General features: G+C 41.0%; 3 protein-coding genes across 5 annotated transcripts; 2 read left to right on the top strand and 1 right to left on the bottom strand.

The window, feature by feature from the left end:
* The first annotated feature begins 19,019 nt into the window (after positions 1–19,019).
* On the top strand, positions 19,020–25,617 carry LOC121363063 (ADP ribosylation factor like GTPase 14 effector protein). Of its 2 annotated transcripts, none has more exons than XM_041485133.1 (4): positions 19,020–19,149; positions 21,345–21,850; positions 22,994–23,121; positions 24,074–25,617. In XM_041485133.1, exons 2-4 carry the CDS (start codon positions 21,428–21,430, stop codon positions 24,300–24,302), a joined length of 780 nt encoding a protein of 259 aa, XP_041341067.1. In that variant the 5' UTR covers positions 19,020–19,149; positions 21,345–21,427; the 3' UTR covers positions 24,303–25,617. The 2 variants fall into 2 exon arrangements, with proteins under 2 accessions (XP_041341067.1, XP_041341058.1); XM_041485124.1 differs by lacking the exon at positions 19,020–19,149 and adding an exon at positions 19,171–19,535.
* A 34,724-nt stretch (positions 25,618–60,341) lies between these two features.
* Positions 60,342–172,043, bottom strand: MPPED2 (metallophosphoesterase domain containing 2). Of its 2 annotated transcripts, none has more exons than XM_041485169.1 (7): positions 172,009–172,043; positions 168,021–168,263; positions 133,183–133,364; positions 111,310–111,535; positions 67,148–67,263; positions 64,442–64,555; positions 60,342–61,771 (listed from the first exon to the last, which is right to left on the bottom strand). In XM_041485169.1, exons 2-7 carry the CDS (start codon positions 168,146–168,148, stop codon positions 61,653–61,655), a joined length of 885 nt encoding a protein of 294 aa, XP_041341103.1. In that variant the 5' UTR covers positions 168,149–168,263; positions 172,009–172,043; the 3' UTR covers positions 60,342–61,652. The 2 variants fall into 2 exon arrangements, with proteins under 2 accessions (XP_041341103.1, XP_041341095.1); XM_041485161.1 differs by lacking the exon at positions 172,009–172,043 and adding an exon at positions 168,459–168,557.
* On the top strand, positions 169,171–173,526 carry LOC121363103 (basic proline-rich protein-like). Its single transcript, XM_041485207.1, has 4 exons — positions 169,171–169,280; positions 171,351–171,545; positions 171,677–172,004; positions 172,348–173,526. Exons 1-4 carry the CDS (start codon positions 169,171–169,173, stop codon positions 173,524–173,526), a joined length of 1,812 nt encoding a protein of 603 aa, XP_041341141.1.
* The last annotated feature ends 114,832 nt before the right edge of the window (positions 173,527–288,358 follow it).

Raw genomic sequence — 288,358 nt, 5'->3', positions numbered from 1 at the left:
AATACATATATTTACACATGGAGATTATATATTAAATATTAATATTTACACATAAAATACCTATTATATATTATAAACTTTATATATATTGTATATAAAATGTTATGTTATTTACACATGTAGATTATATATTAAATATTAATATTTACACATAAAATACCTATTATATGTTATAAAATTTATATATATTGTATATGAAATGTTATGTATATTTAATCTATATTATCTACATTTTATATTTGTATTATATACATAATATAGTACATTATATTTTTTATATTTCTCTAATATATAGGATTATATATCTTATACATTATATAAAATGTTATATATGATGTATATATAGCATGTATAATATATATAATATACATATTAATTTCTATTACAGATATAAATACAGCCTATATAACTGGTCTGTATCTTTTTGCCTCTTTTTTTGCTTATTTTGTGGTTTTTGCTTATTTAATCAGACTGCATTTTTTTACCACAAGCAAGAAACGTAAGCATCCTCTCCCTGTATTAACCCAGCTGGTGAATAAGAACTCATCAGCCATTCACAAATCCTCAGGCAAATGCAGCCTGAAGCAGAGGTAATTACAAATGGTGGGAAACAGGAATGCTTTGGACCAGAAGGCTGGTCAAAAAAGAATGAGCAGCACTCCTGGCTTGCACAGGTCAGCTTGGGGCTGCACTTAACTGGGACTATTTCAGTGGCAAGGGGAAAGGCACCTCAGCCTGGTGTTCACATGCTGTGCTCCTCTTCCACCCTCCCAACTCAGCAAGGCCATTCTGTTTTGTCAGTGTGCACTATTTAGCCACATACTTTATTTTCATTTTAAAAATACAGCTGGAATCTTAGTTGAAGCCAGAAAAAAACCTGAAAAAAAACCAGCTGGACAGCTGATCTGAAAAATTCGTTTGCAGAGGGCAGCCTTGAGATGAGTGGCTCCCCTTCCACTCAGGCAATGGGATCTGTGAAATTTTTCTGGGTTTCTCGTGTTTCTCTTCAATTTGTGTTATTAACATGGGCTATCAGAGCCTTGGTCTGTCAGCATGACTTATGCTGACAGACACTACAGCAGCTCACAAGGCTACAGTCTGGGAAATAGAGCAGACGAGACTGCAGCAGGGCTAGAGAAAGGACACACTCTCAAAAAACCAAATGTCACTGCTGCATTCTGTGTGGGCAGGGAAGGCAAAGAATTAACCTCCTATGCTCCACAGCCATTAACCATCAGACCTCTAAATTCACTGAGGAAATAGGGCAGGCAGGTCAGATATACTTCTTGCACTGTGTTATTCTGTGTGAAAGTGACATTATACATAAATATTACACTGTGTGAAAAATTAAAGCTAATTATGGATCTAATAGGTTTGGATTGCATTCAGCTGCTCTTGCATTCGTTAAAGAATCCTATAGACAGATGTATTATTCAGTCCAAGCATTAAACTATTATTATTATAATAATTTTAAGAAGGATAATAGTTATATTATTAATAACTATTATGCATTCAGCTGCTCTTGCATTCGTTAAAGAATCCTATAGACAGATTTATTATTCAGTCCAAGCATTAAACTATGTCCTTCTTAAAATGACAATATTCAAGACATGTAAAATAATCTACTGTTAATTTACATTAATCCATTAATAAATAAAATCAATTAAATAAACCATTAGACATCTAAATTAATCTACCGTTCAATGGCTTTTAGACAAACCTTTGAAGAACTTAACCCATCCACTTTTCCTTCATGTGTTTATATTTAAACATTGATTCAAAAATTATCCTCTCTGTCAAGGTCTCCTTCTTTCATTACATAACACTGGCAAGACTTGATGCTTTTGTCAATGCCGTGGAAAACCCCAGTCAAAATAATAAGATGACAAAGAAAAGTCTTCAGGAGGTAGAAAGAAAATTTTTGGATCAGACACTGTCAAAATTTATGTCACAGTGAGGCAATGGGTTATGCCCCAAACAGGAATTTAGAGTCACCAAAAGCTAGGTAACAAATTGGGGTATGCACCTCATCCAGCTCAGTGATCTAGAAATAACACAGACAGCTTGAAATTAATTCTGCTCCCAGCCCCAAAAAGTACCCAAGACAGCTCTGGCCGAATAAATTAAATTTGAATAAATTAAATTACTTTCCTAAATGATTTCTCCTTTTGGAGAAATCCCTTGATCTTGATTAGAATTCTAAAGTGAGCTAATGCTTTAGATGGGCGACTGATTTGCACCGTGGGTGTGCACAGACACAAACGTCCCCTCCCTGGCTTTGATTACACAATCTAGCCTTAAGACAAGCAGATCCTGATCTACAAGTACCTAGATGTATCATATACTTGGATTATTATGTCTGGAACTCAAAGCCCCTTTACACTGTGATGCTTAGTTCAGGGACGATGTAAAAGCTTAACCAAATCACTGTCTGGTTAGTCACTATTTGTTATTCAGCAAGTACAACACATGGGCTGCCATTTTATTAAACATTTCTCTAAACAGAGCGTGGAAATCACCTTGCCAAATTCCAATATCCAGCTAATAAATTCATAGAGATAATGAAGCTGTGGTACCTGGACAAGGATTCAGTGCACCCCCACACAAGCCCCAGACACCACCCCCAAGAACAAGCACTGTAATTAATGGAAAGTGTGTTTCTCTGTACAGAGACTCGTAAGAACCACTCAAAGAATATTTGTTTTCATCTGTTTAACACAGTATTTATTTTAAGATTAGGATCACCATTTAATTTGGCTTGCACTGTGTAGACCAATGTTGCTTTAATAATAAAATAATTTTTTTAAAATACCACAAGAGGAATTCTGGAAATTAATATTATATCATAATTAGCAACCCCTAAATGAGAATTTCAGTGCTTCAGGGGCTAAATATTCAAGGGCTTGTGATGTCCTTAAATAATTCAGTCTACATCTTTCCAGTAGATATCTGATCCATTAAATATTCACAAACACTTTGAAGACTGGAATAGTGTCAGAGCTCAAATTAGAAATTTCCCTTTAATGTCACCCTCACCTTAATTTTGCCATCTTATTTCAGGTTATTTCCCACATCTCTAACTAGGTAATACTGATAGCACAAAAAAAAAGGATCTTCTCTTTAGAACTCAGTATGTCATGTGAAAGAAACAAGCAACTCTGCTTTTGACTTACAACCCATTGCCTTCCAAACAGGAAAAGTGACCTGCCCAAGCATATGGCATGGATAACAGATTTCAGGGCCTCCCAGCTTCTCACCTTAGCAAAACAGCATGAAAACACAATTGGAAATTGTTAATATTATTATACTACACCAGTCAGACAAATCTCACTGCCCTTTCACTCTCTTAACTCATGCTCAGGATTCCAGGCTGTGTAACTCTCTTTAAGACTTCTGACCAGCAACAACAACAAAAGAAACCCAAAAACCCAAACCACAACAAACAAAACAACCACCCAAACCAAAACATTTTACTGGGTATTTTAAATTTCTATGTATAAGTTTTAATAAACCATCTGGTTTCATTTTCCTTTTCCTTTCTTTATCACATTTTCTGGATAACTGACTAGCTCCTGCATAGAAGAGGCATATTCTTGCACTTTTTGCCCTTGGCATTGCTAGCAACTCCCATCTGCTTCACATGAAGTCTTCTGAAGAGCAATTCTGGTCAGTTTTGAATTCTGTTCTCATTCTTTTCACACTGCAAGCACCTAAATCATGCCTGCTTTTCCAAACTGCATGCATAGCATTTTTCAAGTCTGAAAATGAAATGTATCCATACACATATATCCAGTAGTTTTGCACTAATATTAATTGGACATATTCTCACTTTTGGGAGCTCATAACACCACGTATAAGCTGGAAATTCAAGTTTTCAGTAATTGATAAATGGCAGTGGCATTCAGTACCAGGAACCATCATCAGTCTTCTTCTGCTTAAGATGGTGAGTGGATGTGTTTGAAAATACCTTGGACCTAACTGCACAATAGCACATGTCCTTTTCAAAACCCTAAGCTGAAGGACATACACCAAAAGCTAGTTACTGCACCACATAATTATGAAATGCTCATATTCTGTGTAGTGAGGAAGATGGCAGAAATATCTTCTGAACAACCCACAACTCTGCTTCTCTTTGGAAAAATCTGTGTTACATAGGAGTAAGTCCCTCTCACTCAGAAAAAGGTCAAGTCTGTAAAATGCTGTCACTGGTATTTTTAGGTGTTGCTTTAGCTGAACACAAAAGTCAGTCTATTTTCCTAAAAAATGATCAAAAATCAAACTTAAAAATAGAATTAAATGGATATTGTGAACTCATAATAATTGAATGTGAGTAATGACACACACAAAGTTTGTTTTCAATACAGAACAAAAGACTATTTCCCCTTTCACCTGTTCAACTCAGTCAGCTTTAAGTGTTTATGGAACTCAATGTTTTGATTTCCAATAATATTTTTCTTTCCCTGAATGAGAATGTCCTCTATGTGGTACCTGCACTTAGGTAACATTCATTGGGAAACCAAGGCCAGACAGATTTTCCTGGTGAACACTTGCATTTCCAAAACAAATTACAAAACAATGTAATTCATTGTGAGCAATACTTTCAGGAACTCAGCTTTAGTTATCTAAATTAAAATCTCCACAGGTCAGGTTCCATAAATCTCATTTAGCCTTTAGTACATAAATGTGTCCCTGGTAGCAGAATAAACCAGAGTCCAAGTAAGAGTTGTCTGAATTCAGCTCTGAAATTCCATGTAACTTGTAAGACTCCCTGCATTTTAACAGTCCTTCCTAAATGCAAAATTCTTTTACAAAACCAACTCTAAATCCCAAACACGCTTCTCAGCATAAGAGCCCATTGTCACATGCCTACAGGGCATTAAGAGTGGCTAAGAATTAATGCAAACAAAGGGTTTATATTTAGGTTTGTGGTGGTGCATGCCCTCTCCTTCCCCTTTCTTCAGGCTGCTCAACACTCTCAGGAATCCTTGTCAGGCCTCAGCCTTGATTAATGATTTCTGGACAATTAATCTCCCTTGAGCTCATCAGTCTGTTCCCAGAAAGTTATATTGCCCAAGGAATGTCTGTTGTCTAACAGAACAAGGCCTTGAAACATTATTTGCCAGAATCACAGCCAGAGTGAATCAATATTAATGTAACAGGACTTCTGAGGAAAATCCCAGTAATTGCCAGTTCAGATCCTGGCCAGGACAGGGACAGGCAGGGGACTGAAGCCAAAGGACTGGCAAACCACGAGCAGCAGCCCTGTGACACCCTCTGAGCTTTCCCGGAGCCCTGTGGGCTCTGCTTTAGCTGAAGGAGAAGCTCCCAGAATCTGCCAGCCCTCAAATTTGGGATGCTCAAAGGACTGTCAACACAAGGTGACAACAGGGCTGACACCCACCTCTGATGCCTTGTGCAGGCTGCCTCAGAGCAGAGGCTGGGCAGAGCTACAGAATAAAGCAGGGATTCATTCCAAGGATCTCCTCCATGGATCCACCTTGGGCAGCACAAGAGCCCAGCCAGGGCTGCACCCAAGATGAACCCAAATGGTCCCAAAATGCACGAGCGCTCACGGGGTCTCTCCCTGGGATCAGCTCTGCTCCATGTGCACATTGCAGTTCAGTGTCCAATTCCAGCTCAGCCCCTGCACTCCCATCCTGCTTGTTTTTCTCTCTCCAGCCCACGGGGTTTGTGCTCTTGGGGCTGAGATTTGGATCATTTGTCCTTGGTGCCCAGCTGGAGCAGGAATTGTTTTGTCTCCCTGCTCTGTGCACAGAGCTTACCATCCCATAATATGAAGCTCAGAAGTGCACACTAAAGCATCACAGAATGTGAGAAATAGAAAAGCCAAAACCTGAGGCATCACCTCCTTGAGGCTGAACCCTTTGCCCAGTGAGGCAAAAGCAACCAACATATTTCACTGAACTCCAGGGGAACTGAACACCTTTGCATCTGTGTGCACACAACAAGTGTAGAGTTAATGTTGCCTTCTCAGCTCCACAGCTAAAGTTACTCTTGAGCTCACATAAATCCCAATGAATTGTTTTGCAAATATTAAATTAGTCAATGATTAAGTGCTGCTAAATCCTTCAGAAATAAATTACTCTAAACTGATTCCAAGCAGATTTCCCTTTGTGAGCCTCAGCTCTATTAAGTAATCGAGTGAGCCTTGCACTCAACTTTGTTAACAATGTTCCTTCTGCATGTTTAAATTCGATCTGGATTTCTTTGAGAGAGATTCCTTTAAGCAACCTACACCACTTATTTGCACCAGAGTTCAAAACTCACTTTTGGGTGGCTTCCCATCATCTTTTTAAGTATGTCTTCCACTCCAGTGTAATTTAAGAAGAACACATCTGGGCTATGTCCCTTCCAAGAATTTGACAAGAGATGAAGTGGAGCCAGCTACTCTAACTGGGGATGGCAAGAGCCTGTTTCATATGGCACAGAAGTCCTCTTTGACTGTAAAATGTACCCTGGCAGTAAGGAGTTCATTTCCTTTTATTTCTGTAGATAGGGATCTTACCTTAGCAATCTACCACTGATCTTTTTCATCCTGTCAAAGACGCAAAGACTGAAATTCCATGTAATTTTGGAGTGGAGGGATTTTTCCTTTTAATTCCTATAGACCGTATGTAGAAGCATTATTACTCTCTGGATCAATACTTACAGATACAGCATTCAGAAAATAATCTTAGAGTAGTGTTTGGAACAGCACAAAAAAAACTGGGATATTAATAAATTAAAATAACCTCTTTCTCAGCTCACAGAATTCTAGAAAGCAAGCAAAACTGATTCATCTGGTAATTTTATCCACAGATTAATTCAGAATATTTCGAAAGTGGTAAAAACTCAATATTTGAAATCCTATCAGTCTTAGCAGTTATGGTGAGTCACATAAACCAGGCAGCAGCATCCTTTTTCAGCTGAAGAATGTCAGCTCTTACAAATAATCCTTGGCATACCACCAAGCATGGGTACAGATGCAAAGTTTCCCAGCTATGATAATTCCCATACGTAAACCTGAAACTCGGTCTCCTTGAACAATTGGCAGTAATAACTCCTCAAAGGTTCTGTAAAAGATGCTAAAACCAGCAGAGCTTCGCTGAAGCACATGAAGCGTGGGGGGGGAAAAAAAATCAAACCAACAAAAAACCAGATCAAATATACACAGAGAAGTTGATTCTCCTCATTTGTAGCTGCAAAATGAAGAACATGCCATACCCCATGTGATGTTGTGCTCCAGTGACACGTTTGACAGAAGGAAAAAGAGAAGATAACATTTATTTGTCAGAGATTATGTTAACATCAAATAGTAAAAAAACATAGAAAAGTAAAAATATTTTGCACTTTTTATAGATGATAGGTTTAGAATGCTGCTGCACAAATCATCAGCCTTGCTTGCTAATCCAAATAGATCTTTGCAACCTTCTGCTGACCAGCCCTTCTCCATTGCACTAACCATAAGGTATTTGCCATCCCATTTCAAGCTCATTATGACTGATTCTTCCTAGCCATCACCTCTCATCAAGTATTCAGAGGCCTCCAATCAAGCTGTAGTGACAGCTCCCATCATCTTTGTGTTCATATTTTAGACAGGCACCTCTAAAACTTCTGTCAAGAGCTGACACATCCAGAAAAGCAATTTCTGGTTCTCTTTCATATCTTGCTTAAAATTCTCCTTTCCTATGATGTCAGTAAGAAGAACATTGTGCTGTATGAAAAGAGATAACATGTTGATCAAGAATATTAAATTGCCTCCCTCAACCTACCTGTAAGTACCTTTGTGTTATTTTGAAGTCAAGAATTATTTACTCTTCTTCATAAAGCTTTAGAGCTCTGTGGTTTATTAAAGATAAATAAGTGGTTTATTAAAGATAAATTCTGTTACATTCCCTCTGAGGTAACAGAAAAGCATTCACCAAACCCCCAGAATTTGTTACTCATTTTCCTCTGGGTGAATGTATTGGCTCCATGAGATGACATTACACATTATTCCCAGGTGAGGAATACAGGCACTGGCACATTCCCTGCTTTGGTCTGGGAGGATGCAACCCTCAGCAAACCCTCTGCAAACAGCACTCAGAAAACTTGACATCTTTATCCAGGAAACTGACATCCTTATCACTGTTCTTAGAACCACCAGGAGAAAACACATACAGGCAATAAAAATGCCTTAAAAACTACCATTTTTCCTTCTACAAAATACAGAGTACTCACTTCATAGGTGATATTTCACAGAGAAACAAACTTTATGTGAGAATGTATAGGATACTTCAAGCTCTAGGCTCACTGGCACTGCAGAATTAATTCAACTACATCCTGACCACTGCTGCTTATTCAATCCCTACCAAATACAGCTCTAGCTGAAGAAATGTTTTCCATACAAACTGACTGGCCCAAAAAGAGTATAATTTAAATACAGTGAAAAATAGCATAGGACCAAAAGGGAGACTCAGCCTCTCTGTGCAATTAAAAAACTTACCTGGTTAGCTATTTTTCCCATTTTGAGAAACAACTGTACCTAGACTGCCAGAAGGATCAAAGCCAGATTTCTCATATATTATAATTTTATCAAGTGGAATTAACTGGAGGGGGAAAAATTGCAGTATCTTCAGAGCTTTGGACTCCTCCATTACTTCCATTTATTTTGCTTCTTTTAATCTTTCTCCTTCAATCCTTTCTTTCCCAGTCCTTGGTTCTTGCTAACTTGCATTCCCAGTTCATCTCTAAGTTAGGTTCTCAGTCAGTCCTCAATGGCCCTTCATTTATTCTATTCCCAGTCCCCCAGTCTCTCATTTTGTTTTCTTCTGGTACCTTTTCCCCTTCTGTTCATCCTACTAAGTTCTGGCACAAATTCTTTCTCCACTAACATCTGCCTTGGCTTCTCAGAGCTAAACATTTTGCAAAGCTCGAGAACTTGTCCCACAGGGCTGCACTGTACAGGCATCAGCCTGCTTGTGCTACTGCTTGAAAAACGATAATTCAGCCATCACTTGGTGCTTGGGGAGACAAGAGTCTGAAAAGGGTTGGATGGTTGTACAGTTTTTCCATGCAAATGACTGTAACAGAGCACATTGCCTCTTTTCTGTTAGTCATGGTACTATCTGGAGAGTACAGACAAGTCAAAACAATTCATACCCATCCTGCTTGGTGCCATAAATAATCCATTCCCCAACACCAAATCTTTTTTCTGCTTTTTTATGTGTTGGCCATTATTTTCTGATGCTTTCCATCGTTACAAAGCAAGCAGACAAATAAAAAACTACCAGTGCACAACCCACGGAATCCAAGTGTGACCTAACTGCAGAGCACTCCCCCTGATCCAAGCACAGCACACAGGGACCATATTTCACTGCACAAAATGAGCTCTCCCTCCTTCAGCAGAAGAATGTTCCGCTGTGCGGAGCACAAGTTGCCTCATGGGAACAAACCCAGCACAAAGCAGATGCTTCTGAGCACTTCACTGTGTCTGTGCCACTCCAGAGAGTGAAAGAAAAAGCACTTACAAGCTGAGAAACCTGGTAAATACACAAAACAATAATTTATGAGAGCATTTCTCCCGAGACCGAAAGTTCTGACAAGTTCTCTAGTGTGTCCCTCACTTAAAAAGCCACTGACCTCGGGATGAGCCTGAACATCAGGATCTTTCAAGCGTCTCTGTGTTGTGAGAGGATCCAGGTAAAATTCCAGAATTAAAACATCTCTCCAGCCAGATCAATACATAACAAAACTCTAATGATTCCAGCTGAGAATTTCTAAGAGACTATGAAATATTAACAATATGAAGTAGTCCTTTGGGGGAGAAATTTTCTCAGCCTACATCCTCAATTTATTAGCTGAACCATTTTGTGGACAGGTTTCTTAATAGAAGAATCCAACAACAGAAGAATTCAATTCTTTGGTTTGCTATAATTTTTTTTTTATGCAACACTTGACAGATGCAATTTGCAGACCATAAATGTGGCTCCTGGCTGCCAAAACAGGACAATCAGACACTTATACAAAGTGAATGAATTTTTAGACACTAAGGACTTCCTAACATTCCAAAATCCATAGACAGTGAAAGAATGTTTATAATCAACAGTAAGAGTCATGGAGACTCTAAAATTTTACAACTCTTCCACTCACTACAGCATCATACTGCAAGGAGGCTGGATGAACATAATATGCATAGGCTTCAAAATAAAGGGAAAAAACCCAATAAAAACCATCAAACACCGAGATTACAGAAAAGTATTACACAAAAGGAAAACAACATTTTGGTCACAGTCTATTAAAGGGAATAATTAAGGAACTGTTCCAGTGATATGTTTACGTTTTTAAAATAACATGAATTCAATATAAAAAATGGCACAGATGTTTGTCTCCTACAGCTGGAGGGCAATAAAGCCATAAAACCAAAACAAAACATGTTCTGAAAGGATTATAGGAATTGCAAATATCTGAAAGATAAGTGTCGCTACACAATTATGAATATTCTAAAGCTAAAATTAAAATACTAAAATTGTCAGAGAAAAAGGCAGTTTCTCCTTTGAAAATAAAAACTGAAAAAGTACAAGGAAATGTGTTCAAAGCAATTAGTAATAGTCTTACAACTGGAAACCTGAAATCATGTCCACATGTCTAGACATCAGCTGGACAAGCAGATCGTGGTCATCCTTTTGTTCCTGCTAAGGAATGAGCATCTGGATAAAATGGTACCACCACCAATAACAGAACTGTTCTTTGCACTTCAGAACTGCTTGAAGAAAATTTCAGAACCAAAATTAACCCCACAACATGTTGAAACAGTGATTTCTTTGGGATTTCAGTCACCACTGAGCACATTTTTAATCAGCTGTGCACAAGTGTGTGATGCCTCCTAACATAAGCAGATTGGGAGGAGGCTGGATGGCTCAGCAGCTACAAAAACATCTCAATGAATTTTTATAAAGTCCCAACCACAAGAAAAAAAAAAAAGAGGTTAAACATCTTGCTAGTGATTACAAGACATAAAAGTATATTCTATTCTCAGTCACACAGCAACAGTGATTGTCCTGCTTAAACAGAAAATCAACACAGTGCCCTGACAATGAAAAATTGGTACTGACAAAGCAATTCAATTATCTGAGAACTTCACCGAGCCCATCCAAAGCAAGACATAGAAGCAAAAAGTCTCAACAGTTTGCTAACTATCAAGTTGAAGAAAACCATGGGCTTTCCGAACAAAAAAAAATTTTAAATTGTGAATAATTTATTTTTCCACTCTAAGAGTGGTTCTAGATCATAGCAAATTCACATTACTGACACAAGAAACAAAACCTTGGACATATCATACGACAAAGATTTCTCAGAAGACAAGGAATGCTTATATCAGAAATATTACTCAGGAAATGTGGAATTCTGTCAGAATCAAGCCAGCAGACTAACGTGCTGTGACTGCCTCAGACAGACAGGGGAAAACCATGACAGATAAAATGAGAGCACGCCATTATGGTGAAGCTCTACTCAACTTTATCCAGGGAAAAACTTAAAAGGAACATTTGAGGCTGGCTGGAAAGAGAAGAATGTTATGCCATGAATGAGTAAAGCCAGCTGATAGAATGAGCTGCCTCAAGAAGCTGTTTGAAGATATTCTAGAGGGTGTTCAGATATAGAATGAAAAGGACCCTGGGCTCTCAAAGCAGCTCCCTGCTGAGCCTGGAGCAGGCTCCAGCTGCTCCTGGGAGCCTGGGACTGGGCACACACATGGAGCCACCCCTCAGCACCTTGGGGACACAGAGGACACACAGGACATACCCCTTGCCCTCAGGCACCATGCTGGCACTTGAACAGCACTAAAACCCAGAGAAACAAGAAGTCTCAATGAAGTATACAATGTCACTGCCTCCACAAAGACATTTTAATTTCATGTTGTATGCTATCACCTTTCCTGTATATCTTAGCTTTCAATAAAGGCATAAGATGAAAATTCCTCATTTCAAAAACCAAAGCTTATAATTGCTGTCAAAACGAAAACTTTTTCTAGGTCGCCTTTAGGATTAGCTGCACTTTCTTTTGTCTGCACACCTGCTGGTATTAACTTACATTAATTTCCTCTGGAAGCTGAGGTGTCCTCTTATGTTGCTTGGATTCAATAAAATCTATAAAGAAAACTTGCTATAACCCCTAATATACTGTACAACACTAGATAAATTGTAGACTGACTCATACATTGCTTATCTCAAGCATAATAACCTTGGTTTGGCTTTGATAGCCAAAGTACACCCCCAAAGTGTGCTCAGGTTGAACAGGTTAAATGTGGTTTTATGGGGGGTGGGAAATACTTGATTTCCCTTCCATCATTTGTCAGAGTCTTTCCCTGTTTATCTTTTAAAACAACAACGACAGACAGAGGACAAGCATCCAAAATCTCACTGTTTGAACACTTTTTAAAAGCACAGCCTCATGCAATATGTAATGGGTTTAATTCATTTCTGCAAGTCAAAAACTGCTAGGATTAGACTGGGACTATTCCCAGTAGCTGTTAGTACCTGCTAATAGGCCTAACAATTGCAGACAAATGGATCCTTTTCTCTCCAAATACCTAATGAGGCATGAAATCGGGGGCAAACACTGTGGGTTTAGGTCAGTGATTTGTCAGAAAGCCATAAAACTGATGGACAGTGTAACTGTCTCCCGTGCCTTAAGAAAAAAAAAAAAAATCACTCTCAAATGTAAAAATAGAAAATATATAAATAAATCTGATTTTAGTAAAGGTTTCATGGGATAACTGAAAAAGGATTTTATTTCTAAAAGGATTTCAAGGAACCATGGTAATTCCCATAGCTACAGCTGACAAAATTTTGATGTACAGTGAGTCATGGAGCAGAGCACAGCAGAACTGAAGAACAGGCAATGAATTTCTTGCAGAAGCCAACCCTTGCAGTAGAAGAGGACTGAAAAAAAACCTAAGCTCACAGAAACATTTCTTGTTTCATTTGTGCATATACCCAGTTGCAGTGACCTTTTTAACATCTAGACAAGAATATGTGCAACTCACTTCATAGTCCCATGTCAGAGTCAGTTTCTGACATTCCCTGCCACAAACATTTCAGGACTAGCTGTTCTGTGAGTGGAACTGGGGAAGCGTGGTAGAACCCATGAGTTGGGAATAGAAAATTTAGCAAGCAAAGATCCTCTTGCAGTAAAACATTCCAAAACATGCGTCCCATGTGAATTACACCAGCACAATTGCAGCAACAAAACCTTGCACAGGAGACCTCAGTCCACACTGAGGCTTGTGAGGTGCTATTTTTACTTTGCTACTGGTCTGCTTCAGGATTTCAGCATTCAACTTCTCTAAGTAATATTGCTGAGGACCTTCTCAATGAAATAACCAACTGGTGATAGTTAAGATAGATGTTATTTGCCCTGGAAAATATCCTTTTCACATATACCCACAGTAGCAGTGCTATGCCAGTATAGCCATGTCAACGGAGTAAATGTTTGCCTTGAATAAAAATATCACAGGAAAATTTCTCCCTCTACAGACAATATCATACACAAGAATTTCCAGGAAAAGGCTAACAATCACTGCTAGCTATTTTGCTGGATGGGTTTCCCAAAATTTGGACTTAACTAGAGTGCTTTGCACTGGCTGCTGGCAGCTACAGAGCTGACAATTCTTCACCTAAGTGCTGATCTGATCCTGTCTTCTCCTCTGCTTTGGTGCTCCATGAAGGCAGCTTTAATTGAAGGCAAACAGCATAAAAGAAATGCTGAGTAACCATGAATCAAGCCCTACTATTTAGTAGGCAGAAAACGTGGAAGGCTTCCTGGGGGTGCTGTGTGATCCATAAACCCACACTCACACTGACAAAGCCCACTCACAGATCATTTATTCAGGACCTCTTTGCTTCCTGCCACATCAGGGTGCACTGGGGAGAAGTAACACCCAGACAAATGATTCAGCATGCACCAAGTCAAAAAAAAAAAGTACTTCTCCCTATTTGATTCTTCACCAGCTGTCAGATTAACAACCCTCATTTTCCATCAAGCCAAGCATGGAGAGGAGGTTTTTCTTAGGAAAGGACAAACCCTAAATTCCTCGAGCACCCTAACCTGTTACCAGTGAGTAAGCATTGACTGTCTTAGGTCTGTGCAAGCATTAGATGCTCTGGAAGTGACCAGAAGGAGGCTGAGTGAGATTGCTTTTAGTAATGTCCCTGCTTTTTGAATCAGAAATAAATTCAATACCTTTGGAGATGGGTAAAGGAAACACCCAAACACTGGGTTTGTGTCCCAAACAAGATCCAAACTGGCAGAGAGTGGCTGCACCAAATCCAAGTTTCTGAGCACATTCCCTTCAGCCCCAAAGCAGGGAACCCAGAATAGCACCAGGGTGATGCTGCATCGTCTGTGAAGCTGCTCAGACAACAGTAGCAGGCTGCAAGCTGCAGCCAAAATCCTCCTCAACACAACGATCTCACTGAGCAGAGGATGTTCCAGGCAATAAATTTATAAGGACTGTCACAAAATCAGCCTGGAAAGGGCAGAAGATTCCCAAAGAGGCATCCCAAGGTCAATGCCAGTAAAGCAGAGGATTCTCTTCGTGAGACAGCAACACCCAAAGTGCTGAGGGGGACTTAAATTTTTTTTCAGCCTGACAGAATTTCTATTATTTCTAAATACCTCAAAAACTCCCCATAACATGAATCCACATATTCAACAGTTGTGTGCCAAAACGTGAATGCCAATTTTTTTAATAACCAGAAGTCTTTATAACACTGCTAAATCAAAATTTAAAAAACCAGAACAACTAGGCCACAGAGCAATTTAAGCCACTACATACATGCTATTATCCATAACTAACAAAATAAAAGTTATTAGCATGCTACAAAATATGCCAAGGTAATTTTTAAGATTTTTTAAAATTAATTTTATGGTGTTACCCAGACTTTCCATGACTTAAAAGATTCGGTGTGAAATAAACAGCTCTGTTTGTGACATTAGTTGATAACTTTGAGATAAAATAGAGCACTTGGCACCACATTTTCTACAAGGAAAAGCTCATGTAGGCTACTTATTTTCCTTTTTCCATTTATGTCTAAATGCTCCCTACCAAAACTATCAGCTTTTTTTCTGCCTTTTTCCCTGCAACAATTGCTCTCTATATCTCTGACTTCATGCTTTTGAAAGAGTAGATGACAATATTTTTTAAGAAAATCATAGAGAAACGCAAAGCAGACAGCATCTATACCGACTCAGTGTTCCAGCATTTTGTAGGAGCTAGACAGAGATGTTTGCCTTGAAGAAAAGAAATAGGATCCCTGGTGGTAGCAAAAATATATGACCACATTCTGTTTTGTTGGGTTTTTTTTTTAATCAAATAAGCCAAATATAATAATAGGGACATTTTATTTCCATTTGACATTAAAGTTTAAAAAAAAAAAAACATTTCATGAGATAGTGCTTCTAGAATAGAAGAATAGTAGACTATTTTAGCCTGTTTCATTCTAATGAAAAAGCAATTTAACAGCATCCTCAATCTTGCTTAGACTGGGAAACAAATTAAATCTGACACTTTCCAATATTTTTCTGATTTCTAGACCAGACTAACTGGATATCACATAGGTGAACAGAATCTCTGGGAGGTTTTTTGGATAAGGTGTAAGATCTTAAAATAATGCTAAACAATGTTCAAATGACAGGCAAAGTTATGAACAATTTTTGCTTGTTTAACTTAGAAACGTGAGGTGAGCTACCTGGAGTTTATTGAATACAGTTACAAATACTTTTCTCCTCAGTCTATCACAAAGCTTTTTGCAGGTCAGCAACAAATCTGTCACTGTTTTAAGCTCTGGAAATCAGGACAATGGAAACCCAGCAACTTTTAAGCTATGATGAATGTCAACACTGCTTTTTTCAGTTTTTACGTGTGAGGGAACTGAGGGACACACAAATCACTGACTCTTAGTGAGCAGACACAAACTGGAGAGAGCAGGACTCCTGCTACTGCTCAACCAAAAATCCATTAAAAATAACCTCAACATACATATTTCTTTACAGCACGAGCGTTGACATTTTTCAGACACCCTCATGAATGAAAATGGCAAATGGAGCCAACCCACACTGACAGAGAAACACATTTAAACTCCCACCTCTCACAGCTGAGATGACCACGACCCACAGAGCATCACCAACCAACTGCAGAAGGCTTCAGCCCATGCACCACACCTCTCAGAAGGCTACAAGGAGCTGCCCTGGCTGTCCTTCAGCCTTTTATAGCCCTCCTGCAGTGCACCTGTGTGCCCTCTGCTCCCGGTGTGACTGGGCAGCACCCCTGGGCTGGCTCATTATCGTTAATTGTAATCACCTGTGCTGCACAGCTGGCGCCAATTAGGGATCAGGCTCAGCTGCAGCCCCTCTCCCAGTCACCACCAGCTGTGTGCCCACACCCACCCAGTACCACCAGAATACACCCGAATATTTCTACCACGTCCAGTCTAGCTCCTGTTCCCCTTCATCCTTATCTAGAATCCTTTTACTCTAAACCCCAAAGCACCTCATTAAATTCCTCATTAAAGCACCATTCCATTTACACAGAGGGCAGCTAATGTCATCAACCAAAACCAGTCTAAATCCATGGCAGATTTATTAATTCCCAAATAACCTGGAAGCAGCCTCATACCGTCAGCCTCGCATATTGACACTAACAGTGAAAAAGTGAACACACCTCACTGCTCTTCCCATATTTATGTAATACAAATTGATGTCACAACTTGTAGCTCAAATATCTCCTCTCATGAATTATTCCCCTTCATTAACTCCACATATTTCATCCTAAGCCACACAAGTCAGCAGAAGCAGCCTCACTGAGGGTTTCTTGAATGATAGCGCTTCACAGTCTCTCTGTCACTGCTGAGCCACTGCATGACTTAATACATGGAATTTAAAATGGTTTTCTTTAGTGGTCAGATGCAGAAGCAGCAAATGGCACAACCTACATGCTGTTAATCCCACATATTAAAGCTTTACATTCCTGTGCTTTAGAACCCTGGGTATCTCCTGAAGCAGGGATAAAATAATTTCTCCATGGGCTTTTCATTATTTTCTGACCACAATCCCACCAATTCTTCAACACTCTTCAAAAGGTTAGGTGAAAAGGTATCCTGATTTGTAGCCTTGAGTTCTAAAGGCAATGGCAGTGTCATATTTCTATATGAAAATACCCTCTCCCTAATATCTTTCCTGGTACTGACACGGGCTACTGTAAATAACAGACTTTTTAAAAAACCAAGCAAAAACCTCTTTGCTGCTTTGGGTCTTTTGTGATGTTTCTACTCCATGTGCCCAGTTGGCTTCAGCACTTCATTTTCTAATATATAAAAACATAGCAAAAATATACCAAAGTGATAAAAACCTACTGCTAGATCTCAAGAGAGCACCTAGCTCTATACCCAGATATTTATGGGTAAATAAAGCTGTGCTTTTATTACCCAAACTGCTGCCTCATGTCTGTCCCAAATGATTTGCTTAGAACTAGTGTCAGCACAGCTGCGAAACCCCATGGAATTCACTGTTCTGGTACTTACACCAGCTTCTACGGCTAAATTCTTTTTTTAGGTTCTGGCCATGCCTTTCTGTACGTGCCCTAAGAATCATCTTCCTTACTATTAACATCCACTGGAGATCTGTTGGAAAGCCAGATAACAATTATTTAGTTAACCCACAAAACCTTTGTATGGGCATTAACAGGTAATTTGAGGCTTTTTTTTTAGATATCACTAGCACCATCATAATTTGAAACAAAGAAATTATAAATTCAAGGTACAGGTGTTCTGTTTATTACTATCTTTGTTCTAAAAACTAAAAACTCCAAGAATAATTAGGGTGTGCTGTTACTATCTAGACATGGAACAAATTAAGGCAGGTCAAAATTTCGTATCTCCTCCCTGATAAATCCATTACTGTCCTGAAGACTGGAAAAGACCTTCAAGATCATCCCAGCACAACCCCCAAACCAGCACACCACCCAGGCACCTCTTGAACACACAGCAGAATTTATTTTAAAAAGCCAACCAACCAAAAAGAGTAACTTTTGAGAGACATTCTGGTGACCAAAAAAGAGTGACAGACTTTGGAGAGATGTTCTGGTGACCAAAAAAAATATGACAGACTTTTGAGGGACGTTCTGGTGACCCAAAGGTCGTCTTGGGTTTTTCCCCTAAATGAAGAGACAGATTTGAGGGGGTTTGGTTTTACTTATTTATTTAAAACAAAGAACAGTTTTGGTAATTTGGGGTTGGGGTGAGATGAGAAATAGAGTTTGAGGGAGCGGGGGGAAGCACAGGTGATTCCCGGGAGAAGACAGGTGACAACCAGGATTGCACAGGGCACTCCCGGGATAGCACAGGGCATTCCCGGGATAGGACAGGGCACTCCCGGGATAACTCAGGGCACTCCCGGGACAGCACAGGGCATTCCCGGGATAACTCAGGGCACTCCCGGGATAGCACAGGGCATTCCCGGGACAACACAGGGCATTCCCGGGATAGGACAGGGCATTCCCGGGACAGCACAGGGCACTCCCGGGATGGCACAGGGCATTCCCGGAGTAGCACAGGACATCCCTGCATAACACAGGGCACTCCCGGGATAGCACAGGGCATTCCCAGGACAGCACAGGGCACTCCCGGGATAGCACAGGGCATTCCCAGGACAACACAGGGCACTCCCGGGGTAGCACAGGACATCCCTGGATAACACAGGGCACTCCCGAGCTCCGGCGCGGCCCCAGCCCCGGTCAGTGCGGGCCTCCCTTCAGTCGCGCCGCCGCCGCCGCTCTGCAGCCCGCAGAGCCTGCAGCGGGCCGCGGCCCTCCGCTCACCGGCAGCGCCGGGGGCGTTCGCTCAGCACCGGCCCCGGGAAACACCGGAAAACACTGGGATTCACCGGGAAGCGCCGGGGAACACCGGGCCCCTCAGGCCGGGGCCGCCCCCTCCGCGCCGCCAGGTGTCGCTGTCGCCGCCGCCAGCCGGAAGCGCCGCTCCGGCCGCGCGCGGGCTCTGTGGTGAGGCGCCGTTGATGGCCGCGGCCCGCCGGGCCGCGCGGACGCACGGAACCCACGGCCGGGACCGGCACGGCGAGACACAGCCCGCACGGCGGGACACACACCGCGGGGAGGTACCGGCACGGCGGCACGCAGCCCGCGGGGAGGTGGCGGGGCGGCCCTGAGGGCGGGCGGCCGGCAGCGGAAGGACCGGGCCTTCCTTTCCCCGGGACATTGTTAGGCCGGCCTGGGGCAGGCTCCTCCTCGGCGGTGCTGCCCCTCAGAGAGCTCGGGCCGGGCGCTGAGCGCTGGGTAACGTGGGCCAGGTGCACACACAGACCTCGGGGATGGCGCTTCCGAGCGCTTTCCTCTTTCCGCCGGGGAGAGCCCGCAGCAAAAGCGGCCGCGTGCTCCTCCCACGGGGGGCAGAAACTGCAGAAGCTCCCACCAGGAATTGCTGCGGATTGATGGATGAGATCCCCAAGTTCCGTCAGCAGCCCTGTCATTTGAACCTACCGAGGTGACAGACGTGTTGTGCTTTTAATATAGGGAATGTCACATAGCATAGTCAGCGGGCAGAACAGATACCTGACTTTTTTTCCTTAGAAGACAAATTAGGTTTCTCAATAAGAACATTTTCCAAGAGTCCTGACTTACAGTCCACGTGCAAATGTTGAAAATTCAGACTATCACTTGTATATCGGCGTGTTGTGTTTCAGCCGCACACACGAGCCCCACCTTCCACAGCAGGAATCGGTCAAAAATGCACGTTAGCACTGGCAGCAGGCTGGGTGTAACAGACTTGAGTAAAGTCACTTGGTATTGCCTGAATTGCTGTTCAGATGTTAACTCGGCTGCAGTGAACTTTGGTCATTAACAGCTCCAGTTACCTTGGCTTGAAACACTGACTTTGTGCAGCTAATAAAAAGATATTGTCGTTAGATCTGGTTCAATGAGATGGTGAAGTTTGATAGGTGGTCTTTTAAAAAAGATTAAAAATCATTCACACACCAGCTACTGTGAGGAATTTTACTCTCTCCCAGACACAACCAGTACACTGCTTTTCCATTTTTCTGGGTTTTGCCTTTTCAGAACAGGATGTAGGTGAGCATAAACATTCCAATTAAGATACACTCATTGTAATTAACACTCTTGGAGGATTTAGAGCAAGTGATTCCTTTCTTTTGGTAGAGGTTTGTTTTTTAAGTTGTGGTGGAAAATAGTGCAAGGTGGGCTCGGGCTGTGGTGTGTTAGGGCCAGCACTGGGCTAGCAACAAACAGGGTGTGAGACCTAAATTATTTTTACTTTTAACCCAGTAACCAATTATCCGTGTCCTGCAATGGGGACTTTTTTATCTAATGACACAAAACCACCCAAAGCCATGGAGGAGAAGGTGAAGAAGGACCAGCCTCCACCCTAAAACCTCCATCTTGCTTTAGATATATTGCTGTATTCTAAAACCTTAAACTCCCAAGTCTTCCAGCCTGTGATATTACACACAAACTACACACCCATAATCCCAGGTCTATCATTCAATTCTGGAAGTCTTTCCTGCAGTCTTAGGTCAATGCAGTGTTCTCTTGGGGGTCAGTGCCTGGCAGCACAGAAAGGCTGAAATTCTCAGCAGCCAGGGTTCCAAATCAGTCTGTAGTGGCTCACTTGGCATTTGGTAATTTAATTTGGTATTAGTGTATAAGTGTGAAATAACTGCCCAACAGGGGGCTGCACACAAAGGCCACATGACCCCAAAAATGCACACATCTGGAAGTGCCAGTCTTCGTGCATAGCCCAGCCTGGCTCTTGGAAAGGCTCAGGTTGATCCAGGGTGTTGACCTGCACCTGATACAGCTGGGAAAAACGTACAGGAAAGTGCTGCTGGATGGGCACTGCTGACTGACACCAGCCAGCCTGTGCAGCCCACCTCCTGCAGCTTTCTTCCCCCTTAGAAACTCCTTAGGTGAATTGTGTAGCCAGCAGCAGTCCCTTTCTGTGGGCAGTCAGACTGGGGGTTGTCCCAAGAGAGGGGGTCCCCAGGAAAACCAATGACCAAATCTGTGTGAACAATTCATCCACCTTGCTCCCAGATTGCTTTTGAGACAGTCATGCTGCTAAACATTTTGAACAGATACTTACTTTAGCCAGAAAAAAAAAAAAGCCTCTGAAAGGAATAGGAAATGCATGGTTTAGTTCTAGAATAAATTTTAGTTTTATTTGGAGTAGAAGGCTATAATTTCTTTACATGTTTTTTAAATTAGTTAAATCTAGTCTGTCACGCTTATGGATTAAAGTTTGCACTGCAAATCTGATTGATTTTAATGTTTTCTCTAGGGAGATCTTCACAGAAACTCCTAAAGGCTTCAAAGATTTATTTTGGGCAAAATAAATGAGATAAGTTGTTTTGATAAAGTAAAATGGATCCTTGTTCAGTTGGAGTTCAGCTCCAGGCTACCAATGAATGCCACAAGATCTATTACACCCGTCACACGGGCTTCAAGACCAAACAAGATATCTCTTCCTCTGACCTCCTGCTGCTTCAGCTGAGGACTGGGATAACCCTGTCAGAGAACAACACAATCTGCCTCCACCATGCCAAAGTTTACATTGAGAGGTTTGAAGACTTACAAAAATCCTGTTGTGATCCCTTTAACATCCACAGAAAAGTGTCAAAGAAAAACTTGCGAGCAATTGACTTAGACGATGCGGCTTTTCTGAGTGCCAAGTTTGGGAGGCAGTTTGTTCCTGGTTGGAAGCTTTGTCCCAAATGCATGCAGATAATAAATGGAAATGTGGATGTGGAACCTGAGGAGCGACAAAGGAGAAGGCTGGATCCAGATGTATGTATATGGATCAATTTTTCCATCCCCTCTGAACTCTGCAAGCTATTACAGTTCATATAACTACTACACAAATTAAATTATTCTCTCATAGAAATAATAAAGGATGTAGTCTTTTAGATGTGCAGGAGTTTGCTGTATTTAAACCTTTGTTTGGAGAACCTTAATCTTCTCTAATTAAATAATATGGCCTCTAAGTTTTGAAAAATTGTGTCTACTTATAATTTCATGTAAATACCAGACTGCTAATGTTCTGGTATTTAGACTTAGACTTCGCTAAGACTCTTCCCTATGCTTTTCCCGTACTTGACACTTTTGTATTTGAATGCACCATGTTTCTTTAACCAAGAGACAGGTCACCCAAAGGTGGAATACAAATAGTGATGTAAAAAATCAAATTTGGTAAGCTGCAAATACATGTCACACTTACTGGAATGCACGTAACATCAAAATCTATAAATCAGCACTGTTCATAGTTGTTACATTTGTCCTTTACTCTTCCAGTCTATTCAGATAGTAAAAGGAATCAATATTTTAAGCTGTTACTCAAGCCATGCAAACAGCAAACTCCTGTGCTTGAAACTGCGTGCTGCAAAAGTTGCTTCTGAAGATGTTTCCAGTTAAAAAGGAAAAAAAGGCGTTTCTGTTGCAGTTCATTACGAAATGAGCCTGCATGGAGGTGCATTAAGTGTACTCCTGGTGCCTGGGCTCTGAAGGCCGTGGCATTTGGTCAGGGGCACTGATGAACAGGTGTGGGAGGACACTTCTCCAGGTGCTGAGCTTGGAATGTGGCTGGTGCCTAGCTGGGTGCAGTGTTCAGGCTCTGCACAGGGAATCTGCACCCTGAGCAAAGAGGAGTTGCATTGTAGGAGCTGTTCCCCTGCTTTGTTTTTCAGTTCTATGCCAGTGGGATTAGGAGGATGATTTGAAAGCATTGATTAAAACTGCTACTACAAAGCTTGTTTTACTGGGGTTGGAGACAGGTGTAGTTCACCAGCATAAAGATTTTAAGTTGTTTCTCCTGGGAAATCATAGATTCATAGGTAGAGAATTCATCCAGCTTATTACAATATCCTTGACTGGATGTTCTGTTAAGAATGAAGATTTGTATTTATAACTAAGTGACATTTTCTCTTCCTTCAGGGGCGTACAGCTAAGGCTTTAAAGTCTCTCCAGTTTGCTAACCCAGGACGACAGACTGAGTTCACTCCAGAGACCAGTAAAAGGGAAAAAAGAAGGCAAACAAAAATCTCAGTGTTTAATTCAGACAGGTAATTTGTTTGCTGTAGTTACATTAACTTTCATTTGAAAATAAAATAGCCTTGATGGTCAGCCTGTAACATTATCTATATGGACGTTTGTGTGTATGGTTCTTGGTTTTAGGGATGTTGAATATCCCTCTCATTCCTGAGATAAATAGAAGATAAAACTTAGCTTACAGTTCATATTTCAGGCAAACACAAAAAGGTGTTTGTGAGGCACAATACTACACAGACCATAGATGTAGCTATTAACACATGCATAAACTAAAATTCTGATAAGACAAATTTGAATACTGTAAGATCAAGTAGGCTGCACTTAAAATATTGGTCATCATCTTTCTGTAAACTCAGTAATTACACTTGGTAAACAAAAGTGTGCAAGTTAGGACCTTACCTTCCTTTTGAAAAACAAAAAGTTAATATCCAAACTGGATAATACTGGATAACAAGTTACAACCTTCTAATGTGACTGAAAAAAAAAGACATTTTCTATTTGTCAAAATATACAAGAAATAATCACATAAGTGCGTTGTATCACATGAAGTGTACCTGTACCAGACAGAAACAGACACTAAATGTGCTGCTCACCAACTAAACATCCTTCCCTCTGTTTCTCCTGCTTAGTTTGGGCACAGAGTGGAGATACAGTTAGGACTGAGAAACGTTAGCAAATACAGTAAGGTATCTTTGAAATTAACAGTGTTAAAGTGAACACCTGAAGAATGCAAACTTCCCTCCTGTCCTGGTTTTGCATGGGAGGCATTGACAGAAGTGATGCAAAGCTTTTAGCCACTAGAAGGCTGTACATGCCTCTGTAAAAAACACATGTTAAAGATAAAAGAAAACTTCCTTTCTGGGCACTTCCTTTTTTCCTTTCTGGACTAAAAAAATCAGCGATTTGGCATCAAAACAAAAAGGGGATTTTAACAGGGAAAATACCTGTTTGTTTTTCATTGTACAGGCAAGTTATCCCAGCCAAGAGTAAGGTGTATGACAGCCAGGGGCTGCTGCTGTACAGCGGGATGGACCTGTGTGACTGCCTGGACGAGGATTGCCTGGGCTGCTTCTACGCCTGCCCCAAGTGCGGCTCCAACAAGTGCGGCACCGAGTGCCGCTGCGACCGCAAGTGGCTCTACGAGCAGATCGAGATAGAGGGCGGGGAGATCATCAGGAACAAGCACATGGGCTAGGGCCATGGGCATGACTCCATCCTGAGCGGATGGGCCACGCTTCGGTTCAACACAGCACATGCAGTGTTTAGTTTAGTTTCATGGAAGCTCTTGGGACTTGTCAGGACCACGTGACGAATGTGCTCACTTCCACAGTAATTTTCAGCGTGGTTGTGGACATAACGGTTCTGCTGTCTTTTCACACTTGAGTTCTGCACTGTAACTGCTTCTTACTCATCCAGGTGGGATCTCACTGAGCAGCTGTAGTCAAGTACAAGGTGCTGAATTCTAATGCGATCTATCCTGAGCCACTCACTATTCTTTCATACATTGTTCTGTGGAAGGTACCATCTCTGTGTATCCCTCATTTCTCCTTCTCAAATTCAGGACCTCGCAGGTTTTAATCTGTTCTATGTCAAAGTTCTCAATGAGTTGACATGCAGTATTAATAGAGTTCTCTTTCTAGTATTAATAGTGAATACTGTCTCTTCCATAGAGTATTGAAGCTACATCTGATCAATCCAATCCTGTTCACTTAAAAAGGAGTCAGAAGCATTTAGGTGTTCAGGTCTCATCCCAATTAGTGGGATTTGAGGTCAAGTTATCCTTATTAATTCATAAGGATATGAATTCATACAAATTTATATTAAAATATTGAAATTAACCTGTCAAGGCATTGTGTTAAAGTAATAAGTAATACTCTTGGTTTCTGTAGAAAGTAAAATATAAGTAAAATTGTTGGTTTCTGTAGAACAAAATTAAAATAATTTTGCTCTGTTATCAGTCTGTAATTGGACTGAACCAGTACTTCAGCAGCCCTCTCCCAGTTTTTTTCTTTTTACTGATTTTAAAGGTTTAAATGCAGGTGAAATGAACTTGAGTGTCTGTTTCCAAACCAAGATTATCTAGACTGTTACCAAAAAACCCAGATGAATGGAAAGTATCTTCAGTTGATACATTCTCTGTCCTCATAATATTAAACTTTTACACTATAACGAGGCTTTTGGAAAAGCTTTATAAATTAAATTTTAGTAACATTTTCATTCTTTGTATTTTTGTTGTGTTTTGTATAAATTTCCTATCCTTTGATGACTTGGAAGATCTGCATGTTTGTTGGGTCACATTATTTCAATAATACTGTTAAGTTCATGCAGACTTACTTGGTAAAGTTGTATAACCTTGCAATGTGCTCAGCAGATCTTTCTCTGTTCTGGTGTCATGAATGTTGCCTTGCCAAAATCCAAAGTTGTGCTTTGACTTATGCTGACATCTGCTGGTCCTGCTGGAGTATAAGCACTGAGATGCTACAGTTTTATTAAATCTGTTCTAAAAATAATCAGACTCTTTTTTTTTTTTTTTTTTTTTTGGTCAGAGCATTGGCAGTTGTTGCAGTGGATATCTCTTCTGTTTCATTTTTTAAGCAATCTTTTGACTTAGGTGAAAATATAAACAGGTAACTTCCAGGAGAGTGAGAGGGGAGAAGCTGGTTGAGTCATGTCATTTAAGTGTGGTTTTTTTTAATTAGCCCAGAGTTGGCAGTACCCACTGTTAATAAACTTAACAGGCTTCCATGTGTGTGATGAGTGCAATCCCTTCAGGCCCACAGCCAGATTTTGGATTCACTAACTACCAGTAATTTAAGGTGCCTAGAGTACAGAGTATTAGAACTGTATTTCTCCACCTCCATGAAGTCTGTGCAGAGGTAGTACATTCAGCTCTCATTTTACAGCTGCACTAGCAGGTGATTACTTTCCCAAATAAAACACTTGTTTCCTAACAATGCAAACAGTGAGCACTGTCCCTAAGGTCACTTAGGGTTTAGGTTTTTTTCTGGTAAAAAAATGACATTTTGGTGTTGGCTGTTCACATGTTCTCCTAACATATTTAAGACATTTCCACTTAACTGCATTTCCTAACATGCCTAGCCTGTAGTGTGTCACTGAGTTCAGTAGCATATTTTTATACAGTTCCATGTGCCCCACAACCATTTTCCTCTTAAAAGACATTGTTACATGTCAAACTTTACCAACTTGCTAGATTTAACCAGCTTACAGCATGAATTTCTCTTTTTGCTGTTTTTTATAAGCACAACACAAACTATTTTGTCATCATCTAACGTGAGTATGTGTGACTCCCAGCAGCACACGTACCCTCTGCCAGAATTACTCACAATTAAGCCTGTTAAACAGGACAGTGTTTTAATAGAGCCAAAGGAAACAATTACTTTCCATAAAATCCAAAATCCATAACCACTTGAAGCTCTGCATGCAGTGAAGCTAACTGCAGGTGTACCTCAGTGGCTGTGTTAAAACTTCCCTTTTGGTATTAATTGCAAAAATTTACGTCTTGGCAAAGTTTACACGTTCAAGGGACAAAAAGCAATGACAATAAAAGACTGGTTTATGAAGAATGCATATCCTGTGAATCAGTTTGGGTTTATTGAGCAGAAACCCCAGAATTATGTAAGAAATCAAGCTAGTCCTTAACACTACTTTCTCACACAGAGCAAACTTCACTTCAAGGTTAGAAAATGGTCAAATTTAACATCTTCAAAAGCCAGTGAGGGTTCTTCTGTTGACCCTGTGAGAATTGCTGCACAAACCTGTGGTCAGACCAGAGACAGGATGTGCCCTTTTGTAAAGCTGAACATTTAAAACCAATTAACTATCCCTTGGGATAATTTGTGTTAAATACTCAAATAACAATATAGTGCGTCAGGTAATTAACTCCGAGAAGCTTTACACTAACTTTTTCAGAATTATGCTACAAAAAGACATTTTTCTTTGGGAGTATATTATAGCCTTATCCTTAGACACAGCATGAATCTGGGTTTTTTAATCAGTTAATTCATTACTTCAGTAACAAACGTAAGACAACTTCTAACTTTTGAATCTCTTACCATTCAATATATCAGAGCTGGAAGTAGACAGATCTATACAAAAATTGTAATTTTGTAAATCCAGAAGTCAGAATTAAAGCTTCTAAAGGGAAAGAATAAAGCAGTTAAGGTGACAAATTTGTACCTATTTTAGATCTATTTTAATGTTCCTTTTATCCTTTTCTCATAGGCATTACTCGTATTAGCCAGCATGGACAACTACAGAAACCCTCTCACTGAAATCCCATAGTGACAGAGCTCCAGAGGGGTTCAGTGGGTATCTGTCCCTTGGTGTGTGACAGAAAGAGCTACAGCAGCCAGCATCAAGGCCTGAGTTCTCAGTCTCATGGCAAAACACAAACACACCATTGCCAGCTGTCATTTGTTCTCCCCTAAAATTCACCCTTTTCTTTTGTCGTATTTTTGTCTCAAGAAATGCAGTTCCAGCATTTTTCAGCTGATCTCTCAGTGGAATATAGGGTGTGCTGACATATGGTAGTTTGTCCCTCGTGATCCAGGTCTTTTTTCCAATAACTCCTCAGCAAACATTCTGAAAGCTTTGTTCATTGTTATACTGGTTTCTGACCTATACCGCACTAATGCAGCTTTAAATAAAGGCTCCTTCAGACACTGCTCTCCAAATTATACATTCCTTTAAATCCAGCTGATGGCAGAGGAGCAGTCCATTGAAATTAATATATTCAAAGATCATTAATTACAAGTTGCATCTAATATTCACCAAGGTGGAAGCCATAACCAGAACTACTGTTACTAGGTTTCAAATCAAATAGAGAGCAGTTAGATTTCAAATCATCAGCTGTCCTCCAACATTTTTAAAAAATACTGCAGGGAGGTGTGAACCCTGGCCATTAAACTGCCCAGTTCACTGCTGGAAGGAGTTTTGTGCCATTATCCCTCTCTGAAATAGGGAATTTCCGTGTTTCAAGTCCCTCACACCCAGCAGAGGGCATCAGCTTACTGCAAACCGGTCCATGAGTTCCGTGGTGTGCCTCCAAGAGATGCGACCCCAGAGCTGGGGATTCCTCAGACAGGAATTCATGGAAGCTTTCAAAAATCGAGCACAGGACAAGAGAAGTGTCACCCACAGCCACGAGGCTGCAGTAGAGCTGACTAAGGCGCAAGATTTGCACTTAAGAGGAATTGATTTTCTTTTTGGGCTTGAAAGAGCTTCGCACCCAATCCCCACACACCTCGATGATTGCTAGTCCTTTCAGAGGAGAGCAGCACACTTTTAGAGATACATTTGAATTTTACTTTCCACTATAAAGCTTGGCTTAGATCTCCTGCCTGAATATAGCCTCAGAAATGCAGTATTGGGTAGCCAAGGTGGCACTCACAGCAGGACTCTGCTGTCATGGGCAGAGTGGAAAACTTTCCCAGACAAACAGGGAAAATTCCCCAGACAAACAGGGACAGCATTTTACCAGAGCAGCTACAACAGCAGCCAGAAGCAGCCGAGCCTGAGGCTGGGGTAGGGACAAGACAAGAGAGGGACTTCCCCTGGTTCTCCCACCATAACCAAGTGGTGAGAAAATTGCCCTAATTTTTCTCTTCTTCCCTTCAGTAGCCCTGTGCATTTACTCAGCAGCAGATTAAATCCGGATCACACACTAAGTGACTTGGCTTTCTAAGCTCTAGTTAGGACAGCATTAACAACTTGTGTCATAAGCTCAGGTCTCCATCTCACCCACAGATGTCAGCATTACCTACTGCAACCACTCCATGCAGAGCTCCAGCCGGCAGCCTCAAGTAAAAGCAATTCTCTTCTATCGTCTTTGAATTTCTCCTTGTTATTCTTCCCGTTTTTCTTGCTTTTTAACTGATAGGTCTACCTACTTTTGAATTGATTGTTTTAGCTGCTGAATTAGAACCATGAAGTAGACAACATCAACATTTTAAAAAGAATATATATATGTATGTATGTATACACCACCAAGCACCAGCAGTGCAACTTGGGTAAGCTGGTTACCAGCACCATCACAACTTAAATTCTCAAAGAGAAGTCACTGGGAATTCAAAGATCCTACTCAATTCACAGCTCTTAAGGCCTCACAAGTCATCTGAGAAATATTTTAGAATAACCACTTGGCTTAAAGGTAGAAAATAAGATTTTAGCAAATGTCAGTAACATAAGTTTTCATAATTCACCATTTCTTTTCCTAGTTAATCTTGCATTAGAGTACCTTTATAATCCAGGTGAAAATGAGTTTTCTTCTCACTTCATCCATTTTCTGTTGTAAGTTTGCAGCATGCGAAAAAACCACCCCCAAACCCCATAAACAACCCAAAACCCCACCCTCAAGGCTCCAAGCTGCTCCTCTCCTTCTGTTTTATAACATGGTAGTGCTCTCCCAGCTGACTTGCTTGTCAGTTTTCAATCAGATGGGCTGGATCTTGACAGCTGGCTTCAATGCTCCTGGAACTTCTCTCTTAACCATCTCTTTTTAGCAGTCATTATAATTAGAGTGATTATATTTTGGCTTAGTTTTCATTTGTTATCTTTGTGCTGCTTCCTGGGAGTTTCACTTCAGTCTCTAAAAAAGAGAAAAAATTAAGAGATAGTTCTCTGCTAAATACACCTGTGCAGGATGCCAAACCTCCAGCAGGCTCCTTAAATTGTCAGCCCTGAGGGAGCCCCAGACGTCAGCTGCACTGTTCCATGTCTCACCAGTGAGCTCCAAATAACAGTCCTGGGGATTTGGGTGGAATTTCTCAGAGCAGTGAAGGAAGCCAAGCAAAGAGGTGTGTTCTGCCCAGGTGAAGTGCATCAGGATGAAATGCTGAGACTGACAGACCTGTTTGGACAAAGTCACCACTCACCCTCACTGGTTATGTGTGGAACAGGAGGAGAGATTGTGCCCAAGATCTTGTGATCCTGAGGAGCCACCATGGAAAGCAGCTACAGAGTGTACACTTAAAATAAAATTGCCTTCTGTTGTGGGATTCCCAAAATAAAATGCTGGGTAACCTTTGCAGGATTGTTCCCTAAAGATCCAGAGAAGCCTGAAGTGCCAAATGCCTGGATCTGAACTTATGTTTCCCTCGGGATGAAGCTTGGAGATGGGGACAGGGCAGCCAGACAGGCACCAGCAGAACAGATGACTTTCCTTGTGCTTTCTGTTGGACGTGGTCAGTGTAAACAAACTGGGTAGAAAGCAGTAATTTATACTAGGAAAGTTGGTTATATCTCCAGACAAAACCAGAATTTTATTTTTCACAAGAGGTTTTCTTCCTATTGGGTTTGAGTGTTTGGTTTTGCTTTTATCAAAAACCCTAGAAAGGCCAAATTAACCTAGCGTAGCCTGTGCCAACCACCTCTGCTTTATGACTCCCCTGTGTTAATTTCTTGTCTGTGAGCTGCTGACTTCTTTAAGTACAGATTGGGCTGGCTGTGGTTTGGAGCAGACAAGGATGCAGGGCTGCTGTCAGAGGACATCTGTCACAGGAGCTGCTGCAGAAAATGTCTGCAATTCCTTCTGTGCTGGGAGGAGCTGCAGCACCCAGCTCTGTGTGCACACTCCAGGCACCTCTGACCCAAGCTGGGCTAGCATGGTTTTCCTTGTGCACCCTCTCAGCACACCCTGCCTCCTGGGCTCGAAGTTCTGTTTTTGCTGCAGAGTGGCAGAACCCACCTCACTAACACTGTACCTGTAACTTACTTAATTTCTGTCTGCACAGTGCTCCAAATGGTGCAGGGCTGAGTCAGATCTCAGTGATGTGTGCGTGTGTGTGTGTGCACACGTGTGCTTGCAGGACTGTAAAATGCAGCTGATCCAGCCAAACTGGGAGAATCTCCTCTCTCAGAAATACCAGGTACAAGTGGCATTGGTCGAAGTTGCCACTGATCTGGATTAGTTTGAATCTGCCCAAGAAGGAAGAAGTAAAACCACTTTTCTGCCTGAGTGTGTGTTCTGTCCCACAGGGCATGAGGAAAGGGGACCTGCACTCCATTGTATTGACCTTAATAATTATTCAGGAGTTAGCTGGAAGGCTGGAAACTCTGCTTCTGCCTCTTCTGTGCTTCAGTGTGATTTTAAAGGCCCATCCATCACTGAGGTTCAGTTCAGTATTTGGACACCACCATGTGGAACAGAGAGAGCTTCTGCAGGAGCAGAGCTGGAGCCCTTTCCCTTTCCACATCTCTTCTTTCCACTGACACCACTAATTACTATTATATTACCACAATGTTATTTTTCCCAGCCAGCACTGGTTGCTGATGCTTCTCGCATGTCCAAAATGGCTACAGACATTTCAATTTTGTTTCATTTTTCTCTTTTCTTTGATGGAATTGCAGACAACATTTCTATTTGAATAAAAAGCAAATAACGCATGTCAGAGTATGCATCAGGGAAGCTCAAATTGGTTTTTTCCAGCTACGAATCTATTTCAAATAGGGTAATGCAATTAAAGGATAATTACTAGAAGTGCAAAGCCAAGGTTATGATCAGAAATGGTTACCCTTTCACTTCAAAGGGCTGTCTGACTAAATAAAACATTCCTGTGGGGCAAGTTACCCTGCATTTCTGCAGGTATTCAGGCACTACAAGTAGAGTGGCTCTTCCAGTATAAACTACCACTTTGGGAAAGGGGACAAATATAAGTGGCTTTATCACTGATTGATATAAGTTCACTGCTTGGTATAAGTTGACTTCAAGGTAGGATATTAATTAATAATACGTTAGTTTTTAATAAGCAGTATCATAACAAACTTTTAAATAGTACTGATGGTAAACTAGTCATACTTCCTTAGCAGTGAGCTTAGTTTGAGCTGCCATTGCTTTGATAAACAATCAGCAGCAAGATAAAGAAGCAAAAAGGTAATTCCAGTGTTCCCCAGGCTTTGCTCACTGAGCAGCTCATCCCAGGGGCTCTGTTCCCCAGTGTGGGGATCAGGTGTGGTGCAGGAGCTGCAGAGCACAGCTCTGAGCCCACAGCAGCTGTGGTGACCTCCTGTTGCCACAGGCAGGTCCAGGGGCCCAAACAACCTGGCACTGGTGATGTGGCTCTGGCTTTTTCTGGCCCTTCAGCTGCCTGCAGGGACACATTCCCTGTCCTTTCTAACAGCAAAGGACCTCAGCCTGAAACACTGCCAGAGGGTCCTCCCACCTTCCTGTGTCCTCCTGTACCCAACTGATGCCTCAGGTTTGGCATTTCTATTTTTCACATTCTGTGCTGCTTTAGTGTGTGGGTCTGGGCTTCACATCAGGGCATGGTGAGCTCTGTGCACAGAGCAGGGAGACAAAACAATTCCTGCTCCAGCTGGGCACCAAGGACAAATGATCCCAATCTCAGCCCCAAGAGCACAAACAGCGTGGGCTGGAGAGAGAAAAACAAGCAGGATGGGAGTGCAGGGGCTGAGCTGGAATTGGACACTGAACTGCAATGTGCACATGGAGCAGAGCTGATCCCAGGGAGAGACCCCGTGAGCGCTCGTGCATTTTGGGACCATTTGGGTTCATCTTGGGTGCAGCCCTGGCTGGGCTCTTGTGCTGCCCAAGGGGGATCCATGGAGGAGATCCTTGGAATGAATCCCTGCTTTATTCTGTAGCTCAGCCCAGCCTCTGCTCTGGGGCAGCCTGCACAAGGCATCACAGCCATGGCAGCGATGGAGCCATGGGGACAGCCCAGGGGGGAACTGGGGGATCCCCTCTCCCCTGGAGGGGTTCTCCCTCTGGGGTTTGGCTGTCTCCTGATAGGAGTGTTGAGGTGAGCCAGAAGTTCTCCAAAGTGCAGGGTTCCTCTTCCAGAGCTGACATCACTCCTGGGGAGCAGCAGGGCCGTGCTGTGCCCTGGCTCATCTCAGGGCCATCCATTGGGAATCCAGCTGTGACAGAAGTCCAGTTGTGCCAGCTGTGTCACCCACACAGAACTAAAAATGACTTTCCTATGGCACGAGCGTATGTTACTGACTATCACAAAGTATTGTCAGCCCCTGTGTCACTGCCAGGGCCTTGGGCAATGGGGCTTTTTCCTTCCGCTGCCTCAGAGAAGGCTAAAGAGGATCTAAAATAGTTGATAACTATGGGAGGTATGGTTATAGATGTGAGGGTGCTTCAAACTTCACTCGGATGAAGTAATGGACTCGCACCCTTCAGAAGTCCAGACCTGCTGGAAATTCCTGCCTTTCTGCAGCAGCCTGTCTGCTGCTATAATGCTTCAGTGTCAGAAATGATTAGCAAGGTTTTGCCAATCTCTTTTATTTAAGTGCAGGAAATAAAGCAGCAATCCTTTATTATTAGCTGCTTTATTGGACTGGTAATAGCGCCTAAAAAGGGTTGGGACTCCAATTTGCTCCTCTTGGAACCACTGTTTGCTGTGAGAGCACGTGGCCTCATTTCCTGCAAGGGTTTCAGAGGGACAGGGACTGAGTCTTGATCCTGTTTCATTTGTCTTCATCTTTTTCCTGGAGGTGCCTGGCAGGCAATGCAAAGTACCTGTTAACTGCACCGTGGCAGCAAGCCTCATTTCAGTGAGTGTTCCAAACCACTTGGGTGAAAGGCACTGGGTTTGGCTGTGCCCACTGGCTTTCCCCTGCCAGGCCCCAGAAAAAGGGTTTCATGATGTCTTGGGAAGCAGCTGAGCCCCACAGAGCTACACACCCCACATAACACAGAAAGGTTCAGCCCCTGCTGCTGTTAATCCCCTTGTGCTCCTCTAATGAGAAGCCAGATGGTGAAACTAAACACACAGAGAATTTGTTTTAAACAAATATAATAATATTAATAACAATAGCGACACGAATAATAATAGTAATGATGATGATAATAATTATAGTAATGATAACATATTTCCATTAAGTGATAAATTTTCTTTCACATGTCATGTGTCCAAAACATTTACTTTGCCTGCATCCCACAGTACCTGAGGCAGACAAAATTGCTCCTCTGTTTACAAACTGGGTAAATGGGGCAGAACAGCAGACCAGGAAATACTGAGCCCTATGGAGCAAATAGGGAGTGGAAAAGCAGCTGAGGTAAAGCGTTTCCCTCATTCCCTGGAGGTATTTCCCTGTCTCAATAACTGGAGGAATAATAAGTGGATAAATACAATATCTTATTTAGCTGTGTTGTTGTTGGTTGGAGCCCTTTGTCTGCAGCATACTCAGGAAAAACTTTGGGATTGATCTGGAGTGCACAAGCCTATTTTCTATTAAAGTGTATTAATGCCAGGTTCTGTGCAATTAGTGAAAAGTCAATTCCCATTACTAGTTAACATTATTGAGCATCTGCTTTCTTTAATAAAAACCTATGTCCAGCATAAAGACAATAAATCGATAGGCAGCCACTTTCTAAATCTATTCTGTCTCCTCCAAAAATGCAGAGAGTGCTGCCATTTGGAGTCAGAATGGATTTACAAGAAGAGATCCCCTGCAACTCCTTTTTGTTTTTTTCTCCTTTGGAAAAGCTTTTCTTTTTCCTAAGAGCTGTACACGTGCAAACTGCTGTTAAATTTTACATTCATTCAGCAGCATCTCAGCCTGGCTTGGCAGAAATCATAGAAAATGAGAGAAATTTGAGAGTCTCACATGTTTGAATCAAATAGAACTGTTATGATTTCTTTTTCTGTGAGGCTGGTGAGGCCCTGGCACAGAGAGCTCGTGGCTGTCCCATCCCTGGAGGGGTCCAAGGCCGGGCTGGATGGGCTCAGAGCAGCCTGGTGTGGTGGGATGCTGCCTTTCCAGGGCTCATGGAAAGGAATTAATTGCATCCTACCACAACAGCAGAGACTTCTGAGTGAGTGCCAGGAGCTCACCTAAAAATCAGACCTGCAATAGGTCTGCTAGGTGCATTTTTAAGCTTCTCTGTGTGCAGGTTTCATGTCTGGTTAGCCCTGAAATAAATGAGCAATGTTACTTGAAATTAACAGAAAATAAAACAGGAGGAAAAAAACCTTGTTTTTCTCGGGTGAGAAAAATGAAAGCTAAAGGAGAATTGAGTGGAGGTGTGAAAGATTTATTGTTCTTCTGCTGATGTTTCTTTAGTTTACTCTTGGCTTTCACTTTCCCCATGGATCTGCAAAACCCCAAAGGCTGCTGCTCAAAAGTGAATAAAAGGCAGCTGAAAGGCAGCTGCTGTCAGTGGCCTTTTTTTTGTTGCTAATGTCACCTGCAGGACCAGGGGGAAAGCAGTGACTGGGTGGCAGAAGGAGCTAAAGATGCCTCAAGGAAAGCAAACGTATTTTCTTTCATTCTTTATGAGAAGCAAGCAAATAAAACTGCTCTGCTTCTTTTAATGATTATTTTCTAAACATCCAAGCAGCTGAGTTGTTAGTCAGAATGAATGTAGATGAAATTCAGACATAGACAAAGCTATTTGTAGGAATTTGGTTTTTATAGACACATTGGCAGTGCTTTTTCCCCAGAAGTATTACATTTTGATTTAGCTGAGGAACATGAATTGTATTTTGCGATTTAATTACACGATTGTGACTCACACTTGGTTACAATTACTGAGCAGTGAAAATGGAAGCAAAATGCAAGCTATCTGTTAGGTAAACATGTTCTTTTAAACTGTTGACTGAATTTGAATAATGAATAAATTGGAGGAAATGGCAATCTGCTTGTGGAGGTTTCAGGAAAATAAAGAAGGGCTAAGCTCAAAAGGTAAATTATTAATGTTGGCATATTCGCTTTGCTCCTGATATTTGTAACATAGGAAATGTGATTTGTGTGTAGGTGTCACTTTAATATTAACTCAGTTGCCAGCTCAGATCTGAACTAATGAGACAGATGCAAGTCTTTCATTTCCAGAGAAGCATTTTTAATGCAAATGAAATCAATATGGTCAAACATTCTGCCCAAAGAAGAGCTAAAGGCTGGGCTTTGGGAGGTTTTATACTCTTCATTTTCTCCACCTGTGCTGGGACAGACACATGCACACATGGAAGAGGATGGTGACATCAGCTTCTGCTCCTGGGAACTGGGATCAGCTTGATCAGGAGCAACTACAGCACTATAAAAAAAAAAAAAAAATTAAAAATCAGATACTTAGACACAGCTGCGTACAGCTGCAGGGGCGGAGAGCTGGGGAGTGAGAGCTGATGCTCTTGGGGAAGCCTGCCAGTGGTGTGGTGAGTCTGAAAGGCCACAGCACTGGGTGGTCCTCAGGTCCTCTCCCCCTGGAAATGGGTCAATGGGAATTACCATGGCATTTTTCTTGGACACCAAAGGGAAATGGGTCTCACCTGGCTCTGAAGCTGCTCAAAACAAGGAGGAAAACCCCCTGATTTTTGAAGGGAATCCCCTAGAAAGCTGGGGAGATCCCTCAAGAGAGCAGACCTGCTCTCAGGACCCTTGCAGGGCTGCAGCTCCTCTCCCTTCCCTGCCCGTCCTGCCCGCTGTGTTGTGCCAGGAAGGTGCACTGGTGAGCAGGAGGTGCCACCCAAGCCCTGTGGAGCATCCCTGGGACCAGGAGAGGCCATCCCCCTTCCAGCTGGGTGTGTTCAGCCCCACTGAGCTCCAGTTCACACCCCTGCAGCCTGGCCTGGCTGCAGGTGTCCAGGTGTCACACGCAGGGGAGGCACTGGCATGGACAGAAAAGCTGGGAGCTGTCCCCATCCACTGCAGCTCTGAGCCGGGATTTTGGCTTTCCAGGCAGGGGAAACGCTGAGCATTGAGTGGAACCATTCCCCTTGGCCTGGATGGCTGTTTTAGAGCAGAGCAGCCCTGTGGTGACAGGCAATGGCACGAGAATGAAATAACCCTCACCACCTTCAAGATCAGCTCTCTCAGCAACACACCCAGAAGAAATAATAACAGGAGCTGGCTTTTTGTTTTCAGCTTGGGCAAACCTTGTGCCAAGTTCAGTGGAAGTTCACACCTGCGAGCTCCAATGTGTGAAAATAATATTGGCAGGCAAAATTCAGCCCTTATTTCCATACCACAGGAGGACAGCAGCTCCGGTGCAGCTCCAGCTGCATAGAAATGCCTCTTTATTTAACTCAGAGCTGAAGACACTGTGGAGTTTGCTCAGGCACCTCTCTTCTTCTTTCATGTCTTCAGCCTGGGCTGGAGCCAGCTTTCACACCCCACCGAGGCTGTGAGCTGCCCTGCACAGGGGCCAGCAGAATGCTGCCTTCCTAAAGGCTCCGAAATTTCCTCTCTTCTTCTTCCCCATGCTGCTGGCTCCGTGTTCCCCAGAGGCTGCTTGCTAACGGCACACACCACGCCAAAAGTCAAAAACAACAAAAAAAGAGGGGTGGCGTGGGGTGGGGAGGAAGGATGAGGAAACAAGACAAACATGCTGTGCATTCCCTCTGTGTCCCACCAACAGTGTCATGCAGAAGGAAAATTGTTCCATCAGTGACTGTGTTAGATTCATGACCCCAGCACAACCTTGAATTGGCCTTTAGTTGTCGCTGATGGGAGCTGAAGAACAGCTCCTGTCGACATGATTGCTGCTCTCCAATGAATCAGAACACACAGGGCACAGAGCAGCACATTAAACTAGCAACAGAAATATATCACTGCACTTTTATATAGATGTATTGCTTTTGCCCAGGCACATAAATGATTGGGCTATCCACTTATTTTTTTTCCAAGGACTATAAATTAAAAATAAGCTAAGGGTTTGGAAATTATGTTCTCTCTCTTTCCCCCCTCCCTTTCTCTCTCCTTTTTACTTTTTTACTCTTTTTTTTTTTTTTTTAACAAAGCTGGGTAGCTATTTTAGGTCTGCAGTAAAACATTTTAAAGGTAATCTTACTGCCTATGCCTACTTGACCATCCTTCTTTTTTCTAAGAGAAATCTACCAGCGCAGTTCTTGCTTAGGTAATTTAACATTTCAGTTTGAGCACACTAACTGTAAGTATGGATCACTGTGCTACTTCTGCTGCTAATGAACACCTACAAGGCTGTATTTTTTCATTTGGCAAGACAAGTTTCTGAAATGGCAAAATCTATGTGTGCCATGTGCTGGTGGGGGGTTTTCCCCTAACCCATATTTTATAAAGTAAGATTATTTCAATATACTTTGACCAAAGGTCACTTTGACTTGAAAGTTAGTGTGATGCACTGCTGCATAATTCAAGGTAGTGCCTCAGAAATGGAAATGTTTCACCATTCAACTGCATTTAAATTTTGCAACTTTCTCTGCTTGCTGATTGAATCATCTGTTTAAAATATCCCTTTAAACTGGAGGTGATATCACCAGACACCTGCCAAACCTGGGGTACATTTTGTCCATTGCACATTTCCAGTTTTTTGCAGTTCAGCGCTTACCAGCTTTGCAGCCAGAGGTAGCAGCAATAGGAAAGCTGCTCTCCTTGCATCCTTCCTCCAGCTTAGGGAATTTTGTGTTGGATGAAAGGCAGAACAAGAGTCCAGAGATCCAATTTTTGTGGTTTCAGCCAGGGCAGGCACCAGGTGTTTTTTCCAGCCCTGGAAACCCTTGTTCAGGTGAGCAGCCCCAGGCTGTGAAAGTAGAACAGCTGACTGCCACAGGGCAAATTTTTCCTATAAGGATCTGTGAGACTGAGTTTGCCAGATTGTTTTCTGCTGGTTTTTTTTGTGTTGTCAAACCTTTTTAAGTTTACTTTTCTTGGAGTACCTGCTACAGGAGTTTGGTGGTAGCCATGTGTCCATGTACTGGATAAAATGGTTTTGCTGGCCACAAGCAAATGACCTGGTCAAAGAAAAGAAATGAGCTGGTCCCAGCTATTTCCCCTCATAAGCACCATAATTGTGTTTCCTCTGTGTCTTTTCAACAAGCCTTGGGTGATTGAATCTGTGCTGTGCACCCCTTCCCAGCAAAACCAGTACGGTACCAATGAAAACCTGGCTGCATCACTGTCTTTAAAAGACCAGTAATTTCCAGAAGTAATGCTAGCGTGGTCTCAAGGCCCACAGTTCACCCAGGGCTGATGGGTGAAGGGCAGCAGCTCCTCTTTGTTGTGTTTTCTCAGGGAATGGAGCCACAGCTGCAGGATAAAGGATTTATGGTGATCACCCACATGGAGAGCCACACTTTGCTTGCCCAGAGGAGCCAGATGTCAGGCTTGGACTCTGCTCTCATACAGCCACCATCTCCCTGTGGATCCAGTCCCTTCCAGAGCCCACCTGGTGGTCTGCCCATGTCCATTGTCCCTGTTGCCATTCTTAGGGTAATGGATGCTGATAGCCAGCCCTCCAGATTCAAAAAATAATGTCATTTTATTTAAAGGAAAAAGAGACTTGCTTTGTAGCTAAAGGGCTGCCCCAAAGCATATCTCTCCCCAGTTTACCTCGTGGTCTTGGGAAAGCCAAGTAGCTGGTACTTGTTTGCTGAGCTGGGGAATTAGGAAGTTTGGCACATCTTTCTTTTTTTCCTTTTACAGAATTCTTGTAAGTCTTTACTTTCTAACAGCATTAGCATGTCCTAATTGTTGACAAACTAATTTTAAGCCTGACTGGTGCTAAGTTCTAGACCTAATGGAGTTTTGTGTCCCAGAATTTGCTTCTGAGCACTTTAGGCTGTAAGGATGAGTTTATTTCCACTGCCCTCCTGTCAGGCTTCAGGGGATCTCCTGGCAAGGGCATTTCTCCCTCTGTGCCCAGCAGAGAGTGATGCCTTGGAGTGGCTGCCTAGAACAAAGGCTAAATGAGATTAAGAGAACAAAGTGGGTGTTTATTAAAGGCTTTCAAACAGGTACACCTTGGGCAGTCAGAAGCCTCTGAGGCTACACCCAAGAGGGATGATGGTCATGAGTTTCCAGACAGACACAAGTTTGGTCCAATAACATATCAGGGTTAATCCTCCAATTACACTTTCAGGTAATGAAGTCATATTTGCCCAGTTTCCCCTCCCCAATTCACTTTTGTTTATACTTTTCAGGGCCTGAGGCTCTAGGGTGTCCTTGGATCACAGGCTCAGAGGGATTGTTCTGTCTGACCACAACGTGAAGACAGTTAACTACACTGTGTATGCAGTTTGGAGTTGTGCACTAATGCAGTGCAGGGTTTGAAAACTACAGAAGCTAAAATCCTAAGGCATCAAGGGGAGCAGAGGGGGCAGAGGCACAGCTTGGCTTTTGCTCCTCAGGGAGAAAGGGATGATCTCTCACTAAGCTGGGGACTGGCTCAGGTATTTCCCTCACCAAAGCAGCACAGAATGTGAGAAACAGAAAAGCTGAACCCTGAGGCATCACTAGAGGAAGGAAATTATAGGACTGTAAGGCCAGTGAACCTCTGCCAGCTCTGGGCAGGAGCATGCCTGCATGTTGTTTTCTTTGAAATACCACATCACTTTCTAATATGGTCTTGAAAGGCCAGAAAACTCTTGAGAGCAGCCACAGAAAATGAAGAACGAGGCTCTAGGAACGGTCTCAAAATGGGATAGTGGTGGCCAGTGAGCAGCACAGGCTCCCAGCACAGTGTTCCATGCCCAGCACCATTTACATCCAACTGTAACTCAAACCTGCTCCTGGTCCTAAGAGAGGTGAAGTTTAAGTGATCGACACTTTTAGACCAGTCCCCAAACTCAGACAAACCTGAAATATCCCCCCAGTAAGTACCACTGGCACTTGAAGGACACATGGAAAGTCACTGCTGAGAGGTGCTAACTTTTCTGATGATAATGAATTCGTTTTCTGACTCCTGGATGCTTTGTCAGCCCAGTCAGGAGATGGTTTATAGCACAGCTCTGCCATTGCTGCTTGCTTATTGATGTCATGAAGTCCATAATTTTACTTAGGGTTTAGGTTATCACCAGATGTTGAGGTTGCATTGGGGTGGAGGGGTGGGGAAATCTTGCAATGTCCTCACCTGATCTATTCAACTGTGCCTGCAGCAGCTGATGTGAAGGGAAGCTGACAAATTCCTGATATCAAGCCCAGCTGTCAGCACAACACGGGGTAATAGCTGTCCTTGTCAAACGTGCCAATGAATCCAGCAGCGTGGCAGGGCAGGGCTAATGGATAGACTCCCCATTCCGGCTGAGAAATGGAAGCCTAAAGCCTTGCTGAGTCCATTCCACCTCCTGAGAGATCCTGCAATCTCACCTGAGCTGTCTGTGCTGTGGCGAGGGGCACAAAAAACCCAACACACAGAAGAACAGCTCGCTGCAAGAGCAGGTAGAGGTTTCATGTGCATCTTCATTTTAAAGGTGGAAAAGTACGTGAAAAGAAAGGCTGTGGAACAGTGCCATAATATTTTGGAGTGACAGTTTTGTTCAAATACTGCTTGAAGCCAAATAGAAAATACAATTAGAGGAATTATTTCTCTGTGAGAACCAGAATGTGTTCTGGAGCCTTCCTGCTAATGAGAGAGTTGCTTTTAGAAGAAAATGTGGCCATTGTCTTAAAAAGTTGTGGAAAGGCAGTGTCAGCTCAGCAGGCTCATTAGCATAATCCTTTGTCTGGCTTAGAAATATTTGTTAAGAACTTCTAAAACAACAACAAGAAATTGCTGTTGGAGTTCCCTGACTACTGTGTTGACTCATCTACTTGCAATGGAGATTTTGGTTAATAAATGGCTTGAGGTCTTCTGGCTTTAGAGGGCAGGTTTTATATTAGGCACTCATTTTACCCAAAAAAAACCCCAACCCAAAACAAAACAACTTTCTTCTTTATCACCACAGCACAGGATAAGGTTGATAAGGATAAGCTTCTCTGGGCTAGCACAAATCATGAGCATGAGCCCCAGGGAGGGAACAAAGCTACCTGGGATTTTAATGGATGCTCTGAGAGTCTGAAATTTAAAAAAAAACCCCTGGATCTTCTAGGATAATTTAGGAGAGTTTTTTATGGGAAGGGACTGTGGGTTCTTTATGCAGTTCAGGAGGTGATTGAGGGACATTACAAGCACGGGCAATGATGAGAAAAGCAGATGAAAAAGGAGCAGCAATGCTGGTAGCTCTGCTTTCCTGCTTCCTAGGATTTATGTACTCAGGGATGAATTTAATACTTGGTGATCAAAAGAGTTCAAATAGTGGTTGTGTTAATGATTTCAGCATAACCTCTAAATCCCAGGGTGGCAGTAGGAATCTTCAGCTTGGTCTTAATCTCCTGACATTTTTTATTAAGAGCAAAATTAAGTGCTGTTGCCTGATGATAAAGCCTCTTATAGAAGTGTGAACTGTGGCACTGCCACCACACTGTGCCCTGGTCTCAAGCCCTGGGCACACCAGCCAGTCCTTTCCAAAAAAATTAATTACTAGAGGATAATGCCCTCTTGGGGTTTTTGTTTGTTTGGTTTTTTTGTTGGTTTGTTGTTGTTGCTTTGGCTTTTTTTCTGTTGGGATTTTTTGGGGGGGTTTTGGTGGTTGGGGTTTTTTTGGGTTTTTTTTTGTTTGTTTGTTTTTGTTTTTTGGTTTTTTTGGGTTTTTTTGCTGCTATTAGGTTAATTCTTACCTGGTCTTTACAGTGTCTGGCTCTGACTGTGCAAAGTGATGCACATTATTGCCTACATTTGTCACAGTGAATTGCTGTCTTATATACCAAGCCCCTGCCAACTGCTTTGGTCCTCAATTACCACGCTTTCTTCCTCTTTCCTCACTAAATGTTTGGTACCCATGAAAGACACCTGCAGGGCTCCTGGCTCACACAAGAGTTGTGCATCTTGCAGCAAAACCCACCCTGTCTTGGAGTTCAGCTCACCTGTGCTCTGTGGCCAGAGAAATATTAATGTGCCTCCGAGCAACACGGGAATCATCTCCCCATCACTCTTCTCCCCTTCCTCCCACACATTCCCTGAAGGATATTGATCTTTGATGGGCTGGCTTTCTTGAGCCAATTTGAAGACAAACTGGGATGGAAATAAGTGATATTTGAAGCTGCTCTCAAACCTCAGGACAGTTTATTCTGGCTTTGCTATGTGAGTCACAAAGACTCCTCAGGTTCTCAGTGTTATCTGCTAACTGAAGGTAATGACACCCCCAAAGATGAAAACTGCCAGCTCTAGTCTTGATTTTGAAGCTATAAAATGTGGCAAGGTCTGATCCCAAGAGCCCTGAATGCAGGGCAAGGATTTTGGGGTTGACATGCTATTATTGTACTGCCCCCACTGCAGGGGGGACACTCCTGTAGCAGAATTGGATGGTGAAAATAAAATAAAATAAAATAAAATAAAATAAAATAAAATAAAATAAAATAAAATAAAATAAATAAAATAAAATAAAATAACAAATAAAATAAAATAAAATCTGCAGTTTCTTTTCCTTCCTTACACGCTGAGCACAGGGGTCTGATAAGCTCCCCTGGGAGCTGTGCTCACTCCAGGACAGTCCCTCCACAGTGCAGGACTTGTGTTTGTCCTGGCTGAATTTTGGCCTGTTCCTCCAGTGTGCTCCCATCCCTTAAAACACTCCAAGATCATTAGATCAAAAATGAAATACTTATTTTCATGTTATTTTAATAACCTATTAATTATTATTATTATTTAATTATAACTAACTCATATATAATCAATTATGACATTATTAATGTTATTTTAATGTTCCCACATAGGATGTGAGGAAGGCAAGATGTTATACTGACAGCTCCTACTTATTAAAATGCATCTAGGATACATCCAGAGAAATAAAAATGGGAGGAGGACACAATGGCAGCTTTTCCATGCTCCCCCACTCCCTGACCTCAGGTTACTTGAGTCCCTGTTTGTGTAAGATAGGTGGCAATAATATCTGCATGCTGTGGCCTTCAGTGAATGCAAGGTTTAAGATGTGAGGGGGAGGCATCCATAAATTCTCTGTGATGAATGGTTGGCAGTTTCATTTGAGGGCTTCCTGCTACAGATATTTAACATTTTTTCTAAGGTGTCAAGGTTTAGCCCCAGCTAAGCCCCACGCAGCCACTCACTTATTCCCCCCTGGAGGGATGGGGGACAGAATGGCAAGGGTGGAAGTGAGAAAAACCCTGGAAAAGGATTTTCCAGGTACAGACAGAGGTAAAGACAGTTTAATGGAGAAAGCAAAAGCCACAAAGCAAAGCAAAGCAAAGCATGGAATTCCCTCCTCAGCCATCCCCAGGGTCCAGCTCCCATCATGGCAACTTGGGGAGACAAATGCTGTCACTGAGCCTGCCCTCTGCTCCTTCTTCCCCAGCTTCACCTGCTGAGCATGAGCCCATAGGGGCTGGGATGTCCCCGGGCTGAGCTGGGGTCAGCTCTCCTGGCTCTGTCCCCTCCCAGGGTCAGCTCTCCTGGCTGTGTCCCCTCCCAGGGTCAGCTCTCCGGCTCTGTCCCCTCCCAGCCTCTTGTGCCCCCGAGCCCCTCCTGGGTGGGCTGAGAGGAGAAAATGCTTTGGTTCCGTGTAAGCCCAGCTCAGGAGGAGCTAAACTTTTCTGTATTATTAGTTAAGCTTTTCTAAACTATTTTTTAAGCTTTTCTGTATTATTGACACCACTTCCTAAGCAGCCCATAGGAGGGAGGAGGGAGAGTTAACCCCAGCCCAAACCAGCACACAGGGCCAGTGCCAGACACCAGGAGCAGGAGGAGGTTTCAGCGGCACACTTGCACCCCACGGGCACGAACACCACGGCCAGCAAAGCCAGAGGGTGGCAAAGCTCAATCCAAGGCAGCACGAGGGGACTGGGGACACAGCTGGGCTCTGGACACGGCAGGATCCTGGCGCTTGCTGGGCAAGGTGGAGGGTGCAGCTCCCAGCTGGCAATTCCCTGCTCCCAGCTGGAGCCTGGGCCAGTTGTCACTCCCAGCTGGTGGCCAGGGCCTGCCTGGGTGCCTTCCCAGTGGCTCCTGTGGGTCCCCACACCATGGGAAGGGCTGGGCACGGCGCATGAAGGAGCTGCTGTGCTGGGAGAGCAGCACAAACATGCAGGATCCCCTCATCTCAAAGGTTATTGCCCTGGATTGTGGTTGTGTTTGAGGGTCTCAGGACAAGGAAGAGATGAGAATCTTGACTCTATGTTTTAGAAGGTTGATTTATTATTTTATGATATTATATAATATTAAAATGCTATACTAAAACTATACTAAAAAGAATAAAGAGAAAGAATTCATCAGAAAGCTGGAAAGGAATGAAATCATGGTAAAATCTTGTGACTCTCAGAGTCTGACACAGCTGCATCTTTGATTGGTCATTGAGTAGAAACAACTCACATGGACCAATCCAAGATGCACCTGTTGGTGAACAACATCCAGACCACATTCCACAGCCATCAGATAGTTAATCGTTTACATTTCTTTTCTGAGGCTTCTCAGCTCCTCAGAAGAAAATCCTAGCAAAAGGAATTTCATAAAATTACAATAACACTGGACAAGAAGCTTTGGGAGTGCCAACAATCAGGAGGCATGCAGAACTGTCTGGGCTCCTGCAGCACCAGTCAGTCACAGGCAGCACAGAAAGGTGGGAGCAGCAAGCTGGAAGCTGTGCTGCTGTGTTTTGAAAAGGCCAGGGAAAGCTGGGCATGCTCTCCCTGCAGGTTTAAGGCTGCACTCTGAACCTGCTGGGGAGAAAGATCCTGTTAGTCTTTCTTTTCTCCAAGGGCTGGAGCAAGGCTTCTTTGTGCCCTGAATTCCACTTGAAAGAGGAGGGCATGTTATTCCTGCTCTGAATCAGGTCGAGTTTCTCAATATTCAACAAGCAATCAGAAAGGGAAAAGCCACAAAATCTGTTTGTAAAGCCTTTGTCTGTGTCCTCTGCAACATTTCTGACATAAAACACGTTCTGAGGCACAACTTGGAAGCAGCTTCTCATATTCTCCTTTTGGTGAAACAATTGGATCCACAAAGCTCAGTGCAAGGCTCACACTTGTAAATGGGGAGGAACAGAGAGCTTCCAAATGAAAAGGCATTTTACTTTGTAGATGGCCTTGTCCTTATGTATTTTTCAGGGTGCTTTTCAAGTGAAGTCTTTTCCCATGGTTCTGTGATCAAAATATGAGGGGAAAAAAATAATCTGCTTGCCACGAAGTTGTTTTTTTTTTTTTCCATTTAGAAATATTTCAATGTGAGCACATTGATTAATAGAATAACTGCAAAGTGACAGGGTGTTTTTTAAAATCATGAGACATGAAAGCAGTTCTTACAAAAATCTGTGCCAATTGTTTCAGCTTTGCTGGGCTCTCTTTTGCTACAAGAAGTGGAACAGAATCTCAGGGTAAAAGGGGCTGATTTAGGGATGGGGTGGATTTTGGGACAGAGTTAATTTCCTCCACGGCAGCTGGTACGGAGCCATGTTTTGGAAACAAAGTTGGTCATACAGGGATGTTTTCCTTCCTGCTGAGCAGCACTTAAGAGTGTCAAGGCCCTTTTTGGGGTGCACAAGGGGTTGGGAGAGGACACAGCCAGGACAGCTGACCCCAGGGATGTTCCAGACCATCATACTGCCATGGATATATGATGGGGGAAGAAAAAGGGAAGGGGGTGCTGGTGTTTGTCTTCCCAGGTGACCCTGCATGTGATGGAGCCCTGCTCTCCCGGGGATGCTGAGCACCTGCCTGCCCTGGGAGGGGGGAATGAGCCCCTTGGTTTGCTTTGCTTGCACAAATGGCTTTTGCTTTCCCTGTTAAACTGTCTTTACCTCAGTCCAGGATTTTCCCACCTCCAGCCTTCTCATTCTCTCCCCCATTCCCACGTGGAGAGAGGGAGTGTGCGTGTCCTGGTTTAGGGCAAATTTGGGAGAAAACCTCTAAAGGGGTTTAGAATTTGCTCTAGAAGGCAAATATTTCCTTGGAGAAAAGGGGGAAAAACCTGTTTATTTAACAGGCAAAGCATTCACCAGCATAAAAACGTGAGCAATATTAAACAGCACTAAAAAGTCAGCCCAGGACACAGTGGCTGCTGGGCTCAGCTGCTGGCTGCGGCTAAAGCATGACAGAACAGGTCCAGGCAGGACAGTGACCCAAGCCTGAATGTTATGAATATCAAAGATCAATCTAGAGGGTTAGATTTCTCTTCTTACCTCTGCACACAAATCCAGGATCTTTCCCCTTTAATGCCCAGCATTTCATTCTCTCCTCTGAAGAAGATGTGAATGGAGACATAAAAACCAGCAAATTGAAACCAGGCGTGTTTGGACTGGAACAGCTACAAACAGAGAGGGAACAGAAGGTGCTCTGAAGGCTGGATCACCCTCTGGGTGTCTCTGAGGGCAGAGGAAGGCAGAGCTCAGGCAGCAGCCCTGGGTGAGTGCTGGACCAGCATCCTCATGGCACAGCAGCTGCCACCCTCAGCCTGCCTGGGGAACAGTGAAACCCAAGGGAGGAGCTGAACAGCAGCTCTAGCAAAAAGAGTTTTCAGCCTGGTTTCTCCCAGCCTAGATGTCTTTGGAGCTCCTTGTCTGCTCCAAGCCATTCCAGGGCTCCCAGGCATTTCTGTCCCAGCAGGGTGACACAACCTCCCTCCTTAGGTGGCTCCACTCCCTCTGGCAGACACCACAAGACATCCTGGCTCCCTCAGCCATGCCCTATTGATTTCTGCAGCCTCTCCTTCCCTCAGGAATTGATCAAATGAAGAACAATCTGAGCATTTAATGGGGCTCCTTCAATACGATGAAGTTTGATTGGTTGAAGTTCATGATAATTATTTATGCTGACAGCACCCTCACAGACAATAAAGCCTGGCCCTTTCCTGAAGGCTTCTCTTCATCAGGGAATTATTTTAATCCTGCTGTGCTTGCCTGATACACTTCTCATTATTAAATATACTTTCATTTATATATTACTATATATATTATATAGTGTATTACTATATACTACTTATATATATTACTAAATATACTTATATGTATTATTAAATATACTTCTCATTATTAAATATATTTATATATTACTATACAGTATATTACTATATACTACTTATATATATATTACTAAATATGCTTACTTATATTTATTATTAAGTATACTTACTTCTCACTATTAAATATGAGAATAACGATCAGAGAACAAAATGTATTCTATTTCCACCAAAAGTGGTATCAAAACTCTTATTTTGGTTCTGTTCTCACTTACCAAATAAAACCCAGCACCAGCAGCTCACCTAAAGTTTGGAGGTTAACAGCAGAACTTTTGGCTCTCCTGGGTGGAGGATCAGGGCTCTCCCTGCTCATTTGCAGTTGCACATGACTTATAAAATCTATTGGTGATGAAAAGTGCAGCATTTTTGTAAAGTCTAAGAGGTCTGTCTTGAGGATTGCCTATAAACACCACTCAGAGTTAATAAACAGATTTATCTGTAAGTATTTTCATGAGTGGCGGAGAGGCTGAAAATAAATCTCTTGCAACTTCTTGAGTAATGTTATTAAAAACCCTCGTGGTTGGGTACAATGAAACCAGTCCTCAAAGTGTGTGTGTGTGTCTGTGGGTATCCCACAGACCCAGTTGTCCTAACCCCTGAGGATGTTTGTCCATGCACAAAACACCAGCAGGTTTTCATTTGTGCTGTGTGTACACACATGCAAAGTGGACACAAGATTTGGTGCATTTATACACACTGATAGAAATTCAAAGGTGTAAAGGAGCCCTCCCCTTGCAGCTGCTATAAATGAAGCAGTGTAACTCCTCAGCCCCCCAAAAATTGAAAAGGCAAAAAAAGAGAAGGCAATTTTCTGATAAATATTTTTTTTTTTAAAACTTTCTTCCCCCCCTCACACAACAGCTACATCCATCCTACTTTTCTCTGCAACACAGCTGTTAAAATAGAACCCATTCTGGGACAGCCCCACACCAGTGGGGCTGGGAGAAAAGCAATGACTGTGGCTTTCCCAGCAGGAATGTAGCACTTACCTGGGCTGGGCAGTCCTCCTGTGGCAGACAGGGCTCTGACACAGACTCCTGGAATGGTCCTTGAGGCTGCTCTGAGCAGCCAGCCCAGCATCCCTGCTGTGTCCAGTGCAGCTTTCCCTCTGCAGAAATCTCTTGCTTTCACATGCAGGAACAGCTGCCTTGCATTACACTGTGATTCTACAGCCAAGGGACTGAGCAGAAAAATCAGCCTCCTAAGCCATCTAAATGTAAAAGCTGTGTTCCTGGAGGAAAGTTGGCAAACATGAATGTTGAGTTTGCAGGGGTCCCCAGGACGAGATGAGAGATGAGTGAATCTGACTCTGTGTTCTCAGAAGGCTGATTTGTTATATTAAGATGTGATATTGTATTAAAGAAATGCTATACTAAACTATACTAAAGAGAAAGGATACAGACAGGAGGTTTAACAAGAATGATAATGAAAGCTCGTGACTCTTCAGAGCCACAGCTGGACCGTGATTGGTCATTAAGTAAAAACAATTCACATGAAACCAGTGAAACAATCACCTACCACATTTCAAAGCAGCAAAACAGGAGAAGCAAATCACATAATTATTGTTTTCATTCCTCTCTGAGGGCTCTTAGTTTCCCAGGAGAAGAATCCTGGGCAAAGAGGATTTTTCAGAAAATATCACAGCAACACATGAAAAGGGAACTGAAGCTGCACAGAGGCAGCAGAGTTCCCTCTCCTGCAGCAGTGACACACAGCCCATTCCCTGCAGCTGGACAGGGAAGGAGCAGCTGATCCAGAGCGGGGAAAACACATTGGAGGAGTTCCCTTGGATGGATGGCCATGTTTATTCCCTGCTTTGGCTCTCATTTGCTCTTTGTCACATCTCAGCCCATCCCTTTTGGACCGGGTGTCAAAGCACATCTCGTCTGGCTGGATTGCTCTGACACCCAGTGGTGCCTTGGCTCTTCCATCCCCCCGAGGGGCCAGGCAGGAGGAGGCTGGAGCTGCCCCCAGCACATGCCAGGGTTTACATTTTGGGGGCCAGTTGGCTGCTTGGAGCAGGGGTGGGTTTTTTTGGCAGCACCACTTGATGCCATGAAAGGGCTTAAACCTTTGAAAAAATAATAAAGCAGGGAGGCAGAGAGGGAGCTGCTCTGCTTCTTTAAGGGACAGAGTTTGTGTCAGCCCCTCTGCTGAGCAGCTCATGCCATTCTCTGCCCTGCTCCAAGTTTCTCAGTGACACTGAACTCCAGGTGACCCTCGCAGACAGTAATTGCTTTAGCATGGGCTTGACAACAACAGCAAGAACTGCTCTAAAAATAATCAAAGCTTAAAATAAATTCCAGCTCTGGAGACTTGCTTATGTGAGGAATCCAGTACCTCAACTGCATTTTCCTTGAAGAGCACCACAGTTCTTGGCAGCTGGGAAAAATGAGAGTTTTCAAGGGATTTCCAGTGTCCAACCTGGCAGGGAGTCAGCCAGGAAGGACAGCAGGTGGCCTTGAAGGGAACCTCATGGGACAGCTCCAGGCCAGCATCCCTGCTCACTTACCCCAACAGCTACCTCACTGAAAGGTGGGATTTAGAGAAAACCAAATTTAATTGCAGTGCCTGGGATAAATGCCTTTCCTCGCTTTGTAGCTGTAACAAAATGAATTTAAAATGGGTTCATCATACCTGGCAATAAATACTACCTAAAAAAATCATCAAAATTCAGTCAAAAGTGCATTTAGTCACCCTTGCATTGGGAGAATGAAAAAATTCTCTGTCCCTCAGCAGGAAAAGGGTGAATTGCAGCTGCCAGTGCTGCAGGAATTGTGTGCTCTGGAAGAGGTGCCCCCAGGACATACACAGAGCAGAGGCAGCTCTGCAGTGACAGAGACTTCTGGAGCATTTCCTGTTATAACAAACCACCTGCAAAATAATCATCAGGGCAAAGCAGCCCTGATCCTGCAGAAGTTTAAAGAGGTGCATGCACCTTGCTGCTGCACTGAATCTGGGGTGCAAATTTTCAGTAAATTCAATAGAAAGGAACCCTTCCTTTTTCAAGAAGAAAGTGTTTGACTTGAAGAGAATGCAGTTGCCTTTTTCCAACCCACACAGCGGTGGCACACACAGGATGGATTTCGATTTGATGAGTAATGAAGAAGAGGAGGAAATTGTTTTTTCCCCTGGCTCTTTTTTTAAAGACATTTTTCTGTTTCCCAGGCTGACTTTCTGCAGGCAGCTGTCTCACAATATGAACTACTGAAAGTTAGAATGTGGCACAGCCTCCCCTTGTTCGTGTCTTAGAGGATGGTGCATTAGGAAAAGGCTGTCAGGACATTGGAGAAGAACCCCAAAGATGGAATTGTACACAGCAGTCAGTGAGTAATTGTGGGACATGAATTAGTAGAAAATTCTTAAAGCTTAATCTGGCAAATATTCCAGGCTCCTGTGTTTTACCCTCTTAGGAAGACTTCAAGTATTTCAAGAAAACAATTCACATCAAGTTTCAATCCCCTATAGCAAACATGTAGAAAATAAGTGTTCCAGACTTTAAATACCAGTGGGTTCCAGGATGTGTTGTGTGAGGCAAGAGGAGACAATTTCCTGCATACAGCTGTCTGGAAACTGGCTTCTTTTTCTTTTCCCTCCCCCTCACCAATAAAAGCCAGAGTCAGATCCCAAATGTAAACTGAAATACTCACCTGACAGCAAATATTCAGATATTCCAGGCAATTTTAAAGCAGCATTTTCTCCTGTGACAAATGAAAGATCTGAATTCTGAAAACATATATATATAGTCTACATCCTTTGCTTGGTTTCTGATTAAATACAATCTGCTTTATCATCACTGCTGAGGTCAGTTTGGTCCAGCAATTTTTGATGAGACACTGCAGTGGACTTGCTGTTGGCTTTTTATTAAATGCCTACATTTTAGAAAAAAATTGTCTGTATCAGCTTGCTAAACAACAAAACTCGTGAAATTGCTTATTTTAGTCATCATTTGGATTTGTAGTAATTAGGCCTGTAATAGTAAAATGAGATTTTAATGCTGATTAATGAAACTGCTAAATTGTCAAGACTGCTAGCCACAGTTATCAGTCTCTGGAGGCTGTGCCCTAAACCAGTTGTCATCATATGTGTAACATGGCTCCTTTTGTAGGGCCAGATGTGAAGCATATGGTGACCTATTACAGCAGGGATGAGCTGTAAGCCCACCAGGGCTGAGCTGTGTTGGGCAAGCTATGAAAAAATAACATCCACTGATCACTGCAGGGTCACAGCAACTTTCCAGAGGGTGAGGGGTGATGAAGGACTTGGGAAACTGCCTAGCTCAGGTGAACATTCCTGTAATTCTGATTTTCTTCCACGTTTGCTTGTATCCTGGAGGAAAGCTGTGCATGCAAACACACTGTAGAACATATTGCTGCTGTTTGTGCTCTTTATTTCCATACTGTTCTCCTTCCTGCCTGTGTCAGGGAGGGAAATCCTGCGGGGTGCTGGCTGCTGCCAGGAGGAACCTGTGCAGTTCCCCAGAGGAGGAAATGTGCTGGGTGGTAGGAAGGATGCTGGGCTAGCCAGAGCACCAAGCAGTAGGCAGGAAAATGAAAACTAATGTAATGAAACTCACTGCCCTCGTGTGCAGAGACAGTTCTGGTGTGTTGGGCACATCTCACCTCCTTTTGGCCATTGTCACTGGGGCAGGGTCCCTGCAGGAAAGCAGTGAGTGGCTGCACTGAGCTCAGGAGGGCCATCCTGAGAGCACTTGTGCCCCTGGGAGGAAAGAAGAGAGCAAACTTCTCTGAACAACTATTGTATTTGCAGGGATCCCTGTGGCAGGGAGGAATGCTGAATCTGACTCCATGTTCTCAGAAGGCTAATTTATTATTTTATTATACTATATGATATTAAAGAATACTAAACTATACTATACTAAAGAATGCAGAAAGGATACTTACAGAAGGCTAAAAAGATAATAATGAAACTCGTGACTCTCTCCAGAGTCTGACACAGCTTGGCACTGATTGGCCAATGAGTCAAAATAATTCACAGCAGAATCCAGTGAAACAATCACCTGTGGGTAAACAATCTCCAAACACATTCCAAAGGAGCAAAACACAGGAGAAGCACATGAGATAATTATTGTTTTCCTTTTCTTTGAGGCTTCTCAGCTTCCCAGGAGAAAAATCCTGGGCGAAGGGATTTTTCAGAGAATGTGAATGTGACAAACAACCATATTTCCCCTAGCCCATTAACTTTATTGTAATCTATTGTGTTTAGTCTTCAGTACACTGGCAGGTACAGCCCAGAGCAAAATACAATGGGCTGCTTTTCGGTTTTGCTGCTGCCACTTTGTGTTACTCCTGAAATAATTCTATTATTTCATGAACAGTTTAACCTATTTACTCATGTGCAAATGGACAGGGGCTGAAGATCAGAGGGGCTTCATTTGCCATGGGGTAGCTTCTGCCTTTTCTCAGAGGGAACAGCAGCAGCTGACCGGGATGGCAGGTCAGGCACTCTGTCCTGCAGGTGTGTATCAAATGACCAGCACCCTGTCAGCCCAGCGTGGAGTGGCAAACACCCAGAGCACAGACACAGACTGGTTTTCAGAGGCCAGGGAAGTGCACGCAGCTATTTCAGTGATAAACACACGAGTCAGCGTGCAGGATGATTCAGATGATTCATCGGCACGTGCACGGTGCTTCACAGTCATTGCTAAAATCAGTGCTGTAATTGCTGAGGGTCACACTCACCTCAGGCAAGATGCTCTTCTTTGAATGTATGCTTGGAGGAGGGAGAGCAAACTTTGTGGAAACCACTTGAAATCTGTCATTTTTTCCAGCTGCCAAAAAATCTACTACAACACACTTCCAGGATTTCTTGCATTGCCCTATTCTTGGGCCTTAGGATTTTTCTGTCCCATAGAAGTGCTCTTCTGTCAGGTCTCACTGCTTTGTATGCGGGGTCACAGCAGCCAGCCCTGCACCTCTGACACACATGAGCAGCATCACCAATTTCACGAAACCAGATCCCCAAAAATGCTGAAACTCCACCCTACAATTCTGGAACTATGCAAGGACTATTAATATTAATATCAATATCAATACGATTAATTATAATATGAATAATAATATTATCATATCAGATAATATAATGTGCATATAATAATATATAGTTTTAATATATAATTATAATATATAATTGTAATAATAATTGTAATATTTCATTATAATACATAATTATAATATATACTATATTATTATATACTATATTATTATATAGTATATTATATATAATAATATATATTATATCAGATAATCAGTATCTGATTTACTGCAGCAGAAGCTCTCTTCAAATTGTCTGCCAACAGAGACAGGTACTTTTATTACATGGCCAAGCTTTCTGTGACAAGTAGTGCTACCACAGCTTAATTGGCATTTCTACAAATATTCAGGTCTGTAAATGATACTGGTGGAGGCCAGAGCTACAGCTGGGGCTGTCTGCATATGGCTCCTCTGCACTGGGGATGGATAATTTGTTCCTTGGAAAAGTCTGTTTTCACAGTAACATGCTCACAAAGCAGCCTCTCAAGTGCCACAGTGTGGGGAAAGCACATCACAGGCAGAAGGTAATGACTGCTGACACCAGACCAGCTTTCCTCTTGTTCCAAATAAAAGCCAGCAAACTCGAAATCATCAGTACCTGCCCCCATTGTTCAGGCTTGGCTCTAAGCTGGGAACAAAATCTGTCAAAATGCCGTTTCAGGGGGGAAAAAAAAATGCACTGTGTGACACGTACAAGTCCAGCTGGCTGGTCTGAACAACAGTAAACTGGGATTAAGATTTCAACAAAGAGCACCTCCTACTAAGGAACAGGGCCTTGGGAACTACTCCACACACACACACAATCCCCCTCCAGATCCCCACCTCCCCTCTCCAAACACAAGAAAAATCTGGGGTGGGATGGTCTTGGAATTGTTCCTACTCTGCAATTTTGGCACACACACCCCCTTAAGAAGGAAGATTCCAGTAAACAAGTTATAAACTACTGTTTGTCTAACATTTGCCAAAACTATAACCTGTGTATTCTAGCCTGGAAGTCCAGTTTGTCTCTCAAATGCCCTTTCTGTTGTCTATTGCTTACCTTTGGCTCCAATGATAGTTTTAATGTGAAATCTTTTGATTTCTTTGAATTAGGATAAGAAAGCTGGTTCATTCTCATTGTATGATCTCTCTAAATAAGTTGTGAGGAGTGGAACAGCAGCAAAAATCACAAAATGAGGATTCCATCCTTAGTTTGGCTACAGGCCACTGGTGTAACTGTGGCTGATCAGCTTGATTTTCCTCCCACAGCTGCTCTAACAGTAAAAATAGCAGAGTTATTGGCTTTTTGCTTTCTCTGATTCTTGTTTGACTCAGGCTCCACAGTGAAGGGACCCTCTGACCATGTTTGACAAGGAACACCAAGTCAGGGAAGTCTTTGTGCTCCTGGAGTGCAGCTGAGAGCTTCAGCTTTTATTCACATAGCTGACAGTTTGCTGCAGGGCATTATGGTAAGAAAAGTAAATTTTGTATCTGACTATCCACTATGCTAAAGTCTGACTGGTACCTACAGCAGCTCCAGAAAAATCTTAGAACAACAGCTAAGAATTTTTTAATAAGACATGCCAGAAAGCCAGAATTTTTTAAACCTACTTCCAGACACAAGTGATGGGGTGTTCAAGAGTAACATGTCACTGGCAAACAAAACATATCTGAAAATCTGGCCTCAATTTGGTACCAGAAACACAAATCTCTAATAAAAATGAACCACCTGAATTTCATTTTAAACTGATACAGCTCTTGGGTTTCAAAGTTTTGTATTGAATGTAATTGATTATGAATAAGTCTATGCATTTTGCAGTTTCAAGTCTGCAGAAAATTCAATAGCACTTTGTGCAAGAAGTTGTTCTGTTGATTAGGAGAACTTAATCAATACAATTCAGCTCCTCTTAGGAACTGCCCCTCTCCCAGCCAGAGCTGGGCTTGAGCCTTGTAGTGTCAATATGATGCTCAAACAGAGCCTTCAAAACTCTCCAGATAGCTCCTAACATAAATGCAGTAACAACAGTTTGTACCTCACAATAATGCAGATTCTGTACCTGCTTCAGACTGCTTACAGAATCTATGATAGTGCTATAAAAAAGTTTACATTCTTCCTGCAATTGCAGTAAGTCACCAGAAAAGAAAATATTTTGCTGTGGTGCTGGCACAAGAGTGAATGTTGAAAACGCTTGAGCGCAGCAGGCAAAACCCCTCATGTTTGTGGTGCTGTTCCTTTAGTAACTGAGGGCCCAACAGACTGACACTTCTGAGCCACTTCAACAGTAATGGCAATAAAAAAATACATCTTAATGCAATTCCTTTTATTTTATAAGTCTATGCTTTCTAGCCCAGTTTTTGGAATATGTTGCCATTTATCTGAACTCCTTGGACTTTGTGCAGTCCCGACACCTCAGTCCATAAATCTGACAAGCCCCATTGTGCCACTGACACCTACCTAAAGAAGTGGTACCCACTGTTTGGGGAAGGGATGATGGTGGGCTGTTCACTCAGTTACCCTAAACTCAGGTTTTTGTCACACCCGCTTTGGTGAACAAACCTTCACAAAATAAGTGACTGAGGTAAGAATTACGGAGAAATGCTGCCCAGAGGAAATGAAGGGCTCCTCTGATTCTACTCTATAATCAAGAGAAAGCAAATTGAGCCTGAGGAAAACAAGAGGGAAACAAAATGAGCTGTATGCACATAGCCACATCCTAATGGAATCACTGCAGGCTCCTGCAGAGGGGGAGGCAGGAAAGGGACAGCTGGATGGGGAAGAAACAAATCAATATGGATCACTGGAAACTGATTTAGAGCACTGGGCTCACTCAGACTTCTCTTGCATTTTCCCTTGATTAGGCTGGCAGGAAGTGAAGGTGGAAATGTTCAAACCTGACTTTAGCCTTCCATGCTGCACTGAGGCTGCACTCCTGTGTTAGACTCCCTTTCCTTGCACTTGTGCAGGTCAGGCAGAGCTCTGGCAGCTGGAACCTGCCCACAGGGGTGCAGAGGGTGTCCTCTGGCAGCTGACATCCCTGGGCAAGCCTGACCACAACACAATTTCATTTGAGTAAATTAGCTGGTGATAGTGCTCAACAGCCTGGTTACAGCAAATGAGGAATCGTCAAGGAAGTAGGATTAGTATCAAGGAAAGGAAATATACTTGCTTTTACAATGCATTTCTCCTTCCATTAAGAAGCTGTGATGTTAGCAGAGAAAAATCAGAATGCCTGCCTGCCTGTAAGTGCTAGAGAATATACATTGAAAAAAAGACTGGGGGATAAGGGAGAGAAAGGGTGAAAAGAAAATTCCAGAAACATAATTCAAACACCTGTAGTCAAAAAGCAAGGTCTCAAGAAAGGCCCTGGGGTCAATATAACACAGAATGGAAGGACTACAGAGTTTGGAACTCTCCCTGTGACTTAAATTACAGATAGTTTCCAAGAGTTTCCTTAATGAAATTTGTCTAAGGAGAAAATATTGATGTCAGTGAGGGGAAAAACCCTGATTCACAGAAAATGGAAAAGAGAAAGGCAGCCTCAACCAGGAGGCAGTCATCAATCTATTGCTGAGACAGAGTCTTGGCAAAACCCATCCTCCTGGTAGAACTTGCCTGGAGTAGAGCAGATTGATTTGACAGTCTCTTAGCCTAATAAATGCTTGACCCCAAGGTCTGCTGAATGCACTAAATCCACTATGCAGAGAGAATTGGGAACCAATCACCTCTGGGGAACATCCTGCTCCTCAGCCCTCCCCTGCTGAAGGCCTTGACTGCTCTCAGCCTCGTGGAGATGAGGAGATGGAAGCTGCTCTCTCAGGAAGAAAGGTTAATCGACTGCACTGCTGCTCATCAATCACCTGGGAGCATGCAGCACTTACAATAGGTAGGTCTCTCTTCCCACCAACAGGATCTTGCATCTTAACCAAGCACCATCTCCTCCAGCTGGAAGGATGAGTAATAGGCAGGAGCAGAGTCCAGAGAGATGGCAGGTGTCTGATCCAGAGCCAGCTGAAGTCAATAGAAAGACTCCTGGTGAGTTCACTGGGCTTGGACCAGACCCCAAAGAAAGACTTATTACCCAGGGTTTGTTCTGCATACATGCATCAAGCTACTTTCAGCAGTGAAAGATCCTTGAAAAGAAGCAGATTCATCACACACTTGTGCCTCCCTGTGAAACCAAACTTCTACAAACCATACTGTGTCCCAGTCACCCTGACTGTCAGATATGGCTGACATCCAGCAAAGGAAAATTACCCACCTGTGACAGCACGCACAGACACCTAGACATTTCAAAATCTCCAAGGAGCACAACAAGAAAAAAAGCCAAAGTGCTAATATTTTCCTGGCCTTTTTTGTAATTGCTGCTAGCCAAAATGAGAGCTTCCTCAGAAGAGGAAAACTAGAACAATTCCTGAAAGGACAAAAGAGAACTGAGGGAGTAAAATTTAAAATACCCTGGCATGGAAGAGAACGAGCTCAGTGCTGAACCACCAGCAAGGTGAAGCTGACAGAGCCTGAGAGAAAAAATACCAGGAGAAAACCCAGAGTTAGAGAGCAGCCCTGAAGACCTACCTCTGTAAATCACCAACTGCATTTAGCACCAGCACCAACTGATGACACAGCAGTCATCATGCATCCTGTCCTTGATGGGTCCAAATGGCAGGAGGAAGCCTTAGCCTGCTGTGACAAATCCAGGCCCCTGTATCCCAGTGCAGAACCACTTAGAAACACACCTCCTGCACCACACAGCCAAAAACCACGTGGCAAAGAGCTGAAACCAAGACTCACACCTTTGGGGCATCCCTGGCTACAGGTACCAGCTCAGAGGTTATCCCAGAGGATGCAGAAGATTTGCTCCTTCAGAGAATCTTTACTAGTCTTACCCAAAGCAGAGTCCTGGATGAACTTCCACTGCCATCCACTCCTTTTGCTGCCAGAAGTCTGCTCAAATCCTGGAAACAAAGCTGTTGGCTTGGGATTTCTGCTTTTGCAATAACCCAGTTTCTATTAAGAGGCAGAGACATGACAGCCTGGTGCCATGCACCTCCTGCTGCAGCTAATGAAGAGGTGCCAGGCTCTCCAGATGGCTGGAGAACAACCCAGATACAGTGGCTGTTCTCTGCTCACCTGAAAATTCATGGCACTACAGAGCATCTGAGGCTGTGGGATTTCCTCCTTATGCAGGGACAACAAGCAAGACATCAGTGAAACACAATAATCCAAGGTGTGCTACACACACGATTTCTGTGTGCTCCAAGAATTGCTTTTCTTCCAAGGACAGCCATCTCTAAAGCTCTTTGCCAGCAGACAGCTGTGGTTGTCAAAACCAATTTCCTTGTGTTCTCACTGCTAGCTGAAAAAAACCCCACAAGACAGACCCTGCATCTACATCCAGAAGTAAGGACTAATATTTGGTGACCTTTCTTCCTCTGGCTCAGTTGATAAAGTAAGCAGCACTGCAAGCACAGTGAGGCAGATATCATTAAGGAGTGAAGGTACCTGTCTATTTCATAAGGAAACCTGACAAGGAATTCCACATACAGAACAAGAACTATATTTAGGAGATACAGCAGCTTCTTCCCCAGAAAAGACTTTACTATAGAACCCTTATAAATGTGAAGATTTTGGCCAAGATCTGTGTCATGCATGTTACATCAAAATGCAGACAGTGCTCTGCTGTAAGAGCCTTGGATTTGTTCATCTATTTTGTTTGTCTATCAATTTTTTCTAACCTTTGTATCAAAATAATGTCAAAAGTTACCAACCTGTTAAGATAAATGGGGATGCTCTGACCCTCTCCAGGTGTTGTAACTGAGGATGCAGATTCATGCAAAGTGTGCCTTATTTTCTCATGTCTGAAGGCAGATTTTGCAGCCATAGCTGCTGGTTTGGAAGAAGACTCTGTTATTATCTCTATAACTGCATGCAGCACCACCAGCAGGTGCTGCAGTGTTTGTCATCCCACTGGCATGCACTGAACCCCCTGCCCTGCCAGTGCTGGATCCTGCTGCAGCCACAAAACTGACAGGAGATCCACATGAAAACTGATCTATTCCACCTACTGACTGTTCATGTTTTAACCTACTGACTGTTCATTTTTTAACCCGGAGTGGGTGAGCACGAGACACCTGCAGCTCGGTGCTAATGACCAAGTGAGGCAGCAAAAAGGCTCCTGCCTGGTCAATTCTTCCTTGTGTCATTTGGAAGAGGATCCCACAAGGCTTAAATTTGGTCACAGTGACCTACAACACCTAAAGAGAAAATCCCTTCTGCCTGAAAGGAGTGAGAGATGGATGGCACAGAAACAGAAGGGAACTCTCAGTGCTCCACTGACCCAGCTGACATCTGATGAATGGGCTGCAATATGCATGTATTGAGAAAGAGAAAACTTCTCACTTACCTTAATCATCACTCCCCAAGTTGTTCATGCCACCAAAAAACCACAGCATTCCCTTGAACCACGTATTTAAAAATCTTGCAATTTTATTTGCATATAAAGGCCGCTAGATATAATATCACAATAAATTTAAAGAAACAACTGCTTTTCTAAATTCCATTAACAAGGTAACATAAAACAGAACGAAGCTCAATAGCATTTACAGTGGTGGAACAGAAATAACTATCTGCAACAATATTTTGTGCTAGTGAGATTGCATTTACACACAGTGCAAAATAAGAAAAAGGAAATAAAAAAGACAAGAAGAATATTTAAATATAAAGGACAACTAAGCCTTATTTTATTTAGGCTTGATTGTATCCATTTGACTCTATACATGCCTGAACTACAACAAAGATTTAACTCGGGCTCTTGAAGGCCTTGAGCACTTGGAAAAACGTGTCACATCCTTCATAATTTAGATGTGCTGTACAGCATAATTTTGCAGATGCTATACTCGCAATATTAAATCCTAGCTTAGTTATAATGCACAAAAAATACATATATATATAAATTCATATTTAAAAGGAGTCCGCATTTACAATTTTTCTTTTTTTTTTTTTTTACTGCATGAAATACCTGCTCTTTGCAGCTTTCACCCCCAGTCTTTTAAAGCTAAAATAATTTAAAAAAAGAAACAACAGAAGGTAGATATCACACACAGGCTGTGGCTATCAAGATCAGTCTTTATAAAGCAGGTAGAGACAAACAACTGAGAAACCTATTCTCCCCTTGCCGCATTCTACCATGAATAGAAACAAGTTAAAGTACATGCACGCATGTCAAGAGGTAAATGGACCCCAAAACATTGTTTGTGCTACTAAAAAAATTGATATAAATTGAGATAAAAAGCTAACATTTAAACCTAGGGAAAAAGAAGACACTTAAAAAAACCCCGACAATAACAAAAGTTGTGCAAATTTGGGTGTATTTAAATGCTGCCTATTTTTTAGCTTATAATATAATATTAAAATAAGGTCTCTCACTTATTAAAAGAAAGCTTGGCTGTCCTTTTGAGAACACTATAACAATTTACAATGGCAAATTTATTGGAAAACAAAATTCATTTTACAAATTCACAATGCTTTATCAATTTAAAATGAATGCTGCATTTCCAAAAAGCACAACCTCTAACTTCTCTTCTTGTTTCTTTTGCACCAGCAATTTACAAATTAAAAAAAAAAAAAAAACCAACAAAAAACCCCAAACCCCATCCCAAAACAAAAACCCCCCACGGTTCCCCCAAAATCCCCCCTAGCCCCTATTTTGAAATAAACATGAAGGTAAGTTTTTAATTAGAAAATGGCAGTTTATAGACCTTCCCCAGTAGTGCTTCAGGATCCTTGAGGGGTGGGAAGGTCGAAGATGATGGGAGGGTTGGTGGGCTGGAAGCTGACTGTGCACGTGGAGGCGTTGATGTAGGTGGTGTAGCCATCTGTCATGATCCCATAACCTGTGGGGACAAGGGGGCACGCTCACTTGCTTTATTCTGTAGCTCTGTCCAGCCTCTGCTCTGGGGCAGCCCTCACCAGGCATGATTGCCAGGGACACACGGAGCACCCCAGCACTGCTGGGCCATCCCTGCTGTGCAATAAAACCCAACTGACCTCTTCAAAATGACACCAGCTGGTGCCTCTGACACAAAGGCTCGACTGAAAAAAACCCAGTGTGTTTGAGATAAGAAGGGGCACTTTTGGTTTATGTACAAACTTTTTGTCACCCCTGGAAAATCCTCGGTTGTGACTGGGCATGGCAGAAACACAAACCACACATGTTCTTTGCCTAATTACTAAATTAGTGAGTTATAGCTTGCATGCCTGCCAGAAGAAAAAGACCATTCAGAAGAAAAGATTTTGAAGTGACTTTGGTTTAGCCTCAGTACCTCCTCTCCAACAAACAACCTGAACTCTGTCAGCTGCCCTGTGCTGGCCCTTATCACCCAGCTCCTCATCCCAGCACTGCCCAGCTGCTGCTCACACTGTGAAGCCCAGACCCACACACTAAAGCAGCACAGAATGTGAGAAATAGAAAAGCCAAACCTGAGGCATCAGCTTCTGAGACCTCAGGAACTCGTCAGCAGGTTAAAAACACACAAATCCACATGCTCAGACTGCCCAGGGAAGCTGTGTCTGCCCCATCCCCAAAGTGCTCAAAGCCAGGCTGGACAGGGCTCAGAGTAAGCTGGGATAGTGGAAAGCATCCCTGCCCATGGCAGAGGGCTTGGAATGAGATATCCTTAAACTCCCTTCCAATCCAAACCATTCTTTGACTCCATTATTTAATTTATATATCTATTTTAAAAGAATTTTATAAAAGCTTGAGTGTTTTCAGCTGACATCCACAAAAAGCTAACAAAGAGGCTTGAAAACATCCAGGAAGTATTTGGTCCAAATGTACTTAAAAAAAAAATCATTGAAAAAAAATCCCCAGAGTTTCATGGAGGAAGAAAGCTTCCCATTGAAAACCCACAGAGGAAAAAGGTTTTTTCTTTTAAACCATTATGATACAGTCCAGATCAGTGCTGTCTGAAAGCTAAGATAAATACAGCTACCCACAGTGCCTATCAGAAAGAATCATCACTTCAGAATTGCTGCACTGTCCACCTGTCTCCCTTTATTTATTTAGACTGGCAATTCTGATTTAGATCTTCTCATGGTGGGAAAAACCTTGTTTGTGGTTGTTTTGCTTATGGGGAAAAACCTGCATCACCAAAATGTGTGTATGGCCTCTCCTGGTTCAAGGGAAGGTGGTGCATGTTCATCTCAGCTGCGGTTGGATACAAATTAATTGCACCCTGAGATAATGCTCTTAACACTTTGCTACTTCTTCCTGTACTGAAACAAGCCATTCTTGTGTCTTCTGTGTAAGTACTAGAAATTATTTTAAATTTTTGCTGGTATTTGTACAAGAATTTATTTGAATGCTCACTTGTAATATGTCCTGCCGCCTTTCCCAGGAGATTTAAATGTGGTGCTTTCTCATAGTGATGGTCCTGTACATTCAGACACCCTCCTCTCCCACCCTTAGCACTGTTACAACCACAAGTTTCACCACCCAAATTTACAATTTACACATTTCAGCTCGGAATCTTGCCATATTCATTCATTTTTAATATGTGAGGACTAATATTTGTACAAAATACCCAATCTTTTTAATGGGTGCATTAAAGGACTGTTATTTATGCCTCTATGCAGAGGGTCATGTCAGTATTCCCAGTATGAACTCTGTATTTACAGATGCCAGGCATGGAAATCATTGTATGAAGTCACAAGGGCTTCAGAAAAACCAACACCACTGGCAAAGAGAGCTGTCCTCTTTTTATTTTGCTTTTATGAAGTCCTGGAAATCTTTAGGCCTACGGAGAACCTAGTTAGAGACAATGGAGAAATCTCCAGGGGGAGAACATAAAACATTTCATGTGTAATTTTGAGTTCTGGGGTCACGAAGTGTTGCACTGTCTCTCAGGCAGAACTCCTAGTGTTGGTCTCTCAGCCACACGAGAGCCACAGAATTGTATTAAATATTTAAGCATCTCCAGAATGTATTTAATCTCCCAGTCTCTTCCACTGCCACAAACTGAGCTGGTTGTTTCTGGAGCTGACACAGGGCTCACACTGCCTGTGCTGGCAAGCACAGAGGGGGAATATCTCCTCTGAAACATGACACTGATGCCTGCCTCGAGATGCCCTCCTTTCTGCTTCCCCTTATACCCTGAGGGAGGTGAGCAGAGGCAGCAGGCTGTCTCCACATTTCCTTTTTCTCCTCTAGCATCTTTCTTAGCTCCTGTGCTGGGAGTAATGGGGATAATTTTCATTTTGGCTCGCAAGTGTGGGGAATCTCATCTGTTTCTCTAACCGAGTTTGTCAAAACTTGAATTGCTTTCAAATAACCTGTATGGAACAACCTTTGCAGCACAGTGAAAGATGTAGGTGGCTAAATGTAGCACACATTCCTGAAACAGTCTGCTTTAATTCTGGAATAAATTTACAAAGTGCCACGCAGGCAATCACTTCCCTGAACTCCCTCCCTGCTTTAATCCAATCTGCCATTATCCACTGCAATACTGCAAAAAAATGTGCCTCTGGAAATCTGAGGTGAAGCAGGGAACAGCTCTGCTCCTTACCTTCATGAATCCCACCAAAGACATGCAGTTTGGGCCTTACTCTCCTCTGCACTGTGTTCAGCAGCTCCACACAGCCCACTCTCTGCAGCTCCTTGGGAACCCAGTCTCGAAAACCTGAAGGCAAAAAAAAGCAATCAGCGCTGTTAATTTCCCCTATTCAGGTGAGGTTTCACCTAGTCTTTCAGGAAGTCATAATTCACACAGGGTTTATTCCATTATCTCCAGTCATAACCACTCCATTAAAGCACACAATGGCTTTTAAGGAATGTTTCACTTTGTCTTCCTTAAGATTTCCTCCCTCCATCTGCATTAATATTTTTCCTGGATGTCATTTGGTTTTTTTTGAACTATAGGTTTCTTCCACCTTGAAACCCCAGGGACTGGGCACTGCTGCAGATGTTTTCCTGGCACTGCTGCAGATTTTTCTTCCCTTTCCCCTGGCTCTTACAGCAGTCAGCTCTGTGGTTACTCCAGAAATGAAACAGCTCAGGAAGATGAGCTGAGCCACCCCTCAATCCCAAAGATTTAAAATACAGACTCCCACAGCTTCTGGGGGACCTGGTCTGCAGGCATCAGGTCACTTGTGAGCCCTCATCACCATGCAAAAATTGCAAAACAGCTCCCAACAAGGCAAGTGACCACACTGCCACTTGGTCTTCTGGACAACACAGAAAAATGTATGAAAAATCAATCCCTGCAGGAGCCTGCTGCCTGGACTGGCATGGGAAGCATCAGCAGGGCAAGGGAACGAGGAGGAGTAAAGGGAAATGAGGAGCCACGTCCAGCTGTAGCACCATTCTACTGACTTTAGCAAAAACATGCTGGGACATGAACTTGCCTCAATTTTAGAGTGACCAGAGAGTCCAGTTACAGCTCTACCTCCCTTAATATTCACTTAATATTAATAAGTAAACACTTAATTAAAAAGCAGTGCTTTATCAATGTTATCATGCAGGCTGAGACCTAGAGCCCCTCATTTTAGGGACAGTACTGACACCTAATCTGTGTCTGTCGTTGAGACACAGTGCCAACCTTTTGAAACTGAACTTCATTATCTCCTTCAAACACAGAATTTAAGCAGTCTTATTCAATGACAGCACTCTTTATTGTCTGCAGCATCACAGTATTTCTGCATGAGCCCAGCTCAGAGCAGATGGATGAGCAACCCATTTGAAACAGCACCCATGAAACATTATAAACACACTTGGGGTTTGGGTTTTTTTTTTTGCTTCTTTGGGAAAATGAAGTGATTAAGAGAGTGCTGTTCAAGGCCCTGGGTTGCACCATGCTGGCAGCTCCAGCAAGGTTAAAGGGAATTTGCTGCTCTTCTTACAACATCCCCTAAGTAGCATTAAAAAACTAACCAGAATATAAAAGGAGCAGTAAGTACACTGGTCAAAAACTTTCCGGACTTTTTTTTCTCCCCTTAGCTTGGATTGCTGACTCTTAACTTAATTGTGGTAAAAAACATAAGCATGCATTAATTCCTGACTCCACAGTCACCAAGAAGCTCTAAAAGAACACTGAGCCAGCCTGGAAGCACTTTAAATGCTGGTTTGTTTTATTAAAATGCCCCATGCAATTCTGAGAAGATTTTACATATTCACTACCACAAATGTACTGAGTGACTGTGATTTGGCCACTTCCTGTGATTGTATGACCCCTTGGGTTGCAAGAACTTCCTAAAACCCTGACAAAAGTCCTAAAACCATGACAAAAATCACTCTTCTCACAGTAAGGGCCATGAAGACACTGCCCCACTTCCTCATGCTGACAAGTGACATTTGTAAGAGCTCAGCTGCTGTAAACCCAGCTGAGAGAGTTAAACCACAGTCCCAGGCTGCCTGCCACGTGTGTCTGGAGGAAAGGCAACAAAAAATTCATTATTCTGGGTAGGGTGGAGACAGGATAGTGGCACTTGCCAAATGGGTTCAGAGAGGGCTTCAAGGACTTCAGATATGCCAAAACTGAGCACCCCTGCCTCTGCTGGATGAGTGTCCTGGGGTCCTTCTGGGACTAGCAGAGCTCAGTTTAAATCTTAAAACTGAGATCAGCGAATGACTGACACTGACAAGACAAGCAAAACTCAACTAAATGAGAAACTTTAGCTACCTAATGAAGAAACAAATTATGCATTCATAGGCTGGTGCTTTCCTGTCATTAGATCAAGTTAGGAACAATTATCTAAGAACATAATCTTATTCCTTCACAGATTTTTTTTATAAGCCAATTAATACCTTTAAAACTATTCTTACATATTCTAAGTTTACAAGGACATTACCAAGGAGAATATGTGACTACATAGTTCCAAACTCTTGACTGCTACTCTCAAACCTTAAAATGACACGACACTGTAGTGAGAAAAGGTTTCAAAAGTTTTAGTCAATCTCTAAAAAGTCATATGGGATTGAAAACGGGTTGTCAGATGAATACTGTTCTTAAATAAAATGTCAAACTATAATGGTTATGGTGTCAGATATTTGATCTTCCCTAGCTTGAATTTAATTTAAAAAATCAAGTTTTTTATGGAAACTCAACGGATCAGCTAAGCCTAATCATCATTTTCCACTTCTTTCAGAAAGTTTTTCAATCCACAGTTTTTACTCTGGGTGCAATTACAGGATATCTTACAGCATTATCAACTTTGCTCACTTTGAAAGTAAAATTCTCATGCAAAGAATCACACAGAACTTTTGTTTCACTTACCAAGGGGAGGTCCATGTGTCATTAGTATATCAATTCCCTCAGGAATAAGGTTCCACTTGTCTAGCAAAGACTGACCTCTGGGTAGATTAAAGCCCCATCCATTAAACCATGGTGTCCTTTGGGGGAAGTAAGACAAAATGCGTCAGTGTAAAATAAAAAAATCTCTTCCTTTCTCCAAATTTTCTGAATGAAAACAGTTTCTGTTCTTCGGGATGCCTCTAACACACACTGATTTAAATACATACATATGTTAAAATATACATTTGAATTTAGATTAATGTCTGATGCTGTTTTTGTACTTTGAGTGCGTTCAGCCCTGGGGGCATTTACTCACTAGAGAGAAAGGGAAAAACACTAAAATAACAAAGTCTGAATCTCGAGGTTTTTGTCACAGTTTGGGAATGTTCAAACTCCTTCCCTATGCTAACTACCAAAACAAAACAAAGTTTTTTGTTTTTTTGAGGCAAAAATCAATTTCTTCCAGCACAGGGCAGCAGTACCAGTTCAACAAGAGGCTCGATGGGGCAGCACCATCTGTGCCACTGTGACATCTCACTAAACTCAACCTTGCTCCTTTCAGCACTTTTATTACCAGAACACTGTCACAAAACTGGGGTTTGAACCCCTGAGCCTCCTACAGATACAGGGAAAACATAACAAAAACAATGAAAGAAAACATAATAAAAAATAATAAAAGAAATAAACATTCACAATGTTTAGCCTTACAGTGACTTTTTAAAAGAATCTTATCATTTAAAATTCATTTAGTATTTCTCAAGGAAAACTGACTCCCTCAGTGCTCTCCAGCAGAGCACAGAGTTGTTCAGACACTGGTTTATCCACCAACCCAAGCATGTAGCAATGAAAAGCACATTTTCCAGTACTTTTTTAACATATAACTTTTTCAACGCAAAATTTTGATATAGCTATATCATAATGACGCCTTTCCCTATCAAACAAGTACATAAAACAATTGCTCTGATGAAATACAGGACTATTTAGGTTTGTTACCAATAACCTTTCATACAGCTCTTAGTATTGTACTAATTTTAAGAATTTGCATGTGTGTGTGTGCTTCCTAGAGCTCAGGCAACAGTTTTAGACTTTGTTTTCAAGGTAGGATTCTCCTGTCCTAGCCCAAATTTCTGAAAGTTCTAGGCAGGATTCTCCTGTCCTAGCCCAAATTTCTGAAAGTGCTAGGCAGGATTCTCCTGTCCTAGCCCCAAATTTCTGAAAATTCAGGCTACTCCTGGAATCTTCTGTGTGCTGCAGTTCTGAAAACAGAAAACAAAAACAACAAACCAACCTTGAAAAAACCTGTACCTGTTAAACCAGAGATGTGTAATTTCATTATGTAATCTGCCTCCTCTATCCATTGATTATTCATTTTTCCAGCCTCAAACATGCATTTGAGTGGGAATGCCCTGCTGAGACGACGTCTCTAATTTTTATTTTTTATATAATGAAACATTTTGTTTTGCTGAGACAACAATTTGGCCAGTGAGGACTGCACCCAGCTCGATGGATGATCTGCATTCCTGACAACTGGCAGTATGGAAAACCAGCAGGCACTGCTAATATAGGGGCAGGAAGGTCACTGGTGCCTTTGTGACAAATAATAGACATATCCCATGTAGTCCTGCTGGATAATGCTCACACTACACACACACACAGGAACTCATTCAAGCTAGCAGGCTTCCTGAATGAACACTGACAAAAGATAGGAAAAAAATTAGATGTTAGTCCAACACTTCATGTGAGCTGTGGGCTCCTGTGTGCTCAGCCACGAGGCTTCACCTCTCACAGCTGCCTTGCTCTGCACCCACCAAAACACCTGAAAACCCTCCTGTGTTTAGAGCAAGGTCTGTGCACCCTGCAGGAGGTGTGTGTGCAGCTGGATTAAAACTGAAGGCTGTGTCTTGGCTTCAGCTACACCACAAGAATTTCTGCTTTCCTAGGACTGGCTTTCCTGAAACACCTATCTAAGCTCCCCTTCCTCTAACACTCCTGGGGTTTAACCTATGGAGATTATTGTAACCTTCAGGGCTGCAGGCAAAAGTTAAAATATCGTTTGGCTAAACATTCAGCTGCTTAAAACAAACAAACACACAGAGCTGGGGTCAAACTTTTCACTGTCAATTAATGATTCTTTCCCCACTTGCATTTCTCCTGCAGATAAGGCTGTAGTTATTACAACATAGTTAAAGCTGAAATGTGAAACCACATCTGTAATTTCTCTGGAGCTCTTCGGAGACCACAACCACAGAAAAAACCTGGATTTGTCTGCAGGATTTTTATTTTATTTCTTCTGAAGCACTGTGGAAAGAGGAGGAGGGGAACCTGAGCTCAGATATAGTCCTCATTCACCAACCTCTGTAATTAGCTGTGACTAACAGGCACCACATGGGAAGAAAACTTTTGAGAAACCTCCCTCATTATGGACAAAAAAAAAGATGGTCAAGTACTTATTTAATATACTAAAGATTTTTATACAAAAGGGGTAAATCAAAGAGAAGAGCAGGCACGAGTGAAGAACACCTGGGTTACAGATTTAGGCTTCAGGCATTTAAAACATGAAACAGTGCAAAATTCCTGACAGCCCTGCATGCTGGCCAGGCAAACTGAAGGTCCCTATTTTGGAGAGGGTCCAGGCCTTGCCAGGAAGCCAAGCATGTGCTCAGAACACCACTAAGAAGCCAAAGAGCTGCGTGGGTTTGGGTGGGATCACAGGGGAGGTGAGCTGATGTTTGCTGTGCTGCAGTGAGGATGGGATGGGGTGGGTGTGCTGTGAGCCCAGTGAGTGGCTGGGTACCCCAGCAAACTCCAAATACCTGCAGCAAACACAAAGCCTGCTCTGTGTATCACAGAGGGATATTTTACTCCTGCTGGTGCCTTTTTTTGCACACACAAGAGTCAAACAGAGTCACTCTCAACGCCTAAATAACTTAGAAGAAAAGAGCTGAGCACGGAGTCAGGTGCCTTCTGCAATGTATTTTCAGCCTGATTACTCACTGTGAGAAACCACTTCCCGTCTAGGAAGAAATGTAGGTGATGAACTCTGGCTGCACTGCCATGGTTTAACCCCAGCTGGCAACCAAGCCCCACACAGCCCTTTTCCTTACCCCCCACGGGGTGGGAGACAGAATCAGAGGGGTAAAAGCACACGTACCCACTCGTGGCAAACTACAATCAAGCACAAGTAATTAATAAAGGCTACTTAGTCATTAGCAGCAATATTTCAGACCTGACCTAGTTCTTTTTCCTATGGATCTCGGAGTTAAATATTTCAGCCAATTCCTAAAACTTCATTTTTAAGTATAGCTGGCAACAGCAGGAAGTTATTGGCTGCTGAGTAATGCCACAAGGGAGGTGTGGATGGAAAGCCCAGAGGGACTGGTAATGAGAGATTACAAATGATTTTGTCATTTTAGGTTTGATGGAGCAGAACACGTCCTCACAGCCTGTGTGCAGAGGAACCTAATTGAGGCTGTGCTGCTCAGAACCATACCTCACAGCATTCCCCACGAGCCATCAAGCCCCACAGGAATTCCAAATCCACAGGAATTCCTGCTCCCAGCCCTCCCTGACCACAGAGCTTCCTCATCATCTGGGGAGGGCAGCTGTGCTAGCACCAGATGTGGCACAGGGAATATCCTCATGGAAGGCAGACACCTGGCCCATTGCTCATTCCTGCACAGGAATCCCCACAGATCCCCCTCCACCTGGCCTTTTGGAAGCTAGGTTTTCTGCAATTAAAAGGAGGAGGCTGCAAATTATCTTCACACCTCGTGCTGCAAGAGATGCAGACACAGACATCATGCCAGGAGGGAGGGAATGCTAAGCTTGCCAGCAAGACTCATCCTCCTTTTCCAGGTGCACTGGGAGAACCCCTGGACAGGACACACAAATCCATCTGCTTTCAGCAGCAGAGAGCTGCAGCTTCAGCAGGTGATCACATCTCCCTTCTCCCAAGTAAACACTGGACAGCTTTATTATTTTACTGATACATTAAAAAATACCCAAAACAAACCCAAACCAACCTGCTACAGAAGCACAGCCATGGAGCATCATTCCATGACACAAAAAATCACACGGAGCATCACTTCGTGACACAAAAAAAATCACATGGAGCATCATTTAATGACATAAAAAAATCACATGGAGCATCATTTCATGACACAGAAAATCACAACTGCTCCTCGGTGCATTCACCTCAGAAGCAACACTACCACATGAGGAAAGGGGACACAAAGCCACGGCCAAGTTCACCCAGGTAGCACAGAACTGTCAGCTCCTTCTGCACCTTTAACGCTTTTGAAGGGTGGTAACTCCTACAACCTACTTTCATCTCTTCTCTGATTCATGAATTTAATTACCTGATCCTCAGAGTCCAACAGCTCAAAAGGTAAATGTACAGTGAGACCTTCTAGATTCACATTTACTCCACCAGTAAATCCATTTATTTCAATAGTTACTTCTAAACAGGATTAGAAAAATGAATTATCTCATAGGTCGTTAATCCCACATATTCATTCATTTTTAAGGCTACCCAGTCTTTTAGGAAAGCTTCAATTTTATCTTTAATCCAATGAGTAAAGTGCACAGGAGGCACAAATCTCAGCCAGCCTCCTTCCACAGGATAACAGCCAAGGGAGCATCTAAAAGGCATCCCAGTGGGAGGCACTTCCACACCACCAATAACAATAACAAAATGCTCGCTATTTTTACCAGCATTCAAAGGGAGCACACAGCCCTGGCTCACGAGGGGGGAGGCAGCTCCAGCAGCAGAACAGAACTGGTGGGACAGGCCATGGATGTGCAGCCCTGGACTCGATTCCATGTGGGACCACCCTACAGAAGGATCCCCAAAGCTCCCACTCCATTCCTGGGCCAATGGAGGAGGAGGAGGAGGAGGAGGAGGAGAAGCTTTCAGTGCCCCCATGGCCCGAGGGCACACACACAGGGTTTGCCAGGGCCAGCAGCACACACTGCCCAATGGGAATGCACACACAGGGACAGGGACAAGGGCAGGAGGGGAGAGCCTGGGGCATCATCCAGACAAAACACTGAGCAGGGCAAGTGCACAATGCCTTGGAACTGTAGCTGTGTCCAGCCTCTGCTCTGGGGCAGCCTGCACAAGGCATCACACTGAGGAAGCACATTTTAAAGCCACTGAAACTTGCCTTCAGTGCCACAAAAGTACTTTTTTGGGCAAAGCTTCCTTTTAAAGTGAAGATTCCAATGCTTTTTCGTAATGTAACAACCATCAGGAAATGGTAAAGGCTAAACAGTTTCCTAAATGTGCTCATTATGTGCAGTGCTGTGACATGGGTGAGAGGCACAGCCTGGGGGCTCCAGCTGAATGCCATTGCCAAGCAGCACTCACCTGCTGTGCCTCAGTGTCCCCTTTAGAAAGTGACAATAATAACACAGAACAGAAAGGAGCACTGCTTCCTTGGGGTTTTGCTTACCCTGCATCTTTAAACAGCTGAAGCACTCACAGAAGTGAATTATCAGTGCTGCAATTATGTTAGCCATGTACCTCCCTATTACCAGCCTGCACTGCACTCAGGAAGTCTCTAAAACATAGTTCAGCTATTTTCACAAGGTCAGAAAAACCTGAAACCTCAACAACCTGCTGGTTGTTTTGATTGGTTTTATTCTGCAGGTTTTTATCTCTCTCTTTTGATTTACAGTCTCTAACCTCTGAGTGCTGGTTACCTAAATGACAAAGCATTTGAGAAGCAGGACCCCCCATCCTGCACTGAGTTTGGAGGGAAGGGGCCCTGCAGTGCCTTTTCCCTGGGGAGCAGTCCTTCACAATGAGAAGCTGCAGGATCCCCCCAGCAGCCAGCATGACCTGGCATACTCCTTGCACCAAGCCATTCTCAATTTCTGACTGTACGAACTGGCCAGTGCAGGTTTTAAACTCCTGTCAGATACAGATTCAGGCCTGGATCTGTGAGAGCTGTGAAAAATCCAGGACCTTTTCTGCTGCCATACACCTTGTTCCATGGATGTGCTGATCTGGACCAGATTACCACATGAAACAGGAAGAGGACAGCAGCAAGTGCAGCTTTAGCCATCCATACAGCTGCAAAAGGGTACAGGGAAAGAACCCTCTCCTGCACCTTCCCTCTCTCAGTGCCTGCACATCTCTGCCTCCAGGCTGCTCCAGCTGTTATTGACAGGTGACTGAGCTCTGGTCCCCAAATCTACAGCCAAATCTACTACCTCTGTGGATACCTTTCACTTATTTCTCCTCTCTGATGGTCCAGACCAGCCACTGACATCTCCTGCCCCATGTCTGCAGTGGCTGGTGATCCTTTTTGCCAAGGACTGTCCATTCAGTTCACATGCTTTGTGTTAACACTACCAGAACACCACAGACAGTTTTTATGAAAACTCGTCTGTGGGGAAGATGCGTTTTAGTAAACAGAACAAAAAAAATTTAAGAAACAAATGAAAATACACCAGGGTTTAAGAGACTTGAGAGCAAAGGAGCAGGCAGGCAGGAGGCTGGAGCCCCAGTAATGTCAGAGACACTGAGGACAGCAGGACACAGAGCACAGCAGTAAAGAACACAACGAAGCAGAGCAGTGGACACCACCAGGAAGCCAGTGGATACTGGAAAGGAGAGGAAGGGAGTAGGTGAATTTCTCAAGTTTATGATCCAGGCAACCTTTGTCTAAGTATCCAAATTGCTCATCAAAGAGGAAATTTCCTCCAAACCTTCTGGGCCTTCCCAATCCCTAACTGTATTGCAATTATTTTATTTAGGGCTTTACTTAATGAGATCTGGGAGATATTTTAATATTCCAAAAAATTGAAAATCATTCAAACCTGACTCAAGGGCTAATTTCATTCTACTTTTAAAAGGCACAGAATTACAAAGGCCTATGAATAGAAGTGAGTATCAGACCTTACATATTGTGTGAACAGTTGGGGCTGGCTGGAAGGATAGACCTGGTTTAAGCTAGGACCAGGCTCAAATGGATCCAGATATTAAGCACATTGTGTTTCCCCACACAGCAGTGGTGTTGCACTGTGGCAGCAGCTCAGACCTACAGATCACATCCTGCACTGACTTTTAGAACTGCTTCTCATTCTGGAGGTGTTGCACTGTGGCAGCAGCTCAGACCTACAGATCACATCCTGCACTGCTTCTCATTCTGGACTGGGCCCTTTTACTCCTTCAATCCCACACTGCATCCCAGTGCAGGGCACATGCACCCCTGAAGCATCAAAGGATGCTGCAGCACTGAAAAGAACTTAAATGACTCAAGTTCTTACGGCAAGATTTTGTGGTCTGTGTAAAAACACAGAGAACCTTAAAATATCTGTCTGAAGGAAGGAGCTCTCTGGTCCTGAAGCTCACCACAACATAAATGAAATGTCTGTTCCCAGGGACATGCCAGGGGAAAGAGGAAAAAAAAGGAAAAAAAAGGAAAAAAACCAACAGCTGTCTAAAATTTTGATTCAATTTTGCTCAACAACTGTGCATGTTTAGGAATGATGCTTGGATGCTTGATTTCTCAGAGCAAGCGTGATCATAACATGCTATTGTACTACATCTTCAATTAATTTCCTACATTCCTCTTATTATCTGTGCAGGAAATGTAAATTGACAGAGCTTCCACCCCAGGTCAGTCTGGGAGAGGCTTTTACTAGCAATCCTGCTTCTGTGATGACAACACACATTAAAGTAGAGCAAGAAAAGAAAAAAAAAAAAGTAAAGAGCTCTCCCCCAGCACACACTTAATAGTGCATGTCTTCAACCCATTGGGGCAGTCTGTGTGCTTGACATGTAAAACAGCAAAATCTGAACATGTTTAATTACAGCCAGTAGTTGAATATTTTATGTATTTGTCAAAGCAGCATTTGGAAAATATTAACAGAATGTTGGCCTTTAAAACAAATAAGCTACATTTCGGTGAATTATGAAAGAAATGTTGCCAGATGTAAAGTTAGTGTAACAAATAAAACACTCCAAAGTAGCTGTGTCAACCTGCCCTATTAGTGAAATTGGTTCTTGCTCCTAAGAAACAGCCTCTAGATATTTAATTATTTGGAATGCTCCTTAAAACGGAATTCTTTAGCATTGATAAAGTCTCTGTAGTTCCTCCAAAAGGCTCTGAGGGTCAGCAGATGTGACAGCTTGTTCATTAATTAATGCCACAGACCAGACAAACTCCAGACACACATTTTCATGTAGTGTTTCAGCACTTTTTTATATGTTTATATCTGCAGCCTGTGCTGCTCCTAATGTACACAACATTAATGACACCTGCAGGAAAGGTGTGTGTTTGTTAGACTGAGGAGCTCTACCACACAACATCACAAAGAAAAAGGTTTGGGTCTGCATGTCTTAGCTGCCCGTGCTTTTCCCATTCTGATTCCCAGAGTCATCAAACCAGTTTGGTATTTCTGAAAAATACATCAACCAAAACCAACCCAAAGGAACACCATAAGCACAAACCTACATCACAATCACAGGAACCTGAAGGCTTTCAAAAACTCTTTCAGGTGCTTTAGAAGCACTAAATAATTCAGGCTCAGAACAGTCTAGACACAGCACTGTTCACAGAGGTGCAGAACAAGGCTGGCTAACCCAAGCATAAATCTGCCAGAATATATAACTTGCATAAGTCAATCAGACAGCAGACACAGAATTCTGCCCTCCATGGTTTTCACCATTAGTCTTTACCAATAACTCAATTATTCTTAGCTACACTGATGACTTAAAATAAGACACTGAGATTGCTTATTGCCAGATGGTACTGTTTATCTATAAATACTACCACTATTTTTATTTATGTTTTGCTCTAAATGCTGGCCAGCATTCCTCAATAAGAAACTGAAACTTTCCAGAATGCCTGCTAAGAAAACCAAACAAGGCTCACATGCATTAAGTCCTCCACGCACGCACAGCCCACAATATTTAATTGTAGGAACTTGTAACGTAATCTTCTAAATATTTACAGAAAAGAATGGAAACAGTTAGTTATAATTAGGTCACAGGATACTCCCAGCATTTCTTGTTTGTCTGAGGTCTGTGCTACCTTCCGTTCCAGCTTATTCTTGATGCAAAGTCTCTTATCCTCACTGACCAGACGAAAACTGAGTTCCCAGGGTCACAATACATGCTTAGTTGGCACTTAGGTACAGTATAAAATACCATGCCTTGGTCTTAAGCCATCATTTACTGGTTTACTGTTCAGTTATAAGTTTTAGGAAGTGTCATTTATGTGAAAGCTATGCAGATTTGGTTCATTTTCTTCATTTATTACAGACCTTGCTTCATGCAGAAATTTAACATCTGGCACACTCGAAATTCAACCTTTGCTGAAAAAAGTGATCCAGCCTTGGAATCTGCAGGAAGGGAAAGTTAAAGCTCTTGTCCAGTCTTCATCAAAAACCACTGCTACCTTATCTGCCAAGTTCTGTCTACCAACAAACTTCCTCTGTAAAAACAACAAAACTTCCTTTTCAAACAAACAAACAAACAAACTTCCTTTCCCATCTGGGGAAAGGGATGATCATGGATCTCAAAACACACATCACACCTCCTTCTCAGCCCAGGAAGCCTCAGGAGAGGCTGCAAACAAAGTCCACACAAACAGAAAATCCCACTCCTGATCTGTACCTGATGCACTTGTGCGCGCATATATTTATATCCATGTATAATATAAATAAATATTCATTCCCTGCTGCTCTGCCCCTATCAGGGAAACTGAAAAGCAGCTTGCAGAAATGGCTCAGTGCACTCCCAAACCAATGAGAGCTCCAAGTGCTGCAGCACTCAAGCATGGCCACAGGAATGTGAGCAAACATTTTCAGGTTATTACCTGGAGGAGCTGTCTTATGCATGAGCCAATTCAGCAAATCAATTAAAGTAATGCAGTTACTTGATCAACAGATGAACACAAAGGGGAAGATATGACAGGGGAGACTGAGGGAAAAACATAAGGGTCATAAAGGAAAAGCAGCTGAAAAGACTGGAGAGAGCATCCAGCATCCCAGAGGCAAACAGAGCATTATTTTAATTGAAAAGGATCTGTTTAAGCAGTGGGTCACTCCTGTTTGTTGCCTTCAAGATTAAACAAGGAACTCTGGTGACAACTGGGTCATTTACATTTACAGCATTTCATCTTAAGGTTCTCCACCTTGGTGTTGTCCTTCTGACACCTTGTGCTGGCTGCCCTAGAGCAGAGGCTGGACAGAGGTAAAGAATAAAGCAGGGATTCATTCAAAGGATCTCCTCCATGGATGGAGGGATGCTGAATGTTCTCTCCAGTCTTTTCAACTTTATGACCTTTATGGGCAGGGACACCTTCCACAGCACCAGGTTGCTCAGAACCCCATCCAACCTGGCCAGGAATACTTCCAGGGATGGGGCAGCCACAGCTGCTCTGGACAGTCTGTGCTAGAGCCTCAACATCCCCACAGTAAAGAATTTCTTCCCATTATTTAACCCTTCCTTGTGTGGTTTGAAGCCACTCCCCTTGTCCTGCCACTCCTTGCCCTTGTCCAAGTCCCTCTCCAGCTCTCCTGTAACCCCTTTAGGCACTGGAAAGCTGGAAGGTCACCCTGGAGCCTTCTCTTCTCCAGGCTGAACAAGCCCAACTCTCTCCGCCTGTCTCTGCAGGAGAGGTGCTCCAGCCATGCTGTAGTGCCACAATTATATATTCACCACTTGGGATATTACATACTCATAATTTTTTTAAAAAGATGCATTCAAAGAAAAGTTGTGAGCTCATATTACCAGTTCCCAGCTGAAGTAAATTTTTTACTGATGAGTTACCAGCCTATGAACTGGTGGTTTATAACAGAAAGGCAGACTGACATTTAAATAGAGTGGCACTAGAATAATGGCTTTACATTAGTATTTTATGGGAGGCTGAATAACCACAGAGTTAACATACTGTATTTTCTGGCAATAAAAAACCCTTTGAAAACAAAAGGTCATTTTATTTGATAATGTAAATGAATTAGATCTGTATTGTACGGCCAGAAGAGTAAAGGAAAGATTAATTCTTAGAGAAGAAGTCAATATATCAGGATGGCTGGGATTGGTTTGGTTTTAATTCCTTAAGCATGCTGTAAAGCCTGCAGTTCATAACCCACAGCCATATATTGCTGTACACTGGGGGTTTTAGCACAGGCCCAGGACTTGAGGCTGATCTGATAAAAATCTGAAACTTGCAGCGGGCCATTATGTGGGCAAACTGTTCATTTTATATTCACCTCCTTGTCGTGTCAGTGCAGAGGTCATCTAAAGAGGGGGCCTAATTAATCAAACTGTCAGAGCCCATGAGGAGGAGCATGTTAATGGGACTTTTATTTCACCCAGGAAAGCAGGGCTCTGACAGGAACCAGAAAATATGGCCTTGATGTTGCTGTTTATTAGCAATGCTGAGATCAGCCCTAATAGGTGCCAAGCAGCCTGTGTTTGATAAAGCACTGGGTGTCAGAGCCTGCACAGGCAGACAAGGGGCATGGGGGGGACAGGACACCTGCTTGTGCCTTCAAAAGTAAATTAAAAACAAACAACAAACAAAAACCAACAAGAAAAACAAACAAATCAGCAAAAACAAAACCCCAAAAATCAACCAACCAACCAAAAAAGGAGAAAAACCCAACCAACAAATGAACAAAAAAGGAAAAAAAATAAAAAAATCAAACAAACCAAACAAAAAACCCTAACAAAAACACAGAAAAAAACCAAAAAACACATAAAAACCCAACAAAACCCAAACCAACAAACAAAAAACAATGAAAAAGGAGAAGAACCCAACCAACAAAGAAAGAAAAAAGGGAAAAAAAACTAAACAAAAAACCAAACCAACCAAACAAAAAAACCCAACAAAAACACAGAAAAAACCAAAAAACACACAAAAACCCAACAAAACCCAAACCAACAAACAAAAACCAGCGAAAAAACATAAAAACCCAACAAAACCCAAACCAACAAACAAAAAACAATGAAAAAGGAGAAGAACCCAACCAACAAAGAAAGAAAAAAGGGAAAAAAAACTAAACAAAAAACCAAACCAACCAAACAAAAAAACCCAACAAAACCCAAACCAACAAACAAAAAACAATGAAAAAGGAGAAGAACCCAACCAACAAACAAAGAAAAAAGGGAAAAAAAAAAAACTAAACAAAAAACCAAACCAACCAAACAAAAAAACCCAACAAAACCCAAACCAACAAACAAAAAAAGGGGGGGAAAAAAGGAGCAAAAAACCAAAGGAAACCAACAAAAAACAAATGAACAAGAACCTAACAAAAACAATACCCAAAAAAAAATCAAACCAGCAAACAAAAAACAACAAAAAGAGAAAAACCCAACCAACAAACAAGAAAGAGGGGAAAAAAAAGGAACAAAAAACCAAAGGAAACCAACAAAAAACAAACAAACAAAAACCTAACAAAAACAAAACCCAAAAAAAAATCAAACCAGCAAACAAAAAACAGCAAAAAAATAGAAAACCCCAACCAACAAGGGAAAAAAAAACAAACAAAAAACCAAACCAACCAAACAAAAAACCCCAACAAAAACACAGAAAAAAACCAACCAAAAACCCAACAAAAACAAAACCCCAAAAACCAAACCAGCAAACAAAAAACAACAAAAAGAGAAAAACCCAACCAACAAACAAGAAAGAGGGGAAAAAAAAGGAACAAAAAACCAAAGGAAACCAACAAAAAACAAACAAACAAAAACCTAACAAAAACAAAACCCAAAAAAAAATCAAACCAGCAAACAAAAAACAACAAAAAAATAGAAATCCCCAACCAACAAGGGAAAAAAAAACAAACAAAAAACCAAACCAACCAAACAAAAAACCCCAACAAAAACACAGAAAAAAACCAACCAAAAACCCAACAAAAACAAAACCCCAAAAACCAACCAACCAACCAAAAAAACAACAACAACAAAAAAAAAAAGATAGATAGAAAAAGCCCAACCAACAGACAAACAAGGAAAAAACAACACAAGGGGCAGCAGACACACAGAGTATGGGGTGACAGCCACCAAGCACAGGTGGGGCTGGGCTGTGAGCACAGAACCTGAGCCTGCCTGGGACACACGCTCTTTCTTCAAAAGTAAATTAAAAACAAACAAATTAATTAAAAACAAAAAAAAAAAAACAAAAAAAAAGGAAAAAAAAAAGGGAAAAAACAAAACCAAAAAGAAACCCAACAAAAAAAAAAAAACAAAAAAAAAGGAAAAAAAAAGAGAAAAAACAAAACCACACAGAAACCCAACAAAAACATAAAAACAAACAAAATAAGAAAAAAGGAGAAAGAACCAATATCAACCAAAAAAAAAAACCCACAAAAAACAAAACAAAAAAACAAATAAACAAAAAAACAAAAAATCCAAAACAAACAAACAAACACCCAAAAAATCCGCAAACAAAAACCCCAAACCAACCAAACAAAAAACAGAAAGAAGCAAAAAAGCCACCCCTCACCCTTAAAACACCAAAACCCACCAGCTCTATTCCTGCCCTTAGAAGTCAGCCTTTGCAATATTTTATGCCTGCCTGGCTTGCCTGCTAGACAAAACCCTAAATTTGGTGCAAGAGTGCTGAACTTAAAGGATTGCCTTGATGGGAGGCCAGCACAGCCCTGATGCCCTCTGAGGGCTGGGAAATGCTCCAGGGGCAGCACAAGAGCTGGGCTTACCTGAGCCAGGGTGCAGCAGGTGAGGCAGGCACGGCTCCGGCAGCACTCAGGTCTGTGCCAGAGCAGGCACCCCAAAGTTCAGCCCTGGCCCCACAGAACACAGCGCTAAAATAATGCTAAAATAAAATTGCATTTCTTGCCCAAAGCCTTTCTCCAAAACTGATGTTCTTAACACAAAATGCGTGCCCAGGGTGAAGAAGAAAACCAGGATATCTAGAAGGGAGTGAGTGGGAGACACAAGAGGCGCTCAGTTTTTGAAGGGCACCGGACTCATCTCAGCAGCAGCCAAGGCATTTGCTGTGTGGGTGATATATGTAAAATTGTAAATTAATTATTTTAGTAATGCTCCCCTACATGATTTCTCAGACTGCAATGTATTTTATACTTCAGGCCATGGTAGGCTTTATAATTAACTACTTTCTGAAGCCATTTTAATTATTCCCCCCCCAACACCATTATTTCCAAATGAATAGAGAGCTAACATTAAATAGCCTTCTAAATAGAGAGCTGCAGGAATCTGCTCTTGCAGGATGAAGCACTTGGAATCATTACCCTAGCAAAGCCACCAAGAAGGTTTAAGCAGCTGAAAGGAAATGTGTTCCCAAAGGGAAACCTCGGGCATCAAGAGGCCATGCAAGTTGCCAGCTGAGACAAAGTCTTTCTTGGTGGAAAAGGAGAGCTACTGTGGTTTTGGCTGCTCAAAATATCCTCATCCTGAATTATCTTTTTCTTTCCTGCATTGTCTGGGTCTTCCTCTTGAAGCCAGCAGTACTAGAACTGGAACGAGGTGATTGAGAACCAAGTTGTGTCTGACTGGGGTGACTCAGGAGCCGGGGCTGGCCCTGCCTTCCCTCTGGGAACAGCTGCCCCTGCAGGAAATGGAAAGACAGAACCTAAATGAATAGAGAGCTAACATTAAATAGCCTTCTAAATAGAGAGCTGCAGGAATCTGCTCTTGCAGGATGAAGCACTTGGAATCATTACCCTAGCAAAGCCACCAAGAAGGTTTAAGCAGCTGAAAGGAAATGTGTTCCCAAAGGGAAACCTCGGGCATCAAGAGGCCATGCAAGTTGCCAGCTGAGACAAAGTCTTTCTTGGTGGAAAAGGAGAGCTACTGTGGTTTTGGCTGCTCAAAATATCCTCATCCTGAATTATCTTTTTCTTTCCTGCATTGTCTGGGTCTTCCTCTTGAAGCTGGCAGTGCTAGAATTGGAACGAGGTGATTGAGAACCAAGTTGTGTCTGACTGGGGTGACTCAGGAGCCGGGGCTGGCCCTGCCTTCCCTCTGGGAACAGCTGCCCCTGCAGGAAATGGAAAGACAGAACCTCCCACAGACACTGGAGGGTTTGATTTGCACCCTTGGGTTGATGTAAAAATAAAAGTGCACAGGCATTAAGGAGAAAAATGATAAATGTATGTTTCTATAGTTGTAAGAATATGCCTTAAGTAATGAGAAACTGTATTGGTAAGATGGTGAAGGGTTTATAGTGTAGTAATGTAATAATATGGAGTAAGATAAAAGTGTAGATGTTATAATAAAGCATGTGTGTGTACATTTAATAGCAGCCCATTGGATAAAAGTATCCATGGTACAGAAGAATTAAGCAAAGGTGACAGGTTAGGAAAACAAACCAAACTTTGTGGCAACTTTCCATTGGATTAGAAAGTTCTATATGAAAAATGTAATGAAAAAACTTGTGACTGCTCTGAGCTGTGGCCGAGTTCTTGCTCCTCTAAAATCTCACAACCTCTGAGGCAGATGTTTATCTGAGCAATAAATCATTTTTAGCCCAAAAGTGGTCCCTTCCCTTCATTAAGGTATCAAAAACAGCCCCCTGCAAGTGGACAGGCACAGTTCCACCCACAGAGGCTGCAGAAAGGTGTTTTTCTCTGTTAGCAAAGCATCCAGCTCCTCTCCTGAGCCTCCCCCTGCCACAGGCACCGCTCTCTTTTCCTGCCAAGCCTGAGGTGAGGCCCCTGACAGCGCCCTTGTGACAAAAATGGGAAGATCTTTTTTTTGGTTGTTTGGTTTTACGGGGCTCAAAACTTCAAGCAGCCCAAATGTGGGATTGGAGCATGACAGCACTGGGCTCAGGAGTGGCTGATCAGGGCAGGAGCTGCTTCCCTGACAGCAAAACTCACAGCTTTACCACCACACTACACCTTTAAGGAGAGCAATGCACTGCTGCTGTAAAAGAAAAAGATGAAGAACAATAAAGACACTCTTCCTGTCCTAATGATCTGCTGTTGGCAATGCCCTTTTGAATGGTAAAAATGATGTTTTCCCTTACACTGTCATACTTTTTAATTTAAACATAATGCACGGCCCCGATACTGCACAGAAAATACATTAGATTGAAAACAAATGCAGAAAAATAAAACGCAGTTAAAATTACTACCTTTGAAAGCTTTAGATGACTGATTCCACAGCTACCAGGAAAATAAATGTTGATGCGTAAAATCTTAATGGTTAGGAGCTGCTTTTTTATATTTCTTGGCAACAGTGGTGTTAAAAACATTAAAGTGAGTTCACTGTTAGCAAATGGAACAGTGCAGAAATTTGGGACTATGCTGAGTATCTTTTTAAAAAGTACTGAAGAGGGTTTTCTGTCATGGGCAGTGCATTAATTAGCCATCACCACGGTATTCTGTTAGTGTTAGGGTTTTATTACCTATATTGCACTATTAGCTTCTAGGAGGGGAGGTCTGAATTTTTTGTAGTGTCACAACTTCATCTAGAAACTTTGTGTAGTATGACCACAAACCTCCTGCTCCAAAGGTTTTGCAAGAGTGTATTCCTAAAATGCCTGCCTAACCTCATGGAGATATTGCTCTTATTTTGAAACCAAAGAAAAACCTGCACGTTAATCCCAATGACATTGCTACAGGAACCTTATTTACAGTATGATTAAAAAATGGTCCTTTCTTACAGCCTCATTAAATCTAAGCCTCATTTAACTACTAGGACACTTTTACAATGGGTTTACTGACGTACCATGATAAATGTCTGTATAACATCCTCCAACAATAGCCCTGACTACAGCCATAACCACAAAGTGTATAAACACTGCATCAGCTCTAACAATGTGCTGTCCTCAATAGTAGGAAGTGAAGTCCCACTAAAGACATTTTTACTAAGCCCCACGTCTCCAAACCTGTGTTTTGCTTTAGGTTTGTTCATTGGCTTCTCTTTTGTTTTGGGGGGGGCTTCTTTGTTTTGCCTTCTCAGTGGGAAAAGAAATTAAAATGAGGAGAATTAAGATGTTAACCTTTGAAAATATTACAGGCCCCTTTGAAATTGTGACCTAGGCAGAAAGGCTTCCTGAAATTTGACTCTTTGGAGATAAAAGGGCTGGCAGCTGGATGAAAGCAGCCCTACCCTTTTTTCCATGTCAGAGAAATGAATGGCAGAGTTTATGAATACGTGTAAGCCACCCATTCAGGAGCCACGCTGGTGCCTGCTTGTCCTGAAATATCAGTGTCAGGTTACTGTGCAAAGCAAAGTCACTGTGAGCCAGCACTGACTCCATCCAGGGCAACAATGAGGGCCACAAAAAAGCCCTTTGGAGATTTAACAAACTCTTCAAACTTCCAGGTGAGGAATTAAAAGACATTTCTGTGGGAGTGTTGTTTTCAAAACTCCTCTGTAAATGGTTATGCACTGTAACTTACCCCTGCAGGGCACAGCCATCAGGAGCACCAGAATGTTCAACAAACCAAAAGGGAACAGGCTCAAATGCTTTCCTGTTCCTGGCTGGCCTCTGATTTAATTTCACATCAAATGATATCTCAAAGCTGGACATGGTAAACCTACAGGACTTTTGCTGGAGACTAGGGTCTGACATTCTGTCTAAATGAAATTTCCCAGTTGTCCCAAACACTTTTTATCTTATTTCCATGCTAGCAGTTTGAAATGTCACTATGCATTGCCACAATGACAGATGAGCAAAGACACAAGAAAACAACAGAGCTGCTTTCTCCAGTGAACCATGCCTGGCAAATGTGAAAATTCACTTTTGCCCCTGGCTCCTGGCCCACTCCCAGGTATTGATGGTAACAGACAGAAACTCAGTAATGTGACTTCACACAGGTTGAAATATTGAGCAGGAGCTAAGGAAACTTTGTATGTATGTATGTAAATACGCACATTATTTAAAACCACCACTAAGGGTCAAATCTTGCTAGTATTTTTTTTGCTTTCTTACCACAGGTTATCAGATCCTGACAGCAACAAACACCCTGGGATACAGGAGATTAAGTGACATGGCCATAATACATATTTCATGCAGATTAATAGACTGAGACCTAGATGGTAGTGGTAAAAAAACTAAACATCCTTCAGAAAACATTTCTGTAGGAGATGATCCCTCCTGCTCACTGGGATTTCAGAACCTACAGACATCCCCTCCAGGTAGTGGTAAAAAAACTAAACATCCTTCAGAAAACATTTCTGTAGGAGATGATGCCTCCTGCTCACAGATTTCAGAACCTACAGACATCCCCTCTGTGGCAGCAGGGAGACCACAGGAACATTTCTCACAGCCCTAACTCACAAATTCCTATCAACTACAGCGACAACTTCAAGACCAAACTGTAAACTAGGGTTTCTCTTTGCTAAACCCTGCCGTAGTGAAATAATAATCTTCTTCATCTAAAAGGCAGCTCCTCTATATAGGCTTGCTCATGCCACAGAGCTGACAGCCGGTGGGAGATGGGGTCTCATTAGCAATTCACACCTGGATAGTGCCTCCTCTGTCCCATTTGAGGCAGTGCTCACTCTGCCCCTGCAGTTCCCCTGCCCTGAGCAGACAGGCAGAGCTGCCACTCCCTGCGTGACTCCTCCTGCCGAAAGGAGCAGGGAGCACTGCCATGCAGCAGCCTCCGCCAGTGTGTGAAACGCTGCTCCCACCCAAGCCAGGGCTGGAAATTTCGCCCATGATTTATTTTTCAGTAAGTCGTCTCTTGCTGTCCTGCTCTTTGATACTGCTTTGCTTCTGAGAGCGCAGAAGACATGAAAAGGTGCATTTCTATTAGCAGCATCCACTTCAAAACTTTGCATGCTACCCTCTTTATAAGGCCCTGCTGCCTTCCATTCCCCAACACAAGCTGTTACTCAGCCTTCCCCTGCCTTTGTCGTCAGAAGAAATCATTTTGACTAGCACAATAAAGCCCAGAGGTCACCGTGATGTCTTTTATAAGCATTAGGAAACTAACTTTTTAGTGGAAGGCGGGGTAAAAATCAAGTCCTGCACCATATTTTGGCTACATTCCCCTGAAGAAGTTCATCTGCACAACTCTTTTCTTTAAAAGAACAAAACTGAGGCCCCAGATGGCCAGAATTTTCCATGGCTGAGATGACACAAATGAGGCACACCATATTTTGGGGGTATATTTTCAGAGCACAGTGAGATCCACCTGAAACTCTCCTCTTCCAGGGATGCAGGAGATCACACCTGGAGACCCACAGCCAGAGCCATTTCCTTAGCTTACAGTAATGGAAGCGTGGCTTTCTCCTTAGCTTGGCTTCCCTTGCTACACCTGAGAGAAAAAAGGGGAAAGGGAAGACTGCTGGGATGGTGAATTCAGTTTATACAATACTCCAGTAATATTTTAACTTGTATATTTAACTTCTATGTAAGATTTTACTCCAACTTGTATTTTGACCAATATGAGTCATTAAAAAAAAAAAAAAAACTTCCTCAGAAAGCTCTATTCAGGAGGTATGAACAAAATACTCTTTAAAAACCAAACAGAAAACTAGAGGAATAGCCTCAACTTCTCCTACAAACATTCCTGCAGAAACACAGCGCATCTATTATACTTCTGTGCAATATTACTGTACTTCTATGCAACACTATTATATGCAGCACAGTCCATCTATTTTGTCATATCTCCCTACACCCAGAAATAGGCAAGAGGCTGCATTATATGCTGGGCAACTGCAATCAAGCAATGGAATCAGCACGAGGATTTGGCATGTTGAAGGAGTTTGACACACTTTGCATAGCAAAACCTACGAGCCCTATCGAACTTTGTTCGCCAAATCGTTAGAGCAGCTCAGTTAACTTCTGCAAATTTATAACATTTATAGAATTTATAAAGGGGAGAGCAATATTCACTGTCGTGCCTCTGCCTAGCTGCTTCATTGCAAGGTGTATTTGGCCAGATGAATTGGCCAAGTGTTTAAGACACAAGCAATGGCTGTCAGTCATTTTCCCACTGCATTTAACATTTTGCAGTGCTTCAGTCACTTTCATGACACCCTTACAGAGGTAACTTTATTTCTTACAGTGCATCAGGACCAAACATGACCTGTTTTCATTAGCTACCGTGCATGCAAGTCTATTAATACTAATAAGACTATTAATACTGCAGCTAGATTCAGCTGTTCAGAAGTCAAATATTTGGTGCAAGGCAGCTTCCTTGGCTCCCTTATGGGCAACAGAGAGAGGGAAAAGCCCTTTTTGTAAAGGGTACAATGTGTAAAGCAGCTGAGATGGATTGCAAGTGCTGCTTTCAGTCTCCTTTCATGAAAACAGGGAGCTGAGGAACTCTTGCTTAATTTCACACTGCAACTTTAAAAAACAAAACAAAACCAAAAAAAACCACAAACCAATACCAAGGCTCCAACCCCAAACTGACTGTACCTTAAGGGACAGGATACATTATATAAAATAAAGCTTCTGCAGAAATGTGGTGAGATAGGTGTTTGTTCACACGAGCATGCACGTATATATACAGCACATAAAATCTGACACCTAAAAAAATATATCTATCAACTTCTGGCAATATTGAAAACCCCTCAACATGCTTCTTGTGTGCAATGCTTCTAAGAAGGCAACTGTGATACTGCTTTTAAGCTATTTTAGTAAGGGCCCTTGACAAGCTTCACATAAAATATTCAGCATTGATGCTTTCAAGTCCACACAATTTAGCTTAAAAATCTCTCTTCTTCAACCCACATTACAAATAGGTTTATTCTAAAGGTGGTGTGTGAATTAGATGTTTCCCTTACCCTCCCAAAGCATGGCTGCACTGGGCTGCAGCACAAGCAGAAACTGAAAAACAATTTCTTTTTGAATTAAAATTATTTCTTGAATGTTTTGATAGTTTTTAAGGATTTCAGAGGCATTTCACATATTGTTTCAAATAGTTGTGTTTACATCTCCAACAAGTAACTGTCAGGCTGAAAAGCAGTCAGAATTAGAAGGCTACTCTATTAATTTTAGTCCTCCAGTAAGAAACTTTATTGCCCATGCCTTTCTCTTCCAAATTAACTTTTGAAATTACATCCTTTCTTTACAGAACTGAGGGGCAAACGCTACTGATTTCAAAGAGAGCTAACTTTCATCCTTAATCTTTTCTTTTTCATCTGCATAATGAACTGATAACCTGCTCAATGTAAGGAAGCGCTTTAAATAATGCACTGAAATACTGAACAAACACAGGAAAATACAGCATTAACATGACTTTTCAAACCATAGCTGCAATGAAGGCATAAAGAAAAAGCCTTTTTCAAATTCTCACAGGCCTGGAGACTCCAATATCTCTTTCTGAGCTATTTAGATGCCCAAGCTGGCATCAAGATGCAGACATGGCTGAGCCTGCATGCTGTATTTCACAGGGTAAATCTGCAGTCCTGACTCAGGCAGAATTCCAAGTACAGTATTTTAGATTTTTTTCTCATCTCCAGGATCAAACATATGATTTAAAGCCTACTGAGATCAGTGGGAAAATCCTATTGGCTTCAAGGAGCTTTGGATGAGACTCAGAGGACCAGACTCAGAAAGTTTTCCAGGGCTGAAAAATGCATCTAGTGAGTTCTAGGCCAATTTTGTAGCTCAGCACCAAAAATTCTGGTCATCTTAGTTTTTTATCTCAACTTTTCAATCCCAAACTTTACTGATCAGGCATTTTCTTTATTCAGAAATCTAATATTCAATAATCAATAATCAAATGCCTCTTTTCTGCTCTCCTCCTCTCCATTTGGTACATTTGGGAATTTTGTCACTGGCAATAGAACTCATGATAAAATAGAGACCAATAACACTTTTAACTTCTTCCAGTGTTACACAAAGATATTTTAACTGCTGTTGAACTCAAGCTATAGGAAATGGTGATTTCAAAGTGAACTTGGTACAGTCATTGAAATATTTCCTATAAATATTTTAGATGGTAATTCTATTCTTCCCAAAGAGAAAATGACTTAATTATCAGGGGCTTCTGCTCACAGTATTCATGGGAGCAGATATACTTTTTAGCATATTTAAAGAAACTAAATTATGAAAAGCAGTTCACACAGGGTAATTACTTGATAGTTCATTATGATGAACAGTACATTTATTTATAATAAGTGCCATGTTTTATAGCATGATACCAAAATCAGATACTGCTTCCTAGCTGTTAGAACTCTGGTTATTGAGAATTTTAGACTTTTTGTGCTGATAGGCACTGACTCCTAAGACAATATTACATTTGACTTGAGGCTGTAGAAAAGGTTTCTAAAATTGAATGATAAAATTTGGATTATGGGTGTGCAGTTGAAATAAAAGTGTGTAATATCACATAGTAAAATACTTAAGAGTTTAAGGTTTTAGAATACAGTAATATATATAAAGTAAGATAGAGGTTTTAGGGTAGAGGCTGGCTCTTCTTCACTTTCTGCTTCATGGGTTTGGGTGGTATTGTGTAATTAGATAAAAAATTCCACACTGCGGGCCACAAGTGGTTAATTATCAAGTTAAAAGTAAAAATAATTTAGGTGTCATTTCTTAATTAAACAATTTATCCTTAAAAAAACTTTGCCATTCCCCGTGTTTCATAATCTCCCATTTAACCTCTGAGCACGTGCTCACCAAAACCTCTACAGGCACAATGGCTTTCTTTAGCTGCAGAGCACCAGGCACACAAGGCGAGGTTTGTGCAAGGCTTTAACTTCTGCTTGACTGCAAGACATATCCAAATATTCTCCCTGTTTGTCTTGGGAGGGGGGGAACAATGTTCCTCTGTCTCCTCATCCCAGCTCTGATGGCCACAGACACTGAGACCTCATCTCCTCTGAAATGAGGAGAGCTCTGGATTCAAAGTGGAAAAATATTTAATTGAGGCAGGTATTGGCATGACATTTGCTGCAGAGTTATTGCAAAACACACTTCATTAATGACAATGATACTAAAGCATTGGAAATCCATAAAGGTGGAATCAGAAAGACAAAATGCTCATGGAAGTCAATGGAAATAAGCTCAGGAGCCCACTTTGCTTACAAAGCCACACTCTCTTTAGAGTTAGTAAAATTTTGCACAAAGGATTAGTGGCACGTTACCTTTTATTTACATAAAATCCCCACTAAAAAGGTAAGAGAGGAGATATGAATAGTGAAAACACAGCAAGGGAGTGGAAGGAGTCCATGTTTCCACAAACACACCATTACTGACACTCATCCAGAGGAGCTGCTTTAACAAGTGACATTTTTCACACCACAATTTGCAGGACGGACTCGTGCCCCTGCTTTCAGCCCTTATTTGAGAAATCAAGCACAGAGACCACGGAGTGCAGACTTCACCTGGAGTTTACCACCAGCCTTTCCTGCCTGCACAGCTCCCCAGGCTCAGCAGCACAACAGGACCCTGTGCCTTGAAGGCAGCTGCCTGGAGGAATCACCACCCTAATGAAAAAAAAAACAATCCAGCTGCTGGGACAGAATATCAAAATGAGCAGCTCCTGCTCCCTCGCAAAGTTTGCCCTTTCTTGTCAGCTTCTGCTGAAGTAAAAACGACTTCACCTGAAATATAACCGCCAGAGTGAGGTGAGAAGAAAGTGCAATATTATTAGGAGCAAAGTGAGAGCTGCGATGTGAAAGTCACAACCCCCTCCACCCCCACTATTTATTCCAGCTAGAATAACAGCTTTGCTCACGCCGATATTCACCTTCTTGTCACTTGAAGGGAAAGAGAAGACAGACCAACTTTTAAATTATCTTACATACCACACCTCCAGAAGTGATTAATTCTTCTTGAAAGGAGAGTTAAGAACAGCAACGAAAGAAAAACCTAGATTACTGTACATGGGCACAACTTCTTCTTGACCTAACCTCAGACAGAAAGATTTAATTGACCATGTTGTAAGGTCAGCTGCCACAAAATTCTGATTATCTAAGGTTTTCAGTGCACAATTCAGCATGATGCTTCTGTGACAGAATCACAGAATTAACTAGATTGGAAAGGATCTTTGAGTTCCTTGAGTCCAAGCCATGACCTAACACCACCTTGTCACCCGGACCACGGCACTGAGTGCCACATCCAGGCTTTTCTCCAGGGATGGTGACTCCCTGGGCAGCCCACTCCAGTGCCCAATCTCCCTTTCTGTCAAGACATTCTCCCTAATTTCCAGCCTAAGCATCCCCTGGCACTTTTCAGCCTACCTTAAGCTTATTTAATCAATTATTTTTTATCCAACTTTATTATTTCATTTATTTGATTTATTTTTTCATTATTTATTATTTAATGTAACTTAATTTTAACTATTTATTTCATTTATTCAATTGATTATTATTTATTTGATTTATTATTTAATTCACTTTCTAATGGCATTTTATTAATTATTTAATTCATTATTTAATTTATTATTTAATCTTACTTATTTTTAACTATTTCTTTAATACATTCAATTGATTATTTATTTAATTTATTATTTTATTATTTAATTTTACTTTTTATTCATTAATTTAATTACTTTATTATTTAATTTATTAAATAATAATAATTAACCTTACTTAATTTTAATTATTTATTTTAAGCAATCGATTAGTCTTTATTTAATTTATTTTTTTTTAATTTTTATTTTTATTAATGGATTTATTTAATTTATTATTTAATTTTATACAATCTTACTTAATTTCAATTAATGATTTCATTTATTGGATTTAACCCTTAAATATACTCAAAATAGGCTGAAAACCACAGGGACCTTCCATTACAGAAACAAAAGAGGCAAACGAGGAAAACCTGTGGGAATCCCTGTGGAAGGAAGGCTGAGCTGCAGAGCCCATGGCCAGAACCCCTCAGCCCCAGCAGCACTGGAGCTCTCCAAAGCTGCCCCTGGTGTCAACCTCTGCTGCCATCAGCCACCACAGAGCTCCCCAAGCAGAGCACTGCTGAATTTCAGCTTGCTGTGTTTGTGTGTGCAGGCTCTGCTGGCAGTCAGGGGGCTTTTATTATTTCATTATTTATTATTTGTTGCTGCTTTTCGCTGCTCGTGGTGGAAGAAGGCTGACGCCTCTCTTCTCCCTTGCAAAAGGTCTCCAGAAATATTTCAGGCTCTGCTGATTGGTTGCCTTCTTGCACAAATTGTTTTAAAGAAGTCTCCATGGAAAAGGGTATTTTGGAATGCACAATTGGAATGATTAACAGCTAAAATTAAAAAAATAAGGTGGGGCCCTTTGGTGCACGTTGTTGGTGCAACCTTCTCACATTGTGTAGCCGAGCACAAACCCAAGTGTCACCAGCAGCTGCCACCCCTAGAACAAAAGGGGGACAAAAGACCCCACAGGAAGGAGAAGAGTAGCCTGACATGTGGCTTCTCCTGCAGCAGAAATTAAGGTTCAAAAAACAAGTGGTGGTAGCAAGACAAACTTACATTTCTGATTTAATTCACGTGGATTTTTGAGTTTTTACACAGCAAATTCTGGTTTGAATAAAGTACATTTTTACTGTGTTGGACAGCTAAATGTTTTTAACATTTACCCTAAATTACCCACATGAAGTCTACAATGAGAATAATATGATAAAATCATTAATATCCCAAAAACTAAGCAATATTTACTTGTTCCTAAAGTTAAAAGTCAAGCCATTTAATTAAAAGAAGTCTCTGAATAAACTCTTAGAATTACAGTTTGCTGGGAAAATTGTTACAGGATTCATTTCTGCTTTTCTAGGAAACAATACATTTTTTGTTTCAGTTTGTATAAGTAGTACATACTAATGCTTTATTAAAAGGAAAAGAAATATCCCCAAAAACCTGGGAATCAAACCAGGAAAAGTGCCACCCACAATTTATGAATAAAAACTAAGTATAAAACACTATGTCCTTTATCTCTGAAATCTTGAAAGACTGGCTTGACCAGGAACAATGGATTAGTTGAAAAAGCTGACACAAAGGTAATATTTTGCCTTATAAAATAAAATTTGCTGTAATGAGCTTTTTCCTTATGCATTCACAGTCCTGAGCTAGTTTCACTCTGGTAAGAGAATGCGTTTTAAAACATTCTGTGTTAATTTACAAATTATTTATAATAATTTGCATCAAAAGACAGCTGGAATTCATGGAAAAAAAGAGATTAAAAAGCATAATTCATCTCTTTATAATAAGGAAATATTTAAGTATATATACAAAAAGAGCAAAACTATTCATTTATTTTTATGCTGCTACTTAAATAAGAGTCAGCAGCATAGTGTCCCAAGTTTTAAAAAATGACACGCTGCCAATTATTGACACTCACTTTTCTTCACATAAATAATCGCTTGCAGATTTTTAAGAAATAAAATAGTAAGAAGGGGGGGGAAATTACAAAAAATAAAAAAATTACAATAAAAAAGTTACAAAATAAATTAAATAGATAAATTGAAATAAAAAGAAATAAATAAAATACTAACTAAATAATAATAGATTGAATAAATAAATTAAATAATTGAATTAAGTAAGATTAAATAAATAAAATCATGCATAAAATAATTAAATAAAAATTAAACAATTAATTAAATATAACATAATCTGTGGAATAAATAAAATAATTCAAAGTAAGATTAAATACATTAAGTAATAAGTAAAATAAAAATTGATAAGTTAAAATAAATAAATACATCATAATCTATTAAAGAAATTAAGTCTATAATAAGAGATTAAATAAATTAAATAAATACATAAATTATTCGATATTGAATAATAAATTAAATAATGAATAAATAAATGCAAATTTTGAAAATACAATAAATTCCAAAATAAAGAAATAAAATAAAATAATTAATTATAACAAATTGCCAAAATCACTTGACCCAGCCCGCCCTGCCCAAAGGAAAGAGCCCTTCCCCAAGCAGCAGCACTTTTCCATCTGCTCCCGAGGTTTTTCTCTAAGCAGCGCTGCCTGCTCTTTGTGCAGCCCCATCCCAGCTGCATTCCCCCTTCCCTCGCCCTGCACCTCAGCCCTGTTTATCCCCCTTATCAGCTCAGGAAGAAATTTGGGCAAAACTCTTCCTCTGGTCACTGATATCTCTGGGAACCGAAGCCATTAAGATGTTTGTGCCCCCTACTCGTGCTGTTTCAACTCTGTTGTACAGGAAGGAACTGATAAAAATAGGATTACAATGCCCTTACAGATGAAGCAGCAGGAGGCTTGATTGTGATTGATGCCTGAATAAATATACAATAACAGGCCCTGCATTTCAACAGGCCTTTTGATGGAAGGTAAGGACCAGTGTCAGTTTTCACTGCCTGGACTGCAGGACTCTGCTCAAATACCTGATAAGTGCCTTTCCTTGGAGATTGAATCATCTACCCTTTAAATAAAGAGCAGGAGGTGGTTATTAGGAGGCAGGCATGAATATTTGTATTATTTTGTGAGGCACAAAGGTGCATTTCTTCCCACAGGTGCTCACGTGTGGCCCACCCTAAATTCCCTTGAAGTCTCAGTATCTTCCCCACGGACAATCAGTGCCAAGGTGGGCGTATTTTAAAAATACACAGCATCAAAACAGCAGCGTGGGGCAAAAAATGGGCTGGAATTGGGGTTTGGGAAGGCTGGGATTGTCCACGCCTTTGTCAACTCATCTGTGCCTTGGGAGGAGAAGATTTCAGCAGTCAGCCAGGCACAGGCTTGGCCCAGGAACAGTTTCTGCAGGAGCCCAGCTTTGCTGGGCTGGACAGCACAGGAGAGCACAGATTTCTGTGCCAGATGGCTCTCCCTGACTCCATCCACTCTGCAGCCTCTCTACATTCTTCCAGTCTTTCTTAATAAACTAATTCTTAATGAGTGTTTGCCACCCAAACCAGAAATATCAGGAAGTAACCTCAGAGCACAGTGTTTTATTAACCTTCCTCTTTTGGAGAAGAGGGCTTGAAGTGTCCTGAAATCACACGTTATCAGCTCCCACTTCAAGCAGCACAGCTATCTATTCCACTTCAACAGTATCTCAAGAACGCCCCTTCTCATCCTGCAAAAAACAGACACCTACTCAGCTCTGCAGCGCAGTGATCCAGCCAAGTGCCCCTGCAAGTACACAGACTTCCAGGGGCAAAAAAACTCCCTCTGCCTCCTCTGAAAACCATTCAAGGAGGAAAGGCTTGAATTTGCTCAGGACCTTGCTGGATCAACAGGCTAAAAATAAGTTAACAACAATACTTGGCACTTTCCCAGTGTTTTCATGTGCTGAAACTCCTGCCTGAATGGCAATCATATAACTGTTACTTTTTTTGTAGATGGAGAAATTAAACAAAGAATTTATTTCCTGCACCCTGTACAGTGAGGCAGTGCTGGAGCTGGGACTCCCCTGCTCCCTCATCCACATTCTCCACCCTTCTGGCACCCACTGAAGGCACACTGACAGCAAGCACAGCAGTCTGCAAACAAATTTAAAAATTCAGTTCCACCCCTCACTACAGTCTGCACCAATTAATGTACATCACACACTAAAGTTAGTCCAACCCCCCTGTCACGAGCAGGGACACCTTCCACAGGTTGCTCAGGGCCCCATTCAAGCTGGCTGTGAGTATTTCCAGAGTTGGGGCATCTGCCACATCTCTGGGCAGCCTGTACCAATGTTTCACTACACTCCAAGGGCCATCACTCGCTATTGATTTCATCATTTGCTGCCAGCTGTTGCCCCTGGGTCTTTTCTTTTAGCTTAACAGGTTTGGGTTTCTTCCTCTCACTGATTCTTTGTGGCTTTCAATTCTCTTCAGATGTATTAGCCTGCATTTTTTTCAGAAGGAATCCCCTTTTCTTACTTATCTCAGTGTTTCTAACCTCCTTTGCCATAATTTTTTCCCCCACTGTCATGTTTACAACACTTCTCGCTGTATCGAAATCCAACCCCCCTGTCACGAGCAGGGACACCTTCCACAGGTTGCTCAGGGCCCCATTCAAGCTGGCTGTGAGTATTTCCAGAGTTGGGGCATCTGCCACATCTCTGGGCAGCCTGTACCAATGTTTCACTACACTCCAAGGGCCATCACTCGCTATTGATTTCATCATTTGCTGCCAGCTGTTGCCCCTGGGTCTTTTCTTTTAGCTTAACAGGTTTGGGTTTCTTCCTCTCACTGATTCTTTGTGGCTTTCAATTCTCTTCAGATGTATTAGCCTGCATTTTTTCAGAAGGAATCCCCTTTTCTTACTTATTTCAGTGTTTCTAACCTCCTTTGCCATAATTTTTTCCCCCACTGTCATGTTTACAACACTTCTCGCTGTATCGAAATTTGTGAATTTAATTAATGCACTGTTTACCCCTTCTTCCAGATCATTAATAAAGATGTTAAATAAAACTGATCCTAATATCAATCCCTGCTAATGCAGGTCTTACTGAAGTACTAATTCTGTTCTGAAGCCACCATCCAACAAGACAGTAAATCCTATTTTAGTGTACCCGGTACCAGAACTCCATCGAGCCCCTGAACCCCAAACCAAGGCACTGCAGCCAAGTATTGACCTGGCCAGTCCAAAATCTGGAGCACACACTTCCTCTGGAGAAGAAGACAGAGACCCAGCTGACTTGGAGGAAGGGTTAATATGGCAGAGCTCAGACTAAGACTATGGAACTGAGATTAAGCCCTGTTCCTACCTACCTTCCTCTCTCCAGTTCCAGAGGTGTTTAACGCTTCCAGGGTGACACCAAAATCACTGAATGCAGCATCTCAGCATCCACCTAACACTAGAACTCTGTCAAACCCCTGAGCCCCAATCCAAGGCACTGCAGCAAAGTATTGACCCAGTATAAACCTGGCCAGTCCAAAATTTGGAGCTCACACTTCCTAACTGTACTCTGGAGAAGAAAACAGAGACCCAGCTGACTCGGAGGAAGCTGTTCAGGGTTCATATGGCAGGGCTCACACTAAGACTCTGGAACCGAGATTAAGCCTTGTTCCAACCTACCTTCTTCTCCCTGTTCTAGAGGTGTTTAATGCTTGCAGGGTGACACCAGACTCACTGAATGCAGCATCTCAGTGCTGGGGAAAGGGAGAAATCCTGGCTCCAAGTGCTCCGTGGTGTCTGAGCACAGCGCCGCTGGGGCTTGGCCCAGGCTGCAGAGCAGGGACAACGCTCTGGTTTTGTGCTACTCTAGAGCTCTGAATTAGCACAGACCTAAATCAGCCCTGGCAGCCAGATTTTAACACCCTTTCCTACCCCAAATATGGTGATTCAGTGGTGGTTTGCAGGACGTGCCATACCAACCAAGGTGGGATAAACAAGTTTTCCACGCTACAATTTATAGAGTAAAAATGGGGGTTTTGCACAGAGCTTGTAAAATCAAGGCAAACACAGAGAAAGTGAAATCTCACTAGATTGGTTTCATTCAATTGCTGCATGGCACAACTCGTTATTCAAGTTTGTGCTGATGCACACAATGAAGTTGTGAAGCACAAAATTCTTCCTATTCCAGTTTAAATACCTTTGAATTTATAGTGGGCAAATACTTTACAAAATACAAATTCAGTGTGCTGTTGAACAAATGATACAGACCCCCAAGCTGCACAGCAAGAAAGCACTCAACCCACGTTTGAACTTAAGCAAACAGATAAATCTGAAAAATTTCACAAGGATGGAAGTGTGCACTTAAAATTAAGACAAGAGTTTACTATTGCTTTTGCAAACATATGAAAATAAAATTTCAAATAGACATGTGTATACTTATATAGAATTATATTTAATGAATTATATTTTTTTATATATATAATCTTGAACTTATCTATTATGTATATTTTTATATGTATATAAAACCCACAAAATAACAAAATGACGACTGCAGTCAAAAAAGCAGTAGACAATTCAAATTATCAATAGACAATTGAAATACTAACAGAACCATTCCATCCATGGTAGTTTTGTATTTAAAATCCAGCCCTAGAGAAGCAGTGAGGAGCATGGCACTGCTCAGCACACTCTGAATTACGGAGCAATGCTGAAAATCCTCTCCTAGTAAATCTAAATTCAGCCCAGAATAAAATGATGGTGTAACTGGGGTGGGGGGTGGCTGGGGGTGGAGGAGGTGTAATTGCTCTAAGAAAGGAGAATTATAGCTACTCAGCTGCCAAGATCTGCAAACACTCCAAAACCACAGCTCTATTTCATCCCATTTAATTTTTGTACAGATATTAAATTCAGCCAAGTCAGTAGATTAAAATAATACAGTAGATTGTATCAACACAGACTTGGGCAAAAATGTGACACAATCCCTTTTCGAAAACCCTAAAATTGGCTTGCTTGTGAGGACTATCACATGGCTGAATAGTGGCTAAAGGGCTATAAATAAATAGATTGCAGCAGCACAAGGGAGGTGCTAGCAGATTGCCACAGGGATTGGTATTAGGATCAGTTTTATTTAACATCTTTATTAATGATCTGGAAGAAGGGGTAAACAGTGCATTAATTAAATTCACAGATTTCAATAAAGTGAGAAGTGTTGTAAACATGACTGGGGGAAAAAATTATGGCAAAGGAGGTTAGAAACACTGAGATAAGTAAGAAAAGGGGATTCCTTCTGAAAAAAATGCAGGCTAATACATCTGAAGAGAATTGAAAGCCACAAAGAATCAGTGAGAGGAAGAAACCCAAACCTGTTAAGCTAAAAGAAAAGACCCAGGGGCAGCAGCTGACAGCAAATTATGCATGGGCTTGCAACATGAATGGTGAAAAGAATAAAATTATCTGGGCTACACCCGTGGCTGTACCACAACATCAGAGCCTGATGCAAGCCTGGACCTCCTGCAGAAGCAGTGGAAAAACACAGTCACCATCCTTCACCAGGGTTCCAAGCAGCCAAGGATCCCTTCATCATACAGCAAAGACAGAATTCTGCAGTCTAGTGCTAAGCCTTGTGAAAATTTGGGGGGGGCAGGAACCACCAAAACCAGCCCAGGCAATCAACCAACCAAATATCCCAGAATATCAGACACCTCACCAGAAATAACAAAGGGGAAAAGAGAAAAATCTGAAAGGATTACGAAGGCTGAGGGTATAAAATAAATGACACAAGGCTAGAAAAGTAACATCATGTAGGTTACAAGAAATCTTCAGGCTCATCTCATCAAACATGGCACAGTTTGGAGTTTTGTTTTAAATAAAATAAACCTAGGAAACATATAAGCAGAATATTAGATCCCATTAGTAACATCTTCACTTCACTGAGGTACAACCTCAAAAAGAATTAACTGAAACTCCTTTTCTTCATTCATTAAAACTGGGCATAATATTCAAAAATATAGTGTAGGAGACAATCCTGCAGAAGCAGGATGATTTAATAGGTCTTTTCCATCTCTAACTTCCATGATTCCTTGAGAGACAAAAAGCAGAGAGACAACTCTCTGCAAAATTAAATCACTGGGATTCAACTGGAGAATGAAAATTAAATCACAGCAAAGTATTTTCTTCTCTGTGAGCATTAGCATTAATCACATGCAAAAGTAAAATATTAGTTAATTTGATTCCCTGTGCCTTCCAGACTCTGGTCAAAATGAATCAATGCAGGGAGACTGATTTCTCTGATAATTGGGGAAATGGTAAGGAGGGAGGGAAAAAGAAGTTAGGAGGGAAAAAAAAAAGAAAAAAAAAAAAAGGTAGATATAGCTGGTGGAAATGAAATTACCAAAAGGAATTTGACTATAGAAAACCATGTTAGAGCACCTATTTCTTCTCTATTCCTAATAAGAGCACTATATGTAAAATTTCACAGTGGTGGCTTTGAAAAAGTCCTATTTAACTATGGCTAGAACTGGGAGGAGTCACCTTGGACAGTGCAAACTCTCCAATTTACTGCTTTAGGTGACGAAAACCTCTGAGAAATGGCTTTGCTCTCTGTCCCCTTTGGGAGGTCAGCCCTCTGCAGCACCTGGGGTTTGCCACAGGGAGAAGGGGGTGCCAAAATGCCAGCTGCACCCCCACAGCAAAGACGGGGCAGCTCACAAGGCACAGCTGATTTGGGAACCCCTTCTCCTGCTCTGCTGTGGAAAATCTGCTTTGGGAACTCTTTTCCTGCCCTGCTGTGGAAAAATTCCTTTGGGAATCCCTTTCCCTTTGGGAATTTTATTGAGCTGGCTAAGGGGTACATCATCACCATCACAAAAACTTAAAAAATAAATTAATAAATAAATAAATAAAGCCAAAGGAACAGTATAGAAAAAAATAACTAGCGATCTGGTTTGTTTCTTTTGGTACATTTTAAAATATGTGCTTTCCTCCTAAAGGCAAAACATACTGCATTTAATTAGAAGAATAAATCATTACATTTTTATAGTTAGCAGTTTCTTCTACAATGAAACTAGATTAGTTTCTCACTACACATGCTGTTTATTGTTCAAGTTTTATGGTAAGTTCTAATAATTCAAGTGTTACAGTTCAGTTTGGGGTTGTTTTTTGGTTCTTTTGCTATTAAATCAGCTCAAAAATTTTCTTTTGCTACACACACATATATATATACATATAAAAACTCATTATATATATAATATATAACACATATAATATGTATTATATATTAAAATATATTTAAAATATATTCTATATTATATAATATATTATGTATTTTTATAAAATATAATATATTTTTATATAAATTACATATTTGATTCTATATTTTTCACTAAAAATCTCTCTGGCTTTCTACCTATTGCAGACAAATACACATTCTCTTATATGACCCACTGAATGTTATGGGGACAGACTTATCCCTCAAATTCTACCAAGAGTTTAAAACTTACTCCCACCTGTGAGCAAAGTTTGAATTTTAATCCTCATGTTTATAACTGGGCAGGTTCTTCCCATCCAAAGCACAGAGGCTCTGCTGTGACAGGACCTGTCCTGCTACACGCAGCCACAAATCTCACTTATTCCCGCCATTTTCTGTAGGACTGCAATTATTTGCCTCTATTTTCCCCTCTCCTGCAGCAACGCAATCAAGATGTAAACACAAAGGAAGTGCAGCAGACACCTCCCTGATTTCAGTGCCATTTGAGACAAGCCCAGCAGCTCTGAGCTCTGGGCTGATGAGGAAAGCACAATAAGCAGTGCAGCAGAACATCCAAGCAGACCTGTTTTGCAGCCTGATTAATAGAAACAACCTCTGAGGACTAATCACAAGTCAAGCCCTGTTTTGTAGATTAATAGGACAAAAGCACAAGAGAATAGGGAAGGTTACAGGACTGGAATATAAATAAGAAAAGGTGTACATTCCAGGCAGATTGACTGCTGGTAATTATCAGCTAAAGGCACATCCTTGCAGCGAGCTCTTGCTGCTGTGTGCTAGAACAGCTCGTTTCCAGATGAACCATCAGCCTGTGTACCTCTGAATATTCTGTCCCCCAAACCCACAAAACAATGACAAAATTTGCTTTGTTTGTTTCTCTGAAGCAAGTCACACCTTCCTCTCAATCTTTCGGGTCACTTGGATTTCCAGGCTGATATTAGGTGATTAAAGCTGCTAGCAGCTACACTTTTCAGCTGTGCATATGTGGGTCAGAAATACAATACTGGGACGTGAGGAACTTACACAAGCCCTGCAAGAAGGGACCAGATGCTGCAGCCCAGCAGAGATGCCCCATACCCCATCTGGCCCTGCAAGGAGCTGTGCACAGTGATCCCTACTTGGTTCATTCTGTCATTTTCCAAGCTTTCCCAAACGTTCCACCTCTACACATGCAGCAATGTAAGCTCTTGAACTCTATAAATCAAGGAGTTTATAAAAAAAAATCTGCAGGTTAGGCAGTGGAAGACAATATTCCTTGAAATGGCACTTTGCAGGTTTCTCAAGAAACATGAAACTTATGTTCTATTCACAAAGAGAAGAAGGAGCCAAGCTTGCTAAAACTGAAAAACTAAATTCAGGGAGCCGTAACTCGAGATTACAGTGTTTTAGGGCATCCCATATTAAAAATGGGAACACTAAGAGCTTTCAGACTAGCAACTCAGGTTGCCTTTCTCCTTTTTCTTGCAGTGCAGGCCATGGAAGTGTCCCAAGCAGCCCAGATGGAGCACCAAGGGAAGTGTTAAAGAGAACACCTTTCTTGAAATTTATTACATTCCAAGTTTTGAAAACAAGATGCATTAAAATCTGTGCCAGGAAAAGGAGACTGAAAGACAGCCTTCCCTCTTACATAAAGCTCACTTTATATATTACTTATATAAAATTGGAGGTGATACACAATTATAAATAACAATAAAGCCAACTCAAAAGATTAATACAGTTAGCAGCTGCAAATATCACCTTTTGTCAGTGAGACACACTGATTCACATATGTACTGGCTTCCTGAAGGACCAGACCCCACAACCTTCCTGCCAGCTCTACCCATGCTACAAATGCTGCTGAAGGAGCAAACCTGGAGGTGAGAGTTCTCCAGAAGCAGAGGACAGCCAGGCTGGCAGATCTGCAGGTACAAAACTCATTTACTCACATTACCTGCAAAATAAATACGATGGCAGAGGTGTCAGATGGTTTCAAATCATCACGAGATCACCTCCTGGGAAGCATTATTCCCTTTGTCAAAGTGGCTGTGTTAGAAATGTCAGCAATCCTCACATTTCACACGTACACAAACCACAATACAGACCAGCACCTAAACCTTTTAGGGGTGGTTATAAATACCCACAGGTCTCATTGATTTTCAGCTGAATCCATGAGTGCTGACCACTTCTGAAATGAGGTGCCAGCTCTATTCTACTGAACAGATTCTCATGAAAATCTGATGAATGCAGTTGTCACTCTTGACCTTTATGTCTATGCTCAGATTCACAATCAGTGGTCTCTTATTTAAAGTGCATGTGCAATTTCTGCTTTATTTCATAGCTTCTGTGAATTACTTTAAGCATTTTATACACATGTCAGGGTAAAGTTAGCATTGTGATCAATAACTATTAGATAAATATGACCCAAATCATCTGAAAGACAGTCATGAGAAATCTTACCCTTCACTGGGAGCTAACAAAATCTAGTCACTTATTTTTGGATTTAGAAAAAAACAAAAATCAAACAAACAAACAAACAAAAACCACAACACTTCTCCATTTCTATTGCATTTTATCCCCATCACATCATGAGCTTTACTGTCAACTCTACCTGCAATGTAAATTCTTCCACATTTCTTCCTGTTTGTCCTGAATAGATGAACTGTGAAACAAACCACTTGTAGATCGCATCTGTTTCCCATACCCAACCACCTTCCTCCCTGTCACCTCCTCCATCCTAATTTCATTCATTTCACCCCCCAGGAAGCCAGGCTTCATCACACGGAGTGCTTGCTCCAGAAGGCAGACACTGCAAATATCAAACGTCACCCCCGACTTTCCTTAGCTTTTATATCTGAGCTGACATCACATGCTATGGAATATTCCTGTGGTCAGTGTCCCAGCTCTGTCCCCTTCCAAAATCTTGCCCAGCCTACTGATGTAAGGAAGGGATGTTGGAGAAAGCAGTGCTGATGCTCTAGCCAGACCCAGGTGTGTTATGAACGCCCTTGCAGCCTCCAAGGCAGAGCACAGCACGGGGATGGTGCTGTGAGGAGCAAGCTGCAGCTCAGCCAGACCCAGCACATCCTCCAACAGGCTGCTCTGCCTGTCACTCAGAGCATCCACCTGCTCCCTAATTCTTCTTGCTCAGGGCACAGGGGAAATGAAGCAATGAAAGTAATGAGGCTTGAAGAGCACCACGCAACGCAAAATCCATCCTGGTGTCAGCTTGTCAGGGCTGGAGCCCCTCTCTTACTTCTCCACTCTCCTGCCGTGAAGGTGGCTGTCCTAGAGAGAGGGAATTTTCCAGTTAACGTGAACAGCATGGTGTTCTCAGCTCTGTCTGTCTTCCTTCTGTACCAGACCACCACAAAGAGCTCTGGTGCACGTGCAAGTGAAAGGAAATGGAAAAGCAGGAGTCCTGCAGTGCAGGAGCTGCAAAGAAGAATTTATTCAAGCAAGCATCAGCACACTGCAAGGAGTCCTGCCCTGAACAGAACAGCCTATCTCCAGATTTGGCTTAACTCTTGCCTTAACTCCTCTTTCCCAGCTCCCATTCTTTAAGGAGATGCAAAGCCCTCCCAAGACAAAGTCTGATAAGTTAAAAATGCCAGGAGTTTTGCAGTATTCTGTTTCCTTCTCTTGGTAACTCCTCAATGAGTGCGAATGCTTTCAGCCTGCTCCTCAGGCACGGGTGCCACAGTGACCACTGTGTTATTCCAGTGCTCAGCTAAAGGAAAGCCAACTGCTTGTTCCTGGCAAGTAAAAGAACACCAACCAAAGCAAAGCTACAAGTATAAGCACGACTTGTCTGTCAAAATGTCCTTCTCGTTGAGCAAACCATACTTCAAGCTACAAATGAGGAGGGCACCATGAATAATGAGCACCCCAACAGCCCAGCTCATTCTGGCTCCTTCTGCCTCTCTGCTTTTCTCCTGAACTCCAGGAAAATGGAGCAAGAATTAGAGACTCAGAGCAGATTTCCGCAATCATTTGTCTGTACTGCTGCGGAAGAATTCAAATCCCTGTTTCCACAGCGGGAAAGATTTAGGAGAGCTACCATTTTATATCTCATTTAACTGGCTAGAATTCTGCTCACAAATAGGCACAGTTTATTTATTAACACTAGTAATGAATACTCTAAAGTTCTTATTCCTGCTGAAGTCAAGCCTGAAGAAAACAACAAGACTTCATGATCTGCCTCAGTGCCAGGATGCAGAGCTGTCCCAAGAATTAAAGAGAGCAGGTTTGTACCACAGTATTAAAAATTATTTATGATCAAGTGTATTTAAAATTACAAATATCCCACTCTTTATTAAAAGAAAAAAAAAAAAAGAAAAAGAAAAATAGGAAGGAAAAAAAGGAAGAAAGCTTTTAAAAGTAAACAGGACAATTTTTTACTTCGAAGTGAATCTGATATCAAGGAGACCAAAGAAAAATCAGCTACATTCCCAACGAGGCAAAAAATGTAAACAAAGCTCTGCAATTCTAGACCAGGAGGGAATTCATTCTTCCATTCTAAACTGAGAGACCTGGAGGACAAATGCCAAGAAAAACGAAACAGAAGCCTGCACCTTTAAACACAGCCACGCTGCAGTGGTGGTGTGTTTGTTTAACACACAGACAGGAGACTTCAGTCTTTGCCAATAATTCTCTCAGTTGCTGACTTCTACTGCATAAACACCAGAATTCCTGAAAAACTGGTGCAACACACACAGCCTTGTCCAGTCTCCCCTGGTTTCCTCACCACTGAACAGCAAAGAAGAACTTTATTGCTGAATAGTCCAATTTCTATCCCTCCTTTTTTCAGACACGAGCTAATTGCCAGCTAAGACCATGAAAATAAAAGAAATGAGATCCATTCCAACCCATCAGTGTATCTGAATCCCATCATGTGAGTTGCCAATTGGTTTTCCAGTCCTCACGCTCAATATCTGCTGTTAATTTGCTTGCTATTTCAAGAACTTGAAGACTGTCAGCAAAACCCATGATGCATTACAAAACTTATAATTGGAAAGGAAAAAAAAACCCTCTGACACCTCTCTGACAGGATAAACAGAGAGTCTGAAAACACTGATCAGAACAAGGCAGAAGTACTAACTTAGAGCTGCTTGTACTAAAATATCATTGCAACTGAAGCAGAGAAAGAAACCGAGTCAGAGAAATCATTCCAAACTGATGTAAAATCATTTGATGAAACCCCAGATTTTACACTGGGCTAAAAAGAAAAGATTGCACAAAACATTATTTTTAAAGGAGATGGCTGAACCTGCCTCTGCTTTCTTAAGGTTGCATTATCTATGCCAATTAAAACTTTGCTTCTGAAAAAAGAGTTAAGGCACTTCCTCTGGAGTTACTAAAAAAAGCAAATGAAAGCCTTGGCTGCGCAGCCCTGAGTGATAGTGAGCCGTTTGTTCTTGACCTCTGGATCACCCTCCAGATCCAATCCCTGGACACAGGAAAAGCCCACTAGTATTCATTAAAAGCAACTGGGAGGCCAGGCCAGCTTTGTGCTGCTCTTGAGACCTGAGCCAGCTACAGCTCGAGAGACGTGCGGGACACTGCTGAACAATGCTGCTGCTCCTGCCCTCCTTCAGGGCAATTCCTGCCCATCACAATGATGCAAACCACAGATTCCAGGCATTATTTCAATAATTGATTGCCATCTCTTATGTCTGTGGTGCTTTTCAGTTATACACATAAAGCTGATTCTGTTGAGCATTGGCATATATTGGTTTATACTGAATTGGCTTTTGCACTGCACGTTTCTTCCTTCATCTATCAAATATATAGGCTGAAAGTCTATTTATTATATATATAAATATATATATAAATATTATATATAAATATTATATATAAATATTATATATAAATATAAATCTATATTTATATATAATATTGTAGGTATTTACATATATATTTATATATATTTACACTGCACATTTCTTCCTTCAAAAAGATACATCTATCACCAGTTATCCAAACAAATATATAGGCTGAAAGTATATATATTTACTATTTTTATATATTTTACATATTTGTGTATATAGTATTATATACATTTATATGTTATATTATAGATATTAATATATATATTTATATATTTACACTACATTTCCTCCTTCAAAAATATACCTCTCTCCAGTTATCTAAACAAATATATAGGCTGAAAGTCTATCTATTTATTATATATATATAATCTATATTTATATATTATATTGTAGATATTTATTTATATATTTACATCTCTTTATATATTTACACTGTATATTTCTTCCTTCAGAAAGATACATCTATCTCTAGTTATCTAAACATATATAGGCTGAAAGTCTATTCATTATTTTATATATTTTATATATTATTATCTATATTTATATATTATATTGTAGATATTTTTATATATTTATATATTCATATACATATATTACACTACACAAAGATACATCTATCTCCAGTTATCTAAACAAATATATAGGCTGAGAGTACATATATTTATTTATATATATTATCTATTATTATCCATATTTATATATTATATTGTAGGTATTTATTTATATATAAATATGTATATATACATACGCACTGCACATTTCTTCCTTCGAAAAGATACTTCTATCTCCAGTTATCCAAACAAATATGTAGGCTGAAAGTCCCAGACCTCCAGCTTTACTTCTCATTCTGTGAGTGGAATTTGCTCACATACTTTCACAGCTAAAAGTGATGTAAAGGATTGCTTGGTTAGATTATTTTTCACTTACAGCTTTTGACGTTTTCTGTGAAATTCTTATGCAGAACAGAATTTAAAATCCATAAGTAAGCCTACTGCCTCCTTCTTCATAAAAGTAAGAATCACAAATTTTGACGCACTCAAAGTAAAGTACTTTTAGAATACTAAATACTTTTAGAATAGTAAGAATACTTTTTAGTACTTTTAGAATACTAAGAATAGTTTTAGAATACTAGGAATACTTTCTTTTCAACTACTTTTCTCTTTCAAACAGGCAAAAAACCACAGAAGTTACCTATGGAGCTGATCAACAGAACAAAATAGAACAGCGAAAAATATTCTCCCTGAACAATTGTTTCTGTCAAAATGTGGTTTAAACAAATTCTGGCTCCAGTTAACTGCAGTTCTCTGGTGGTTTGAGCTCTTTTAAAGCTTCATTAGAAAACACACACTGTGAGAGTATTTGTATCCAAATGTCTGCAGCACACTATGGTAAATTCAGCCCTCAGCACGGATGAACAATTTCAAATATAATTTTAAAAATACATTTGAATGTAAGTAAAACTTACACTAATTCACTTATGCATATTCAGCACCCAAAGCTGCAGTAAAAACAGACTGTCTCCCCTCACCCTTTCACAGAGACATCAGCATGAGTTATGCCTATGTTTACTTCACAGAGGGAGTCTGAAGATTTAAAAATTCATAAATCCATCACTGGTTTTATTTTCCATCCTGTTTAATAGGAAACCTCAATCTCGAATTTCCCAAGGAGGAAACGTTCTCCCTGGAATCTTACAGAATTTTTTACTGCATAAACTATCAATTATTTTCCCAGCAAACAAGCCAGGTTCATAGGGCAGAGTCAGAAGGAAGAGAAAGGAGGGGAATGTTTTTGTGGATTGTTATCTACAGACCAAATGGAAGATCTTCAGCCATTTTGCTCCTTCAAGGTACATCAAAGAATCTCCTATTTAAGGTGTGAAAATGTCAGTTACGTTCTTCACCTCAGAAAATGAGCAGAGCTCTGAATGTGATTTATGTCCCACCCTTGCACTTTTCTCTTTTAGGAGCTGAGACTCTTCTTTTCAACTTCCCTCCAGCTAATGCCATTTAATGCTCTCAGAACTATCAGGCTAAATTCAAATTTTCTGCTCCTCAGAGGCTGTTGTTATGCACCACAGCACATTCCAATTGCAAACACACACCAATGCTCCCATGTATATTCCAAGTCGTTTTTTTACTCACAAATCCTGCTAAATTGTAAGTTAGGAGGCACTACTTGAATTCTCTTAGGTCTTTAGAAAGCTTTTAGATGTACCATGAGTAATAACATGTAATGAATATGAACAGATATTTCGTCTCTGTATTTACACTGAGTTGGCAATTTACATTTTCTAGATAGATGAATTATAGCCAGCCTTCCCAGTACTCTGGCAATTACTTCTTACAAACCCCTGACAGGCTCAAACCTCCAGAATCACATCTGTTATTCTTGGTTTGATCCCTCTTTTTTAAATTAAAACCAGTAGCTTTATCAGCAAACGAGAAAATGCTTTTCCCCCCGCTCTGGAAATACTGACAAAACTGCACATAAATTGAACATGCCAACTTATTTCTTGTTAGGGGTTGGCACATCTTCTGGGTTAATGACCAGTGCTCCATTTCTGTGACACAACTAATTGGGGTAAGGAGGCTGTAAATACACACAAAATCCCACAAATTCTCCTCCTTTGGGGTAGTCTGAAGATTTATAGGAATAGAGCAAGATGTGATTGGAGGAGAGAGAGAATAAAAATTTAAGGAGGGGTAAAATTCTTGTCTCATCACTCTGTCTCAGCTCCCAGGCACAGAACAAATTTAGAGCAGATTTTACTAATATTTCAGAGGAAGGACTTTTCCTTCCTCTGAACGACTGGCTAAAATAGAAAAAAATCACATTTTCTACAATCTGTCATTATTAAAAAAATAAAGAGGGAAAATGCATGGACACCACCACATTTCTGCTCTCAACACAGACTGGCTGACCGATCTAAAAAGCTGTATTGAAAATACAGCTCAACTCCACACCAAGAGTTGCTCAAGACATGATTTGACAACAATTTTTGGCAGCTAAACACAAATGAAGATCAAGAGAGAGGGGTCCTCACTTGGTTCGAGCTCAGTGTCAATTTCTAACAATCTAGCTTCATTTATCATGCATCACTAATGGGAAAAAATCCAGCTAGCAATGGATTATAGGAAAGATTAATTCAGGTTTGTCTTCCATGACTAGGTCAGGAGACACATGCCATTCACTTTTTACAGCTCAGACAACTCAGGGTCTTGGTGTGATGGCCCTTAATATTCCAGAGCAAACATTCCAAATCCATGTGCACACCTACAAACTGAAAGAACTCCAAATGCAGCTGGAGACAAACGGATTACAGGTTTCCACTACAGATTTGGGAAGGAGAAGAGAAGAAATAGGAACATGATCTATTGCCAGTATGTATAAATGTAAAGGTGCATCACACGGTTCTCTCCTGTGCTCTCCAGGTCTCTCCTGAGGGCTGTAGGAAGCTGAGTTCATTAAATCTGATCCAAATAAATTTGGAAATATGCCTGCCCTCCCTAATCACTGCAGAGGCCCTCCAAGTGTGATGCACACACACAAAAGCAGCTGAACACAATCCCAACCTCAGCAGCAAGCCTTCCTCAGCTCCTCAGCCTGCAGCAAGCCTCACACCCACCTCACTACCCAAGGCCTTCTGTGCTGCTGTTACAAAAAAATTACTTTGAAATGTCTCAAGGAGATGATTCCTAACCTGAATTAAGATCATCTTTCCCAATTTGCTGATATTGCAAGGATTTAGGGCATTACCTTTTTTTTTTAGCTAAGCAATGTCAGGCTGATTTAAACTAGTAGCTAAAGGCTATGACTTAAATTAAAAGATTAGCAGCTCAAGTCAAGAATGTGAGATACAGAGCTAGATCACAGCTTTCCAGCCAGCACTGATGCATACAATGTGACCAGGAGAAAGCATTGTCAGAGGCATCAACATGTGTGGTGTCACCAACCACCAAGGTCTGCAGACCAAGGCAACAAAGATGAGCCGAAGGGGAAAATTCCTAATGCATGCATAGGTTTGTCCCATTTCCTGGTTCAACCCCTCTCCTGCTTTCACCTTTAAAGCAAGCCTGACATCAAAAATAAGTTATAAGCTCATAATAAGCCCTTCTTAGAGGTGTGCATAAATTAGCATCTCGGTGCCGCTGCTGACAATTGAGAATTCCAAGCAACAGAGTGATTATCACCATCACTCAAGTTCAGGTCTCTGGTAAAGCCTGAGAGGACTGTGGCTGCTCTCAGCATGAGAATTTAGAACAAGTGCTACCCAAGGCTCCAGAGAAAGATGTCAGGCATCACAATTAAATGACATGTAGAAAAAAACAAGGCAGGATCTCCTTAGCACAAAACTGGGCAGCAATCTTTCCTGCATGACACGCTTGACACATGGGTGGAATGAGACCAAAAGTGGTTTGAAATTCTGTTATCACAGCTTCACAAGCAAAAGAAAACAATGCCCAGAACTGCTCAAAAAATAAGGTTTAAGCACCTGCTGCCTTGTGCCCTTGTGCTGTGTGGGTGTTAAATGCCACCACACCAATCTATTAGCACAGCAGATATAAATAGCTCAGCAGTATAGGATGTAATGGAGTTCCCTTAATATGTCCCAAAATGCCACCACAGTTCATCCACAAGCACAGAGTCAGTATTGACTCCACAGTTCAGGGGCATTCAGCAGGCAGAACAGAAATAGTTACAGTTCCTTTTGTCTTATTTCACACACATGGCTAAACAGAGATTATCTATCCAAAAAAGAAAAGGAAAAAAAATTTTAAAAAAAAGAAAAGCAACGGTGTCAGAATGGTTACAGCTAAGTCTGATTCTGTTCTGCAGGGCAATGCAACAAAGCAGCTTCATGCAGGTTCAACAGGAATGATTCCTGCTGGGGTTCAAGCAATAAACAGCAAAGAAAGTTGAAATTGAGACTTACCACGGGGCACCATATATTCGGAATCCTTTAACTGTTACCTCTGAATCTTGTAAGTAAATACTATTTGTCAGGAGTGACTGAACATTGTCAAAGTCCTCTGGTTTCAATTTGGACACAGAGGGAAAGCGGTAGTAATCTTGTTTAACAAGGTCTGCCATGAATTCCTTATCAAATGTCAGTTCATGATTCCCAGCAATCACTATTTTATATTCATATGGTAGGTTTCCTGAAATAACAAAAAAGAGGACTTCATTAGCACATTTCCACCCACAACAAGCAGCCAGCCAGCAGTGACAGAGTGGGACACCCGAGGCCTGGGAGCATCTCCACGCTGGGCACAGGACACGGACGCTGCTCCTCCTGCACTCAGTGAACAGGCCCAAAATGCACAGGGATGGCACACAAAAAAATGCATGTATAGCCACGGCACGGCACAGAGCCCGTGCTGCAGGGCCCAGCAACACCAGCTGCTGGGAGTCAAACCAGCTCCAGAGGGGGCATGGAACACCACTGCTGGGTTATTCCCCTGAACAGGACCAGCAGGCTTCAATCCAGGTCAGCCCCCAGAGTGACCTGCAGGGAGCAGAGACTGCAGCATGCCTGCCAGCCACGTCCTGAGAGCACCAGAGCACACTGCTGGGGCTGGTGGTTTTAAAATTATGGCTTCATTTGGATTCATCTGTATTCCAGTGGCGTTTATTGGTTGGAACCCTGGGTGCTGAGAATTTCAGACTTTCTGTGCTGACAGGCACTGACCCACAAGGGAACACTGCATTGACCTGAGGCTGTGGAGAAGGCTTCCAAAATGGAATGACAGAACTGGGATTGTGGGTGTGGAGTTTGAATAGAAGTGTGTGATATCACAGGGTGGAAAACTCAGAGTTTAAGGTTTTAAAATATGGTAATATATATAAAGCAAGATGGAGGTTTTAGGGTGGAGGCTGATCCTTCTTCACCTCCTTCTTCATAGATAGTATTGTGTAACTGGATTAAAAAGTGCACCTTGCAGGCACGAATGGTTGGTTATTGGGTTAAAAGCAAAAATAATTTACATATCATTTCTTAATTTGACAGTTTATCCTTAAAAGGCCTTGTAGAGAAAGAGATGGGGCTCCATTTTTAGTTTGTTGAAGTGAAGTGCTGCAGAACTCAGGGTTTGTGAGACTAGAACAGAGATAAGAACCAATAAACATCTGAGTCTGAATAAAAAAATACCATCTTACACATTTAATCCTGACCTTGGCAAAAAAGAAGCAAAGAATCCACATTTATTTGAGACCTAGTCTATTCCCCAAAGCTTCAATTCATTTGCAACGTACTTTTATATTAATATTAATATTATTTTTGTTAGGTTTATGGCAGTATCTCAGTTCTTGTAAAAAGCACACAAGTAGAAACAACCACAAAACTCAGCCACATAAGACAAACCAGGAAAAAGGAAAATCTGATTAATCCATTCACCATCAGAGTCAGAAATAAAGAATCACACGTTTGCTCCCCTCAATTCAGGGGAACTAATACCGTTGTTTGGAAGGAGGCATGGATCATGCTCACGGAGCCAGATTTTTGGAGCTCAGAACAGATTTTCAAGCACTTGGTACCAGCAATCAGTGCCAGATCTTCCAAATAAACATACTGGGTGCTGAGCTCCCATAAAAATGCAGTCCCATACTGTGGTGTCTTCACAGAAGTTAGGCTCTCTTACAAAATCTGTCCCACTGAGACTTGCCAAAAATCAACACGTAGGATTGCATCAAAGCTAACTGCTCCTGCCTTCAGCACAAGCCTGATTTCTTAGCCTCATACCTTGTCCTTCATTATGGTCTTTATTACTCAGAATCATTTAGAAATGGTTGGGTTTGTTATGGGGATTTCTGTGCAGTTTGTCTTTGGGGTTTTTTTGTTGTGTTTTTGTTTGATTTTTTTTTTTTTTTCCCTCATAAAGGCAGCGAAATGAAATGGAAATCTGTGGGTTTGTCTTCCAGGTCTGGAACTCAATACATCTGTCCCAGGGAAGACAGAATCAGATGCTACACATTTCTTGTGAGTACAGTTCTCCTAAACAGAAGTGGCTTTGCTAGTTTAAACTTGCCTTTCTACTTTTGAAACTATTTGGGTTTGGGTTCTTTTTAAAAGTGAGCTTCAGAGTAAAGCTGTAAGTATATACAAGAAGATTAACTTTTCCCCTAAACAGGACTTACAGGGGAACCAGTCAAACCCCTCTGCTTTTTCAGCATTTACAGCACAGAAACAGGAATTACATGAGGCACGCATGCAAACATCATCTTTGCAAAAATTAGTGAATTCTGGATGGAAAACCAAAAAGCTACAAATCCCTTGAAAAAACCAAGCAGACTATGTTTTTCATAGACACCTCGGGTCTGAACAAAATACATATGCATAACTCTCTGTGGTGCTGCATTAGAATAAAAGCTGGGGAGATACAATAAATGCTCCTCTACAGTTTTTGACTCCTTTTTTTCCCACTTTCCTCCCCTTCCCCATCTCTTCTACGTGCTGCTCTGCAATGCATTTTTATTTAAAAACTCTGCATGGCATGTACCTACAATTCCCGCTCTCTGTGACTCCTGGGTTTATTTAAAAACTCTGCATGGCATGTACCTACAATTCCTGCTCACAAGATAAAACTGCTATTTTCTCTTCTCCCAGGAAACATAAAAGATACCACCAGCATGAAATTGATACACTTGTCATAACCATCAATCCCCCAAAACAAGCTAGGTGTGATAATATTCTCAGAGAAGTGGGATGGAGGAGTTAAATTCAGGTTTCTGCTAAGTTATCAACATTTGCCTGCTTTAACACAGAAAACTCTTCATCTTACTTGATACACGTCCAAGCTTTACACTTTCATTTATTTTGATAGACTTGAAAACCAGCACGTTTTGCTGATATTATGCCCAATTAAGCCTGCAGCATTTTTGCCCAGTACCTTTTTTATCTTGACGTTTTAAAAATAAGAGCTTACTTTGAAGGCACACAGGACATGCAAAGGCAAACCAGGGGTGACATCAGTAATTATTAAAACACATAAATGGAGCTTGTAACATGTATACATGTTATATAAGCACCTGAAATCTGTAGGGGAAACCCAGAGAGTATTTCTTGCAATTGGTGTGAAGACAGCTGTTGGTATTTTCAGGACTAAGATACATCAAAAGCCAGGGCAGCAGCAAGAGAAAGTCTCATTCAATTCTTCTATCTTCCTTGAGGAAAAGGACTATATAGCACTAATCACAGTAATAAATTACCTGCAATCAGGTCAGCTATTTATTCATCACATTCTGGTTTTTCCTTCTTGAGAGGCCCCGTGGCATTGCACAACATCCACTCTCTCTGATATAATTTCTGAAATACTTTGTTTTCTTTTGGCAGACCTGCCCTTTGTCTACAATCTGTTGACCTTGTGTTTAATATGGAAACATAAACAGTCATCTTCAAAAATCTCGTACTCCATGGTAATTTAGTTTTATCTTGACCAGATTAATCTCTCTGTATCTGCATCAGTGCTGCCTGTACAGCACAACACACAGGTTGGAAGGCTTTTCCTCATTTTCCTTCACTAAATCTTTGTTAGTCACATTTGGTCTTTATTAGTCTGATTTCCTAACTATCAAATCTTCCATTATGCATCAGCATCATCATTCATTCTAAATTTATACTGTGACTCTGGAAAACAATTAGAAGAATCCTTTTCCAAACTAGAAAAAGTGGGATCTGTTTGCTGGGCCAAGCACTTCAAAAACCCCAATTATTAACTCCCAGCATAATCACTGAGTTTATTTAAAATACTTAAATGTTTAACAGGTGAGATCAAAAGGCTAAAATTACAGCTACCAAAAACAACCAGGGCACTAAGTCTGTGAAGCAGAGTCACTTATACTGGAGTATTTGAAACCCATATTTATGTGTATGTACACACACACACAGGGTGTGCACATATGTATCTTCAAAATATATCTATTATTTTGGTTCACATGTTTTTCAACAACTCTCAACAGAACAAACAAGGGCACAGTATAATCATTGATCAAGAAAATACTGCGATTAAACAAGTTGTTCTCTTCTGGAAGCCAAAAGGTCAATACTGCTCTTCTCAAACAAAGACAACAATGGTTATCTCTGAATGCCTTGTAAAAATTGAATTGTTTACAGTATATGCATTAATCTGGGAGTCTCAGAAAACTCCTGTGACTTCTGGTCTAACAAGCCAACCTTCAAGCTCCAGTCCCAGGTACCTTTGTCCCCCAGAGGTTCATCTTTACTCCTGTGCCATGACACCTTCCTGCCAGCACAAGGATTCGGTGGGCACAGAGCAGAGTGGATCAGATGAAAATGGAAAATGACGAAAAGATGAAAAAGGATGCGTCAAAACAGGAGTGGGGGTCTGTGAATGCTGCTCAGGCAGAACTTCTATTGCTGGCTGCAGCCACTTACACCACTCCAAGTGTCAGCTGCACAACAGACTGACTTAAAATATGTCTATTACATGGGACAAGGGGGCAAGCTTGGGGGCCAGGGGGCTGTGGGGTTTTTTTAACCTACCTAAGGAGTTGTTTCAGTGGGTTTCTTTAAATTCACCTTAAGCACTTGGAGCCTAGGAAGCCTTAATCTGTTGAACAGCCATTCCCATTTTAATAGCATGCTTCATATGAGTACAGTTTAGTCACACAACCCAAGTTCTGTAGAGCTGCCAGACATGAAAAGGAGTGTGCCTGGCAGTGAACATTAACTGCTGAGCCCCTATAAAAATAGAAAATCACATTATTTTTCTACTACTGCTACCTGCAAACCACACAGGGAATAAGTAGGGGAATAAGAAATAATGTGATACTAGCTGTCTGTATAGTGGTAGAAACCTGTATTTACACACAAATGATATGCAAGGGGTTTTGATGCAAAGCTCTGAATATGCATACGCATGCATTAACTATTCAAACCACACACCACTCAAATGAAACATGGAGCTTTTTTCATGCCTGTTTCATAGCCTCATAAACCCTTTGGCCATATGCTGAGAAACAGCCTGAGAAGCCTTGAAGTATAAATTTTAAAAAGAGGGAAAACTGCACAAGAGAGAGATGTGCGTGCAAGTGAATCATCTTAAATGTATGGTATTTTGTGCACGCCCCGAAAGTGCAAAACTGGCCATGGAGCATTTCCCCATAACCAGCCCCACACATACACAGGGGTAAACAGAGAAGGAACAGATTTTGTGTTGCTCCTGCAGACTCCAGTCCCCACGGCTGCAGCTGCTGAGGGCAACCAGCAGAGCCCAGCTGTGGTCAGCACCTCTGCAACTCTTCCCAAGAGGTTCTCACGGAAAGCCCTTGGCATCACAGGGCCGTGGTCACTCTCTCTTCCCAGCATTTACAGCACAGTCCCAACACACAGAGGCTCCTTTCAGCTTTTTAAAATAAGGACAGAATATCACAAAGGCTGCTATTTCTCCTTCAGCAGCAGTGAGTTAGACTGCACAAGTACAGTTATACAGACTCGAGCTTCCACAGGATAAGCTGGACATATCCCACCAACAACCCGCATCAGGTACCAAGATCCAAAACTGGGCAAGAAAAACATCTTGTCTAAGATGAGACTGACCAACTGACTATGAATATATTTTGGCTGTTTAAATCAAGTCAGCTTTCCCAAAAAGTCCTCAACAGAACGGCTCAAACTGGTATCAACCAACACTGGCTGAAAACATAGCCCATGAATTTCTATGCAGCTTAGCTCCCTGTGTCTGTAGAAACCTACACAATGAAACAATTAAAAACAAAACCAAAAAAAAAAAAAAAAAAAAAGAGCAGCAAATAAGAAACAGAACATGCAGAAAGCCAGAGCATGCTTCTAAAACAGTACAAAGAACTGAAGCACAAGATCTCTCAAAGTCTTCCCAGTGAAAAGTATTCCACCATCAGTTCTGATACCTCTTTTTTTTTTTTTTTCCCCCTCCAGTTTTGGAGAAGAAAAAATAAAGGCAAAACACACATGGGCAACACAGCAAGAAGAGAGAGAGGATGAATGAACATGTAGCTACATGTTTTGCCTTTATGCAAAGAAAACATCACACGGCAGCACAGGGAGAAGCAAAGGCTGAGACCCTCGAATTCCTGCGATAAATCCAACGCTTGTACATTAAAGCTCCCCTTTGTTGAGAACACTGTTAGACACAACAAAACAGAAATGTTAGGTGAGTGCAAGCTCTGCCTGTGACCTTTCCCTCTGTAGCCGTCAGGCTTCATTAATTTCCACAGGGCCTGACAGCTCCAGCGTTAATACTCACGCTTGCGGATCGAGCCACACAGCAGGTTCAGAGTCTGCTGCCTTCTCCTCTCAAACTCATGCATTAGGATTTCCTCCATGCTGGCAATGGAAAACCAAGTCTAAGGAACATTAAACACAAAAAACTACGTTACAATAATGCCGGGGTTGAGCCATAAACCCATGAAAGCAAGGAAGCACTGGGTGGGTCTGGATCTCGGCTGAGCGGTGCCGAGGGATGCAGGGAGCACGGGTGCTGCTCCACCAATGCAGGCCCTGCACACAACTCTGCTGTGCACCATCACCGGTGCCCAACACCAAGCTTCCACTCATTCTCTCTCTTCCACAAGAAAACCTAGTGAATTTTGCACAACACTGGGCCAAAACATCCCCACGTGCGCTGCAGAACCTGCTCGGCCACAGGTCTGATCTAACCACGCTCGGGCACTTATTCACCATTCCTTGCTTTGATGTTTTTATGTCTCAACCATAACATTATTCTAATGTAACTGTTTGTGATTAATATCTCCCTCCTGTCTGCTGAAATGGAAAATGCAGCGCTACGTAAGCGACAAGCTTTTGTTTCCCTTCAGCGTTCCACGGCTTCCTTTGCATTATTCTGACAAAACCTGTCCTGTTTTTTGATCTCCAGCTTGTTTTGAACTCCACTGGGCTGCTGTTGTTGAAACATGGAAATCTTCAGTAAAGTTTCAACAATTAATATGTGACGTTTCTTTGTTTTGAAACAGAATCTGAAGTTTTTGTTCAGCCTAACCTCAAAAGGAAAAAAAAAAAAAAAAAGCCTCCAGATTTCACAGCTCACAGCACTGCCAACTTTAGGTGTAAAAAGTCCCCCCAAATTGACTTTAAAATTATGAAATCTGAAACGCAAGCAGCACAGATTGCTTGCTAGTCCCTGGAAAGGATCTCTTTTCAGGCTTTTAATTATGCAACCTAAAAGCTAGAGCTCTCAAGGGGGGGGGAATCACGTAACTTAAAATCAAAGGAGCTGGCAGCTATGAAATTTCTCTTTAAATTTAGCAAATTCTGAGACACCACCCTACCAGGAAATCCTACAATAGCCTTGTCCCTGTTCATTTTCACGAGTGCTTCTTGCGTTAATGGGAGTTCCTGCTCCTCTCCTGTTTGCCACAGCAGATTGATTCCTGAAGGACTCCCAGGTCTGTGCTGGTGCTGTGTGTCCTTTCCAAGGGATCCTTTAAGGGAAATGCTGCTCACTTTGAAAATCATCCGAGATTTTCCATGAGAACACCTTTTGTGTGGCAGAGCTGAAGGGTGCTTCCCTGAACAGAATTACCCTGTGTTTACAGCGACAGAGACACCTGCACTGCAGTTCAGGGGCTGTGTGTGTACTCTACATACAGAGAAATAAATTCCCTTTGGTCCAACAGAACTTCAGATTTTTCTCCTGCAATCCAGACCTTAATGTAGCAGGGCTGACCAATTTTAGACCAGTTTCAGCACCTCGTGTGGTTTCAAATGGCTGTGACCTTGAACTCCAAATACTAAGGCTGGAACTTAAGCCCTGCCTTCACAGTGCCAGTAGAGCTAAGTAGAAATGTCCTTCTTGGACTTAATTTAGACTTAATTGAAAAGAAACATTTTTGGTTACTATTGCATTAGGCTAAAACATAAAAATGAACCCTAATACTATCTAAACCTAATAAGAGAAAGGCATCTCTCTTTCAAAACTTTCCAAGCATTCTCTATAAATGCATCACGGATCAATTTACATGGCACTTTTGCCAATAAGCAAAACAAAATCCCAGGTTCCAATTGGCTTAACTCATATTGGAAAGCGCGAAAGCAAATGCCAGAAAATGCAATTACTGCAAACAAACTCCATCTTCTCCACTCAGGAGGGAATTCCAGAGAACATTTTATTGTCCTCAAATAGTATTTCTAAAGGCATCAATACACAATTCTATTTTCTTTTCAGAGCCCACCACACTATATAACCTAATCCTCCATGAAGAAATTCACCAGATTTTGAAATAATATATTGGTTGTTGATATTACCTTGTGCACACACATACTGTATCAATTTAGATTATTTTTCTCCAAGAATCTCAAGAATATAAAAACCATCTTCCACTGCCTGACACAAACAGATCTGGACCTATTTCCCAGAACATACCCTTTATCTCTGTCATCTACAATTCCAATTAAGTCTTTCCCCCCCACCTAAAATAAATGAATAAAGCCACCAAAAAGGAGGTCATCTTGAGAAATAATTATACAGAAAGTAATTAAGCTAATCATAATTATCACTGACAATGTCTTGGTATTTTAATGTACATGGATTTTCACTGCACAAGGCCAGGGAAAGCTAAAGGACAAGATTTTCCAGAAAAAAAGTGAAATCTTTATTTAAAAGAGAAACATGGTTTGATATCATTTCTTCACTACTTAGTGAAGGAAATGAGAATTACAAGTGCAGGACCCAGATCTAGATTGTGCCCCAAATTCTTCTATCTTACTGACAGAGACCTTTAAACAAGCAGCAGAGCTTCCCTTGGTACCCACAGGACTGACCAACACACACCCCCCTGTCAGGATCCTCCCAGTACCTGCCCTCCTATCTAAATATGAACAAATAAATGCACCAGCCAGGGAAACAAATGATCTCCAAAACATCTTCCTGTTTCCCAAGTCTTTGAGCTAGTTCCCATTATTTGTTTTCTCATTTTTAGAAGAAAGTCTCTGAGACTTACAAATGCACAAAGCAGTAGGAAATCACCTTCCTCTATCTTCTGGCCTGACAGAGCCCAGTCAGTATTTCTGGAAAAAAATCCCTTCAAATATCTCCTTTTTCCTGTATCCCAGGAAGGCATTCAGAGCATTTCTTACAAAGAGAAAAAGCTCAAAATACACAAACAAGAAGCTCCTAAAAAACTATTTTCTTTATACGATACATTATATCCTAGATAACTTCTCGATTTTATACCTGGAACTGAAATCCTTCCTTTAAAATTATTATTTTTGAGCATATTGTTGGGAAACTACAAAACATGGTGGGGGTCATAATTAACCAACTATCAGCATCAGTGTTATGTGAATAAATATCCATAATGAGAAGAGGAAAGATAAAAGCGGGGATAGCGAGAATAATCACAAAGAAAATAAAGATAAGAAATAAAGATATGAAATAAGATAAAATGTTTTTTTTAAATATCCCAGAGGCTTTAAAAGCATGAACTACTGCCTAAAAACAGGAGGACAGCTTTTTAATAACTCTGAGAATGTAACATCCTCCAGTGTGCTAAAGCAATTAGCTGCTCCTGAGATTTTACCCTGTGATCAAGGCTTGTGCTTTTATTTGTAAGCACTGAAGTATAAGAAGCAAGTTTGATATTCCAAGGTAGTTTTAAACATATTATCACGTGGCAATGCTGATGTTTGTTGGGAACTGCTCCTTCCTTTTCTAACTTGGAAGGGCAGGAATCAAAAGCTTGAGACTCAACTCTGGTTCTAGAGTGCGATATCCAGCAGGGATATGTGTGCTCCAGAAGCGCCTCCAGGGGCCTTTCTGAGCTGTTTGTGGAGGACAGAACACAGAGAGAAAGTGCACAGAGAATGCAAACAGAAAGTACAGTCAGCTCAGACATTCAGGCAGGTCTTTAGGAACCTCCAGCGCTATCTTCTGAACCCCGTGCTTAAATCTATTATTCCAAATAAAGCTAAACATTCCATTACAGTCTTCCAAGATGAACTTGGACACCAGGAATCTCCTGAGCCCCCTAAGGAAATTCCTTTTGAGGAATCCAGCTCACAGAGAGGTTTCTTAGCTGCTGAGAGAGGCAACCAAATCGCTCCAGCTGTAACATGTTATTGCAAGGAGCTGAATTCCTCTTGTGCAGGTTCTCTTCCTGGCCATCCAGAATTCCTGAGCAGGAGGAGGGCACAGATCCCTTGCCTGTGAGTTTAAGCACAAACACTAAACACTAAAAAGAGACTGAGAAGGAAGCTTGAAGCCTGGCAAAGGTTTGGAGTGGTAACTATGGACATTGGCACCAGTGATTTCTCAGTTCTCTGGCTCACCCCTGCTACTGTTTCTTGCCACCTCCTCTTTTCTCCTGGCTTTGCAGAATTTCAATTTCCAGTTTATGGGCTGTAATTTGTGCTGCAGCATCCCAGGAACTCACAGCAGACCGGCCAAATTCACACTGAATTTTTTTTTAAGAATCCAAATCTTTGAATTTCATTGCAGAAAACTGAAATGCTTCCTAATAGTCCTTCCAAAGGCAGGACAGAAAAAATTAAAAACAGTTGTATGCAATGTAAACCCTGTTCTGCAACAGACAGTTTGCTTGCTTTTATTTGTGACAGAATTCAGGTGAAACTCTTGATCTTTCCTGCCCCTGTTACAAGGAGTCAGGCCCTCTGCTACTGTCACCTCTGCTCCTCAATAAGGATAATTGTAAGCCACTAATCCAGGAGTGAAATGCTTTTAAAATGCAGCATCTGTACCTTAGTGCAGAGAAAGACACTGAGAGTTCTGGTCCACCAATAAACATTTCTCTGTAATTAAATGCTATGGTTAATTGTTGGAGCATGCAATTTTTCACCTAGTGTGCTTCCTGCAAAGTAGGGTCTCTCTTGACTTACCCATTTTAGCCACCTTTTCTAGCCTTTAAAACAAAAAATGGGATGAGAAACCTGCTGTAAAAAGCCATGATGTGCAGGCAAAGTTCTGCTGAATAACACAACGACTACAGTTACTCAGAGCAGGTCATTAGCACAAAGCATTCAGAGAGCAGCTATTTCAGTCACTTAAGGCAAAGGTAACAATTTATCCCTTATTTATTCTCCTTTCTGCCCAGAAACACTATCACCTCGCAGGCAAGCAGCATTGTTTTCACAGCTGGTCTCAGGGAAGCAGTAGTTTATGAATAGCTGTATTGCTTCCCCTCTAGCTGGAGACACTCTGGTACCTGACTGCAGTGCCAGACTCCTAACACCACCAGAGCAGAGGTGCCTGCTGCCTCCCCCTCCTTCCCCTGTCCCTGCGCAGCCTGGGTGCCCACCACAGCAGGGCATCCCCTCCTGCCCTTCCCACTCCAGCTAATGGCACAGGATTGTCATTTACAGCAAATGGGGAGTGGCTTTCTGCACAGACAGAATTCACAGAACCTCTGGGTTGGAAGAGACCTTTAAGATCACTGAGTCCAACCCAGCCCCAACAGCTTACCCGAACCCTGACACCCAGTGCCACATCCAGGCTTTGTTAAACACACCCAGGGAAGGTGACTGCACCCCCTCCCCGGGCAGCCATTCCAGAACTTCATCACCCTTCCTGTAAAAAACTTCTTCCTAATATCCAACCTAAATTTCCCTTGGTGGAGCTGGAAACTGTGTCCTCTGGCTCTGTCAGTTCCTGGAGAAAGAGCCCAGCCCTGCCTGAGCACAGCCACCTTTCAGGGAGTTGTAGAGTGATGAGGTCACCCCTGAGTCTCTTTTTCTCCAGGCTGAGCACCCCCAGTTCACTCACAGGGCTTGTGCTCCAAGCCTCCCACCTGACAGAATTCACAGAATCACTGGGTTGGAAGAGACCTTTAAGATCACTGAGTCCAACCCAGCCCCAACAGCTCACCTGAACCCTGGCACCCAGTGCCACATCCAGGCTTTGTTAAACACACCCAGGGAAGGTGACTGCACCACCTCCCCGGGCAGCCATTCCAGAACTTCATCACCCTTCCTGTAAAAAACTTCTTCCTAATATCCAACCTAAATTTCCCTTGGTGGAGCTGGAAACTGTGTCCTCTGGCTCTGTCAGTTCCTGGAGAAAGAGCCCAGCCCTGCCTGAGCACAGCCACCTTTCAGGGAGTTGTAGAGTGATGAGGTCACCCCTGAGTCTCTTTTTCTCCAGGCTGAGCACCCCCAGTTCACTCACAGGGCTTGTGCTCCAAGCCTCCCACCTGCCTTGTTGCCCTCATGGGGTTTTAGAGGGGGACAGCAGTCCAGGACCTTCACTCTCAGCACCACAAGTCTGGCTACAGCTGTGTCATTTTATTCCCAGTGACCACTGAAACTTGGGTCAGAGGAGAGGAGAAGGAGCAAATTCCCTCCCTGCCATGCTCAGGAGACATGTCCTGCACAAAGCTGCAGCAAATTCCTGCCTGCCTTGCAGCTTCTCTGCTCATCTCTCAGTAGTGAAGGCAAATGCCAAGTGCTGCTGAGGGAGCAGGGAGCCTTCAGAGTAACATATGGGGGAGAGCAGCTCAGGGAAAAGTAAGGACATGTGGGTAATTTTTTATCATTTGCAGCTCTGTTTTAAAATTAGAACCCTTTGTGTCGGATAGTTATGCAAAAAAAAATTTAATGGCAACATTCAAGAGAGAAAGAGCTACTGTACTCTGGTACCCAGCCTGCCCTGTAACGTGAAAGCTTCTGGTTCATCAGAAAAGATGCACATAATTCTGAGGTCTTTATGGTTCACTTACCAAAAATTACAGGAAATTCAAAGTACAGAGTGTTCCTGAGCTCTCATTTCCTAATTTTATTAACTCCAGAAGAGATGAAGCTCTGGAAAAAGCAAGTGAAAAAGAGCAGGTCCAGTACTTTATGTCCCTGTGCTCTCATTTGTCTCCCTCTTCTTTGTAGTCTCCACCCCACCCCCAGTTTGATGTTATTTTGTTCTCCTCTGTGTTGGCTTTCCATGGCCTCTCTCCTTACACCGCTGTCCCCTGGTGTGCTGCTCTGTTCCTCCTGCACCAAAGTCCTGAGAAACATCCCAAACACTCCCAAAGCTGTGTCAGGACCACCACAACGCAGCCCTCCTGTGAGCCCAGCACTGAGCCCAGCCTGGTGTCACAGCTGAGGAGCACAGAGGGTCCCTCCTGATGCTTCAGGTTTGGCTTTTGTATTTCTCACGTTCTGTGCTGCTTTAGTGTGTGGGGGGTTCTCCTCTTCTTTTTCTCCTTACCAGTGGCTGGTGCCCACAAACATGACACCCAGCCTCCAAAAGCAATCTACTCCCTAAATAAAGGCAAGTAAGGTTTGAGGGGAGATGTGGAGTCGCACAGGACTTTCTTTCACAGCCCCTGTGTGCCAGGACACATCCTTCCCATGCAGGAATTGCCCAAGCTCAAACACCCAACCCTGCAACAAGAGGGTTAATGAACAAGCTATGCAGGCTGGTTATAGCCAGCAATAAGCAGCTTGCTGTTTTTCTTCAAGAAAAAAAAAAAAGTCAGTAATTCTTGGAACATTTATTAACCCCCTAGTATAGGCAATTACTGTAAGATAAAGGTCTGCCAGTCTTGCATTACCATAAATTGCTGCATGTTGCTTTTCTACAGCACAGTAATGTCCACAACCAGTGTGAATAAATGCTAACATTTGAGTTTTAAGCTCAATTCAATCCTCTCGATTGAACATTTTTAACAGGTCTTCACTTTCAGTGGCTGTTGGGCCACAAAAGAAAAAAATATTTTATACAAGCCAAAAAAATCCAGGATAGCATTTCACTGATAGACTGTTTTGTAGCTCAGTTTAAGATAATCTCACATCTTTCCTAACATGCAGAATGGAAAAGAGGAAGGCAGGTGGGAAGTATAAAACCCCTAAGATCGGCCCTGCTGTCTATGACGTTTTGTAGTCACATACAACATAAAAAAATAGTGGCAATAAAAAAAAAATAAAAAGAAAAAGGCTTTGTAGTAGACAGAAAACCACCAACCAGCTTTAAATTGAATTACACAGCCTGCTAATCTTTATGATGAAATAAAATTTCTTTGAACACTTCACATTATACTAAAATCCTCAGTGCTTTCTCCCCAGCCCCAACCCCTCTCTGCTCAAAGCAACTCCTCCACCCCTAAACCATTGTTCTTCCCAGCCTGCAACGTGATGCTCTGCTAACAGGAGGACTCATTTTAATTAGCTATTGTTAATATGGCGCGCACGGTGTGAAAACGTAGGGGAGAAGTACTTTTGCACTTTGTATTTTCGATGCAACATTAAATTTGCAAGTGAAGGAATTAACTGGTGGTGCACAAAGAATCCAGCCCTCGACTGCTCTCCACTGAAATCATTCTCGTTACAATATGAGGCTGTGGCAGCAGCACTGGAGGAAGAATCTGATGAAAATGTCTGTAAAAGTTTCTATTTGAGGGGCATTAGTTGCCCCATGCCTGCTCAATACAACAACCATAAATCTCTTTTCTGTTTCAAAGCGGATTTGCAGGAAAGGGGGACTTGAAAGGAAGAATTATTTGGGGTTTTTTATACATTTGGTTTGGTTGTAGCTTGTTATAAGAAACCTGATCATCCCCTCCCCCTTCTAAGACAACATTAGCAGCCCAGGGAAGCAGATCCAAGAAATGACCAAGCAATTATTGTGATTGAAAATCCATTCAAGAATTGTGCAGTACCTTGCAGTGCTCACTGGCTCCTTCCTTTCATTGAAAATTACCAAATGAATATATTAGTTTAAACTTATAAAGAGCCACTCACTGCAGAACATTATTCTCTTTGAAAGCACATTTCACCTGAGCCAAGATTTCTAATGGCTGTCAAATAACACCTTTATATTTGCTTTGACTGACCGTGGCAATTCGTAGAAAGAATTTTACACTTTAGCAGAAAACACAGCTTTAAAACTCACATTTCTCTATAGACCATTAGGAGATAGCAAAAATGGATTTTTGTGAAATCTCTTTATGAAGAATTGCCAGGAATAACAAGAACAGAACAAGAAAGAACTGATCAGATATGAATGATCTTACACCGCTCCTCCGGCATAAATTCCATTTCAGTCAGTGGAAATTTTACTACCTCAACATTCATTTTATCCAATGGCTTCTATTTTACCTTCCAAGTTACACTTCTGGGGTTCTGCTTCCCACAAAGCATCTCATATCTGACCCAGAGCAGAGGATAAATATGAAGAAGCAGCCATAACCCTGGCACAAAAGGAGAATTTTGTACTTTCTCCTACTTTTGTTTTCACACTGCACTACAGCTTGTTACATCAAGAAAAATTATTCAGCCTCTTACCAAAAATCAATATGGTTGTGTTTTCCCACTACTTAATATAATAAAATGAAACATTCACACTACTTTTGTATTATTTTGAGAAGAAAAAACAAAGATAAAAATTAGCAATAATAGATTATAAAAAGGTATATGCTAATAAAAGCTGAGCAGAGATTATTAATTCAGGCAAGCCATATGGGAATTGAAAACTAAGTACAAATGGGAATTTAAGCATGACATTAAACACAGTTTGAGCTAGAACAAAAGTAAAGGAAACATTCTTAAGTAGTAATATGGCAATAAACCCTAAATAAACTAGGAAGAAGTTTTTTAAAAGTTTATGGTAAAGACAGAGTGAGATCCGTAACCCAGAGAACAACTAAATCACTAAAAAATCCCCCAAGGCCTCAGCACCAGCTCAAGCTGTAAATAAAATATCTCCATCCCACCCCAGTGTCTGAAGCTTTTCACCAGGGCCATCACAGAAGACAGAGTTGTTTCCAAAATTGGATTAATAGATTTTCCAGGGAGCTGCTTCCCTCTCTCCCAGAACAGCTGTGCCAAACTCACACATACTTACAGGATTAAAGCCACCTCAGCATTTTCTTTCACTTGCAATGAATGCAATTTTTTTTTCAAGTGCTCAGAGTTTTGTTCATCAAAATGGTATTTTATGTTTAGTCAATTATTCATTCTAGCTGTAACAAGCAGAGCAATATAGAGTTCAAAATATGCTCCAGATGGTAAAAAACACAAATCAGAAATAAATCAATTTATAAAAAAAGGAAGAGATTTGTTTTTATTGCCATAATTTAACTTTAAAATATTCACAGGCTTCCTTCTGGTTCTAAATTACCCCAGAATACTTTGAGCTAATACCCCTCTGAATCCAGAGAAATTTAGAACTCACTGGTTCTGGTTTTTTTAATATAAAATAGTGTGATGTCGGATGCCAAAATAATCAGAAATAATACAGAAAAACACTTGACCACACTGGAACTGTCCTCAGTGTACATTAGTAAAAGGAACACACTGGCTCTAAAGCCTGAATGAGCCATGCCTGGAGAGGAGATGAAGCCAGATAACTAAACCAGACCAGAGAGATTGAGAAAGGATAGAAGTGGAATGTGACCCTGCATTTTTAAACAGTGATAAGAAAAGAGCTTGATCTTACTATTATACTATTCTGGTACAGTTCATTTTTTAAATTTTTTTTTAATTGAATTATGCTATCTTCAATATCAAACACATTCTGGCAGGTGTCTGGCTTAACAGTTTTGAATGTAATTTCAAATTTCCACAGCACTAATGCATAAATTTAACTGTAGACTGGAACCAAGTGTCTGTCCACAGTTCTGAGAGCAACACCACATTTACATTTTGTCATCTATTCCACGTAACAACCAATTCCAAGGTGATAGTGCTATTTTCAATTACTAATAGTCACACAAAAATGAACTTTAAAAATAATTGACAACACTTTGCTGAGGACCACATCGGCATCCACAGAGGTAACAAGAAAACCTCTGCATTAAAATTATAAAATCATTCTTTTCTTCTCACTTCAAGTAACATGACCAAGCAACTACAGCCAGAAAAATAAAGTTGGGGTTTTTTTTAGCTCTAGCAACAATGTTTACACTAGAGGCAAGCACATATTACAGGTGAAGAAATATTTGCTCCAGAACAAACCCACATATATTTGGCCACTAAACCATTCACTAAGTGTTTACAGTCATTATCCCAAAGAAATTAAAAGAAATAAGCATTCAGAACAAAGGCAAGACTCAAAAAACATGGAAGAGTCAAGTTGCTAAATCCTAGAACAACTCGGGAAAAACCTAGCTAAATTCAGCTTTCAGCCCCACATACAATGACCAGGAGTAAGATCACCTACTGAATTTATCCAAGATTTTGCCAAGCTCGTGCAGTAATATACTTTATAACCTTGCATGGGGGGAAAAACAAACAAACCAGAACGAAAAAAATGAACACAGTGTGACATAAACACTAAACAAAAAAGTACAAAATGGGCTATTTGAGAAAAAAATCTGATCTGAATTCAAATTATTCACATAAGCCAAGATATGCACAATCAGGCCCACAGTAACTGAGCAAAATAAACATATCAACTCATTAAAGATCTATCTGCCTGAATGTATCTTTGCTTTCTCTTCAGTTCTTATGGGCTATTCAATCACTTCCCATCACCCAGAAAAGGAAATATTGCACTATGAAGACAGAGCTATAATTAGATATTCTTCTATTTCATTTCACATATATGACTGAATGAGAACGGATGGGGAAAATATGAACAGAGATAATAACAGCAAGTTGAAACATTCAGTAAAAAATACATTTGGCACAGAATAACATCTCACGTCTTCCTCAGCACGTAATGCTGTGTTTACTGCAAAATTAGTTAAGTTAGTATAAGAGATTTTTAATGAAAACAATTATAAATTTAAAATAACTGTGTTTAAAGCATTTAAGAGTCCCTAAGGTCAAGTGATTACAGCAGTTACAAGACCCGAGGGACATGTTCACACCAAAACAAAGTGAATAAATTACCTCAGCCAGTGTATGCAATCACTAAGTGACCACAGAGGTTATTCAATGTATAAGCCCAGCTGACTTCCACGCAAAACCAATAATGAGAATGTAACAGCCAAAGGGAAAAAGCATTTAACTAGCAGAAGCTGCTGGAAGGGCTGAGAACTTGGCAGAATGGGAAAGGGAGTGTGGAAGGCAAGCTCCATGGCTTGGCTGTGGAGGCAAGGGAGGAGGATGAGTGTTGGGGAAATGGACAGGCAAAATGCTGAACGTTTTTCCCAGGTGAAAGACCCAAACTGTGGCAAAGGGATGCAAGACTCTAAAAATGTAAACCAGCAGGGTTTAAGCAGAGCTCTCAGCCCTGTAAAACTGGGATATGTAACGCCCAGTGAAGGACAAGCAAGGCAGGAGCTCAGAATAATCATCTCTCAGCCTTCCCCTTGGCTTCACTGCCAGGAAAAACGATGGACAGTTACGTGTTTTAGTTATTCCAATGGAGGCAAGACCTGGTTTTTACCACAGAGTGGGTAAGATAGGCTGCAGAACAAAAACTAGCTTTGTTCTGGCTTCTCTCCCTCATGACATAAATGATCAGATGCCTTGTCTTCACTGCAGCTTCACAACACAACTGCCAGTGGAGAAAATCAGAGCCAGGAAAGACAGCAAAACATTTTTCTGTAGGGACCACCTTGTATTTGATTCGCAGTGTGCAGCTCTGGATCAAGGTTCCTACCAACTATGGTGGAAAAAGATGGTACTGAGGAAGCACAAGGAATCCTGCTTGCCCCTGGTATGTATATTTTTTAACCACAGCACATCACCACCTCACATCCTTGAAGGCATTGAATCTTCACAACACACAGAGTAAATAATAACATAATAAATGGTAAAGCACAATTAACACATTTTGGAGACAGGAGTCTGAAAAGAGAGGCAAAAGGACATGCCTGACCTTGGTGTTTTGATTCCTGAAGCAAATATTCACCAATATTCCTGCAGGTGAAGCAACTTGCTGGCTTGCCCTGTGCCAGGAACCTAATAGCTGGTATTGTCATTCATATACATACATACATATATACACACACACACACACACACATATATATATGTATATGTATATTTATATGTATATATACATATATACACATATATGTGTATATATGTGTGTATATATACATATATATACACACACACACATATATATATGTATATGTATATTTATATGTATATATACATATATACACATATATGTGTATATATATGTGTGTATATATACATATATATGTATATACACAAATATATGTATATATACAAATATATGTGTGTGTATATATATACACACATTTTTTATGTGTATGTATATATATGTGTCTGTATATATATATGAGAAAATGCAAGTGGACTCTCAGTATGTAATTACAGATTTTCTTTGTATCTGAACTATAAAAACCTGAGGCCAAAGCCAGCAGACCCTCACACAGTCAGATCTTCCAGTTTCAGTGAAACTGCCTGCAAAATGTGCTTTTTTTAGATAAACACTACACTGTCTTCTACATGAACTATGCTTATATGCTAAGAAAGCCCCCTGGTAAATTACTGAGGCTGGAATACACCTATCCAAAGGGTTATAATTCTGTGGGGAACGTTAAGCCAAGGACCTATGTGCTAAAATAACATCATCATGACCCCCCTGTTAGATGCAAGGAATGCCAAGTGGCTGCCAGCCCTGCAGGATTCCCCTGGGAGGGTGAAAGCACCCTGGCAGATTATTTGGGCTGGCTTTCTGCAGCCCTGAGTGTTTTCAAATGCCAAGCACTGGCCACAGGCTCTGGCTGCACCTAAACAGCATTTGTGAAATTTGTGAAATCCACAAATTCTGGGGCCAAAGAGGAGCTCAGGTGGCCGGAGACTGCTCTCAGCAATGCACTCAGGGAGATCTGTGCTCTCCAAGAGGCAATTCCTCCTCTGGAGCTGCAATTACACACAGAAAAAGGATAGTTTTGAGCCTATCAAATCTAGTACCACTTTCTAAAAATAAGAACAATACAGCTAAGTTGCAGTGGTATGGTTAGAATATGTGCACAGCAATAAAAAAAAAAGAAGGAAAAACGTGCACTGCCATAAAAAAAAGAAGGGAAAACACCCATTCAAATAGGGTTCAGGAAATCAGAGGAGGTCAGGTAAAAAGAAGAGTATGAGGAAAACACAAAGAAGGACAGACAATGTAGAAGTTCTTGTATTTAAAAACCTCCTTTTGTAAAACCAAATGTCCCTTACATATCTCTTGAAGGGTCAGCCAAGGAACTCCAATGCAATAAAATTATGTAGAGGTGCTGCACATGATTAAATAGGTAAGATACACACAGGATAAAATATGTAGAGATGCTGCCATCACACAGCAGGCAAGAGAGACTGCAGCAAAACCTGACAGAGCTATGCTTCGAAATACTTTTTACATAAAGCTATAAATCCATTCTGATGCTTTTTAGAAGATCAGCTGCTCAAGTCACCTTCAGCTCTGGGTATTTCTAGAGCAAGAGGTGAGCTGGCAGTGCACAACCAGCCTGCCAGTGGTATTTACAGCAACAGTTCCCCTCCTTCCTTTTGGTTCTCTGCTTTTGCTATTTAATTTAATCAATTTAATTTAATCAATTCCAGCAACAGGCTGTCAGGGCACTGCTGTCAAATACAGCAGGATATGGAAGGTATTTGTAGTGGGTTTGGTTTGTTAATTTGGGATGTTTTTTGGTTAATGTACTAATGAGTGTGGTGGGTTTAGTGCTGGCTCACCAGTGCATCCTCTGGGATGTACTCTCTTATTTCTTGTTCTGAGGTAGGACTAGGGGAAAGGTAAAGCAGGCTTAGAACTTCAAAAGGGCCTAAAGAGAAATTTATTAATAGTAACAAAATGAAAAAGTAATAAAAATTACAACAAAACTTTTAGGACACTTCTCATCTTTCTATAGTCTTTTCTTTTTTACTGATAATACAAAGAAACAAAACCTAAAATTTTAGTTAGTTTACTACTTTTAGAATAATCTTTCTTAGTTTAGTTAGGGAGACAAGTCTTTTTTTGTTAATGTTAAGGAGACTTCTCTATAAGAAAATAGTGTTTATTTTCATGAATAGTAGCTACTTGGGGAAATTTGTAATTGTGACATTTCTTAAGCTTTTTTTACAGTTGTATTTATGGGCTATGTTAACTTATGGGGTACTGTTTTAAAGATGAGTGGTTTAAAGGTAAAAGTTTTCATTATCTATCTTTAAAATGATCTTTATCTCTGGAAATAGAGGTAGAAATCTAAAAACAGAAATAGAAAAATCTTTTTTTTCTCTCCCTAGAGACAGTATTCTACCAAAGAGATGGTGACTGCCCGTGCTCAAAGATAAAATGCCAGTACTCCAAATCCAAGGGGCAAGCATGTGAATATCACCCCCCAAAAAATTCTCAAAATATAATATATATATTATATTTATATATATATGTAAATATGTTTTATGTATATAAATATATTAAATATATGTTTACAGATATATGTTATTATATTATTATATTACTATAATAATTCTCTTCCAAACAGCATTATTGATCAAAAGAAGGACTTTGATCATTTCCAATACACTGTAACTTCCAGCTCTGCTGTAAGCCACAGCAAACCCAAAGCACAGTGAGCAGCAGTTTCTGGAGTGCACACAAATCCCCCCAGCACCAGCTAAGGGAACACTGCATCCTTTGCAAGAGGTGCCAGCACCTCCTCAGCACCCCCGGGCAGCTGCACAGCTCTTGTTGTGCAATGAATCTTTTCCCCAGGGTAATGCAGAAATGCAGCCAAGTCTCTGAATTTGTCTTAATTAACAGAATTATTATTATTATTACTATTATTGTTATTAACAAGTGAGGCTAGAAGCAGCACATGACACGAGGACACGCGGACGGGGGGGAGATTCTCCAGCGCCCTAATTCAATTAGCAGGCAGTGAGTGACACCGGGACAGGAGAGGTTAATTGGGGTCACCAAAAGGCAGTAATTCCTTACCTAACCAGTCATTAAACTTCTTAACCTCGGAGGGCAGTCCCAGCTCGGTGAAGTCGCCCGTGTGGAGCAGGATGTCCCCGTAGGGCATCTGGATGCCATCTGTTCTGGAGTGCGTGTCTGAGACGCAGACGAAGCGCGTGTGGCCCGCTGGCTTCGGAGTGTCATATGGGATGGGGTCCACCCTGGAGCAGACACAAAGATCCCGTCACCGTCACGAGGTTCAAACCCTCAGTCCATTACTGCAGATATCAGCTGCAGTGTCACAGTGTGAGCACACATCTCCCTCCCTCCAGGAAAGCAGCCACGCATCCACGGACACACGCCACGCTCTGCCAAAAACCCAGGAGGGACCACAGCGCTGCTAAAAACTTACCTGGTGAGGACAGGAAGATTAAATACACGCAAGATACGGCCACTCTGTGGTACTAAAGTGTGGTTAGACACGGGGGAAAATGGATTTAGGAGGCTTTGAATTCAAGTGTTTTGTGTGCTGTGTCTTATACGGGGACAGGCACAGGGCCATGGGATAACAGGGCTCACAGGTGGGCCAGGAACGGGCTCTCACCTGAGCTCAGCAGCTGATTTTGTTCAAGGGCACAGGTTCTCAGCATACAGCATTTGTTTACACACAATAAGGTGCATTCAGGAGTGCTTTGGTGGAGGCTGGGAACTGCAGAACATAGTGACAGCTTCCTAAACTCATACAAAATCCTGAGCTCATCATCCCAGAATCTGTAAAGTCAGCAACTGATGTGCTATCACATTAAGCAATCGTGTATAAAACTTTTTTTTTCCTATAGACAACAATGCTAAAAATTTAGTTCAATTGATTATTTGCAAGCTGTATTTGGTAATTTGATCTTATCAACTACATGTGACCCATCAAGGAAGTCTGGTCATTTGGTTTTTGGTGACTTTTTTTTTAAGCACAAAAGAGGAAAAAGAATAGGTAATCGAAATGCTTTATGCATTAGTGATTAGAGGCTCTAATTTGTAACAGAATAACTTAAATACAAGAGGCAACCCATTGCCTACTTTGGAATTGCAATTATTTCTCTGCAGAGTTACCATAATTTGATTTGCTCAACAATTGAATAGCACAGCATCTGGATTAGTGCCACAGAAAATCCCATCCCAATTCCACAAAACTTCAGCTCATTCCATTGATGTGCCACTTTGATCATGGTTAGAGCTTAGCTTCAGCTGGAAATGTTGAGGTATTTAGGAGTTATGTCAGAATAACAGTCCACTTACATCTCAAATTATCAGGATAGTGAAACCAAGCTCCAGCTACTTTAAAGCATCCAAACACCAGCAGACATCACTGTGAATTTGTTTGTCCTAAATCCCCACAGCTATGATGAGATGTACGGTCAGTAACAGAAAATAAAGCACAAACCTTAAGAAAATCCTGACTTTTGAAGTATTGCTTTTGTTTACTGAACTGTAAGCTAAATTAGCATTTCGTTTTTACTGTACACTGAACTGTGTGAAAACCTCTGCCAGTGCCTTGAACTTCAGCTCCCTGCACAGGTGAGAAGGACCAGAAGCAGCCTGCAAGGTGCAAATCAGCTCCCTGCCCTGGGGAGTTTTATTAAAAGAGTGGCTCCAGAAATCAGACTCCATATGGATATGTCCTGGTCTCCAGTGGAAAACTGCCCCTGTGAATGCACTTACTAACAAGATCTTACTGAGTTAGAATTTAATTTTGTTAGAATTTTAAATTATATTATATTATTATATTTGTTAGCTATTATATATATTACATTGATATATACAATATATATATAATACATACTATACATATAATATATTATTTATTCTATTTCTTAGACTATTCACAGCTAAAATATTAGTGGGGGAAGCAGAAGGGGTGAGATATTTGTTAGACTTTCCCTAGGTACCGTAATTAGGTCTTTCCAATCAAGCTGTATTTACCATCAAAGCACCATACCTCATTGACATGGGCCACTGAATTAATTTGCAAAAGTCAGGCTCTCCAAGATGATGCTTACTTTAAAAACAGATTCTACTGCCAGCTGGTCTGGAGAGCAGAGAATTTAGTGGATGACTCTTCCTTGGGGTTGGTACTGTAGCTCCTGTTCCACCCAAAGCACCAGGTACAATTACCTGAGCCATGAAACTGGTTACCACTGCAGAAACCCAGGAGAAAAATCCAACAATCAATGGATTTTTATTTTTTTTCTCAGCAAGGGTCTGAAATCAACAAGGTTATTACTCCAGAGAAAAATTAATTTACCCATTGAAATTGTACTGGCTAGCTGGGCAGAACTGCAACCATAGTGCTTTCCTACATGGTCCCTTCCTTCCAAAATATGTGGGTCCCCAAATCAACATTTCCCTACTTCCCAGCCTGTTTACTCCAGACAGCACAAGAAATGAACACCAGCTTTCAGCATCAGCACAGAACTTGCTCAGAACATCTCTGCTTGAGCCAAACCAGCACTGCCTGCCCTGGGGAGCCCAATTTTGTTTGTACACAGCAGCCAGGCTTTGCTCTGCTCTGCAGCTTCCAAACAAACCCTGTCCTGCATTAGAGTATGACACTGAAACCTGGTTTAGGATTTTTCCATTCATGCCATGACTTACAGAAAATTCTATAATCAAAATTCATTAAATCCCTGACCCTTCTTTCTCTTCTTTACAAACACCATGATGTTGCCAAGTAACCTTTTATCTGCGTCTCAGCTTCCTTCTCTCCTTCAGTAGAGCTTTCCTACTAAGTATTTCCAAGTGAGATACTGCAGGTGATTGTGTTCAGTCCATCCATTTATCATACTCAGAACAGTCCTTCAATAAAACTCAATAAAAGTGGTGTTATTGCCAGTCCTAAAGGTTCACGTTTTCCTTCCACCCACAGCTGCAGCATGGCAATCAGCAATATGAGAGCCTCCTTTCCCACTGCATCCCGAGAGGACTGGGCTCTGAAGGCCCTCTCACAGCTCTGGTGACACCCTGGGCTGCGAGCATCACCCTTCCTCCTGATCTGCTTTCTTCCTTTTCTACTTTCACCCTTCTTGCTCATCTACTCACAAACCAGCAGCTGGGGGCTGCACACTGGCATTGCTAAAACCTCTGTGGCAGTTCTGCATCTGACCCTTCCTGCACTTCAAGCAGATAAAATAATAAATAATAAAATAATTATTTCAGCCCTAATAACTACAATTAGTCATAACAATAATTATAATTAATCAGAATTATTTATGTCCACCACCATTCTGCTGAATCAGAGCACATACCTAAGAAATTCAACTTGTTCTTTACCTTTGCTGCAAACACAGTGCATCCCACTAACTCTGACACTCTCCATCACCACCAACACTTTGGTTTTTTTTCAGTTTTCTTGACATGGCAGACTGAAACACTTCACTGATTATTTGATTACTGCATTTGGAACAGCATGCTCACAGAAAGATGCAGTAAGAGATATTTCAGAATAATTTAAATGTTTCTATATTAGGATTAATACAGTAATCAGGACATAGAAAACAACTAAGATATGTTGCACCTTAGAAAATCAGGCACGTGGCTGGATTTTATAAAGCTTCTGTAAGACCCAGAATGAAATCCCATAAGGCAGTTGAGCAATGACTGCTTTGTGAGATCACGACACTAATGTAAGATCTGTCACATTTAATGCATTTATGACATGGGTCCAGGAATCAGAAGGGACAATGTAACCTTCATACACTTCTACAAGAACCTTGTTTATCAGATAAATACTTTACTAAACTGCCCTTACCACCAGTGGTTCTCATTTAAAGAGTCCCCCAGGTACAAACCTCAGATTTACAAAATATGGGGGCTCCTGCAAGAGATGCATTTCCTCCCACACTGCCTGAAAGGACAGCATTATCCAAGCTCTGATTTGGCTCAGGTGGCATTCAGAGTCCCTTCCCCAACGCACAGCTCCTCCAAAGGTGGATGAGTGCAGGTCAGGGGGTGAGTGCTGCCCCTCGCCCTGCGCACACAGCAGCCCAGGCACTGCTCCATCCTGGGGCTCACAGCAAACCCCACCCTGGCTTTCAAAGTCAGAGATGAAATAAGCACGAATGAGCAACACACACCATGCCAGGGGGTTTGACCAGCGAGGGAGTGGGGGCTGAATTCAGGAACTCACACAAGAGCAGATCCTTGGGCCCCTCACACGTGCAGGGGTGTGGATGCTGACAGTCTGGCCAGAGAGAAAGCCAGATCAACTTCCCCAGGCATTCTTCTGGGGAGTTTTGAGAAAGCTCAGAGAAAGAATTAAAATAACCCTTAATCTTTGCAGCTGGTGTTTTAAACTCGTAGTTTACTTGTAAGATGTGCACAAAAAGAGTGTTGTTCCTAATTAGCCCCTGTAAGTACACTGCATGTGTACAGTATATGTGCACAAGAAGAGTGTTGTTCCTACCAGCCTGTACTGCACTGGGTGCATCTGTGACTCAGTTTCTGGGTTTGTTTTTTATGACAGCTGAATAAGTATGCATTATGCACCCATTTAAGCACAGGCTTCAAGTCAACACACATCAAACCCATGTGTGTTGTTGCCCTTACTTGTGTACTTGTGAGATGTGTCCAAGAAGAGTGTCGCTCCTAATCAGCCAATAATGTGAGGAGTGTTAATTGAGGACCAATCAGAGCTGTCTATAAAAAGAATGTGATGTATAATAAACTTCACATTTACCTTCTAACAACACAAAAATCTGCTTCACTTGATCCAACCATCCCTAACGCAACAACACCGCAGGGGCAAAGGACTTGATTTAGGATGTCTTGCCACAGAAGAGACATGTTAACTGTGCATTTCAGCCCAAGCCTACACCAGTTACTCATGAGGATGTCTTATAAATCAGCAGGGCTGGAAAGCTCTGGGACAGGCAGGGCAGTGCAGCCCTCCTACAGACACAGCTGCAGCCACGCTGGGACCCTGCTGCAAAAAAACCTCAGAAAACACACAAGCACCACCTTCCTGAAAGGAGTCACTTTTGGTTATAAAGGGTAATTCTGCATGGGTGAGCTCAAATGCTGAAAATAAGGGTCTTGGGGTGTGTGGGGAATGAATTTCTAGAGAATTTTTGAAGTTTAATAGAAAATTTAGATAGTATGCATTTGTATACAAACTTTGAGGGGAGAAATGTTGATTTAGAAATACTATGGAATAAGATAGATATTGTTGAGAGAGAAATACAGCTAGAAATAAGTTTTAAAGGGTGGTTTTGTAAATGAGACTAGATATTTTAGAGAAACAGAACTATCGAAGATGTACTGTAGTAAAACTTATGAGGGGTCATTTTAAACGATTAGTTTTAAAACATTTATAGTATAGTGTGATTAAAATCAGTAAGTTAAGAAACACTTATAATGTATTGTAATTAAGAAACAGTTTTTGATTAATAGTAATAGTATACTATTTGATTAATAGCAATAATGTAAATTATAACATTTGTAATTTTTTACATGAGATTGAAAATAGAATAAAAGTTTTTAAAATGTTTTCTGCTATTTTATTTCTGAGTTACAATAAAACTTAATCTAACAGGGGTGGGTTAGCCTGGGAATGCCTGTGGCAGGAAAGCCCAACCCCACAGACTGTTCACTGCCCTGCTCTCTCAGGCTTTGAGATATTCAGACTCCAAATCCCCTCTCAGAGAGGGATTCCCAAGAAACCAATTTATTAAGCCAGGAAAGTTTCCAGTTCCTACCATGGAGTAAATCACTCAGATGAACACAGCACCCACAATGGACAAAACATGAACAGATGCTGAAAACTCCTCCTCACAGCCCGAATCAGCATTATTCCTGCTTACAGCCCACCACTCTGCAAGCTGCCTCTGCCAGAGGTGAGCAGAAAAGCAGGTAATTTTCCTGTCCCCAGGCTCTCCAGATGCATGAACAGTCCCATGACACTCGGGCCCACGTCCTTCCCAGCCTGTGTCACATCAGACGCTGGCTTTTCATCTCAGTAATTACTCCACTGGGTATATGTGTGACTGAATTTGTGGGTTTATTCTTTATGACATCTAAATAAGTATTCATTATGCATCCATTTAAGCACAGGCTTCAAGTCTGTGTGCCACATCAAGTCCTTGAGTGTTGTTGCACTTAATCTGTTTTGGGAGTCACTTGCAGACATCCTCTCTAGTAACTAGATAGTTAAAACAGAGCTACATAACTAGCTTTTAAAAAGCATCCTACTCATACCTCCTGTGAATAGTCATCACTTTATTTATTTACAGTTTAGCTTCCTCTCATATCATTTCATACTTTTCTTGCTACTCCTATTTTCAAAGTTTGCAAACAAAATACTTCTTCAAAGAGCCAATTAGCTTGGTGTGTTTATTTTTTGATTAAAATACAAATATTTTCTGAAAAAAGAAAAATACCACTTTTAAAAGCTTGTTTCTTAGTGCTGTCAGTTCCCCCTCCTCAGCTAAGGCAATGGAAAACAATTTTTTTGAAATGGGAAAACAAAAGCAATATATTTTCTATATCTTCAGGTTTTTGTTTCTTTGAATTCATACCTGTGTCTCTACACATGCTCCCTCTGGCATGGAAAATTCAGGAGAAAAGAATGGGTTTCTCTGTGAAAACTGCTGTGTAAATGTATTTGTTTCTGTATCCAAACCTCACAGCTTTGTTATGTCGTGATATTTGTTATTGCTCTTAGAGCCAGTCCCAAGTCCTGGAATAGGGCAATCACATGAAACTTGTTAATTAATTTCTGTTAAAATTTATCACTAAGTCTCTCAGCTGAAGGAAAATAGCATGGAATGCACCTGCATGCCCAGCAGCATCCAAGAAATGGAATGAAAGTAACAGATGTGTGATTGTTCTTATTTAAAACAAACAAACAAACCAAAACTCAACGCTATTACGCCAACTTCACAACTCTCAACTGAGTTTTTAAGGCCACAGACTAGGAGGACTATATCAAACTGTAAATGTGTCTACATTTTGAAACAAAAATTTAATATCCTAATTTCCAAACCCTCAAAACGCGAACACAAACGTCATTTAAGTTCCCCTGTCAGAAAAACATTTACATGCCCGCAGCTGCTTGTGATACAACACATGCTGAAGACACAAAGCCAAACACTAATTTCCTCTCAATACACAAAATTAATGCCCAAATATAGCATTGCTTTAGTTGGCCACTGTCAGCCATTAATTGTTTAAATCATACATATTAATGCTTTTGTTAACTTGACTCTGTCTTGCAGCGTGCTCAAACACCAAGCCAACATCTGGTTTCTCGTCTGACTGAAAACAAAGGGATGCAAATACCTTTCCACACTCTCCCTGGTAGATTTGATTTGTGCAAGCACACATATCCAAGAACAGACTCCCCCAGACCTGGTGGAAAGCCCCACCTCTTCTGGAAACCTCCACGTACATGTGTCACCCACCAAAGCCTCAGAGGCTTCTGGAGAGCTGTAAAACCGAGCTCTGATATTTATTACAGAAATGGCATTAATTGTGTCTTGGTGCAATGTGGGGGAAAAAAATAAATTACATTTCCAAAGCCACAGGAGGGTTCAATGCAGTGCTCAGCAGCTTACTGCTAACGCTTCCAACAATTATAGCTGCAGGGAAATGATGGATCTTTTTATTACAGGTTCTGGAGCTGTTTTACTTCCAGTGAGATTTATGAGATTAAACAGAAAAGACCTATATTACCCACTGTCATCATCTGGGCAAATTTAAGAAAACTCTCCTTTACAAGGAATTTATAATCATATATCTTCTCAGCCCGACTTAAACCTTAACTAATTAAAGACTCCAAACTCTGTTCAACCCAGATTCTGGTCAGTAATAAGAGCAGAAAGAGCTAAAATCCAGATTTGCCATGGTGTTCTTTGAGGGGCAAATAGTCATCTGGCCTTTTCTGAAGTACCTGACCTCTGCCTTTGATACTAATGGAAATTCAGAAACAGAATTGCATGAGCATTTTTGAAAATCCTACTAATCATCCCTTTGCAGAAAAAAAAATTTTTTAAGTCAAAAAAATACCTTCTAAAATTTAGGTGTCAGTGGCTTCCCAAAGGTTAGAGAAGTAAAACAGAATTGAAAAAAAAGAAGTTTCAATACCAGTATCAGCATCACTCTAAGGCCCAGACAGAAGTTTCCTTTAAATAAAATAGTTAACCATTCTTATGCTGGTATGGTTTCAATTAAAATTCATTAAGAAGCACTTTTCCCCTATTTTTTTACTGCTGTTTTTGGGGGACTGCCATAAATAATGTCTTTTTCCCACCCTGACAGAACTTATTTGCAGGCAAAACTGCACCTACTAGGAGGATAAGTCAATAAGCTCTCAACACTGCAAGATTTTTATTTCCCTACTATAACCTATCCAAACATCCATTCATGAAATACACCCAGAAAGTACAACCTGGCACCCCAAGTTTAGATCCAATTTTAATTTAAGGACAATGAGGCTGGAAAAAGGCACATTTTGATACATTTAGCGAGGCTAAATTAATGTGTGGTATCCCTCCAATCATTTCATTTCAACTGCAGGCATCATAAAATGTGCTGGATTTACTTCTAGGATGGAAACCACAGAGAAGGCTTTAGCTCTTGTTTCAACAGTAAAACAGTTTTTCCAAAATGCAGTGGAAAAAAATTCACCCCAAAAAACAAGCAGAAGAAGATCTCCAGGACAGATTACATTGTTCTAACTTGACATGCCATCCTCCTCAGAAATTAGGGCAATTCTGATCAGAGAGACCAAAGTCACAAAGTTCTGCCAAAACAGAACTGTGTAGGCATGTACTGCAGCATGCATTCCATTGCTGATGCCCATTTATATTAAGAATTATATCTGGAATGTCATCAAATGTACAGAACTCATCTGCATAATTCATTATATTTCCTTGGAGATGATAAATTCTCCAGAGAGACAATAACTCTTACGGAATAGGGGAACTGGGCAAGTGGACCTGAAGGTGCATAAGACCTTGAGAACTCATTCTCTTTGGAATTTGCTGTTCAATCTAAAACCTTTCCTCATGTTTCAGAAACAAATACTCAGTGTTTAGATACCCACAGGATTAAGCCCAGAGTGTTTGCAAAGAACCACTTGAGGCTGGTTCTGATTCTTTTCCCCCCAGCACATATTTGGTCTAAGGCACAGTGGCTACTTGAAATTGCAGCTCCAGAAACACAAGTGTTCTTCTTCAAGCCCCAAGTTAAGGACACAGTGCAAGCCAGAGCCTCTGCCCTCAGCCTGCTCAGTCATTTTCTTCCTGACCTGCAGGTAACACCCTCTCCAAGGGATGGGATGCAATTCCATCCTCTCCTGAACACACTGCTAATGACAGGCCTCTGCTGCTCTCCCTCCTGGCTTGGCTTCCACAGGGGTGATGGGACTGTGGCACTGACAGGCCTCTGCTGCTCTCCCTCCTGGCTTGGGGTGATGGGACTGAGGCATGAAAGCCCTGCTCAAAGGAGAGGCAGCTCGTGCTGGGCAAACACCACTTGTGAGTTACCAAAGGCACAGGATGCACAGAATGACACCAAACAGCACTTCTGAGTTACTGAAGGCACATAGTGACACCAAACACCAATTCTGAGTTACCAAAGGCTCAGGATGCACATAGTGCCACCAAACACCAATTCTGAGTTACTAAAGGCACATAGTGACACCAAACACCAATTCTGAGTTACCCAAGGCTCAGGATGCACATAGTGCCACCAAACAGCCCTTCTGAGTTACTGAAGGCACATAGGGACACCAAACACCAATTCTGAGTTACCAAAGGCACAGGATGCACATAGACACCAATTCTGAGTTACTAAAGCTCAAAAAATTTTCTTTTTTGAAGAGGAGGAAAAAAAAAAAAAAAAAAACCCACCAAAACAATGAAACAAAACAAAAACAGAAAAAAACCCACCTAACTGCCAAAAAAAAAAAACCAAACAATTTCTGCTCTTAAGATATGCCTCAACCTTTCACAGAAACTTTGCTGGAGACACAGAAAGGTAAGAGGCAACTTTGGGCTTAAAATTCTGCTGGAGAGAATTGAGCACTTGAATCTTTCTATCCTTTATCTTTGCAGTGCAATTGTCTTCATTGCAGCTAGCAGCATCTCCTGACACACATCAAACATGAAATGCAGTTCCAGGCAGAACTGGATTCAACCAACAAAACTGCAATTCCTTGGTGGGGGGATTGGAGGGGGCTGCAGTGGGCTGGACCACAGGCAGTTTTTATTTGTAAAACACTGAGCAAATACATCCCCAGCTAAAAAGATTCCACGAGCAAGCTCTCCCCACCTTTTCTCTCTCTCTCTAGTATTAAATAACTTATGACAAGGAAACCTCAGGTCAAACAGTACACATTCCACAATATTTCAAGATACAAACATTAGCTCAAGTGAGAAAAAGCTTGGTGAATAAAGCTACGGGACAGAAAAAAAAAATCTCATGTCTTCACCTAGCAGAAAGCTGCAGGAAGGTAACTCCAGCTGGAGATACTCCTTGGAAATGCACAATTCATTCTGATTTGCTTTCTCCCCCTTTTTAATTTTTGTTTTCAAATCTCTCTCATTATTTGGTGTTCTCATTCGTTTTCCATGAGTATTTATATATGACAGAGGCTGCTGAAATCAGGACCACCATCTTCTCATAGAAAATACAACATATCTCATGGATAAAAACCAGCAATGACTGCTTCAGTTGTGCCATCACTTTAACCTGACTGTGGCATTTATTTGACACACATCACGTTTATAGAATATTATGAGAAGCAGTGCTGCATATAGGATCAGGAGGTTTTATCAATAATGTAGTTAATAGGCAGAGTGTTTGTGGGCAACCACAGTGCTACAGGTTATCTCAGAACATTTGTGTTTTGCTTATACTTCTATAATAAAAATTAATGACTTCAAAGTCCTCAGTGGGAGTATCTAGGACAGTCATATTTATCAGAACTGTTACTGGCTTCTGCAGTAAGCAATTATTCTTATTGCATTAAACCGTTCATTTCCAAAGATGTATCCCCAAAAATCAAATAAATCCAAGAATGAATTATAGTCAAGATAGAAATTTACCTCAGGGATACTTTTAGAAAACTCAATTTAAAAACGCATTTACTTTTGCCTCTGTGTCAGCAACAAAGGCAGGAGAAGAGGGGGAAGAACAACAGAATCGTTGTGATTTCAGTGTTTCCTACAAGAAAATTCCAAAGCCAAACAAGCTGCAACCTCTCAACACCCAGCTTCCATCTGTGAAGGGTAGGAAGGCATTGCCACCAATGACTCAGAGGTTGCTGCTAATTGCACAGACCAAATGAATAATGCTGAATATGCAACAGAATATTGCTTTCAGGGTTGGCCTTGAAAGCTTTGAAAACTCTGCTGCTTCCCAACCCTTGTGCTGAGCACTACCAGGATTTTAGCTGCCATGACAAATGCAGGAGCACACTGCAGAAAGTAATTTCTGTGTCAAGTACAAAAGGCAAATAGTTGCAGTTTGAGATTTAGAGAAAGAACGTGACAAGGAGAAGCCCCGGGAAGGAGGAAAACAAGCTGCACTTTTCTTTTGTCCAGAGAGAGAAAAAAAAAAAAAAAAAAAAAAAAAAAACCCCACCAAAACAATGAAACAAAACAAAAACAGAAAAAAAACCACCTAACTGCCAAAAAAAAAAAAACCAAACAATTTCTGCTCTTAAGATATGCCTCAACCTTTCACAGAAACTTTGCTGGAGACACAGAAAGGTAAGAGGCAACTTTGGGCTTAAAATTCTGCTGGAGAGAATTGAGCACTTGAATATTTCTATCCTTTATCTTTGCAGTGCAATTGTCTTCATTGCAGCTAGCAGCATCTCCTGACACACATCAAACATGAAATGCAGTTCCAGGCAGAACTGGATTCAACCAACAAAACTGCAATTCCTTGGTGGGGGGATTGGAGGGGGCTGCAGTGGGCTGGACCACAGGCAGTTTTTATTTGTAAAACACTGAGCAAATACATCCCCAGCTAAAAAGATTCCACGAGACAGCTCTCCCCACCTTTTCTCTCTCTCTCCAGTATTAAATAACTTATGACAAGGAAACCTCAGGTCAAACAGTACACATTCCACAATATTTCAAGATACAAACATTAGCTCAAGTGAGAAAAAGCTTGGTGAATAAAGCTGTGGGACAGAAAAAAAATCTCATGTCTTCACCTAGCAGAAAGCTGCAGGAAGGTAACTCCAGCTGGAGATACTCCTTGGAAATGCACAATTCATTCTGATTTGCTTTCTCCCCCTTTTTAATTTTTGTTTTCAAATCTCTCTTATTATTTGGTGTTCTCATTCGTTTTCCATGAGTATTTATATATGACAGAGGCTGCTGAAATCAGGACCACCATCTTCTCATAGAAAATACAACATATCTCATGGATAAAAACCAGCAATGACTGCTTCAGTTGTGCCATCACTTTAACCTGACTGTGGCATTTATTTGACACACATCACGTTTATAGAATATTATGAGAAGCAGTGCTGCATATAGGATCAGGAGGTTTTATCAATAATGTAGTTAATAGGCAGAGTGTTTGTGGGCAACCACAGTGCTACAGGTTATCTCAGAACATTTGTGTTTTGCTTATACTTCTATAATAAAAATTAATGACTTCAAAGTCCTCAGTGGGAGTATCTAGGACATTCATATTTATCAGAACTGTTACTGGCTTCTGCAGTAAGCAATTATTCTTATTGCATTAAACCGTTCATTTCCAAAGATGTATCCCCAAAAATCAAATAAATCCAAGAATGAATTATAGTCAAGATAGAAATTTACCTCAGGGATACTTTTAGAAAACTCAATTTAAAAACGCATTTACTTTTGCCTCTGTGTCAGCAACAAAGGCAGGAGAAGAGGGGGAAGAACAACAGAATCGTTGTGATTTCAGTGTTTCCTACAAGAAAATTCCAAAGCCAAACAAGCTGCAACCTCTCAACACCCAGCTTCCATCTGTGAAGGGTAGGAAGGCATTGCCACCAATGACTCAGAGGTTGCTGCTAATTGCACAGACCAAATGAATAATGCTGAATATGCAACAGAATATTGCTTTCAGGGTTGGCCTTGAAAGCTTTGAAAACTCTGCTGCTTCCCAACCCTTGTGCTGAGCACTACCAGGATTTTAGCTGCCATGACAAATGCAGGAGCACACTGCAGAAAGTAATTTCTGTGTCAAGTACAAAAGGCAAATAGTTGCAGTTTGAGATTTAGAGAAAGAACGTGACAAGGAGAAGCCCCGGGAAGGAGGAAAACAAGCTGCACCACATAACATTTTACGATACAAAATGAGATGTGGGCAAGGCAATTTCACTTACGTGATTCATTTTATAAGCAATGCAAATGCAATCTTGCTGATTATGCTCCAAAACAAAAGAGGGAATTTCATTACTTCAGCCAGTGCAATTAGACATGCAGAAATCACAAAACATCCTATCTGCAGCAGAACAAATGGAAACCATCATTTCCCATTTAGATGGGAATAACCAAGGTGGGTGAAATGCATTCTGTGATGGTGGGTGCTGGGGAGGCATAAACTGAATTGTGCAGCCTTGAAGCTCAGTCTGTGCTACATACAGACACTCACAGAGATTAATTCCACCACATTTGTCATAAATGAGCTAAAGATACTTCAGAACCCACATGACATGAGGCAAAAAAACCCCAAACATCAACAAAACTAACAAAAAACCCCCAAACCAGTATCTTCCCCAACAAAACAAAACACCACTTAAAAAAACCACCCCAAAACTACACACCTATTTTTTATACAAGAGTCTTTTCCAGTTTTTATTTATCTTCTGGTTTCTCAAAGCTTGAAAACAGGCAGTTACTCTGAAGTCAGGCAGGCTGTGTGAATTAAGAGTGCCATTGCTTTCCCTATATGGCTCCCTGGGGAATCCATTTATTAGGCACAGGCCTGTTTTCTGATTTAGCTGAAGCACTTTTCCTAGAGAATATCAGTGTCCACACCAAGAGGAATTTTCGAGTAACAGCTGCAGAACAGCCTTTTTCTGTAGGAACTGTCTTGAATCAGTTCCCCTATATGGATACACAGCGCTGATTTCCAGCCTCATACTCCTCTTAGTACTTAAAAGGAGAAGAAAATTACATGTTTTTAATAGGTAGTCTAATAATAGAAACCTCAGAAAAGCTTCAGCTTCTTGAAAATTAGCAGTAAAACTGAAAGTGACAAAAGCAAAATACACAAATAGATGGAATAGTAGGGCACTCAGCTATACTTATTTGGGTGTGTTGCTTTCAGTTTAACAATCAAAACCACTTTTGCTTTGACTAAGAATACGTGTAAAATTGCACCCACCTACCCATCCAGAGTCATATTTCTCAGCATGTAAATGAAATCCTAATTCTTTTGATTTTATCCATTAAGGAGCAGGAAAAGGTACCTTCCAGGGACAGACTACAACAGAATTCCACAGCTCTGCAAGGCTACAGGGAAGTGCAAAGGAAAAAAGGAAAAGGATGTTTCTATGAGCTTGCAGCAAAAAAATCATTACTGAACATTCTGTAAAAGATACAACTATTAGGGTAGTTTTTAAGGAAACAGGCTAATTCACTAAGTTGCTTAAGGAGACAAAAAGAGGGGGAAAAATCACTTGAAAAAACGCGGAACTTAAAGCCTGGAAAGAGCTGTCTTAACCATTTCTTTCTTTACATCTGGATCCACTGGGCTGTTATTTTTCTTTGCATTTCTGCATTGTGGCAGTGCCAGTGAAATTCCCAGTTGCACAGCACTGTGCTGGTGCTCGCTGCAGTCGATAAAGTCAAAGTTCACAGTGACCATAATAGGACAGGAATGTGAGCTGGGTGAAACCACTCTGTTCACATCAATACTGTTACAGTCACCTACATTAGACAAAATTAGCAGTTGAGAGTCTCAGTTCTTTGACTGAAATTACTAATTTCCTGCAACCTTTCTCCTCCTTCCTCCCTCATAACGTTTTGGCAATCAAGAACAGGCTTAGGGACTGTTTCATAATGAATGCAGCCCTTAAGGGTAAAACTGGCAAGATACTCCAGTCTGTTCCAGAAATCCCTTCTGCAAATCATTATTCCATCTAGTTCTACTCTGCTGGTTTACTCCAGCCTATAACATCCTGAGCTCCTTCATCTTCTGCAGATTGTGAAGACTTGAGACAAGCTGTACTCCTAAAGCTAACACCTTGTCTTTCTAGAACTAAAATGCTCTGGTCTATCTACCTCCTGGAACATCAGCTGCTCTAAATCTTTCCTCAAAAAGGGCTCTGCCTGCATGTTGCTGTAGAAAATGAAAGGTGACATGCTCAGAGGCTTTCCACTAGTGACTCCTTTTGCCTCAGAGCCCATCTCCTGCACTTGCTTTTCCCCATTGTTGTTACCTACAGTAACAAGAGCCACATCTATTCCTCTCCTTGTCAAATAACATGACAGATTTTTTAAATAACATCACCTTCGAGTGATGAAGAGAATCCCATGCAGCTCCAAAGAGCTGTGCTCATCTCACCCACACAAATGACATTTTCTTGTGTGAAACATTACCATCTCCCCAAAGACCCTTTCTCACCAAAGCAATACTTTGCTGTTTCTGTGGCTGATAGCTGCATACCCTTTACAGTGTCACCCAGAGAGCACCAAACACAACTCAGTTTAACAAGCACAGGTGCATATTCTCTGCAAAACACCAAAATCACTTCACTCACATCACTGTGTCACCATACCTGTCCTTATAAGCCACGCTTGGCACTCCCCCCAGCAAACACGATCCAGTCAATTGCCCTGCCCTTGACCTGTGCTAAGTGAGAAGGCCCAGAGAAAACCCTGAATTACAGACTTGCCTTTGAACTACACCTCAGCTGCAGGCAACCTGCCAGGTGTGTGCACCAAGCCGTCAGTGAGCAGGGGCTTGCCTTGCTCTGCTCAGCTCAGGCAGCTCTCTGGAGGGAATCTTAACCTCACAGCAATTTAACAAGGTCTCTGGCTCGTGGCACGTGCCACTCGCTTTTTCAGTTCCCAGCCTGATGGCAAAAATGGAATTCCAGTCCAAGCCTGAAGGGAACGTGGGGAGGGAGTGTGGGACAAAGGGAATTCAGCCCTGGGACTTTACTGGTGGCCTGCCACCAGTGTAAGAGATGTCAGAGCTGCACTCTGAGGCTGAGACAATGTACAGCCACTTTAACAGCTAGGAGCAAGTATGGCAAGTGCTGCTGAACTCACAAAGCATGCTGTCATTTTTCACACTGCTAAGCAAAACAGACCAAAGTGTTAACCACGAGGACCTGTTGTCCTGCCCTGGATTTTCCCTGATCATCCTCAGTGTGTGATTCTCTCTTTTATGAGTGTCTGAGCAAGCTCTGGCTCAGGGGACATGATACATTACGAAGCCTGTCAAGGGGGATGCCTTTAACACCTATTCCATTCACAGGTCTGGGAAGGGCCACTATTCCTTCTTCCTCTCCCACTAAGCCAGAACCTACACCTGGAGCTCACATCCTCCCAACAGCAGGCATGTGCTCAGGCAAACCTCCTCCCAGCCCCACTCACTGACAGCCAGGACTTGCACATCACAGCCCAGAGAGGAGGATTCCCACAACAGCCAGGCTGACCGAGATCCCTGCTCTCTGTGTGCCACCTGCCCCTTCCCGTGGAGTGGCTGCTGACTTGGACTAGTCCTGGAAGCTGCCTGGCCCCTCCAGGACTGGATTCAGCTCAGCAGAATCAGCTGGGCCTGAGCACAAATGAAGCAAAGGAGCAGCAGGGCACAGCCGCCTCCCTTCTGCCGCGCGCTGCACCAACACAGCCTTTCTCCCACGTGGTAAGTGGGGTGGTGTTTTTTCCTCTTCAGGCAAAAACGGGGAGCTCCTTGGTCTAATGAGAGTTTTCTCTATCTGCAGACACGGTTTGATCTTGCTCTGCACGTTCAACTTGCAGATGACTCCTTCTGTTAGAGATGGTGTTAGGCTTGGGTGGGAAACAGCCTCCTGAGCAGGAAAATTAAAGGCAAACAAAACAAATGAAGGAAGAAAAAAGCTAAAGCAAATATCTTTAATATATTGAGATAATAAGAGGCCTGGCAGCAGTTTTCTAATTGTTCTAAGGGGCTGTATTTCACAACCTTCTTCACACCTGCCAGTCACAGCATCTCAGTCCTGACCATCCAGGCTTCTCTGTCACTTCATTCTTCTGTATCTTCCTTGGCCAAAACTGTATTCTCACATGGTCTCTTATAGTTCCCTAAGCAGTAAAAGCACCCAGTGACCACGCTATACACAAAAAAACCAAATGATGCTCTGCCCAATTTCACAGACTCTGCTTTTTCCTTGTTTTCCTCTAACCACCTCATTTTTCCTGAGGGACACAGCGACAGGAATGCCACATTAACTGCCAGCCCCATGAGAAGACATCTCAATCACCCATTATAAGCAAGGATCAGACCTCTCAAGTCCCCTGGCCAGGCTGTTTCTGCCCTTGCAGTAACCCTGCAGCATGGCTATCACTGCCACTTCTTATCTTATCTGCTCAAACATTGTCTGCCAGGGGCAGACGGGGAGCCAGACCTAAACAATGATGTGAAATGAAGGCTTCCTCCCAACACAGTCTTGAACTTCTGATCAAACTGATCACTCCTCAGCAACATAACAAGCCCTGTTGGGGGTTTAAGGGCTTTAAAATCCAGCTCAAGGGAATGCAAAGAGGAAGCAGGCTTCCAAAAAAACAGCAAAGCTCTCGGTGCATGCAAACATTCTCTCTGGGTACCAGCCATGTGTACATGTACATACACAGACACGTGTAGAAACAAATAACAAATATACACCACGGGGATGTTTGGATTCCTCAGTGAAATTCTTTTCTGTTAAAAATAAATAAATAAAGGAGGGGGTTTAGCTCCATAGAGCTTAAAACACAGCTGAAGCAGCAGCAACTTTTCCAAAGCAAAGGAGCTGGTATTTTTTAACTGCATTAAAATTCAGACGACTCTGCACTAGAATTTGATGCTTGTTAGAGAAAATAAGTTTTTCTATGCTTCAGTAAGAGTAAAAAAAATCCAATAAAAATGAAACAAAACAAAAAAAACTAAACCCAGGAAGTAGCAAGACTTTTGCCTCCATCAGGCCACTTCCTACCAAGACTATAAGCTTTAATCTGTGCCATTCTTGGGCAGACCTGTTGACATGATTAACATCAGAAGTACACCAGCTGCACTGAAGTGCACGTCTGGCCTCTGCTCAGATTAACTGCCCTTTCTTCCAGGGAGCCTCAGGTAGAAGTTCTAAAGGGAGATTTAGGGTTTCCAAGGGTGGAAGACATCCCAGCCTGCCCAAGGCCCCATTCATTCCACCCGCAGTGGGACCATGTGAGGAGAGGAGACAAAGGACTCTGCAGATTCAATGTGAGTCAAGCAAAAGCTGTTTACTGGGCTTGTAAACGTTGTTTATATTTACTTCTTGTCTTGTCACACATTGTTTGATTGGTAGCTCTGCTTTGTCCACGAGGCAAGCAGGCATCTTTTTCTTAATCTAACTGGTCGATGCTGTAAGTGACATTTTACTTGGGTTGACACCCCTTTTCTGCTTCTTTCTTCTCACAACATCAGCTTTTTTATCCCCAAAGATGACCTTGTTCTTTAGTTCCAGAGGGTCAGGCTGGTTCATTCAGTACACGTCCATTTTCCTGTAAATATGATCCTACAACCATGCCCACAGCTCCACCAAGGCCTCAGCACAGGCTAGCTCCAGAGCCTCTGTGGGGCTTTGTCAGGGACTATCTTCTTATAGAAGAAGATATTCTAGAAGATATTCTAGATTTATTTGGATTATAGATTTCTGCAGATTTTTTTTCTGCAAGTTACTTATCACACACAGTCTGTCCTTCCAGACCTTTCTGGAAACAGCTGCAGGACTTTGGGGCTGTCTGGTGGTCCTGTTCCCCCCCTAGAGCCCGTGCCCATTCTGAATCTCATTTGTGCATTTGTGTTGTGCTTATCTCCAGGCACTAACACGAGGGTATTTGTCCCAGAAAATGCTGCCTCCCTCCACATGGCCCCTGTCTCCAGCCACATCCTCTTCCTTCTCACAATATGTCATTTCCAACAACCCTGGGCTGTCATTTCCAACAACCCTGGGCTGGCTCCACAGCCCCCTGACAATGGGTGTTTGAGACAAACACAGAGCCCTTCTGGGCTCTGCAGACGCTGTCCCACAGTGCAAAAAGGGCTGGCACTTGTGCGTTCCTGCACCAACCCCTGCATCATCACCGCTGCGGCAACACCTGGCAGCTCAGCACCCTGCATGCCCCAAAAGCACTGCAGAAACTCAGGTTCTCACTGATCCCCCCACAGGTGCACTCAGGCCCTTCAGGATGTAGCAATTATCTCCTATTATTCTTGTAACCTTGAACAACTTTGGGAAATCCTTCATGTCCTGCTGGGAAATCTCGTGTGGGTTCATTCCACCCTTGCACTTCACCCACGCAGTGAACTCTGAACCAGCTGACACCACAGGACAGCACAACCCAGCCACTTCTTAGCTTGCAAACTCTCAGGCACACATTGAACACAGAGGAATTACAAATCTGTGCAGGGATACCGATCAATAACCTCACCCTTCAGCAGCACTGCCAACCCCTGCAGCTCCCAGCCCCTCTTGCCATGCCCAGCTCCTGCTCCCAGGTGCTGTGCCAGTACAGGGACATAAGTGACCAGGGCTGGAGAGCTGAACTGGGCACCAAACTCCAGGGATTTCTCTGAATTCCCAACTGTCCTGTACAATACAGCCAGCAGCAGCACCACCCCAAACAAGCAGGGCAAAAGAGATCTCATAAAACCTCTCTTCACACACCTCCTGGCATTGTGAGGGCAACAACAGTGGCTTGAACCCCTCAAGCCATGCTGGATGTTACAAAAGAACTTAGTTAGAGGAGCCTAAAGCAGCCCCAAGGTGCAGGTCTTGGTGAAATCACTGTGCACATCAGATTGCTGGCCCAGAGCTCAACATCACACCCAAAGGCAGTGGCAAGCCTTGACTAGGTGTGCGAGTGAATGCTTCCTTTCATCAGTGATTAAGCCACACAAAAAAGGCAAAAGTACCACAGGAAAAGAAAAATATAAAAATATATATTTCCTTTTTTAGCAATACAGTTCAGGACAATATTCCAGGCATCTTACTGTTTCTGCAAGGACAGTGAACAATCTCAAAAATCTTGATCCCATAGGAAATTGTCACAAAACTTCCAGGCACAGGGGCTGCATTTCACCACTTCAAAACATTCCCCCAGCAACAATTACCAGCTGGCCTTTCAGCTGTGTATGATGGGGCAGTGAAAGCACACTGCATTGAAGTTCTCCCCTCTTCACCATTTCCATAAACATTTAGGTCAGGTGCTGCAGAGCAGCATCACTGCAAGCTCCTTCAAGTTTCATTCCAAGAGGGTCAGGATCAGCCACCCTCTCTCTCACTGAGTGCAGGAAGCAGAAGAATGAGAAAGCAAGTGAAGCTGTCAATACAGGGAATTGTCTGTATGCCATTCCTCTGTGAAAACACAGGCACTGTGGAACCCTAAAGGACCTTTTCAGGCACCATGTCACAGCTAACAGCTAATACAGCAGGAAACGTTAAGTCAAATACTGTATTAGCCAAAACTACAACAAATAAACAGCAAAGCAGCCATGCCTTGCATAAAAATGAAACCCTAATGAAGAAACCCAGTACAGTTTGTTGATACCATGTGCAGTCTAGGCTACATGCATAATGTAACAGTGCAACTGCTAACAGCAGGCTCACAGAAGATAATTTACACTTGTTTTTATGGACATGAGGAACTGATCTTTGAAGTTGTCCCTAATGAGATGCTGCTTGGCCCTAACAGCATCCTGAGAGAACATGCTGGGGTTTGGTTTTTTTTTCCCCCCCTCCCCTGCATCCGGTGCATATTTATGATGCAGAATCCAGAGCTATTTAAATGGCACACGTGCACTGGTGTCCCCTCCCTGTGCCATCACCACTCTCACAGTGGGGGAAATACCTCCTAAAATGTGTCCATGCAGCTCCAAGCCTTTGCTGTAATTACCCGGCCCACCTTTGCTAAGCACCAGAAGATGCACAGGGGTTAATGAAGATGGTTCCTTCTCCCCTGAGCTGCTGACCTCAGGAGTTGATCGGAGCTGCCAGGTCAATTGGCAGCTGGATCACACATGGCAGAGGGCACGATCCAACCACAGGCACAGGATCCCCAGGGAACACAAGTGCAGCTCCTCTGCAGCACTTTGCAAAAACACAGGCAGCAGCTCGTGGTGAAAAACTTCACAACAACAAATTTCCCTGAGCAGCACATGGTGAAAAACTTCACAACAACAAATTTCCCTGAACGGCTACTGTTTTCATAAAAGAACCAGAAAAAAAACCCTATTTTTTGCTGTTTTTGTAAAAGAACCACAAAAAACCTAATTTTTACTGTTTTTGTAAAAGAATGACAAAAAACCTATTTTTTTCATCTTGTAGAGAAATCTCCAAAATGTTAACAAGAGCGACTTCTCTCCCTAAGTAAACTCCAAAAAGACTATTTCAAAAGTAGTAAACTAACTATAAATTTGAGGTTTTGTTTCTTTACATTACCAGTAAAAAAAAAATTGTAAAGAGAAGAAAAGTATTCTAAAAATCTGTTTTAATTCTTACAACTTTTTTTCTTTAGTTACTACTAATAAAATTTTCTTTATCCCCTTTTAAAATTTTAAACCTCCTTGACCTTTCTCCTAATCCTGTCCTCCCACCTCACAACAAAAAATAAGTACATAAGTAATTAACCAACACTAAAACCCACCACATTCATCAACACATTAGTTTAAAAAAATCTCAAAATTAAAGAAACCTTAAACTAACAGACAAAAAAACACTACAGGAAAAGGTTTTTGCTGTACCCTAAGGCTACACCCACCTGTGACAGCCTAAATTTTACTCCCTCTTCCACAGTTCTCCCAGGCAGAGCCATCCATAGACCTTGCTTCTTGATTATCCCTGCTTCAGGTCCAAATATTCAAGTAAACTAAGTGCAAATTAAGGCAGTTCAAGAAAATTTTTTATGCTCCATTCAAATGTTTCTTCTGCAGCTTTTGGGAGGGGTGCTAAAATCAGAATAGTATAATAAATAAATAAATTTATATTTTTAGTCTATATGATACAATATAAACATGCTATCATATAATATTGTTATATTATATTATGTTATGTTATATTATGTTATATTAAGTTATATATTACTTCAGTTATACCATCAGAGAATCAGCATTTAAACTCTTAAATTTCTGTCTTTTTTCTGTTTGGAAAATAGAGAGGAGGGAAAAAAGATCCCTAAATTCTTGGAGCATTCCTGTCAGCACTGTCTGTGCTGTATGAATGCAGAGCGTGCTGTTTAGGATTAGGTGACTCAGAGGACAGTTTGCAGGATGCTTGATTTTTTCATTTAGAGCTCATTATCTAATAACACACTAAACAAACAGAAATGCAACCCCACTGACAGGCATTTGGTACCTTCAAAAAAAAAAAATACCAAGCAAAAACCCACAAAAACCAACAAAACACAAAAAAATATTCTTCTTTAATTCCTATAAACACCCTCTTGGTCAGCATGACCGTGCTTCCATGCAAGCAACTACAAGGCATAAGTCTGGAAGTTCAAAATCTAAAAACCCTTTTTGTTAGGAAAATAATGAAACACATACAAAGACACAAAAGACAGGTTCCAACTCAGCAATATATATCATATATATATAAAAATCACACTGCTGCACTTCCTGCTAGGGCATGAAAGTCTTTAAACACATATGCAGGCAGTAAAATTTTGATAAATAAATATGGCTATATGTGCAAGGCGTGCTAAGAGCTTCACCTCAGGCCAGCATCTTATCTCAGGTTATTTCTGGGTATTTGAGATCATTTATACACTTCTCTACTTCCATTTATTGGTCATCTCCAGTACATTCCTTCTATATGTTATTATGTAAGTGTCTGGACCCAGAGAAATGGCACTGTCTCTTTATAGACAGATATACAGAAAATTGCCATGTCTTAGTCCAAATCTTCTACAGGAACCCATTTAATTTGAACTAATTAATAAGAACTAATAATTTAATTTGAACTAATTAACATGAAAAAACCTCTACCAACTTCCTGGCTAGAGGAGTTTCAGTTCATCCCTTTTAACTCTCTGCTGAGTGAGATGATTCACAAGAGGTGAATGATATACATTTGTGTGTATATCTATATTTATATATAGATATATATATATAGATATACATTTCTCATGCTGTAGAATGACATCTGTAAAAGCTGCTGAGGAACACTCACTGAAAGTAGTGACAGTATGAAATGATGGTGTGAACACACTCAAGGAAACCAGGTGATCCAAAATTCATTTTCAACCTCAATTAATATTCCACTTGACAATCTAGACCGGATGCAAGGATTCTTTTCAGGAAAATACGCTCTGTAATAATGATACCTAAAATTAATGAGACAGAAGACAAAACAAAATCCCCCCAAATTCAGACCACTGTAATGCCCTGAGACCAGGGATTTCCCTTCTGTCCTCACTCAAAGACAATGAAGCCTTCATGCTACATACACACATTTTTAAAGCAACCTGTGTCCTCCAAGGCACAGAGTGGTGGTGACAGATAACCAACAAGAAATGAAAAGTCCATGCACTAAAGTCTGTGCTTTGTGCCAGTGACGTGCCAGGCTCTGAGAGGAGCAGCGTGTGTGATCCTGCCATGAAGGCAGCAGCCAGGCAGAGCAGCTGAGCAGAACATCAACAAAGGTCACACTGGAGATAAAAAAAAAGGGGGGAAAAAAAATCATATACCACCCTTAGCATTACCACCAGCATTTTAATTCTCTGAGGGTGTCTGAAATTCCTGCTACAGCATTTGATCTTCTCAGTCTCATTATGCATTTGTAGAAGAACTGTCCTCAGAACTTGATACCAACAATTAAAATCACCTCCAAAACATCTAAAAGTCACAATATGAATCATAACTGTCTCTCAAAAACCCGAAGAGGGTACATAGATGGAAACTTTCAAGGTACAGAATAGTATCGAGAGCAGAACAAAATTAATTCTTCTTGCTAACAGCCCTTGTTTAAAAACAAGGTGATAAAAAAATCAAACTAATATCAAGAGAGATATAATCAAAATGAAACAATTATATATAAAAACTTTCAAGTAATTAAAATATTACATTATATATAAAATATATACTATATATAATTATATCTAATAGTATATAATGCATATTTATATTTTATATATAAATATGTTTGTATTTTATATTTCTCTATACATTTTTTCATATATGATTGTGTATTTTAGTTTTAATTTATTCACTGCTTTGCACCAAAAGTGAATGCCTGGATGACTTTAAATTTACAAAATAAACACTCCACAAAGGCAAAATTTCCCTCTTCCTTAATATCTGTCAATTACCATAATCTTATATGCACACTGCTAACAACCAGAGAAAAGAAGTCCTTGAAAGAATCATTGCTTAAAATTGAGGGAGCCGCTTAATCTGGCATTTTGAAGTAGCAGGTCCTGTCCCACTGGAGGCAATAATGATGTCACTAATCACTGCAATTCACAAGTACAGGACAAGGCTCTATTTATTAAATATGCTGGCTGACGTGAAATTTCAATTCTGAACATTATTTTCCCCAAAACTACTGCTTCACCATTCACAGGAGAGCAAATAACCCATTGTTAATGCTCACTGCTGGCCAGAAGTGGCTATAAGAAAGGAGTAATTAAAAAGTAATGACTTTTTTTCCTTTGTGCTGCCTGTATGAGAGGAGCAGGAGGGAAGACAGACTGGCCTGGCACCTTTTCCTTCCCATCGACTGATGCAGTATCCAAACACTCAGGAGTGATGTGCTCACGGCCACTCCACTCCATCCCTCATCCCAGGGACATGGTCAAGGTGTAAACAGCGAGTTTGCTGCTCACAGCTCCGTCAGAGCCAGCCCCTCCATCTCACACTCCTTCCTCCTGCCCTCCCCCAGCCTCCCTCCATCTGCTGCCCTCCTGGGAAGGCACAGCTCCCCTTAATGGCTCTGTGCTTTTAAGTCTAATGTGCTGGATATAAGTTAATGCCCACTACACTAAGTGGAGGCTCTGCTGCAGGGAAGCCTCTGGTGCTGGTTTTTTTTCCCTGTCAACAGCCAGCAGAATCTCTGTAGCCCTGATGTCAGCCAGGCTGCAAGGAAGAGAGGGTTTGGGAATGTGAAATTCACGACCTGCAACAAAAACGAACCTTGAAAGACACTACACTGAACAGTAGTTTAAATAATCCTTCAGTAAAAACAGGAGATGGTTGGGATTTTATTTGTCACTCCCCTCAAATGATTTAAATTTAGAAAATATGCCCACTATAAAATAGGGCATATAAAAATAAGGGCAAGCATTTCTCTGTCAGTGGAGAACAGAGGTGAACTTGGCTAGCAGCAGAAATTCATGTCCTGAAGACAACTGTATTTGGGGATTATGAATTCTGGATTATGTCCTGAGCCATCCTCTGCCCTCTCTGAAAGCTCCAGCACTGCTCATGGCCCAGCCCTCTGTGCCAGCAGCAGATCCTGCAGGATACACAGAGCCCCAGAGCTGGGAGCAACCTCCAGCTTTATCGAGGTCATGACCAGGCTGTAACTCTTCAGGAGAGAAATAAAATGACTGCAATGCCAGGTACCTAAACTTTATTGTTTGGAACCCAAACTTGCTGCTTTCTGCTCCAACCACTTGGTACTGCTCCAGGAACGTTGCTGGGTGCAAGATTATCCTACCCTAACTTTTTGTCGGAAAAAGGCAGCAAAATAAAACCCATTAAATGGAGTCTAGTCTCATTTACCACAGGACAGAATTGGTTTGGCTTCAGTGTTTTAAATGCACACATGTTCGCTGGTTTATGTCCTCTTAACTTGCTGGATTTTTTTTTTTTTTAATATCTTTAGCAGTTAACATATTGGTTTATATTGTGGTGGACCTGGCAGTGCTAGATTAATGGCTGGAGCTGATAATCTAGCCTCAACAAATCCATAATTCAGTCACAGCTTCCTCCTCATTAAAAACAAGCACACAGTAACACAAAACTTCAGCTACAGTACACCACCTAAAAAACTGCAACCTCAATGCAAAAACTCGCATCAGAACTGAAGGGAAATGGGTGAGACCCGAATTTCCAAATCCCAGCAAACAAGCTGTATCTTCTGAGGTGGCTGCCATGAAGTATGTCATGAAGAGGCACACGGGCATGCAGCCTCTTCTGCACTGCTCTGATGCTCATTCCCTTCACAGAGAAGAGCTGAGAGCCACTCTCAGGCCCTCTGCACGCAGGAACAACCTCCTCGAGTCCATAAAACTGCAGCTGCACATGCCAAGTATGATTCAAACCACTGGAAACAAGAAGTCATTGCTCCAAGGACCAAAACTCACAGGCCTGCTGGAAAATCCACTCCTAGGCACTCGGAAAAACCTGGAATTATGCAGGGAATGATTTCCCCATGCAGCGTGGGGGGACTTCCTACCAGCAGGTAATGCCAACACCAGGCTGGGCTCTGCCTTCCCAGCAGCAGCTTCACAAGCTCAGTGCTCAGAGATGCTCTGAAGACATCCAGAGATGTCTTAAAGGCATGTCCCTGCCTCACTGTACTTCTGCTGTGCCCAAAAGCATTTATTTTCTCAAGTTACACTGTGGCATGTTACAGAATTCAAAAGCAAGCTGTTTAAGTGTTTCTTTGGCAGGGAGACACACTAGCCCTCCGTTTCTGAATTTTTCTGTGATGTTAGGCAACTGACTCCAAAATTAAGCCACCTCTGGGAGCTCACTATCAGAAATGTAAACTCAAAAAATTACCACGCCAACATTGAGTACAAAAAATCAATATCCACAACCAACAATTGATCACTTCTGAAATAAACTTCTTGCACTATTAAACCTCTTGCATCAAACATAAGCAAGCTGCATATAATAATATAACATAGAACACAGACATCTAAACTCACATTGTTTACAAGGTTTTCCTTTTGCTTATTTGTCCAACAAGAAAAAAAAAATCTAGCAGGGGGTTGCAAAAGAGAGAGTCAGATGTGTGATAGGTAGCTGCAGCACTTTGTTTGGAATAGCCATGTGTCACAGCAAAGGGAACAGGCTGCCTCATCCTGCCACTGGGAGAAAACCATGAGCCAAAAATTCTCCAGTGGGATCTGCAGTGTGGGGCCTGCAAACTTAGCTTTTAACTCTCTGTTTGCAAATCTATGCTCTAGAAGTTGTTTCACAGGACAGATTGTATCTCACCCTTCAAGCACTAAAAAAAAGCAAGAATCTGCTCCAATTCTGCAAGAATTCTGCAAGAATTCCACAACAATATCCCTACTGCCCTGGTATTTAAAACAAAAAAAAATTCACAAGTTTCCAGTGACAGCACAACATCCTGATTGCAACATAGATCCATCTCTTTTGTCAAACTATTTCACAGCAAAGAGTTTCCTGGGTGAGTACTGTGGCAGGAGCCACTGCCGCACAAAGCACTCCTGGTCAGATCCCATCATACATCTCCCAAAATGTTTCTGGGAGACACACACACACATTTGTGTGCTGTACATCAACTTGGAAGTACAACTCAGCTGTGTCTCAGTGTGACTGACCACTAAATGAACCCTACAGTCAACACTATAGTCAGATCATGTAATGAAATTTTCCTTTTTTCAATGCTCAGCTGCTGAGTGGGGCCTTAGAGATAAACGGTTTGTGACCTGAAGGCTTCTCTGCAGGATCCATACAGCACAAAAGAACACCAACACACATGAGCCAGACTGACTCCACAAGGTGTTTTTACAGCACACTTTCCATGAAAATCTTCCTCAGTCTCATTTCTGCACCAGAGGTGAACAAACACCCACTGGTGGATCCATAAGCACAGAGTTCATGGCTGGTATTTCAGCAGATACAAACAGCTTCCTTGCTGGGGTTTGGAAATTCAGGTCTTCCCCACTTACCTTCAGTTCTGATGTGGGCCATGAAGGTTGCAGTTTTTGGGTGGTGTGTTGTAGCTGAAGTTTTGTGTGGTCGTTTTTAATTAGGAGGAAGCTGTGACTGAATTATGGATTTGTTGAAGCTGGATTATCAACTCCAACAATTAATCTAGCACTGCCAGGTCCACCACAATATAAACCAGTAGGTTAATTGCTAAAGATATTTAAAAATTTTAAAAAATAAAATATTCCAGCAAGTTAAGATCACACTAAGCCAGCTCCCTGTGCTGGCTGCCCCTGTAACCCTCTGCTGGTGAGGCTACACCAAGAGAGAGATCACTGGAAGTAGCTCACGTGAAAAACAAAACAAAACAAAACAAAACAAAAACAAAAACAAAGCAAAAATGTGGATTGGAAAATTTTTGGAAAACCAAAACCCCCCCCCCCACCACAAGGACATTTGTACCCTGGACTGTCTCAGTGTCCATCCAGCAGCCCCCAGAAGGCTGTGCCAGCTCTCCAGGGGCAGGCAGGAGCAGCAGGTCCAGCTCTGAAGCCTTTCCCTGTAGCAGGGATCTCCCCCCTGCAGCCCTGAGTAACTCCAGGGACTGATGGATTGATTTTGAGAGGCACAAACTGCTCTGGCAGCCTGGGCCCACCAGCACAAGAGGGGTTTGTCACCAACTGAAACCAGACCTGGCTTCTCTCTTCGGGCAGGGTGATGTGGAAAGACAGTATTAACAGGGCAATGGTGAGAAAAAAACAAATACTTTAAAGCTACAGTATAAAAATTATTTTAAACCTATTTTTATAATAATAAGAATTTATTTATAATGATAATAATAATATTGGCACTTTTACAGCATTAGCCTTCTAGGGATGTCAGGCCATTTTTTTAAAGGTAAGTTGGTATTACTGCTTTTTACAATGACAAAAAGAAAGGTCAGAAATTTAATCAATTTTTCAGGAGTGCTTAGCATACGATGACTGCACTGTATAAATGCAATACAAAGGACCCAAATTTAAATTTGAATTACAAAACTGAGCCTTACATCACCTCTGTTAGGAACACTTTCAGTATGCTCCACCCCTCCAGCATACCAAATAAGTGTAGCTTCTTTAAAAAGCTATTTTCATTTTACACCTAAAATTAAAGTTTAGAACTTAGGTGCTGCTTAGGTTTTTGCACAAGTAACTTTGAATAGTGTAAAAATCAGTGAGATGGCAGAGATCTTCACTCACACAAACACGCACAGGCAGCAGGAACAGTTTTCCCAATGACAGGGGAGCAGCCAGGGAAGGGAGACTAAACCTGCACCAAGGTGAGCTCAGCATGAGCCAGGACCCCAGGAAAAAACCCTGGTTTAAGTGCACTCATTCAAAGTACTCCTGTTTCCACAACCAGAGCTTAAATGTCACTTGACTGTTTCAGAGAGTATTTATTATATATTTATAATAAAGAATTTTAAATACTACATTTTAGAATCAATACTTTTATCATAAATGTATTTATTATAAAGTAGTATTTATATAATTATTTATGTAATAATAAATAAATATGTATTTATTTGGAAAAATAAGTAGTGAAAAGAAATCTGAATGGTTATAAGCTGTGTATGCTTTTGTAAAAAAAAAATTTTTTAATATATATTTTTATATATTTTTAATATAATATATATAAAATATAAGAATAAATATATTTTTATTTATATATATAGTGTTATTAATGGCCATTTTATAAATAAATATATTTAATATATTATATATATATATATACTTATTTATAGATAGATAGATAGTGTTATTAATTGCCAGAACAACAATTTCCAGCAAAACTACACCAACTCTGTCACATCAGCAGCAGCTGAACCCGCCTGCCCAGGTACAGCTGACTGCTCTAAGACTGAATCTCTTTTTTTCTCAACCAACAACATTACATGTACCAGCTCCACTTTTCTGTAAATGTCAAATGAGTTCATATTTTGCTAACGCCAAATATCACAGGCCTTACATGAAACTGAAATCCAGGCTGCTGCAAATCAAGTCCATGATTTCCTACTAACCTCAGGGGGAGTTTATAAAGCCCATTAAATGCAGGATGTTTTCCCCAAGAAAACAAAAAAAAACCAACAAACCAAGATCCTCTCTGTCGAGGTTAGCAGTCTAATAAGACTCTAACAATGTAAGGTTTCAGCACAGCTGAAAGTTTTTCCTTCTATGACCAAATAGCTGTGGTTTTATTTTTTATTATTACATTCTGATTTTAAACCAGGATTTTTAACCACAGCTCTGATTTTAAGGAAGTTGCAGTATTTAAGTTTAAAATTATTTAAAATTCTGTCACTGTACCCTACTTTGAAGTTTCAGTTTTCTGTATTATAAATATAAATACATATATATGTATAGATATAGATATTAATATATACATATTTGCAAACAGACATTTACGTACTTTATTCAACCAGACACATATTTCTAGCAACATAAAACTCTGCTTATACTCTTTAAAATAAGAATATTCACAGGGGAGATTGCTCTAGTACAGAAAAGGCAGTAAAATTATATAGTTACAGATGGAAAAATGTATCTCCAGGTATGAATGAACTTATTTAGAGGACTTTTGCTCTGGCACAGAAACCCCTACCTTTCTCACTCCCCTACTATTGAATTCAAACCAGAACAAAGTGTTAACATTCAAACTACCCTAAAAAAGCCACCACTCTTCTAAAAGGCTCAGCCAGCAGGGGCTATAGCTATTTTATTATTTTATCTTCACAGAACTCCCCCATCCTCATCAGACAAAGGGGCATTTTCCATAATAGATACACCAGGTTTATTTCACTCTTCTCTTTTTTTTTTTTTTTTTCCTCCCTACAAGTAAATTGGGCGTTGCACCTAAACAGGAAGATTTTTCTGTCTGGTTAAAACCTAAGGAAGGAGTTTTTCATTTGAATTTGTCCCCAGGCTTTATCCCACTGCTGCTCACTGCAAGCAACCTCACACAGAATATTTCAAAAGTCTCAACAGGCTGAAAAGCTGGTTTGGTTTAAAAAATAAACAAACAAACACCCGAAAAACCCCTCAAACATACTCTTATACATCTAAGGAGCAAGAAGCACTTCCCTCTTTAAGTCACCATTCTTGCCAAAAAATTTGAAAGTATGAAAACTTTCAAAAGAATAATAATCAACATGAAGCCCAGAGAAGCATATTATAGTTGTTATAATATTAATAATATAATATTACAGTTATTTATTATTTTGCAGCTGCCCTTGAAAGCAGGGAGCTAAGATGATGCTGTTAATTAAAACTAAACACTAACTGGACAAAGCATTCAAATACAAGCACTTTGTAACAGTCAGAAAGCAACTGAGACCTGTGGGTGGGAGCATCGCTTCAAGATGACAAAATAATATTTAATATTACATCCCTTTATGCAAAACAATTGTGCAGCAAAAATTGCCTTTAGAATACCTGTTCAAACATAAATTAGTAAAGAAATAAAATTAAATAAAATTAAATGGTTGGACAAACTGATACAAAAACTACACAGACAAAACTGCTGTTGCTGCCAGCCCAAGCAAAGGGAGCTGTAATAAATATTCTGTTGTTAACTGACACTATGCTTAAACAAATTGACTAAGGAGTATAAAAAATACGTATAAAGATAAGAGAACTCTATCCCAGCTGATTGAGCTACATGAAAGGCACAAAATAAAGGTGAGAGAAGAAGCCCAGGGCACGTGAAGTGGCAAAGCAGTGCCAGTAGTGCCTTACTCACCAGATTTATGCTGGTGATGCTCCCTGGACTCTTCTGCTCTCTGTAAAATCAGAGTTAGGCCCAAAGGATACAGGACCTTTTGTAAGTGGCTCAGTGTAGGCCAAGAAACCAGTTCTCACCTTTGCACAGCATATCCATAAAGAAATTACTCCTAAAACAAATATTTCCTTTAGCAAAGAACACTGTCCTTAAGCTGCACCCAGCTCCTGATTTATGTCCTGCAGCAATAGATTGCCCTGCTGTTCACATACATGGCACAAAACTCAGCCCCCATGTTGTTCCACTCATTTCTCTTCATCCCATGATTTTTAAAATAAATTTTTCACTAGAGAATAAAGCCTCTTCAAACTCCCTCTTAGGGAAAAAAAAGAAAAGAAACCAACAAGCCACACACATACATTACTCTAAAAGACAGCAACAAAGAAAAGCAGACTGTAAAACCAAATCAAATCAATCCTGGCAGCTGCAGCAATGTAGCACTAACAGAGCCAGAACAGGGTAAAAAGATCATGGTTTCTTTGTTAATACTGCTTTTACCAATTTTCTCTTAAGACTTCTCACTTGATGACAACCTCTTTCAGATGAACACACGAAACTTCCATTACAATACATTAAAAGTCAAATAAAGACTCCATCTGAAGCTACCACAAAATCCAGTCTCCCCTCCCCAGCAACAATTCTGCTGTTCTCACATCACACAAACCCTCAGCACACTCAGATCTTCACCTCCTTGCTGTCCTCCACCTGGTAGGATCCCCTCTTTTGTTTCTCAACAAGTTTTGTAAAACCTGTCATTTGCTATCCAGCCCTGTACCTGAACTCAGCCCCTGCACTGGAACACATCTGTCTGCTTCCACTGTGAATCTGAGACTAATTCATTGCCAGTTTTTCAAAATTTTCATCTCCCTTTCATGTGCCACACCGTGCGCTGAACCCAAATTTCTGATTTTAAGGAAGCTGCAGTATTTAAAGTTAAAAATTATTTAAAATTTTCTCTCTGTACCATACTTTGAAGTTTCAGTGTTTATTTCAACTGCAGAGTTTTTCCAAACAAGTATCTTTCACGACATCCATCAAGTTAGTATCATTTTACACTATCACTTAGGAGTGCCTGTATGTTTGTGAGGTTTTTAAACAAAGCATGAGCAATTTTTACAGTGCTGAACACCACACTTAGTCCTAAATTCAGCTCCCACTCAAGTCAATCTCAACAGGAAGGGGTTCTTTAAAACTGCTTTCTGATTTTCTTTTGTTTGCTTTGAATTCGTTCTCTAAATAAGATTTGTACTTAATGTCAGTCAGAAGCACAGCCTGGAGTGCAAAACACGCAACAGAAATTTGCTGGCCAAAGGTCTGAAAAGTGAACTGAGACGAGGAAATGTTTCTAAAAATCAAAGTTAATGGGAAGTTTTCCACCTTGAAAAGAGAATGCACGACAGGCACTCGTCAGCATCCTTCCTGAAGTTGCCTTTAGGAACATTGTAACCACATGAAATCCTATTAGAAGGTGCTGAACTCCTACATTGTGACTCTTCCGGCAGGCTTCTACATAACAAAAATGCAATGAAGTACCATACAACTTTCCCCCCTTATTATGCAAAATCCTTATCAAATTCAATAGTGCGACATGGTTCAAAATCCTGCCTAACAATGGCTCGCAGGATGTCCAGGGATGTCGGCTTTGTTTTAGTTTCACGTGCTTTTCAGTCTATTAATGCTAAGAGAAAAAGAACCTTCACTAAATAACCGATAAAGATCAAACCCCACTAAACAATGGGAAAGAAATTCAGGAGTTGGAACTGGCGCTTTGCTGAGCAAGCAACCCTTTGTGCCTAGGTGCCAACCCTGGGTGCCACAACAGCCAGGAACAACGAGGTGAGGGAAGGAGGAACCTCCACTCCAGCTCCCCACTTGCCGTGCTGCTCCCTTGGATGGGGCCAGGGCTGGAGTTTGCAGGGAGGTGTCTGGAGGGTTTGCAGGGATGTGTTTGGAGGGTTTGCAGGGAGGTGTTTGGGGGTTTGCAGGGATGTTTGGAGGGTTTGCAGCTCGGGCCAGGGCTGGAGCTTGCAGGGAGGTGTCTGGAGGGTTTGCAGCTCTCCGGAGGAGCCGCGGGGCAGCCCCGGCTCCTTTGTGCGGCAGGTTGCGGGTGGAATGTGGAATGCGGCACACGTTCCGCTCGCAACCGGGAGGACAAAGGATTCGCTGATCGGGGGGGACAATTAGTCCCAATTAGGCCTATTTCGCAGCTGAGTGTAAGCTGCTGGGGGAAGGGAGCTTAAATCTTACAGCAATGGGTCCCTCAGGCGAGTGAAAGCAAGATCAGTGAAGTGACAAGCTTGAGAGCACGGGAGTGCCACCGAGGTGGTGGCACCTCTCATCCAGGAGAGGATGGAGCCCGCTCCTCAGCCCTCGCACACACCGGCTCCAAACCCCGCTGTTAAAAACAGCTCAGAAACTATTGTAAAATAGTTGATAATTGTTAAGCATGAACTGTTAGTTTAGTTGTTATATTGTAAAAGGGGTTAAAAGGGCAATTGTAAGAAATGCGGTACTCAGCGTGCCGTATTACACACAAGGAAAGGGCAGCACCCCCCAAGCGAAACGAGCCGGCCTGGACAGAACTGTAACGGGCCCATCAAGCGCCTTAAACCTTCCTGCAAATGAAGGAATCAGAAAGAAACCAATCCAAAGGGACAAAAAACAGGATTAAAAGGGGCATCTGAGCCAGGGAAGCTGTGCCGCTCCACCTGGGACATCGCTGCTGACGAAGATCCAGTGCCAACACCGCAGCATCCTCGATGGGAATGCTCCTGCTCGGCCCGCGGGCCCCCTTGCTTTAGGCCTTTCTTTTTTTTTTATTACAAAAAATGCTGAAATCACTTTAGTACCAGGAGTCTGGATCCATTTGTAACACTAACCATTCTGCCTCTCAGCTCCCGTGGCTAACTAAGGCAATTTCCCAGTTTTTCCGGCTGTCCTGGAGCAGCAGTCCCGGTGTCAGGCACACAGCAGGCACGCAGGCAGGGAATACTCACATGTGCACGTGGGGAGGCTGGAAGCGGCTCTGGTTGATGTTGTAGTGCGTGAACGCCTGCGTCGGGTTGGAGCTGTACTCATCCACCGTTATGGTAACTTTGCCTTGTGAAGGAATTCCATGAGCCATCCTTCCTCCTTATGGACATGAGCAGCTCACAGCTTCCCAAGGCCAGGGGCAGGGCAGGGCATCGTGCTCCGGGCGGATCCGGACTCCCAGCAGCTCCGCATCAACGCCGTGACCTCTGCCAGGAGAGACAGACAGCACACGCTGCTGTAAGCCACGAGATGTAAACACACACCGACCTACTGCTCCATGCTCTCCTGACTTCTGTTCAGATCGGAGACCTGTTCAGATCTGAGATCTTTTTCTATATTCCTGATGTACCCATCACCCCTCTCCACGCATTACTATTCACTTTGGGTTTTTTTTTAATTACCTCATCATCCAACTCCATCATCATTAGACACATCCAAAGAAGGAATGCTTCAAGTAAGGCTTTATCTTCAGGGGGTGGGGGAATAAAATATCTGTGTTGAAAGCTCCAGTTAAATACTCCCCATTTCGTATCCTTGATTTTAAATAACATCTCGTGTTCATTGCAACCATGAAAACTCACAAGTGGACCCACTTCCCGAAGGACAAAAGACTTTCCACAAATACGCACACTTATTTTCAAGCCGCTGCTGTGGCTTTAGAACACTAACAACTGAGAAACTTACAAGAAACTGATGTAAAGAACATGTTACAACAAAAGGCACACCCAAACACCTTTGAATGGAGGTGTTTATGTGCCCAGAGTATCGAGGCAATGTTAACAAAATATCCATATTATAGCTCACTAGCATTGAAAGTGGTTTGGATTCACATTTATCTGACTTAAGCGTGATTTTATGCAAAAATATTTCTGCATAAAAATGAAAGAAATAGGCTCTTCCCTCTCTCTGCATCCCTGCCTTTGGCTTCTCCAGAGTGCTCTTACACACACTTTGAGTCAGGCCTGGATGTGTACTGTGATATCAGCACAGCCCAACAGCCAGAACCTCCCGAACAAGCTCCGCTGAGCTTCCTGGGCAAAATCCAGCTTGGATTTCTCCGGTCAATAACCTGAGGATATCTCAGTGCCTTCCTTTCAGAGGGGCTCTGTGGAAATGGATCAGCCCATGGTCGAAGGATACTTTCAAGATGAGCAGCTCCGTAAAGGCCCCGTTTATGGGGCAGGTCCTCAGCTGGGACACGCTGTGCTAGCTGCCTGGACTCGGTGAAATCAGCACTCTCAGAACCCACTGAAATTCTGCCCTCCAGCTGCCTAGAGTGGACTTTCCCTACCTGCAGTGCATTTCACAAAAGTAAATCCTTGCTTCCTGGGAAGACAAAGAGATGGGAAAGAGAAGAGAATGACTTGAGCCCCGAGCATCAAACCAAGCAATATTTTTCCAGTGCAATTTCCCTGGACTTCTCTAGCTCCCAGATAGAAATGTGCTTGCCATGTGTAACGCTGAGCATTTGAAATCTTTGATTTGTATTCAAAATATATTTTTAATACAAAGACTAATTTCCAGTTTGGCATGAGGCACGATGAAAACGCTCTGCAAATGGCAGATGGCCTGCTATAGGCCATTTATTTTACTATTTACCACCTCAGGCCTATGTAGGCTTCCATATGTTGGTTGGGTTGAGACATTCTGCAACCTTCGTCCTGGTAGCTGGATTCTATCCTTCATCTTCTTTAGCGTTGGAAGGGAAAAAAGCAAAAGGAAAAAAATAAAAGGGGAAAAAAATTAAATGAAAAGGAAAAGCAGCAGCTTAAAAACTGTCACTAGAGATGGCAGAGCACTGTAACTGTGGTTACAGCCTGGTCCTCCCCTGTGAGACCTAGAGGACCTGTCTCATGAGAACAAGGTTTCAGCAGCAGAAATCAGCAAGGGCGAGCTTTGCTGGAACACATCTTTGCTGTGCTAGATGCCATGGAAGATGCTGCAAGAGCTGCTCACACAACATAGTGGTTACCACGCCAAGTTTGCAGATGTTTCCTGAATTTCCTTCACAATTGTATTTCAGCGTTATTTTGCATAACAGTAAAACACAACACCTGCTTCAAACTGCAGTCCTGCTCCAAGCGCTGCAGTTCTTTTGAGATAGAAACTATGAAGAGTGCACAACAGCAGAGCAGCATAATTGCCCTGTACTGAGAAGTAAATACAAATGAAAACATCTTCCTGCCAGAGAAATGACTGTCATTAACACGACAGGCCATCAGAGCTCCCAGAAAAAAAAAAAAAAATTAAAATAAAGAGTTTTTCTTTTACACTGCAAGAACTTGGGAGCCTTCATATATTAAGAAGTACTGTGAAAACTACATGTGTAATGTTATTTTTTTCCCACAATTAAAAGCAACAATATAAAACAATGCATTAAACCAACAACAAAAATATGCTTGGGCTTTCAAAAAAGCTAAATGACACTGTTTTCAGCAACCCAACATAAGAAAGGTCAGAACATTAAATTTCATATTGTAGTTCACTCATGGAAGAAAAATCTAATTTGTTCATGAGAATGAATTATACATAAAGATAATAGGCATTTTTTACAATGTTTGTAACAGTCCACGTTACAGAAAGAAATTGCAACTAACTGGCGTAAAACAAATGACAAAAGGACACTTAAAAAGCTGTATTAAATACTTTTAAGTTGACTCTCAGTCAGATTATAAGTGTATAAGCTGCAATTGCTTCCCACTGTTCTAATCTTTAATCTTTAAAATAAATCTGTACTTAAATTGAGACAAAGCTGAACAAAGCATCCTTTTCAAATTAAATTCAACAACAAATGCCAGACTGGAGGTAAAAAAAAAAGGTATAGTTTGAAGCTGGCTTCTGTGTCAATTCTCTTAATTTCCATTTAATACTCTATAGAGTACTACAGCTCAACTATCAGAAGTATCTAATTATTACCTTCTTTACTCTGAACGTCTCTGAAGAAAATAGAAGAAAGAAGCTGAACACTTCAAAACTTTAAAACAAACGGACTGGAGGTCCAAAATTTTAAAAAAAGAAAAGAAAAAAAAAAAGAAAAAAAAAAAAAAGAAAGAAATTAAAAGAGACTTCTTCCAATCGCTACCATTCTTCTTCCTCCAACTATGAGCACTACTTGAAGGTTACACACGGGAGATGAGTACAAAAAAAAAAAAAAAAAAAAAAGTTGGATTATCTTCCCATGTATCAAGTAAAACAACGCGTAGTATCTTCCACGCCTTTCGAGGCAGTTTTGAGTAAGAATGCCTGTATTAAAAACCCAAATGATGCTTTTCCAGCATGTTGCCTTTTCCCAGATCCAGGCTGTTACCCTTTCGCAGCGTCTATCTGTACCGGCAGCAAGACAGGAGATGTGCCATTGTACACCCTGCCCAGCGTTACAGGTATAAACCGGCGCTTTTTCGGAACAGGGCTGGCCCAAACGCGGGTGCAGCTAATTGTGAACCTGTACACTGCCGGCCTGTCAAAAAACTGCCACGAAATCTGCACAGGTAAGTCAGTTTCAGTGTAGCGTTACATCGCACAGTGACACAGAGAGCTCTGCCTATGCACGCGAAAAACCCATTTCCCCAAATAAAATATTTACGCCTTCCTCATCTGAATTTCAAAAATTCGCCTCTAGCTGGGCTCGGGCTCTAGCAGAGAACGCTGAAAGGCAGGAGCCGGGAAGGGTTAACCCCGTGTCAACACCTTCTGGTGATCCATACGCTATCCCGGCGCTGTTCCGCCGACACGGCAGCTGCACCCGCCCGCCCGGGGCCGCGCCTGGCCCCCGGAGCCCCCGGCACCCACGGTGCGCTCCCGGCCCCGGGGGAGCCGCCAGCGCTCCCCGAGATGCTGCGCTGCAGTTTGCCGACAACTCCGCGCTCCACTACCCACCGAGTCCGGCCGAGGCACCGGGGGCCGGACCCCGACTCTCGCCCGCCCCGTTCCCCCGCCGCCGACCCCCGGTACCTGGGCTGCCGGCCGCTCCCCACCTCCGCCCGCCGCCGGCTGCCGGGCCGCCCCGGCCGCGGCCCCGCGGGGCGCCGGGCTCGCCCCCCGGTGATTGATGGCTCCGGGTGGCCAATGGCTCCGGCGCGGCCCCGTCCCGGCGTGTGCCGCAGCCCCCGCCCCGCGCCCCCTGCCCCGCGCTGCCCCCGCCCCGCGGCACCGGGGGCATCTCTGCCCCGTCTGCGCCGTACGTGCCGCGCCGCACAAAGTTCACATGGCCCCCGTGCCACGGACCGAAGGGGCTGCCTGCGGGGGGAGGATGCTCGGCTCGGGGGAGGGATGCGATGAACTCCTCAGCAGCCGCGGGCGAGCGCGGCGGGGCCGGGCAGGGGTGGTGGGGGGCGATGCCCGCCGCTTTTTATTGCGGCGGTGCCGACCCCGCACCGCGCCCCCAACCCCTGCAAAGCCTCCAAGTGTCTGAGGCCTCCGGGATCAGGGTTTCAGAGCGGCTTCTCTGCCGGCGAAAGGGCGAGGGGCAACTCCGCCGGGGAACGCCGAGCCAACCCGCCTTTCCCTCCTTACTTTTGCGGCGTGCCCCCCCCCCTCGCCCCCATCCCCGGCTCCCTCATCCCCGCGCCCGCCGGGCTGCTCGGCGCTGCGCCCGCCGGCTGCCGCCCGCCCGCTGGCCCCAGCCAGCACAAAGCTCCCCGGCCTACCCTCCCGGCCCCGCCGCCGCCACCCCCGGCCCCGGGCCGCCGGCGCCCCGCCGCCCCCGCGCCCGGCCGGACAGCGGCGGAGGGCAGCGGGGGCACGGCCTGGGCAGCGGAGCAGGGCAGGGCAGCCTCGCTCAGCGCCGCCGACATCGCCGCCTGGGCTGCGGGGAAGCGCCGCTGCCGCCGCACCGACCCGACCCGACCCGACCCGGCGGGCTCGGGCGGTCACGGCGGGGGCGCGGGGGCCGCGTTCATCCTCAGCATTGTTTGCGGGAGGCTGGACCGGCGCCGCCGCCGGAGCTCCCCCCCCCCCCCCCCCCCCCCCCGCCCCCGCCACGCCCCCCCTCACCCCCCGCGGCCGGGGCAGAGCCTGCGCCCGACCCCGCGGCGGCGCCCGGCGGCGGCCCTGGCTCCGGCTCCGGGTCCGGCCGCGCTCCGGCTGCGGGAGCGGCAGCGGGGCGGCGGCGAGGGCGGGCGCGGTGCAGTGATCGGGGCTGCCACTGGGGTCAGGGAGCAGGCACCAGGAAACACGGCGGCCACGGCGCTGCTCGCACACACACGCACACACACAGAGACACGCACGGCTCCTCCCGCTGCCTCGCACTTCACCCCCCCGGGCAGGGAGGGAGGGAGCGAGCGAGCGCTGCTGCATTTCCCCAGTGCCGCACAGGCTCCCCACGCTGGAGCACGGCTCTCGCTGCCGGGGTCACAGAGCCGGAGCCCCCCGGGACCCCCTCCCCGCCAAGGGGCAGCGCCCCGCTCGCTCGCCCACAGACACGGCCGGCCCCGCATCGCCGAGCGGCTCGTCCGCTGCCCACCGAGATGACAAAATAAATAAGTAATAACCGCAACAATTAAAAACCCCCAAATCCTCGGAACAGGTTTTCGCATCTTCCGCCGCACCTTTCGTCGCCGGCTGTTGATGCGGTGCCCTGCTCCTTTGTAGGTAGGCTCACCTCAGCCACCAGAAACACCAGGGTTCGCCTTTGAGGCCGAGCATTGTCTCAGGGCAACTGGGGCTTTCCTATGGAAAAATAAAATCAGGGATGTGGCTGTTGTATTTTTTTTTCCCCCTTTTTTCTTCCCCTTTCCACCCCCGCCAAAATCACAGCAATTGTATCAACAGCCACAACAGTAACAAAGTAAAGATTTGACGGGTTTGTTCTTTTACTTTCAAGACAGAAGATGGAAAGGGCAGACTTCCAAAAATATATTACAACGAGGAGAAAGAACGACAGAAAGAGAGACAGAGACAGAAAGAGAGCAAGCCCAAATATTTTGGAATAGTTGAGCATAGATATTATTGATAGAAAATAAATAGCAGGCCTCTAATAGGGAGTAAGTGACCTATATATTTTAAATAAGTAATTTTGACTCTAGCCAACCTTCAGATGTGCATGGCAAGCAGGCAGGTTTTTCTTTGTTGCTGAAAGCCATGAGAAGGGTCTTCTGTATTGCCAGGCAGAAATCCACTGGGATGCATTGTCCTGTTTAGAAACAAGGCAAACTAAGAAAAATCAACCTGAAAAAGACTAAATGGCATAAGACTTTTTCCCCAAATTTACCCTTTCACTCTGTTATTTTTTTACAGTTGTCATTATAACTTTTGAAAGAAGTGAGCACCGTGAACCACCACGGTTTCAGACAAACCGGCCCACAGATGAGTTGTCCTGACCAAATCAAAGCAACACTTCAGGGAAACTTTTCCTGGAACAGAGTCTGAGGCCGTAGCTGCACACGTATTTTTAGCTGACTTACTGCGACCCAGCTGTAAAGCCAGCAATCCAGCATCCCACCTGTGTCCCTGTTCTCTGGTGAGCAGGGAAACTGATGCACTCAGCATGATGCACTCAGCACCAGGGAAAACCTTCTGCCCTGCTGTGGGTCAGCCTCCTCGCCCAGTCCACTCACAAATCCTCCTGCTGGGACCAGACAGGGAGAGAGGTGAGCAGCTGAGGGCAGAAAGAGAACAGGAGAGCTTTCCTGGTCCCAGGAACACAGAGGGAGAGGTGACAGGGGCAGGTTTGACCCTGAGCCTCCTGTATCCCTTCTCCACGCTCACAGCAGAAGGACTTCTCCTGTTTTGTCTGTACACATCTGGAGCCCCTTGCACTACAAAAAGGAGCTCCTAGCACACAGAAACAGGACAGAAGCCTGGGTAAGGGATTGGGAAGCTCACAGACCTTCTCTCTGGTAGCTGGTGGGAGATCAGACATGTCCCTGGCACTGAGGTGAGCATTTACCTGCCTCACTAGTCCTTACACATAGCAAGCCCTGTGGCCCCCAAGTTCCTGGTATTTGGGTTTTGCTTGTATGAATCCAGAGTGGGACCTGCTTCTAAGGTCACACCTTTTTCACAATAATGCTGCTCAGCAACAACAGCAAGCTGTAACACAGTCATCAGGAGCACTGTTGTTCATACATGACTTGACAAACTCTGAAACATTTTCTGCTAAGGGCACACAACAGAACTTCTCCCTTTTACAAACTGCCTGTTTTCAGTATGCTTTCCAAAGAGGTACTCACCTTAGAAACATGCTGGCCCCAGAGCTGCTAAAAGAAGGAAAAAATATTTTACTTAAACTGATTGAAGGGTTTTCTGAGGGAAGGAGTTGGATCCTGCTGCCTTTCTTCACTAATTCACAAGAGCAGCATCGAAATATAAAAATAAAAATATCTATATTACGGCTGGAACATGTATTTGTTAACACACACTTGACAGGAGGATTTCAGAGATAAATTCAGAAACCTAAATAGTAAATGAGATGTCTGTTTTGAGTGTCACAGGAGTGATTTTTCTAGCTGGGTGAAATTCAAAACAGTGAAGAAACAGCTTTTCTTTACCTTAATACCTCCTATTAGTGATAGTGAAACAACAAGTTTCTGTTGTACATGAAACTTTAGTCATGTTCAGAGCTGGCACTAGACTTTGTTTTTTCACGTGTACAAATCCAAAGTGATTACCATCAAATGCACAGGTTCAGGAGATGCATGTTAAAAATTACAAAACGCTATAGTATCCAGAAATGCACACCCATTCTTCACCATCTATTATGTCAGCTTTAATACACTTCATAGGTATCACTGCCTCCAGTTTCTGCCAAGCACAGGACAGAGCTAACAGCTTATGAGACACACACAGCGTGGTTCAGACACCCTGAACTAGACACCTACCTAATTTTGCTCTTTACTTCAGGAAAAAAATTTTCCTAAGTATCTGTAAAGCACTACAAGAAAGTATAATTTCAAGCCCACCTCTGAGCACTCATTCCTTAAATAATCAGATTTTTCGAGAGATCTTTTACACAGAAAGGAATTCAAACCAAACCAAACCACCCTTTCAAACACACACAAACCACACGTGAAGAACAAATTCAGTTTTTAAAAAGGCTCCTTCCACAAGGGCAGAAGGGCTTTTGAGGCAGACCCACAGCAGTGACATGAATGTTTGTGCTGGCACAAAGAAGTGCAGGAGCAAGGCTGGCACAGCATGTGCTGCACCTCCTGAAAGAGCCAGGCCAGTGTTTCACACTATTTTTCCTTTGGACACAGTACCAGAGGGGTTTGGGTTGTTTGTTTACATTTCCTGGAGATTTTTTTTAGCCATTTTAAGACCAGAGCACCGAGGATTCTCATTTGCACTGCAGACAATTCAGTTTTGGCCTTCAGAGACTGGGACATGCTGGTACTGTACTAGACAATGCATATTTTAACTTCCTAACATATTTTAATTTTCCTGACATTTTAAGAAAGTAGAGTTTGGTCCAGTGGATGGCCACTGGTAGCAATCTTCACCAAAAGTCACTGGGTTCACCACAGGTCAGCACAGACCAGCGCAGTTCTGCCAAAAACTGCATCTTAACAGGTTCGTTCCCCCCATTAAAGCAGAAATTCTTCCCTGACTGTGGAACAGAAGACAACAGAAGAAAACTGCATTAGTTTGGGCTTCATGCCCCACTGAGCCCCACAACGTTCCAAATTTGCTGAATGTGTTTGGATAGATTTAAAGTTCTCTCTTGCTCTGTTCTTTCACCTGCAGGCCATAAGTCACAGAGCATTTGGTGTGCATGCTGGCCGGTGACATGAAACCAACAGAAAAACAGAGTATTTCTTGCAAACAACAAACAAACAGGAAAAAAAATCCAAAACAACAGGATTCCAATTTTTCAAGTTGGGTTTTTTAGCTCTTAGGGCTTCTTAACAGAATTGTAAGCTGGAACTAGCAGCTAATTGAATCCTAAAAGCTGAAAAACCCCCCAGACCTCATGGCTTTGGATTTTCATAATCTGTCCCTTCATGAATTTTTATCTGTCTTTTTCCCCTCACAAACAGGCCTATAAACTGTTCAACAGTCCAGCAAACACTTCAGAAAGAACCCACAGCCTTTCCACAGAAGCACAGCAGCTTTGGGAGGAAAATGACAATTGCCAAAAGGAAGTGAAATTGGAGCCTTCTGTCAGAACCTGCAGACACAGAAGAGCCTGTCATTATTCTGCTGATGGAGCATCAGGTAAGATTACAGGAGGAAATATCACCAGTTGCCCTCTGGGCAGTCTTTTTATATTTGACGGGCCAGAACTTTGTCACAGAATAATTCTTGTTTGCTGCCTCGCCCCTTTAAATTCAATTAAATATTTGGTTGGAATTTTCCTACTTACCCTCTGCAAAAATAAAGTGATGCAAAAAAACCCAGCTGGAGGTGAGTTGTTTGTCCTTCTAAGAACTCCCAGTGTAACTGATAGTCAAGGTACCTGGAAAAGAAATCATTGCTTTTTTTTTTTTTTTTTTTTCTTTTTCCCCTGAATATTCCACTGAGCATTATTTTTTCAGAATTAAGAAGGACACATGGGTGATTTATTTCTTCTCAACAGAGGAGGCAGTGACTCCAGTTTTGTATGCAAGTGTTGTTTGATGGAGAGCAGTTCCTGCACAGGCATCACTGCAGGAACTCCCAGGTGCTTCAGGCTCAGGGCACACTTCAAGGAGAGGTTTTGGGGGTCACACTCTGGTCAATGAGCTGTGGCAGAGGATACACAACAGTGGGTGTTTTAACATCCTATTTATTGCATTGCAATTTGCCTGTTTAGAAGGTGGATGCCCTTTCCCCCAAGTGATCATTTTATCATTTAGTTAGTTTATTATTTGACTCAATTATTCATTGAGTCCAAGCCAGTGCATGGGAAAACCTTGAGTTAATTCACCTGCAGCTCAGGCACTCAAAGCCCGTTTTGTACCCAACAATGCCAAAACCTGATGGTGTGTCAGAAAACAGAAGAGTGTCTTACAAGCCTCTCCTCTCCTTGACCTTTAACTTGTTTAACTCCCTTCCCTGTTCATCACAGAGATTGTCTCTCCTGTGGCAGACCCTGGTGACACACAGCTTCTGTTCCTGGATGTCACCTCAGCTGTGACCCCATGGGTCTGAGGAGTCACACTGATAGCAGATGGCCTCCTATCTACACTCTAACTCTACCCCTGTCCTTCTGGCTTTAGACAGAAGATTCACTGAAGTGGTTTTGTATTGCATTTTTCAAATGTCGAGCTCCACAAACCGAAATTCCTGCAGACAGAGGAAAATTCTTCTGTCTATTCCTGAGAGAAGGTCCTTATTGCATGGAAAGTTATGTATGAAATTCTCTAAATCAGTCAAAATTCCACACGGAAAGCAAATTGCTACATAGAGATAGATCTTATTTCTCAGTGCAAGAAAAGCATTTTACATGGTATCACAGAGGAGAGAGTATTACTCCTGTGCTTTAATTTTTTTTTTTTTTAAGACTACAGATTTACTGGCAAATTAATCTGATGATGATGATGACTATTGTCAACAGCTACTCAGAGTTAACCTCTTTACATCTAAACAAATAGAGCTTCACTTCATGCCTTGCATAATTAACTTTACGCTTTTGACAGACAAAGAACCATGCTCTTCAGCAAATCTGCAGCTGGGTCTGGTTCATCCAGATTCCCTTCGGGTCAGAACTGTGATGCCCTGACAGAAAATTGTAGGATGAGCATAAAGAAAGCTTTTAAAGGTGTCAGGTGTTCCTCCATGGACATCTTTTCCAATCTGAGTGACCAAGACTCCCTAAATGAAGGAGAAGACTTTCACAGGAGCCGTGTCACTTTAAATGTCCCCGGTAACACTGCTGATCTGAAGGTACATATAAACCCAAGAGCCTGAAGCCAAAATCTTGGCTGTGTGCTAATTATCATCATTATCAGACTCTGCTGTACAGAAAATAAAGCTCATGTTGCTTAGGAATCCTCCCATTCATAAAGAACTAACCTTAAATCCACATGCAGTGCTCTAATGTAAGACAGGTTTCTGGGAAGGAATGGTCAAAGTCCTACAGTATCACCTCTGGTCAAGGATCATTTTTGTCCCTTGATTTGGCATTTAAAAAAATCAATATTCCTTACCACTTATTGTCTAGGTTTTGAACGCATCCAGGCTGAAAACACTTGCTAAGAAGTGAGGGATGTCACACTCTTTGTTTCAGCCACCCTCGGAACAGAAATCCTGTATTCCAGTCATTGTCTGGAATTTGAGTTCAGTGTTGGCAAACTGGGCCCTGCGTGTCTTTGAGGCATATGGAAATTGATGATGAAAGTGTCTAGTATAACTACAAGTATAATTTGATGGAAACTGGAGCAGTGAACTGTGAGAAACTGCTAAATCAGTGTCATCAAACCCTGCTTGGAAAATAATGAAACAGAAATACCACCAGGACACAAGCAACGCAGTGCAAAGGCTGTGAAAGCAGAGAGCAGATACAAAAATTAGGGAAACCCAGAAGAAATTATTTTAATTGTTATTTTTGAAACAAATACACAGTACAAGTTTGCTGTTCAAATCCACTTGACAGAGACAGTGACATCATGTCTCCTCCAAAATTGCTCAAGCCCAAAACCTTGGCAGGAGCTGCTCCAATAAAATATCATGTTCAGCCCTGGCACTCTCTCCTGCCTACCCAGAACCATGTGCAGAATAAGAACAGCACCGTGGCCAATGCGAATCCTAGTCATAGCTCCAGTCCCTGGGGGCAACAGGAAAATACCAAAATAGAAAACATATCACAGTTTTAAAGCAATAATATTACTGAGGGGAACAAAACAAATGTGACCTCATAAGTAAGATGATATTTATTGCCTAAAAGTTAACAATTTCTGAAGCTGTAAAAGTATAAATAAGACCTGACGATGGCAGTGAAAAGATCCTGATATTGCTTTATTCATACATTTTGAATGAAAACAAAACAAACTTACATAGAGATCTGAGAGCAAGAGGACAAAGAAAGAAGATATTGTAATTTTTGTATATTAGATGTATGTTTTGTTTACTGATGTTTACCTACATCAGTAAACACACTCATATTACTGGGGAAAAAAATGAATTATTCTATTTAGTTCTACTCGTGTTTTGAGACAGAAAAATGTGTATGTATGCCCAAGAAAGGGATATAAGCGTGCACATTTGTAGACTCGGCAGAAAATTTGTACAAAAAGATCACAGGGAGACAGAGACAGCTGGAAAAATTGGAGCAGGGGCTCTGATTTTCATGCCAGTGTTACACCTAATGCAAAGGGAATGCAGATGATGGACTGCAAGCTATATGTTATTCCTCCTGACACATCTCAGTGTGCTTTGTAGAGCTGAGCAAAGACTGGGAAGTGACAAAAAAAAAAAAACCCCAACAACCAAACACAAAAATCCCCAAAAACCCACACAAATAAACAACAAAACAAAACACACAGAAATAATAGAAACAGTGTTATTATTAAATTAAAATATGTATCCCCTCATACTTGCTACAATCATCAACATTTGCATGTACAAAGGACAGTATCAAGATCAAGAAGTGGATACCAAGCAGGAGCTCCTAAAATTTGAAAATTTAACTAAACTGTACCTTCAACCCCACCATGACACAGGGATGGCAGAAACCATGACATGGGAAATGAGCAGACACAAACACCTCTTCAATGCCCTGATCATGTTTTGAAAGAATTGTAATGAGATGTTTCTGCATATGGATTTTATGCAGATTAATTAAGCCTTAATCAATAAGCCTAATTAGAAAGCTGATATCTAATAATATCTAATATCTAGAAGATGTTATCTAGAAGATTTCTTTTTATTTGGGAATATACAGATAAGAGGCTTAGTAGAAAAATGCCAAGTGGAATCCTGAGAGGACTTTCTGCTAGCACATTCAGGGTTCTAAACTAATCTAGGTGTGGGTTCTGATCTCTTTTCCCATGAGGTGACCTCAAAACCTTTGCGTTAAAAAGTCATTTTCTCTGCCAGCTCAGCCAAACTGTGCAGGTGAGGAGCCTCCTTTCAGTGCTTCTTTGCCCCCTCAGATCACAATTCCACCTTCTGTGACTTCTGTGATGCATCCAAAGCTGCCATCACGCTCAGAAAACTGCCTTCTCAGAGAAAACCAGTCCATAAAATCAGCTCTGAGTTAGAATTTAAGCAGGGTACCTTGGTGTGCCCCAGGAGGGCTCCTGTGGATTCCTGCTGTGCACAGCCTTGGGCAGTGGCTGGCAGAGGCTCCAACCTCCCTGTCCCAGCGACCCACCCACTGGTGATGTCCGACCTCGGGGAGGGAGAAGGGAAAAGGAAAACATTACAAACACGATTATGGCCGTGCAGAAGGCAAAGTTCCAGCTTTCCACAAGCCCATATCCAGTACAGGGTCAAGCCTACATCACACTCCAGCTTTTAAAACAAATCCAGCCACAGAACTTCTCCAGATCAGCTTGTGTCTCTACCCACCAGCAAGATAAGCTAATAATCAGTGCTTTTTTCCCATTTAGAACAAACTGCTAGCCTTAAGAAGGACAAATCTAGAATAAAACGCATACTTAAGCTTCTGTCCAAGCTTCAGGCTGAGTGCTATACTTGATGTTGAGCAGACAATACAGGATCACATTCGTGCCACTGAAATCCTTGGCTTCACTTCTAGTTAAATTGATAAAATTGAACAGAGCACACATTCTGCCCTGCCTTGAGATCAAACTCCTGTTTTTGAGATTAGACATTAGCTGTGGATATATAAAAGTTTTATTTAAGTATACATGACTTTTTAGCCAGCTGCTTCATATGCAAAAACCATGAAACCAGAGTATTTTATTCACTGTTGTTGGCTTCCTTCTACTCTTTCAAGTTTGGCCTGTCATAAAGCCCTCTGTAAGCTTAAGAAGAAAATTTCCCACATATGGGAGTTCTACAAAGGGAAAATTACTCCTCCATATCTGGGGGTCTCTATCAAAATGAAAAGTGTGAGCCAGTGAAGAGCCAGGGAAGAGATCACTGCTGTCAGTCCCTGCTTTGATTCCTCCAGTCCAGAACCCACCTGCACACTCTCCTGGTACTTTGAAGCATTCCCTTATTTTCTGATGGATTTTCATTAGTGCGCTCTTTTCCACCTATTTGTCAGGTCTGAACGTTCAATCCTGCCAAATTAACAAAGCAAAAAAAAAATCAATGATTAAAGCCCACCAGCCACCAGATTGCCAGAGCCTGCAAGCTGCTCAATTTCCATTTCTTCAAGTACTTTGTTCTGGTTACGTTGTTGTAAGAGCCCCTGTGCTGTAATTCTATATTTATGGCAGAAAGTGTGTAGGAACTCACAGAAAAGTCCTGTGGCATTGCCTCTGGGTGAGCTCTGGTCTCCCAGAGATGAGTGTGACCCCAACTCTGCACCCACAGGGAGCTCCTCCAACATCTGACATCAATCCTTCAATTCCAGGTCTCAGAGCCTCTGACAGAAGACAACTTGAAACTTTTGGGCTCTGGGCCCTTGCACATGTTGTAATCAAAAATTTATTTCTTTGTGTGAGTCACAGCAAGAAGAGCCAGGCTGTCAGGATTTTAGAAGCCTGGGTTTAAAAATGGAAACAAGAGGAAAATATGCTCCTGAGCTGTCCAAGAACTGATCTGACTGCCACTGTCTTAAAATACCTCTGGCCATACCAGTACTGATTTATTACCATTGTTTTGTACTTCCCTCAGAGGAGTGACAGGATGAGAGTCATCAGAGGGGATATTTTATCTGACTTATCCAGTGGCAATGTTTGTAAAGACAAACTGTAGCTACAGAACCAGAGGAGCTGGAAGGGCTCCAAGGATGCTGTTGAGTAGGTGAACTCTCAATAGACTGAAATTTCTCTTTAAACAGAGGACTGAAGCCCAGGCTTCTTGCAGAGCCCAAGGCTCCTTCCAGGCCCAGCACAGCACATTTTGTCAGTTCTCCTCAGTGAGCAAAGATGGATTTGATTCCTGTCTAGTGCCTGAAAAGCATCCCTCCCAGCACCAGCACCATCTCCCTGCAAAGCAGAGCTCAGTGTTAGATTTCTTTCTTCACACCAAATCCCACTCTTTTTAGAGACAATTTGGGATTTGCAAAGAATGCAAGATCCATTTCCTTTCAGGCTCTAAAGAAATATTTAGAAGCCAAACTTGCTGCTCTGAAAGAGGTATGAGTTTTGCTGTTTGTTTAAACAGAAGTGAGAGAAAGTTGCAGACTTACAAACCTGCACCTACTGGACATTTTTCCTGCACCTATTGGACATTTTTCCTTTTTTTAGGCTTGAATTTTGAGCCCAAAAAAGCCCCTTGAAAAGCAAACCCAAATGTAATGTACTTGGAATTCTCCCTAATGGTGACAAGAGCAAAGGTGTCACTGCTGTCACCGTGTAACAGCACAGGACGTTGACAATGGTGCCATCCAAGCTGCACCAAGCTACACAGATTCTCTTTTAAAACAGTAGCTGGTGCTAAATCCAAATTTCCTGTTTGTGGGTTGGAGACAGACTCCACCAGCACTCAGTGATTTATGCTGCCTGCTCCAGAAGCCATGCAGCTTCAGGAATTTATTTTTTTTTTTAAGCTCACACAGCAGTTGGAAAGTCTCATCCAAGAGATAGCAAGGGAATCCCAGCCAGCAGATCATCCCTACACAACCTCCTCCAGCCAAGCCAGGATTTGCATTTCCTATTCCAAGACATTGTGGAGTAATGGACCTAGACATATTTTATTAACAAAAGTCTCCACGTCCAGTAATCCACTTGTCACTATTCTTAATTTTGTCTCTCACAGCATTTATTTGGTACAGCAGGATGATACATGCTTTATTTTAAATAGCTACAGTGAAAATGAATATTAGAAAATCCTGCATTGTATTTTACCTGTCAGAGGTCATCAGAAGCTACATTTCAAGAAAACTGAAGGCATTAGATGTAGTTTGCCCAGTAGATTAATACTGAGCTGTGAACTTTCATCCTCTGCAGCAAGATTTCCATCCAACTGACACAGAACTGACATGCAGTAACACTTACAACCAGGGGGATCCAATTTAGACAGAGTTCAAATGGTTTCAAGCTACTCATAGGTCACAGAGGTAAAGTATGCATAAGAGAGCTGGCTTTAATCAGCAGATTTTCAGTAATGTCACACCACAAGTGTGATAGGCCACATTGAAAATGAGCTGAAGACTTAAATTACCAAATATATTTAAATATTCCAAATATATTCTTTAGGGCACTTTTGCAAGCCCAAACACTTTTTTTTTCCCAGAACAATACAAAAAGACATGGAATTTTACATGACAAAACCTTTCCTATGTGGCATCATATCTGTGATGTCTATCTTCAGAGGCTATTGGGGAAGGAATGTGACCCAAACCTAAAACAAAACAGCTTCCTTGTGGGTGACAACTAGGAAATAATTAAAAAAAAAGACTCCACATTTTCTCCATAACGGCACATTGGAACATAGGAAAATTGAGAGGGACAGGCAGGATTACAGTGAGAGAGAGGATTTAGGAAACTACAATTTTAATGCAGTTATCAAATGCTGACCTACTTGTGGAACAGGCAGGTGGAATCTCTGTTAAACATTTCATACCAAAGAACAATGTGAAAATGAGGGAACTCATTGAAAGACATGCCACTGAAAGACCATGCGCTATTCTCTTGAGGCTTGTAAAGGTTACATTCCACCCAGAAACCACCGAATCTGCCAGGTGTCCTTATTTCAAGGTTCCCTGATCAGTCTGACTACATCCAAACCAGCCCTGTGCCCTCCTTTCCAGGCAGACAGGCCGAGAGCTTTGTCTCCACGCCAGCAGGTACAACAGGGAGCAAACTGGGAGTTGGTGATGCAGCTTGGTAATTGTGCACCACAGCCATTCCTACCTGCCCTGCACTCTGCCGAGGGGCTGCATCTCAAACACGGCAGCAGTCACTGCACAAAGCACCTCTGCATTCCACCCCACAGCCACCCAGAACCTTGGACAGACCTGAACAAACCCATTCTTGAGGGCATCTTTTCAGCTCGTCTCTAAGGACCTAAAAGTGCAGAAGGAACTGCCTTAGGAAAAGAAAAGGAGCATCTCAAATCTTCCCACCATCAGCAACTTGTTCTAAATTTAACACTAAAAAAGAATCCACAGGTGTATTAAACACAAACAAAACCACAACACCCCAAATCAAGCATAAAGAGAAGGAATAACAAACCCCACCACTCCCTGTCCCCCAAAAACCAGCCTACAGAGCAGATTACCCCATCTTAAAAAATAAAACACCTCCAGCTGCTGCTGAAGAGGTGTTAGAACCTGAACAGAAGAGTTTCTTGCCCTTCTGCAGGGCTTTCTTGAGTGTCTTTTAGGGAGCCAAGCACAGCACAGAGAAGCAATTCTGCTGCAGAAGTAAAGATGGCAGAATAGAAACAACCATGTTATCCACACCAAGCCCTGCTCACAGACTTCTCCTCACTCTGCTTTCCTTGCATTGTCTTCCCAGGCTCTACCCCCTCAAATGAATCACCCAGTTATGGCATGTCACCTGCAAAGTCCTCATAAGAACAATTGTTTTTCCTCACTGAATTAAAGAAATTACATGATACCCATTAAACTGGTAGTGATGCTATAGGACATGAGATATTTCATGTTTTACAAATGATTAGCATCAAAATTTCTCCCTAAAACCAGAGACAATTCCAGCAGTGAAGCCAGCTCCACTGTGTGTCTGCACACACCTTGGAGAAAAATCAGCACAGGGTGTTTAAATGTGATATATCTGTGGCCTCCTCAGCATTCATATGTCTCAAAGCCTCCAAACCATTAAGCTATCCCACAAGACACATATACAAAAACATCCTTAACAGCCTCCACTTGCACAAGAGCAGAAGAGGTGGATTGGAACAATCTGGTCAGCTGGCTCAAAGGGATCAAAAAGTTGATTGGAGCTCCTGGGGGACAAAAAAAAAAGCTCCTGGGGAAGGAGCTACAAGGGTTAATTTGTGGGCTACCTCAAAAAAAAACACATTAATGTCCTTTTGCAATAAAACACCAAACTTAATGACCATCAAATAATGGTTGCATGATCTGAGATTTGGAAAACCTAGGAGCATTCAATTGCTTTCTCTGATTAGGTCTGTACTTATTTGGCATTACCAGAGATATCTCAATCCCTAAATAATTAACCTACAACCAACACGTATGAAATTGTCTCACTAAGCTCACTAGCCAGGACTGTTTGCTGTTAAATTAGCAGGATAAATAATTTACACCAAAAAAGCGCGCACGGGATATATCCAATAGACCTGGAGGAACTTGTTCATTATGTGCAAGAAAATGGGATGAAAACACAATTCCCCAAGTAGAAGCCGTGCTGCAGAGCAAAAGGGGTATCAGGATTATTGCAGCGTGCAGGGAACAAATGAAGCCTCCTGGCTGCTCTCTCAGACTGTGCTCTGCCCATCAGCCTTCCCTCCACAGCTCTGAAGAAATGCTTGCACTCACTGCACGTGTGAGAACACAGGAGGCTGAAAGTTTGCATGCAAAGTGTATTTTTTGGGGAAAAAAAAATCATAAAAATACTGTAGTTTTGTCATCGCTCACTTCTGAGTAAGCAAGAACCTAAAAAAGTAGTATTTGTATAGTACATATAAATATATTTATATGTACTATATATTTATATATATATATATTTATATATATATATATATATATTTATATTTATATATATAATATATATTGTATTTATAGCTATTATAAATACAATATATATTATAGTATATATAATGTAAATTATATAAATAATATTTATATATCATAAATTTGTATTTTTAGATTTATAATCTAGTATAGTATATAAAATACATTATATAGTATATTATATACATTATATATATTTTAGAATATATATTTTCATATACATTATAGTATATTAAAATACTATATACTAGAGTATATAAAATATATTTATTATATATTATTATAAAGAGATTTATTACATATAGTATATGTAAATATATCCATTATGTATAATAATTTATATATTATAAATCTATTATATATTTATAATATAGTATAGTATATAAAAATACATTATATATTCTATATATTATAGTATATTAAAATACTATATATTAGAGTATATTAAATATAGGTATTATATATTATTATAAATATATTTATTATATATAGTATATTTATTATAGATAATATTTACATATTATAAATATATATTATATATTTATAATATAGTATCACATATAAAAATACATTATATATTATACATTATAGTATACATATTATGGTTTATTTAAATACTATATAGAGTATATAAATATATTTATTCTATATTATTATAAATATATTTATTAAAGTATATAAAATATATTATATTTATATATTTATATGGTATTTATATATTTTATAGAGTGTATAATTATTATATATATAAAATTATAATTTATATATTATATTATATTTATAGGTATACATATAAAGAGATAGTATTTAACACTGAAATGACAGTTGTGCATCATTTGGAAAACCCACAAATCATTTTTTTCCAGCCAAAAGTCACTGTTGCTCACTCCAAATGCTCAAGAAAAGTGCTCTGTAAATTTGTAATTCGCAGGATCTTTATCATTTTTAGGATCACTACGAAATGAAGTGCTGATACAAGTTATGTCTTGGAAAAGCCCATCTCTGCACAGTTACTCCTCCAGACCTCGCTCCAGCACATAATGAATCAGTCAGCATCTTTTCACTCACATCCCTGGGAGCTGGAGCAGGCCCTGCTGGCTAAGGAAAACAATCCTGACTCTCTGCTGAAACTCCAAGAACAGTTTAAAAACAGCTATTCAAAAGGCACATTCAGAATTCCCAACTACCAAGTGGCATTCAGAAATAAATAAATAAAATTCACCAAGGAGGGTTTGGCACAGAAAGTGGCGCCGAGGCCAAAACAAAGTTCCTGGCTGGTGTGACCCTATCTCCCGTGAGGCTCTGGAGAACTGCAAGCTCCTGTACTCAAACTGTCTGTGATATACTCACATAAATATGCTCAAATTGTCAGTATGTATGCTCAAATTGTGGCAAGGAATGGCTTTCCCTGCCCAGGGGGACAGCAGGAAGAGGCTCCCCCTGCCCAGTGTGGCTTTTGCTCAGCTCCCCTGCCCTCCCTGCACCACCCCTGAGCTGGGAACACGCTCCAAGCCCTGCCTGCCCTCCCAGCTGTGCTTTTCTTACAGCCCCCAGCCTCGAGGGACAGAGGCACAGCCACCTCCACCTCACCCAGAGCCCCTGGCTGGATCCAGCCCCTGGCTGAGCTGCAATCAAATGCCAAGCCTCAGCCTGATTTGTTGGGTTTTTTTGTTATTTGATAGCAAGTACCCTGGGACGTGTGTTTTGACCTCGCTCTGTATTCATGCTGAAAACAAACAATCTCTTTATAAAACCCCAAACATTTCTCCTTAGATTATGAATCATGTAGTTGCATGACCTGTGTCCCAATGCTTCCTGCAATCTGTCTTATTTAATACTGAAAGAAATCATAGATACGAATGCCAGCTTGTCTGTTCTCCTAGAAAACAATACTGGGAAATACCAATTTCACTCATCTTTATCCCAAAAGAACAACAACAACAAAAAAAAATCCAACAAAAACCAGGTTAGCCCTGTGGAGTAAAAGGTGTCTCAGTGTCGTTGTTGCATGCAAGCATCAGATAAGCACTTGGTTTGAGCTGTCTCTGAAGACAGCTTTATCCAAATAAAGCAAAGTGCATTTTATCATTCTGTAATGGAAAAGACCTGTCACTCTTTGAATATCATCATATGGTCGGTGGCCAGCAGATAATGGACTGTTAAGTGTCAAGGTGACTGGCTTTGAATGTGCACAAAACTAAAAATTATAGACCTGTCATTCCACAGGCAGGCCACAATTAGCTGTCTATGCAACTTGAAATTCCCATTTTGCCAGCTGAATAATCAACTGGGTACAGTTTCTCAATGTGGATGCCTTTTCAGGCTCTTTGCACTTAGGATTTTATCTTTTTCATAAGGTATTTCAAATAACTGCGTGGTGCATTTAGGCAGAGGAGGTTAGGAATGAACTGTACAGTTATCTCCTCCCCAAACACACAGGAATACATCTACTAATACTACACAATCAACACTTTTTATGTTCATTTCCTCTCACTATGCTCTACCCTATATTGTTTCTGCCAGAGATGTGGTGCTGAAGGAACACGAGCTACAAAAAATTCTCAGCTTCAGACTTCCTAGCTGGTTTTTTTCCATTAGCAACACAATATTCTTTTTCCACATTTTGCTATCAGTCCACCCTGATATGAGTTAATAACGCAACCTGACTTGGAAATAAAATGCTTTCAGTGGCCAGCTTCAGAAAGGAAAATTATTTTCTTTTGGGAGAATTTTTTTCTATATCACCTTTTCTCTATCACTAACAAACATTTAAGGTGGTTTTTGGCAAAGATAAGAACGATGATATATATCCAGAATGACTCTTACTTTCTGCCAGGAAACTCAAGAAGTAATATAATCAGAAGTATGGAGAATCCCAGGACATACATTAATGTATGTGCTGCAGCCCTTTTTGTCCTGGACAAGTAGCAAGCATTTGATGTCTAAAAGGCAATTCTGCACTTGAGAAAGAAATTGCTTAACATTGTGCCCAAAGATGAAAATAAATAAGGCTAAATTCTGGGTTTATAAACAGTATAACATCAGGACAATTGCTGCTTCAATGCCTTTTTGATATGAACTCCTTTCTAAAGAAATGTTTTCATTTTGGGGTTGTTTTGGTTTTTTGTTGGTTTTTTTTTTTTTTTTTTTTCTTTTTCAGCTCAGCCAAAGCCACTTGGAATAACAGAACTACATCTGGGATCCTCACTGGACATTGAGCCCAGCTGCAGTACGAGGCCTTCCACTTTTATAGCGCTTCATATATGGATGAATATAATTCCTGCTGGCCTGGGAGGTGCAGGGGTGCTTGGATTATCTGAAGCGAGCTGCTGAGCACCCAAGCTCATGGCTGAGCCTGTAATTAAATGGCATATGGGCTGAAGGGATGACTGCCTCAAGTGACAGGGCCTTGAGGAAGCCCTGGGCTTCCCTCAGACCCATTTGCTTTCTCCCAGCACAATTCATTCACTCTTCCCTCATTTGCCCCATTTAAGTGCCCCCCGTGCTTTTTTGATGATGACTTTTAACAGCAGTTATTTGAAGAGTGTAATTTACAGCAAGTCATGAAAATAGCTGTATGCACAAAGCTGAAGACGTGGCAAATTACAGCAAGAGAGCAGGAATGAGAGGCTGGGGGGAGCAAAGGGGAAAGTTCTTAAATTCACACTGCAGAACTACACTGTTAGCCTGAATTTGCTCTCTGCTTTTTCTCCTCTCTCCCTCTAGAAATAGAGGGTTAGGCCATTAGAGAATTCAATTGGTTCCAGATGGACCCTTAACCCAGTTCTTCTAATAAAAACATTTTCCTGTTAAACAACCTGTGTCACATGGAATAGATGAAATTCATTTTTAGTGTACTGCCACTGAAGCCTGGAAAGACAAACCTAGAGTATGAGGATCTTTATCTCAAATATAAAAGGGCAATGCAACAATGATTTATCTCACAACTGGGCAGTGGTAATTAAAAAGTAATACTGGAAAAGGCATATAACATAAGTTTCTAAGGAGAGCTATAAAAAAATTATAGCTGCCTTTTTTAAAAGCAGTGGTCCATTTTTAACTTTTCTATTCTATTCTTGTTTTTAATCAAAATAGTTATGTCTGTATGTCTGTCAGTATGACTTCTAAGTCATATTTCTTGTGAGATTGTTTCATTTTACTTCTGTTTTTTAATACATAAATCACAGAGCAGGCTTTCCTCATATAGAAATCACTGACAAAAATCTTCCAGCTTTTTCATCAGACCATGGTCTTTTTACACATTAGAACACGACTTTTACCATTCTACATTAACATTTAAGGTGCCTGAAAAACAAAAAGGGACTGAGATTTTGCATTTGGCAGCAGGCTGCTGAAGCAGCTCCCATCCTCCTTCCTTGGGCTCCACGTGCCAAGCAGTGTTTTGGCTGGCACAGTCGTTTGTGTTGCCATGCAGTCAGCATGTATTTTATCTTCTACCAGCTGGATCTATTCCTTGATCAAGTTCTCTGCGCTGCTGTGCAAACAGTTGTGGCAGCAAATGCAAGAGCTGGGGACAACCTGCCAGGAGGAGGGAGATGCCTGAACTGCCCAAGCTGTGGCTGCTGGTGAATAAATGTTCCCAGTGCCACAGCCTCTGTAGGCTGGCTGTCTACCCCAGCTCCTCAGAGAGCTTCTACTTGGCTTCAGTTGCTTTCCAATATATTTGAAATAACGTATTTGAATAATACATTCATTCACACATCACCTTTGCAAGAAGTACTGCAATTCCCAATTTACAGCCGTGGAACTGAACTGCAACGATGATTTCAAAAGTATCTTTCGGACAGATTTAAATTGTGAGCGCCCACAAAGCTTTCAGAATGAGCTTTTAATTGACCTAGTTGCTTTTGAAATTATTTCCTTAAAAAAGCAAGAAATACACGGTTTCCAGGCTAGCATCCTAACCAGCAAGCTGTCCTGGCACCCTTGCTTTGTGCATTTCCTTCCATTTTCCCACCAGAGATGACTGAGATATAATTTATTACAATCATGAAACTGATTATGCATTCTGAAGTCAGCAGATTTACCTTAAAATAACACAGTGCCTCAGTGAAAACCATTACATGTTCACAGTGGAATCTGTCTGGGCAAACGAAAAAAAATAAAATGCAACTTGCCTCAGATTCCATCCACCCTCCCCCAACACCCACACACACTCTCTCTCTGGTTTATTCTGTTACTATTTTTGTCCATTCTGGAAATTAAAAATTTTCCACAGATGGGGTTAGTGGATATTCCCTCATGTTTCTGTGGGGACCTGTGCTCAGATCATTGTCTGTTTGATCCTCTCAGAGCTTTGCTTTGGGAACAGGGAAGAGCTTTGGCCCTGCAGCCAGGAGCATTTCTTCCATCCCAGGCTATGCAAACAGCCTGCATGCTTTGCTAGGTGCTAGAAGAGGTTTGGAAGAAAATTTTTACAAATCACACATTCACATTTCTCTTTCTAATGTCTCTTCACACTTCAGAGGCTGCTCTGTTGCCAGACTATCCACAGAAGGCTGAAACCACTCTCAGTTAAACTGGCCTCAGTTAAACCAGTCCCACTCACACACTGCCTTATAAAAACACTTATTTCCTTATTTTCACCAAACAGTGCTTTCCTATGGAAGTTTATTAGCCTTAAGATAAGGAAAGCCTCACATCTCCATCATTCCTGTTGAGAGCATATGGAAACACCTAGGAAGATCAGATATATGGAAACACCTAGGAACATCAGCTATATGGAAACATCTAGGAAGATCAGCTACATGGAAACATATATAACATCAGCTGTATGGAAACATCTATAACATCAGCTGTATGGATACATCTAGGAACATCAGTTATACGGAATTTTAGGAAAAGGGTAAAATGGGCTAAGCAGCAAAATGAAGACAAGGCATTTGCACAAAGGGGTGCATTTTCGAACGCAGGACTGTACAAGCTCCCCCACCTCTGTGCTTTTGTTTCTCCAACTAACACTGCTCCTGCAGCCCTGTCAGCGATCCCTTTCCCTGTTTTTCCTTTCCAGCCTGGAAGGGACAACGCTGTGATGCACGGCAGAGCGCAGCCTGGAGGAGCAGAGCCGCAGCAGCACCGCCCGCCCGCTGCTGCCGGAGGTGATGTGCGTGAGACGCAGATCCCCCGGCCCTGCCTTTCATCCACAGCCCGACGAGAGTTGGGCAAGTTACCATGACACCCAATCACCCCTGCCTTCCCTTTCGCTGCGTGGCATTTACGAGCTGAAGACGGATACAGCAAGAGATAAGCGCCAAGTTAAGCCGGACCTACCCCCGGAGCAAGGACCAGCACCAAGGCCCGCCTAACTCCGAACCAAAGGACTGCGGCTGCTCTGCACACCTGATGGGCCAGCTTAAACTCTCGAAGCACTCACGCTGTCAAGACATTCATGCTGAGTGAGATACAGGCAAAATCGCTTAATTTCTGAGAATGAGAAAGCACTCGCTAAAAACTACCGCGCTCTTAAGTCCTGCAGCTGTTTCACCTCCAAAGCCTTAGGTCTCCAAGAGCCCACACCGCTGGGTTTTCTTTCCTGAAGAAGAGGGTACATTTAGGTTCTGCATTAAATCTAAATAATACAGACTGCGCATAGTTAATGGACACGAGGGGACACGGGGCTGGCTGCCCCGTGGGCTCGGTGGTGACAGCCCCGACTCGGCGGTGGCAGTCCTTGCTCGGTGACAACCCCTGATCTGCGGTGGCAGCCCCGGCTCGGTGACAACCCCAGCCCCGTAGTGGCAGCCCCATTTCGGTGACAGCCCCAGCCGCGGCTGGGTGGCAGTCCCTGCTCTGCGGTGGCAGCCCTGGAGGGGTGACAACACGGCTCGGTGGGGACAACCCCGGCTCGGCGGCAGCCCCAGTCCTGTTTCGGTGATATTCCCAGCCCCGTTTCGGTGTCACAGCCCCTCTGGCCGTGGTGACAGCCCGTTTCGGTGACATCCCCAGCCCCATTTAAGTGACAGCCCCGGTTCCGGTGACAGCCCAGCCCTGCTGGCCGCAGTGGCAGCCCCGTTTCGGTGGCAGTCCCATCCCCGTTACGGTGGCGCGGTGACAGCCCCGTTCTGGTGGCAGCCCCAGCCCCTTTTCGGTGGCGGTGACAACCCAGCCCCGCTGGCCGCGGTGGCAGCCCCGTTGCGGTGGCGGTGACATCCCCCATCCCCGTTCCAGTGACGGTGACATCCCCAGCCCGGTGGCGGTGACATCCCCATCCCCGTTCCGGTGACATCCCCATCCCCGTTCCGGTGGCACCCCCAGCCCCGTTCCGGTGCCATCCCCGGCCCGGTGGCGGTGGCATCCCCAGCCCCGTTCCGGTGCCATCCCCAGCCCCGCGGCGGTGGCATCCCCCAGCCCGGTGGCTGTAGCATCCCCAGCCCCGTTCCGGTGCCATCCCCAGCCCCGTTCCGGTGGCACCCCCAGCCCCGTTCCGGTGCCATCCCCGTGTTGGTGGCGGTGCCAGCCCCGCGCCGCTCGCCGCGGGCTCGCCAAGGTCACGGCGCTGGCCGCGCGCGGGAGCGGCGGCGGCGCCACGGCGTGTTATTAGTGTCTGGTTTGATCGGAGCGGGGGGTGGTCTCCAATCAAACAGAGAAAAGGTCCTGCGGAAGGTAATTAAATCCTGTCAGAGGCAATTATCGGTTCCAGGGCCATGACTCTGGCACTGAATGCAGATGATCTGAAGCTCTATTCTTGTAGAAATTCAAGAGGGCTTCTGGCACGGATCAGTCAGACATAAAGGAAACAGCAGGCTTTTTGCAAACAATGCCGTGCTGTATTTTGAAGCTCTTTGCACATCTTTTTTCCTCCCCGTTCTCAGAGTTTGGTTGCCGCTGATCAAAAATATTTCCTTCTCCCCACATTCTCATTAATTTAATAGATAAGATTTACTTACGTATTGTAGACGTAATGACGAGCTACATAAGAGAAGTCTCGTTCTGAAACACTGCCCACTTAAAATGTCTTTCATCAAGACAAAACCGCTTTAGACAATAGAAGCATATAAAATTATTGATGTTTTACTGGAAAAACCAAAAGCAGCAGAATTGGATTAGGTATCCAGAAGGGCAATGGCTCATCTCTCAATCCTATGAATGCCAAAAGGGAATAAATAAATGACTACTTCCTACCCCAGGATAATGATGCCAACACAAGTGTATCAGAAGTGGCCTGATGCTGAAAAAGACACACATTTCACTAGTACAAACAATACACTGTTTACATTTAGTTCCACAATGCCCAAAGTATTATTTACTGTATTTTCTTTTCATTTTACTGTGATGTGACAAACCCCTCTGACAAATAAAACCCCTGTTTGGTTTTTTTTTTTTTTGGATTCCCCCCCCCCCCCCCCCCCCAGAGATTAAAAAAAAAAAAATTAAAAAAAAATTTCTCACAGTTCTTCTTTACCAAAAGTATGTTCCTGATTTTACACAAGGCCTTTTTCCACTCAAGTCTGCATCAAGTTATTATTTCAGAGCCAGATTACAAGCTCAGCTGTGACACAGTAAATCAGGATTGACACCATTAAAGTACATGGAGCTACTTTAGCTCTGAGGGAGAGCAGAGGCAGGGCCCCACAGCCTGGGCTGAATCCCTGCACAGCCAGGCACAGGGAAGGCAAAAAGAGCTGGGTTGTGTGACAGGGGGTCCTGGGGGAACAGGATTTCTCCCAAATTTGCCCTAAACAAGGATACAGGGCTTGCTGGGAATCACCCTCAAATTGCAACTGTGGCTCTTCCTGAGGAGGCTTTGCTCACTGGCAGCACATTCTGCTCCAAATTATTTACAACCATCTCAAATTATTATTCATTTGATCAAAAACCACGTGTTTACTAAGCCCTTCCTTTCTGAGCTCTTCCTTTCTGAGTTCTGACTTGCGGAACTGACTCGGTAAACTGCTGTTTAAATACAAATATTGCTGTTTAAATACAAATATTGCTGCTGCTGGAAGGTTTCCCACACTGCTGGTGAGAGTTCTGGCCATTCCTGCAAGGGCCCTGGGGTTTTTGTGGGATTGGTTCCCTGGGTGTCCCCGCAGAGACCATGCTCCTGCATGGCATCATTTCATTCCATGTGAATGCACACCTGGAGAGAGGGGATTAGAGCTGCCCTTTCACATTTCCTCATGCAGATAAGGCACAGAGCTGGGTGAAAGAAATGAATTCAAGCTTTTCTTTAACATTTCAGTCGCCTCATGGTGTAGGAAGAGAGTGTGTGTGTGGTGGGTCCTATAATGCTGGGTCCTCTGCTAAGGAGGCAGCAGGTTCTTTCCCCACACAAGCAAGCACAGCAAAGGGAAAGATTTTTCTCCTCAGACCATGCCTGGAGGCAGATCCTTCTCTCTCAGCCTGACCCACAGCTCACTCAGGGTCTGTTTCTGCATCACCATGGAGCCTCAGGAGGGTCTCCCTTTGGCCAGCGAGCCCACGTTAAGAAAGAAAATTGCACAGAGAATCATAAAGGAAGACTCCCATAAGTCTAACAGAGCTAAAGCTGGAATTCCATGAGTCTTTATCAATTCATTTGGGTGCTTTGAGTTGTAGAGAGGAGGGCAGTTACAACTGCAGCAGCAAAGGAGCACCAAAGTCCTTATAGTTCACTCACTCTTGAATTTCAGAGCAAGATTACCGACAGCAGCATTTCGGTTGGTGATAACCACCACAGCAGCTTCTGGAATTCCAGGCATTTGTCGAGGGTTGAGCGAAGCATGAACTTGGTTTACACAACTGTCAGCTGTCAGAGAATGACTCCTTCAGTCAGCCCCAGCTTGCAGCAGGCTCTAAGTGGTGACACATTGCCTGTCACCAACTAGGCAGGCCATGCCCACACTGTGATCACTTAGTGTTGGCACGTTGTCCCTGTGAACCCTCGTGGAAAAGGAAAATGTTGCTTCTGACTAATGCCTGTGAAGGAAGATAATGCTGATCCTGATTTTGAGGAATAATTTTTGAGCATAAAGTGGCAAAAAAAAGATGACCAAATAAAGCTTTGGCTTTACAGTGCCATCACTGTGGTAACACGGACCCTCCTCTGCCCCACTTCAGACCCTCAGCCTTGTCAGCACAAACATGTGTGTACACTCCTAAACCATTTTATACATGTGCACACTCCTAAACCATTTTTGGAGAATTAGAAAGAAACTTTAAAAATTACTGATAGCTTATATGGAACTGAACAAGATTACTGAGCGAACAAGTCGAGTTACAGGAGCTGATTTTCACTGTCATTATCACACACTCCGGAATTCTCCACAAAGGCACATCAAACCCAAAAGATTGAGCTGGTTCCCTGTTCTGCAGCTGTCAAAGCTGACATCAGGACTCCATACATTCCCTCTGAAGTTGATACCACTCTGATTAATTTCTTGTGAAGCTGATACGATCCTGATTATGCAAATGCTTGGCTATACTAGAAGATAAGCACAATGCCTTAAATTTGTACCTGTATTTTAAAACATGCTCATTCATCATTTAACTCTTTTCATACACAAATCTGTGTGTAGGAAACAGAGGACATATTTCTGTTTATGGGCCAGTAATTAGGAGAAACATCATGAAATGTCACACCAAAATACTTCATTACTGATTTACAGACAGTGTGGGACAAGTTGTTATTTGTATAAAACTAAATCTTAATCATCTAAGTAAACTAGATATTTTGTTTATAATGTGTTTTGTTTATAATGTCAGTGTACAGTGTTTTATTTCATGGGTGCTCCACAATATTTTCATATCTACTCTTACACTCAATAGGAAATTTGAGCAAGAATGACAATAAAAAGCAGAAAGAGTGAGTATCAACTTAATTACAAATAAATACCTCCTAAGCTTTTTTCTTTTTGCAGTATTTGTTTATGTGCCATTAATATTAATACTCTTTAAAACAGAAAAGCAGAAAGGTCAATAAAATAGTTGATTGCACCAGCCATAAAGGGATAGATTCTTTTAGACAATCCACAGTCATCACGTTACATACGTAAATTTCAAGGAGCCAATATCCAATTTTCTGTGGTTTCTTTCTTCCCACATGTGTCACACTTCAAATCCGTTTTGACATCTAAACAATGTTTCCTTTATTTCATTATAATTCCCTTATCTAGAGTCAAAGCTTCGTGACAATTCTGTGCAAAGAAACATGAAAAGACTTTCTGGTAGATAGGTTCCTTATTTTAAAGATTTCTTACAAAGATACACTGGCAAACAATCCAGCTGCATGGGGTTTCACAGGCAATTCCCAACTCTTACCCCACTCACAAATCCCACTGTAGATCAAATTCTCATGATAAATATTCAACCTAAAACACAGCCCCAAAACACCCCAGGTTATTCCTCATACCTCATTTCTGCATGGGTTTGTTTTGTGTATTAATTCCCTACCACCAGCATACACACTTTTAATTGCATTTAGTAAATTAAAAAAAAAAAAAGTAGCATCAGTTTTGTAAAACATATTCACTTCTACTTTTTTCACTTTATGTATAAATGAAATCTCATTCATAATCATATTAAAACATATTCCAGGACGGGGATGCAGCCACTACTTGCTAATGCCCAGCAGCAGAGTGAACCAATGCTTACCCAGTGACTGCAGAAACATTGAAGGCTTCCCAGCAGAAAGCTGCAAAAATGACTCAGGAACACATCCTGAGACCAGTTTTATGCCAGACTTGAGTCTCAGCATGGCTCAGGAGCAGCCAGAGACCTGCCCAGCTGTGGCTCCCAAAGGGATGCCCCACACCTTGCACTGACTGCTGAAGGCCAAGAGCCCTGTATTCCCTGCCCAAGCCCCACATCCTCTCCTGCAGTGCCAGAGGTGTCAGGAGACGTGTCTGCTGCAAGCCCGTCACCTGAGGAGGATGAGGGAATTCAGACCTACTCCTCAGGGCGCTGAGGAAGGCTGGAACTGGCACTCTGACCTACACCAGCAAGACTGCAAGGGGCAGAAGGCAGATGAAGCAGCAGCAGACCAGCAGAGTCATAACCAGTCAGGAAGAGCTCAAGAAAACAGTCACAGGATTATCTTTAAAAATCTCAGCTGGTGTGTCCCCTGGCTTTCTGCCACAGCTGAAAATGGCATTGTTGTTGTTCCCTCAGTGCCATGCCATCGTGTTCAAAAAGCAGTCTGAGACAGGTGGAGAGAGATCTAATGAATCCCAAACACAGGGCAGGAAGGAAGCTCCTAAATCAAAATTAATTGCCTGCTATCACCAGCCACATCATCATCCAATCTGGCTTATAAATTAATCATATTTCATTTTAATAGTACCTTGGCATCCTTCTCCCTTTTCTATCATCAAACAGCATTTCTGGCATCTCCCTTCTCCAAGGATAGAGATCTTCCCAGAGATTTCCAGTCCACATATCTGCATCTATGACCCGGTGATACACAACTTGTCTTTGTGCCAATATTTTCCTTTCTCTTAAGCAGGGAAGGGGTTTTGTTTTGCCTGGTGTTCACTTCTTTAACTGGCAAAGAGCTCACTGTCCTACAGCTTGGCTTTGCTGGGCTGAGCTCAGCCAGCTCTTGGGAGTCTCCCCTCAGCAGAGACGTTCTCCAGCCCGTCAGTGATCCCTGCAGCCCTTTCCTGCACCTCTTTCCTTGCAGCCACACTGCTGGAGCAGGGCCAAGGACAGCATGCAGAAATTCAGCACTGTCACACGCATGGCCTTGGCAGTCTGCTGTGCCTTTTGGAAATGATTCTGCAGGTGCATCAAACTCCTGCTTTCCTGCAGCAGCCACGTCACAGTGGGAGCTCCCCCTCATCCTGGAATTCTTCTTTTTGTTTTGTTCAACTGATCAGCCCAGATCTTGCAAAAGAAATCCTTATGACTAGTTTTTAAAAGCAAAGCATCATGCTTTGTGGCATTAAATGACTTCCCATTTCCATTATCCTCAATCAAGTTTGTTCTTTATGAAGTCAATCTCTTAATAACAATGACTTCATAATTTAATTGTGCTGTACCTGCTTTTTTTTTTATTTCTGTGTTATTATAACAGTGATTCAAAGGTGGCCTTTAAAGAAATTTCCAATCAAAAGTTTCTACTTTTAGAACATGATAGAATTCTTCAGCTGCTTTACATGATTTCTCTTACTTGCCTCTATTCCTTCCTTTACTGAAGCTAGCTATAAATAAATAAAAAAAAATCCTTTACATGAATAATCTAATTCACCAGAGGGATGTGGCATAATTTATCTTTGGTAAATTCAGCCTGTGCTATCCAATTTTAAATCCATCTCCAGAGGTTTTTGTTTATTCTAAATATCTTCCTTACCTCCTGATTACTAAATCTTGAAAAACAAACAGTTCCCTAGGCAAATTCTCACCTCCATGCACTGCACTTCTTACACAAAACTTTTATTTTTTGGCTTTTGGCACCATGTACAATTTTACTTGTCTGTAAAAAAATAAAAGGGGACTACAGGAACCATAGTTTCACATGCCCCTTTTTAAAATACTTATTCAGGTTCTTCTTTTCCCTTCTTTCTCCCTGCCAACTCTTTCTATCATGCTTTCCAAGTTTTCATTTCATTTTGGCTTTACTAAGATTGTATTTTCATACTTTCTATTCTCATTAAGAAATGTGTTGCTTCCTTGACAACCCCACCACCAATCACCCAGCTCCAACTGGTTTGGCCAAAACTAGACCATCCTTGGTCTCTATCTCATTTATATTAAATACAAGTCCCACTTTCTCTCAAGCAACCCCTTTTCTTTAAAAATATAGAAAAGGAACTATTTACCATTGATTGACACTGACTTTTTTTTCCTCAAGTCTAAGACATCTTGACTCTGGCACTTGTCACATCACACTTAGCAGACAATTTTCCTACCCACACCAGACCTTTTCCTCTGTTCATTGGCTTCTTTCCTAAATTCCAGTTGGTTTTTATCCTTCATTATCCTTCAGATCATTGCCCAGATGAACACCACAAAACTGGGTCTCAAACCTCCCTTACAAGTTTATACCCTCTGGCCCAAGATGCAAATTTCAAACATTTTTTAGTCCAAAAGTAGAGAGGTTTCTGAGTTTTCCAGTCCAAGTGACTCCAATGAAAAGCTCTTTACTTTGATGTCTTTAAATAATTTCTTCAAAACCAGTCTGAGATCTATTTCTCTTTAATTTGAAATTAATCAAAGGATGAACCAAGGAAGAGTTTCCTCTGTGAGCAGCTCCTTATTATGTACTCACTGCTTTACCAGAGCATAGGATTGCCTTTTATTCCTTCTGTAGCAACTTGATAAAGAAAACCAGCATTCTCACACTGAATTAAAATTGGGCCCTTCCACCAATTTCTCCATTTTTCACCCATTTTTCTGTGGAACATTAAATCTCTGCAGCACCACACAATTCTCACAGTGCTCTGTCAGACCATGAAACAGGTTTATTTCCTGCCAACCAACTCTTAGCCAGGTGGCACACAACTCACTGCTGATACTGTTCTGGGGGAAATAGTAAAGGTAGGAAGATTTTTAGAAAGCTGGGAAAGCAGGCCTTGGTGACAGAAAGAAGAGAGAACCAGCTGCAAAGTCTGAAAGCAGAAGTTACAGTGGTACAGCAAGCAAGGACATGAAACAATAGCTTGAGTTTTAGGCTTGGCTTAGACAGACCTTAAGACTGCAGGAAAATGTGCTTAGCAAGGTAGTAGAAGGCTTTAAGCTTAATACTGGAATATTGTGTATAATAATAATAGAATAATGGTAATAATAACATAATAATGGTATTGGCAATAATATTATAATGATGGTAATGGTATTGGTAATAATATAATAGTATTGGTAATAATAACCCAATAGTGATAATGGTATTGGCAATAATAATACAATAATGGTAACGGTATTATTGGCAATAATAGTACAGTAATGGCAGTGGTATAATAATGGTATATTGTGTTGTTATAGCAGGCAGACAAGCCAGCATTGTGTGCAGCAGGTGCACGTGTGCTTTTAGTGGCTGGCTAGAACAACTGTCTGTGAGCTTGAGCAGTGTGCTACTGGCTGGAAAGTTTTTAAATGCTCTGTAACAGAGAAATCTCTGGCTGCTGCTGGCTCTGTGTGAGCTTTGCCATCTTTCTGCTGTCTCAAGCACGTGATGAGGCTGATGCTGCAATGCAGCTCAAGGATTGCACCCCAGCAGTCCCGTCCTGTTGGTGACAAAAAACCTCCAAACACACTCCTCCATCACTGCTGAACTAACAGCGAGGCATTTTAGTTCCTAACCCCTTGTTTTAGCCACTCTGTCATTTTGTGTCACCTCACAGGCTGATGAGCACACAAAGTCCCCTCTCACCTTCATTCCAACATTTCCTACAGCTCACACCCTTCGAGAGCCGAGTTCCCACTGCTGCCTGCCCACCTTGCTGCCCCCAGACTGCAGTGCCTGGGGCCCAGTCCATGCCAGCTATGTCCATAAATGTCCATAAACCCTTCTGAAGTTCCTCGTGTCATCTGCCAGCTCTCTAATTGAATGAGGCATTTGTCTCAATTCCCTTGCCCCACACCTGATTATTGTTACCCCTCTCCCTCTCCTGATTAATGCTCCTAACAAGTGCCACAAGGCTACACTGAGCTAGGGGAGCTGCCATAAATTCTTCTGAAGTTTCATTTTCCTTTAATGATAGATTAGTACACTTCTCATCTCCTCAGTTTCCATTTAAGGGCAATATTATTTCACACAGTCATCAATAGTTCTTGATATGTATATTAGCACACTCAGGTGAGCTGCCAGAGTTGTCATAGAGATTTTCTTCATATAATTTCCCTTTTATTAAAAGAACTTCTGTAATTGTCACTCTTGTGCTTGAAAAGGCAGCAGATGCTGTGGCTGATAATGATTAGCTCAGAGTCTGAGCAGTGACATCAATGCAGCCAATCCCCACTCTCAGCAATGGGATCAAGATTTAATTCCTGCCAGAGCTGCAGTGAAGCTTTGGGATCCGCTGCCAGGTTTGGTGTTTGAAATCAAACACATTAGTGTGAGTTTAATTGTCATCTGGTGGATCCTAATAATTGCATAATTAAGGCCACCTTTAAAATTATCTTGATATTTTGGCTACTACTACTTAAACAAAAGCCCTGAGTAGTATTTCTTATACAGAAGAGAATTGGGAACAAACCTGGATCAAAGAATAGAGTACAGGAAAAAAAAAACAACAAAACTTAGAACATTTTTGTTATGGACATTCCCCAACACAGACTTTGAAAAAAAAAAAAAAAAAAAAACAGAATTGTTGAAAAATTTAATTTTACACCTGTTCCCTATCTGACAATAGTTTATTACAACATGATAGAAATATTTCATTTTGAAGCACATGTTTCTTCTTGGGAAGTAAAAGAAGTATAGTTCCAGCAAAGGTTAAGGTTTAGGGTTTTTGAAGAAGTCTTTTCTGTGATGTTTCATGACCCTTTTACCTTGAAGGACCCCATCAAATGACTCAGGCTGTTAAGAGTATGGTAGAAAGTTTGATTCTTCTCCAAAAATATAAAAGTAAAGAAAAAAGTTAATTGCAGGCTGCGTGCCTTTCAGAAAGCTGTTTTATCTCTGGATTAAGACAAGTCTGATACTTTGGGATTAGTGTCTCTGGAGATGAGAAAAGTTGTTAAAAGGAAGTCTCATTAGAAGGACATAGTCCTCGTGCCACTGAAGATCTCAATCAAAACAAAATAATTGAAGCCATCCAGCTTTAATAGAGAAAATTCTGCAGTATTTACAGCTCTGCTGTGTGACAGGTGTTCATCCTCAGGAACAAAACCTGCACACAGCCAAGTGATGGGAAGGACATAGTCAGCATCCTGCCTTGTTCCTTCTGATACCTCTCTAGTTCTGCCTGACCCAAACAGACATCAAAAAGAAGCTGGCAAAAATTAAGATAGCATTTGAGAAGTAATTAAAATGAGAATTAAATTGAGGGTAATTGAACCTCTGTTGATTACTATATACACTTTCAAAACCATGCAGATGTCATCTCAACCATTGCTGATATTTAATTAGAAGTGAAATTGTTTTCTAAACAACTGACTGAAACTGCACAGAGAAGTGGGAAAGTACTTGCCCAAAAATGAAATTACAGTAATACAGAAAGCATATTGCTCTGGACAGCTCTATACCTTATTCACATTGCAAAAACCTGAGTGCAAAATTGCCCCCTTTGCAGTACAATGAAAAATACACTCAATCCTGACCCTCAGCAGGGGCTGTCTGCTAGAGCACTGTACGTGTAAATGCAGGTAGGAGCAGAAACCAGCTGGCAACAACAACAAAATAAAACAAAACAAAACAAAAAAAACCCACCCAAGGTCTGAAATGCTTGCCAAAGCCTGCTAATACTGACTCAGCATGGTCCTGCATGGAGATGTAGCCCACCTGCAAGCAGCTGCAAGCCTTCCTGCCTATTTTATATTTATTTTATATATATATATTTATACCTATTTTATGTTTAATGCCTTGTCTCACATCAGCTGCACAGCACCAAGGTGCTGGAGTGAAGCTGCCACTGAAAGTCTGGAGCAAATAAAATATGCTGAAGAAATAAGGTTGCTGCTTCCCAAAAATATTCTGTTAAGTGCTTTGCTGTTCTCTCCCTTCCCAGGCAGCATAAGAGATTATTTTTCCATCAGGAAGGGCCAGGTTCTGTAATGCATTCCTAAAATTCATCCTGTTGTGCTAAACAGCCAGAAAATTGCTTACATTACCATGTTTAGCACATACTGCTGGCTTTGTTATATCAGAATAATTATAATAATTATTAAAAACAATCTGATAATAATAATATCAGATAATAATAGATAATGGATAATAACGAATTGCTGTAGTCTGGACATCAGTGCTTACCACTGTCACTTTCAGGGTACTGACAGATTTTCTGACCATGCTAATCCAGTGCAGCAGCATTGGACTGCAGACACCAAAGTTTCTAAGTTCATACTTGCTTATAAGTGATGGTCACAGATGGGAAGGAGTTGGCTGTCTCAGACTCTCCCCTCTGAGAAATCCAAATCTGAGAGGAAAACTGCATGCCAAAGAAATGTCCCATGTATCTTCAGTTTCTCCACTCTACGACCCCTTCACTTAAGGATATAAACATTTTTCCTCTCAACAGAAAAACTATGAATTTCTGAGAAAATACTTAGTGCACATGTAAAAATAAACCAAACAAGCACTGCTTAAAATAAAAGTATTTTCAAATTATTTCTATCAAATAATATCAAAATTGGCCATATTTGCAAATATAAAAGCTGAGCACAGAGAAACTCAAACTGGTTGAGGACAGTCAACTTTTTTATTGAACATTCACTATTGTCACCTTGTTTTCTATTATTCTTCCTCTGAGAATTGTTTGAGAGTTAAAGGAGCTTGATGCCACGAGAATTACTGTGATTTATACAAGGATAATTCTGGTAGACTAGAAAATATCACCTGGTTGACAGCCCATGTGTGCACGTGGGGACATTTCATTTTTTAGCAAAACTCCAAGCTAGAGCTTATTCCTTTAAAACAAAGTTATTAAATCAAAAAACCTCTCCCACCTGTTAGAAGTACTTGGGTAAAAAATACACTGGGTTTCCACAGAACTATAAGGATTCCTCAGAATACTATTTTTCACATCTTTAAATGAACCTTGCAGAAAGAAATGTTAAAAATTCATTCTACCCTAAATCAAGTAGCTGCATCCCAAATACGACCAGTGTTTTTCACTAACAATGGGGAAGGAGGAACATCCCCAGAAAGGACCTTAAAGACCATCTTGTTCCAAACCCCCTTCCACCAGCAGGTTGCTCAGAGCCCCATCCAGCCTGGCCTGGAACATTTCCAGGGATGGGGCAGCCACAGCTGCTCTGGACAGCCTGTGCCAGTGCCTCACCACCTTCACAACAGAGAACTCCTTCCAAAATCTAACCTAACCCTGCCCTCTGTCAGTGTGCAGCCACTCCCTCTTGTCACTCTCTGCCCTTGTCCAAGTCCCTCTCCAGCTCTCCTGTAACCCCTTTAGGCACTGGAAAGCTGCTGGAAGGTTCCCCCCAGGGCCTTCTCCTCTCCAGGCTGAACTACCCCAATTCTGGAGGTGCTCCAACCCTCTCAGCATCTTTGTGCCCTGCTCTGGGCAGATCATACTGAAGACTTAGGTTATCACATGTTCATACAATCTAGAATGGCCTCACCATCCACCTGCACAGGTGTAAGCAGCTAACACAGCTTTGAACAAAACCTTTAGATAAGATGAAACAAGTATTTAATGAAAAGAGCAGTTGGTGTGACTTTAGGTGCTTTGTCTGGCAGCAGTTTTGTCCCTGGTACAGTGCAGTTGGACATGCACCATAAACAAAAGCATGGATCAGAAAGTTGCATTGCAATCCCAGTTAGTATTGTTGCAGGCAGTGCTGTTGCAGTGAATTGCTCAAACCCAAATTAAACCAAATGGGTTTTTATGTGTTTTTTATTTTTCCATACCCATGGCATTAGAAAGGCATTAAATACTTGCAATAGCAGTGGTACCTAGTGTTCAACAGCTCACACACAGCTTAGGCAATTAGAAGCTGTTTTCTTTGGAAAGAATGCATTAATATTGGCCAGGACAGCATCAGGATAAGCCATGGTGTTACTTGTGCGAGACTGACTGCGATAAGGAGATTATTTGAGCTTGGCAAAGTGATAAGCCTCTGTGGATTGAATAATTTCAGCAGCCTGGGAAGACTGGAAGGGCTTTTGCTGCACTGAACAGCACAGAGTGCACAGACCCCTGAGCCAGGGCTGAGCAAGCTACCTGCAGAACCGGGGCAGAATCCTCACACCAGGGTAACGCTGTCCCATGGCTCATCACCATTTCTGCAGCTCGCTCCGATCACTCACAAGAGTGGAATAACAAACATCGCCAACAAGCAAGGGAAAATAGATAATAAGAACTAAATATGCTGAAAAGAACCAATCCCAAACCAGCCACCCCGATCATGCAGTAACAATTTATCTGAAATTTCCTCCTGCACGCTCGTAACTCTACCTGATTTATTCAATTGTGTAAACAGAAGAGAAGCCTGGTAAGGCAGGCACACCAGGATCTTATTCCAGAAAGCCACGTACCAATGGCAGAATCAGCATCAGTGATTTGTGACTACTATTGAGGAAATTAGAAATAATTGCAACCTTTCATTACAAAACCTGTCATTTGGTATCTGCAAGCAATTTGGTGTAAAACTAATCCTGACGACTGAGTCATTGCCAAACCTAATAATTTGCTGCATAAACATTAAACCATATAATTGCTCAAGGTGAATGCAAGAACCTATAACATTAACTGTTGCTATATCAAGACCAAACCGTGCAGTCCTCAATTCAAAGAAACCGGAACTGTAGGATCAAGCTTTTAATTTTATTTTTCTCTTTGAACATGAGGGTTAATGTGAACTCAAATTTCAGGAAAAAAAAAATTCATCAGTGAAAGAAATAACATTTCCATTGATTAAGCTTATTTTGGATTACTCACATGAACTGCTGAATTCACAAACTCTGGGCTCAGGATTTTGCACATTTACACCTAAACTGCTTCAGCAAAAACAACTGCTCAATGTGGAGAACCCATTAACATTTATCACAAATCAGATTACACCCCACAGATTTTTTCCACACAGACTGTGGATCAAACATCCTCACCACACACAGCTTATAGTTATGCCTGGACTCTACATTCTTCTTCCATTCCTAAACATTTTCCCCTAGATGAGTTCCTGTCCAGTTTGCAATCAAAAAACCCCAATCCCAACAATATATTTTGTACCATAGAATATAACTGATCTGTCCCTTCAGCACCAACTTTCACCAGTTTCTTGCAAACCTGATGTAAAATCAGCATTTCTGTCAAGGAAATGATAGCAAAGAACTCCATGAATTCCTAGATGAGTTCCTGCCCAGTTTGCAGTCAAAAAATCCAAACCCAACAATATTTTATATATATAAAATAATATAAAAAATTATATCTAAAAATATATATTTATAAATTTCATATAGTATATAATATAGATATAATTTATATTTAAAAACATATATTTCATATATAAATTATATTAAAAAATAGAATTGATGTGTCCCTCCACCACCAGAAATTTCACCAGTTCCTTGTAAACCTGATGTAAAACCACAGACTGTGGATCAAACATCCTCACCACACACAGCTTATAGTTATGCCTGGACTCTACATTCTTCTTCCATTCCTAAACATTTTCCCCTAGATGAGTTCCTGTCCAGTTTGCAATCAAAAAACCCCAATCCCAACAATATATTTTGTACCATAGAATATAACTGATCTGTCCCTTCAGCACCAACTTTCACCAGTTTCTTGCAAACCTGATGTAAAATCAGCATTTCTGTCAAGGAAATGATAGCAAAGAACTCCATGAATTCCTAGATGAGTTCCTGCCCAGTTTGCAGTCAAAAAATCCAAACCCAACAATATTTTATATATATAAAATAATATAAAAATTTATATCTAAAAATATATATTTATAAATTTCATATAGTATATAATATATATAATTTATATTTAAAAACATCTATTTCATATATAAATTATATAAAAAAATAGAATTGATGTGTCCCTCCACCACCAGAAATTTCACCAGTTCCTTGTAAACCTGATGTAAAATATCACATTTCTGTCAAGGAAATTATATCAAAAAACTCCATTTGCAGCCTGTCCTCTCTTGCCACCTACCATTGTTGTACCCTAATTACTGTATAAATGTATTTTAACACACTGCCATGGGTCTAAGCCCATGAGTTCCTAGATGAGTTCCTGCCCAGTTTGCAATCAAAAAACCCCAAACCCAACAATACATTTTGTACCATAAAATATAATTTATCTGTCCCTCCACCACCAGAAATTTCACCAGTTTCTTGTAAACCTGATGTAAAATCAGCATCTCAGTCAAGGAAATGATATCAAAAACTCCATTTGCAGCCTCTCTTGCTATGTTCCATTGTTATACCCTAATTACTGTATAAATGTATTTTAACACACTGCCTTGGTTGTAAGCCCTGCTGGACACCAGGACACATACCTTTATGGATATCCTGCTTTTCTGCCAATTTTGTTCCAAGGATTTGGAGAGAAAGGTGGATTGGCAAGGGATTTCAGACGCTCCCACAACATGTGAAAATAAAGTTCAAGTCACAGCGTGGTGCAAAGCATTATTGGAAGAGAAAAAGAAAAACTCTGTCCTACAATGTGTTGAAAGCTTCCCAAATGGTGAGAGTTATTTCAGAAAGTTTATTTTAGGTAAAAGAAAGCTTTTTTTTTTTTCCCCAAGGAGGTGGTAACATAGGATTACACATTACAAAAGGTTGCTTTCCAAAGCAGAGTAGAATTAGTTTTCTTATACTTCTCTTTTCAATATATCCTAGTTCTCCAGGACAGAGAGAAAATGTCTGGAGAAGACCAGAAAATAACACCTGGTTGACAGCCCATGTGTGCACGTGGGGACATTTCATTTTTTAGCAAAACTCCAAGCTAGAAACTTGTTCCTTTAAAACAAAGTTATTAAATGAAAAAACCTCTCCCACCTGTTAGAAGTACTTGAGTAAAAAATAAACTGGGTTTCCACAGAATTCTGAGAAGGATTCCTCAGAATACTATTTTCTACATGATTAAATGAGCCCTGTGAAAAGAAATGTTAAAAATTCATTCTACCCTAAATCAAGTAGCTGCATCCCAAATATAATCAATGTTCTTTGTCTTCAATCTGACAGCATCTCGGGAGATAAACAGTTCCTTCCCCCTCCTCTCCCACACTTCTGAATGAATAACAGAAATGAATTTGACTGTGCTGTTGTGAAGCAAAACTTCCAAGACAAACAGCCTGGCTTTTTGCAGTAAGCCTAAAAATAAAACTAAACCTAGGAATTTTTATTATTATTATTATAACTCCTACAAACCTCAGAGAGACTATAAAAAACAGAGCTGTAGCTACAATTAAGAACTAGGTGCCTGGAGGGAAAAGGAGTAATTTTTTACCTATTGAAGTTGCCCCTAAATTCAACCAAAGCAAGTAAAAGATTTGATTTCTTTCATGAATTTCCAGTGCAAATGACCTCTGTATACAGCCAGGCACCCACATCGAGTGTGATGTTAGCCCTGTTAATGCAAACAAGTTTTTTATTGATCTACTCTAGTGAGGGCTTGAGCCTACACAGTGAAATAACAAGGGCAGAAATCCCTGCACCATTTAAAAAATGATTTTTTTTGGTTTGAATTAGTGGTTCTTAGAGCTCGCTACCATCAAAAGCTACTGCAGTAAATTTCACATAAAAGTGGAATTCTTCAACCATTTTTGCATTTATCATGATAGTCAAGTATTGCAAGGTACAAACGACTGAAACAACACGGAAAACAGAAGTTTTATCTTATTAAAGCTACTCAAAGGAAAGATTTCCCCTCCTGCACACAGAGGTATGAATGTAACAAACAGGCACATTGTGGAAGGTCTAGGTCTCCTGGGCATCAGTAAACCATGGCTTCTTTATGAAGAATAAATAATAATGAAATTTAAAAAATAATAATAATTGAGAATAATAATAAAAGAAAGAAATAATAAAAAAGAAATGGTAAATAAACAAGGAGCAATAAAAATAAATAGTAAATAAAAAAGTAAATAAAAATGTAAATAAAAAGAGTAAATAAAATAAAGAATAAATAACAGTAAAATTAAGCATAATAATTTTAAAAAAAAAAAGTTAAAAGGGTAAACTTTACATGGAAGATCAGTAAATGCAAAATCAATTTTGCTCATTTATTTCCCTAATCTTGTCATGCTGTAATTGAGTTTCAAGTTAGATTTTCCCTGCCCCCCTCACCTAGAATTTAAGCAAGCAGCATGTTAAATCACTGCAAATGGACTCTGGCTTTCTAGACCCCGAGAGAGCGTGGCTGTTCACTAATGTTTATCTAAAAATAGCTTCTTTTTGGGCAAAGCTCCTCTTTGCGCCCCTGAACATTAAATGGAGAGCAGATTCCCGATGCCTGATCACCATGAGATGAATTTTATTTCAAATTGTGCCCACACTACAATCCAATACGAGAAATTCAAGTTTTCTTGCTTTCATTCTAACAAGACCATTAACCCATCAATTTATTTTGTTGTCTAAAGCATGAAAACCTGTAGGTTTTCACATCAAATATTTTCTTACTTGTTACTGACTAAGAAGGACTGAACACTTGAGAAGGCTTCTGCTTAAGCCTGAAGGATGAGAAATATTTGCAAAGTTGGTGTTCTGTACTCAAAATCACTGCTGTGAACCTTCTGCAAAGGTTCTCCCTCACCAGCCAACAATGAGCTTCAGTTACCAGAGCCTGTGTGCACAGAAAGAGAATTCCAACTTTCTGTGGCACTTGAGAACCACAAAAAATACAAAAAAACCAAACAAAAACAACAACAAAAAAATACACCAAAAGCAAACAGACAAAAAAAAAAAACCAAACACAAACAACAACAAAAAAAATATACCAAAAGCAAACAGACAAAAAAAAAAAACCAAACACAAACCACACACCCCCCAAAAAAGGGAGAGAACAAGTAAAAATCCCATGTTTTTTGCAAGATCATACAGATTAAAATTCAAAAGGCATATATAAGGCAGAAGCACAGTTACAAAAGAAGCCTCAAAAATATACATTACACAAATATTAAAGTTATGAAACCTAAACTCCTGGAAGTCCACTATAATTGCTTCTTTCATATCTGGCATTGCACTGCTGAATTCCTTGGCTTCCAAGAGCAGACTTATGGGGATGCTGCACTGTTTGATTTGGCACTGTTCACAAGCCTGGGTACATGATCAAAAACAGAGGGCACAGAAGAGCAGGAAAAGCCTAAATACCTCTCTGGGCTGCTGTTGTGGCTGCCTCCATAGGCAGAAAACTTGTAAGCACAGAGCAGCTGTATGATTCACTCTCGTTTCATTTCAGACTGCTTTTTTATGCATCTTGACAAAATAAACATCAGCATCTCTTCAGCAGATACTGATTCATATCCAGGTTAACCCTCTTCACTTGCCAACAGGTAGAAATGTTATTTTTTTTCCTCTTTGCAGTGTTTTGGAATATATGAGTCATGTTGTACATTCACTGAAAACAAAAAGGTTACAAAAAGCAGCAAGAAGTAAACAGGACAATTTAAAAGGTACTTTTAAAAATCCCAGATTAAATCATGATTAAAACAGGAAGAATGAAAACATTCTGTGCATAAATATTCAAGGGATATAAAACTGATTTTTGCAACTTCAAGAGGACCCAACAATGAGCTGGGGAGTCCTGAAAAGCTGCCAAGAAAATTGTGCTCTCTTGGAGAACCAGGGGGAGAGGGAGGGGAGGATATCCAAGCCACCCAGAGGCAGCAGGAGGCTGTCCTAGGATGCTTACACATGACTGGGAATTCACAGGAAAGCCTTCCATGTAAACAGGAATCCCCAAATATCAATACAGCCAAAAAAAAAAAAAAAAAAAAACCAAAAAAAAGCTCTGAAAGCAGTGCTTAACTCCTGATTGGGTCAGGCTGTGTGCAGTGGCAGGGCCACAGGAGATGGAAGAAAAAAAAAAAAAGCTCTGAAAACAGTGCTTAACTCCTGATGGGGTCAGGCTGTGTACAGTGGCAGGGCCACAGGAGATGGAAGAGTTGCTCCCAGTGTCCTGATCCCTGTTTGGTGGCACCAGCAGCAGGTCCTGGGGATAAAGCCCATGGTGCTGGATGTGTGCCCTGCCTCTGCTGCCAGCAGGGACCTGTAAGAATCCATAAAATCAGAGGGCTTTGGGAAAGCTGCAAAAGGCAGCCCTCAGAGACAGAGAACTGTGATTAGAGCTAAGCAGCAGCCATAAGATTGGTCAGCAGAAAAATTATGTAAGGAGTAGAAAAGTAAGGACAAATGGAACAATGGAATGTGCATTAATTAATGCTTGGCTAGAAGAACTCCCTCAGCTGCAGAAAAGCATATCTAGTGAGATACTAGTAAGTTCTAAGCTCAATAATGGAGCTGTGTGCTTTGTGTTTTAAGGTTTACAAGCAGGTATTGTATTCAAAACAAGCAAGCATTGTTCTAACCAAAGGTACGTGCGCTTATAGTGGTTGGACAGAACTACTGTCAAAATGCTTTTGCTTTGTGTGATTGGTCAAAAAACTTCTAAAGTTGTAGCATTGAGTTCTTGGTCTGCTGCCTGGGATGTGAGCTGCTGGCATCTTCCCATTGTCATAAGCATGTAATGAGGCTGATGCTGGAAATAAAACAGCTTGAGATGCGTTCCCCAGCAGCCCCATCCCCTCTGTGATTTGTACGCAGACCCCTGGCCAGCAAGAGGAACCCTCCAAAGCTGCCTGGGCCGAGATCCTTCACTTCTGCTGGGAGCAGGGAGGGAAGGAGCAGGCTGGTGGCTGCAAGGGGAGTTAATACTCCCAGCAGTTTAACTCCTATTCAGATTTTGACTTGGAGAGCTGCCAGGTTTCCAGGGAAGCAAGTCATACAGAGCAGCTGCTGCCCAGTTATGATCTCCTCTCTCCCCAGACTTCCTCCACAAACACAGAGCAGATCCTTGTTGGAGAGCTGGGGCTTTTTAAGGCCCCCACGGCCAAGAGAGGGCTGGAGCTCTTTGCTTGCCTACAGCTCTGGCTGTTTGTCCTCCCCAGCTCTGCGCTGCAAGTGGAGAAAAGCAGGTTGTGCTCTGTGCAGCATGGCAGCGCTGGGGGATGCCCTCGGGGATGAAACACAAAATAAACTCCCACAGTTTGTGCAGGGACTGAACCCATAGTGCAGGCACCAGCAGACAGAGACACACTTTGTGAACAGCACCACACTCAGCTACAAGGCTCAGTGTGGCTGTTGTCCAGAAGAAATTAATCCTCACAGAGGATTACATAAAAGCCATCCCACAGTCTTCCTCCTTTTTCAAGATTTTGAGATTACTTTCCCTTTTCCCCTCATCTGCCACTCCTGTGTGCACCATGCTTGGGGACAGATATGCTCCTCAGGCAGCAGGAATGCAGAAAAAGTGCCTTCTTCTGAACAATGCTTTCATCTCCTCATTCCAAGACTTTCAAAGTCTTTTATGGTCAACTCTGCTTAGATTTGCCATGTTAAAAGTGAAGCAAAGCTCCTCGAAGTCAGATGCTTTGTCTCACATCCTGTTTGAAAGAGAGCCTGAAGGCTCTGCTGCTCAACATGCCACTTGCATATGTACCTGTACAAGTGCATTAAACTGAAGGTCTCTGAATGTTCAAGTGCTTTGCTGCATTGCTTTGACAGGTATTCATTCTTGTGACAGCTGAAAACCAGAAGCATTCCCTGCAGACAAATATTTTTTACTGATTTCCTTCAGACTTCCTTGCAGAGTGCACTGTTTGATCACCGGGTTGTCGTGCTAAAGCAGAACTAGCCAAGTGAGCAGAGCCCAAGAGTGATGCAGGTCTGTGCAGCTGTATCAGACAAAAAAAAAAAATTCATCCAGTGGCCAAATTCCAGTTGCAGTTATGGTCCCTTAATGAAATTACATCTTAATGGAACTGACCTAGTTATACATTAAGACTACTGTACCTAAAATATTACATGGATGGAAACATATTCTTTGCCATTTAAGCTGCAATTTGCAATATTGATCTTAACCCCAGATGAGACCTTGATCTAACTAAGTGCACTATGAATCCAAAAATCCTGACCTCCAGACCAAACATTTGTTCTTGATTATAAGTGCAAGCAGACTGCCTGACGTTTGGGTGAAGGATATGACCCAAATCTCTCAGTTAACACTCTGGTTCAAAGAGAAATCCTGCTGCATGCAGCTTTTTTTGGGATGAAAGCTACACCAGAACACTCACCCACACAAGATAATGACTCCAAGTTCTCAGAGACACCAAGAACCACCAGGGTATTTTCATGCAAAATAGGAAAAAAAAGCAAACCCAAAAGTCAGAGTTCTAGTTTGCAAACAGAAAAGGTAACCTTTGATTCCTTGATACCAGAGAAAATTAAGGGAAAAGGAGCGATTTCATCTTCTCTTAGAAGAGACAGAGCTGTTCAACCTCCCATCACAAGACCCTCCTGCCCTGGTGGAGGCATTCTTGAAAGATTTTTTTCACTGCAACCAGAAGCACAGGAAACCTTCAGAGATTTCTAATACCTGTATGCTAGTTCTCCCTGTAGTGAGTGACACCTAGACCTTCCACAGGTATTCAGGTGCTCATTTTCTGCTGGTTTAACTGGGCAACAAAATGCCTTTACACTGATTTCTGCCTTGCCACCCTTCCTCCTCCCAGTACACGATGGTAATACTGTCTCCCTGCTTCAAAGATAGTCAATGAGAATAAACTATTAACATAACTGAGTCACTTCAAATTATATATGGTCACCTAAACAATTTTTAGGACTTGGGACTCAGTCTTGAATCACATGCATGGAGCAGCCCGACTACCTGCAGTGAATGAGATTTTGAAAAGTAATTTAATCACAAGAACAGGATTTGGAAATTTAAAAAAAAAAAAGAAATTGTGATTCTAAGAAGTAGAGGAGACAGGTTCTCTAATTCTGCTCTGTGCCTTTCAAAGAATCTCTTTTAAGGAATTATTAGAGTTTATGTGACTGAACTGCACCCTCTTTACAAAGCTGACTGCACATCTAAACCACAGAACAAATGAAATGGAGCGGACCCTTTTAATCCAGGAGAGCCTCTCTACGTGACCAGCAAGACAGACTGCCTTTAAACTGATCTGTTTAGTTGGACAGGCAGCTCTAAATGCTCATCTCTCCTCCCTGCTGGCAGACAGGAAGGAAGCAGCACTGTCTCAGGACTCATACTCTGGACATCACTTTCCATTAAATCATTAGAAAGTAGCAGCACATAGCAAGAGCAACAGGAAGTATTCTGCAGTACTGCAGTTACTGTAAAATACAGCTTTAAATAAGGAAATCCATAGAAAAATTCAACCCAAACAGTCCAAAGTATAATCAAGCTCTTATTTACCAGAGTTTCAGCTGGTTTGCTTGAATGAAACTTGTATGGAATTAAGACTAGAGTTGCTCACTTGCCAATACTTCAGTTTGTAGATGAGGATGTGCAATTAATTCATTCACTGTCCCCAGACTTTACTGAACAGCAGCAAATTTAACATGGATTTTCAAAGTGTCAGACATGAAAGGTCACATTCACGTCTGACTTAGCACATGACCTTTGATCAGTCATTTTCCTCCTGGCCCAGAATTTCTGGGCCGTGTTCACTTACACACTACAGTTGCATGGAATTAATATTGGTTCAATGAGTTCAGTGCTACAAGGAGCTCAGCAATCACAAGTTGGAAGTCTGATATCAGGAGATGGGGCTACAGGAGAAAACAACTCGTTTTCACCACTACCAAACGTGGTGAGAGTGAAAAATCCTAAACACGTCAACTATTTTTGCATGCCTCAGTCAGTCTTCAGGGTACAATTCTGGAAAGAAAGACTAGTAAGTCTTATTAGTAAGTCCATTATTTAGTAAGTGATTTCAAAATGCTCAAGAAAAACAAAGAATACTACTAAAGAAAAAAGAGGCAGAGAAAATTTACTTTCTAGGAGGAAAAAGAAGTGTGCTTTTCCCACAGTAGTTCTCCCTGCTCTGTGACAATTTATTTTATGCCTATATAATGGTTTTATTTTTGAACAGGATAACATGAAGGTTTTTGGGAAGGTACTGCTTCATGACCATTATATAAATATTTCAATGGTGCAGGTAAGATCAGAGAATTCTGAATTTTGCTAACAGAAAACATAACTTTCTGCCAAGATGACAATCAAGAAGATTTGAAAATATCTAAAACTTCATCAACTATATGAGCATTCACAAACAACCCACCAAACACTTCACCCAGAACTCTGTGAGAGGAAACAGGAAAAAAATAAATACACCACAGTGTATATCAGCCACTGCAGAAGCACATTTGCCCTTCAAATGAGCACTGTGCAAGCCATGAATGAGTCATTGGAGTCATCCCTTGCCTCAAAACTTCTGTAAGGAAGGAAGAAGTTGAGGGTGCAGCCAAGTAGAAGTACGTGTACCTTGATGCCACCTCATGTTCTATGCAAGTACTGTTTTAAATCATTTTGCTAACACAACAGATGATTTCTTGTTACATCTGGGGTTCCACCCTTAGGCTGAGGGCCCTGTAAGGCACTCACAGGACTTTTTGGACAGCATCCAACTCTTCCCCTCAAAGCTGGGATGTTTATTAGAGAGAATTAATTCAACTGTAGTCAAGTGCAGCAAATAACTGAGGTGCTCTGGTTGGATTTCACGACGATGAGCAGCAGTGAAACTCCGAAATAAATGATAATGCCAAAGGAAAAAATTCTTCACTGTTGTCAAGTGCTCGGAAAGCGTTAACGTGGTTCATTCATTTTCAGCTGCAATGCCATGCTGAAAACATACTTTTGCTGGTCTGCACTTGATTGATGTACATTACTCATATCAGGCTAATGGCACTTTATTTTCCAACAGTAGCAAGTAATGAGTGACCTTGAGTGCATATTGTTTTGCTGAGAGGTTTTGTTGCTCCGTGTTCCCTACCAGCACCCCCAAGGAAATGAGGGCCCCGTGTTGGTGTTTTTCAGCAAACCTCATTTCTTTCATGGCTTTCTGTAAAAGAATTTGATACAGGGATAGAAGCTAACCTAAGTGAGTAAATGAAATATTGATCCACACTACTCTGGCCTTGCCTTCACCTTGTCCCAGGGCTGTGAGTTACTGACTTTTCCGTTTTGGCTGTAATAGGAATTATTACAACAGGCCTGTGCAAGTAATTACTTGGCATGGCAAAAAGGAGGGTCCATCATATATTTCTGTAGAGACGTTCGTTTCCATCAGGCCAGCAGTCTGCTTTTTTGGCCCTGTCTTTCCTACTCTTGATTCAATTCCTTTAACCATCATTAATCAAGTTCCTTGTCAGCAGAAGTTTATCAAAAGTATTAAGTGAGCAAGGTTGCATGGCCTCCTTAAAAAAAAAAAAAAAAAAAAAAAGAGAAAAAAAGCGAAGAAAAAGAAGCACCAATGCAGGGCAGTAAATTTCAAAATATGGAACGCTGGTTCCATGATATATATGGGTGTCTCTTCAGCTGGAATGAGCAGTTTGTTTTAATGATAGATATTGTAGTTTGAGCCGTGATAGAATCCTTCTCAAGTTTATATGCCACAGACTATCATTTATGAGAGACCGTGTGTTTCTAAATGGTGAAGGTCATGGCTGATGGCAAAAGTAAAAGCAGTGGTGATTCATTAAAAATAGTTAATAGGGCCTGTTGTTGACAGGGATAAATAGCAACACCCTGCATTTGCAACCCACAAGCAACTAGTTTAGGCAATGCTTCTTCTGTGTTTGCACCACCCCTGGCTGTCAGACAGCTGTGGACACGCACAGGGACGGCAGCAAGATTGCTTCCACCCTGCCCACAACAGATGCACCGTGGGTTTCCAGTGTGAATGACTTCTCTGGATGTAGATTTTCCAACCAGCAGCTCTGTCAGACTGACTGAACACCCAGCTCGCAGTGATTTGTTAGCTAATAATCATGCTGTACACTGAATTCTGAGGGGCCAAACACGTTTGTAAGTCCCTGCTGGGATCCCATCCTTTGGTTTGAACCCCAGCTGATGTCCCAGGTGAGCCCACGGGACATCAGTGGAAGCTCTGCTGCTCAAAGGACACTAAAACAGGACCTCACAGCCTTGGCATGACAAATACCAAACATCTTTATTGGATCCTCAGTCAGAAAAGTGCAATTTCCTTAAGGTATTTCTGTGCTGCTCAGAAAATGAACTCCCCAAATTCAGTCAGAAAGAAAATATTTTAACTGGTTGTTGTGATGCTGTCCCTTTTCCTGTTTTGGCTTTATTTTTAACGTGCAAACACACAACAATCATCACTAAAACAGAGATGTACTCCACTTAGTAAAGTTTACAGATATAGTTAGCCAAACAGATTTGGGGCTGCACTTTAAAAACAGAGTTTGGTGATTGTTCTCTCATGGACACAACTCTACAGTTCCTACCAATGACAGCCTATGTTTTTTTCTGACTGTTTTTAAATACAGAGGGAAACTATTAATATATAGTCACTGACTTTAGAGAACAACTAATTTATAGTCATTATTTCCAGACTAAAGTACTGGAGAGGTGGCTCACATTTAATTTCTGATCCTCCTTTGCCAACCTGTTCTGTCTCTCCTGGGACATTTCCCTACCTAACACATTAAAACACATTAAAGTGAGCTATTACCATTTATTTTGGGAGAAAATTTTGTTGCTCATTCAGCTCAAGTAATTTCCTCCTCAAGTGAGCTTTGTCTCAACTATTCAGAGAGTTCCATTTCTTGAAGCACCGTCAAAATTAACACAATTAATGACTTTCCTACCAGTTGATCATGTGCTGCTTGAGTAGACACTGGAATGGTGCAAGTTACAGCAGCAAAGGAAAAAATAAAAAAGGAAAAAGAAAAAAATAAATCTTCTGGTTAATTAAAAATAGTAACAAAGAGAGGAAATGAAAGTGAATCCATTAAGGCTTGGTTAATTCTGCCATCTCCAGTCCTTTCTTCTTCACATGATAGATATGCTTTGCAGCTGCCTAGATCAGAGCTGAAATCCTGATTATTCCATAATTACAGAAGCTCCCTGACTTTATTTCCTCTCCCTTTACTGTGGAAAAAGAAGGTTAATTTTTCCTTACTTGATTGCTGAATACAAATGCTTTTTTAAGCTAGCTAGGAAATGGGGCCATGTTGTCTGGCTGATAACCCTTCCTAAATGTAGTTTTGTCTCAAATGTTTTTACCTTTCCCAGGCACTCTTTAAATGCTGCTTCCCTTGGCCAATCTGCAGAAACAACAGTAGCCTCTAAATCAGAGAGGCAGACAGTGAGAAATATTTGATTACAAAGTAGAAAGGTAAATGAGATAGCTGTTGTGATTATTTTAATGCTTATCTTTCAATACTTCTATAAAAAGATCAGTTACCCTAATATAGTCATTCAGAGAAAGACAGTCTGCAGTGGTTACAAATTGACTTTTTATGGAGGAAAATAAGACTGTTCCTAACCTATTGCACTGATATTATATTTTGTTAATATTTTATGAAATAAAAGTCCTCCCATTAAGGGTGGCAAATTGCTTTATAATTATAGCACTTCGCACACTAGAATGACTACTTCATTTTATGGAAAAAAGCTCCAAATACAATTTCATTATCATCCAGTGTCTTTTCAGCCTTCTCAGGCTTTCAGCAGAAAGCACTGTCATAGGCATCTCCAATGTCTCCTTTTTCAAATATTAGTTCCATTTAAAGAAAAGAAAATGATGACTCCTGTTCCATTCTGCTCACTGTTAATGAAATAGTTGTGTACAGTCAACATTTGTGCCCAGATGAGTCAAATGAACAACGTGAAAAGCTATAAAATATGGACCTTTTAACTTCTGCATTCACAGGTTGATTTATATCAGTCTGAGCACTGAGTTAACTCAAGTGGTTTAGAAACAGATTTAGTTAAATCTGTGCCAGTCCCCGGTGCAGTCTATCTCAAATCAGTTTAAGAGAAACTTAAATCAATTTAGCCTGGTGTGGTTTATAGATCTGAATGGTTTCTAGACCCATGTAGTTAAAACAGGTATCCAGGCTGTAATCAGACAGTCTCCAGTCAATCTCTCTGATCTCAATCTGGATCAGCACACTTCTGCAGCTCTCACATGAGAGCAAAACTGCAGCACCAAAGAATTTTTCTTCATCTCATCTTTTCATTTTTTTCATCTTTCCCCTTTGAAGCCTTTGATAAATTTCAATAATAAAATAAATAAATAATAAGCTAATTAAAGCCTTCTGCTGGAAAGCATCAACTGCCTGGCATAGCTACAATCTCACCTCCTGAACAGCCCAGGGACACTTTTGGTGCCTAGGCCTGCAAGCTCCAAGGTAATTTGATTTCCTCCAGAGTCATTTGCCTGTCTGCTAGAAGACCATCACTGCAGCACTATCAATACTGCCATATCAAATCTATATTGCAAATCAAAACTCAACTGATATGTGTAACAAGGAAATGTCAGTAAAATATTCTGATTCTAGAAGCATTAGTTCTAAAATAGCCTAATTTAATCAGCCATGATGCAGAAACTGCTACCAACCACAACAAACTAACAAACAAAGCTCAACTCTTAAGAACTTTTGGGAATGGTCCCTAGAGAAAATATTCACTCCATACAAACGGAGCAACAGCAAAGCAGAAACTCAAACTCAACCCCAGAGATGTGATGCTTTGAACTACATAAGCCTGAAATTGAGCCTTTGCATACTGAGGATTTCAGCCAACCCAAATGTCAAGGTGGGAACAAAGTGATTGTCCTGATATAAGCCAAGACTCTCCTGACATGTCCAAGACTTAAGGATCAAGAAACTCCAATTCTTCAGTACTGTGAACCTTTCCCTAACACCACGTAATATATAAACCCCTGTATAGTAAATTTGGTTTGCTTTCATTTTTGTTTTGTTTTCTTTTACCTTCTACACACAGAGAGTAAATCTTCTATTTTTACTCTTTTTTTTTTGTCTTTCCACCTCTCTTTTGATTAGTGCCATGAAATCTTACCCTACACTTTCTGGTTTTACAGTTTTAATTGCCCACCAGTGAGCTTCAGTCCTTGAGGAAGGTGCAGGACGCATCTTCTGCATCTGCAGGATAAATATAATTTCCTCCACATGTGGAGCACTGTCCCTGTATGTTTAATAAAGTCTGGTGTTTACTTGCCAAGAAGATAAAATAAGTTGCCTTTAACTCTTCCACTACAATTATGTTTTATGAACTTCAGCCCTTCTCAGCTAGTTCACTGCACCGAAATACTTGGTTAATTTAAAAAGGTAAATTCTCCCTGTGGCACAACTTGTGTGGTCAGACAGAAAAAAAAACTATGTCATTATTTACATTAGGAAAACTTGTCTAGCTAATGGATTTTCATTTAAATATACTTCTGAATTAAAAAAAGTATTAAAACCAACAGAACTCTAAACTCTGGACTAAGGACATTAAAACCCAGGCACACCTTTCCATTCCCTTCTCCGTAGATAAAATGTAATCTGGGCTTTCTTTCAAAATAAGCAAGCAATATATTGCTCAGTCAGGATTTTATGAGGTTATTCTTCTGTAATAACTCTGTATATTATTCTGTAATCCTTCTAAAATAATTTTATTATTATATAGTCACCTAAAGCCAGAAATAAAAATTATTCTGGGCTGAAGTTTTCCATGCCGTATTTTTTTGCCTAACATAGTTGGGTGTGATGCTGTTGGGCTCCATTTTCAGGGACTCTACAGCAAAAGTCAGAAGGACACCAAGACACTGAGTTGGCAGAGGAAGCTGAGGCAGCACACAGAGGTGTCTGAAACTTGCCTTTGTGGGTGCTGCTCCAAGTGATTTATGAAGGTCTTGCTTATTTTAAATTGTTTGTTACTGTCAGGGACAGATTCCAGAGGGGTTTTTGGTAATTGCTAGAACCTCAGGGTCCCTGCACTCAGAGTGGAAAGGATATCAGTGAAGGAAGATGTCCTTACCCATCTGGACTATCAGAGTGCAAGCCAAAGATCAAGTACTGTTTTGGTTTAATCACACCCCCACACAAGGCACTTCCACATCTCGTTCTCTGCTGCATTTACAGACTGGAACACGGATGGCTTCAGATTTCAGGTACAATGTGAAGGAAGGGAAGGGTTTGAGCCATCAGGTGACAGCTGAAAAGAGAGAGAGGGAGGAGAGATTGTCTCCAGTCTTGTTCCAGCCTGCCCCTCCTTCTTATCTGGCTCTGGGTTGATATCACTTGAATGTAAACCCAGACCTTTCCCTGACTGCCAAATTCTATTACACACTCCGATTTTTACACATCAGGACCCTTAGATGATTTCTGCACTGGCTCTGCACCAATATAAGCACTGGCAAAAATTCAAAACATTTTTCAGGGAATGATTAATTGTGTAAGTGCTCTGAGATGTACAACAAATATTCACTGCTTTGAATGACCCTCTCAGGTTCTTGTTAACCAAGATAACTTTGTGAAAGCTTATAGAACATTTTGACTGATTTCAAACCAAAATGTAGAGTGCATAAACTCCAGCCAACAGTCCCCCAGTATAGATCAACAGATGCCTGCTCCTTTCTGACTTTTTTTTGTCTTTTTATTTTCATTCTAATGACATAGTTTTTGCTGCCATAAACCAAAAGGTGATACAAATGCATATTGAAATGCAGCACATTGCATTTCCCAGCGCCTTTCAATAGCACAGTATTTCAACAAACTGTCAAAATGGCTAAAAACTGCTAGTATTGAGAGTCTCCAGCAGAACAAAGAATAGGAGCAGCTCACCTCACTTAAGCCAAAGGCTTACTTTATGTTCTGTGCTGCTTATATCCCATTAAAAAAATTATGCACCTCTTTAAAGATTGTTTTGGGAAAACAGATAGAATAGATTAGATACATAGATAGAGCCACAAACCAAAGTAAATATTTGTACTTTCTGGTAATGAACAATGCATCAGAGCCTACAGGCTTTTCCCCCCTCTTTTGTTTCCTGTTCTCATTAAAATATTTTTAAATGAAAATGTCATTGGTATGTCACATTATCTCACCCACATTCTGCTCTCAGATGCTCATTACTCTTATTCTTCAGACAAATGTTGGTCTAAGAACAAAAAGCCTTTTTCGCCTTAGGAGAAGGATATAATAAAAAAATAAAACAAAAAACAAAAAACCAAAAAAACCACCAAACCATAAACTAACCCATCAGCAAACCCCATTCAATTCAGAATATTGTTTCAAATGTTCAAATATTAATACCCTAAAATTGCAACATTCACTTAATTTTAAGTACTGTATTAAATTAAACTTTCCTCAGTATACATTTGTATATAGAAATCAACGTTTATTTAATACACTGAACAAGACCATGGAATTTTAAAACCAGAGGGTTAAAAAACTAGGGAAAATCTGATTAGAGACAGATGTAGAAAAACGCAGACCCATAGAACCAAAGTACATGAAATCAAAGGCCTGCAAATCTAATGCTGCTAGCCAGTGCTCTCAGCCTGACTTGCATGTTTTTCCAATCATCATTATTTCTGGATGAATCTCCATAGCAATTATCAATCCTTAATAATAAATTATTAGCACACACACACATATGAAATCATCCTAATCGAGAGAGTCGCGCAGTTGGGAACTGAAAGCACAAAAGGACAAATCCCAGAAGCAGGTTGAATTTTTGGAACCCTAAGGCTTTGTATCCAAACTTCAGCAGGCAGAGAAAACCCAATTGAGCCTTGAAATATGTATGAAACTTGCTCCTGCCACCGCAAGCAAGGATGCCCATCTTTAAAACTGAAATGCAAAATGTTTGAGGTGTTTTAGGGTGGCCCACTCTGTAAGATGATTTAATCACAGCAATGACTGGCAGGCTTTTTGTGTCCTTTTCCAGACACTGCAAAGACTGCTGGGTACCATCAGTGGAGAAATTTATTAGAGAAAAAAACTTCCACAATTGGAGACTAAAGTTTTATTACCTTAGTTCTAAATGACCCACATTGTTAAGAGGCTGTTGATTTCAAAAAGCACAGTAAATGCAGCTGCATCTTTGAGTTCACCCAGCATGACCACAAACCTGGGTCCTGTCCTAACATGCACATTTCTGGGGAGACAGTCCTCTGTTTTATTTTGGTCCAGAGCTCATTTCTGACATGTGCCTGATGGGAAACAAGGGGCAAGAAAATAATCTCTTTTCTGACAGAATATTGCAGTAAGAACAACATTCAAACGCTGCCTTGAAATTGGCAGGTTATTTAAATTATTGCCTCCTGTAAGTTTAGATAAACTCAGATAAAGCTTTTGAAGTCTGTAAATGGAACCTTTTATTTTCAGAGGCTTTTGGGTCATGGCATGACCCAAACCAAAATAAAGGTGCAGGTAATTATGAAACAGAAACTTCAAATCAGATTCCAGCTTTCTGATCCACAAAGCCCATTTTTTTTCCCCTTGTGCTTTCCTTTAAGCCAAGTAATTAGTGCTTTATGAGAGATCCTAATAGTAAAACTGAAGCTCCATCTGTGACTGTTTATACAAACTGCATTCCTCATCATGTATTACCAGTGGTGCAAAAGAGAAAGATATCAGTGGCATATTCCTGTATTTCCTTGGGGTGATGCTGTGTTTTTTTGGTTTACAGAAGAAAGAAGTGTTGCCAAAAGTATTGTATTGTATATTTGTATGTGTAATTGTACACAATATTTATTTGTAATTGTACACAATATTTATAATTGTACATGATATTTGTATTCAGAAATATTTGAATATTGGCAATTTCTGTAAATTGCCACCAAAACTAAAGTCATAAAAGTATTTTTTTTCTCAATATATATTTAAATACTCATTTGTCAGGCTCTCCCTTAAAATATTCTTAAGACAGGTAAATAATTATTCTGTTATCAAAGAGGTAGAGTGCCTACAGAAACAAAGACAGAGAAAGGAAACTTCCTTCACCCTAACAGTTTTCTAAAGCTTGATTTTGAAATGCTGGGGAAAACCAAAAAGAAACCATTAGCTGAAATACCATCATACTAAACCAATAAAAGGTTTTTATAAATGTAATGTATAAATTTTAAAACCATTGAATATATAAATTTCAAAATGATTGAATATATAAATTTTAAAATAATTGAATACATAAGTTTTAAAATAATGGAATTCAATGGCAAACACAGGAGCCAGGGCAGAAGTGGCAGAGGAAGTTTCCCAAGGCTGGCAGAGCATCTCCCCTCTCTCCATCCCCAAGAGCAGGGTCTTGTCTCTGCTGCCTGGAGGTGGAGGCTGACCAGGGCCACGCTCCCTGGAGGAGCAGCACCCCCAAAATCTGTGTGAGCACAGGGGGATGTGAGTGAGCAGCCCAGCCTGGCAGCCACCCGAGCCAGCCCAACTTCCAGCAGCCAGGGACTGTAAAACGGCATCCCTTAAAAAAATAAACTAATTCTAGAGCCTTAGAGGTTCCAGTTGCAGAGGTTATAATGGAAAGCTTGACTGGTGCTAACCTGCTTCTCAGACAACGTGTGCAAGCCAGCTTTTAAAAGGTGTGACAGACACCTCCAAACAAGTTTCAAACACCCTGATGTTAACCCAGAAATGCAGCTCCAGCTCCTCACAACAGCGTAGCTGATCACTTGCAGTTTGGATGTACAGCCCAAGAGCTGTTAATTCACACTATCCTACCCACAGCTATAATTAATGCCAGTATGGCAGATGAATCCATCCCACAAGGATTTGTTTGGTATCCACATGAGTGTGTCCACAAAGATCTTGCAGCTTCAGAAGCAAGTCAGGCACCTTCCCACAACCAACAAAGCTTTCATTAGCTCCTCTTCCTCCCACCTGGGGGGGTATTTTTATTTGGAGCCAGCTTTTTTAGGCACCAAGTAAAAATACCCCTCTATGTAGGAGGAAGTGCAGTTTGGTTTTAAAACCAGAGCATATTTGTCACAGCTAAATAAACATATAGTTTCAAAGTAATACCGACCTAGCCATGTTCTCTAAAGGATTTTAAATGAGCAAAACAGAAATCAGGTTCCCAGAACTTTCCCTGTCCAGAAGAGGGCTAAGACTCCAGCACACCACCACAGAGAAATCACAGTGTTTTGGACTGAAATCAGATTTGAAATTGAAATAATTTTCAACAAAAGACATGAAAAAGAGGCACAGCATTCCCAAAGCACTGCCTCATCCCTCCCGAGGTGAGCTAAGCCACGGAGGAGTGACAGGGACATGGGGGCTGTCCTGATGGCAGGGTGGCAGTGCCCAGGGGGCAGCTGGGGTCAGGACTGTGGCTCTGGGGCATTTTCTCTGCTTTGCCTCGTTCCTACAGACCTCATCTCTCATGAGCCCCCTCCCACTGGGGGCATGGCTCAGGGGAGGAGACTCTCCATGGCACTGTGAAAAACAAGGTTCACTCTCCTGTAAAAACTGAAAAGTTTAATAAAGGACAACGAGAGACAAAGACAATAAAGCATTCAGCTAAGTGCTCACCTGCTACTTTGGAAACACCCTTTATAAACTATTTCTATTGCATCAGCCTGTTGCATAGTCATGAACAATGATGCATTTTTAAACTTTTCCCCAAACTAGTTTACATCTTCCAAGAGCTGTTTAGCATGGCTCCTCCTCAATTCCACCTTTTCAGAGCATGCACATTTCATGGCTGTGGTTTTAATCCATTCTTACCACCTCCCGTGTTTGGGCTTTGGTCCATATTTTCTACCAACAGTGAGTGCTGATAATTGGCATATAAATATCAAGGTCCTCATCCTATGTTCAGTGGATGTTATCCCAACCAAGCACACAGTTTAACACAAGCATACTCATATCAGCTATTTCACTACTATGTCTAAGTTTAGTTAACAGAGTAAACTTTACAAAATAAGTTTACATGCACTGATTGTTATAGAAATAATATTAGTAATAACACCTCATGTACTTCACTGTACACAACAAACGATAAACCACAAACCCCGTGGGCTGAGAGAGAAAAACAAGCAGGATGGGAGTGCAGGGGCTGAGCTGGAATTGGACACTGAACTGCAATGTGCACATGGAGCAGAGCTGATCCCAGGGAGAGACCCCGTGAGCGCTCCTCGTGCATTTTGGGACCATTTGGGTTCATCTTGGGTGCAGCCCTGGCTGGGCTCTTGTGCTGCCCAAGGTGGATCCATGGAGGAGGATCCTTGGAATAAATCTTTATTCTGTAGCTCTGTCCAGCCTTCCCCAGGATCAGCTGAGCTCAGACACCGAAGGGGTGGCAGGAGTGGTTCTTTTTCAGCCTCCAGCCTCCTCAGAAGGCTGCTCATCCATCATGCAGTATGAAAGCTAACGCAGTTCCAGGAGCTGTACTACATGGCCAAGGTCAGGGACATTCTCTCTGCACTCACACTTTCTGAGCACTTCACAAAAGCTTGCCTTAAACAATAGATTTGTTAGGATAAAGACCAAACAGCCCACAATCCTGAGGGATTTTGTTTATTGTTTTAACCTTTGCAGGGGATGAGAGTAAAGAATGGAGAAATCCAAGGTAATGCACAATTAAAGGGCTAATTTGCATGATTATTTGTCACTCTCACACATATCAAGTGCTACTTACAAACGGCCTGCTAAAAATCTATTTGTAAATACAGATGGAGGATTTGTGCACAGCAGATACCCTGCCTGGTCTGACTGCAGGGCTACAATCCCAAAGCACCAGGAAATAATAAATGTGTGGAAACCAGAATGCAAGTATTTAAATAATTCAGAACTACAGTATTCAATCTCCAAATTTTGCTTTATGTATTCTGAAAAAATGCACTCAATTCAAAGGTCTTCTATTGAAATTAAGTTCTAGGAAGAAAAATCTTGTAATTACAAATCTTCTATTCCCAAATAATACTAATTTTAAGTAAATATCCACAAATCTATTACTTGTATTACTTTAATATTGACAATGACTATTAGCAAAACATTTACAAATGCTACCTGAGATAAAGTGGAACATAATTAAATGCAATATTAACAAATGAAACAAGCATGGGTTTGGGGCATCTGAATGTTAGCCTTCCTCATGAAATAAACTTTAAAAAAATAAATAATACATACAGTACTTTGCCCACACTGTAATTTGTCAACTGTTGAGGAAATTGGCATGTCTTTTCTGCTGATTTATTGGTTAATCCCAACAATTCACTGCAGAAAAGGCCAACAATGAATTACAATGTGAGGAAAAATTAAGCAGCACATTTAAAAAGTGTTTAACTACACAGCCCTTAAAGTGAATTTCCAAGTTCTTATATGCCTAGCTAAAATAATTTGGATGCTACAGCAGACAATATTTTCTCTTTTATGTCTTATATCCTCTATAGTAGCTTTGCTACTATTGATTTGTTTTTAAATACGTTTAAAAAATATACAACCCTTGGGTTCCCAAAATATAAAACATGAAGGTGTGCTGGATCTAATATGTTGATTTTCTAGGTACTGGGACTCCGGGCATTTCTATGCATCAACTAAACAAAATATTTCATTTAAACCAATGACTCTTCCTGCTTACTGTAATGGATTTTTATTTTTATTTTTAGCATGAAGCAGGTTTTAAAATAAAAATACCCCAACATAGGACTATGCACTTCTAAGCTCATTTTCACATAGAAGAACTGGCACATTTTTTAATTATTATTCATTTCAGGCAAGTTCCTAGAGAAGTGTAACAAAAGTCAGAGGTACAGAGCTCCTTCAACTCTGAGGGGAACCAGGGGAGGAAGGACTCCAGTTCCCCCTTTCCCTGTGCCCCCTACACATCCAGCCCCAGCTAGGGCTGAGCTGTCCAGTTTGGTACTGGTTTTCACATTGTAGTCCCAGCTAAAATAAATATTTTAGTTCAGATAAGTATAATTCATTATTTATAATGAATTATAATAATATTGTGTTTCAGCTGAAATAAATATTGTGGTTTAGCTAAAATACATTTTTTTTCTAAAATTATTTATTTCATTTATTGTAAAGTATTGGTAATCAGACTTGGCTTCCCCCTTACGCTTTACCGTGCAAGAGATGGAAAATAAGGAACACTTTCAGCTGAGGTAAAAGAAGCCATGCAAACTAAGCCCCACTTGCTTTGGGACAGAATTCAAAGCCTAACTGCAGTCAATTGGAAAAGTACAGCAGGTTTGGAGCAAGCACTTTTCGAGGGCAAACCTTGAAAGGATCCAGCACACCTTCATGTTTCATATTTTATATGCACTGCATGATAGAGAGAGTTGTGCAAAAAAATACCAGAGGTGGCTTACAGTTCACATCTGGTGCACACCCTCTTTTTAGGTAAAACTTTAGAAGAGAACACTGGGCTCCACTCAAGTCTTCTGTCTCCTGGTGCTTCTTTCTGAGAGCTGTGCCACAGAATAACTAGTTTTCAACCTGAATTTATTCAATGCAAAATTATGCCCATTTGTTCTCCCACCAGATCTGCATTAGCTTAATTCTTGTTTTGGGGTAGGCAGTGAATATGATTCTTTATGGGTTGCATCCCTTAATTCTGGCCCTAAATGATCTAAATGTTGTAACTCTGGCCCATGCTCTGTAATTGGGCACTTGACTGCACATTTCACTGGAATTTCCTTACACTGAAGTTCCAGAGCACTTTCCAATTCCATTAACTCCCTAAACTCTTCAGAGCAGTTCATTTCATTGATCCACCCTTAACGGATACATTTCTAAATTCTTCCCTTCTGACACCACTTTGATGTTCATGCACCTTCTTCCACATAATTTAAACTGAATCACTTGTGATCACTTCTTTCCAAGTTATCACCTCCACATTCCCCCTGAGTCACTAAATTTAAATCTAAACTATCATCACGTGGTTGGCTCCGCACAGCACATGCAAAAACAGATCTTGCCACCTTGAGAAAAATCATAAAACACTTTCCAAGACAGGATCTACTCCTTCTGTGTATTTTCAGGCACAAAACATCACCTTTATTCTGCTCCCAAAAGCAAATCTCATATAGATATATATATTATTTTTTGCTTTTTATATATATATATATACATAACATTTAGCCAGAAGATTCTTTTAATTGGATAATAAAGCTATACTGTGTATTCAGTTCAGAGAACAGACATGCTTTGTTTAAAAATAACAAGAACAAAAATCAACAAAACTCAAACCCAACTCGGACAAATTCTGCAGCGCCCACAAGGTTTTCTTATTCTAGTTATTATTTCAGTAAATTTTTAAGTATTTGCCTTGCAACCAGTCAGTGGGCTATAACTAAACCAGAGAACCTGAGAAAGAACCAAGTTCTAAAAATAACAAGATATTATTTAGAGCAAATACTCTAAAATAACAAATAGCTGATCAGTTAGCTCTAAAAGTTAATACCACTTTTCACCCTCACACAACAGGCTAATGTGTCCAGAAATATCACAGCAATCAGAATACAAGACAGAAACTCTAAAAAGAAAATAGTTTTGTTATTTTTTTAAATTGAGGAAACCTGGGGTTTGGGTTTGGTTTTTTCGTTTGGTTTTTGGAGGGTTGGGTTTCTTTTTTGTCTTTTTTTTTTAAATTCACAAACTCAGGTACCAGTTTTGGGTCCCAGAATGCTTGACACAAACCAGTAATACCCATGATTTCCAAGCAGGGAGAAAAACCCTTGCAATTCTAAAAGCCAACACCTTCTGCACAATTAATTTTTTTTATCTGTTGAGATTTCAATACACTCACAAACTGCAAAATCTGGCAAAACATCACTTTAATCCCACATTTTTTCATGTTGCTGGAAAGGACTGGCCTGCAGAGAATGCTCTTTGAAAATAAACATCATACCAACAAAAGCCAAGCAAGGACAGAACATGCAAAATTGAAATCATGATCAAATTTACCAGGAGGTTTAATCTGGGTCATCCAAGACTTCATGGACAAAACTAATAGGAAATTTGTGAGAAACCCATCAAAATAGTCTTTGAGAGGGAAAAAACATTTTTGAAGGTGAATATTCTTACTTGTCAGTTACAAGCAGCATTTTCCAGTCACAGCAGGGCAAGGCCAACACATTTCAATACATTTCTCTGCTCAGGGAAATCTGAACCTTCATTTCTCACTCCACAAACCAAACTCACACCCAGCCTCTGCCTATGTGCTCTCAGCTTCTGCTGTCGATGCTCCTTCAGTTAGAGCAAAATATATAACTATTTAGTGAGACAAAACCAAACCAAAATAAAACCTCCATCATCAGAAGGAAGATGTGTCTATTGCCTAGTCTTACAGTCAATTTTCTCAGAGATCCAATCACAAATGTATATGGGACAAGTAGTGAAGCAGCAGTCTCCTTTTTGTGCTCATATGATTTGTTCAACGTTCCTTTTCCATTGAGATGAGACAAGAAATAGTTAAGATTTGCTCCAAATCAAACTTAAGTTTTTACTAGCATTTTTTGCCCTTGGCAGCTGACCTGAAGACTCTAATAAAAAAGTTGTTTTCAGATGCTTAATTGTGATTGCAGTCTGGAGCCAACAGGATTACCAAGAACAAGAGGTATGAGTTCCATCTGCTGGCTGATAGTCTAGAAACTGGAAGGGAACTTTTATACCCCACCAACAAATCCCACCAGAGAACACAGCATCTGTCAGGGCATTACTGGGAAAGGTGATGATTTGGGGCAGTTATATTGGGAATAATGCCTATTGACAGCATTCCCAATAGTGCCTCTGGGGAACTGCTGCACTGAGTGAGGAAACCCAGGGACATCAGCCTGAAACTAAGCAGATGAGGAATGCTGCACACAGCAAGGGCTGCTAGCACAAAAACCTCACCAGGGCACACATCTCAGCAGAGGGTGAACAGAAGCACCTGAGAACTGTGAAGGAACAAGAAGCTCTCTCCAAGATGAATTTGGCTGCACCTCCTAGCAAGACAATCACTCAGCAATTTAAAAAATGACAGAACTGTGATCATGCCTCAGGTTTAGCTTTTCCATTAGGGCAGCCTGCACAAGGCGTCAGTGACACCACAGGGGACACTGCAGAGTTTTTGGGTGTGTAACACAATCATCTCATTTCATTTGTCAAACTGTGGACTTCACATCCAGTGCCTCTGTCCTGTACACACAGATCCTCAGCTTTTCAACAGTGATGTCATCTGTGATCACTTGTTATTTGATAGAAATCCCATATTTGTGTGATGTTATTAGTTCAGATAACTGCAGAGGTATTTGATTTATCCTGTAAGAACAAAAATTATGTAATCCCGTTTCTATACTATTTGAACTCCTTAGCTGCTGTTTATTTCTCACACTGAGAATTTTATCATCTTTCCAAACCTGACATCAGCAATCACTGCTCATTGCAATAGGTCATTCCCTGGGTCCTTCCTCTGCTGACCCAAGGGAGTTTAGGGACCTAAATCAGTGCTACAGCAGCAGCTGGGGGATGCCCAGCCATAGGGACAGTGCTCCAGCCAACCCTGTGCCACACTCCCATCTTCTGCAAGCATCCCAGCGCTCAGCAGCACAGGAAAGGCACTGGGGGCGAGAGGAGAGCACAGCAAAAGCAGCACAAACCGCAGCACGCAGCTCCCAGGGGGGAAACAGCCCCTTGGCAGTAGCTGGGAGCTGGCTGAGGACAGCCCAGCAGCTCTGTTCAGATGCTGGGAGCTCCCCAGAGTGGCCACGGGATCAAGGGGTTGCAACAAAGGTGTTTTGTAATCACATATAAAGCATAGTTGAAGAATAATCCCACAGAATGTATGAGGTGCCCAAATTCATTCTGATTTTAATGCTTATTGATTTTACTATACTGCTCTTCCATGTTGTCTAGTAGCACTTTATAAATGTTTTATGTAAAATAAATAATTCAAGAAAGACACTGCTTTTTTCAGTAAAGTTTATGACATCATGAGAGCTATTTTTTGTGACTGTGCTGACTGCAATGATAAAAGAAAAAGGAAAACTGGGATCTAGACATTACAAACGTGACCATGTTCTAAATCACAGCTGCTTTTTCTGTAGCAGCAACACTGTGTTCAGAACTGCATTAGCTATATATATAGCTAATATATATTATACACACAAAGCTATATTACTATATATTTTACATCTATATAGAGATATTAGACATAACATAGTTCTGTCCATTTCTGGTACAATTTTTAACATTTTTCCTACCCTCTGATCCCATTGACAAGTGATTAAATATAGCAGACTGCAGTTGAATTTTACTAAAATATTTTCTATATGTCCCCATCATGCTGTTCCTTTTGTTCTACTGTGTTCAGCAGCACTCCCATGATATCAAAGGGAGAGCCTGCAAAGTGAAAGAGGCACTTTTGACTTAATTGAAAGAAATTGGAATCTGTTTTTTTAACATAATTTTGGTCTACTAGCCAACCAATGATAATGGTTAAAACTTTCTAATAAAAATTTTTAATATCCTTATTTACACTCTCCCTAAAACACCTTTCTGTCAATTCTTGTGGAGCACTGTAAGATTGAACATTCACCCATGCAATATCTTTAACGGTGGTGCCTCAGTGTCAATGTGTTTTATGTCAGCACATTAACATTTGCACTCCTCACTGAAAGGGAATTAATAGATTATAAACCATGGTTACATGTCTGTATTTCTTGCAGCTGTTAATCCTCCCGTTTAGAAGGATTCCTGACTTTACAGAACCATTGCAAACCACATGGAATGAATAAACCCTGCCTGAGGCACACACACACACATAGTGTTGTGCAAACCTTGCTGCAGGTCATCACAAAGCCAGAATGCTCCTCACCTCCCAGGAGCCTGTCCTGGAGGGCAGACAGAGAGAAACAGGCAAAAGCACCAAAATTAACCAGCCATTCTGCTTGGTTAATTCTGTCCACAAGGGTTTTCTTATGCATTTTTACAGTGGGCTTCAAATCTGTTCAGTAGAAACCCAAGGATAACTCCACTTACTTGCAATTTAATAAGCCTATGGGCAAAGCTCCCCCTCACCTTCAAGAAATCATCTCAGCATTTTCTAATAGAAGATTGCTGGGCTACAGATAAGCTCAAACCAAGAGCAAGTAAATAAAACGAGAGTTTCTGTTCACTTTTCAGTGAAAACACTGAGCTATTAAATGTCAAATGCCATTCACCACCATCTTTCACTACCTTACTCACTAGAGCCTGGTACTTGCAAGTTTCTTGGCTCTAATTGTGACAGCACTGTTTTAGAAACGTTAAAAATGCTAAAAGTGCTGGGTGAATGAATAAAACAAGTAAAAAAGAGCATTGTTTCAGAGAATAATGGAAGTCATTAGCATTTTTTTCACCATTATTGCTTAACAATCCGACAATTTGGTCTTATACATCCATACATTGTATTCTTGTCATATTTTTAAAAAGTGACACAGTCTGAGGGCAACTAAGAACCAAATCCTGTCAAAGCCTGAAGCGGGGTTAACAGCTGGAGAGCATAATTGATCTTTAGTGCAGCTGATAGAGTCTCACACATCAGTGCTGGAACAGACATTTCCACACCACAGTGCAGTTGGATAAGAATCTTCTCATCTGAGGTACAAGCACAGAGATTACAGCTGGCAGCAGTAGGAAAGAGATCCTTCTGCCAGAGAGCAAAGTGACTTTCTGAAGGGATGGGAACCCTATGCTAATGCCTGCAGAGATTATAGGACCAGTAGGAATAGTTATGATCATTGTTTAATCTTCTGAATATAATAAGCCTCTCTCTCCTGTAACTTGCTCTTATCCATTCAGAACTTGAACACAATTATCCAGTGTGCAGTGGTAGATGATGGGTAAATGGTACCAACCCAGAATGATGAAGCAGCACAAATCCAGCTCCATTCTGCACTAAGCACACAAAATGTACCTCTAGTATCACATCAACATTGCTATCATTTCTTCTGGGAGAATTTGAATGAGGATGGAAAAATCCCCAGCACACTTTATTTATCACTCTTAATTCATGGCCTCCTGGGTGGAGGCTTTACTGCAGATTCATATTTGGGGTGTCTGTTCTGCCTCTAGAAAAGATGTACACCTTTTTTTTTTTTTCCACATTGCCAGTATTTATCACTGCCATTTATTCCAAGCTGACATTAACACTCAAAAATCACATAACTGAAGACTAGAAATGTATATAAACCTTAGGAAGCTGCTGGTGTGAAATGTTTCATCTTCACTGACTCCAAATGTGCATGGTCCATGAGAAAGAGAAATTAAAATGCCGCCATGCAAATGCACAAGAGAGCTGCAGAGCACAATTTCTGCCTGGCTCATTTGAGGCAAAGTCCACACACATGGCCAGGTGACTGCTGAGCACACTCTGTAGCAGCCTCACCACATTCTCCTGCCTTCTACACTCAGTCTTGGGCAGTGATCAGGATGTTCAAAAAACAAAACATCAATACCATCACCATGACACCAGCACACGTGGCTGCTGCTTATTTCCATGGCTCAGCACAGTGTCTGCAGCAGGAGCAAAGCATTCCGTGGAGCTGGCAAAGTGTTTAATCTAAAACAAAATGGCAATTAAAAAAAAAAAAAATTCCCAAGTCTAAGATGACCAGCTCCCTCAAAACTGAACCCTGATATCATTTTCTTCCTCAGAACTGGTCGTCCTTAGGCTCCCAGGGGCCACAAAGGCAGTGCAGGTAGCCAAAAGAAGGAATAAAAACAGGGGCTTTGCTTGCTGAATGGGACCTGCTAGCAGAAACATTTCGTGTAGGAATCAATAAAACTTGTTTGACAAGTACAAGGTATTTTGCTCAACCCCTACTGAAAATTTTCTTTTTCAAGGTAAAAGTAACATACATGCATTTTTATTTCTGTCAACAGCAGAGTTAAATCCTACAGAAAGGAGGTTTTTTTATTAGTAATAACACACAGCACACAAAAGGCGTCTACTGCGAGAAGGACACTTTGGGCCAGTCAGAGGTGAACCTCTGACACGTTTCTGAGCTACACAAACAAGGTACCAAACAAGTGAAAAAGGTCTTTTGATGAAGTTTTGAATGCACAGGCAGTCTCCACACTTTTCCCAGCCACACAGATACCACACAGGTTAGAACAGATGTGCTCTGACATGCTTCTGTATTGGTATAATATCTGCCACAAGTCCAGAACTGGGTCCTCTATCTCGTCAACTGTGTGACATAATGAGGTGTTCAGACTCATTTCACATCTCAAATGGCAACATTTCTACACAGCTTGCACTCAGACACAAAATGTTCGGTGAACTCCCAGATCCCATCCTCTTCCTCTGATAGTGAGGCAGTTTTCACGTGCCCTTGTGCTAGCAAAGGGTTAAAACCTTTTCTTATGTTCCTAGTGGGTTGTAAAAGAAACTGCTGAAGCTGATCAATGACCACTGTTAAGACCTGGAAACCAATTATAAACCTGAAATTTGTGATGAACAAAGCTCTGAAACACTAGGATGAAAACTACTGAATTAGTCTAGTTCATTAAAATCATTAATAGTCATGAAATGAAAACCACCAGAGTCCAAAAAGGCTTAATGCCCTATCCATATTAATTAGATGGGAGCAAATCTGAAGTGAAAAGCAGCACATGCTTTGTAGAATTAGCAATTGCTCTCTACAGACTACACAGATCTCTATTAAAATTCAGTTTAATTAAAATTGATCACGTTAAGAAACTGATGTGGTTAATTAACTGAATTCCTGAACTTCTTTTCATACATTTCACAAATGCATTGTACACTGTTTTCCTGGGTGACAGCTTATGTTGCAGTGAAAATCTCCATTTCACAGGTTAATTTCACAGGCTCAAAGTTCCTGTGTCCCTGCCAGGAAACCCTGACACCACAGGGAAAATGACAGGCCTTGGAAACTTCCAAAATCCACCACCAGAAAGCCTGGCTGGAGTTCTAAGCAGTTTCTCTCTTAGGTAAGTGTGGAGCTGTGGGCACGTATGGGGAAACATCCCGAGAGCTGTGGTGTCACAGGGTGTCTCATGAGAGCTGCACAGAATGAACCGAATGGAAAGCTACCAGCAGACCCACGCAGAGCTGCGAGATCAGCACACACTGACAGCAACAGCCAAAGGCTCTGCTCCATGCAGTTAGTGAACGTAAACACACAGACTGCAAACGTTTCAGCTCTTAAAACACATTTTCTCCCCGCGTCTCAGCAGCATCCATGCTGAAGTGGGGCTTGGCCGAGGGCTCAAGCCAAGAGATGCCCAGGAACACGGAGCTGGCTCGAGCTGCAGTGGTTGTGCTCTGCATGGACACTCCCAGGGCAGCCTCCAAGAGGCTGCAGGACCGTTCTCTAAACAATGAGGCAATCATTTCCAATTAACAGCAGTCTTGGCAGTGCTGGCTTAATCACTGGACTCCATCTTAAGGGTCTTTTTCAACCTAAATGATTCTGTGATAAACCACTAGTGCCCTACCAGCTTCAGGAGAATGACTGAATTGCATCTCCTGAAGACTCATTTTTATAATTTCATTTTTATTTTATATTGTTTTAAACAATAAGGCAACTGTGAATTGTGCCATTCTTTTTTTTTGGCAGGAGGACTTCAGAATTTTCCACAGGCACGGTTCAGCCCATGGAAGCAGCTTGGTTATGAAGCAGTGCTGCAAACAGTTCTCATCCTTTCACAGAATCACTTCTTATAAAATATCAGCAAATGGTCCAGAATCTGCCCCTTGCATCCTGCTGTAAGAGAGGGCATCATTTCAGCTGCTGTTTGAAGGGCAATGGATGGATGACCATCTGATCCAGCACAGAGGATCATGCTGCAACATCAAGGTTAACATCTGAACTGCCAACCAAGTGGCTTCCCAACCTTTCAGGGAGCAGAGTGACACACAGATTCTCAAAGACACAGCCCAGGGCACACCTCAGAGATAAACCCCAAAATTTTAGAATTTTGACAACTACTGAATGTGTGTGATCTAAGGTCTGAAAAATCTCGTATCTAAATGGAGGCTACAATAATCACCCAGGAATTATAACACAATAAATACATGACAAAGAACAGAGTTTCACATATAAATTTTACATGCCTTTGATTTAAATTCAAATCTGTATGAATAATGGCACTGAATTTGGTATGACCACATCTCATTCCTCATTACTTCTGGCCGCAATGTAAATGCTAAAGTGATATTTTCTTCCCTGAATTCATTTTGCTAAAATAAAGTGCATCTGACTAGGATGTAAGATACACGACTGACTCTTAATTCCCTCGTGGCCAAACCCTTGTTAATGTCTTGGCCTGTTTCAGTAAAATGATCATGGTTCAAGTAATGTAAAACACATGCATTCAATCATTTTCCTTTTCCCTAAAGGCAAATACTTTCTTATCATGGTAAAACAGGAGTCGTGTGCTGATGCATTGGAGAGCCAAAGTTCTTTTAAGCCTCATCAGGAAATGGAACACTTACTGCAACCTGTCCTTTGGAGCTGCAGAGTGAAACAAAAGCATAATGCAAACAAACACGGGAGGTTCAGCCAGCATTATCTAGGATTGCATAAGCCTAAGCAGCTGCCTTAGAAAATGAGAATACCTAAGCAAAGACCAAACAGAAAAATCAAATAGAAAATTTAACTTCAGAAAAAAAAAATTAAAAAATCTATTCATATTTAAATCAGGATTTCATAGTTAATAGTATAAAACCAAATGAAAGGAGATGCTCATGATATGCTTGCCTTGGAAGAGGGGTTGTTTCTCCCAAGTAACCACAAAGACAGCAAGGCCTTAACACAGCAGGTGTGCACTCTCTACTTGTGCAGCATCTTTTTATAATCTTCTTTTTGTAACAAAAGGGGAATATTCACACTGGAAAAACTGAATGACAGTACAACTGGATGAAACAGTATAACAGAAACTACATGATAATTAAAGCAGGTTCTTCACTGGTTAAAAAAAATAATCTTAGAACAAGGTATTATAAGTTGTCCTACTCAGATTTTTTACAGACTCCTGTATTGGATCTTCTGTTTTACCGAGTGGCTTGAAAATTTCCTGGGCCACCATGTTGAGTCACATCTCTCCCCTGAGCAACAGCAGAATAAATGGGAATTGTCCCTTTCAAAGAAAAATCCAGGCAAGCTGACTGGAGTCATGTGAGGTGACAGAAAGAGAACCAGAAACACATGGGAATTAAATCCATCCTTTAGGAATGGGTCAGACCCCAAACTATGAAAATAGAATAAAAGTCTTTAAAACACCTCTCAGTTGCCCCATCTCTCAGTCAAAAAAACTTAAGCCAACCCTTTCCCACCAACTTCCTTTTCTTGCTGCTAACACAGCTGAAACACAAGCATTAAATTCACTTCAGCAGTGGGTGACACAACCTGTCATTGGCCTGGAATGAAAGGTGTCATTAAGCAACAACAGAGAGCAATCTTTCTTAGTAATTAAAATAGGATTCTAAATCAGATGATACTTTCCAGTACCTGAAGCCCCATAAATGAAGATTTACAGTATATTCAGCCCTTTTTAGCACTTCCTTAGCTACAAGTACGTTTCTGGCAGAGCAATCATCACAGCACATGAGGAACAGGACTGATGAAACAATTCCATGCCATGAACAGGCACATCATTCTGAGTAAGTCAGACCTCATAATAAGTATTTATGTAATTACACCCCACAGAGTGGGGTGTAATTACACCCTTAACACAGAGCACAAATCTTCATCTGTTTTATAACCACACAAAGCTACTACAAATCTATTAAGTTAGCGGCTTTCTCCCACTTATATGTAAAACCAACAAAAAAGAACACAGAAAACCCTTAATTTGCCACCATGTAACATCATATGCAGCAGCCCAATTTAAACCAACTAGAAAGAGGAAAAAACCAAACTAAAATCCACCTCAATTTCTTTCACAGTTAAAAGCCAGGAACTTCAGAAGTAAACATGCTCACCAAAAGACTAGTTTAAAATCAATAATAGGAAAGTATTATACTCCTTTATATTGTCAACATCAGTTCATTATTTTATATGACTCTTGCATTCCTCATACACAAAGTATGTAAATTCAATAATTCCTCCTCTGGGCCTCCAAATTCAGTAATTCCTCCTCTTGGGCCTGTTACCTGCAGCAGTAGGTACAGAATGCAGACTTTGTCTGGGCTCAGGGCAGAAGATGATGTAAATCATTTAAATGAACCTGTGGAAAATGGAGGCACTGCCACAAAATGTTACTGCTGGACTTCATTCCCAAAGTCTGCCTGAGTGCATTAAAGGAAAAATGCAGAGAAAGCCTCACAGCTGACTTTGGAAAAAAACCCAGGCAATAGCAATTCTCTGTAAAGCAGTACTAAAGCTACACTAGGGTGCAGTTTAGTCCAGTATCTTGTCAACTTGCTAGCATGAAATGCATGAATGTATAGAACTCGTGTGTCTCATGCCTTCCTATGCACAGATTTAAAGACTGCATGGGATATTAGAGATTGTTTAATTATTTCTTGATGAATTACTAAGTAGGCAAGGTTAAGGAACAGCTGCAGTCAAAATGTGGAGCAGATAGGTACTTTTCCCTAGATTCTGTTTATTCATTTTATTTCCATAATGATTATATAATTTACATAATTATTATAATTCACACAATGAGTATTTGTATTCATGGGTACCTGAAAGAAATGCTGTGCTCATACACTGAGCATTTATGACTCTCTGAAAGTTCAGGCTCATCAGGGTATTTTGAGACAATGTTGATCTTGACTGACTTCTTTACCCTTGGTGAAAGTCTCATCAGTTTCTGACAGACTTGTTGTCTTCTATCTTTTGTCATCTCCCTTAGTGTGACCCTTGATACTACAAAAATCATCAACATTTAGAACACTTAAAGTAGAAACAGCCAAACTGAAATTCCAGGAAAAGGAATTATTAACTGGATTTCATATATTAAAGTCTCCCACACAATACAATTGCATGTGAATGAAAAACTTCTGTTCTTCTTGCTCTTTGGGAAGGTAATGTTTTCTGTGGATGCATGAGGTACATAGATGCTTCATGCAAATTATTGTACCTTGTCATAAGCAGAGTTGCCTTCAAGTTTATTACTGGTAAAATATATTCATTATTCCTACAGTCAGATTAAAACCTTCATCTTGCTGCTGAACTGAGAGGAAAATGTTACAAAAATTCCAAGTGAAAGCACCTAGAATGGCATGGAGCATGCTGGACAGGGAGGGGGATGATGCACAGGAGGAGCTCACCCTCAGTAAGCTCAGTTACAGTTTATCATATCCAACCAGAGCCCCTGCTTCAATCATCTATTCTTCTGCTGTGCACGGAGCAAGGAGCTTTGCAGCAAACTCTTGCACTAATTTTGCATGAAAACACCATCTGGTCATGAACAACTCTCTGGGCTATGGATTTGTTAGAGCCTAGATGTGGTCAACATGATATTGAAAGGTCAAAGAAGGGTCTAATTATATGCCTTAGCACTTAAGAGGCCATGGTCATTGGAGCATGAACATAATCACTCAGGCCAAACAAGACTCATTTTTAATTTTAATTATCAGTGAATCAGACATGTCTCGAAGAGTTGTCCGTGTAAAGGAGTTATAGGACTGTTGCTCAAAATAGCTGTCTTGTTTGTCTCTAAAATAACCCCTTGAGACACCCTCAATAATTCCCTGCTGATACATTGACAACCCATCCATCTTCTCAACCTCAGCCTGTTAACATATTTGGAGTATTGTATAATTGCACACAAAAAAAACCTCCTTGTGTTCCAATCTGTTACAATGGAGTCAGCAAAAATCCAGAATTCCAGACCCGAGATTTCTCAAACCATGCAATTCCATTCACTCCCTTGTGTGGAACGATGCAACACGTACAAAACAGACTGCAGTGATATTTTAACAAGCCTCTTGCCTCAGTCACTCACTGTATGTAGGGGAGTCCTTTGGGGGGTGGGAAATGAGCTGTAGCTAAAGGAACACCCACTCTGGCTGCTGGGGAAAAAAAATAATTGTTTGCAAGAGACCAGGAGGACACCACATAAAGCACATGTTGGTAGGTGAGCTGATCTAGAAAGTGCACAGCCTCCTAAGCTGCCATGAATGCTCCATGACATGCTAAAAATCACCTGAATAACTTTTTTGCCCTCAGACAGAAGCATAGGATATGCTGAGTTACAAGGGACCCAGCAGGATCATCAAGGCCAATTCCTGGCCTTAATCAGAGTCTCAGGGAAAAACCTCCTGCACGCAGAGTTCCCTTGCCCAAGTTTAATACTATGACATATGCCCCTGTGACCACTCATTTTACCCACTCACAGCTTGATGCAGATTCCTCCCATGTTTTTACATGGCTGGGAAGAAAAGGAACAGATAGTTGTATAGTCAAAGCAACTGGAGTAAAACATAGAGCTAGAATCAAAGATACTTATCAAACAGAAAAAGGTAATAAATTGGATCATTTGCTTCCATATTTCCTTTCAATCATTAATCAAATCCATTTCCATATCTAATTTTACAATTTTTCTTTTCTTTTGACCTTTAATAAAACGTTTCAATTGATCAGGGTAATAAAAATGTGAATTATATGAGCTGGCACAGACAAAGAAAGACCGTTGAGTAATCTGTGTTCCAGATATAACAAGGAAAATGCCTCTCATTAAATATGGGCTAAAAGGTAACTTTAAAAAATTCCAAGTATTATATTTTTATCTTAAGAATTCAGTAGAGTACAAACTTCAGAAAAATTCCAAACATGAACAACTAAAACAAGGGGTCCCAAAATGTGGGACTGCAGCTGTCCTTGAATTGACATACAGAATCTATTTGCTCATTAATACAAATATTTTTTAGCACAAGTAAGAAAGTATTTTGCTTTGCTCTTGAAGTTTATTTCAGTTATATCTCAAACACTAAACTGCTTAAATTGTTTCATAGCAAAAGCACTTGAAAGTTGGGGTTTTTGTGGATTTTCTAAACACCAGTGCAGTACTGTCAGCAAGAATGTAATCAAAGCAAAAAGCCTGCTGAGCCTGCCAACCAGTAATATTATTTGTTTCAATAGCTTTCCTTTGAATAGAAGTATTGATTTTCTACATCAAAACTCCTCTACAAAGAGCATTAAAAGAGAAATTAGACTTCCTATTTTTTCCTCTATCTTATTAAGGACCATTGTTGAAGACTAGCAATAGAGTCACCAGGGATTTAAAAGTTTCAGCTAAATAGATCAGCCATTTAGGAATTCTAGGAAATTTTTCTTCTTTTCTAAGAATTCCTGCTATGGGGCAATGCCACTCCTGCCAGAATGGATAGGTTTTTTTTGTTTTTTTGGTTTTTTTTCCCCATGGATAGAGGTAGTTAAGCTAAATTGCATTATTCCATGACCATCTGGCCTCAGCTAGCTGCGTTCCTCACATGAAGTCCAGGTAGAGTGAAGGGATCCTGAAGGGAGGTAAAAACAGCAGCACAGAATAAAGGGTACCAGTGGACTGGCAGAAGGAAGAGGCTGAACTCTGGGAAAGGAGGTCAAGGTCAGAGGTGTTTGGAAACAAAATTAAGTGGGTTCTGCACTTCAGGACACTTCTTAGCTCAGAAGAATATCTACATGCCAGGAGAAATCCCTAATGACAGGTGGTTCAACAGGTTTTGTTACTCCTTCGGCAACATTCCCAGCCTGCCATCCCTACCTGGATCACAACAGCCTAGGAGGACCTTCACGCCTCAGGCAGCAATGCCCTTCAGCAATGCTCTTTCAAGAACAGCCGTGTTTTTTGACTTCCTCAACTTAATATCTATTCTTAAAAAAAGGCCAATGAACTAGAGAGCTACTACTGAGAAAAATTTAGTGGGATTAGTCATGTACACTGAAGAACAAAGACTGTCCTCACTTTTCAATTTTTACTTAAAAAGTATCAACATCTATTAACATACTCATTATCATTAGCTGAAGATCAATTTTCAGAGGGTACATTTCCATCATACTACAATAAATTGGTTGCAGTTATTTCACACCAGCACATTTAAACTGGAGTTAGCAGAGCTACAAAGCAAAGATTTGCCCCCACTATCACTACAGTGTTGTCCCCCACTATCATTGCAGTGTTGTTGCCTACAAAGCAAAGGTTTGCCCCCACTTTCATTACAGTGTTGTTGCCAATGTTTGGGTGAACAAAGGTGACCCTGGAGTATCCCTAGTGACAATTACTGCAACAGGATCACTGAAGAGACACAAGCAACATATTGCCTTTGCACTCTGACTGCTCACTTGGGATTAGGGATGTCCAATAAAGACACAGGGCTCTAAAAAGAACAGGCAATGGCATTTAACTTCTAGGCTTCTGATCCCAAGGAGGGAATTCAGATTTCAGAGTCTGCTGTCTGCAATGCATGGAGGAACTCGACATTTGACAGTGGGATTCAAAACAAGTAAAGCACTCGAAGTCCAGAGAAAAACCTGAGCACACAGAGAGAGCACCTTAAATGCTGGACTGCAAACATTTACTCAGAGCTGCAGTTCTGGCACACAGAGTTCTGCACCTCCTCCTTCAGGCAGGCTAATGTGGTCTGACACATGGTTTGCTAAACATGACTGATGTGGTGATTGTGCTGCTCACCTTCAACCACAGCTCTCACACCTTTGCTTAGGCTCTAAGAGGTCATGTTCAATGCTATCCTTACGTAACAAGGTTCAAGTCCAGTTTTCCAGCTCCTTCCCCCCAGGCTGCGTATCAAATGACACAGCAGTTCCTGTGATTATTCCTGCTAGCCCTCCTGCTAACCCGGTCCTGTTAGGCAGAAAGAAATTCTGACCTCAGGGGGGAAAAAAAAGCCAAAATGACCCAAACACAACTAAGACTCATAGCTGGTTTAATGACTTTTTGAGAATACTTTGCCTCTAGGATCCCAGATGTTGATCTCAGCCCCTGAGCCTATTCTGGGATAGCTCCTACCCTCCTGGCAGTTCTCTGCACATGCACAAGTGTGCCAAACCCAGAGAACTGGGGCTCCTTTCTCACACTGCATGACACACACTACTCCACCAGCTCAATCATTCAGCTGTTCCACCAGTCACACCAGAACATCACTCACACCCTGCGCATTTCTGGCTTTCCTTTAGAATTCCTCTAAGTTTTCTATATTCTAACCCATTCTTTCATGCACTAACATATTTGAAGTTATCAGTTTGAAGTTGGAAGCTCAGTACTACTGTCTCCCCACAGGAAGAGCTCCCACATTTGCGCTTGAGAAGCAAACAAGTGATGAGAAGAGTCCAATAAAATCCTGGGAATAGAAGCCTCCCAAATAGAGAAATGTGGTGGAGGGGATCCAATTAAAGAACAGCTAAAAGGAGAAAACTTCACCCGAGCTTAAGCAAAATCTAAGAGGAAGTTGTGATTACTACAGTGTGTTGAAGTATCTTTACCAGTTCTGGACTGAAAAAAGGATATTCAAACAAAAAGCATATTAACTCAAAGTGCACATTTTTATTTAATTAGAGGTAAAACAGAAAGACCAGTAATAGGTCAATAATAATGACTTATTACTTCCTTTATGTGGCACATTTACAATAAATGGTAATTTACCATTAGAGAGACTTATTAAATTTTTTTCTGCTAAAGAAATTAACATTAGTCATGTGGAGAAAGAGAACACTCTCCATTTCCAGCTCAAGGATTTGCATTCAACAAGGCAGTCAGGGGATATTACAGACCCCATTCCCCCTTTAGCAATGCAGGAAGAATTAAAGCATAACCATGTATGACATCATTCCAGCTGTAGGCTGATGGGCTACAGATCGTTTCATCCATGCTATTTGAAAAACATTCCACTTTCCAGTCATTAGACCTGCTAAATGGATTCACCTGCCATACCCTTGGAATCATTAAAAAAAGAAAAAAAGCATTTTTGGCACACAGAACCGTGCTTTAAGTTTGATTCTTATGGCTGATCTGCTATTACTTTTACATCCTAAAAATAACTCAAGATTTTTTTCACTTTCTCCATCAGAAAAAAAAATAAATCTACATCTATGTTCCCTGCTTTTATTCTTGCTCTAGGCTTATGTCAAAGTTTGTGATTAACTATTTTAGCAAACAAATATAACATGATTTTCTAGACAAAACTTGTCATTACCAGAGCTGCAGTGTGCCTTAGTAGTTTTAAATAACTGACTGTTAGCCTGCTCCAAGGAAAATAGGAGCAGTGTACTCCTCAGAAGTCTACTTCTGTTAACTTCCTTAATTATTTGACATGAAGATAGAGAGCTGCTATTTAACACTTCCAGTCACAGGAAAATATCACACCATTTGTGCACTCATTATGGCTCTTAACTTCAGACTCATTTGAAAGCTTCAACTCTACAGGTGGGATTTTCAAAGCTGCCTCTAAGTCATTAATTTCTAATTGGACACCGCAACCCTCTAGGCAAGCTTTAAAAATCTCATCCTAAATAATCAATATTCTACTCCTTAATAACCTGATCTGCAAAAGAGTTGACTGGACAAAACATTTAGCTACTAAGGGAGACTGCTGTGATCATGGGAGGAAAAATAAGAGGTTGGATATCCTCATCTTAATGGTAGGATTATTTCCTACTCCCCATAAGGTGTGAGAGGGACCAGACTGACAAAGGACAGAGGAGAAGCAGGAATCCACAGAAAAAAAAAAAAACAAAAAAACAAAAAAAACCCGAAAAAACTCCAGAATCAGAGAAAAACCAATCCAGAATCAGATTCAACAGTGCTGTGCACTACTTGGGTATATATTCAGAGCCAAAAAAAAACCAACTCCAGAATCAGAGAAAAACCAATCCAGAATCAGGAGAACCGTACAGATTCAACAGTGCTGTGCACTGCTTGGGTAAATATTCAGAGTAAGTCTAAAACAATATGATCAGATGGCAAAAAAAGCCCAACAACAGTTAAGAAGGATAGTAAAATGCTGTACAATGCCACAAAACAATGTCTTTGATAAAAAGAGCACCAAATAATAATGGTAAAAGAACACCAATAAGGTATCATTACAAATCTAACCCCACATGTTTGAAATGCATAAGATGGGGATTTAAAACACCAAAATAAATATCAGATCTTGCTGGGTTAAGTAACAGTTAAATTTGAAATAAGATTTCATTTATGGTATATATATCAGCTTGAGTGACCTAATGAAAATGAGAGAACTAATTATATTAAATCTGAGGCAACAGCAGGAAAAAAAAAAGTCAGAGGAACATTTGGGAATATCTCACCAATTGAAGACTGTAAATAATTTGAAACATACTCTTCAAATACATTGGGAAGGGGGAGAAGGTAATCTAATATAGACCATCCCTAGTCTAATTAGCAGGCATTTGAACAACTGCATTTTCTCAGAGGGAAGAAAAATAACCCTCCCAAAACCCACACATTTAAAATTTTAATTATTATTTTCTTTGAGTTTCCTACATTCTATAACAGTTACAGAACTGGGTAATAATTACTTTGTGGAGTCCTTCCAAAATAAAATACCCTTAGCCACCTTGAAGCAGAAAAAGGATTCTGTCTGGTTTAACATAGTGTATTTAAAAACACCCCAAATCTTTACATGCTGGCATCCAGGTAATTCAGTGCAATCAGAACACAGCTCTTCCCTTTAATGGTTCTGTAAAACCTCCTCTGCCTCGATTTTTGCACAAGTTACCTGATGACATAGATTATGCACATAAAACCACAAAAAATTTATATCTTTCAGCTTTTTTTGGTTTTTAATCAGCATTTTTTTGTTTTCTGGCATTAGGTGCATGAAAACCAATCAAGATTTTAGTACAACATCTGTCAAGGAAATTCATGTTCCCTTACTTTGATAACTTCACAGCCGACTCTTGATATAATATTGTCAAGTACCTATTTCACATTTGGTCTGACTTGAATGGGTAATCTGAGATATTTAAAAATATTCTGTTACTAATATTGCTCTGTAAATCAGCAGATGATGTCTGGAGAGATGAATTTCAAATATTTCAAAACATTATAAATAAATCTTTTTATTTTGAGCATATCTAGGAGATGCACTTATTGTTTTGTTTTATATAATCACTGTGTATGTAAAATTTGAGGAGAATTAAAAGAAATGTTGCATAATGAAGCTCAGCTTTTCAGTGCAGAGGCAGTGAGGACTGAGCAGGTTGAGGTTGAGTTCCTGAGTAAGGTCAGCATCACGACTTTAATGTGCCCAATTCTCTTTTTGACTTTTTCCAAAGTCCTAACTCAGACTCATTAAATTCTACATTCTCCAGATTTCTAGCTGTGGCAAAGCAGTAATGGTGAGATTGATGACACTGGGACATTCTTTGAATGTCTCTCACTCACAAAATACCTTAATGAAGTTTTTCTTTCTAGTATGCCAACAGCTAGTGACTTTGCTGCTTTTCTCTAAAGAGGTACTGCTGCTATAATGCAAACAAAACTCTAGAGCTGCGTCAAAGACCAGCAATTGTTTTTTAACAATCCCTGGTGTTGATAGCAGGATATCAAATACCAGAAATCAGTTCTGCAGACTAAATACACACATAGTTGTGGACACACTATGTGTCCATAGTTGGACTCCTAAATTTCATTTGAAGGAACTAACACAGTGGATACCACCTGAACAGTAATTTCCCCTTCCTATTTTCATACTGCAGTTGGGAGTTTTACTCCAAAGGGCTCTGCAGTGATCCTGAGCAGACACCCAGCACACACCCAGGAGTGAGTGATCCACCTGACACAGTGAATACCATCTGAGAATATCTTCACGCAGTTAACAATAAAACATGCTGTGCTGGAGCTGACTTTAACCCCTGTCATGGTTTTTCCTCCTAGGAAATGGCTGCAGCCACTGGAGACACAGTGCCACTTGCCCTGCACAGGACAGCAGCAATGCTTCACGACTGCACATACGGCAGCCTGGATTGAGAAACCCTTCGTGTTTCCCTCATCATCCAGTGGCTGGAGCACAAGAGGAAGGAAAGAAGAGACTCCACCTTTTGCATGGGTGACAACACAGGCAAAACCTTGACACCTTTTCTGCTGCACTGATGTTCATACACGGAGGTACAAGGACCCCAAAGAGCACAGAGCTGCTTCTTTGTCCCAGTCATTTCCCCCCACGCTGTGCTGCCCCAAGCAGCTCCTCTGTGAATCTGTACAATTTTCTACAGAGATAAACAGGCAATTGAAATGTAAAAGCCCATGACCGTTCACTTTCTAGGTACAAAATGCTGTAATCTTGTAATCAATATGCTATTTAACACAAAGCCAGCACAGCCCCTGGGGGAGGGGAGCTGTGCTGGGAATATGTAAGTTAGGTGATAAGGTTTGATGCTGTCTTTCTGCTTCATGGAAACAAACAGGACCTAAACATTACAGCTCAACAATGCTATCTGACGGTCACAGTGCCTCAGATTCATCAACAACAACGACAGAAAATAACAGTAAGGCAGCCCTTGAAAACAAAGCATACCTATGGGTTCAGGCAGCCACGTCGCAGGGCTGAGAGGGAATTCCCTGCCACCTGTCACAGCACTCACTGGGGATTCTGGAAACTCAGCCAGCTGGGGGAGGCTGAGAAACTAAAAGCAACCCAAACCAAACACACACAGCAGAAGTAGAAACACTGGCATGTTTCTAATAATTTATGTTATGAAACTGTTGTATAAGAACATTTACAATGTTCACCCTTTAAGAGACCTCAGAAGAAGCAACACTAGTTTATAGAGTCTGTTCCAAATATAATGAAATTACTAATCCATTCTTTTAATCTGATAACGTTCTACTAGCAAATATAACTTTTTTTTTTAACAAAAGCATCAGATACTATAATTTCTTTGGGTTTAATTAGGCAATAAGGAATTAAAAGCCAGCTAGATAAAACCAGAAACAGGCAAAGTAATTTGAAGCCATTAAGCAATTTTTAGACATGTATTTAAGTAAGCTGCTGCCTTGTCCTTTCTGACCACTGGTGGAGACAGAACAGTGAATTACACAGATAAGAGCTGTACAATAACTGACTAGAAGCAAGGTATTAAACACAGAAATTGTATCTTGTGGAATAGCAGGGTTGTTGTCTTGGTTTTAGTTAGCATTTTCATTTGTACTTAGGAAAACAGTGTGATAATTACACCTGAGAGCAATTTGAGATAAGTGGCAAAACCACACAAAATCACAAAATTTGAAGAAACTACTAAAATTAGAAATACATTCAAACTTAATATACATCAAATACAGAAAACAATCATGCAAGCTGTCAAAAAAGAGCACATCCCCGTGAGATGTTCCAAATCCTATTAAGCAAAGTACCACTTTCTTGCTTTTTGCCATCTCACCCTCTGCTGAAAGCTACAGGGGCACATCCAGTGATGTGCCCATTCTTCAGCTTCCAGTTCAGAGACAGGCACATTATAATGTAAACCACTATTGATTTCAGGTCACTTTAATACCCTGGACTGTGAACTGCGGTGGTGGTGGACTCCAATTCGTAATCCCTGACAGATTTAGCTCCCACAACTAAATCCACAGCAGTTGTGAATAAGAGAACTTAGAAATCATTTCAAAGTGCGATACAGTCCAAACAGGCGAGTACAGTCTGAGGAAGTAGACACTGAGCCAGAAGGTAAATTACTAACAACCTCTGCTCCTAAGAGGGCTGTTTTAGTTGAGTGGATACCATGAACCAGGAGCTCTGACACACCCTGTTAGGAAAGCACTGCCCGTGTGGCACAGGCAAAAAGAAATCCTGGCAGAGCTCCTCTGACATTATGGACACTCTAGAGTGCAACACTGCAGCCCTTCGGGGAACCAATTCCCCCATATCTCTTCCCTCACCTTCAAAAGTATCTCCCCAAAACAAGACAGTCCAACCACTTTATCAACCCAGTCCTCAGAAGGAGCCTCCCACAGACATGCTGCACTCTCTTGTCGCAGCACACGTCACAGTTGAGACAGCCACAATACAGAGTGCCACCACACAACTGCAGAAAGCTTTAAGCATTTGCCCAAACACAGTAACACCTTACCTTACCAGAAGGCTTCAGGCATCTACCCACAAAAAAAAGTAACACCAGACCACTTCAGAAGGCCACAAATGTCTGCTCCTCCTGTCCTTCAGCCCCTTTTGTGCCCTGCTGTTGATGCAGTGCAGCTGTGTGCCCTCTGCTCCCTGTGGGATTGGGCAGCACCCCTGGGCACTCCATGGCTCCTCACCTTCAATAGCATTCACCTGTGCTGCACAGCTGGAGCCAATTAGGGATCAATTAGGGATCAACCCCAATCACCACCAACTGAGTGCCCATGTGCTCTGGGTGGGCAACATGATCACCAGTAGTGCTGCTCAAAGGTCTCCAACACCAAGCATTGCCCACATAGGCTGTGGGTTCCTTGACATTTTGCTTTTTTGTGCTTTTCTTTCCCAAGCCTATGTCTCTTTAGACCATAACCTTGTATGGACTCACAGTCTCCAAACTATAGTTAAGCCTTCTTAGGGTAAAATTAATCATGTCACAGGTATGTTGTCTCTCCACCGATAAAACTGCAGTCATGGTATCAATCCCGGTGGTAGCCTTTTATCTACAGATACATTCAATATGAGATTAATTCTACCTCAAGTCACTAGAAAAATAACTAGGAGTCAAGAAAAAAAGAATAAGAACATAGGATTAACTACAAAAAAGTTCCCTCTACACATGAAATAAAGTGTCACATCTTCAATTTTTCTAAAGGATTGGGCAGATGCCTCTAACACATGGTCCTTAAGTCAAATTCTGATAGACAAGAAAAACTGATGATTTAGTAATAAGTTGCTGATTTTCCATCAGCAAGTCTTATCATTACCCAAACCAGTAACAGCAGCCAGGCCCTGCTGCCTACTGGCACCCAGAAACACCTCCCCAGCATTACATGACTAACCAGAAACTAAATCTCATCCCCTACCTAGACTACTTCTGTAATTTAAGAAAAAAAAAAACAATTGAAACCAAAACAGTGTGATTCAATAAAAATGAAATAATAGACAACCAGAAGCCCATTTTTGTTTGCATTTACTTTTGCAACCTTTTACAGTCTGCACTTTGGCAGGTGAGTTCTGTTGTCATACACACAGAAATCGTTGTAAGAAATAAACACAGTGGGCCTCTCTGCAGGTGATTATAATGTGTATGAGTTTTGAGAATGCAAGCTGTAGTTCACATATACATAGAGGATTCCCAGGGACCCGCCCAATTCATAGCCCTTGGGAACCTGGCAGTTCACAGGGGCAGTATCAGAAGATGAGATATTTACAGTGACAAACTGGCACCACTGAGGCAAATACTAATGAAGCAATGTCAGAACGGAGCCCACAGGGCTCAGGAGCTTCTACAGGTATTTTAAGAGAAACTTATGATCTCTGCTATCAAAAGCCACAGGAAGATCAGTAAGAATTAAAATTGACAATGTGCCAGAATCCACCTACTATGAAACAGAAGGTCACTACAAATCCTCATTAAAGCTGTCTCTCTGCTTTGGCCTGATTGAAATTTTTCAAACAGTTTATTATTACCATGAAGGTAAGGGCTGCAGTTGCCCTGGCACAACCTTTTTTCAGGACCTTTGCTAGAAAAGTAGATTTGAAACAAGGTGGAAAACTGAGAAATTGCCTGAGGACAGCAAAAGGCTGCTTAATCAACTGCTCCAATCTCCAGCAAAGAAGAAATGCTTCGAGATGCCAAAGAGGTGTTAATGATAGATATTATAAAAGGGAGCTGCTATGGTATATCTTCCAAGGATCGCTACAAAAGCCTTGCTGGCAAAAGATCAAGAAAACAGCTTGCAAGTGCAAGACCATATCTATAATAAGAGTACACTGTGACAGGTTTAAAATCCATAAGCTACGCTGAAGTACATAGTTCACAATCCCAACGACCCAGCTGGAACTGAAGTTATTGAAAGCCTTGGCATTTAACCACCACAGAAAAAGGAAAGACCCCAAAGCCTTTCCTCATCTTCTCACATCTCTCCACTAGTAGACCTTATGCCAGGCAGTGCAGCAGCCCAGATTGCTTCTGTGTAACCAGCCTGGAATTCCACCATGCTCGGGAAACTTGAGCAGGTGTTAATCACAAAGAATGCTCAACCATAGCAGAACAGAAGCACTGAGTAACACACATTAAAACCCCCAAGCCCACCACAGGTCCTTGAAACAATGGGACAAGCTGAGCAAGGATGGTTTCCCGTGAGTCCCTGGGCTCTGAGGCAGTGCCTTAGCAGGCAGTGAGGCCATGCACTCACAGATGTACAGCGAGGTTCTTCCAGATCAGCTCCTCTTGACTCTGCACTTCCTGTGCTTCAGTTCCTTCTGCTCACCACGCTCATTGCAGCTCTCCCTGTCCCATGCACATCTACTCAATGAAGGAGTCGTCTTTCTGGGTCAGAAACCAGAAAGAAAATCTGGGAACATCAGTTGGTTGCTCCTTCAGGACTAGCAGAGTATCACCATACCCCCAAAGCCCAACCAAAGCACAAAATCTCCAAACAATCCAAACCTCTCCCCCCAAACCCCAAGGATGACAAAGGAGCAGCATTTCAGTAGTTCCCTGAGTCTGAGAAGGATCAGCATTTGTTCATGTCCTTGGCAATCTCACTTCTTTTGTGCTCAACAAGCACAAGCATTTCATGCTCAAAGCATTTCAATTCAGCAAATGATCCTGCTGAACGTTTTCTTTCAGCAGTGGCACCGTTATCAAGGATGTGGAATAACCAAAAGGGACTGTATGGAAATACAACCCCGCAGGGAAGCCACTGGGAAAGAAGCACGTGGCCACACCCAAGTCCTGAGATATGAGCTGGTGAGAGTGCTGTGAACTCAGCAGAAATGCTGGTGGCTGGAAGAGGCAGTGTGACAATAAATGTCATTGAAGGAACAAGCAGATGACCAAGGAGCTGGAGTGAAGGGAAGGAGATGCATTAGTATTTCATACATAGGTGAAGTTCAGCAATCATGGAATTCACTTCGAAAAGGAGGTTGAAGTCTCTTGTGAGATTATTATTAGTGAATGGACAACAAAGGAACCAACAGTAGAAGAGGTGATCAGTGACACGTGATGAGGAAATGCTGAAAAACAAATAACTGAGAAAACCAGCCTATATTCCAGTTCTTGGATATCTCCAGTATTAAAAGAAATAGATAAATTCTGGGTTAAATCTGAGACCATCCTCTTTGCAACAGCAACCAGTGCCTAAACTTTTGACAGCATCTAAAAAAATCCTGTAACAAAAAACTGTGATTTCTGGAAACACTTTATTTTTGTCTTTTGCTCATGCCCTTCTGTAACTCTGTGCACTTCCACCACCTCTGTCCTAACCCCAGCCACTGGCATTACTTGTACAAAGCATCCACTTCTTTCTCTCTCCTGAAACCTCCACCAGGCTCTCATTTACCTTCATAGCCATGAGAAGAAGCAGCTGTTTGACTGTTGCATTAAAAAGTAACATTAAAAATATTTTCTCTGAAAATTCAGAACATCCTGCATCTACCTTCATGCCTTGCGCAGGCAAGCTGAAACCTGAGGCATCATTTCCTCCCTGTAGAGGCTCGACAAGTCCTTTACCTTATCGAGTCTCTATTCTAAATATTTACTAATAATAGGTATTTAATAACAGAGAAGTATCTAACAATAGTAAACAACTATCAATATAAATATCTAATTTTAAACATCTAATCATAGATACCTATCTAATAACATAATCTAATAAACATCTAATACTGGACAAATGTCTGATAACAGTAAATATCTAACAGTAAATGTCTAATAATAGATTAATAATAATAACAATAAATAGTAATAAACATCTAACAATAGCAATGCCTTGCTATTTGGGTATATTCAGTCAGGTATCATGCAAAGAAGAATAATTATTATTGTGAACAGTTCTTTAGGCACAGGAGAGGAATCATTTGTTGTCATCTGCACCAGTCTCTGTTTTTACTTGTTTCAATTACTTGTATCAATACCATACTTGTATCAATACCATAACCACCTTAGCTAAAGGAAGAGAGGATAAAAAGTATCAGGTTATGTCACTGTACAGAAGTAGTGAGGTCAGACCTGCGTATTTTATTACCTATTATGTCTTTGTTTTATACAGATGTAAGGAAATAAGGACTTCATTATTTTGTCCAAAACAAAACAAAGGTCACTACCATTCCTGACAATATAACCTGTTTGTCCTCCAACAACTGTTTATTTGTTTCATATTTACTATAAACAATGATCAGGGCTCTCCTCTTGAGGTCCATCCCTATGTTGTTGCTGTACTACTTGGATGTCACAAAACTGTTTTCACACTTGGGCTCCTGCAGGTGATAATCCAACGTTGCACCATAATAAATGCATTAATAAAAACTTCAAACACTTTCTTGTAAGCTGGCTTTCCTCAGACTTGAGCCAAGCAAAATACAGGAGTGCACTGCCTGTGTGCTGAGCACGGTGACGAGAGGTGTGACTGGCACACAAATCACACAGCAGGCACACTGTGAGCTCATTTTTTTTTCTGAAATGGAGATGCAGTTCCCTGGTCTGGCACACTGAAATGTGAAACTTTGGAACATAGTTATAAAATCCATCACAGCTCTCGCACAGAGCCAGGTCTATATTTCAGTTCTGCTGGACTGGACATGAGGAATATATGGATATCACAATCTAGCTAAGGGAAAAAAAAAGAATCAAACAGATGGGTATCTTCAAATTCTCACCATGAGAAGAATATAAAGTGTGTAAAATGCAGTTTGTCTGCCTGTGCTTTCAGTTCAACTCCTCTGTGCCTGACTACAGGTTATCATGATGACTGATATTTTCTTTTGAATTTGTTCATTCGCTAGGAGTTTTTGGCAAAAGGATAGTCTGAAGTCTTTGTAGGATGATGTTCAAAGTTCCTTAAAATTTTGTCTGCAGAAGCTAAGCACTTATATAATGAAAAACACAGGAGGACACAGAATTACTTAATTCCACAGCTTTGTCCCAAGAAATAAATCTGCTGGCACCCTGCAGTTTTGCAATACATGATCCTCTTAAAGCATGATCTATTGTTTAGATGTCTACATACAAATCAACTGATAGTGCCTGATATTGTTTCCTCTAAGAATTATGTCTGGAGCTTTTCTAGGAATATGGCTCACATAATTACCCTTTTGCATGCCTGCAAGAATTCCCACAAAAACCAGTAAATCAGCAATACCTGGGGGTACAAAATGCATTTCACATCTCCACATTTTCAAGCAGTGAGAAAAGCTCAGAGTTTCCACCTGTTTTCACAGCAGTAGGAGGCTGGGCCCTGGTCATCTGAAACATCCTGTGGGGCTCCAGATGCACCCCATGATGTGGTCACTCAGCAGCCAGGCACTCCCCCACCCCCAGGTCAGTGTCCCACAGGGCACGGTGTCACATTCTGCCAGGGAATGCAGCAACGTGACTGCCAACAGGAGCGGCAGAAATGGTGCAGATCGACCCTCCAGTGCCTGGCTGTGCCTTGGCTCTGAGGATTAAACTGACTAGCAACTTGGGAACACAATTTTATTTCCTGCCAGGCAGCTTGCATTGAACACCATCACCCCACTATGAGCTTCTTGCATAGATCAAACAGGAAAAAGGAATAAATATAGAAGGAGCAGGAGCTAAGATTCACCATAAACCTCCTTGCTTCTGACCCAAACAGGAAGCAAATTGCCACCTTGTCCTTGCCAACAGCATGTATTTACAGGCTGGTCCACAGAGGAAAACATTTCTCCTTCTTCTTCGAAAAACCTCCTGTATGGGAGATAAGGAGCAGAAAAGATATTAACATATCGTTAATTATGCAAGCAGAAGGCATTCGGGTGTCTGGGTTAGGAGACAATGTAAGAAAGCATTTGGATAGAATCATAGAATCTCTCATGTTGGAAAAGATCTTTAAGATCATCAAGAGAAACCATCAACTCAGTACCACCACCCTGTTCACCATTAAACCATGCCCTCAGGTGACATATCTACATCATTTTTTAACACCTCCTCCACTTCCCTGGGAAATCTATTCCAATATTCTGCATCCCTTTCTGTGAGGAAATTTTTCCTACACCCAATCAGAACTTCCCTGGGTACAACTTGAGGCCATCTCCTCTCATCCTGTCACTTGTTACCGTTGAGAAGAGACCAACACCCACATCCTCACAACCTGCTTTCAGAGTATTTACAGGCTGGTCCACAGAGGAAAACATTTCTCCTTCTTCTTCGAAAAACCTCCTGTATGGGAGATAAGGAGCAGAAAAGATATTAACATATCGTTAATTATGCAAGCAGAAGGCATTCGGGTGTCTGGGTTAGGAGACAATGTAAGAAAGCATTTGGATAGAATCATAGAATCTCTCATGTTGGAAAAGATCTTTAAGATCATCAAGAGAAACCATCAACTCAGTACCACCACCCTGTTCACCATTAAACCATGCCCTCAGGTGACATATCTACATCATTTTTTAACACCTCCTCCACTTCCCTGGGAAATCTATTCCAATATTCTGCATCCCTTTCTGTGAGGAAATTTTTCCTACACCCAATCAGAACTTCCCTGGGTACAACTTGAGGCCATCTCCTCTCATCCTGTCACTTGTTACCCGTGAGAAGAAACCAACACTTCACAACCTGCTTTCAGCCAGATGTAGAGAATGATAATGTCTCCCCTCAGCCTCCTTTTCTCCAGGCTAAACACCCTCCATTTCCATAAAACAGGGAACAATGAGGAAAAAACCATTCTGGTAGAAGCTGGGTCATTCTTGTGTGAATATCTGCATGTTCTGATAAGTGAGATGAAGGTTTAGTGCCATTGTTTGTAGGCAAAATTTATTTTCATGTGCATAAACCACAAGCCAAACCACAGCAAAGACACTGCTTGCCTGGAAGCTGACCAAATACATTTCTCCTGAAGTAGCAAAGTACATCAATAATATTCCTCCCAGTCTTTTACTTTTCACTTGGCAGTAATTACTTTACTTACTCCACATCACCATTTCATCTTTGTAAAGATGCATGGAGACCCAAAATAAGCTCCTACTTCAGCACAGCACTTAAGCACATATTGAACTTAAGTAAGTTCAGCAGAGATGTTCACATGCTCAAATCACCCTTGGGATCTCTGAATTCAGACAAGCACCATTAGCACTGGAACAAGAGCACTCACTACCTCACCCGTCCATCACAGCCCAGAGAACGATTCTGTCTGGCCCCGTCACCAGGAGCATGGGGCTAACACCAAAACACCCTCCCTGGGGAGGCAAAGGACTCCTTCTCCAACAGAAACCACTGCAGCTCTGCTGCTGCACAGCAAACAGCAGGAACATCTGCCTATAACATTAAATGATGCTGTTACAAGTTCCTAGGGCTGTGGGAAAGACATGCTGAAGCATAAATACCTAGAGTAAAGGAGCAAAGGAACTGCCATAATGGACAGAAATAATTCCATACCTTCCCTCCAAAAACAGGTACTACAAATGAATACATAAAATATCCTGGCCTGGGCAATTAAATGGCAGCCTAACTACAATGAAAATCTCAGAGTTATCTCAGCGTTCAAAGTCTGGCTTCTATTTGAATCAAAAGAGGTTCTCTCTCTTTATTTTTAGAAATCTGAGCGCTGTCTGGCCAGGTTCTTCTCTGCTGCACAGTGAAAAGGGAGGCCTATATTAGTTAAAAAGAAAAAAAAAAAAAGGTCAGACAAAAAACTAGTACATATATTATAATAAAAGAGCTGATAAAGAATATTCTGCCTCAAAGTTCATGCCAAGCAGGAGCAAGAACTTCATGATGTTGACAACAGGTACTTTAAACCTCAGGTCAAGGATAGTTGCTATATGCCCTGTCAATACACTGTTAACCATGATTGATTTGGTCCAGTGACAGATAATCTATTATGCACTCATACTTCAACCCCACTAAATCAAAGATAGTTTGTCTGGCAGAACAAAATGACACAACACAGGAGAAAGCACAGGGACAAAGTAGTAGTATTCTTTTCACCCAACATTCTCCTGTGACAGAAGGGAGCCAACATAGAGCAAAAGGTCTAGCAAAACACAGATGCTTATGTCTCTGGGGGATGTAGAAGAGGAAAAGAACACAGTAATTTAAAAATACATACTGATGAAAGAAAAGCCATAGAAGTGCTAGCAAAATGTCAAAGAGTTGCAAATAGCCTGAACATAAAGAACAAAGTAGAGACAGAAAACCTGCCCCTGGAGTCAAGCTGAGTGGAGATATTTATCTTAAACTTTGTAGTGGGGGAACAGAACCAGGCTCACCATTTCTCATCACCTTCAGTACAAGGGGGGAAAAACAAAATTGGATTCTCTCCAAGTATCAAATAGCACATGCTTTTATTGCCTGGCATAGACTTGCAGTTCCAAGCTTATTCTCCCTCCTGGTCTTTCCTTATTTAATGTGGATATCTGCCTAGAGACAAGATGTCTGAGAACAACATCTTCCTACGTGTATCCCAACACTGATATCCTAAAGCTAAGGACTGCTGAGTGTCCACTGCCTGCACAAGCCACCAGTCTGGAAGAAAATGGAGTGCATCCATCCTCTTTTATTATTCAATCTCAATATCCTGATGTTCGCAGCATCAGGAACCTGTGCTGGTAAGAGGCAACACATTTCTGTGAAACAAATGAACTCCATTACTCTGTCACCTCGACACCCTTTGCTGGTCACAGGGACTGAAAAGGAATGGACCCATCCCATATAAAGAATCAGCAGAGGATTAAGTAGCCTAGGAAGTAGAAGACAGGTGCCCTGTGCACATACAGAGCTTGAAGCTGGACATGGAGCGCTGTGCTGCTTGCATCCATACTCTACCCCCGTCCATTTCTTCATGGATTATAAACCAGCAGCTGGTTACCCTGAGCTGGGTCAGTGTGTGACAGCTCCAGAGAGCACTGCAGACCCTGCAGGGTGCGATCAGAGCACAGCCCCAGAGCAGAAGTGCTGCACAGACTCTGCAGTGCCCTGCCAGTCCAGGAACAGAGGGATGTGCTGCTGTGGCCACCGTGGAGCTGAGCTGCCCTCTGCGCACCGACCGGTGCCTTCCACAGCTGCGCAAAGGCATTCGGGGCTGTGCTGAGGCACTTGATTGCTGTGCAGGGGTGTAAAGGGTTACTAAATAAAATCTCCCCCTCGGGCCTTTTCTTTTGGAGGTCTACATGGCGTGGACCAAAACTAATTTTCTCTCCTAACCACATCTAGCAAGAAAAGCTCAGTCATACAGAGAAGCTGTGTAATATTTGACAAGGACAAAAAGACGTGGAGAACAGTGAAATATTAACCTGGAGATAGTGTTCATGCCCCTCACCATTTAATATGGGACAGAAATAAGTGGGTCAGCCCTCATCAGAGAGTAAATAAATAACATTTTACATTCTATTGGGCAAGTACAGTATATATTTTCAATACAAAGTCATTTTACCAAAGCCAAGTAGCCTGCAGATATTTTTGTGTTTCCTCAGCTTTATTATTTCCTTCCCTTAGATTATACAGACATAGATTTTTCTTTAATTAAAGTAAGTATACTACAGCTGTGTATAATTTTTCTTCTCAAGCTTTGCAAAGTGTTGTCAAAGCAAAGGAAAAAAGCCCACCATAGTAGTGATGACCTATTTCACTTCTGTGCAGCCAGCAGAATCAAATTTGCTTCAGCTTTAAATGCACTGCCAATTTGAAAAATTTAACACGAGCCTTTTTCCTTCTAATAATAGAGACCATTAATAAGTAACATTTACAGATTCCTTCCAGCCTTTACAGCATGTCCAATATGCAAAACCTGGTATTTTTGCAAAGGCTGAACTCCAGAAGACCTCCCAAGAGGCACATGGATCAGGCCTTCAGATCATATGAACCTACCCTGATACCTCCAGGAGCTCAGGGAAACCATTTCAGCTTAACCTGGCTGAGGAAATGCCTCACAGCTTTAAAAGGTATTTATTTTCACACTCTGACTGACACTGCAGGCCGACTCATCTAAGTATTTATCCCATTCTATGCATCACTGAATTAACCTTAATAATACTCAATTTATAGACAAAGAGTAAGGGAATTATGTGCTTGCTCCAGGTTGCACATGAAGCCAAGACCAAGACCAGGGCAGAAATAAAAACTTGTATTTCTGACAATAAATCCTCTATCTGACCGGGAAGCCCATCCCATTCTCTACTTAAAAATAAATCACATTAAGTGTGACCACAGAGGGAACACACGTTCAGCTGGCACAAGTGGGCACAGCCCTTTTCTTGTCAGCACAGCTGTGCTCTGTTTCAGTAGCTCATCTGATCCAGAGTTTGTGTATGTGAAAACTGACTAAACACATGAGAGAAAAGCTTAAACACATGCAAGGTGTGTTTATATGGTCAAGCTAAAATTTATCTCACTACCAGCAAAGTTCTGCCCCTAAAACCCTAAAATTCAAACCATTTAACGCCAATTAAAGTAGTTGTTTTTAAAGCAGCCTATCACCTCCCCTCAAGCAGCTAAATTAGGCTTATGAAAAGAACATCAGATGACGTACTCGTTTCTTGTTACCATAAGAAGAGTGACCTCCTTGGCTGGATGATTTTTAAAGAAATCACATGGTGGTGATATAATTTCTCCCTGGTTAATAACTCTGGTGTGCCTGAGAGGCAAAGAGAGAGAAGAAAGGTCTCAACACACCGAATAAAGAGCAATTTGAGAATACCTACTGTCACCTACAGCAAGGCAAAACAATTTAGCCATATATATTCACATATGTTCAGTTCACCAGAAACTCTACGTCAAAGCCCAGATCATGCCTGGCTCAATGGAGAGCACTCATAGGACACAAACTGCACACTGCTTCCTGTAAGAGGCCGAGAAAAAACACATGAAGAAAATGGAGTCCTTCAGTATCTTGTAAATAGAGAATATCTGCCTGAGCAACCTGTCTTGCAATCAGTCTTTAAGCCCTAAAGGCATAAACTTGTGCTGTATTTGCTGACTGTGACAGAGCCATACCCTACCCTATATGCATCATTTTAAGAAAAGGCTCAAATAAAATGGAGGGGGGGGGGGGGAAGGAAAAAAAAAAAATCACAAACCCACTCGAAACTTGTAGGAGTTTGGAAAAAGTTAAGTCTGGAGACGAACTCGGTCACAAAAGCCTCCAGCGCTCACTTCCCGCCGTTGGGTAGCGATGCCCCTCAGCCCGGCTCCTCAGCCCGGCTCCTCAGCCCTGTCCCGTCCGTCAGCCCGGTCCCTCAGCCCGGCTCCTGAGCCCTGTCCGGTCCCTCAGCCCGGCTCCTCAGCCCTGTCCCTCAGCTCTGTCCCGTCCGTCAGCCCGGTCCCTCAGCCCGGCTCCTCAGCCCTGTCCGGTCCCTCAGTCCAGTCTCTCAGTCCAGTCCCTCAGCCCTGTCCAGTCTCTCAGTCCGGTCCCTCAGTCCTGCCCGGTCACCCATCCCTGTCCCGTCCGTCAGCCCGGTCCCTCAGCCCGGCTCCTCAGCCCTGTCCAGTCTCTCAGTCCTGCCAGGTCTCCCATCCCCGCCCCGTCCTTCGCCCCGGCCCCTCCGAGGGTCAGACCCGGCCCGCGGGGTCGCCCCGCCCAGCGCGCACGGGCCCGGCCCTCAGGCGCCACCTGGCGGCGCTGGGGCGGCCCGTCCCTCATGAGGGGCGGCCATGCCTGGTGATGGCAATAGATAAAGCGGGCGGCAAATGGGGGTTCCGACCAACGGAGAGCGTGTCCGGCCCTTCCAGAGGGAAGGGGAAAGGCCAGAAGGGAGTCTGAGATTGTTGAGTCGTGCTCTGAATTAATGGGGTTGTCCCATCGCCAGGCGGTCCGAGCAGATCTGGGGGGGATAAAAGACTGTCATTTTGCTAAAAGTGACCCTGCTCCCTGCCCGAGTGCTCTGGCTGCTTACAGCCCGACAGCAAAGCGAGAGGTGTGGCGATAAAAACGCGATTTGAAGAGGAGACGGTGCTGGGCTGCCCGGCTCGGCAGCACGGGAGCCGCGGGGAGCGGCGTGAGGCGGGCGCGGGGCATCCGGCTCTGGAACGGGGCAGGAGAGGGGACAGCGACAGGGACAGCGAAAGGGACAGGGACAGCACGGGGGTTACAAAGCACAGTTACCGCGATCCCCTCCTTCAGCAGCCTCACAGCGCCCACGCAGCTTCTGCACCCCGAGGGGCTGCTCTGCAGAGTTGTGTTTTACGTGTCCCAGCACTCTTGGGCTGTGGTGTCAGTACGAACACGCTCACTAAAATACTGGAAAAAAAAAAATTAAAAAAAATAATAATTAAGTCTGAAGGGCTTTTTCAGTGCTGCATCAGCCTTGTGGAGGATGCAGACGTACGTGACACAGCCTCCCTATTCACTACAGGGCAATTAAAAAAAGAAAACAACAATAATGTGTTGCCTCCTAATGCTACCTTCTTTTTGGTTTTAAAAGTGCCCATTCTCTGTTCTATCATTATAGGCCGCTCTGGTGTGTTTTCCATGAGGGTTTTAGATGTCAGGATAAGGCAGAAATCTATAATGATCATTATTCTGTATTTTAAGGACTCTGAACAAAAAGAGTGACATTGTTGGGTTTAGAGGCCCTGAGCATTCTTGGTGTTTTGTGTGTGTTGTTAGAGAGATGAAATATTAGAGTAGCAAATACTATTTTCCCAGATTTATAGTTTAGAATATGTACATATGCTTGTATTCTATTGTACTTTCTTTTGATATGTATTTCAGAAATGCAATAGTGTATTTCCTGTCTTCCTAAGAACAGTTGTAGCTTTTAATATGCTATAGCAAGTGTTATGATCAATATGAAAGCAGCTTGAATCCTACCAGTCCTTTAAAAAAAAAATAAATTATTAACCTTTCATATCTTGCGGTCTTCCTCCTGAGCCCACTCCTGACAGAATCTCTGAAGATTGCATGGAAGGGATAGGAAATAATCTCTGTTTATTCGTGCATCATTACCATAAGAGAAGTAACAAAAATCTCAGATGGAATTGGTACAATTCCCCTGCCTCTTGTTGGTACCTAGGACTGAGAGCATTCCCTTCTTCCTACATTTATTATCAGAAACAAGTATTAATATAAACTTCAAAGCAATTTTTCTACTTTAATGAAACTACTAAAAAGATACAGTTTAATAAAAGCTACTCTGTGAACCAAAGAACTGTTAGAATCTCTGTTATGTATAGATGTCCTAAATATGACAGTATGTTAAGGGGCTTTTTTTAAAGATGTACAGGATCAGACACTATATCAGAGTGGTGGAAATATGAATAAAAGTTCTATTTCTGCTTAAACTAGGTAAGTGAGTAATTTTTATGATTTAAGTAAGAGAAAAAGCCAGGGAGGCTTATGGCATGGGTTGTTTCTTCCCATTGGAGATGGTGCATGAATCCAGTGAATCCAAAAGAGTCAAGAACTGCAAATAAAACTCCAGTGGAGATTCTGCCAAACAAAGAAGTTTATGTGGTAAAGAATACATAAACCAACAGCAGTACAGAAATACATGCTACATCCATGCTAAACTGAGATATTGCTGGAATTAATCATCGTGTAAACTGAGAGACAGAAAAAGCGAATTGAATTTCGTGCCAAAGACACCAACCACATGTAGTCTTTCTTGTTAAACACTTTTAAAAACAAGGAGTTACTATTTATAGATCCTGCAGTAATTCTAGGTGTCAGATTGTAAACATACAAAAATAACATATTTCAAGGTATTAAATTATTTCCCAATAAAAAAAGCACGCTATAATTGATAATTGTTCTATTATTGAAAGCTTTGCTCTTAGGAGAAAGTGCACTAGTGCTTCTCTTCATTTAAATATATCTACTTCCAGAAAGAAAAGTAAAATCTGTGAAGAACATCTGCAAAGAATAGGTTTCATTGTTCTTTGCCATTAACCAGAAGTTTAGAATGTAGTGCTGTAAGTTTGTATGTCATATGATTAGTTAAGAAAGTTTACACTGTAATGTAAATTCATAAGACAAAATATTTAAGCATTAAGTTAAAAACATAAATATTTTTGTTAGCAGTATTTTATTAATTAAGAAATTCTTAAAAAGTCTTTTAACTAGGGGTTTTGTGACTTTCTAAACTATACTATAAAGATGTGAGCCGAACTCACTCTTCTTGCTTATATAAAAGATAAGAAAAAGAAACTGCATCATCAAAAACAATTCAGAGGTTTCATCCCAAATTACTTCAAAATTCCTCACAAATGTCAATAAACCTCTTTACTGTCAGGGGGTTATAATTCTGGAATAATCAAAATTATGTGTCATTATAGAAGCTCCTATTCTTAAAACTACTCTCATGATTTTTAAATAGATATTTCAAAAGTCTGGGCCTCACTCTCAGTTACATTAGAATAACCCCATCAACTTCAATTATCTTAAAATAATATGAAGATCAGAGACTTGTCATTGTCCACTTGCTGCTGTCTCTGTAATAGAACACTGTGGGCATCAGATTTAGCTTTTTTCTGTGGAAAATGATTTCTCTTTTATACTTTTAATAATGAGATCTAACATAGAATCAAAGTGACTTTTAAGAACATCCTATTTGTTCCTTTTTGATAATTTTTTCTTCCTAATATCCCCTAAAAACTTTAACCAGAATCTCAAATAATGAGATCAAAACTATTTAAATTAAAATACATGTCTAGACTATTGAGTTATGCCTCCTTCAATCATACTAAATAATACAAGCCGGAGAACCATAGCTTCCAGCCAGGTCTTTTGTGTATTTGGAAAAGCTTTATCAAGCCTAAGTTAAAAACTGCATTAAACTACATGAAAGTTTTCTTCCTAATGTGCGTGGCACCATTTCATCTGTAACCTTGCCCGGTTTCAGTCGTGGTTTGGATATCTGTGTGTTATCCCCAGTGGTGAGATTTGCCAGCTCGGTATGTCCCAGATCTTCAGTCTTTAGTGTAAGGATGTATCATGTCACGGGTTGAAAATTGTTTTCTCGTGATAATGGATGAGTTTGACAAAACTCTCAGTGCAGAAAGGAAATACAAGAGTAGCCAATTGTGCTAAAAATATGAAATGGGTGAAGACTGCTGAACTGCAGCTGGGAAGTGGGCTGTTACCTGGAAGCAGGTACAGGCAGGTGCACCCAGACATCCACAGCTTAAGGAACGTGTGTCTCGGGGTTCCAAATTCTTGTGTTTAGTCTGACCTTTGCATATATCCTCCTTCAGTCTGTATTTTCACCCAGTAGGGAAAAGAGTTAGAGAATATTCTTCCTCATCCCTTATTTTGTCTTTTTTCCCTTTTAAATTTTTTTTTATTTTTAAAATCTGAATAATCTCTACCCAGAATTTTATGTTGTTTCTGTGTTTTCTTCATGAAACCTGAAATGGATAAGCCTGGCCTAGCCATGACTCTGAATTTTAAATTTCTCGTTAAAACAGGGGAGTGAGTTATTTCAGCTATGGATTCTGGAGAAAAAAAATCTAGACATTCCCCTCTGGATAAGCAGTTTTGTGCAGTCTTACTTAACACAACCCAGAGATGAACTGAAGAGAAGGGGATTTTCAGAATAATGCAGTTAATGGATCCTAGCATCTCTATGATATAGAAATCCCATTTCAGAAAAATACAGTCCCAAAAAGAAACAGATTTGTTTCCAATTACAGGGTTTAAAGTAAAAGTGACTTAACTGGAACATTTCTAATGTTCTAACATTTCTCACCTCTGGTGAGGATCTTGCCTGGTATCCCTAATTTAAAAATAATTTTGGATACGATGCAGATGATGTTGTAACATTTCTCAACTTCTCAAAGAAGGCTGTGTTTAGCAAGTGAAGCTTTTTAGTCTCAGGTAAATTACATCATTCATGCTAACTTGCTTCCACTTTTCAAATCCAGAACGACGATAAGTCTTGTCTTTTAGAGAAGTGTTTTAGAATATACAATTTAATTCTTTGTACTAAACTTCATAACACAGGAGACAGGATTTGCAAGAACACTCTCCACAGAAATTCCTTGTGAGGAGATATTTGTACCACCTAGATTTAGATACCTACTTGCAAATCTGATTTGTGCACAAAAATATGCCTGTAAATTCCAACTAACTTCTCAACTAATTACAGGATTTTTAAAAAATGAAATAACTTTTGAAATGATTGCCAATCTCACCTGTCCAGAGAATGAAATAATGTGGTTGAAGTTTTCAGAGAAATTGGAAGAAAAACACATTTTAGTAGAATAGAGGCAGTAAGTTTAATACTGATTTTAAAGCTTATAGATGCCGGTCCCTCAAGATCTCATGTGAGTTATGAAATCCAATTTTATTCTCATAACTCTGTAATAAAGTTTTATAAATGTTATAAAAAAAGGTTTTTACTACGAGTGAACAGAAATCTGAACTATCTGGCCAAGTAATAAAATTGCATTCCTTTGTCACTAAGTGTCAGAGAAGAAGTTCTACAGTACACTGCTGGAAGATGGAGCATTTGTCATACTTTCAACTGATGATTATTTTGGGTAGAAAAATTTGATTTTAAAACGTTTTTAATAGCATACACACCTTAGAGAATAATTGTTTTGAATAACATGCACACTTCAGAGAACAATTTTTTTTTGCTGCATTTATTAGGTTTTGTTGCTGAACATCTCAAAAATCCTTTTTTCACCCTGAATATTGCTTTTGCAACTGCAGATCAATAATTGCTTTCTCACCATATTGTCACAGTGTCCCAGCCACACCAACAGAGTATTAAAAACAGCCTGAAACTTTTAAAAGGGTACCCTCATTCTACCTCTTTAATTAAGAACGCTATTCAATTAATAATTGTAATTTCTTTCATACGATGAGATTTAAAAAATGCCTAGACTCTATTTTCACTCCCCCACAAAAACTGTCTTGTACTTCTATTTGTACATGACTGCTATGTGTATTACATCCATACTTCCAAAGTCTGTCATGATTTTCTTGTTTAAAACCATGTTTCAATTTGTGAATATCTTTGAAAAATATACTTTGTCTCATTCCTTCTTTTATTGCATACAAAGATAGAGAAGCTCCAATGATCACTGGTATTACTGTTTTATAAATTACTATATTTCTCAAAATTTCACACAGTACTGAATGGTTTTGGCAGTATAAAATGGATAATGTGAATCAAGTTTAGCCTTTAGTCTATTTTTCCATATATATGGAAACTCTGAAGAACCTCACTTTTCAACCAGAAAACTCTTCTCATGCCTTATTCCTTAGAAATTAATTTTTCTGAAAGGAACAACATGATGGCAAAAAAAGAAAAAAAAAAAAAGAGGAGAGAAATAGGATATGAAAAAAAAAATACATTTTGTAGCACTTTGGTGAATAAAATCCACGTTTCAACTAAATCAATTAGATCCAACTCCATGTAATTATCCTGGATGCAACCCCAACTTGAATTTAACTTGCTACAGGAACTGTGCGGTTTGCCTGTTTAAAAAGACAGATTTTATCACCAGCTAAAGGCACTTCAATTAAAATTGGAGGCTTACCCAGCCAGAAGCCTGCTGGCACTGCCTTGATGAGCTGGAATCCTAATTGGAAACTCTTTGCAGTGAGTGCACAGCAGAGAACCGTGGCTGTGTTTCCAGGGATGCTCTGCTCTCTGCAGATGTTTCCTACACATCTCTGGAATTTCTGCACATCTCTGCATTTCTGGAAGGGATGTGCTTCATGGATGGAGAAATGCACAACAGGTCTGGATCCACCTAAACCACAAATTCGGTTCATTCTACATTCAGGAGAAGCCTTGATTTTCGTTATTCTGTGTCCTCTAAAATACTTTTCCTTCAGATCTTTTTTATTTCATTATTTTGCTGGTGGAGTTTGTGGGAATCGGGAAAACAGAAACTTCCACAGGCACTGAAGGGTTTGATTTGCAGCCTCGGAAGAAGCTTGGGTTGATGTAAAAATACAACACACAGACATTAAGCAGAAAAATGATAAAATTATGTTTCTGTAGTTGTAAGAAAGAATATGCCTTAAGTGAGAAACTGTATTGGGTAAAATGGTGAAGGGTTTCTAATGCAGGGGTGTGGCTGTATAGAGTAAATTAAGAGTTTAGAAGTTGTAACAGAAGCAGATGTGTGCTTGTGAGACAGAAACCCATTGAGGAAAAGCACCCACAGTGCAGCAGAATTAAGTAAAGGTGAAATGTTAGAAAAGCAAAATAAACCTTGTGGCAGCTTCTGTTGGGTTAGAAAGTTCTATATTGCCTTGTAACAAAGAACTTGGGACTGCTCTGAGCTGTGGCCGAGCTCTTGCTCCTCTAAAATCTCACAGCCTCTGAGGTTGATGTTTATTCGAGCATTAAATTGTTCTTAGCCCAAAAGTAGTCCCATCCCTTCATTTCTAGCAGCAATAGAGTTGAAATCTCTTCTGCCCATCCCAGCAAAGGCCAGAGGGATTGGTTATATGCCAGCACACTTTTATCTGGAGCTGGCCAGCTTGAAGCACCTCCAAATGAAAGCTGTAGTAATAGCATCTTGAGCAATTAAAGTCTAATCTATTCATATATTTTAGAGCTTATGATACCTGATTCAATGCATTTGTAGCCGAGAGTGTAAGAAATATCATCAACCCTGCTATTAGTGTTTGATTATTGTTAAATTACCTCTTTTTCAATCTGTAGTTTCTTCACTTAATGTTCGTAAATTCTGTAGAGTACTCTACTGTTTTTTGGGCTCTATTTTCTTAGCATATTCCAGCTACTGAATTCTGTGTAAAAAGCTCTTATGCCCTGTAGTGGGACAAATACCACTTTGGTTTTTGTGTGTGGTGGGGTTTTTTGTTTGTTTGTTTGGTTGGTTGGTTTTTTTTGTTATTTTTGGGGTTTTTTCTTTTTTGTTTGTTTGTTTGTTTTTAATTAAAGCAGAAAACCCAGGATAGATAGTAACTAACAGCAGAGAGTTCCAATTTTAGGTGAAACAACATCACCAAACACTGTGATTCAATAACTGTGATACTTAAATTATTAGAATGGACACAGGTGGCAGTTTAATTTCACTTTATATTATTTTTTGAGGTTTTGAGCAGATTTTTATGATGCCACTTGTGATTGTGACAGCCTAAATAAGTATTCTACTATTAAGCTAATATAAGATCCAATATTCAGTAGAGCTGCTTACATTTTTTTTTCAAATGACAGATTCTTGATCAAAAATCTTCCAAAAATCTTCTAAGAATTTCTCAGTGTTTCATTTTTGCAGTTTGTATATTTAATATGCAAATGAGTAGCCACATTTGATATATAAAAATTGATATAAATAAAAATTTATTTCTATCAATAAAATTTCTATAATTTAAAAAATAAAATACTTTAAAATTATATTTTTTTAAAAATATAAATTGATATAAAATTTTGGTGTGAGGTGTTGACAGTGATTTTCTCTCATCTTTTTCATGTATCCTTTCATGATTTCCCAGGTTCCAGCAGCAGGCTCAGGCTCTGCTGACACAGCATTTCTGCAGGCAGAATTTCCCTGCTCACTGCTGGGACTCTCAGCTGAGGAAGGCTTGACTCAGCTCCGAATGAAAGGAGTGACCTGACAGGAACTGCACCATGGAAAGGTGGCAAAGATGGGAGAAATAACTGGGAGAAAGAAGGGAATGTCACAGGATGAAAGAGGAGGAATGTGGAAATGCAGAGAAAACCTTTCAAATTAAAGGGCTGCTTCAACTCTTAGCTGCAGATGAGACACAATTTCTTTGAACTCATTTCACTGAATCACCTTGAACATTTTCAGTAGGTTTTGGGACATTTGCCAGAAGTCAAAAGGTTAAGTCTTCCACTATATTTTTTTAAGCAGTTTTGCTGGTTTTAAGTCTACATTCATATCTCAAAAGATTTTTTTTTTTTTTTTTTTTTTACATCAAAGGAAGAAAGACAAGTAAAAATTCTAACTGGTAACTTCTTAGTGTTAAAACCATTTTTTCTTGTGGGTATGATCATGGTAACTTTTCCAATCTCACCTTTGAAGAAAATACTACTGATGTATTTTAGGTCCTTTAAAGTCACCTAACGTAGTACCTTTACTTTTTTTTTCAGGATCTAATTATAATGAATAAGAGCAAGATGAATCCTTACTGTCAAGTTTTCTTTTTTCCTTCCTGACTTGTGAAAATAGAATGTTCCTTGGAATCAGTGCTTCCTTTACAAAAGAATACATTGCTAGGGTTTGGAATTTTAATTAAACGTGATGCTCAAACCAAGCCTGCTCTAATATTAGTACTAGTTTGTTGATTTTCTACAGCAAAGTCCCTTGGAAAAAGAACAAAATCCTAAAATGTAGTTTTTTATGAGACCAGAACTTCCAGGCATCAGTGGGGAGTGAGCTGTTGATATAAAACTCTACCTCTGACAGGCAGGATCTCATTTGATGAGATGGGTTTCCACCTGAATTATCAAGCCTCATGTAGTCAGTGATCTGTCTTGGGGCAAATGCTAACAACAACAACAACTGTGAACTGCTTAACCATCATGGTACTGAAAAAATAAGCACTTAAGGTTAGTGTTTTATTCTCCAAGATTTGAAGAGGTCCTTAATTTTAAGCAGGAAAGAGTCCCAGTGAAGACAGCTGGTATTTAAATTTGCCTAAAGATACAGCTGCTCTTAATGGCTGCATCACGCTCTGACCCTGAGCATGACAAATTCTTTTAGCTAGAAAACAGAAACTGTGAAAGATTCTGCATTTGTGTGGTAGTCATGCTGCTTGCCAGTTTTTCTTCCATTGCAACAACTTTTTGATCCCGTGGTGGTGTACAGGTACCTTCTCATCAACACAAAAAACCCCAAAACAGTTAAAGACTTACACACCCCTCAATGCAAAATATTTTCTGAGGAAGTCCTGTGGAATCATGGGCAGTTCTGGGATATTTTCTATGGAGGGCAGCATTTCTCTAAAGATTTGTTCTGTAAACTGTATACAAACCTCTTTTTCTCTACAGCTACTTGAGAGTACTGGTTTTAGTATTTTCCCTTTTTCCTGGGTGTAAAACAGTCCATGATGGTTGCCATTTTTTCTGCTATTCTTTGTTTACAACACAATTTCTGTGTTTTTTTCTCCTTGCTGAGGTGCTGGTTTGGGCTTAGCTTTCAGCTTAGCCAAGTGTGTGGGCTTGACTTCCCTGTGGTGAGTTGCACGTACATAACATTGCTAGATAAGGCACTGAGCATGAGGAAATTGTCCTCAAGTTTGAACTTGCTTCATGTTGACAGAGGAAGTCCTCTTTGACAATTTTCTGAGAATCAAGCCCTTGAGAATATAGGATTTTTCATGTTGCTGTGGACATGTCATAGCTGTTAAATATGTGATAATCACAGCATTTCTGTTTCTGGCCAAACTTCTCCCAGAAATACAGCTTCCAACCTGATCCCAAGCTGGGTAAAATGACAGTAGAAATCCTGAAGATTTTATGCACAGGCTCAGAAGGACATTGATTGCTTGGCTAATGACATGCTGAGCAATCTGTTCTTCAAGCAGAGATGGGCACTGCTAGTAAGGCTTAGGAGTAAACCAAGAGTTTTGGCATGAAAGAAAATGGCAATAATCATAACTGCATCATAATATTGACTTTTTCATTTTTCTTCAATTAGACATTGTTTAAGAAGTGAGCAGTTTGGAACAAGATTGTTTTCTTTTAACTTCTTTCAGCCTACATCTAAATGCTAACATTTTATTTTTAGAAAACCATCCCAAAACATTAATGATCTATTAAGGAAACTGAACAGCCTCTGTCCACTCATAAGAAATCAAATTTTCTTCATGAAACAATCCAGAGAAAGAATGCCATGGAATAAGGCTATCCATTATGTATAATATGTATAAATATAAGGTTATTCTGTCAAGCAGAACCATAAGCATATAAATTCTAGAGAGATAAGAGAAACAACAAACTCCTGAACTGGATTTGCATATTTTGCAATCTTGCAATGTATATCTCTGCTTCTCCTATAATTGATTTGAAGCTCCTGTAGCAGCATTAAAGTGTCAGAGACTTCAATTTATGTGCCACTCTGCCCAAACCCACAGTCCAGTCACAGAAAGGGAGCCATTCAGTCGCAGCATGAGTTATTCCTTATTTTGCTTGAGAACACCTTGCAAACAAATGCTTTATGGTTCTGAAATCCTCCTGTTAATTATGGACAGGAAAAGCCTTTAGACAAGAAAAGGCTGAGATGTGCAGGCAAACAGAGCTCTCTTGAGGCTGCTCAGTGTGCACTGTGGTCACTGACCTGTCACTGCTGGTTTACCTCTGCATCACCTTCCTGTTCCTGGAGCAGCAGGAAACGCATCTTCCATGGGATGCGGTCAGGCTCTGTGGTGTTGGTACCTTCCCACTTTCATAACAGCATGGCTTCTCATTCATCTAAAAAAAAACAATGCATCTTGATTTGTGCCTTTCAAATACCTGATGCAAATTTTCAAAAGCCTTCCAGGAATGACTGGGTTTGTTAAAGAATTATGGTATGTGGCAATCAGATCCACAAGTCATGGTTTAACCAAACAATCTATTTAAGATTTAACCACAGGGAATATTTCTTCAGAAACTGAAGTATTTTTGAGGGAAAGATATGTAATTTACTAGACAAATTTTCACTTAAGACTGAAGACAAACATGCCTTCAACTTTGTTTATTTTGTTACAGAAATCTCATTATTCAGACTTAATTTCAAACACCTTTTTGGTTAAATACTGAACTATGATAACACTTGTTTTTATGTGTAGCTGATAAAGTACTGGAGGTTTAGGTAGTTACCTTTCCCTTAACCATTGGGTTACTGTAGAGCTGGACACAACAACAGTTTGTACTTCTTTTTTTTTTTTTTTTTTTTGTTCATTTCAGAGTATTAATAGGAAATTAAATGAAACTCAAATTGGAGAAACTCAATGAGGAGAACTGATGGATATTTCCTTGCAAGCTGGGATTTCTTTCTCCCCATGCTAGGAGAAAAAGAAGAATTATTTCCTATAGCAAGGATGATTTTTTGTACCTTTAGAAATGAGAGATTTAAAAATGAGAGATGCCATTCTGGAGGAATTGCCAGTGCTTATATCGTGGAGAACAAGAGAGAATCTGGGGATTTCATTTCCACTCAAAATGTTAGGCTAGCTCACCCACACTGGAAAACACAATTATGGAAAAATTTGTCTAAGACAAGTAGGTGAGATTTTAAGCGAGTGCTCTGGCAAAATGAGCCCCTTTCATCAGGCCTGCAATCTGCTTGCAGATGAGATGGAAAAATGAGGAAGAGTAATGAACTAGTAACAATCAGGTTTTGATTATTAATCCTAACTCAATGTCTCTTCTCATTTGCATGTTTTTCAAGTGGAATGGAACATTAAAAGCAAGTTTCTCATGCACTTTAACTTTCTGAAAAACTAGGTAACAGACTTCTTAACTCACTTACTTGGAGAACTTCTTTGGGTTTTGTGTTCTATTTGTTTTGACAGTTTTATTGCTTGTTTTCTACCGAAGAGAAAGCAGCCTACGCCACTCTAAAAGGAAAATATTACAAGTGACAACAGCCCCTGGAAGTTACAGCCATGAATTTGATGACAAAGCTTCCTAGGGCATGGAAAAAATGAATTTGATTCCAAAATAGTGTCACAGAAATTTCTTTTAGATTAACTTGAATCTGTTGAAAAATGAATGGAAGTTATCATGCATTTACCATATTTAAGGCATCTGTGGCACTTGTAGAATGGAAAACATATTTTTAATAAAGTCAAATAAAAATCTTTGATTATCAGGAGTACTGTGTGTTGGTTTTAATGGGAACTTCAAATATGTTAAATTTCTGCTTCTGAATTCTTGTAGGAATCAATTCTTTGAAGTCAGAAGGTATAGCAATGAACTTTGTAAACCTACACTGTGATGGAATTAGTAATTTCTAATTGAAAAAAAGATAAATTAGTAGCCACATGCCTTTTCTAGATTGTATGTAAAACACCAACATCAAAACACCTGGCTCTTCAATTTCTCTGGAGGAGAAAACAGTGTCTGTTGCAGCTGAATCTTGCTGCTTTTGGATGCTGAAAGAGCAATTAATGTTAGCACATAAATATAAATGTATAAAGAGTTTCATTTATTATATGGAGTTAGTTTGTATTCTATCCAAAAACCCATGCAGAACTAAATAAATAAAAGTATAACCAGGAAAATACCAAGTGTACATATTACCACAATCTGGCTTTAACCCACAGATTGCAGACTAAAAGCTGCTATAGAACTCAGAGGGAATAAATCAGAAGCTCAGGGTAGTACTGTGTCTGTTGGTCAATTTTATCAAAAAATTTTATATTTTTTGACAGCTGCCCACAACCAGAAAGAAGCTAATAGGTAAGGAGAAATAAATCATAGTAGAAAAGAAGATTAAAAAAAACAGAATAGATTGGCTTTTGGAATTTCTAGGTTGTTGTATTCTCAGATGCAAGGCTCAGGGAAAGGGAGGAAAAGGAGATATGGCTCAAATATCCTTAGAAAGGATAGGAGGGAAGGCATTCAGTGGTGTTTGGCCCACCCTAACTTCAGTGGAGATTCTCTTTCCTAAAGAATCACCCACACCAAGGCTAAATCATAAATCATTCCTGCACAACAGTGACAAAAGGAGATCCACATAGAAAAAAAACCTGGATTTGCTGTTCAAACATTTGAGACTGCATGAAATCCCTTTCACATATTTTTTTCTAATTTTTTTTCCCAAAATCTTGGGGACCTCTGATGGCACAGAGCTCCAGTGGAATCCAGAGAAAGCCAGGATTATTGGTATTGCTCCTTCATCACCTCTCAAAAGAAGATCATCATTTCATCCCTTGCAGAAGTGGAAGGGATAATCAGGTTTTAGAATTCAAGCATTATTGGGATATTAGGTAGATTTAAGTTAGCATAAGGGGGATTGTAATAGCATAAGCTATAGAGGTTGAGAAACCAAGGAGATGGAAAACTGTAAGCCTCCAGTTGCAGGATGGAGCAGTAAACCCAGAAAAATGCTAACATCTGTAATGCATCAGGAATGTAAATGAGTTCATTGTAACAGAAATGGCAACTGAGAGCTCTCACTGATCATTTTGGATGTCTGAAAATTTTTAATTATTTTCTTTTTTAATTTTTAATTTTGGAGCTGTGTGAAGGTTTTAGCTACAGTAAAGGTTGGTCTGTTTCTTTAACTGTTTCTATTAGTTTCTACTGCTTTGCCTGTGTTTCCTGGTATTCTTTTGGTTTTGTATGCAATCAGAGGCATTATAAGGTCCCTCAGAAAAAATATTTTTCTGCCTATGTGTATGACTTTTTATGTTAATGACTATATTAAATATCTTCCTGTACCACAGTTACTCAAGAGAACAAATATCTATAATATTAAATGTTACGGTTTAAGGCAATCTAAGATACAAGGTCCCATTTTCCTCACAGTATCCAAAATACTGTAAAGGACAAGTGAAAAGCACTCAGAGTACACACACTACAACTTAAATGTGTGGTTAGCAGTGGAATATCTTTTGGTCATCTTATTAAATCAATAATGTTTCATATCTGAACGCCAAGCAGTTTATTTTCCCCTAAAGTAAAACTTCATGGTAGAACTCAGATTAAAAATGGCCTAAGAAAGGATTTAATCTGATTAGAAGTTGACAGCTCCATCCCATATCAATTTACAGGAGTCAGAAGTGGTTAGTTATATCAGTTTTCCTTGGTTATTACATTCAATCTTGAATAAATGAGGGGGAAAGTCTGTCTGTGCTCCTCACATGCAGTCATTTAATTCACTGTTCTTTTCTGGCCAATCTCATTCATAGTGCTCCTTTGAAATATGATTGGTGATGCCAATTACCACAGGCATATTGGCTGAACAGAATATATTTCATTTTATTAGAGGAAAAGACATCAATGGAATCTGCTGTAATTTCTGTGTCCCTTGCTATTTAATTCCTACACTGTTTATTTTTTATTTCAGAGGGTGAGCATGCATCCTCTGCTCCCACTCAGTTTCTCATTATTTCCCCATTAAGTCAAATTACAATATAATTCAAGAATATCCAAATTGATGAAAGATGGTATGGCTTTAGCTTTTAAAAGCTAAAGAGCCATAGAATAAACAGTTTCTGTCATCTGTAATCTCAGTCATATCAGATGCTCAATTCAGTAGAAGACAATATAAATGTAGGAGTTTAGAAACCAACAACCAAACGGATAAATTGCCTACAGTAAGGGTATTTTATCATGCAAATGTCAATAATCTCAGAAATAAGCTTTAAAGGAGAACAGAAAATTCAAATTAAGAACAGAAAATTCAAATTAAAACCAGGGAGTTCTTTGACATAAGACAAATTATAATTTAAAACCAAGTTTGTTAAAAGAAGAGAGTTTTATATGAAAGTCTTCCTGATATTTTACATTTAGCTGAAGTCCTGGCTTCAAGAGAATTTGGATTTTACCCACAGTGTACAGCTACATCTATTCTTCCTCAATAACAGGCATGGTACTTCTGATTAATTATCTTCTCTGCTGGTGAAGGGTTTTCCTGAAGAAACCAAGAGAACTGAGCTTGTCCCTGTCTCACCCAGGGCTTGGGAACTTCATCCTGGGGAGCTCAGCAGGCTCCTGCACCCTGGGCTGAAAGGGGCACTTATGCAGCAGATAAAATAAAGAACATAGCAAGCTCATCATTGTGGGTTCTGCTATGGCAGTTTAAAATGGAGCCTTTACTAAAAATCTCTACTTATATATTATAAAAGTTAATAATACTATACATTAAAATACTATAGATTAAATAAAATACTATAAATTAATACTATAAATTAATAAAACTACTTTATTATACTACTAATAATACTATTAAATACTATATAAGATAGACACGTTAAGCTAAGTTTAGAGTTTTAGAGTTTAAGATATACAAAAAATAAAAGTAGTTACAAAGGTAAACAAGAAATTTAGAAGGCAATACTGTAGGTTTGTGTCATAACAAGATTGGCTAAGAAAGCTTGCACTGTAACATGGGTCCATAGGACAAAATATTGAAGGATTGGGTCAAAAGTATAAATATTCTTTCTGGCAGTGTTTCATTGGTCAATAAATCCTTAAAAGCTCTCGTAACTGAGGGTCTTGTGATCTTCTGAGGCACGCAGTGAAGATGTGAGCTGAACTCACCCTTCCTGCCTATGCAGAAGATAGAAAAAATAAATCCCATTATCAAAAACAACTCAGAGATCCCACCTCTAATTCCTTCAAATCCTCACACTCAGCAATAACAAAAACACCTCTACTCAAACCCTATTTCCAGCAAAAATCCAAAGCACAGCCCTACACAAAGGGAAAAATAACTCTACCTCAGCCCCAAGCAACACACCGTACTGCTGGAGAGATTTTATTGTCTTTTCCAATGTTTTGGTCGTGACATAATTTTTCATTTTGGGTCACTGTATGGTTGTACACATCAAAGACATATCAGATGAACCCAAGATGACTAGACAGCAATCAGCTGAATCAGAGAAAATCAGTTTTGACCATTTCCTCATTAATTTTATGATAAACACATATACTATAAAATAGTTTTTAAAATATATATATATAAATATATTTTCTAGAGAGTATATAGAGTAGCTCTTTATAAACAACATAGTTAGAAACTCTAGTTAAATTCTTAACAGCCTGATTGTGCTACAGGGATCTGTGGAAATAATCTAATAAAGAAATCACTCCTAATAAAAAAATCCATCCTTGAATCTCCATGTTTTTTGCAGTGAGCTTTATGCTGTTTTACCCTCTCAGCCATACAATGCACATCTTTTCAAGTCAGATCTCTTCTTTAGCATCTCTACCTCTGCAATTATTTTTCCTGAGGCATAAGTTCCCTTGTTGGGTTTATAAGCATTCAGATAAGCCCAAATTTTTGCAGCTGGTTGATCATACAAACAAACATCTGTTTGGGTGATAGCAGTTTAAGTAAGAATGAAAAATTTCTTTTGAGTTGTAACAATGAGCAGCATGTTAGTGTGGCAAAATATTCAGGTAATGATATTACTGCAAATTTCTCTCAGGATTTTAGGTTTGGTAAATTAAAAATCAAACAAACAATTCCTTTTAAATAATTCAGTGAGTCCTTAAAAAAATCAAGGTACTTGATTTTTTAAAAAAAAATTATGGAGGTTTTTATTTTAAAAATCAAGGTACTTGGGCTTAGCCAACAGTGTCTTCCTGAATGGAGTTTGGTTCTGGAGTTGATTATGGCCAACAGATGGTCCAGATATTGCTTAAATTGTAATTAAGATATTTCAGTTTTCATTTCTATTTCATGGCTGGATCTTTACATATCTTATACTGAAGAAAACAGCTATTTCTGCCCTAATGCTCAATTTTCAAATTGCTGCTTTTCCTGTCCATTCCGTGTTCAGAATAGAAATGTGTTTTGCCCACAGTTTATGTTGTACAACATATGCTTGGTTAATCTCTCCAGTCTGATTTTGAATTTTTTGATTTTTTTACTTGTTATCTTGTGTTGGGCCTTATTTCATGATGTCAACACCCTTAACAAACTGCATAACACATCAGCAAGCTACACACTATTAAGGTTATTAGCACCAGTTGTTGTTTTGTGTTTTACAGTCCATGCAATTTCAATACAGCTTAGAGGAAAATGTTTCCAAGGGCAAAAGGAAAAGATCCTCTCCCTTTCTACAGCATATATCCTAAAATCTGCCCACATATCCTCTGCATGACCAGGTGCTGAAATACTGACTGCTTACCTGTAGGGATGAAAAGAAGCTTTTAAATTCTGAAAGCAAACAGTATTTTCACTCCTTGTGCTTTTCACTCCTGGCTGTTTTGAGAGTCCCCCTAAGGGGTTAATAGCACTGAATCCAGTTTTCCTGTCCTGTGTGTAAATATTCATGCACATATCCACATGGCTATTTTTTAGTCTCTGCAAAGATCATAGTTCTTGCCTTCTAATCAGTCAAAGTACATTTACACATAAAACACATGTATATTCAAGTGTCTTGTTAAGGCCTTCATAGACAGTGTAATTAATCTGATCAGGATCTCACTGGATCTCACTAAAAATCAGTCTTTGATGAAACTCTTGAATACCACGAAAAATACTGTGTTGATCTAGGATACAAAATGTATTGAAATACCTCTACATACTGTACATTTGCATTGAATTTGAGTCATTCCTGAGTTTTTTTAGTCCATCTGCTGTGGCATTTCACTACCACTGGAGAGGGTCCTTGTCTCAGCCAGTGTGGCTGCTTTAAAGGCTGGTATTCACCTCCCTAAGATGAAAATGATGTGTCTCAGGTTATTGAGCCTGAAATACTAAAAAAAGTGAGGCAAAAATAAAAAGAAGTATTCAGGAGCACAGAGCTCTAGCAAATGCCTAGGAATCATTCTCTTCAGAACAAGTCAAAGGAACAAATAATCTGTTAATCTGGTTTGTATCTGAATTAGTCCAAGAGTTCATATGTAAAAAAAAATTAATTAGATGCTAAAGCAAAAACAGCCTATGCCATTTTATTTCCATATTGTGTTCAACTTGTGTTTAACATGCATTTTCCTACTATTGAAAGACATATTTGGCATAAGGGATTGCTTGAAAATAACCCAAATTTCCTTTATGTTGCCTGTGCTTTCTATCTAGCACTCTCCTAGGAGAGCACCTGCTACATGGTGACAGCTCTGTACACAGGAATAAAATCTGCTGTATTTAACTCTGTTTTTTAAACTGCTGGGGTTTTCCACACTGAGGTTTATTTACTACACTTTAATATCATATTGAGTGCCACTTAATAAAAAAAATTTTGGGTAAATAATAAGTGCCACTTGCTTTGAGTGATGTTTATGGATTTGTAAAAACTACAGTGAATTCTACTCTTTTGTTTTTAGGAAACCTGAGCATTCCACCCCTATTGTGAAGCTGCATCTAATAGTTTTGGTCTTCAAAACAGACAATACTGTTCCTCCAGTGCCCCCTAAGAGATCCCTTTTGCCAAAAATCCGTACAGACTGGGCTTCATATGGCACAAAGGCTTTTCCAGGTCGAAAGACAGAAGTGCTAAATTGCATGAACAAGTTTGGAATTGCAAAAATACTTACAGCTCATAAAACCTTCCAAGAAAAACTCCAAATTACACTCAAAGCAGTGCCTTGCAGGACGCTTTATGACATCGACTTGTGCCTTTCGCCTTTTGAATTTTTTGGCATCTAGGTCAGTAAAAAATGTATTATTTTCTAAATAAGTCTCATCACTTTTTTCCCACATATGTCAAAATACATACAGTGCATCTATAGTTCATATAATGGTCACATTAATAGATCCATATGGATTTGCAGTAATCAGTATAATCAGAGCTATTATGGAAAATACCTTTGAAAAAGCAGAAGAGTGAAAAATAACTGAGTGCCCTGAAGAAGTTCCAGAAATCAGGTGGATTAACAAAAATATTTCCAAGTGAAAAAAAATTCTATGTATTTTAAATGCATTTTTGACACTTACTTTTCCAGTATTACACATTTCCATGACGCAGTGAAATGGTGGTGTGCCACCTTATTAACATGCACCCACTGCTCAAAGCTCTTACCCTTGAAAATGAAACCAAGACAAAGTTTCTAACATGCAAGAAGAAAGAATTTATTCTGATCTTACTGGTTTAATTTAAGCTACCAACACTATTTCATTAATTTGTTCATATACTGAACATTAATAAATCAAAATTTAATAAAAGGTTGAGTTACAACAGTTATACCACAGAAGGAGAAGATGACCAGGAAGAAAAATCTAATAAATATTATTTATTAGAATAAAATAATAACCATAATCACCATTAATATCCCAGCAGTAGAAGGTCACTTTGCTGAATGGTCCATGATGAAAAAAACAGTAAGATGTGTAAAAAGCCAGTCTCAGCTGTTTTAAGAGAAGTCTTTGTACTTAAACTGAGTTGCACATGAGATATTGCCAGATCTGAACCATTACTGCTTGAAGACAACGGAGGTACACACTCACATCTTATAGGGTTATAGGAGAAAATTTGGGTAAATGAACTCTGTGAGGTTTTTGCTGAAACCAATTTAAAATAAACTCAAATCCAGAAAAATGAGTTTTTGTATCTGCTATACTGAAAACCTCATTTTCTTGCTACATTTTTATAGTTGTTGGGTTAATTACAGGGAAGAAAAAATTACTGTAATTCTTTCTACAGAAAAAAACTTTACAGTAGAAAAAAATATATTTAAAGATCAGGACTAGAACATAAGACTGCCTTTTGATATATGCCTTCAGTAATGTTTTCTGAAACAACTGAGGGGCCTCAAGAATGGATTTTGTTTAGGTCATGAATCTTAGCTTTTTAGATGAAGATGATCTTTGACGAATCAGAAATTACTTTGTGAAGGACTAGGAAACTCCAGAAATTATTAAACCGGCCTAGAAAACTGCTGAGGAACGGACAAGTGTGAGGATCTTTAACAAAGGAAAAAATGTTACCTTTTCTTTTGTACTGTCCATAAAACTGCTCAGCCACTTTGGTCTTCATGGGTCTGAAGGGCTTAAAGAACATAACCTGCGGCAATTCTCAGCTGATCTTTTTTTTTAGCAGCATATTTGATATTCTAGTATCAAATGTTCTGCTAAAAATATCAATAACGCCAAGTTAACATTGTTTTAAAACCTTGGTTTTAACAAAAGGGAGGTTAGAAGACTCAGATTTCCTCATGTAGCACTCTCAGTGACAGCAGTCAGTTATCTATAGTATAAAGATAGCAGCTTTTAAATCTGAACATTTTTTTGCCATTATAATTCTGAGTTAATTTATGTTTAAAACTGTATGACACAGAATGGTATGTCAAATGCAAAAGGATCAGATATCACAATATTTATACTTCCATATGTTTATAAAAGTTTAAAACCAGCACAGAAGCAGATTAAAAGGAAAAATTTCTCTGTATTTTGACAGTAGTTTGTACTGAATCACAGTACTTTAAAAATTCATACAGTGATAATGTCATACAAGCAATGAAATAGAAGATTTTAAATAAAATAGAGGGATTAGGAATTAGTTTCCTAAGTCTGCTTTTTTTTCCCCCTGTAATGCTTATCAAAAAGAAAAATAAAAAAGATATTTAACTACAGAAATTGGTAGATTCAAACAGGTAACCACCATAATCATCCACGTTTGCATTACATACAGGCAAATGAAAAATTCTGCATTTTTCTTTAGCACACAAATTCCAAGATTTTCTCAATTCTGGAATTTGTATTTTTAAACCATAGCTCAGGTAGGATGTTTTAAGAGAAAATCCTAGATAAGTCTAGGATATAGTCTAATAATCTAAGCCTAGATAATCTTAAACTTTCCTTCCTTATGCTGTAACAAGATATACCAAGAGCAGAGGATCTTTCAAGTAGCCAAGTCTCCCACTGTTAATGCCAATAATTTGACTTTAATCTGAAGTTGTGAACAGCACCAGCGCAGGAATTTGTGTCTAATTTATTTTAAAATTACCTAGAATTCAAAATTTAACACTGCACAATATTAAGGAGTCTCCAGGTTCTTTTGGGGGAGGGAGAAAATCTGCAAAAATGCAAAAAAAGTCTTCTCTGCTACCCAATGGGTGGAATAATTCACTGCACAGGTAATTTTGTTATCTGCAGTATCAGTCTGCCCTCCACACACAGAATAAGATTCCCTGCACACAAAAAAATTAAATGTGGAGTTTGAAAATTGCAATGTTGGTTTTGTTTGAAGTGAGTAGTCCCAAACAGGGTTTACATTCATATTCTGTAGCACATCAATGCCAGGCAAACTATTCAACATTGTAAAATTAAAGAGAGAGATTTCCCCCTGGTTTTTAAAGTATTTCTTTTCCTCTTGGATTTTTTTGTGTTGTTAAAATTTTTTGTTTGTTTGTTTGTTTTGTTTGAGTTTTTTTTTTTTTCTTTTTGGCTTTCCCTTTCTAGATTTCCCTCTCTTTTAAGTTATTTTTGATACACCAAATCACAGTTCTTTCCAACATCACAGCTTTGCAAAAGATGTGTTTGTTTACTCCTTCCCCATCTATTAATTCTCCAGGCAGCATGGCACTCATTAAAATCAGTGTATACATTCTTAGCCCATCGATTCAGTTTTGCTAGCAAAAGCATAAAAAAGAAGTGACATTGGCAGTTTTTGATATGTCAGGAATCCCTGCTGTTCCTAGTTATCCCTACAGAGTGATAACTACCTCACAATCATCCTTTTATTATCACCTCTTATTGAACTTCATCATTTTCACCAGCGAGGTAAATGGTGTTGATTTTCAGAGCTTCAACAGGGCAGCAGCTAGCTAGGGATGGAAAAAGTAGGAGTGAACATCGCATAGGAACTGGAAAAAGAAATGAGGAAAAGGAAAAAAAAAAATCAATTGAGTAGGCGTGGATCTAATCACTGTGAAGCAGAAATTGCTTGGAGGGTTAAAATATAACTTTTGGTGGAGAGTTTCAAAGGTACAGGAGGAACTGAGGTGTGCAGCACTCACTGCACTTCAACAGAAACAGCAAGGCACTTGTTTTGGTGCATAAAAAAGGAAGATGGAAGGCACTGAAAACCAAGGAAGCCACCCCCAAAAAAAGAAGAGTTACACCGAGTACCTCACACTTCAGGTCCTTGGTTTAATACAGGGCAGGTGCTGTCCATCCCCTGTTCTTATGGCAGACTTTAATTGCTAAAGCAAACACTGGAGAAGTCACAGGCCCTGATTATTGTTGTCCCACTCTCAGGAGCCTGTTAAAACAAAAAACACAGCAGGGCTGGTCAGAAATCTCTTCACTCCATGAAATAGGTTATTATGCATTTAAAACTAATGAGGACAGATAGACAAAATCCAAAAAGAATTATTATTCTCTCTTATTGTTCAGTTATGTATTTAACAAAGACAGAAAAACTTAATTTCTGGTCTTTCCCCTCCATTACTGTCTGTCCACAGGTCTTGAGTGTAATTAATTCAGTGGTACTGTATGGAACAAGTCGCTGACTTCTGAGCCACCACCTCTGGGCTATCTAAATCCTGGCACTGACTGCACAACTTCAACTTTAAAACTTTCAATAACTGCAATGATATTTGGGGATGGTTGTCATTAAAAATTAAATATGTAATGTAATGTAAATGGGATTAAATAATCTGAATTTACTGGACTGCCAACCCATCTTATAACTAATGATCTAAAATGTAATTGTGAATTTAACATGAAATTACTTTGTATTTTTGTATTTGTCACTAATCTTTTAGCCATCCTCACATATTTGTTTCCATTTTATTACTCTTTCAATGGACCAGCTATGGGGATTTTTGAAGGAGTTCGGTTTTGACCCAATCCTTGCGTATTTTGTCTCATGGGCTCATGTTACAGTGTAAGCTTTCTTAGCCAATCATGTTATGACACAAACCTACAGCACTGCATTCTAAACTCCTTGTTTGCCCTTGTAACTAATTTTATTTTTCTATATCTTTAAGCCTAAAACTCTAAACTTTACTTAGCTTAATGCGTCTCTGCTTTAAACTAGAAATCCACATTCTCCCCTCTAGCACCTCAGTTTGGAAGCCTTTTCCAAGGTCTCAGATCAAATCCTGGGTTTAAGTCTGAGCTTTGGCTCACAGGCCCAAAGTCCTGAGAGTTCCCTGCATTTCAGATTCCAACAACCAGAATATAAAATGGATCCATGAACCATTTTATGGAACCCCAGAAGATGCTGAGTTGGAGTCCAGGCATTGCCCAAGTTCTTCCTGAGCTCAGCCTTGCCTGGGGAGCCTTCTTCTTCTTCTTCCAATTATTTAAATGGCATTAAGAGCAATCAATCTTTACACACTCCCAGTTCTATCAAGTATGCAATAAAAATGATTAACAGTATTATCATAAAAATTCATCAGAAGCCTGTTCTGAAATGTATATCATCTTGTATTCAATACTGATCAATTAATAATTCCTAAGTAGCCTGATATTTATTTAATATAACTAACCTTTACACCAAATCTGATTTTCAATAGCATTTAATTAACCTGTGCAATGACTGCAGTTGTGTACATAGATTAAAAATTTGTAAAAGTAATGGTCAGTTAGGCAGCAACCAGTACAATTTGTACATACAGTGACATTAATTATGCTTTCAAATTAGGCACATCATTGCTCTGGATGATGTGGAATTCTGGCCTTCTAAGTGTATTCCCTTCAACTTTTCACAAAAATTTCCAAGGAATATCTGTAGACAGTGCAACTCAGTCCAAAGACATGCTATTAAAATACAAAAATAAACAGTGTGCTTGTCCAATGTTAATATATTTTCTAATAGAGTTATTTTTTTTTTTTCCTAATTATTTTTTTTAAGAAAATAAAAAATCAAGGTAAAGCGTTTCTACAGATAGTTTCAAGCATTTATTTGGAAAGAATCTTCTTTTGGCTCCATAATAAAATACTATAGGTAAGAAAAACAATCTCTATGCAACTTCACACGCAAAAACAAGAGTTAACTGAAACTTTGAGATTTTCTTTTTTACCTGCAATGCCCACTGCAGTCACTTTTTCAACAATGCCACAATTTTAGTTTTCCCTTCACCCTTGTGTCCTGACTGTGGCTGTTGTCCTTTCACAGCCTGTGACACCAAAGAGGTCAACAGCAAATTTGGGTAGCACAAAGCAGCACTAACTCAGCTAGAGAAGATCCCACTTGTTCAGCTGGATATTTTTAGGCAAAAACTCATTCTGGGTACTGCTTTTATGAATCCTCTGTCACCGGGTTTTGATCCTCACTGCAGGACAATCTCAAGGGCAGAAATTAATGGTAATGTGGAATTATCTTTGAATGCCTTCAGCCACAGGGGATGGTCCCCAAACAAACTCCCCTTTGTTCAGTCCTTTAGAGGGTAAATTAATGTAGGTGAAAGTCAGTTCTCTAGGTGTAAAAGGAGTATTTCTGGTTTTGATCGGACTCAGAACTCAACAAGGATAGGAGTGATTATTTTCTCTTTCAATGGACAAGGAAATGTCTCAAACGCAATTCTGGAATAGCTCTGAATTTTCCCAGTTCACTCTCAAATGAATAACCATTCCTGCTATTTCCTACAGTAAAAAATTCCGTTCATGAGAGAAAAATATAAAAATGTCAGTGTGTTAGAGAACTGGAAGGAGATACCTTTTTTTTGATGGAGTGAGCAAACTTGAAAAGACAGTCCTAAAAAGTTTCTTGTTTGAGTCTTCCCCAGGAGGTCACAGGTTTTCAGTGTCTGGGATTTTCACAATTACCACATAGTGGCTATCTTTTCAGACTAGGAGAGAAGGAAATATTTGTCATTAACTCTGTTCCCTATATCATTTAGATATATGTGATCCCTGCCCTGCAAAAATATCCTATTACTACAGTAAAAAACCCCACAGCCCCTTGCTATTTTTCTTTGGTATTCCCAGTTGTTGTTTTTAAAGGCACAATATTTTATACTGCACTAGAAGGGTCTGCCTCCACCATGGAAAGCATTCTTTAAGTGCCATACAATGACAGAAATTAAAGAAAATACTGGTATACAGAATTACAGAGCTCACATTTCAAAATAACTTCAGACCCTCAGGGGGAAAAAAAGTCATTTGAACACCACCTTCATTTTGCCTGGCAGCTTGTTATATGAAATATGGACAGGTAATCACATGGAATTTAGGACTTTGCAAAATGCAGCCTGCTGCTTTAGGACTAAAAGAGTAAAATAGAATAAAATAAAATAAAAATCACTAGGTCAAACTCAGAAGAAAATCCAATTAGTGAGTCTAACGGGATTTTAAGTTGGAGTGGTTCCTACTCCTCTCCTGTACCAGATCTGAAACATGTTGGAGTAGGCTGACCCCAGCCAGCAGTTCATCCCCACACAGTGGGGTGGGGGAGAGAACAGCATGGAAAAAAGGGAGGAAAACCTCGTGAACTGAGATAAAGACACTACTAAGTGCAAAAAAACCCCCAAAAGCACAAAATCAAGTGGTGCAAAAGCCATCTCTCCCTGTGTCCTACCAGCAGAGCCTGGTGGACGTAATTCCCAAATTAACATCAGGAAAACTACTTTTACC

Source organism: Pyrgilauda ruficollis, unplaced genomic scaffold (genome assembly GCF_017590135.1).
Source record: "Pyrgilauda ruficollis isolate IOZ18807 unplaced genomic scaffold, ASM1759013v1 scaffold118, whole genome shotgun sequence".
NCBI lineage: Eukaryota > Metazoa > Chordata > Aves > Passeriformes > Passeridae > Pyrgilauda > Pyrgilauda ruficollis.
This window is presented reverse-complemented; position numbering and strand designations above follow the sequence as displayed.

What these genes read in the sequence shown, in the direction of transcription:
- LOC121363103 (XM_041485207.1), top strand. Translation starts at nt 169,171, where the DNA reads ATGGATCAGCCCATGGTCGAAGGATACTTTCAAGATGAGCAGCTCCGT. An exon ending in GTGCTAGCTGCCTGGACTCG is followed by an intron (nt 169,281 to 171,350) that starts GTGAAATCAGCA and finishes GCCTTTTCCCAG; the next exon opens with ATCCAGGCTGTTACCCTTTC. An exon ending in TCCCCCGCCGCCGACCCCCG is followed by an intron (nt 172,005 to 172,347) that starts GTACCTGGGCTG and finishes ACTCCTCAGCAG; the next exon opens with CCGCGGGCGAGCGCGGCGGG.
- LOC121363063 (XM_041485133.1), top strand. Translation starts at nt 21,428, where the DNA reads ATGGATCCTTGTTCAGTTGGAGTTCAGCTCCAGGCTACCAATGAATGC. An exon ending in GGAGAAGGCTGGATCCAGAT is followed by an intron (nt 21,851 to 22,993) that starts GTATGTATATGG and finishes CTCTTCCTTCAG; the next exon opens with GGGCGTACAGCTAAGGCTTT. An exon ending in TCAGTGTTTAATTCAGACAG is followed by an intron (nt 23,122 to 24,073) that starts GTAATTTGTTTG and finishes TTCATTGTACAG; the next exon opens with GCAAGTTATCCCAGCCAAGA.
- MPPED2 (XM_041485169.1), bottom strand. Translation starts at nt 168,148, where the DNA reads ATGGCTCATGGAATTCCTTCACAAGGCAAAGTTACCATAACGGTGGAT. An exon ending in CAGCCTCCCCACGTGCACAT is followed by an intron (nt 133,365 to 168,020) that starts GTGAGTATTCCC and finishes TGTCTGCTCCAG; the next exon opens with GGTGGACCCCATCCCATATG. An exon ending in CGAATATATGGTGCCCCGTG is followed by an intron (nt 67,264 to 111,309) that starts GTAAGTCTCAAT and finishes CTTCCCCCAAAG; the next exon opens with GACACCATGGTTTAATGGAT.